General features: G+C 39.6%; 1 long non-coding RNA gene and 1 other non-coding gene across 6 annotated transcripts; one reads left to right on the forward strand and one right to left on the reverse strand.

The window, feature by feature from the left end:
* Positions 1 to 7,784: 7,784 nt before the first annotated feature.
* LOC145529427 (uncharacterized) lies at positions 7,785 to 209,897 on the reverse strand. Of its 5 annotated transcripts, XR_014071210.1 has the most exons (12): positions 209,482 to 209,897; positions 108,362 to 108,650; positions 107,910 to 108,010; positions 84,750 to 84,803; positions 83,039 to 84,220; positions 69,226 to 69,338; positions 67,518 to 67,723; positions 64,622 to 64,704; positions 33,602 to 33,719; positions 25,465 to 25,539; positions 9,872 to 10,000; positions 7,785 to 8,405 (listed from the first exon to the last, which is right to left on the reverse strand). It is a non-coding gene; the product is annotated as an uncharacterized LOC145529427 (long non-coding RNA). The 5 variants fall into 5 exon arrangements; XR_014071213.1 differs by lacking the exons at positions 7,785 to 8,405; positions 9,872 to 10,000; positions 25,465 to 25,539; ... (4 more) ...; positions 108,362 to 108,650; positions 209,482 to 209,897 and adding exons at positions 77,150 to 77,182; positions 110,292 to 110,784; positions 113,366 to 113,479; positions 148,803 to 150,366; XR_014071212.1 differs by lacking the exons at positions 7,785 to 8,405; positions 9,872 to 10,000; positions 25,465 to 25,539; ... (2 more) ...; positions 83,039 to 84,220; positions 108,362 to 108,650 and adding an exon at positions 110,292 to 110,784 and having other exon boundaries at positions 63,334 to 64,704.
* Positions 133,568 to 133,672, forward strand: LOC145530638 (U6 spliceosomal RNA). Its single transcript, XR_014071954.1, has one exon. It is a non-coding gene; the product is annotated as a U6 spliceosomal RNA (small nuclear RNA).
* Positions 209,898 to 217,415: the final 7,518 nt, after the last annotated feature.

A 217,415-nucleotide genomic window follows, 5' to 3' on the forward strand; every position in this document is an offset into this window, starting at 1 on the left:
ATACCCCTCGAACTGCAGCTCCCTATTTCTCTCTCTCCCAACCCCTGTCAACCACTATTCCACTCTCTGTTTCTATGGGTTCGACAATTTTAGATTCCACATATAAGCAGAATCACACAGTACTTGTCCTTCTGTGACTGCCTTATTTCACTCAGCACAATGTCCTTTCGGCTCATCCATGTTTTTGTATATGGCAGGATTTCATTCTTTTTTGAGGTTGAATAACATTCTATTATAGGTGTCTACCGTATTTTCTTTATTCATTCTTCTGTCAATGGACATTTATGTTGCTTCCACAGCTTGTCTGTTAATGACTAATGCCGTGATGAACGTGGGAGTGCAGATGTCTCTTCAAGACCCAGATTTCAATTCTTGTGAGTAAATACCCAGAAGTAGGATTTCTGGATTATATGGAGGTTCACTTTTAATTCTTTGAGGAGCCTCTGTACTGTTTTCCATAGTGGAGGCACCATTTTACATTCCTACTAGCCGTGTACAAGGGTTTCCTTTTCTCCATATTCTTGCCATTGCTATGATATTTTTAATCAGAACTCATAACTCTGAAAAACAATATGATAACCTTAGAGTAATCTCAGTGAAGAAAACTCCCAAACTTCTTAGAAGAAAAATAAAGACTTGACATAACTGGTGGGAGCAATCACGTGTCTAATGGGAAGACTAAGAATGGCAAACATAACACTTCTTTCCAAATCTACTCTATATTTAAAGCATTTCCAGTCCCAGTGGGATTTCTAGAAAGCAAATTTGATCAACTATCCTAAAATACTTCTGGTAAAGAATTTAAAATAATGTTCAAAGAAGAAAACTGGGAACATGGGTGATTATTTTTCTGTTCTCTCTTTTACAAAAATATTGTGCTTTAAAAAAGTTATGATAAAAATATTTTAATTTTGAACACTTGTTCATTAGATGTCCAAAATATTATTAACATCTTTATGCAAATCTGTTGTTGAACTAAAAATAATAATATCCATTAATCCTTAAGAAATGGATTCACTCAGTGCCTACCTTGAAACAGGGATGGTGCTAGTTTCTGAGGATTTAAAGATAAATAAGATACAAACCCCTGCTCTCAAGAGAGTTAAAAGTCCACAGTCTTTACCTCACCGTAAAGACAGGGAAGTAAATATGTAATTGCAATATGGCGTTCTCAGAGCTAACATAGGCTCACTCACAGGGTCCTCTGAGACCATATAGGAGGGACCCCAGGGGAGATGGTGTTCACTTAGATTAAACAGAAGAAGGTGGATTCAAGGAGGGGAACACTGACCGATAAGGCTGAAGAAGTGGGCACTGATCACATCATAACCAGACTATAACTTTTTTCCACTTGAGCATCGGGCACTGACTGAGACAGCCAACAGCCCATGAAACTTCTAATTCTCAACAGCTCTATTCCCGGAATTACCATCTACCTCTAATAGAAACACACAGTTATGCATTCCTCAAGTGCGGCTTCATCAGTGTAGGCAGAGTTTGCTCCAAAATTGCACTTTGAACTAAGAGTATCCATCATACTTTTTAAAAAAAAATCAGCATTCACTGGTGAAATTTTATTTTATAGAAGTGCTGACTCATTCCTTTTTCTTTTACCCACCTAGCCATCAAGTTGAAGGCACCTAACAACCATCATTTGACCTGAACTGAGAAAGTGCCACAAAATGTTGAAACACTGTAAGCGCCAGTTCAAGCACTGCTTTCAAGCTGTCACAAAGAATTCCCCTTCTCACCTTGCTCAGGGCATAAAGCGTTTCAACTAGACCTGCAGAACTGCAGCCAAGCCTGCCTGTCCATAAAAGGAGAGAATGGACCGTGGAGCCTAAAATTTGTTCTTTGTTTCTCAGCTGGGCTGCCCAACTGATAATGCGCAGAGCAGCTGCTGTTCAATGTGACAACTAAAGATCACCAGAGTCTAAGGGAAAAGAAGACAGAGGTATGTGTTATAGAAGTGGGACCGCTGAGGATTATGAGAAAGGAACAAAAAGAGCAAAGGAAAGAATGTGCCTGGCAGCTGAATTCCATTCTACCAACAGAATTCAGGTCAGTGGGCATGGCCCACGCGGGGCGTGCTGATCAACACCGGCTCAGAGACCAGCCAAGTAAACATCAAGGCCGGAAGGTCGATCTCACTATCCTGGTGAAATGGTTCTCTTTATCAGGTACATACCATACTGCCTGGTCCCAGGCTATGCCCTCTAAGTACACTCACTATGTGTTCTCAGGGTTCCTATGGTCAACAAAGAGTCCATCCCTGCCCTTCCTTGCCTCCGGCCTGGATCCAGATTAATATGATATTCTCCCAAAACTAATATAATGTTTTATGTCAACTACAACTCAGTAAGAAACTTATTTCAGCAGGCAGTTGGAGCTGAATAATATGATAAAACAAATTAGTAAAATTCGTTATCTAACTGCTTTCCAGAATTCCCTGATCTCAACTGGGCAAAAACACCCAAAACTTCCTGCCTTTAGTTTCAGGTCAGACAATCCAAATTTCAATTTAACTCTTTTAGAGCAGCGTGCTTTTTAAAAATCAGCATATTAGTTGAGCCCTCACTGGAGAAGTTGAGCAGCATTAATTCTGTATTGGCTGCACTCCCAATGCCAGGGCTTCAGCCCAAAGTCAGTCACCATTATATTCAGTGTGGCTTAAGTCCAAGCAATCCACACCCTACTCATAATACACCATGAACTTCAGCATTAGAAAACTTTGGGCATTATTAGACCTACCTGATTGATTGTGGTCAGTATCAGGCCAACTTGAATGACAGCCAGAAAATTCACAGGGTGAGTCTTCACCTCCCCCATTTAATTCATGAAATTATAATAAAAAATTGTACCAGCCCTTGTTACAAATGGCAAGGACGATTTTATTCAAAATTATTACAATAGGAGAGAAATCGAACTCAACTCCTCTGAAATAAAATGTGGGAGGGGTTTTTGAACCCTGAACTGGACTAATAGAAAAGTACTGGAGGAGCAACTTCCCTGGTGGTCCAGTGGATAAGACTGCACTCCCAGTGCAGGGGGCCTGGGCTTGAACCCTGGTCAGGGAGCTAGATCCCACATGCTGCAACTAGGACTCGGCACAGCCAAATAAACACATAAATATGTAAAAGAAAAGTACTGGAGGACTTTTAGGGGGGAGGCTGGTCAATGATTTGGCCATCTGCATTTGCTAATTGGCCCTTACTGAAGTTAGGCATCTACCTTCTCACAGAGACTGGAGATAGGAGTGCTATCTCCCTCAGTGATTACATTTCCAAGGGATAAATCTCAAGTCCTTGAGAAAGGCTTTTCTGGGTTGTAGAAGATGTACATCTCCAAGGAAAAAGAAAAGAATTTACAAGTTTTCTAAAGTAAATGCTACAAGAATTGGGAGGTCAGGGACCTAGTGCCAAGAAGAAGCCTGTCCAAAGGTTAGTCAAGCTGAGCAGAACCTCAGGTCGTTTTGGTCAAAAAGCACTTCAAATTCTATGAGCAGTGTGATTCTTGAGGCAACATATTTACAGGACATTATTGCATTTCTTCAGTGAGTCCAATAATTCAGCCTCTCAGACTCTGAAATTATATCATGTGAGCTTTAATTATCAAGTCCTGCCCCAAGTGATTTTTTTTCTTATGAGGATCCTCACCTGTCCTTGTTTCACCTGAGATATCTCTGGTGATGTAAAAGGCAAGGGTGATGTTGGCTGATGTGTATGTGGACAACCTATCACCCTTTAAAAGGAGGGTGACTATTGATTTTTGCCTTGGTGAACACAAGCTATCTTAAACATGAAAGTGTAGCCATTCAGTGGTGTCCGACTCTTTGCAAGAGTAGCCCACCAGGCTCCTCTGTCCATGGGATTTCCCAGGCAAGAATACTGGAGTGGGTTGCCATTTCCTCCTCAAGGGATCTTCCTGATCCAGGTATTGAACCTGGGTCTCCTGCATTGCAGGCAGATTCTTTACCGTCTGAGTCACAAGGGAAGCCTATATTGACTATAAAGCTTTTTAAAGCGTATATGCCAAAATGCCTTCAAATTGTGCAGATTTAGCTCACTTCACTTCTTCCAAGGCTTATTCATTCACCCATTTATTCAGCATATGTTTAGTGCCAGATTGTTCTTGGCCATACGTAAACCATGCCCTCTCTCCAAAACAGACATGAAACTGTGCACTGGATCTATAAAACCCACTACCTACCAGTGATCATAAACTAGTATGATATTAATATGCTCATAAATATTTATTAAATATTTCTGACAAGCCCTTTACAAAGTACTTTGCATCATTTATATTATATAGTGTTTACAACAGCCCTATGAAGTCAGTACTATTATTATCAGATCGCTACTTTACACAGGAGGAACCTGAGACTCAGAGTGGTTAAGTGAATTATCCTAGATTAGGTGACTATTCACAGGTGGGCCAGGGACTTGAACTCAGGTCAGTGTGACTCTAAACCTGTGCTCCCCAGTGGTGAAGGGGAGGGTGGGATGAACTGGAAGATTAGGATTGGCTTGTATACACTAGCCAATAGATAGCTGGTGGGAAGCTGCTGTATAGCACGGGGAGCTCAGCTCAGTGCTCTATGATGACCAAGAAGGATGGGAATTAGTGGGAGGGAGGCTGAAGATGGAGGGGATATGTATATGTATACATACAACTGATTCACTTTGTTGTATAGCTGAAACTAACACAATTTTGTAATTATATTCCAATAAAAAATTAGGTGAACATACACACAGATAAGATAAAATAAAAAAGAAACCTGTGCTACTAATCATTTCTCATACTTCTTGCTGAATATCATTCAGAGCATCACCTGCCTTCTTCATGAATTCAATGTAAAGTCAGCAAGTACATACTAAGCGCTCCAAGAGTTTAGAATTCACACTGTTAGCAGAAATTCCCCTATTTCAGGGTACAAAGAGCAAGAGATGATCTCGGAGATGACAAGACTACACCAGGCTTGATGCTAAAACTCAATACAAGTGCTCCCAGGGCACCAGCAGGGCATATGGTTTGGTGAAACAAACAGGTCCCTGCCCTGGAGAAGGCCATGTCCATTACAGCCATACGTCCCCAACTTCAGTCCATATCCACAATTTCTGCTATGTCCACATAGCACTTGCATTCTTATTCACTTAGTATTTAAATAGATCCACTTTATAGTTGTTCAGTCACTAAGTCATGTCCGACTCTTTGTGACCCCATGAACTGCAACATGCCAGCCTTCCCTGTCCTTCACTATCTCTCTGAGTTTGCTCAAACTCATGTCCATTGAGTCAGTGATGGCATCCAATCACCTCATCCTCTGTTGCCCCCTTCTCCTCTTGCCTTCAATCTTTCCCAGCATCAGGGTCTTTTCCAATGACTTGACTCTTTGCATCAGGCGGCCAAAGTACTAGAGCTTCAACTTCAGCATCAGTCCTTCTAATGAATATTCAGGGTTGATTTTCTTTAGGATTGACTGATTTCATATCCTTGCTGTCCAAGGGACTCTCAAGAGTCTTTTCCAGCACCACAGTTCGAAAGCATCAATTATTCAGCATTCGGCCTTCTTTATGGTTTGACCCTCACATCTGTGTACATGACTACTGGAAAGACCACAGCTTTGACTATACGGACCTTTGTCAGCAAAGTGATGTCTCTGCTTTTTAATACTCTGTTTAGGCTGGTCATAGCTTTTCTTCCAAGGAGCAAGCATCTTTTAATTTTGTGGCTGCAGGATTTATATATATATATAGATAGATAGATAGATAGATGGAGTCACCATCATAGTGAATGGAGAGAAAAAAGGCAGATTTTATTATTACCGTTAAAATAAATGTAACAGTATTGCAACATAAATATTCACCTGGGCACTGAGTTCATCTCAAGTGCCCTTAGGGAAGGACTACTTGCCCTTGGGTTTCCTTTGATTTCCTTTTTCCCATCCCACTCTGGGCATCACTGCACAGATCCCAGGCCCAGTTCTCACTCTGGGAAAACACTCTAGACTTCTCCATTCTACCTGCCACCCCACTGCACACATCAGAGTGTTCGAAGCCCCATTGATTCAGGGCTTTCACAGGAAACTCACAAAATAGTCTGATAAAGTAGCTCTTCAGTGTGTTCATAGAAGAACACTCATCTGTAATTAGGAATGTGCAATAAGCCAGGCACTGGGCAAATGCATCACCTGGATTATTACCTTATTTCATCTTTACAACATTCTGATGCAGAGATGTTATTATCCCCTCTTTCTATATGAGGAGACTGAAGCCTGCATTGTGACTACATGAAGGGAAGTCAAATAATTTGCCTAAAAGGCCTCGTAGCTGACGAGCTGCAAGTCTGTGTACCTCCAAAGTCTAAATATGCTTATGTACTGAGTCAGTCAACTCTTTCCACTACTGTTAATGGAAGGCCTATGTTTAGGCCTGTGTTATATGTCGTAGATGGGCTTCCCTGGTGGCTCAGTGGTAAAGAATCCGTCTGCAATTCAGGAGACACAGGAGACATGGGATTGCTCTCTGGGTGGGGAAGGTTCCCTGGAGAAAGGCATGGCACCCCACTCCAATATTCTTGCCTGGAAAATCCCATGGACAGAGAAGCCTGGTGGGAGTCCATAGAGTCACCAAGAATCGGACACGACTGAAGTGACTGAGCATGCATATGTCATAGATGGACTGGACTCCCTTCCCCCTCAACCCACCACTACCACCTTCCTCTGCAGTTCACTGGCCACATGGTCACCATACACACACACACACACACACACACACACACACACACACACAAATCTTCAATGACAGGCTTTTCGCCGACCTACAGGATTAAGATCAAACTTCCTGCAGCATTAAGGCTCATCACAATCCAGCCACAACCTGACCTCCCTTAGCCCCCTCCCTCTACCTCACAGTCATCTTAGATTTCACTCTTCCCCCTAATCACATCATATTCCCTCACAGCTGGGCAAAAAGGCAGCGGAAAACACTGCAAGGTCAAAGAAAGGGCATGGGCTTGGGAGCAGATATACCTGTTTGAATCACAAATTTGGCGAGTTGTTTAACCTCTCAGGGCCTCCTCTGTTTTCCCACATAAACAACAGTGATCATGCGTCTCTCTTACAGGAAGGGGGCTGGACAGCACGTCTAACACACACCGCATGGTGTGTGAAGCACCACACACAGCTATGGCATCTGGCAGGCCTTCAAATGCAAGTTGCTATTATACCTGTGTCCATGCTGTTCCCTTAAAAATTACCTGGAATTGTTTTCTCTTCTCAGCTTGGGAAATGCCTATCCATTCTTCAAGCTCAAATGTCACATCTTGTATGAAAGCTTTCCCAGTTTCTTCAGGCAGTATTAACTCCTCCTTCCGCTGAATTTCCCTAGCACTCAGTGCCCACCTCAACTTATTGTAATACTTTAGGTTGGCTTTTCATTTTCTGTAACTTGCTTCCCTCTTCCATTAGACCATGACCTCTTAGGAGACTGTGTACCTACCATGTGAAGTACTGTTTGTTGAATGACTTAAGGTGTGCCCCCCCACCAGACATCATTTGTATTTGAATAATGCTTTAAAATTAGACTGAAATTGTAGCTGAAGTGGTAACAGTGAGGTAGGTGGATGACAGGTGGGCTCTTTCTCCAAAGTCCCCAAACACATCCATCCACTCTGAATTCATAAGGCCATTTTGGTTCCTGAATCTTTGTGTGCAAACTATATTGGTCTTCCCTCAGAAGCATGAGGGAATTTTTGTGACAGGAAAAGATAATGCTTACAAAATCTTTTCATCATCACCGTTGATTATTTATGAACTCTTACAGGAAAGGGACCCTCTGGATGCCGGCTCGTGGGAGAAGCCACCCCCTCCCTCAATTTATAATAAATGAATGTTGGAGTAAATCTCTTCATTAACCAGATACAGAAAGGAATTTATGCTCCAAAATAGTCACTCATCTCTTCAGCCACAAAAGCCTCAAAGACTCCTCTTCCAGAACGTTCTCTCTGATGGGACGGACCTTTGCTGACCGGCAGAGCACAGGGAAGACTTCAGCAGGTAGACTCCGCAAAGCTCGCAGCCCAAAGCAAATGCGCGCAGCCTCGCTGCCTGGAAGCCGGTGGGTGGTCTTGGCTGGTGAAAGCCCGTCCTTCAAGCAACTGAGGCAGGAGCCCATTAAAGGTCTTAATTTTACATGATGTGGCCCGGCGAGTTTATAAATAAATAACAAACGAACATTCCCCACGGTTCCTCTCCTCTGGATTTCTGTGTACCTGCTACAGGCCTGGCAGCAGCAGGAGCTGCTCAGATGCCAGATCGGAATTGCTCTGCGGAGAGTGAGGGGGGCAGGCATTTCTGTCACCAGGACTGGGTAACTTTTGACGCCGACCTCACTGAATCCAGTCACCTTAAAAAAAAGAAAAAAAAATCGTCAACTAATCTACCCTCTGTGGTTGGATGCGCTCGATTTAATATTATCATCATGTGTGGCAAGAACAAAACACAGATGTTAGAGTTTCAGAAAAATGTACTGTAGGGGAACATTAGTAAAAAATACTGTTTAAAATATATAGCATATGTAACTATTAAATACATAAAAATCCCATGTACCAAGAGGCAAAACATGATGAAAGTTGTTGAATATTTTAAGTACCTATATTGCTGCATAAAATGGTTCTGTGCGGTGGAATTTTCTATTGTGGGAGATTTATGAAATTTTGTCAAAGTGGTAGATCATGCTGAAGTCAGGGGGAATACTTGCACACTTTAGGTTGCTTTCTATTTTTAATTAAGTTGGGAACTGCATCTTTGTACTTGTGAGTATGCATATAAATACATGTAAGTGTGGATGTGATTAACAATAATGCTGGTCTATGCAGACATTCAAATTCACTCACAAAATGACCCCCTCCCACTGCAGAAAAAATTACTTAATTGAGGCTGGGTCTGTGTAATCATAATGAACTCAGTGTAGAATGGCAAAACTCAACCAGTGTGGATTTTAACAGTGTAGGGGGCAGGAATTAAACAAGCCTTTGGGGTCCTAACCTGGATTTCCAATTGGAGATGAGCCATGGTAACTGAAAGTTATTGTACTTGTCATGTTAACCTATATCAGTAAAGATGGAGACTGGCTGAATTTGGGTAGTTTGAATAAAGTCCATCTAATGTTTATTCCAAGGGACTGAGACTGGAAAAAATGTTCAAAGGCACTCTTGAAAATTACCTGACATCCAAGTTACTCAGAGCCTAAAGTCCTAAGCTAGTATGAACAATGATGAAGTCAAGGGCAAATAAGGAGCTCAGATAGATATCAGTGAAAGTCTAAGATGAATAATGATAATTTTGCATGCTAAGTCGCGTCAGTTGTGTCCTACCCTTTGTGATCCTATGGACTGTAGCCTGCCAGGCTCTTCTGTCTGTGGAGATTCTCCAGGCAAGAATACTGAAGTGGGTTGCCATGCCCTCCTCCAGGGGATTTCCCTGACCCAAGGATCGAACCCGTGTTTCTTATGTTTCCTGCATTGGCAGGCAAGTTCTTTACCAAGATGAATAAAGGCAGAGGAAAAAAAGAGAAACAAAAAGAATGCAAGCAGTGATCTGTCTCTAGACGCAACCTGAGTCCCTTTTCACCATAAGCTGCCCTCTGCCGCTCCCCCCACCTCCATTCTCCTGGATCATCCTTTCTTCTGAATTACCATTGCACCTGGAGCCCATACTCTATAACCTAGCATGTAATTACATACTCTTCTGTTTTCATGTTGTTTTATATTTGTTCATTTTCATCCTAACTAGATTCAAATGTATTTGGAGGTCAGTAACTACATCTCATACATCTGTATTTTCCCCAGGGCCTCCAACAGCCTTATTCACATTAAAAGTTGCAGCGGTTGCTCATTGGTTGAGTCAATATCAAGTCATTTTTGCCCTCTAGCAAAGACTGACAGCAAGTGTCATTCTTTCTTCCTCCATCATGTCACGTCCACACCTGTTCCAATGTTCCTACAAAACATATAAACACATACTGTAAAATATGAGGGTATTTTTCTATTTATTATACACTTCATTCTGTAACTTTTTTTACACAACTACATATATAGGTTCAATTCATTCTTTCTCATAGTTGCATAAAATTTTATTGTGTGGTTTACCACCATTTAGTCAGTCATGTCCCCTGCTGCCCTTTATTCTAACATGATAACTAATATTACAATAAATAAGTGTATCTATATTATCATTTACATATGCTTTTATTTCTTCATAGATTCCCAGAGTAGGGCCACAGAATTAAAGGTTACTTTGCAAAATTAAATTATTAAAGATACTTCCAGTTTATTTTTTCAAAATATTTAGTCATCACCCCACCATTAATATATTTTATTGTTCCCTTGCACTCTTGACAGCATTGGATATTATCAACTTTTTTCATGTCTACCAAGGGTTAAGAATAGGACTAGAGAAAAAATGTTTCCTCACCGTTTGGTTGTGCACTTCTCTTAACTCCATTGCTAGTGGAGTTAAGTCTCCTCGTTGTCCATTTGCATTTCTCCTTGTGAGAATTGATTTTCATAGTTTCTACCTTTTTTTTTTTGCCACACAGCAAGGCATGTGGAACTTCCTTGACCAGGAATCAAACCCATACCCTTTGCAGTGGAAACTCAGAGTCTTAACCCATTTTTTACATTTACTGTTTAGGAGTTCTCTGTATACCAGGGATATTTTTCATTCACTGTGTCTCCCAAATAAATCTTATATGTTTATATCTTGTAAACGCCTAAGGATAATGATTGTATCTTAAAGCCAATCCCCCAATCCCTTCTAGCTAGCAGTTCTGGCATAGTATGTTATGATGTGTTCATTCAGGGAGTTCAGTAAATATATTCAACAATCTCAACCAACATCAATCAAAAGTGATTAGGTCACATGTTGGGACTGACCAAACAAATATTCCTTGCAGAGTAGAGTACTTAGTACCCTAAAATGTCTGCTTGATGAAGTAAGGCATTTCCATTTCAGTTAAAACTTGGCACCCAGGTAAATGTCCACCCTTAGCAGTTCACACCCGCTTAGTTTCAACACAGTAAAGTCTTCAGAGAAAGCATTTGAGTCCAACATGTGAAAGTACAACTGTCAAGGATATTTGAGTAAAAAATGGACAAACAGCTTAAGGGGCAGCTTTCAGCTTTTCTATATACCCATTATGCTTGCTTTTTTTTGCATCTGACTTTCATCTTTCGTGTGAACTGGGTTTGAATGAGAAGTGGCAGAGAAAACTAAAACTTACCTGAGAGTCAGGATATTTGGGTCTGGTTTTAGTTCGGCCTCCAGATAACTAACTGCTCTTACACAATTCAGACTTCAGGTTTCTCAATGAAATGATAGAACAAATGATCTCTTGCTTGATAAGTCTACAAATAAACCATGATCTCCCCTGCTCTGTTCATCTCCACATCAACTGCTAAAAACAAATAAGTGTGTATATGTGTGTGTATATATATGAGTATGTCTATATGCATCATTTGTGATTTATATACGTGGAGTAAGATCTCCTCAGAAGGACAGGAAAAGTTGAGAATAGGTAGGTATTTATTAAACTGTGAGCTTCTTGAAAAGGTAAAAGAGGTTTTTTCTTTTCTGCAAATGCTAAAATTACTGATAGGGCTTCACTGAAAGTCTAGCCTTGTCAATTTTATATTTTCCTTTAACTTCTAATACCTAGGACTTTAAATTTTATATGACAACACTAATTTGAGCAACAATAAACTGTCCACTGGAAAAAAAATGTACACCCTGAAAGTTGAGAATCATGTTTTATTAGGGGCATTACTGAGGACAATAATCTGGGAAACATCCTCTCGGACAGCTCTGAGGAACTGATCCAAAGAGTTAAGGGAGGAGCCAGGATACATAGGAGTTTCTGCTGGAAAAATAAAACAAAAAAACAACACAAAGAAATGTAGTTGAACATCAAAAGATTACTGCTAATCTTGAAATCAGACATCTCAAGTAAACACTTTTAGGGCTTTTCTATATATGGGAAGATACAGGGTTTGAGGCTTATTGAAATCATTCCTTTGATGTGCATCTTAACTACGTAAGGCCAGCATCCTATTCTTCTCCATCCTGAACTCCCTCAGTGGTTGATGGCTCAATGGTGGACAACATTCACTGCTTACTGAAATGTCAAGTGACAGTCTTTGCCCACTAGAGGACAAAATTTTCCTGAATTATCTCATTTCATAGAAAAGGCATTACTCTGGCCTTCTAGAGGTACAAGGATAAACAACTGATCCCTGGTCTGACAACCCAGTGAAAACTAGTTTGTGAAAAATTTGTCCAATTTGCCTCTAATTATAGAAAGACACCAAGCTTTGGAAAGTATAGAATTAGACTTTGAGCTAGCAAAATGAGGCCACAGAACACACTATTTCTTTGCACATAGTTTGTGCTTGATTAACTAGTTAGTTATTTGATAGTTGTTGATCTTTTGGCCTGCCTAAACCTGTGTGGTATGTGCATATCAGTCATGTCTGACTCTCCGCAACCCCATGGACTATAGCCCGCCAGGCTCCTCTGTCCATGGGATTCTCTAGGCAAGAATACTGGAGTGGGTTGCCATTTCCCACTCTAGGAGATTTTCCCAACCCAGAGATCAAACCTGCTGTCTCTTGCGTCTCCTGCATTGGCAGGCAAGTTCTTTACCACTGCGCCACCTGGGAAGCCCACCTAATCCTGATATTGCTTTAAATCTCTACTCTGTCCATGTAGCTGTTAGAATGTTAGAGCGACCATGAATTAAATAGCAACACTTCAAAAAGGCAGGGTTGGCCTGTGCCCAGGAGTCCAGCTGTATGTGGAAAATGAAGAATAAAATCCTTGAAATCCAGCTCTGTTAAGAAGACGTGTTTGCTTTTTAACTGACATAATACACCACCACTTCAACCATATTTCCCCCCATCATGACAACCAACATTTTAAAACCCTTCTTTCACTATGAATTACTTGTATGTGTCTGCTTAAGGCCACTTGACTTCATAGTCCTTTCAAAATGCAGTTCAAAGACACTCACCTAATCCATTTCTTCTAAACAATGAGCCTAGTTTGACTGGAGAAAAGGAAATATTGAAAAATCTTCTAGGGAGGCTTTGAACACTCCCAGGGAAAGGGCGCTTTCAGGGAATGGTTAAGTACTTTGAAAACCCTAAGGAGCTTTGTAGCTAGAGATGACCTTATAACCCCTCAACAGCTTTTTGCAAACAAAATCTTTCAAGCTTCCTCTAAAAGACTGGTGAGCAACAATTTGAAGAATGAGGTTTTCCTTTGTGTCAGATTACAGAGCTCAGCAGTTCTAACCTTTTTGTTCTATTATGTTTCTGATCTAAATAAGGAATTATTTATCACCAGAAAATGGTGGTATTCAGATCACAAACTTCCTCAGAGCACTGACTTTGATCCTCAACCCTGTGTAGAGATAGAGGGAGGAGAAGACTACATCTTTGGAGAGTATCCTAAGGGCCACTCAGAGGCTGCTTTTCCAAAGAGAAGGCACTGGGTTCTCTGGTCATTGAGAATGAACCACTCTGCCAACTCCTTGATTTCAACTGGTTATTGTAACACGTGTTTTCTCAAGACCTTGAAGTTTCATTGTCCTATGAGGATAGGATTTCTTCTCCATGACAAGAAATAAATGTATTTATTAGAAGCTTAATTCAGTGTGAATTTTTTGACAAATTTATGGAGAGATTAATTTATATTCCTCCACTAATGCCTCCTGCTAATAGTCTAGGGAATTTCACAATCCACCAGAAGGCAGACTCCTGGGAATGTATGTTACACAGTATTTAGCTCTTTCCCATGCAAAACTGAGATGCCATTGTGAAAACTGAGCCCTAAAGATGTTTACAACCTTAAGGTAGCTGGGAAATTGTCATTTAAAGCAATATTTAATACTCTTTGCGTACTGTTTTGGGGACAGACTATTCCTTGAATTTTGAAAAAAAAAAAATCATCCAAATAGTCCTTTCAGCTTTCAAATGTAAAGCAAAGACTCTCTTCTGAAATAGAGGTATTGGAGACTAGTGACTACAAAGAGCTAAACTGGGGACTTCCCTGGTGGTCCAGTGGTTAAGAATCTGCTGTCCAGTGCAATAGATGTGGGTTCGATCACTGGTCGGGGAACTAAGATCCCACATGCTGCGGGGCAACTAAGCCCGAGCACCACAACTAGTGAAGCCCACATGCTCTGGGGCTCATGCACCACAACTAGAGAGAAGTCTGAGCAATGAAGAGCAGCAAAAGGCCTCTCAATCCAGGCATGCCTCAACCAAGACCCAGTGCAGCCAAAAAAAAAATAAGCAAAAATTTTAAAAAAGAGCTAAACAGGTCTGGCTGGTAATATAAAGTTGTCTCTAATGTAGACAGCTTTGAAGCTCTGCAAGTTATGTTTCCTTCAGAGAAATGTTCTTTTCCTTAGTAAAAATTGAGTGTCTCTGTGCTTGTTCTGGGAGTCTGGGAAGGGCAGAGGTAAGATGACAGGGGGAAGGGGAGGAGGAAGGGAAGGGGGAGAGACATGATGGGAGAGGATCAGTGGTTGTCTGAAATCTGCACCTGTGGGCCCGAGGCTGAAGGAGGAAACTGGGAGACACGGGAAATGTGGAAATGTTGTGAATATCTGTACTGGGAAGTGGGGACCCCAAATCATTTAATTTTAGTAGTAATGGAAATGGGACCTCATTTAAATATGCCATACTTTATTCTCAAAAGTTGATGCAACTTAAACATACACATTACACAACCAAAAGAATAAAAGATTCCTAAGTTACAGATCTCTTTACCAAATTGCTATCTGACCTGTTATAGTGGAGGAGAGGGGCTTCCCTCGTGGCTCCGATGGTCAAGAATCTGCCTGCAATGTGTGAAACCTAGGTTCAATCACTGAGTAGGGATGATCCCTTCAAGAAGGGCATGGCTACCCATCCCAATTTTCTTGCCTAGAGAATTTCATGGACAGGTAGCAACTGAGCGACGTTCACTTCACTTTCACTTTTCACAGTGGAGGAGAAACTGTGATAGTTTTGCACTAACATGCTATTCAGTTCAGTTCAGTTCAGTTCAGTCACTCAGTCATGTCTGACTCTTTGAGACACCATCGACTGCAGCATGCCAGGATTCCCTGTCCATCACCAACTCCCAGAGCCTACTCAAACATATGTTCATCAAGTCTGTGATGTCATCCAACCATCTCACCCTCTGTCATCCACTTCTCCTCCCACCTTCAATCTTTCCCAGCATCAGAGTCTTTGAGTGAGTCAGTTCTTCACATCAGGTTGCTACAGTATTGGAGTTTCAGCTTCAGCATCAGTCCTTCCAATGAATATTCAGGACTGATTTCCTTTAGGATGAACTGGTTGGATCTCCTTGCAGTCCACGGGACTCTCAGGAGTCTTCTCCAATACCACAGTTCAAAAGCATCAATTCTTTGGTGCTCAGCTTTCTTTATGGTCCAGCTCTCACATCCACACATGACTACTGGAAAAACCATAGCTTTGACTAGATGGACCTCTGTTGACAAAGTAATGTCTCTGCTTTTTAATACGCTGTCTAAGTTGATCATAGTTATTCTTCCAAGGAGCAAGTGTCTTTTAATTTCATGGCTGGAGCCACCATCTGCAGTGATTTTGGAGCCCAACAAAATAAAGTCTGACACTGTTTCCATTGTTTCCCCATCTATTTGCCATGAAGTGATGGGACCAGATGCCATGATCTTGGTTTTCTGAATGGTGAGTTTTAAGTCAACTTTTTCACTCTCCTTTTCCACTTTCATCAAGAGACTCTCTGGTTCTTCTTCATTTTCTGTCATAAGGACAGTGTCATTGGCATATCTGAGGTTATCAATATTTCTCCCAGCTATCTTGATTCCAGCTTGTGCGTCATCCAGCCCGGCACTTTGCATGATATACTCTGCATATAAGTTAAATAAGCAGGGTGACAATATGCAGCCTTGACGTACTCCTTTCCCAATTTGGAACCAGTCTGTTGTTCTATGTTCAGTTCTAACTGTTGCTTCTTGACCTGCATACAGATTTCTCAGGAGACAGGTCAGGTGGTCTGATATTCCCATCTCTTGAAGAATTTTCCACAATTTGTTGTGATCCACACAGTCAAAGACTTTGGCATAGTCAATAAAGCAGAAGTAGATTTTTTTCTGGAACTCTCGTGCTTTTTTGATGATCCAACGGATGTTGGAAATTTGATCTCTGGTTCCACTGCCTTTTCTAAATCCAGCTTGAACATCTGGAAGTTCACGGTTCACAAACTGTTGAAGCTTGACTTGGAGAATTTTGAGCATTACTTTGGTAGCATATGAGATGAATGACATTGTGTGTTATTTTGAACATTCTTTGGCATTGCCTTTCTTTGGGATTTGAATGAAAACTGACTATTTCCAGTCTTGTGGCCACTGCTGAGTTTTTCAAATTTGCTGGCATATTGAGTGTAGCACTTTCACAGCATCATCTTTTAGGAGTTGAAATAGCTCAACTGGAATTCCATCACCTCCACTAGCTTTGTTCGTAGTGATGTTTTCTAAGGCCCACTTGACTTCACGTTCCAGGATGTCTGGCTCTAGGTGAGTGATCACACCATCGTGGTTATCTGGGTCATGAACATCTTTTTTGTATAATTCTTCTGTATATTCTTGCCACCTCTTCTTAATGTCTTCTGCTTCTCTTAGGTCCATACCATTTCTGTCCTTCATTGAGCCCATCTTTGCATGAAGTGTTCCCTTGGTATCTCTAATTTTCTTGAAGAGATCTGTATTCTTTCCCATTCTATTATTTTCCTCTATTTCTTTGCATTGATCACTGAGGAAGGCTTTCTTATCTCTCCTTGCTATTTTTTGGAACTCTGCATTCAAATGGATATATCTTTCATTTTCTCCTTTCCCTTTAGCTTCTCTTCTTTCCTCAGCTATTTGTAAGGCCTGCTCAGACAACCATTTTGCCTCTTTGCATTTCTTTTTCTTGGGGATGGTCTTGATCGCTCTCTCCTGTACAATGTCAGAAAACTCCATCCATAGTTCTTCAGTCACTCTATCAGATCTAATCCCTTGAATCTACTTGTCACTTGCACTGTATTATTGTAAGGTATTTGATTTAGTAAAGTAATGCTCAAAATTCTCCAAGCCAGGCTTCAGCAATACGTGAACTGTGAACTTCCAGATGTTCAACCTGGTTTTAGAAAAGGCAGAAGAACCAGAGATCAAATTGCCAATATCCGCTGGATCATCGAAAAAGCAAGAGAGTTCCAGAAAAACATCTATTTCTGCTTTATTGACTATGCCAAAGCCTTTGACTGTGTGGATCACAATAAACTGTGGAAAATTCTGAAAGAGATGGGAATACCAGACCATCTGACCTGTCTCTTGAGAAACCTGTATGCAGGTCAGGAAGCAACAGTCAGAACTGGACATGGAACAGCAGACTGGTTCCAAATAGGAAAAGGAGTACGTCAAGGCTGTATATTGTCACCCTGCTTATTTAACTTATATGTAGAGTACGTCATGAGAAACGCTGGGCTGGAAGAAACACAAGCTGGAATCAAGATTGCCAGGAGAAATATCAATAACCTTAGATATGCGGATGACACCACCCTTATGGCAGAAAGTGAAGAAGAACTAAAGAGCCTCTTGATGAAAGTGAAAGAGGAGAGTGAAAAAGTTGGCTTAAAGCTCAACATTCAGAAAACTAAGATCATGGCATCTGGTCCCATCACTTCATGGGAAATAGATGAGGAAACAGTGGAAACAGTGTCAGACTTTATTTTTTGGGGCTCCAAAATCACTGCTGATGGTGATTGCAGCCATGAAATTAAAAGACGCTTACTCCTTGGAAGGAAGGTTATGACCAACCTAGACAGCATATTTAAAAGCAGAGACATTACTTTGCCAACAAAAGTCCGTCTAGTCAAGGCTATGGTTTTTCCAGTGGTCATGTATGGATGTGAGAGTTGGACGGTGAAGAAAGCTGAGCGCCGAAGAATTGATGCTTTTGAACTATGGTGTTGGAGAAGACTCTTGAGAGTCCCTTGGACTGCAAGGAGATCCAATCAATCCATCCTAAAAGAGATCAATCCTGGGTGTTCATTGGAAGGACTGATGTTGAAGCTGAAACTCCAATACTTTGGCCACCTCATGCGAAGAGTTGACTCATTGGAAAAGACCCTAATGCTGGGTGGGATTGGGGGCAGGAGGAGAAGGGGAGGACAGAGGATGAGATGGTTGGACGGCATCACCAACTCGATGGACATGGGTTTGGGTAGACTCCGGGAGTTGGTGATGGACAGAGAGGCCTGGCGTGCTGCAATTCATGGGGTCTCAAAGAGTCGGACACGACTGAGCGACTGAACTGAACTGAATGGTCTAGTGGTTTTCCCTACTTTCTTCAATTTAAGTCTGAATTTGGCAATAAGAAGTTCATGGTCTGAGCCACAGTCAGCTCCTGGTCTTGTTTTTGCTGACTGTATAGAGTTTCTCCATCTTTGGCTGCAAAGAGTATAATCAATCTGATTTCACTGTTGGCCATCTGGTGATGTCCATGTGTAGAGTCTTCTCCTGTGTTGTTGGAAGAGGGTGTTTCTATGACCAGTGTGTTCTCTTGGCAAAACTCTGTTAGCTTTTGCCCTGCTTCATTCTGTACTCCAAGACCACATTTGTCTGTTACTTCAGGTCTCTCCTGACTTCCTACTTTTGCATTCCAGTCCCCTATAATGAAAAGGACATCTTTTGGGGGGTTTTAGTTCTAGAAGGTCCTGTAGGTCTTCATAGAACCGTTCAACTTCAGCTTCTTCAGCATTACTGATCAGGTCATAGACTCGGATTTCTGTGATAATGAATGGTTTGCCTTGGGAAGGAACAGAGATCATTCTGTCATTTTTGAGATTGCATCCAAGTACTGCATTCTGGACTCTTTTGTTGACTATGATGGCTACTGCATTTCTTCTAAGGGATTATTGCCCACAAGTAGTAGATATAATGGTCAACTGAGTTAAATTCACCCATTCCAGTCCATTTTAGTTCACTGATTCCTAAAATGTCAATGTTCACTCTTGCCATCTCCTGTTTGACCATTTCTAATTTACCTTGATTCATGGACCTAACATTCCAGGTTCCTATGCAATATTGCTCTTTACAGCATTGGGCTTTACTTCCATCAACAGTCACATCCACAGCTGGGTGTTGTTTTTGCTTTGGCTCCATCTCTTCCTTCTTTTTGGAATAATTTCTCCACTGATCTCCAGTAGCATATTGGGGCACCTACTGACCTGAGGGACTTCCCTGGTGACTCAGACAGTAAAGCGTCTTGCTAACGATGCGGGAGACCCAGGTTCGATCCCTGGGTCTGGAAGATTCTCTGGAGAAGGAAATGGCAACCCACTCCAGTATTCTTGCCTGGGAAATCCCATGGATGGAAGAGCATGGTAGGCTACAGTCCATGGGGTCGCAAAAAGTCAGACACGACTGAGCAACTTCACTTCACTACTGACCTGAGGAGTTCATCTTTCAGTGTCCTATCTTTTTGCCTTTTAATTCTGTTCATGGGGTTCTCAAGGCAAGAATATTGAAGTGGCTTGCCATTCCCTCCTCCAGTGGACCACATTTTGTCAGAACTCTCCACCATCACCCATCTGTCTTGGGTGGCCCTTCACGGCATGACTCGTAGTTTCACTGAGTTAGACAAGGCTGTGGTCCATGTGATCTGTTTGGTTAGTTTTCTGTGATTGTGGTTTTTAGTCTGTCTGCCCTCTGATGAAGAAGGATAAGAGGCTTATGGAAGCTTCCTGATGAAAGAGAATAATTGAGGGGGAAACTGGATCTTGTTCTGATGGGTGGGGCCATGCTCAGTAAATCTTTAATTCAATTTTCTGATGATGGGCGTGGCTGTGTTCCCTCCCTGTTGTTTGACCTGAGACCAAACTATGGTGGAGGTAATGAAGATAATGGTGACCTCCCTCCTTCAAAAGGTCCCTACAGCCCTGATCTTGCAGCAAGCCACCACCAAACCACACCTCCACCAGAAACTCCTGGATACTCACGGGCAAGTCTGGGTCAGTCTCTTGTGGGATCACTGCTCCTTTCTCCTGAGTCCTGGTGCACACAAGGTTTTGTTTGTGCCTTCCAAGAGTCTGTTTCCCCAGTCCTGTACAAGTTCTGGCAGCTCTACGGTGAGGTTAATGGCGACCTCCTCCAAGAGGGCTTATGCCATACCCAGGTCTGCTGCACCCAGAGCCCCTCCCCCTGCAGCAGGCTACTGTTGACCCATATCTCCGTAGGAGACACTCAGGCATAGTTCTGGCTCAGTCTCTGAGGGGCCTCTGGTTTCTGGTGTGCATAGGGTTTGGTTGAGCCCTCCAAGCATCTCTGGTGGGTATGGGGTTTGATTCTAAATGTGATTTCGCCCTCCTACCATCTTTCTGGGGCTTCTCTTTTGCTCCTGGACATGAGGTATCTTTTTTGGTGGGACCCAACATTCTCCTGTCACCAGTTGTTCAGCAGCGAGTTGTAATTTTGGAGTTCTTGCAGGAGAAGATGAGCACACATCCTCCTACTCCGCCAACATGCTATAGGTTATGCTTAATCTGATAGTTTAGTAGATTATATTAAACAGGTTCGTAAGTTGGAAGATATCTTAAAAAACTCCTTCAGTTAAGGTTTTCATAGCCTAACCATTATTCCATGATTTGTGATTTGTTTGTACATATAAACAAAGGATAGACTCTTATTTGTAGTTACTCAGGCAGTTCAGTAAGGATATTGATTCCCTGCTGTGTGTCAGGAAACATGCTGGGGAAGTCCTGCCTTTTAGGACCTCATACTTTCTTTGGCAGGTAGATGTGTGTAGAGATAATGACAAGACTACCTGAAAACAATCACATCTGAAATAACCATGAATGTTCGGGGAGTCCTAAGGAGGGAAGCATTACAGGGTCCTGGTATCACTGGGCTCTGACCGTTGCGGGGAGTGAAAGGTCAGGAAGGTCTTCCAGAGGTGAAAATGATAGAGTAGCATCACCGGGGCCACACAGCAGGAGTAGAGTGTTCTAAAATGGAAAATTATAATAGATGCCAGAGGTCATGAATGTGCAAGTGAGTGTGTCCACAATCAGCGATTGACTTTATTAGAGCACACTGAGGTAGGGGCCCCGTGGATGACGAGGTAAGAGGACTGAGCAGAGGCCAACATGTCTGAGAACTTAGAAATAAAGATAAAATTCCTGCATAGCCAAGTAGATGCCACAAAACTCAAAGCTGAATCTATCATGGTCAATTTGCTTCTGGTATAAAAACCACCTAACACACTTTGTTATTACTCATTTCTAAAGCCATAGCAGTTTCAATCAACAGCTCAATTGCTATATGTAGGAACCCTGAGAGCAATGAAGAGAAAACTTCTCACAGCAATGGAGTAAGGAGACTGATAAGAAACAGACCTGAGAAACCACTCAGTTTCCAGTTTGGGTCAGTTGGTATAGTCTACTCCATGGATTTACAAACTTTCTCCGTAAACACCAGATAGTAAATGTATGCGGGTTGGCAGGTTGTCCAGAATCTACCACATCTACTCCACCCTGCAATTGTAACATGAAAGTAGGCACAGATGACACACAAATAAATGGTCATGGCTACGTTCCCGTGAGGTATTATTTAGAGTGGACAGAGGGCCACATTTGGCTTCCAACTGTAGGTTACCAACTCCTGATCTAATGACTCGTGAAGGCAGTGCTGAATTAAAACACAATACCATAACTGGTAGCTCAGCTTGTAAAGAATCCACCTGCAATACAGGAGACCCCCCGTTCAATTCCTGGGTTGGGAAGATCCCCTGGAGAAGGGATAGGATATCTGCTCCAGTATTCTTGGGCTTCCCTGGTGGCTCAGATGGTAAAGAATCTGCCTGCAATGTGGGAGACGTGGGTTTGATCCCTGGGTTGGGAAGAACCCCTGAAGGAGGGCATGGCAACCCACTCCAGTATTCTTGCCTGGAGAATTCCCATGGACAGAGGAGCCTGGAAGGCTACAGTCCATGAGGTCACAAAGAGTTGGACATGACTGAGTGACTAATCACAGCACAGCACCATAACTGATGTTTGTAACTGTGGCCTTAGCTCAGCAAGTAACGTTTTGATCATGTTCAGTGTTCTTCACTTAAGAAGGGACTTCCCTGGTGGTCCAGTGGCTAAGATTCTGAGCTCCCAATGCAGGGGGCACAGGTTTGACCCCTTGTCAGGGAACTAGATCCCACATGCCACAGCTAAGAGTTTGCATGCCAAAACTAAAGATCCTGAGTGCTGCAACTAAGACCTGGCACAGCCAAATAAATATTAATAAATAATTAATTTAGAAAAAGAAGTCAAGAAAATGTGTAAAGTGTATTAGAAAGAGTCTACTCAGTATCAGAAATAATTTTGGTAGTTAGGAGATAAATACTAAGCTATGTGGCAGAAAATAATCTAAAAACATAGCATGTTCTGTATATTTGCGTGGCTGAAATTTTCGCTTCTGTGGATTTCTGTACTAGCATATACACAGTATTTATACTTGTGGTCAAGACCCGAATCCTCCAATACAGTAGCCACCAGCCACATGTGACCTCCAACCTCTTGAAATGTGGTTAATATTCCTGAAGAACTGAATCTGGGTCTTTGTTTATTTCTGCATTACATTTAAATTTATTAAAAGTGGATACTCATTTCAGTGAGTGGAAAACTTTAAAATGTATTTGTTACAATTTGGATGAACTTTTTCAATCTAGTTTTTGGAAATCTAAATTCAGATCAAGTATTTCTTATGAAAATGTAGCATTCAACTTGAGGTGTGTATTGCATTGTATTTCTCTTGGACAAAATATCTAATACATATTTTGTGTTCTAGAATATCCTGGTGAGGGAAGTCAATGTGTTTCCTTCTGCATTTGAAGAGTGGGGAAAGACTGAACAGTAAACAGTGTGTGCACAGTGAGTTAATGGCGGCGAGGCAATTACATTCATAGTCCTGTTATTCCAGCTCTTCGGCTCAGCCTACTGAACTGCAATGCCTTAACAGCTCTTAATGGAATCAAATCCCCCCTGAGATATCTTTAAATCCACATTATTTGGCTAATGTGAATTCTGATGTTTGTGAAGAGACCAGTAGCCAGAGTGATCAATTGTAATCCCCAGGAGATGGGGCCCCAGGTTGTCCTCAGACTGCGAGACTGAAGGGGTGACTCAGCACTAGCAGTTCAATCGAACGTTCACATCCTGATAACTCATTGAGAAAGAGCCGATATGATCCAGAGCTACTCCCTGGTGTCTGAAAATCCTCTCACACATACAGCAGAACTAAAAAACCACACCCATGTGTCCTGACTCCCAGGTAGGTTTTGTTTCTCTGTCATTTCTCATTCAAATGCAATTTACACAAAAGGTAAAAGTCAAAAGCAGGGAAAAGCAAGAATCATTTTTTAGGGACTTCCCTGGTGGTCCAGTGGTTAAAAATTTGCCTTCCAGTACAGGGGGTGCAGGCTCAATCCCTATTCAGGGAGCTAAGATCCTACATTCCTGTGACTACAAAACCAAAACATAAAACAGAAGCAATGTTGTAACAAATTCAATATAAAGACTTTAAAAAATGGTCCATATTAAAAAAAAAAAGAATCTCTCTCTTTTTTTTTTTGAACTTTCTCCAATTTGAGATCTCAGTGATAACATTTTGGGTGGATTTACAACAAAAGTTGTCATTGTACACATCTTTCCTGACTGAAGCCAAAAAAGTGATGATCAAACTATTAGCAGGCTGCAAAACCTGAGCACCAACCAATCAAGAAGGACATTGGCAGAGCTGGGGGAAAGTCTGGCCATCAGCTTCCTCTCCGGGCCTCCTAGTTCCTTCTCTCCTGTCATGTTGGCTTTATATTTCTAGCCTAGAGTTCCAGGCAGCCACTTTGACGAGGACTCTGGAACCCTTTGCCCCAATCCCAGGTCCTCCTGCCCCTGGTTTGGGAATTGGCGATCATTGTCTCGGCCCACAGTTTCCAGTCTGGGTCTTACACTGGACTGCTCATCACGCAGAGCCACAGCACTGCCTGACCACAGCACCAACCATCACGAGGACTTCACTGAAGCCTATCTCCTCTCCGGTCCATCCAACTCCACCTTCTACCTTCCCCAAGGCTGCACATCCACCCTTGGATGCAGGACTTGGACTACCCAGTTGGCCCTAGGGATGCAAGCCCCCATGCCTCCCACTCCCATGCTTCCTAACCCCACACACCTTTCAGATGAAATCTCAGCCTCTTCCAGTCTGAGTCCCCCCGAGTTCTAACAGGTCCTTTCAGTGTGTGAAGACTTTGCCTATGCTCCTATACCTTTATTCTCATTTGCCTGTGGAGGCAAAAGTGAAGTCAGTCAGTCGTGTCTGACTCTTTGCTATCCCGTGGTATGTAGCCTGCCAGGCTCCTCTATCCATGGGATTTTCCAGGCAAGAATACTGGAGTGGGTTGCCATTTCTAAGTGGATTGCATTATATTTCATTTGGTGGTTATTCCCCACATGTTATGTTCCTTCTGTATTTGTAACTTCTCAGGGAAGACCTACAGTTAACAATACTGTATTGTATATTTGAAAATTGTTAAGAGAGAAGGTCTTAAAATTTCTCATCACAAGAAACAAAAATTGTTGCTATTAATACTTGTGGTGATGATGTTAGCCAGACTTATTGTGGTGACCATTTTGTAATACATGCAGGTATTGAGTCATTATGTTATATACCTGAAACTAATATAATGTTATATGTCAATTATATCTTAATTTTAAAATAAAAAGCAAAATACAATGAGAAAGAGAAAAAAAAAAGAAAATACTTTTTAAAAAATACGATGTCTTTTGTAACCTAAGTGTCATAAAGGCTGGATACACAAAGGCTGAATTATGAAATAGTCCATGGAGTACTATTAACATATACATTAACAATAAGTGAGCTACACTGCCTTCCCCAACAAGAGTCAGTTTCACAAACATAATGTTGAATGAAAGAGGCTAGACTCAAAGCAAAATCTTTTGTACGATTCTATTTATGTATAGTTCAAAAGCACCCCAAACTAAGCTAAAACATTTAAGAAGTCAGGGTAGTAGTTACCTCCAAGGAGGAAAAAGAGAAAAGGGATTATGAGGTGATTCAAGGGTGGAATTCTAGAGGTTGATGGAATTGTATTTCTTGCCCTGGGTGATTACTGTGTGGAGAGCTCACTTTATGACAATACATTGAACCATATGATTCTGCAATTTTTTCTGCATTTTTTCTATAGATGTGTTACACTCCCCTCAAAAGTCAAGAAACTTATTTTCTAATAAACAGGAAGCAAAAGGTAAATTATATTATGTATTCAGCAACAAAGGCTAATGTTTCTCCTGTGTAAAACAGTAATGATTACCTTGATTTGATTTGAGGAACCAAATCAACACTTCCAGTGGTGCCAGAAATTTCATCATAAGAAATTCAGCTTTTTCTGTAAAAGAAGATCCTATTACATGCAAATACTGGTAGAAAATAAGTCAGAAATTATTGGGGGTTTGTTCACCATTAGAGGATAGGACTTAAGTGCAGGAGTTCTGGAGACAAACTAGGCAGTTCACATTCTGGTTCTACCGCTTTCTAGCTGTTCCAGTTACTTTTGTTGTATAGCAAATCACCCTGAAACTCAATGATTTAAAACAACAACTATTTCATTTTGTTCAAGTTTTGTGGATTAGGGACTTGGGGAAGTGCTCATCTCAGTGATTTTTTTTGTTGTTGTTCCTTGTAGCACTGCCTAAGATCACTCAGTGATGCTCAGCTGGCTGATGAGCTAGCTGGTCTGCAGCAGGCGGGGTGGGGGTGGGGTCTTAAATGGTTTCATTCACAAGTTTGGTACTAGAGATAAAACGACTCAAAGCTAGGGTTGCCAGGCAGAGCAGCTGCATGTGACCTCTCTGTGTAACTTGGCTTCTTGACAATATGGCAGCCTCAGGGTAATCATACTTCACACATGGCAGCTCCGGGCTCCCAGTACAAATGGTCCAGTGATCAAGGCCAAAGTTACATTGCCTTTCAGGTTCTAGATGCAGAAGCCAAGTCATGTCACATCAGCCACACTCTGTTGAGTGAAGTAGTCATAAATCCACCCAGATTCAAAGGCAAGAGACAGAGGACCTGACCCCATAATGGGAAGAGTCATAAGGTCACATCTTCAAAGAACATGCAGGATGAGAGCTCTTGTTGCAGCCATCTGTGGAAATTACCATCTACTATGCTTGTTGTGTGACCTTGGGCAAATATTTTAAATTCACTGAGACTCACTTACTTCACTTGTAAAAGGATGGTAATAATAACAGCCACTTTATGGAATTACTTTGAGGATGGACTGATGACATAACACACCTTAGGTGTTTAGCAGTACCAGGGTCACAGGAAGAGAGGAGGAAACATTAGTTATTTACCTTCCTGTGAAGATAGCAGGAGCTGAGGAAAGTGGAGGTCAAAGAGAAGGTGATGCTAGGGTAAAAGTCAGAGAGGGCAGACCGGGGAAGAAGGGCACAGAGGGGAGGAAGAGGCAAGTTACACAATCAGTGATACATCCCAAGAAAGCAAAATGGTTTAGAAAACAATGTGGGCAAGAAGGAAAAACAAGCTTTTTCAGCTTCCCAATTTTCCCTAGAATTGGCCTTGATATTTTGTCAAGCAAGCTGTGGGAGATGACTTGTTTATCAAAGTCACTTTCATTAGAAACGTCAGATTGTCTTCATTCTTAGGGCCCCCAAGTAAAAATAAAAGAGGGACCCTGCTTTTGACACTTCCCGACACTGACAGCAGACAGTAATCTTTCTTAAGTCTCCAAACAAAGGAACACCAACCTTTCTGGGCCATGGTGGTGCCCTGGGATTTGTTACGGAAATGGAAGAATGTAACAAACTTTAAGTGAAATAAATGGATCTCTTCCAAACAAGTCCCAGATGAACCAGGTGAATGGGATCTGTGTTATGGGATGTTTTATTAATACTCAACAGAAAAAGCCAAAAACCCTTTGCCACTTGGCAGCTGTGAAATAAACCTTTTTAACAAATGACGAAAACAGGAGACAATGTAAATTAACACTTTGCAGGGAACTAATGCAGAATTTTCAATCCCAGAACTGACATGATGCTTCAGTTGACAAGTCAAATGATGCTTATGCCATTTTTTAATTGCAAAAATACAGAATTATATGAAAAACAGAGTAGATAATATTTTTGCAGGTCCTCTGCATGGATTTATTGCTCTTTCAGCTTGTTAATCAGGAACACTTATTGAGCACCTACTGGATACTAAATCTGAGCTGTCTGGAATCTATACTTTCAGTCTTGCAATGAATATACAAATTTGAGAATTCCAAAGTCATGCTAAACTGTGATTCTACACTGGAGAAGCTGACTGTAATCTGGGACTCAGAGCTTTCTATGAAATGAACAGGAAAAAAAACTACAAATATTTGCTTAATATCCACAATGGGCACAGGCCTTGCTATGTGTAGTGAAATATACAAAGTTGAGTAATATCCACTTTTGTTATAAGTGTCATAATCTAGCAAACAGAGGCTTACAGCAATAACTCTATCATGAAACACTTAAATATCAAATACCAGAGTAGAGATTTTTAAAAAACATCATTCTCTGGGGATATTTGGAACAGAGTGATTCATCCCAACAGGGATGTAGTGGATAGAGAAAGCTTATTTAAAAAAGTGAAATTTCAAAGGGAGCCTAAAGAATAGCTAGTGCTTTGAAGGAATATCCAAGGTCTAAGAATATCCAAACAGAATGAGCACATTCAACAGACTCTAGAAGCAGGAGAATATAGAGAATACTCCAAGAAGAGAAAGCTGATCTCACTGTGAGGTTCTTAGAGTCAGAGAATCCTTTTGCTTATTTTCAACACCTTGCTGGCACAGAGTAGAAGCTCAATAAATGTTAAGTAAATAATCAGACATTGGGCTATGGATATAGAATGAAACAGACAGAGGGGAGAAAAGATCTTGAAAGTCCAGTGCAAAAGTCCAGACCCCATTTTGCATGTAAAGACATGATGGATTGATGCCACAGGACAACTCAACCACAGGGTACATAAGGAATAAGAATAAGAGGAAAGACAATGGCAAGGAAAACTTCTCTGTTTCCACCAACAGAGTTTATTCTCATGATGCCTATTCAGGAGGGGTGCTTGTCTGATACATTAAAAAACAAGACTGATTGTAAAGTATCATGATTTTATTCCCAACTCTGTGGTTAGGGTTTCTCCACTATATTTTCAAATTTTTCAGAACTTGATTTTTGAAAAAGTGGTAATTGAGATAATATTTGAAGCGTTTAACACACAGGGGGGGAAATGCTAGAAAAATATCAACTCATTTGACTCCATAAGAAAAAAAACTTTGATACAAGTTTTTAAAAAAAACCTAAAAGAAAAATGCAAACAACAGACAGTAAAAAAATTAAAAAGCAGTAAATAATACAGATAAATATATAATACATTTATTATATAGAAAGATCATTCAATTTGATAAGAAAATTACTGAGAAATCAATAAATAAATGATCAAAGGACTAAGATAACTAAGAAATGACTCTCAAAGAAAAAGAAATGTAAATCAAAATGGCAAGTTTTCAACCTGGACAGTAAGGGAAAAATAAAAAATATTAAAATAGTGAGATGCTATTTTCTAGGTTAACGAAAACAGTGTTTTAATATTAATAACCAATTCTGCCAAAGTTGCAATCAAATTGTTACATTTATACATTGCTATGACATTATTAATTGGTTCAAATCTTAGAAATCTACTTGACACAATATACCAGGTGCTATCAAAATCACAAATCCCACTCATGGGACTTGACTTAAGAAAAATTCAAAGGAAGAAAAATTTATGGATTTGAAGAAATTGATTTCAGTATAATTATAACAATGAAAATCTGAGCAAGGCAAAGTAAATTTAACAAGCAGTTATTAAGTGACTCTCTCCATTGCGCCCTTTGATAACAGTGAAGAAAGCTAAGAAGATTTAGTTGCTGTCATCGTGAGCTCACCCAAGGCAGAGGTTACTGTCCAAATTCAGACATGACCGAGTCACTTTGACACATATACACTACCATATGTAAAATAGATAGCTAGTGGGAAGCTGCTGTATAGCACAGGAAGCTCAGCCTGTGCTTCTGATGACCTATAGACAGGTGGGATGGTGCAGGGGAGGAAGGCTCAAAAGGGAGGGGATACATTGTACTTAGAGCTGGCCCTGGTTGTTGTGCAGCAGAAACCAACACAACACTGTAAAGCCATCATTCTCTGATTTAAAAAAAAAAAAGTGAGTCATTTAAAAGCCAAAAAAAAAAGGAGGCTTTGAGCCTGCCATGGGCCACATGCTCCTCTCACCTCTTAGAGCTAAGGATCTGACCACAAGAAATCCATCGGAATTGCCCGCAACACTTTTAAAACATGCATGTGCCTAAGCTCCATCATCAGAAGATTCTAATTCAGAATCTACCTATTTCAGCTGTTTTTTTGGTCCAGTTTACTACACTGCAGGACAGGGAAGCCTGAAGTGCTGCAGACCATGAGGTCTCAGAGAGTCAGACATGACTGAGCGACTGAACAACAACAACTATATTGAAAAGATATAAAGATAATACACTTGCATCCAGATGTGTTTGAAATTGCTACTCAGATCATTACGCTTGTCAAATGCTCAATAAAACAATAGCAAGGCACAATCATGAAGAATTAAGTCGTTATGAAATTCAGCTTCCCTTCATAGGGTGCTGGTGACTCTAAATTAATGCCTTGTTTGTGCTAACATTGAACCTTAAAGTTACTGAGAAAGTATGATCATAAATATAAGTGGAAAATTTTGTATTGACTGTAACAGAAATGAATGACGAAAATCTAAATTGATTTTTACGGTTATTCTTTGCTTTTACTGCTTTAAAAAACTTGGTGTCTACTATTAAAGTAATTCATAAAAGTATATAATTAATCTGAACCTCACCAGCATCCCTCCTCTGTCTCTCTCTCTCTGCCCCTTACATATTGTTCCCAAATGGAAATTTCATTCTCTCTATATTATATAAGAGTACTCTCTTAACCGTTTCATTTTTCCATGCTATAATTCTCAAGTTGTTTCCGATGGGTTTGATATTAACAAATCCTAATTGGTTGTATAATAGGAGCAGACAGTACAGTATTAAGCCACTTCTACACCACCTATTTTCTGTATGCAAATCAGACAGAAACAAATGTTTGGCCCCAGCTGGGCAAAATGTCCCATTTAGAATTCTTTTCCTCTTCTTTGTTCTTTGATGTTCTGCAAATGAGCTTTAGAACTCCACTCTTCACACAATTCAATTTTACAGACCCATTATCTGAGATATAATGTGGAGGTTAAATATATCAGGGCAGCCATTATGTGAAAATAATTAACAGTAATGAATAATGCACTAATTCCACTGATGAGAGATGGTTATATGTGTAATGAAGTGTTGGGGCAGCCCTGACAAATGAAATTAAAATATTTAAACACTGTTTTATGATATTACTTTGCTCATATAATTTCCTTTACCTACAATGAGCCACTTGGATTATCGTCATTATCTTGACAGCTCTGAAGGATGAAATAGTGCAGGTTAATGTGACAGCGATTAGTCAGAATGAAAATCCATCACCCAGGGCAGAACAGGCGGAGGCAGAAAGGGCCCCTACACTGTCCTGTTTCCAACACTAGAAGAATGATACTATCAACATCACTTCAATATTAAATGGGTAGAATTATCTTGTCATTCAGTTACAGCCTCTGAAGAAGTACCTATTTGTACCTGCAAAGGAAAGGTCAGCCTTTCCTAATCACCCATAAAAATATGTTGATGGATCCTTTATATCAATAATAGTGACAGGAACAGAGATAGGAGAGAAGCATGACAATTTAAAAGCAGGAAGTTTCTCCCTCAAGTCCCTGCAGCTTTTTCCCAGTAATTTTTACTGAAAATTGGACCTCAGAGTCCAGTCTGTTGAGAAGGACACCGTTTGTCGCCTGCTTACTCTTACTCTGAGATGATCACAACAGACTTCTTTTTTGAAATCAGATTCTACCTCTGTTGAACTTCATTTTGCCAACATTCTTTGGAACAATTATTCCCAATCCTGTGTGAAACAGCTTTTCAAGACATAGCAAGTTTGAATTTTTAAAACCTGGTGAGGTAATCATCTATCTGCTTAACGTGATGCCTAAACGTGATGCTAAACTTTAATAAATTTTATGATGGGGCAGGAAGTCATTGGTAACATAAGTGGAAACTATTACATCATCAATATCCACTCATACACTCATATTGTCACGATTTTAGTTTATCAACTGACAAGAGGGGTGTCATTTCCAGAAATCATTTATCTATACAAAACATGTAACAGTCTTAAAATTCTATTTCTTTACTTTTCTTTTGCTTCAGAACAATTGTGAAGAAGTGGAGAAACTACTGCCATTAGAACAGATTTCCAGAGAATTTCATTCTAGTTTTTTCTTTGCCTTTGGTTACAAGATGACTTGCTTTGATTCTGCTCCCATGAAGGAAAAAAATAAAGGGATATGGTCACTAAACAGTAAAGTTCAAGTTCTCTTCTGCTTTACCTTAACTAGTTCCAATATACTGGAAGTCCTCCTATGTAACAAAGTGAAAGTGAAGTCGCTCAGTTGTGTCCGACTCTTTGCGACCCCGTGGACTGTAGCCCACCAGGCTCCTCCATCCATGGGATTCTCCAGGCAAGAATACTGGAGTGGGCTGCCATTTCCTTCTCCAGGGGATCTTCCCAACCCAGGGATTGAATCCAGGTCTCCCGCATTGCAGGCAGACGCTTTACCCTCTGAGCCACCAGGGAAGGCCTACTTAACAAGGCATCGTTATTTAGAGTGCGAACACAGCAGGTTCATTTGCTTATATTTAAAGTCAAGTTTGAAAGTCTATTTCCTTTATTTCAAGCCAGAATTCACTGCCAGGAAAACAGGAATATCAACTTTGCTGGCAAGAGTTTGCTGGCCTGGCCTTGCTAACTTTGTGACACAATAGCATTTAAAGGAAGAGTCATACATCCACAAACACTTTCAAAATACAAAACTTAGGATCTCCTTCATGCATTGATAGAGCAATTACACAGCCATCTCTAACATCAATGGGATTAAAAAAAACTAAATACCAGGGAAAATACCTCCTTTTAGGAACTGAAATGTTTATGATTATCTGAACAAAGTTTTTGGAGAGATAAAAGCACAATATGATTAAAAAAAAAAAAGAAAGAAAAGAAAAAACCTTGTTAACATCAATACTGGGGGATAGAACAGTATTTGTGTAAGATTAACTGCACAACATCAGTGTACTCATAACTGAACCTGCAATTAAATTAAAATAGCAAGGCCCCTTATGTAAGGGGTGGGTTATAGTCACTTCATAGATTTATGTAGATATCTAATCTAATTGGCATTTTTGAATGATAATTCATTACCAATTCCTATTGCTACCTCAGCTATCCTTATGGAAAAGCCCAAAAAAGGAGAAAAATTATGCACCACTCAGAAACAATCTATATGTGCAAATTTGCAAAGTGTATGACATCATATATAAGGTATGTCTCTATCCTAATAGGAAATAACCCTTGAAAATAATATATCCCTTTCCCTTCTTGCATTTGGTTTGGAAAAAATTACAATTTACTTCAATTATCTGACAATGAAGTGCCTCGGTAATAAATCTAACATTAAAAAATCATTTCCAGCCAATTACTCCAATAAAATCAATGAAGGTCAGGCTCAGCTGTAGCAACAAACAAATGACATGCTATTGACAGGCTAGATGGACTTAATTGTCATTTATAAAGGTTAAGGGGATAAAACAATCTAATAGAAAGCAGATGTTTTCTAAACAAACAAACAAACCAAAATGGAAACAAGTGAGATAAACTGAGCAATTTAGGTATGAACAACCTCAACATTTTACTGGCCTGGTCCCAGAGCAAAAATCCAAGTTATTCTGAGTCTCAGCAAGCATGCATGTTGGAGTTGGTCAATATTTATCTGCTTCAAGGCTGCTTTGTGATCTTTCTACCTTTTATTTATTGAAGTCATGAAACAGATTTTCTGCTAATAGAAAATGAAGAATTGATAAAATTGAATAACAGTAGCTAGGTTAAAAGCAGCTTGACCCGTTTCAGAATTCCAGTAACTGCATCTTTGAGAACAGCAAACACAGAGAAAAGAGAGCTTACCCTTTCTCTGATAAGGAGAGAAGCTTGTTAATTCTGAGAGCTCTTTACCAGACATAAACCTAGGTTCTAAACATTCACATGTTGTTTAAAATCCATGTTTGCAAACAGCATGAGACATAACCAAATAAATCTAGAAGGTTTTGTTAGCAAGTAATTGCCCACTCTCACCTGTAAAAGTTAGCAAAGCTTAACAATGGCATGGGACAAACTGCTTTGTCTGTACAGATTTCTCAAAATAGACCGCAAAACTTGCCTTACCTGAAAACTTCCAGGATCTTCCCTCTGTATTACAAGTGGCTCTCAGCCATTGCTTTAATGGAAAAGAAGACATTTTGAAGAGATCCGACTCACCCGAAACCGCAGCTTCATAGAATCTCTAAAAAAGAAAAGGGCCGTAGATCACCAAATTCAATTCTTTCATTTTTCAGAGAAAGCAACACAGAAGCAGAGAAAGAGAATCAGCCCCAGGTCAGTTGACTCCCAGGGAGATGTTTTTTTACCAAGGTTTTTATTAAAATGCTAAAAGGGTGAAGAAAATACTGTCTGCTTCCCATACACACCTGTTTTACCAAAATATGCAATCTGGTGTTCACAAGTATGCCCACAATTACCTTCTTCATTGGTTAAAAGAGCAAGGGCCAAGTTTCTCAAATTAAAAAGGTTTCCTCTCCTCCTCTCTTCCCCTGGCCTTTTCTCACCTGGACACCCCCAAATACTTCCAAGTCTTTAAAAAAGAAAGAGAGAGATAGAGAGATGAAAGAGAATAAAGAAGAGAAAGAAGCAAGAAATAGAAAGAGGGAGGGAAGGAAGAAGAAAGGGAGAAAGAAAATGTCAATTAAATTTAGTCTCTGAAATTAGCCTGGCTATCTCAAATAAATAAACAAACTTTAAAAAAGCAAATTTTAAAAAAAGCAGAAAATAAGTAAGCAAACAAAAACTTCCCCACAAGAAAAGAAGATAAATGTGAATTTTATGTTTTTGTAATACCGGAAAATTATTTATTCTTATTTTTTGGACATTCCTTACAGAAAAACTTTATATGGATTTTTTCCCTTTCTTTAATTGCAGTATAGTTGACATTCACTATCATATTAGCTTCAGGTGTACCACATAGTGATCTGACATTTATACATGTTATGGATTGATCATCGTGATAAGACTAGCAAACACCTGTCACCATAGAAAGTTATTACTCTATTATTGACTACATTCCCTTTGCTGTGTGTTACATCCTCATGATGTGTTTATAAGCGGAAGTGCATACCTCTTCATCCTCTCCAGCTATGTTGCTCTCCCACCTCCCCTCTGGTGGCCACCAGTTTGTTCTCTGTATCTACGAATTTGTGCCTGTTTTATTTGCTCATTTATTTATTTCTCACACATAAGTGAGATCGTGCAGTATCTGTCTTGTTCTGTCTGACCTGTTTCACTTAGCATAATACTCTCTGCTGCTGCTGCTAAGTCACTTCAGTTGTGTCCAACCCTTTGCCATCCTACAGACTGTAGCCCACCAGGCTTCTCTGTCCATGGGATTCTCCAGGCAAGAATACCGGAATGGGTTCCCATGCCCTCATCTGGGGGACCTTCTCGGCCCAGGAATTGAACCCACATCTCTTATGTCTCCTGCATTGGCAGGAGACTAGCACCACATGGGTAGCCCCATAATACTCTCTAGGTACCTCCATGTTGCTGCTAATGACAATATTTCATTCTTCTTATGGCTGAGTAATATTCCATTGTGTGTGTGTATATACACACACATATATATATCACATCTTTATCCACTATCCTTGCATGAACCCTTGGTTGCTTCCATTATCTTGGCCATTGTAAATAATGCTGCAATGAACATAGGGGTTCATATACCTTTTCCAGCTAGTGTTTTCATTATCTTCTGATAAAAGCCCAGAAGTAGAATTGCTGGACCATACAGTAGTTCTACTTTCAACTTTCCGAAGAGCATCCATACTCTTCCATAGTGGCTACACCAATTTATATTCCCACCAGTGGTGCACATCCTAGCCAATACTTGTTATCTTTTTGGTGTTGGCCATTCTGACAGGTATGCAGTGATATCTCATTGTGGTTTTGATTTGCACTTCCCTGATGACTAGTGATGTTGAGAATCTTTTCACATGTCTGTTGGCCATCTTGGAAAAATGTCTATTCAGGTGCTCTGCCCATTTTTCAATCAGATTTTGTGTTTTATTTTTTATTTTCATTTGGCTAAGTCAGATCTTAGTTGCAGCACTGCTGCTGCTAAGTCGCTTCAGTCGTGTCTGACTCTGTGCAACCCCACAGACGGCAGCCCACCAGGCTCCCCCATCCCTGGGATTCTCCAGGCAAGAATACCGGAGTGCGTTGCCATTTCCTTCTCCAAGTTGCAGCACTAGAGATCTTCATTGTATCATGCAGATATTTCATTTCGGCACACAAACTCTCTAGCTGTGGCTCACGGTCTTGGTTGCTCCATGGCACATAGGATCTTAGTTCCCCAACTAGGGATTTAACCCATGTCCCCTGCATTACAAGGTGAATGCTTAACCACTGGACCACCAGGGAAGTCGCAGATTGTGGTTTTCTTTTTCATATTGAATTATGTTAGTTTTTATATGTGTTAGATCTTAATCCCTTATTAGATATACCATTTGCAAATATATTCTCTCATTCAGTAGGTTGGCTTTTCATTTTGTTGATGGTTTCCTTAAATGTAAAACCTGAAACCTTAAAACTCCTAGAAGAAAACTTAGTATTCTCGTTGACATCAGTCTTTGCAATATTTTGGGGGGTGTCTTCTTAGGTAAGAGCAACAAAAACAAAAATAAATAGATGGGACTACATAATACAAAAAAGATTTGCATAAGGTCAGGTGGAAATTTCTGAATTTTGTTTAAAATAAAGAAACAAGAATATGACATAATGATATAACTTAATTGGTAAAGCATGGATTTGATATTTTATTTTTCTTCTTAATGGATTTCCCCAGTATTAAGAAGCTAAAATCACTAAGTCTCCCCTCAATTGCTAATAAAAGAAGGTTTGTTCAAAGTTCAAGCATTAGTTCCCACATTTTTGCTAACAGACCTTATTTCATGTATTTAGTTTATAACAACAATGTTAAAATCACCATCAATAGTTGTATGTACCAAAAGCACAATTTATAACAGTCAGTGGGAAATATCTATTAAATACTAGAGTAGGAGATCACTTGGGCAAATTTCTAGCGAAGCAACTGCTTGTTAAGAGAACTTCACCTTAAGCTTGTGCCTAAGGAGTATTTTCTTAACCAAAACAGCAAAAGGGAATTTGTTCTTAAAATGAAAGGTGCATTATAAATGCTTAATACACCCAAAGTAATACAACTTCCTCATTTTTGGTAAAATCGAATTCTGGAAGCTAAGGCTCAAGGGAGATCAGGATAATTTCTGACTCTCAGCAGCCTTGTTAGTTCCATCTATAAACTGGAAATAAAATTTATTTTCTCATCTTCTTATTCCAGTTGTATTTTGAACAATGGGTAAGTCCAGTTTGGCACTCCTAGCATAGAGGGGCTAAAGACACACAAGAGGGTTGCACGAGATCCAGGGATCAATACAAACGCTTTAGTTGCTACCTAGCTTTACCACCTTAAATGACCCACTCCCAGACATAGTCGCCATGAAAACCCAGTGCATAAATAGAGAGATTTATTTGGTTGTCTGCAATCCAACCATGATGCCAATATAAAAGATTTTCAAAGCTACAACTCAAGCATTGATTTCTCTCCCAAGATTAACATCACTTAGATCACCTTCCACCAAACAGATGTCTACTGGTTAATTTCCTGTTTCTTTTGGTGGTATTACCGTCCTGACTTCTACTCCTCCATTGTTTTATCTTTACCACAGCAATCACATAACACCAGTTCCTATTAAATGTCGCACGATCATTGGCATGTTTTCTTTTGTTTTTATTTCCACCACACCATTGTGGTTCAGCCCTCTTTACTTAATAAAGAAACAATGTCCCAAGAGACTGGCCTCCGATTTTTTTTCTCCTCTCCCACCCCTTGTTTATCTTGCACACATGTGTGAGATTTGATCCCAACTACAGAATCCAGCACTTCAGTCTCCATTCCATAACTCTGTAACTGACCCCTATCTTTCCCAACTAATATAATATGCTGTCCTCCTTCTTTTAGCTATAAGATCCTTGCTCCTCATCATGCATTGTTGCATAGACACACCTAGCAAGTTCCCTCCCCCATGCTGGCCCCATGTGATGAGATTGCTTTATGATGCATGTCCACCGGTTCTGAAATGGCCTCTCTCTATCTCTCCTTACCCAAATCTTATCCACTCCAGGATAAGATCCCCTCTTGCACCTTTCCACTCAAAAAATGATGACTTATTCTTGCATCCATTCATACTTGTTTAATCTGGGTCTACAATGCAAATGATACGACCTTAGGCACCAAGAGAAAATGAAACAGAAGGACTTGGAAAATTACTTAAGGTCACAGAGCTGTGGGATAGACAAGACTGGTGCTTAACTATCTCTTTAGTATAACATTGAAAGAGAGAAGCACCACAGGAAAGAGCTGTTAAGTGCCAAGAGGCTCCAAAGAGGAACAGATCCCTTTAGCTGGACGAAGTGGTGGTGACATTTGCATTTGGAAATGAGAGACAGGCCGCATTTGGGCAGGAGGAGACAGGGAAAAGGCCCTTTCTGTGGAGAAAACACTGAACAGAAGGGTGTTCTGAAAGTCAAAGTCGCTCATTTGTGTCCGACTCTGCAAGTGACTCTTTGCAAGCCCATGGACTGTAGTCCATGGAATTGTCCAGGCCAGAATACTGGAGGTGCATAGCCTTTCCCTTCTCCAGGGGATCTTCCCAACCCAGGGATCAAACTCAGGTCTCCTGCATTGCGGGCGGATTCTTTACCAGCTGAGCCACCAGGGAAGCCCAAGAATACTGGAGTGGGTGGCCTATCCCTTCTCCAGCAGATCTTCCCAATCCAGGAATTGAACCGGGGTCACCTGCATTGCAAGCGGATTCTTTACCAACTGAGCTATAAGGCATGCTCTAGTGAATAGCAAAGTACATGTGAAGGCCTGTGGCTTTCCTCTAAGCACCATGTGGCTTGTGGAGTGTTCAGATTTAGAACCATATTAGAATTATGTCTATGCATATTGCATTTTCCTAAACAAATTGAGTCTCTGGGAACAATCATCGTCTTATGTGATAAAACCCAGTTATGTCCCCTGTGTTTTACATTACTATCTGCATTCTACAAAAGCATTATCCCCATTTCACAAATGAGAAAGTAAAACGACTTAGTTGAGACCACATATTTACTAAGTTGAGACCACATATTTACTAAGTTCTGTAACTATTTGTTTTAAGTTCTATAACATCTCTATAGGTAAAATTTGAACTTGAGCCTAATTCAAAAAAATGGATCAAACGTTACTGGTCATAAAAAGATGAATAAATTACAATTCTGGCATGTAAAGAAATCTTGGTCCAGTGGAGGAGAGAGCAAAGCTCAGTATGTATTACCTGCTGCCAATGCTCAGTATGTCTACTGCTCATACTGAACAATGCTCAGGATGTATCATATGGTGGGTAATGGCAGCTAGGAGAGTTTTACTCCCATTGTTTTACTTTAAGCCTCTGTCTTGTCTGGATGAGTCTAAAACCATGCTAACTTGTCTGCTTGCTACAGCTCCGATTCTGCACACTGCCATCAGAGGTAGCTTTCTAAAACACAAATAAATATATACCTCTTCCCGGCTCAGATGTCTTCAGGGACTCTATATAACCTGTAAGATAAAAGTCCAAACCCCATAACCTCACCTACAAGGCAAATATCATGAGACTGCTCTAACCTACCATTCCAACCATACACCCTCCACAGGCAGCCACAGCTCAGCCAACGCCCACTCTGTGTCACCAATACCGTTTCCCCTTCCTCAGTGCCCTTTCTCCTCCTTGCTCTCCCTAGGAACTCCCCGTCCCTCAATGCAAAGTTTAAATGCTGTTACCTTGAGTAGCTTCTCTGACTCTGCTCACACACTGATCACCGTATGTGATCCTATGGCATATTTGTAGATTTTTCTCTTCTACACTGGATCATGGTCCTTTAGACATACAACATATAAATGAATACCAGACCCTTCATAGGTCCTCAAAAAGTGTTAGTTGAAAGAATTAATGATAAAAGGAATGGCACATTCAGTTCAGTTCAGTCGCTCAGTTGTGTCCGACTCTTTGCACGTGTGTCCGACTCTTGGCACACTAATCAACAGATAAGGTTTAAGAGGGAGATGCAAGACAGGGAATATGCTGCTGTATTCAATTACATTGTTGCTGACAGCTGGAGATGTAGTCAGGCTAATAGAAATAGACTTCAAGTCTTAAGAGTTCTATAAAACTTAGTATTCCATTCTCCACTAAATCAGCACTAGACAACCCAAGTAATCCTCTGAACCATACCTCAGGGGTCTTTTTACTTGGTACTCCATGAAGATGATGAGGTGAGGGAACACACCCTCTGTTATGACAATTTCATTCCTACAAAGTGAACCCATCCTCTCTGACAACAAGCCTCCTCACTTCTGATGTATATATACAAAATCTGAAGCACAAAGGATGGGGTCTGATGCCAGTTTCCTGCTCCTCACAAAGAATAGCTGATGACTCTTGGCCAGTGTTGATCTCATGTGGATGCTCTTCTATGGGTACCAACTGCTTCTTCCCTTTCATGGGTCAACGCTAGGCTGTCTGCCTTTGGCCTTCTTATTACTAACTACAGAAATTTCTTATGGTTTGTTAATGTGCTTATTCAAAGGGCTGTCACTAAATACTTAATATATATCAATCAGATTTCAAGAAAGGATTTTGTCTCTTCAATAGGTTTCAACTTTCTACAATATGCTTTACAAAATGCCGGCATCAGCTTTACCCAGTTTACAGCTCTATAATACCATAGCTATCTGCCTATCTCTCCAACCCAAAGTTCATTAGCCGAGCATGCAGCCCAGCCTGTGTTTTCCCAGTCACTGGCAAGATTTCTTCATACAGAAACAGGAAGGGATTTAACACCTCATTTGATGAAAAGAATAATTTCCTGTTTGGGATCTGAGCTGAAATCACTTTGGCACTGGAACTCTGATGTTGGTTCTTTCATAAAAGAAGCAGCTGCTAAAAGCTTTGGTTGTGGAGTCATTTCGTGACTATATTGGTAGGGTAGGCAATCACAACTTAGAGAGATTTGATAATCAACTTTACAAGCCCTCAAATATCAGCACCCATGCAAAGTTGTACAATTTTTAAACCTGATTGATTGGACCAACTTGAAAACAAATACTATGTTCAGATTTCAGGTTCATTCGATTATGCAAGATGTGGAAAATGTGATGAGATTTTTAAGGAAGATGCTATAACTTCTACCTGAATACACTTTGCTAGATGCAGATAAGGAGAGTGTAAGTATGAGAACTTGCCTGAAGAAGGGAGGACTAAGTCACTACTTGATGACTGTCATGCAACATGACATGTCATCGAACATGAGGCATAGAGTGACACAAATAAGCTAAGACATAACACTGAACCCCACTCAAGCCATGAACGTTTTTAATATTAGTTATATAGGCACAGGGAACATGCCAGCTCTAAGTCTAGCTCAGGTTATGCAAAGATCACTCAGGTTCCCATTGTTCTCAAGTCCAGTCATGTGCAGCACAACCTGACCTGGTCATTGGCAATTTGAGCCAATTGAAGGAGATAGTTGCCAGACAAATGCAATTGCTCATCTGCATAAATCAGGTTTCTTAGAGGGAGAAATTTGGTCCATATAGATTGAAATGACAGGCTGACTGCCTCAAAGACAAACTAGTATTGACTGCATCTTCCCCATACCACAACATGACTGGATATTGTGACTCTGGCATGTTCTCTGTCTATCTCAACAATTTTTATACTTAAAATATAAATTAATAGTGGAGGGATTTGAGAGGAATATTGATTTTCAACTGAGATTTAATTTTTTTTTCGGTTTATTCTGAGCCAAATAAGGTCCTCAATGCACTGTTAATATGATTACAAGACTATGGTCCAAAGAGAGTACATTTCATTCTACCTAGTACCAGGTAAATAGAGGAGTCAGAATTGCTTGTCATATTTTTTTTTTTTTTTTGTAATGCCTACACCAATTCACAAACAAATGAGAAAGTGAATTTACATCAAAGGAGAAGTGATGCATTCAGTATGCCCAAAAAGTACATATGGACTTCAAGGATGGAATTAGGACTCCCCACATATAGTGTATTTAAAGACGCATTTGTCAGAAATAGATGCAAATATCAGAAAGCCCAATTAATAGAGGCTAAAGTTCAATCCTTGGGTCTGGAAGATCTCCTGGAGAAGGAGATGGCAACCCACTCCAGTATTCTTGCCTGGAAAATCCCATGGATGGAGGAACCTGGTAGGCTACAGTCCATGGGATTGCAAAGAGTCGGACACGACTGAGTAACTTCACTTCAAAGTAATGAAAGATGCTTAATTATAACAATTAGTCTGGAGGTAAGTGACTCCAGAACTGGCTCAGGAGCTCAATGAAGTCACAGATTTGGCACTTGTAAAAAGAGAGTTACTTCAGTTCCAAGCGTCTCATACTCACAGGGCAGGGAGGTAAGCAGGACAAAAACCTGAGGTTATCAACACTGCTACACAAATGCCACTGGAATTCTGTTAGCAAGTAAGAAGGAGGATGGCTATCCTTCAGTGAGACTCACTGGGCCTACAGATACTTCGTCTTGCTGAGAATGTTCTCACAGGCCTCCCTTGAAATCAATAAACCCCTCATGTTTGACACTACAACATCCCATTCCACACAGCTCTTTGAAAAACCACAGTAGGATCTCTCTGTCCAGCAGTCTATTTCCTTTTTTCTAGAAGGAAAAGAAGAGATAAACTATCAAAGTGAAGTATTGCTTTATCAAATTTAATGCTAGGAAGCAGTGGCAAGCTCAAAATAAGCAACAAGATAGTTCACAACCTCATGGGAAAGGCTGTGAATTTATAGTTTACTGCTGGGGCTGGGAGGGTAACACGACTTATGAAGATTTTAAAGATAATTGGAGGCAAAATTGATAGCAGAGCCAAAATAGCTAGAATTACCTCTCTATACTCACACTTCTATCAGTCATCAATTCACATCTCTCTGCTCACATTTCATCATCAATGCAACCATCAACAATTAACTTGGTAATACCTCCACCATTCTGAAAAAATGATATACATATATATATGTGTGTGTATATATATATCTCCCCAATGGTAAACTGGCAATATTTTCACTTATTTATTTTTTTCCGGGAGTTGTAAGACTGTTAGACAAATTTGTTTACTGAGGATATTTCCCAACAACAACAAAAAATATTGAAAACATAGATTATATAGGTTATACTTTATGCTGAGAAAATTACTTTTTAAAAATTGTAGATGTATTTTTGAGACCTGAAAATATATGGAGGCCTGAGGTTCTGGAACATCTGGAATGAAAATATATTATATTTGAAAAATGTAAGCCAGTTTTCTAGGAAAAAGTATAATCAGAAGTATAAATACTCAGTGGTGGTGGTGGTTTTGTCACTAAGTTGTGTCCAACACTTGCAAGTATTTAATGACACTATTGCTAAAAGAAAGTAAAGGTAACAGCGGCAACAAAGTGACATGACCGAGAGAGTCAATTCCTAGGCAGGTTGATAAAAAAATCTGATGTCCCCAGGGAGGGGAAAGCAGTCTGGGGCTCTCAAGGAGGAGATAAGGGTCTGGAATTCTCAAGGAGGAGGAAAGGACAAACTTTTTTTTCTACATTCCTTAGTAAGGAGTATATAAAAATAATGTATCCTGCTTGAGGACAGTTTCTCCTTCCTGAAAACTTTCTGGCTATTCCTGTTATCTTAAAATGTAAGTTATGGGAGTGGGTCTAGTAAGATCTTTACAACCTCCAGACATTCTTTTGATGTATTGTAATAACCAATTAAAAAAGTATATAACTCTCTTGCTTAGACTAGCAAGGAGGGCACTCTCCATCTTCCTTCTGATGTCTACGTCGGAATACCTATGGCTGATTCATGTTGAGGTTTGACAGAAAACCATGAAGTTCTGTAAAGCAATTATCCTTCAATTAAAACATAAATTAAAAAAAATAAAATAAAACTCTGCTACACAAAAGCTCTTGAGTGATCAAGCCTGGTCCCTGGTCCCAAAGCTAAATCTTCTTCTTCCGAGATCAAGAATCCAACACCATTCACAGTAAGCTATCATTACTTTGGAAAAGCTATAGAAAAGGTTAGTAGTTGACCCAATACTAGCCAACAATGACTCAGAGATACTTATGTTTTAAAAATTCCTCTTTTGGTAGCTACGAACACAGAGCCTCCTAAAAAATAAATCTTGTTTTCATCTCAGTTGTTTTATTCAGAGCTCAAAACTCATGCCTCAGAAGCAGCTTCAGAATAGTATTGATGAAAACATGGCACAGATTTTAAGAGTGGATCAGATATGCAGCTAGGGGGCATATAGAAGCGAGGACTTTGGGTTCAGGAAGAAGTGGATTTGAATGCCAACTTTACCAGCTACTAACTGTTTAACTTAAAGCCAGGTAGGGATTTAAGTGAGGGCTTTCCAGGTGGCCCTAGTGGTAAAGAACCCACCTGCCAATGCAGATGTAAGAGATGGGGGTTTGATCCCTGGGGTGGAAAGATCTCCTGCAGGAGGGCACAGCAATCCTCTCCATATGTTTGCCTGGAGAATCCCCATGGACAAAGGAACCTGGCAGGCTACGTTCGATAGGGTCGCAAAGAGTCAGACATGACTGAAGTGACTCAGCACACACACACACACACCAGGTTCTTAAGTATTCGGAGCCACTTTTGGTATTTGAAAAGTAAAGATGAATAAAATAGTCACTTTGAGGGGTTGTTATAATGACTGAATTGGACAGTACATATAAATCATTTGCACAAGGTAGGCTCTCAAAACAAAGTAGCCATGCTTAATAAAAGAAGACAGCATAGATTTTTAAAAAGAGAGTTTCACACTTCCTATTATTGTGAATGGATGTCTACAGTAGTAGGGACCCATTAAACAGAAACAGTACTTTAGAGAATCGGGCTTCGGTACATTTTGAGTTTTTTACTCCACGAGGTAGACTGGGTTATTGTTTAAAAATTTCTCTCCCTCCCAGTCACTTTCATAGGAGGTGTCCACTTCTCCTTTCATTGATCTTAGGCCTGACCATGTTTCCTGTTTGGGGCAGTGAGATGTCAGCATACATGAGGCAAACAGAGGCATAAAATACTCCTGAGCTGCTGGTGTGCTCTCCTTACTTCTGCCACTGACCTGAAATTGAAAAGCAGTGAAAGTGTTAGTCATTTTCCCAGGCAAGAATACTGGATTGGGATGCCATTTCCTCCTCCAGGGGATCTTGAACCCATGTCTCTTGCATCTCCTGCATTGGCGGGCAGATTCTTTACCACTGAGTCACCTGGGAAATCCATGGTAGTGTATATATGTTGATGCTGCTGCTGCTGCTGCTGCTGCTAAGTCGCTCAGTCGTGTCCGACTCTTAGCGACCCCATGGGCTGCAGCCCACCAGGCTCCTCCGTCTATGGGATTTTCCAGGCAAGAGCCATTGCCTTCTCCATATGTTGATGTTACTTTCTCCGTTTGTCTCATGCATCTCCATCCCTTCCCCTCAAACAGGTTGTTTGTTTCTTGAATGCCAGATGTACATATTTTTGGGAGAAATGTGTTTTTAAGAAAGCCCAATTTGATTGTAGATTTATTCATTTCTCCCCGTAATCAGAAAATTGTGGCTTTATGTGTTTTGAAGACTTACTGTTGAATGTATAAATATCCAGGATTGTTATGTCTGTCTGAGGAATTTTTCTTTTATCTTTCAAAAATGTACTCCTTTAACCATAAAATAGGCTTTTCCTTAATATTTACTTTGTTTTATAGTAATAATATTTGACCAGCTTTATTTTGGTTAGTTTTATTTTATATGTATACATATTTCATTTATATTCAATACATTTGTTTCACTGCATTATAGCATTTTTTTGGTAAACAGACATGGATTTTGAATTTTTTTTTGAACTATGAATTTTGGGGAAATAGACATGAATTTTGAATTTTTTAATTTAATTCTAGTCTGAGTATCTCTCTTTTGCAACAAAGAAGCTTGATCCATTTAGACTTAGTGTGAATACTGATTTTGGCAGAGGACTAATTTATAATGCATTATTTTATATTTCTCATGTCTTTCATTGTTTCCTTTTTCTCCTTTCTATTTTTAATTTATTAAGTTTTTAAATTTTTTCACTTAATTCCTTTCTTAATTTGGAAGTTACATATGCAATGACTATCTTTTTTGGTAATTAAGAAGCAGAGACATTACTTTGCCAACAAAGGTCCATCTAGTCAAGGGTATGGTTTTTCCAGTAGTCATGTATGGATGTGAGAGTTGGACTATAAAGAAAGCTGAGCACTGAAGAATTGATGTTTTGAACTGTGGTGTTGGAGAAGACTCTTGAGAGTCCCTTGGACCGCAAGGAGATCCAACCAGTCCATCCTAAAGGAGATCAGTCCTGGGTGTTCATTGGAAGGACTGATGTTGAAGCTGAAACTCCAATACTTTGGCCATCTGATGTGAAGAGCTGACTCACTGGAAAAGATCTGATGCTGCGAAAGATTGAGGGCAGGAGGAGAAGGGGACGACAGAGGATGAGATGGGTGGATGGCATCACCAACTCGATGGACATGGGTTTGGGTGGACTTAGGGAGTTAGTGATGGACAAGGAGGCCCGACGTGCTGTGGTTCATGGGGTCACAAAGAGTCGGACACGACTGAGCGACTGAACTGAACTGAACTTATATTTTTACCATTCATAGTTGATTTAATAATATTAAGAAACAATATCTCTATCCTCCTAGAATACCAAGTTTCTTAGAATATATTCCAGTCAACTACTGATACATTTTGTTATTGCTGTTCAATATTTTACTTTCACCTTGTTTATAATGCCTTCAACATACTTGATAATTATTATTAATAAGATTCTTGAATTTTAAAATAATATTTTCTTTAAATTTATCTATGTTTTTATGATTCTTTTGCACATAATTTTCCTTGCATATCATTCCTTTCTTCTGAGTTTAATTTCTCTTTACTGGAAATATATCTTCTGTTTTTTTTTGGTTTATGTATAGTAATGGATTATCTATAGATATTAAGATTTTCCCTATTTCTTTGTCTTAGCATGTTTTGTTTTTGTTCACCTAAAATTATAATTTTCTTGTCCATAGAATTCTAGTTTGACAGTCATTTTCACCAACTACAAGAAGATATTATTTCAATGCCTTTTGGCTTCTATCAGTGTAATTTGTTCTTGACTTTTTTTTAAATGAGTACTCTTTTTTTTTTTTTTTCTGGTCCTCTGATAGCTTTTAAGATTTGTTTCTAGAAATTCTGTTTTGTTATTATTCAAGTCTGTCCATTTTTAGTTAATTTTTTGGTCCTATTTCATCATGGTTTCTCTTTGTTTTTTTTTATTTTAGAAGTACTTTTAGTTTTTTTCTTCAAGTTTTTTTTTTGTAGTGATGCTTCTCCCTTGCTACATCTGCTGATGCTCCTTCATGATGGTTTGGTTTTTTTATCTTGACCCCGTGTTTGAGAAAAAATTTTGTTTGTTTCCTTGGAAAGTTCCATGTGCTTTGGGTGAAATATATTTTTTAGTGTGATAATTGTACAATTTTTACCAGAATCCTAGGGGTTTTAAGTTTTCAGCTTGGAATTCTCACAACATAGGAGTAACATAAATTTAGCCCTCCACATCTCTGCAGGTCCAAAGGTAGAAATTGTCATTTTTATTGTCAATTGTCCATTTTTATGAACATTTCTTTTTCCTTCTTAGAAATTAGGGCATATAACAATCTTCCCTACTATCTACCAGTAAGTAGGTAGAGTTTTTCAAGTCTTCTTCACAATTGGGTAGGTTTTCAAGGCTCCTGGCTTCATGAAAGTTCTTCAACTCAGCTTCTCTCCTAAGATCATTTTGCTTGTCCCCACACTGGCATTGAAACCAGTCTCCAACTCCTAGGATCATATCTGTCTTAAAAATGTATCTTGGGTAGCTGAGTTTTTAATGTAAATGCCATCTTGACTTTCAGCTCTTCATTCCTGTATCTAGAAGACTTAGCTTTTTTTTCTATTTTTTCAGCTTGGCTATGTTTTCAGGCTTAATTTTTAGTATCTTTAATCTAGCCTGTCAAATTTCATTTCAACTGTGGGTTCTTTTAGCTAAAGGGAAAAGCCTGTTATCTCAATCTGCCTTGATGCCAGCACTGGAATTAAACAGTTCTTTTTTTTTTTTTAAAGAAAATGAAATAGATTATGCAAACATATTTTCTTTAAAATATATTAAGGAAAGAAGTAAGTTTCCAGTAATTTATTTATGATCCACTTTTTTGTTTTTTTTTTAATCAACAGTTTACGTTGCTCTGAGTATTTGCTTAAATTATCTGCTTTTGTTCACTTAGAACAACTAACCTGAAATTAACTTGGAGACAAAGAGTATTTTACTGTTTCAGGAGGTACAGAGGGCTTAATTAAGAGGAATTTGCTGTTACGTTATATTCTGTCCAGGAAGAAAGAAGGAATACATTATATTTTTATATTTGTTTTGTTTTATAATTGATATCTACCATCCTTAGCACTGTTTACCTACACAAATCATACAAAATTGTTTTCTAACTTTTTTAAGCCGGTGATCCTAATACATGCCAAGACTCAAGATTGTGCCCATTTGTTCACAATGGTAATTCCATGCCTGGCACATGGTGAATACTCAAGTAAAAGTGAAAATGAAAGTCACTCAGTTGTGTCCATGGAATTCTCCAGGCCAGAATACTGGAGTGGATAGCCTTCCCCTTTTCCAGGGGATCTTCCCAATCCAGGGATCATACACAGGTCTCCTGTATTGCAGCCGGATTCTTTACCAGCTGAGCCACAAGGGAAGCCCAAGAATACTGGAGTAGGTAGCCTATCCCTTCTCTAGCAGATCTTCCCAACCCAGGAATTGAACCGGGGTCTCCTGCATTGCAGGTGGATGCTTTACCAACTGAGCTATCAGGGAAGCCCCAGTACTCAAGACGTATGTCTTAAATAAATATCACAACATAACTAAATGAATGTGCCCACAGTAGCTCTCCAAGTACAATAGAAAAAGTGTGGTGTATAAGTCAGTCATTGCCAGAGAAATGCTGCTTAGAAATTGGTCCCCACAACTCAGTGATTTAAAACAGCAATCATTTATTGGCTCCTCCAGGCTGTGTTCAGCTGGGCTCACTCATGTGTCTGTGTTTTGAGAACTGAAAATCTAGGCTGGGCTCACTGAACACAGTTTGGTTCTGCTCTGTGTGTTGGTCTTGGAGCCACTGCAATGAGTAGGCTAGTGTAAATGTGCTATTTTAAGGTCTAGGCTTCCCTGGTGGCTCAGACAGTAAAGAATCAGCCTGCAATTCAGGAGACCTGGGTTCGATCCCTGGGTCGAGAAGGTCCCTTGGAGAAGGGAATGGCTACCCACTCCAGGATTCTTTCCTGGAGAATTCCATGGACAGAGGAACCTGGAAGGCTACAGTCCATGGGGTCGCAAAGAGTCAGACACAACTGAGTGACTAACACAGACAGACAGGAGCGCCTCATGGCAGCAAGGTGGCTGAGATCTATTAAAGTATTGTCTCCTGCTTTCCTTATTTATACTTTTCTCATTCTGGCTTTGGAGCTGGGGAAAGTTCCGAAAGCCTCCTGAATGAAGGGTGAGATGTGAATAAGACATTGAAAATTTACTTGAGTGAGTTTAATCAGTTACTTTTAAAATTACATCAGACTGAATCGATTCAGTTCAATTCAGTCCCTCAGTGGTGTCCAACTCTTTGTGATCCCATGGACTGCAGCATGCTAGGCTTCCCTGTCCATTGCCAACTCCCAGAGATTGCTCAAACTCATGTCCTTTGAGTCATGCCATCCAACCATCTCGTCCTCTGTTGGACTGAATAAAATATTTTAAATGACCTAGTCATGTTCTATTTGCCAGGTGACAATCAATTCTAAGAGGCCGGATTATGTTCTTCCTGATCAATCTCTGTTTTCTCCCTCAGTTACTAGTATAGTGCTATCAACTGAGAGAGCAAGCAGTAAACACACATTACAATGGTAATCTGCATCCTGTATACTTTCCAGTCTGATGGTTGGGATGTTAATTTTTAGATTTGAAAAAAAAAAAGTTTAATATTGTGCTGTCATATGCTGGTACTTACTTGCCCTGGGCTGCTGTTTCCAAAAGCTTGATTCAGCTTGCAAGGGTCTTGGAAGAGCGGTCCCAGTCCAGTCTGCTTAGGGCTACTAATGAGTAACTGTTGTCTGTTGTTGCTGTTTCCCTTTTTCTTTTCTGAGTTGCCTTGGGCAGTGCAACTGAGAAGCTGATGAATGGCCTGTGAGCATGTTTTGGATATTTCAGAGAAATACAGAGAAATTTAAATTCTTTAGCACATTTTGCTTAAACTGTGAAGGTTAGTTCATGCATGTTTTTGTTTAATCACTAAGTCGTGTATGACTTTGCGACCTCATGGACCGTACACCATACCAGGCTCCCCTCTCCTTCGCTATCTCCCAGAATTTGCTTAAATTCAAGTCCGTTGGGTTGGTGACGTGATCTAAACATCTTGTCCTCGCTACCGTCTCTCCTTTTGCCCTCAATCTTTCTCAGCATCAGGGTCTTTTCCAATTAGTCAGCTCTTGGCATAAGGTGGCGGAAGTATTGGAGCTTCAGCTTCAGCATCAGTCCTTCCAATGAATATTCAGGGTTGATTTCCTTTAGGATTGACTGGTTTGATGTCCTTGCAGTCCAGGGGAAAAAGTAATTTGCTGCCTTGGAAAACTTGGATGACCCTTTCTTTCAAAAGTAATTCTTGAACTCCAGATTGGGACAAGAATCCATATTGTGTGGTCCCTTAACACACAAGGAAAACCTCTGTGCACTCAACACATTTTATTCAGTGGATACCTTTTTTGAGCTTGTCTCTCAGTATTCTGAAGGTTCTTTGGGGGTAAGGTACCGCCCTGACTCACCTGTATTCCCCAATTACCTATTTTGGTATCTTGTGCATCAAAAACCCTTAATAAATACTTGTTTAACAGAACTGAAATGGGAGTAGGGGATGAATGTAACCACATTTTCTTTTAAGAACCTCCATTTATTCTGAAGCAGGCTTTATTTAAAAGGTAAGATTACATTTGACTACAAATACCTGAGAGGTTTTGCCAGACTTTTTGTCTTGATTTGACTGTTCTCCTTTCTTTGGACATTATGCTGAATCTGTTGATTTAAAAAAATTCCTAGGTAGACAATTTATTTTACAACAATTCTTGTCATGGAAAGTAAGTTTCAGACTCTGCAACATAAATTTGCAAAAGATTTTACTTATAAGCACCTTTACTGTGCCTTCTTCCCCTGGAGGAGGGAATGGCAACCCACTCCAATATTCTTGCCTGGAGAATCCCACGGATAAAGGAGCCTGGCGGGCTACAGGCCATAGCATTGCTAAGAGTCAGACACAACTGAGCAACTAAGCATGCACATATGTGCACTGTGCCTTCTTGGTGGTTTCTACCACTTGTGGAAGCCAAGTATACTTACCTGTAATATTCAGTTCTAAGCATCTTCCAATTTATGCTTTTTTATGCAAACAATGAATTCTTTAGAACGCCATTTTTACTCTACAAATGATTTTTATTTAAACTATGTTTTGCTATTGATACCATTATTGACATTGCTGTCATAGAATATCATCTATTGATATGGATTCCTTTTCAGAAGAGTTTTAGGTTTGTAGCAAAATTGAGTGGCAGGTACAGAGATTTCGACGTAAACATAGCCTCTCCCACTATCAACATCCCCCACCAGAGAGGTCCATTCCTTACAACTGACGAACCTACTGGCATATCATTTTCACCCAAGTCTATAGCTTACTGAGGATTCATTTTAAAATATATTTATTTATTTGCGGGGGGGGTTGAATTCATTCTGTTTAAAAAAACTTTTATTGGAGTATAGTTGCTTTCCAATGTTGTGTTAGTTTCTACTGCATAGCAAAGTGAATTAACTAAGAGTGGGCTGAATGGAGGAAGTAGCATCAACATATATACACTACCATGAGTTTCTCAGGTGGCTCAGTGGTAAAGAATCCGCTTGCCATTGCAGGAGATGCAAGAGACATGGCTTCAGCCCCTTGGTCAGGAAGATCCCCTGGAGAAGGGCACAGCAACCCACTCCAGTATTCTTACCTGGAGAATCCCACGGACAGAGGAGTCTGGTGGGCTATAGTTCATAACGTTCTAGAGTCAGACATGACTGAAGTGACTTAGCATGCACACAAGCATACATATATCGCCTCTCTTTTTAATTTCCTTCCCATTTAGGTCACCACATTTTATTGAGTAGAATATTGTCAATCATGAAAAATGCTCCATGTGTGCCTTAACAAATAAGTGTCCATTAATTGTTAGATATGAGCTTTATATATATGTCTGTTAGTTTGAACTTTCAATGTGTCATTTCTTCATTATTTGTTTTTTTCTTAATTGGAGGAAAATTGCTTTACAGTGTTGTGTTGGTTTCTGCTGTACAACAACACAAATCAGCCATAAGTAGACATATATTACTCCCTTTTGAGTCTCCCTCTCCTTCCCTCATGCCACCTCTCTAGGTCATCACAGAGTGCCAGGCTGGGCTTCCTGTGATATACCGCAACTTCTCACAAGCTATCTATTTTACACATGCTTCTGTTGTTGCTGTTTAGTTGCTAAGTTGTGTCCAAGTCTTTTCTTTATGACTCCATGGACTGGAGCCCGCCAGGCTCCTCCAGGCCACCAGGGAAGTCCGAGGTGCTCCTGGGACTTCCCAATTCTGAAAATGAATGGGACCCATTGAAAAAAAAAAAAAATCACCTAACCCAGCAATGTTTTCACTCAAATGGCCCATATGGTATGGCGGGTGTTTTAACAGCTGCTTCTTCACAAAGGGCTTTCCATTACCCATTCCTGCCAGAGAGGCTGGCTTTCCCTAGCCTATTTCTTCTCAGACTTTTCTTCAAGACTGGTATTTGTGCAAATTTGGTGCTCGGTTAATTGTATTTATTTTAGGTATTTTCTACTATTTAGGTGTCAGGCTGATTTGAGAGAGAACATGCTGCTTTGGGTGTCCAGCTAACAAAATTTTTAAAATTAGTTTCCCTACTTTGAAGTATGTATATCTGTGTGTCTTGCATGTGCGTGAGCATGTGTCTATGCATGAGCATGTGTTGGAATTTGAGTGTTGCAAATAATAAGTCCCTTGGAGTGTGTTTTGTTTGTTTTCCAGAGCATGCAAGGGCTTTTGGAGTTTAGTTAATTTCCACGCCAAGAGCCCTGAGAAGTCAGGAGGCAGCAGCTCCTCTGGGAAGCAGGTGGAGTACTCTCCAAGGGATGCTCAGTGAAAAGCAAAATAAAAAATTATACAGTGTACAGAAACTCACCAGCACTCTGCCAAACCAGACCCAGAAATTCACCACTTACTTCTTGGGATTTAGGTTTTTGATGGGCGTGGGAGACTTTCTGTTTGCCCACTATTTCTTTTGCAATTATTGAAAATGTAGACCTGATTTTGCTTGGCTTCCCTTGGTTTCCAAGCATGGTGACTGTTATTATTTTAAACAAAGGTCTACACTCCTACCAGTTAGGGGAAGGAAAGAAGCATCTATTTTTCTAGTGGCAACAGAATGCTCAGTTCAGTTTCTATAGTTAGTGTGAAGGAATGGGGAAAACTGAAGGCAAAAAGGTGAATTTACATATCCTTATAACATGAACATTATGTTAGGAAAGGTTCCTATAACATACTAAGGGCTTCCCAGATGGCTCAGTGATAAAGAATCAGTCTGCCAATGCAGGAGATGTGGGTTCAATCCCAGTGTCCCAGTGTCAGGAAGATTCCCTGGAGAAGGAAATGGCAATTCACTCCAGTATTCATGCCTGGGAAATCCCATGGATAGAGGAGCCTGCTGGGCTATAGTCCATAGGGTCACAAAAGAGTTGGGCATGGTTTGACAACTAAACAACAACAACATGCCATACTAAACACATTTTAGTGGTTTATTCTATGGCTTAAGTCAGCTTCAAGCTCTTATTTCTTCTTCAAGGAGAACTTCCTAATCCAGTGGCATCTAAGCAGATATTGTGGAATAAGAATCAAACCACATATGTCCATATACACATATATCTCAAGGAAAGGAAACATAAAAATGTTTCTTTTTTATCTGAGCTGCTGCTGCTGCTGCTGCTAAGTCGCTTCAGTGGTGCCCAACTCTGTGCGACCCCATAGACGGCAGCCCACCAGGCTCCTTCCTCCCTGGGATTCTCCAGGCAAGAATATTGGAGTGGGTTGCCATTTCCTTCTTCAGTGCATGAAAGTGAAAAGTGAAAGTGAAGTCGCTCAGTCGTGTCTGACTCTTCGCGAACCCATGGGCTGCAGCCCACCAGGCTCCTCCATCCATGGGATTTTCCAGGCAAGAGTACTGTAGTGGGGTGCCATTGCCTTCTCCGTTATCTGAGCTAATAACTTCTTATTAGATTAGTTTTAGGGCTTCTCTGGTGGCTCAGTGGTAAAGAATCTTCCTGCAATGCAGGAGACATAGGAGACTAGGGTTTGATCCCTGGGTTGGGATGATCCCCTAGAGGAGAAAATGGCTACCCACTTCAGTATTCTTGCCTGGAGAATCCCATGGATAGAAGAGCCTAGCAGGCTACAGTCCATGGGGTTGCAAAGAGTTGGACTTGACTGAGCACGCACACACGCGCGCGCGCACACACACACACACACACACACACACACACACACACAAACTAGTTTTAAAGTAAAGGAGAGGGCTTCATTAACGTGAACTCTGTAATTACAGGCTCTGGAGCCACAGACAAGTTACTTTTATATATTCACTTTTAGCAGTCAGTCCACTTAGAAAAGAAAAGAACTATTATAATGAAATTCAATTGAAAACGGTAAACATGATAGTATGATAGATGTAAGATTCTATACTTATAGAAGATGTCAAAATAGTTAATCATCACTCTACCTAGATGTAACTTAGAATTTTCATGCATGGTGGAGAGAGAAACCAGTGAGGTGAAAGGAAGAATAACAGAAGGACTCCAGGAGCAAATCATAAGGGAAAGAAGCTAAGCTGAGTTTTTGGAGGATCTGTGGGTGGGGGAGAGGTGGGGAATGTTCATATAATCAGTGGCAGGTGGACATAACAAAGCATGTTCGTAGAGGCCCAACAAGCAAGAGAACATACAGTGGTCTCCCCTGAGCTTCGGAGTGAAAGAGTCAAAGGTTTGCACTCAGTCACTTTCCAGCTGTGAAGCTGAGCCAGTCACTTTTCAGAGCCTTATTTCCTCGTGTGAAACACATGAGACAAGCATTTCTTTCTTGAAGCTTTACCTGAGGACTGAATGACATAACTGGCAAATGGGTTAGCATGGAGTCTGGCACAGAGCAGTCATTACATATTAATTTTCTTCCTTTCTGTTTTCTCCACCCTACTGCTCACCATCACCACTTGGATCGAAAGTGAGAGTCTGGAAAATTTGTCATCTGGAAGAACCAAATCCATAAACCATGGGTACATTTTACAGCAAAGCTACACAGCATCTGTTAGAGTCAGCCAGCCATCACCCTCATCACCTATTTTAAATAAAATGATTTTGAATCAATCTCTTGCTAAGAAGTCTCTAAGTGAGCTACAGTGCTTCTAATCAGTCTTACTGATTATACAAGGTTTCTGGAAAGGGGAAGAATTGTGAAAGTGCAGAGCTGAAGCTGGAGCAGTTCAGTGGAAGAACAACTATGACATCTAAAGGTAGACGGCCAGGCTGAGATACAGCGCTGGTTCAGACACACGAAAAAAGCCAGCATGCAAATGGCAAATGTCATGGCTATGCACTGAAATAGGGACGAAATATTCTTTTCTGCTATTTCTTTTAAGGCCTTTTGCTATTCAGTACAGATCCCTTCTGCAATAAAACCACAAAGTCTTTCTGAAAAGTAAATATGTCCTTTCATTAATCACCGGTTTCCACTTGCTTTCTGCAACTTCGCTCTTCAGAAGTCCGCGATGCCACAAACCTTCAACTCGCGAGCTACCTTGATTAAGGCACATAACGTTAAAAGCAAATTACTGTGAAAGTATGAAACAATTTGCACTTAATGTTTCAGTCATATCTGTAAAAAATATGACTTAAATATAGTTTTATTAATAATACATATTTTAATTAAACGGCTGGAGGTGCATCTAGCAGGAAAAATTGAATCTTCTCTGGATTTCACATACTGATATGATTCATGGGCAGTAAATATGCAAAGCTTTATGCCCATAAGGCAATCAAACTCCAATGCTGATATGCATGTTTTTATCTAAAAGAATGAAATCTAGGAAGGACTAGAAATAATAATAATAACAGACTGCCAGAGCAGTCTAAGGAATTGGTTCTGGCCAACAGTATCCTTTCCTGGGTAATAAAGTCATCCTTTCAGCCATAATTACATCCACTCCGACATTTATTATTACTCCCATTATTCTCATTACACAAGAAACTCCTGTATATATGCTTATGCAATATTGAAAAATTTCACAAATACTAACAATAAAATCCTGGGGTATGAGTGACTGCCTTCACAGAACAGGGATGTTTTCTATTACAGACTGTTTAGGTGTTCCTTAGTTCCAGAAGGATTCCACTTTACTCCTGCTGCTTGCCTGACATTCATGTAATCTATGTTTGCCATGGCTGCCATCATAAAGTACCACAGACTGGATGGCCTAAACAACAGAAATGTGTCTGCTCACAGTTCTGAAGCCTACAAGTCCAACATCAAAATGTCAGGATGGCTGGTCTCTTCTGAGGTCTCTCCTTGTTTCATAGATCGATGGCTGTCTTCTCCCTGTGTCTTCCCATGGTCTTCTCTGTGTGTATCTGCATCTTAATTTCCCCTTCTTATAAAGATGGCATGCATACTGGATAAAAGCCCACCCTGGGACTTCACCTTTAATCTTGAAAGATCCTGTCCCCTAAGATCCACACTCTGAGATGGATCGGATATCAACATAGGAATCTCAGGGAACACAATTCAGTCCCTAAAACCTGGAAATTGTTTTCCATTTGCAAAAGGTTATGTTACCTATTTCTATGCCACTAGGTATTGAATGTTGTCCTAAAGAGGAGCCTGGTTAATTTATAAAGTAAAGCAGAGGAGGTCAAATAAAAGCTAAGGTTTTCATTTATTTATCTTTGATTTGAATTTCCCTAAAGAAAAATCTTCATTGCTTTTGTAGTCGTCACAGGGAAACACCTGGACATTTTAAAATGTGAAGTTGACTATTTTTAACTTGTTTTTATTTGTTCTCCTACTGGGAAGAAAAGATGATCTCCTAGAAGAGATTACTGCCTAGACACTAACAATGTCATGGATAAAATTCCTTCAAAGGCTACTTAGCCAAGGGTGAGAGAATCTCAACCCTCCTAACTTTATGCCTGACCCACTGTGACTCAAGGGCCACATGCATTCTCATCGCTGAAGCCATGCTGAGGATGCCCTACAGGCTTGGCATTGCCATCCTCAAGATGCCCCAGTGATCTGGAGAGTGTATCTGAAGCCCTATTATTAGATGCATACACCGAGTTTGATCCCTGGGTCGGGAAGATCCCCTGGAGAAGGGAATGGCAACCCACTCCAGTATTTTTGCCTGGAGAATCCCATGGACAGAGGACCCTGGTGGGCCACAGTCCATGGTATCACAAAGAGTCCGACACGACTGAGCGACTTCACGTTCACTTTTCACTTTCATGCATTGGAGAAGGAAATGGCAACCCACTCCAGTGTTCTTGCCTGGAGAATCCCAGGGACGGGGGAGCCTGGTGGGCTGCCGTCTTTGGGGTCGCAAAGAGTCGGACACGACTGAAACGACTTAGCAGCAGCAACATATCTCTCTAGCAACACTGAGTCTTTCCTTTAACACTTTATATATATATGTTTATTTATGTTTTGGCTCTGTTGGGTCTTCATTACTGTATGTGAGTTTTCTCTAGCTGTGGCAAGTAGGGACTATTCTCTGGTTGTGGTGCACAGGCTTCTCGTTGTGGTGGCTTTTCTTGCTGTATAGCATGGGGTCTAGGACACTCGGGCTTCAGCAGTTGCAGCACATGGGCTCAGTATTTGCAGCTCACAAACTCGAGAGCACTGGCTCAATAGTTACAGCACACAGGCTTAGCTTCCCTGTGGCAAGTGGGGTCCTTCCGGACCAGGGGTCAAACCAGTATCTCCTGCATTCCAAGGTGGATTCTTAACCATTGGACCACCAGGGAGGCCCCACTCTGAGTCTTAAAGTCTATTTAATCTGAAGTTTTAAAAAGCCATTTTAGTCTTGATATACTTACTGTTTTCATGATATATATCGCTTCCCTGGTGGCTCAGATGATAAAGAATCTGTCTATAATGCAGGAGACCTGGGTTCAATATCTGGGTCAGGGAGGTCCCCTGGAGAAGAAAATGGCAAACGACTTCAGTATTCTTGCCTGGAGAACTCCATGGACAGAGGAACCTGGTGAACTACAGTCTATGAGATCACAAAGAATCGGACATGACTGAGCAACTAATACTTCACTTCATTGTCCCCAAACTTACTTTCAACCTGTCTTCGTATTTAATATGTATATCTCCTAGGTAGTATGTAGTAGGGTCTTGCTTTTACCCACTTTTATTTCTGCCTATAATTTTAGTGTCTGAGACATTAACATTTAATACCCTAGTGGCTCAGACAGTAAAGAATCCGCTGGCAATGCAGGAGACCTGGGTTTGATCCCTGGGTTGGGAAGATCCTCTGGAGAAGGGAACAGCTACCCACTCCAGTATTCTGGCCCAGAGAATTCCATGGACAGAGGAGCCTGGCAGGCTACAGTCCATAGGGTCACAAAGAGACACAACTGAGCAACTTTCACTTTCAAACTTTCTTTCAATTGATATGCTTGGATTTAGGTCTACTATCTTATTTGTTTTCTCTTTACCCCTTTGTGTTTTATTTCTGTGTTTCTCTTTGATGCTTTCTTTTTGGTTATTTGAAAATTTTTTATTATTCTATTTTAATTTACCTATTAGCCTTCTTGCAATACATCTTTGTATTATATTTAAGGGTTACTTTAGTGATTATAATATATGTATCTAACCTATCATTTACCAATTTCTATAAAATAGAAAAAAATAACTTAAAATAATAGTCTTTTTTCACCCCTCCAACTGAACTGTATGCTAATATTTGTCGTATGTATTACACATACATATACTGAAAACTCTACTCAACACATTATAATCTTCACTTTATTTAATAATACAGCCATTATATTTTAAAGAATTTATGAGGAAAAAGAATAGTCCTTTATAATTATGGAGCTAGGTGCCTCCCTGTTTGTCTTCTATCACTCTTAAAAATATTAAAAATCCAGCTACCCTCACTTTCCTTCAGTCTAAACAATATTATTTAGCATTTCTTATAGAGCAGGTATGCTGGAGAAAATTTTTCAAGTTTTTTTCTTCCAAAAATATTTTATTTCACTTTAAAATTCTTCAAGATATTTTACAGAATTTAGAATTTTGGATTAACAGTATTTTTTTTCTTTTAGCAATCTAAAGAAGTTATTCCATTGTCTTCTGGCCTCCATAGATTCTGATGAGGAATCTATGAAAATTCAAATCATGGTCCGCTGCATACAGGATGTCATTTTCTCTTGCCACTATTAGAACTTTGATTTTCAACAGTTCTCTTATAATATGTCTAAGCATGATTTTCTTTGAGTTAATTCTGTTTAAACTTCACTGAGCTTGATTTTGTACATTTTTGCCTTTCACCCAATTTGGGTTTGGCTACTATAGTTTCACTTTTTTTTTTTTTTTTTTTTTTGGTCTCAATCTTTGTCCTCTCCTTCAGGGACTCCTTTTCACATGTCAGACCTCTTTATATTGTCCCCCAGGCACCTGAATTTCAGTTCTTATGGTTTTTCAATCTACTTTGCCCTCTGTTTTTCAAATTGGATAAATTCTACTGATCAGTCTTCAGTCTTGCCTTTGTCTTCATCATTCTTTTATAGAACCCACTCAGAGAGATATTTATTTCAGATATTAAATTTTCAGTTCTAAAATTCTGACTTGGTTCTTTTTTATACTTTCTTTTTGAAATCTATGTTTTCTTTACTTCATGGGTCACAGATATAAAAACTACTTTGAAGTCTTTGTTTATGGTCAACATCTGAATCACCTTGGGATTGGCTTTTTCTTGATTGTCCATTCTGTTGAGTGTCCTTTCTCTTGAGAAAGGACATTTTCTTAGGTGTTTACAGAATTGTGCAGTTGGTTTTGTTCTGACCCTGAAGGCCAGCATCTGCTGCGTTTTGCGGGCTAGAAAAATGAACATTTTTCAGATGGTGTTCTCCTTTCTCTAACTGTGATACTGAGCTGTTTTGGTGTAAAATGTGCAATCTGTACAGAGTTGTATTTAACAAGAATTAAAGTAACTTGTAGAAAGAAATGGCAGCCCACTCCAGTATGCTTGTCTGAAAAATACCATGGACACAGGAGGCTGGCAGGCTACAGTCCACGGGGTTGCAAAGAGTCAAACAGGACTGAGGGACTAAGCAACAGGCTTTTTTGTATTTGATTTTGGATTGTATGCCTGACCTTATGAATGCTATATTTTGTTGACTCTGGGTCCTATTACAATTCAGAATAATATAATTTTGCTTTAGCAGGCAATCAACTCATTTAGGTTCAGATTACAAATTTTGTTTCACCTTCTGTGAGCAGTGGTTCAAATGTCAGTTTAAGTCTCTAAGCCTGTGATATACTGCTATGGGTCTGAATCACACATGCGTAGTTTAGGAGCTAATCTGAGATCTGTGTGCATTCACACAGAAATAAAGTGAACTTCATTTTCAACTTTCCTCTCTCCAAGACTCCTCCATATTTTCTGACTCACAGATGCTCTTTTCTCTAGTTATTCTATCCAGAAGGACAGAGCTTCTTGGGTGTTTTGGTTTTTTTTTAACCAGAGCTCTGTGACTGAGGCCTGCCCTCAGGGTAAATCCACAAAAGAAAAAATAAATAAAATGAAACAAGGAATAGCTCACTGTCCCCTCCCCCTACCCCATGAATTGCCCTTTCACAATATGCCTGCTTTTGTTAATTTTGATTCTTGGGTCTTTGATAGTTTACATTTTTCTCAGTTTTTAGCTATAGTCAGTGGATGGGATGGGCTGTAGTGGATTTATATACCTGAAGGAGACAAAAGTTCCCTGACTTATCTGTAAGTTTCCTGTGGAATACAGCAAGGGAGACAAGCTGTGAGGTCTTTTCCTATGTAGCTTCCCTCACTCCACCTGGATCATTCAAGAACCAGACAGAGTACTTACCTACAATTAGCAATGGATATGGAGCACCAAGGGCTTCCCTGGTGGCTCAGATGGTAAAGAATCTGCCTGCAATGCAGGAGACCTGGGTTCTATCCCTTGGTTGCAAAGACTCCTGGAGAAGAAAATAGCAACCCACTCCAGTATTCTTGCCTAGAGAATTCCATGGACAGAGGAGCCTGCCGGGCTATAGTCCATGGGGTCGCAAAGGGTCAGCCATGATTGAGAGACTAACACACATACACACCAAACAAAAGTAAGAGCAAATAAAGAACACAAAAAACAAGTACCCTGAAGAACAACACCTATCCCATTCAACCCTGAAGAGCAAGCCTCATAGAGCCCAAAGTCAGGTTCAAAACCGAGGGATTCATTTCTGAGTCCATTATTACTTCAGGGAAGTAACTATAATTATGAATTTGTACAAAGTCACAAAATGAATATTAGCAGAGCCTGAAGATTCATTCATTCATTTAACAAACAGCTATTGAACACCGAAGTTTGCCAGGCATTGTTCTAGTCATCAAAATTATCTTGAGAGCAAGAAAATTTGATAGATTCTGAAATTTATTGTAAACTTCTCAGTAAGCAACAGTTATTTTCCTTTCCTTTCAGATTGTTACATTATTATTCCTGCAATTCATCTTTCGATTATTGGAGTGTATTTTTCTGATTTGATTAAAGCACTTTATAAGAGGTTGCAGTGTAGTTACGAATATTCCCAAGAGTGTAGCAAGTCATTGATCTGATGTCAGGATGATGGCTCAGTGCACACAGGACTCTTCATTGACTGTTGCCGCCGTGAGATAGTAACTAGTAATTAGAGTTACAGTGAATTCGTACAGAAATCTTAAAGAAAACTGTGGAGCTGAGTCATCACTCCTTCTTCCAGGACCAAAAGATAGACAGGCTGCACCCAGTCCCTCCCCTCTGTCTCCCCACTCTATTTCACCACGTGAAGTGCAGGGGTAGTTGGGTATTGTTGTGTCTCCTGGGCAGCAGCCCTCGAGAACCCCTTCCAAGATCAATAACCTGGCAGTGGCCATCCTGATTCATCAGCCTGCTCTCCCCACTCCAGTGATTGAACCAGGTTTCCCAGCTCTGTCCTTCATGAATACTCCTGAGAAAGAAGGGTAGAGATTCACTGATCCACCTGCTCATTAACCCAAGAATCAGTGTTTGACAATAGGCAGCGAATAGGAAGCTAAGGGTCGATGTGGATGTCAAGCAAATTACAAGCACTGTGTCAGCCCTCCTATTTGGCAAGCTTGGTTTTTCTCCATTCTTTCCAAGGTCCTCACTTTCTTTTGATAACCTTTACTTCATATAAGTTCTTGGTTTCAAGATGTTTAAAAATAGTTTGCGGTGCCATTGTCTATTCAGTTAACAGGTTTTGAGAACAAGTTCCCTGGTGGTTCAGTCAGTAAAGAATCTGCCTGCAATGAAGAAGATTGCCTGCAATTCAGGAGATCTGGGTTCAGTCCCTGGGTCAAGAAGATCCCCTAGAAAAGGAAATGGCAACCCATTGCACTATTCTTGCCTGGAGAATCCCATGGACAGAGCCTGGCAGGCTACAGTCTATGGGATCGCAGGAGCCAGACACAACTTAGCAACTAAACCACCACTTGTGCCATGCACTGTGCTAAGCATGGGAATAAATAATAAAGAGAGAGAGGTTGAACATCCCAGAGACCAGGAAGATTTCCCCTGGGTCACCAATAGCCCTGTTGAAACCCTGGGTCATTAGTGCTTCATCTTCTTTGCAACAACCTGCCAACTCCAAAGTTGTTGTGGGTGACTATCCACTTCTTAGCTCATATCCTCCTGTCCTCTTTGCCACCGTCCTCTGCCTCAGGAAGGAGAGACTGCTGCTGAGTTCTGTCAACGTTTTTTTGTCACCATGTTCATTAAAAAGAAATTAAGTCCAAGACTTAATTCCTGCTCTCTCAAAGCCTAGAGCATAACAAAGAGCTTATTTCACAGAAATTAAAAGCACGGAAGTTACAAAAGTACTAAGTTCAGATTTTCGTGTGTCCTAGATCAATGAAAGTAAGATGCTCTCCCCATGGAAATTAATACCATTTTAATTTTATTTGTATTCATAGTCTATTTTTCTCAAGGAAGAAAGACAATACTTCAGGAGGGGAAGTCTTTAAAAATTATCTCCCTTTCCTCCTCCCTGACTCCAACCAAAGGCACTGACTTAATCTGTGCTGATGAAATGTTAAACTCCTTCAGCTTGCCCTGACTCTGCTAACCAGAGCTCAAATCCTTGCACATGCTAGAGTTTCATAACACAATGCACCTCTTCTTCACACTTACCACATCTAACATTCAGCTTTTATTGTGTAAGTCTTTTATTAATGTCTATTTCTCCTCCTAGACTGTATATCCCATTTTCTCTGCATTTTTTTCTCTTTCTTATTTCTTTTCTTTTTTCCCCCTGACCATTACATCTCCAGTGCCAAGCACAGTGGTGGTACATTTTGATGCTCATTAATTTATACTATTATTATCTATCTATGAACTAACTAATGCCCACTTCTCCACCTTAAGGATCTAATGGATGCACTAGATGGGCAATTAACTGTACAGGTACACTCTCCAGAAGTATGGATGGCAAGGAACAAGCATATTTTAAAGCTCAGCAGAGTAGGTGTTCAATTAATGCTTGATGAGCACCTGAATAATTGACTGAGGTTGATTGGTTGGTTGATCAACGCTGGGCTGTCAGGAGAAAATTACAACCTCCAAGAACCTTCTCTGGTGTTTAATGTCAGTAAACAAAGGCCTGGGCAAGTTGTCCCCAGCAGCCTTCTCTAGACGTGATTCAGCTCTCAGTCTCCAAGATCACTGAGGAAATGATGAAGCCCTGGGACCCAGAGGGGCTAGGTTCCAGGGAGAGGGTGCACCCACAAGTTGGCCCCAGTGCTTCCATTACCTCAGAAGACTCCTTAACCCTTTCAGCCCATCTCTCAGGGTTTCTCTGAATCTCCAGGACATTAGGAGACTCAATGTGCAAAAACCTCGGACCAGAAAAGTAGTTAAAGACTCAAGTTCTAGCTTTGCTTCCAACAATTATTAACACGGTGATCCTGGGAATATCAGTCATCTTCTTTGCAAGTTAATTTTTTTACTGGTAAAATGCAGTGAATAATACTTCCCCTGATAACCCAGAAGGTTGATATGGGGTCAAAATGAGATAGTAATGTGTAAAACAGACTGATTAAGCAGAATGGTTGCAAAGCAAACCAAAAGTCTCTTGGTTTCTCTTTTTCTTCAATCTATCTCTTCAAAATTTCTCAGTGGACTCAGTACAGGTAACTCTTCCCCTGCCCTCGGAGGAAAACTCAGGAAAGAGCCATGACTTTGTAAGCCACCCTGAGGTAATATAAAATCCTGTAGATACTTTAATTCACAAACCAAATTTTAAATTAGTGATTAAAATTGTCCAGCCTCATATATTAACCAAAAATTATGATCTTGGTTCAAGAATTAAAAACCTTTTCCCCTTCCTGAGAAAGCCTTGTAGCACACAGGCCCTTGACATGGTAGGAGAAGCAAGGTCTTCCTGTTCTCTTTCTCCATCTGGTGTTTGCATTGCTTTCTAAGTGAACTGATGCACACAAGCTGCCTGCCTCAACTACAAACGGGGTGTGAGACTTCTCTCTTCCCCCAACTCACCTCCTTCGCTTCTCTCTCTCCTTTCCTTTCTTCCATGTTTCTTCTCTCTTGCTCATATTTATCTTCTTCTCCACTTGCCAGACCTGTTTTTGAAAGACAAAAAGGACAAATGAGTGGGGACAGGATAGTTTTTATTTGATTGGTACTGTCAATGATGGCTTCTCAATATCCAGGCCAGAGAAATGTTCCTCCTTCACACATTCTACAGAGGTTCCCAGGCGTTGGGTACCACTCTTAACGTTCTCTTGACATAGACAATGCATTTGACTCCTCTAGCTGCAGAGCTCTCTCAACCCTCAATTTTTCTCGGGGTACAAACCAGACTTTCTGTTGGAATCCCGTTGTCTTTCCCTAGGGGGCTCCTTGAAACAGAATTTTCTGAACTATCTATTATGGGTGCTTGCAAGCATCCCCATAGTAGAGAGAATGATACAATGAAAGCTCATGTACCAAACATGCAGCTCCAATAATTTTCAACGTTTTTCTATCTCCCTTTTTTACCTGAGAACATTCTAAAGCAATTCCCAGGTTGTTTGTAGTTCTGTATTTTACTGAGTAAAATTTAAAATGGTGCTAGGCCAATCCTGCATGACCCTCTCATTTGGCCCAAAGGAAACATTCATATACCCGATATTCTGATCAATTCTGGGATGCAGGTCAGTCCCTACCTAGCAGCCATACTCATTCACTCTGCTGCCAAAATAATTCAACAGTCCACCACTCTTGCCATCTGGATTTCCAAAGCAGTATGTCAGAATGGACTTCTCTGGTGGCTCAGACAGTGAAGAATCTGCCTTCAGTCAAAGAGACTGGGTTCAGTCCCTGGGTTGGGAAGATCCCCTGGAGAAGGAAATGGCAACCCACTCCAGCATTCTTGCCTGGAGAATCCCATGGACAGAGGAGTTTGGTGGGTTACATACAGTCCGTGGGGTTGCAAAGAATCGAATATGACTGAGTGACTAACATTTACACTTTCACTTTTCAAGTCAGAATTTATACATACCCAACAACATGAGTTACACAGTAAGCATTACAAGTAGACCTGATGAGGCCACTCTCCTCAAGCTTGGGTGCAGGAAATACCTTTTATCCACATTCCCCCCGTAGAGGATAGGAGTCACAGAAAACGGTCTCCAGGAAAAAAAAAATTTACAAGTAGCTCTCTCCATCTGTACTCTCAGTAATTTTATACACTCAGTGGATGAAGTAGTTCAAGAGTCTTCTAACCAATTTTTTCATAACTCCCTGGTAAACACTACATATGGCCTAACATATCCATTGGAATGTAGCAATTAATGTAACTTAGTATCCTGTCCAAAACATCAACATAATATTCTGATTTAACTTACTTCTAAGGAGTTTGAAGTGTACATGCTTAGTTGTATCTGTTTCAATGACACTGAAGCTACAAAATTTTTATTTTATCTTTTAGTGTTTTTATTATCTTACAGTATTTGTAGATGTTTTTTCCCCTATAGCCACTACCAAGTCAGTTTACCTTGACAGTAATCTGTCAGCAGCAGACTATTATTGGTTTCTCATTTAATTCTATTAGTACTGTTACTTTTGAAATTAAAACATGACTATTTGTAGAAAGGGCTATGCTCATTGACATTTAACATGATTAGTTTCTGAGAAAGTGAGTAGGTACAATTTCGTCCTATTGCCACAGTTCCACTGAGATTTTCAACTTATTAACTCGTGAAAAACAACTAAAACTAACTAAATCATTATGTGACAATGAGTACATTCACATTCCATTGGTTAATTTCCTTCTCATATGGAGATGCATAACATGCAGATACGGGAAGGAGAGAAGACCCCTTAGCCTTCTTCCCACCTTAGCCTTCTTTCTAAGTTTTACCCTCATACAAATTTAGACTAAGGGGGCTAGTCACTGAAGCTTTATTTCCTATAAGTAGCGTTGCCAAAGTTCTGCCAAGGACTCAAGGAGACATTCAAAAGTCACGTTCTCCTTCCCTAAGATTTTCTTTTTTAAAATAATTTTATTAATTCATTTCTTTTTGGTTGTGCTTGGTCTTCATTGCTGCTCAGGCTCTTCTCTGGTTGAAGGGACCGGAGGCTACTCTCTAGTTGTGGTGCACGGGTTTCTCATTGTGGTGGATTCTCTTGTTGCAAAGCATGGGCTCTAGAGTACATGGACTTCAGTAGTTGGGGCACACGGGCTTAGGTGCTCCAAGGCATATGGAAATCTTCCGGGGTCAGTGTTGAACCCACGTCTCCTGCATTGAAAGGCAGATTCTTTATCACTGAGCCACCAGGGAAGCCCTCTCCTTCCTAAAGGTTTTCTGATCTATGCAGGATGATGGGCTCCCCCAAAGTGGAAGCAGTGCTTACCGTGCTCCCTTCTATACCTATGGCCTGGTCCAGTACTAGACAGGTTCTCAGCAAATATGTATCAAATGAATGTGTATACTGAACAATCAGGACTTGTGAAATTTAATCATAATGCAACCTAATGTTGTCTCCCACTAGCCCTTTAAAATGTATGCTATATTGGGAGAATAGCATTGAAACATGTGTATTATCATATGTGAAACAGAACACCATTCCATATTCAATGCATGAGACAAGGGCTCAGGGCCGGGGCAATGGGATGACCCAGAGGGATGGGATGGGGAGGGAGGTGGGTGGGGGGGTCCAGGAAGGGGAACACATGTAAACCCATGGCTGATTCATGTCAATGTATGGCAAAAACTATTACAATATTGTAAAGTAATTACCCCCCAACTAAAATAAATAAATTTATTAAAAAAAAATAAAAAAATAAAATGTATGCTATAGTGAAAGACTTGCCCCTCTTCTGGGTAAGACCTTGGGCAGTTTTTCATGACCATGCTTGTCACTCTTGGGTAATTCAAAGTTCCACACTGACCTTAAGTCACCAACGGTACTCTCAGCTCTGCAATTTAAATTTGGTTCCATGTCATTGCTGAAACTTCCATCTTTATTTCAAGTTATATCTTCTTCATTTGGGGCCTATTCAAAAAGAAAGTTCTGGCAAATAAGGAGTGTGGTCATCTTTTTCTGTCTCTCCTTGCTTCTTCCTTCTCATTTAGTTACCCAAGTTTCCAGACTATTCTGGAGAAAAAAGCATGGAGGAAGGAGAGGGACTTAGAATAAGAATTTCTTACTTATCAAGCCAAAAACTGAGAGACAACCATAAAACTGACAAAGGATTAACATCCAGATACATCTTTTTAATTCACCCAAAAGGAATAATAAAGAAAGGACTTTTATGTATTAGAAAAATGAGGAAGACAAGAATAGGCATTTTACCAGAAGAGGAAACACAAACAATAATCATATGAAAAATTGAAAGAAAATTGGTACAACCACTTTAGAAAATAATTCAGCCTGACCTACCAAATAAGAAAATGTATATATAATATGACCCATCAATTTCATTCTTTGACAATATTTAGAAGAAATCCTTAAATATGTGCATCAGAAGACATATACAAAAAATGTTCATAGCAACCACATATGGAGCAGCAAAAATGTGTGAAAAATCCAATATCCATTGATAACAGAATGGGTTGATTGTGGAATACTGATACCTCACATAGTATTACTAAAATACTAAGCAGTGAAAATGAAAAACTGCCTGGAGAATCCATGGACAGAGGTGCCTGGCGGGCTACAGTCCGTGGGGTCACGAAGAGTCAGACACGACTGAAGAGACTTAGCACACACACACAACTAGGAGCATTAAAATGAATGAATCGCAAATGCCTGAGTTCAAAAGTAAAACAGTACAATAAATGCATAGAAATACCTACATGTATGTTAAAATCATGAAAAAAGAGCAAAGGATACAATTCAGGATAATGGTTCACTCTGAGAGGGAGGGAGAAAGATGTGAAGATCAAGACACTGGTATTGTTCTATTTGGTAAGCTGAGTTTGTTAGTATATGGATGTTTCTCTTCTAACCATTTTAAATTACATATATGTACTATTTGTACTTTTTTGAATATATATTATATTTATCAATTTTTTAAAGGTCAAAAAAGAGTAAAACAAAGAAAGAAAATAATCTAAACAACAATTCAGGTTGATCAAGTTTTCCGAATCAGTAGTGATTTAATTCTTTACTTTCACCAGTATAGGCACAAATTCTCAAGTTTGCTCAAGGGAGATGATAAATAACTGCCACATTTTGCCAAGACAGAAATTTATGAAGTGTGACCCTTTGGGTCACCTAACACACAAACCTGTATAACATATCATACAAGACAAAAAGAAATTATGGAGAGTTGTCATCAGGATTCTTTGTAAACATGCCCAGTGACAATAAGCTTGCTGTTGTTCAATCACCAAGTCATGTCAGATTCTTTGTGACCTCATGGACTGCAGCATGTCAGGCTTCCCTCAGTATCCTTCCTCAGTGTCTCCTGGAGTTTGCCCAAGTTCATGTCCATAGCATTGGTGATGCCATCCATCTCATCCTCTGTCAGTCTCTTCTTCTACCTTCAATCTTTCCCATCATCAGGGTCTTTTGCAAAGAGTTGGCTATTTGTATCAGGGAGCCAAAGTATTGGAAAACAAGCTTGCAAAGAGTTAAATGGAGTCATTGTCTACCTCTCTTTACACTCAGTGTCCTTGAATGGTCAATGTTCTGGGGTCAACACAGTTGATACACTTAGGTGACCTTGGGCAAATTCCTCTAGTTTGCTGTGCCTCTTTTCCTTCATCTGTAAAATGAAAATAATGCTTAAATTGCAGGGATGGAAGGTTAAGTGGCCCACTGTATACATGACAGAAAGTGCCAACGTGCTTTTTAGGTATAAAGAACTGGTAACTGTTACCATCATTTTCATAAGCACCAGCATTATCACACACCATCATGTGATTAGTAGAGAGGAAGAAGAAAGCAAAAGTATCTATTAATTAACTTTTACAAACATGGTTTAATATGAACTTTAAGGGAGGGTTGCTCAGAGCATCTTTGCAATTCTGTAAATTTTTAAAATCTCACACTATCTATAATACATACTCATATATATGTATACAGTGTGTGTGTGTGTGTGTATATATATATATATATATATATATATATATAAAATCACTAATGCAGACTCTATAAAAATCCTGTGATATGTATATGATCATACACCAAGCACCTGAACTAATAAAATAGAATTAATGACTATTTATATTAATTTATAATTGTAAATTAGACCTTTAATTTCTATAATAAAAAAGAAAGTGGCTTTTGCAATTTCCCATTTTTATTTTCCTACATGGAATACAGTAGCGCTAACATAATATATGACTTGGTGAATATTTCCAGGGCTGCTAATATTTTATCTAATATTATATCTTATGTTTTTTGCTCTCTGACCCCTGTTGATTCTCCCAGAACCCTCATGAGCAATGAGTGCTATGATAACCCTTGGTACAAGCAGCAAGACTGAAATCAAAGTTAAATCATCCATGGCTAGACTCTTCCAAAGAGGCCTCTCAGGGTCACTAGTGATTTTTTCTATGTATATTTCTCCACTTAAAGAATGTTTGTTAAATATTTGATTCATCAGGACTGAAATATATGTTTTATTTTGAAATAGATCACTAGTAAACACTATAGAGTATGAATATGACCCTAAATTCTTCTTGTTTTTTTTTTTATTTCCACATTGTTCATTATATCAATATATATTCTTACATCCTCTGGGGAACAACAAAATGGAACAACAAGAGCACAGAAGAAAATTATGAGACAATACAGCTTTAAAAGATGACAAAGGTAATTTATTGACAGAAGAAGAAATAGAAAAACATTATTTTTTAAATTAAATTGAATTGCTGCTTCAATATTTACAAAAGGTGATGAGCATTTGAAACCAAAAATGGATATACTTTCCTCAAGGGAGAGGAAAGAAATATTAGAGAGAATCGGGATCAGGCAAAGACCAGATTATGAAGAATTATAACACATTAGGAGCAAACACAGGAGGGTTATGATACAAATGGTAAATGGGCAGAAAAGGATTTAAACAGTCAATGGTAGCAAAAAAGGAAAAGACATTAGCAAAAAGAAACATTACAGCCTTTAGTACAAAGAAGGCCATAAAAATCACTTGGGTAAGCTTTAATTTCAAAGGAAGAACAACTGGAATTACTGCTCAGTGATGGTTTTTAAGATATCAAAATATACCACCTTGCCTGTGTCTACTACCCAAATCAGTCACTGAGTAAAAGTGGCTTTCAGCTTCCATTCCCAGCAATAGCTTCCTACACCCCAATTTTTTTGCCATTCCTACTACCTACTAGTTTCCTCCTCAAAGTCAATCCATTGTTTCTAAAATGTAAATTTGGTCCTAAGAGTCTCCCACTTAAAATTTCTTTGCTGGCTCTCCATTACCTACAGGTGAAGCCCAATTCCCCAGCTCAGGCTTGTCCTTGATTCTTTTTCTGCTTGTCTTTCCAATCCCCTTTGCTTTCACTTCTGCAATGGTGCATGGCCCTCCAGTGAGGCTGAAACACTCAGAGCTGCTAAAGCAGAGCCTCCTGCTTCTCTGCAATTGTGTCTGCATTTCCCTCCACCTGGAACATCTTACCTCCCCATGTCCATCTGGGAAAGTTCTCACCCTTCAAGACTCAGAATTCTCTCTTTGCACAACCCTAGGACACAGCAAGGTGCCTGCCACAGAAAAGGAACTCAGTGACATAAATCAAAGCAAGATCCTCTATAACCCACCTCCTAGAGTAATGGAAATAAAAACAAAAGTAAACAAGTGGGATCTGATTAAACTTAAAAGCTTTTGCACAGCAAAGGAAACTATAAGCAAGGTGAAAAGACAACCCTCAGAATGGGAGAAAATAATAGCAAATTATTTCTATTTTCTATTTTTCTAAATAGCAACAAAAAACCAAAACAAACAAACAAAAACTGACAAAGGGTTAATTTCCAAAATATACAAGCAGTTCATACAACTCAACACCAGGAAAACAAATAACCCAATCAAAAAGTGAGAAAAAGACATAAACAGACATTTCTCCAAAGAAGACATACAGATGGCTAACAAACACATGAAAATATGCTCAACATTGCTCATTATTAGAGAAATGCAAATCAAAACCACAATGAGATACCACAATGGCCATCATCAAAAAGTCTACAAACAATAAATGCTGGAGATGGTGTGGAGAAAAGGGAATGCTCTTGCACCATTGGTGGGAATGTAAATTGATACAGCCACTATGGAAGACGGTATGGAGATTCCTTAAAAAACTAGGAATAAAACCACAATATGACCCAGCAATCCCACTCTTAGGCATATACCCTGAGGAAACCAGTGTTGAAAAAGACACATGTATCCCATTGTTCATTGTAGCACTATTTGCAATAGCTAGAACATGGAAGCAACCTAGATGCCCATCGACAGATGAATGGATAAGGAAGCTGTGGTACATATACACAATGGAATATTACTCAACCATGAAAAGGAATGCATTTGAGTCAGTTCTGATAAGATGGATGAACCCAGAACTTATTATACAGAGTGAAGTGAGTCAGAAAGAGAAAGATAAATATCATATTCTAATGCACATATATGGAATCTAGAAAAATGGTTCTGAAGAATTTATTTACAGGGCAGCAATGGAGAAACAGACATAGAGAATAGACTTATGGACATGGAGAGAGGGGAGGAGAGGGTGAGATGTATGGAAAGAGTAACATGGAAACTTCCATTACCATATGTAAAATAGATAGCCAACAGGAATTTGCTGTATGGCTCAGGAAACTCAAACAGGGGCTCTGTATAAATCTAGAGGGTTGGGATGGGGAGGGAGATGGGAGGAAGGTTCAAAAAGGAGGGGATATATGTATATCTATGGCTGATTCATGTTGAGGTTTGACAGAAAACAACAAAGTTCTGTAAAGTAATTATCCTTCAATAAAAAATTTAAAAAAAAAAGGAAAGGAGCTCAGTAAATGCACATTGACAAGTAATCCTCAAAGATTTTATTAATAGCTTTCTCATTTTCAGCAGCCACTTCAGTTCAGGGTAAATCTGTTTTGCTTTTCCTGATGAACTGAGACATCATGACTTTAGGCACCCAACCACAAATATATCAAAACTGAGAAAGAGACAATGACTACCATGGGTTGAGGAGGAGGGTGGGGGCGGAGAGAGAACAGTGGAGGGAGAGAGTAACAGAGGAGGGAGAGTAACAGAGAACGGGCAATAGCTTTCTCTTACTAGTCATATGACTTGGCTCAAGTTGCTTAAAATTTCTCAGCCTCAATATCCTTATCAGCAAAATGGTGAGACTCGCACAGGGGATTGTTATGATTACAAAATGGGATTGTGAAACTGCTTGTTTGCTCATTTGCCTGTTTGTTTGTTTCTAAAGACATCACCTCTCCTCAACTACTGACTAATTCTGGTCAGTGAGTTCCCTCATTTGTGGCCTATTTTTATCCCTTCAAATAGGTCAGAGTTATTATCCTATCGTCCCCAGGATTTTGGTACTGCAGTAGCCCTTGAGATCAGAGTCATAGGTAACTGGTAGCATTAAAAGGTTAAGAATTTGTTCTTAATCAAACATTAAGACAGTAATGGCACTACAAATAGAACCACATTTTTTCGATTCTCATTTCCTTCCATGGAAATGAGCATACTTTTCATTTGCTAATGAACTACACGAAGGTCATAGCCATCGTCATATTGAAATAGACACTCCTCAGGTAATGCACTACAGAAGTGTTTATAGGTGGAATAATTATTTAATCATTCAACTCAACATTAAGTGAGTGCCTAGTCTGCACAAGGCAATTTGCTACATTATGTGGCAGACACAAAGAAGTATAGGACACATCCCCCACAGTCTCAGAGCCCAAAACAGATGAACACACACTTTAAAAAGACAGTTATCCCTCATAATACTATATCTAAAGGATAACTAAACAGAACTGCCCCTGAAAACATAAATATTTTCACCAGATGTGGTATTATCAATATATTCAATGATTCAGCCTTTTTTGGGATGGTTTAAAAATCATCCGGGGTAGGTCTAGGCCCAAAACTTCAGCCTACACCTATTCACTCATTTACACCTTCATTCATTCATTCATTCAACTGTAATGGGTTGGCAACACGTTTGTTACCACAATTTCAGGAAGTCATACCTACCTGGATGTTAACACAGATGGGAGAGTCATGGGTTAAGGATCCAAGGCAGCAGAGAGTAAGAAGAAAACCAGGAAGAAGGAAGATGGGAGGCTGTGAGTAACATGATCCTTCCCTAAGGTTCTTAAGACTTTAACAAACTCATGAAATCATAACTGAGGTAGGATTTTTGAGAGAAAATAGGAAAAGTTGGGACACAGGGTTAACCAAGATGAGAGGATACTATGCAGAAGCAGAGAGAGAAGGGACCAATGAGTAAATAATGGCGCGAATTAGAAGGGATTCCAGGAAGAATGGGCTTACCAGGTGGCGCTAGTGGTAAAGAACCTGCCTGCCAATGCAGGAGACATAAGAGACTTGGGTCCCATCCTCAGTCGGGAATATCCCTGGAGAAGGGAATGGCAACCCACTCCAGTATTTTTCCCTGGAGAATCCCTATGGACAGAGGGTGCTGGCTGGCTACAGTCCATGGGGTCCCAAAGAGTTGGACACGACTGAAGCAACTCAACATGCACGCATGCACACATGCACACACACATGCAGGAAGAATGCCAGACCACCAAAGGCCATGGATGGCAAAAGGACTGTGAAGCTCCAGTGACATCTAGGTTATATATTAAATAGGTATTAAGTACCTATTATGTGCTGGGAACCACACATGGTGCAAGGAATACAAGGCCAAACAATCCCTGATTTCACAGTGGTTACAAACTAGTTGGAGACTAGTGAGAGAATGGAAAGAATGCAGTGAGAGAATGGAATGGAGAGAAGGGGGTAAGTGACTATACTTCAAAGTCCCTGCTGGCTCAGTCAGTAAAGAATGCACCTGCAATACGGGAGATGTGGATTTGATCCCTGGGTTGGGAAGATCCCCTGATGGAGGGCATGGCAACTCATTCCAATATTCTTGTCTGGAGAATACCCATGGACAGGTGTGCCTGGAGGGTTGCAGTCCATGGGGTCACAAAGAGTCAGACATGACTAAGCAACTAAGCACAGCACAGTAGTGAGTGTGTTAGAATAGTGCCTATGGCTTGAATGTTTATGCCTCCCAAAACTCATATTTTCAAATCCCAACCTCTAATGCGCTGGTATTAAGATATGGGGCTTTAGAGGTGGGGTGATTAGATCATGAGGAAGGAGCCTTCATGAACAAGATTAATGCCCTTATAGGTGGCACAGTGGTACAGAACATGCCTGCCAATGCAGAAGACACAAGAGACGTGGGTTTATCCCTGGGTTGGGAAGATCCCCTGGAGAAGGAAATGGCAACCCACTTCAGTTTTCTTGCCTGGAAAATTCCACATACAGAGGAGCTTGGTGGGTTACAGTCCATGGGTCGCAAAGAGCCAGACAAGACTGAGCACACATGCAAAATAGACTAGAGATCCAGAAGCCCCTCCGCCACATAACACAGTAAAAAGATAACCATCTATGAACCAGGAAGCAGGCCCTCACCAGACAACAAAACAGAGTCTTGGACATTCCAGCCTCCAAAACTATGAGAAATAACTGTTTGTTGTTGATAAACATCCAGCCTATAGCATTGTATTGCAGCAGCCCAAATGGACTAGGACAGAGACCGTGTGATGTGGAGGTGAACATTAACAAGCAAGGACACTTGTGGAGGAATGCTTCCTGGAGCAGATGATACCTAAAGACAATAAACTCCAGAGGGAGAGAGAGAGAGATCTAGGTTAAAATCTTAACTCCTCCACATACAGGCTCCACGATGTCGGACAAATACTTAAAAGTCTCAAAGCCTCAGAAACTTCATGTGTGAAAATGGGATAAAAATTCTCACTTCACAGGATGGCAGAGAAGACAAAATGGGAAGATGAATTTGAAGCACTTATCAGAGTGCCTGGTGCCCAGGAAGTAGACACTGTCTGCTGTCATTATCACTGTTTTCATTGATTTTATTGCTGGTGTTGCTTTTGTTAAGCAGAGACCTGAAGGATAAAGAACAGTAAGCTACTTAATAAACATGAGTGTGTTCTAGTTGAGCAGTCCAGTATGCAAAGACACAAGACCAGGAAAGCACAGTGTGTTCAAGTAACTGAAAGAAATTCATTACGGCCAGAGAACAGAATGGGAGTGTTGAGAATAAGAATGATTTTGAAGACACTGGATCTGTGGCTCATTACTAACAGGGAGGTCTTATTAATGTTTTCCAAAACTAGAGAAGGGTCAGTGGAGATGGAGAGTGATGGAGTGCTTTGAGGAATATTTTAGGACTTGGGGATTAGAGATGGGGTGGGGACAGAGAGTAGAGGAAGCAAAGATAACTCCCCATTTCTGGTTTGAGCAAGGAGAGTAGCATCATCCCTCAAGACAGGTAATACTGAACAAAGAGAATCCTAGGGTACATCTTAGAAATGGTGGATTCATTCTGGTCGCATTTCAGTGAAGTTCTCTTTGGGATCTCTTTGAGATCCAGGTAGAACATCTAGTAGGCAGGCACATGTAAGAATCTGAAACTCGAGAGAGAGAGCTGTTTGAGAGTCATCGGCAAAAAGATGATAATTAAAGCCAAGAGAGTGTTTGAAGTTACCCAGAGAATATGTGAAGAACAGAAAAGGGTCCAAAATAGACAATGAAAAATAACCACATTTAAGGAACAGGCAAGTTTTTTTTAAGACTAAGAATTATGTGAAGGAAGATACTTTCTAAAACACCATGCTATTGAAGAATAATTTTCTTTCTTAGACAAACCACATCCTAAAATTAAATGAAGAGTATCATCTCTGTCTTACTGTTAATTTTAGTAAAAAATTATTTAAGCATATAGCTATTATAATCTCTGTAGCTATTTTTGGTAATAGCTGTCATCACACTTGAGTAATTTCCCTCTACTTCTTTTATAGTTAATATTCTTTATGAAATAATTGCTGATTTTTAAGTGATTATTCAACATCTATAAATATAATCATATAAGTTATCTCATTTAATTTTTTAATGTTGTTTTCGTGTTGACTCATTCATGCATTCATGGATGAAACCCTCCTCCTATTTCTTATGGATTCATATATTAGCATTGTATTTAGAACACGTATCTGTATCATGTCAAATTTTTATCTGTATCTTCCATTTGGTACTATTTCAGTAAGCTTTCAGGTGATTTCCACTTACTCAGTAAAATAAAATATTAAATAATTGGTATAAATATTAGAAAAAGAACAACAAAGCTTTCTTTACTTGACCCATGAAATTCTAGTATCGAGCTGCAATAAGAAAATTTGGGAAGATTACTTGGTGCAGAATAAATACACAAAAAACAATTGTTTTTGTCTATATTACTAGTCACCACTTATTATTTGAAATGGTAGAGTGTTCCATTCATAAGAATCATAAAACTTAAAACTCACCTAGGAATTAATTTAACAAGAAAGACACATGACCTATATGAAGAAAGACAAAAAGCCTCATTAAAAGATGAAGAAAAGGGACATCCCAGGTGATCCAGTGGCTAGAACTTGCTACTTTCAATGCAGGGGGCCTGGGTTTGATCCCTGGTCAGAGAACTAGATCCCTCATGCCACAGCTTAAGAGTTCACAGGCTGCAGCATAGATCAGAGAAGGCAATGGCAACCCACTCCAGTAATTTTGCCTGGAAAATCCCATGGACGGAGGAGCCTGGTAGGCTGCAGTCCTTGGGGTCGCGCAGAGTCGGACATGACTGAGCGACTTCACTTTCACTTTTCTCTTTCATGCATTGGAGAAGGAAATGGCAACCCACTCCAGTGTTCTTGCCTGGAGAATCCCAGGGATAGCGGAGCCTGGTGGGCTGCCGTCTATGGGGTCGCACAGAGTCGGACACGACTGAAGCGACTTAGCAGCAGCAACATAGATCGAAGATCTTTGTTGCCACAGCTGAGACTCAACACAGCCAATTAAATAATAAATAAACATTCAAAAGGATGAAGAAAAGAACAGAATAAAGAGACAGACCATGTTTTTGGAAGACTTACTTTCATAATGTGGCCAACTCTTACCAAATGCAATTCAATTTCAGTCAAAATTCCAATTTTTTTCTTGGTACTGGGCAAAATTATTTTAAATTTCATATAAAAAATACAATTTTGAGATGGCAATAAAATCTTTACCATAAAACCATTAAAATAAAGCATACTATTATAACTATTAAAAACTTTTATAATTAAAACAGATGAGACTTGCACAAGAATAAAACAGAAAAGTAGAAGAAAGTAGAAAGCCAAGAAATATATCCATTTGTATAAGAAAGTAATGTATTACAAAATACATTGGCATTTCCATTCAATGGGAGGAAGGAAAGTTTTTTGGTGTTGATACTAATCTGAAAAAAAAAAAAACCCCACAAACTTAGAGTCTAATTTATTTCATGTACAAATTTCATATGAGTTAAAGATCTAAATGTAAAAACAAATAATACTAAAAGAAACAATTTTTAAATATTCGTGTAAACTTGGCATGGCAGAGAATTTTTTATTAATTTGGTCACACTGTGTGGCATGTGGGATCTTAGTTTCCTGACCAGGAATCAAGCCTGCAGTCTGTGCTTTGAAAGCACAGTCTTAACAACTGGACCACCAGGGAAGTCTCAGTAAAGAACTTCTCAAGCCAAGAAAAAAAACAAAACCTAGACGCCATAAAGGGAAACATAGTTTGTTTATATGTCTCTTTTCGTGATTACATGACAAGAGATATAAGCAAAGCCAAAATATACACTAGAGAAAAATATCTGCAACTTAGATAAATGGTGCAGTGGACATCTATCATTTGTGATAACTAAACTCTTGAATATTCTTCCTAGGTTTTAATAGATTATCACATTACCAATTTTAACCCACTTTCATACACTGAAATTCAGAAATTCCACTTTCCCAGCATTCCTTGCATATGGGCTATAGCCCTCTTACCTGTTTTCAGCCAATTACATGCAACTCCATGAATCTTAAAGATTCAGAACTAAACTGCTTGAGGGAACAGGCTCTACAAGCCTTAACTGATTTTTGCTGGAGCCAAGAGTGGTTGAGAGGGCATCAGAGGCCACACCACAGTAGTGAATGTTCTCCTCAGGTTAGTTCTTCAACATTGTTTTGTGTTGCTCCTGAAAAATTAGTCACAAATCTTGTTTCTCAAGACTGTCTACTGATTCTGTGACCTGCCCACATATAGGTCACCAAATTCCTGACTGCCTAAACCAGTCAGCTTCCACAGTTACCAATAGAAAACCCAAGATAAAGTTGGATTTATTCCAGGGACACAAGGATACTTCAATATTCTCAAATCAATCAATGTGATACAGCACACTAACAAAAGGAAGGACAAAATTCACATGATCATCTCAATAGAGAACAAGCATTTGACAAAATTCAATACACATTCATGATAAAAAGTCTCATCAAAGTGGGTATAGAAGGAATATATCTCAACATAATAAAGGCCATCTATGACAAACCATAGCTAACATCATACTCAAGGGTAAAAAGCTGAAAGTCTTTCCTCTAAATTCAGGAATAAAACAAGGATGCCTGCTCTCACCACTTCTATTTGACATAGTATTGGAGGTCCTAATCACAGCAATCAGACAAGAAAAAGAAATTAATGGCATCCAAATTGGAAGGAAAAAATTAAAACTGTCACTATTTTCAGATACATAATACTTCATATAGAAAACTCTAAAGTCTCCACCAAAAAACTACTAGAACTAATAAATGAAGTCAGCAAAGTTGCAGAAAACAAAATTAGTTTGCAGAAACCTGTTGCTTTCTATACACTAATACTGAACTATCAGAAATTTTTCTAGGAAAAATTTTTAAATCCCATTGAAAATTGCATCCAAAAGAATAAAAGACCTAGGAATAAACTTAACCAAGGAAGTGAAAGACCTACACTCTGAAAACTAAAAAATATTGATGAAGGAAACTGAAAATGATACAAAGAAATGGATGATATCCCAAGTTCTTTCATTGGAAGAATTAATGTTGCTAAAATGGTAATATTAATACTACCAAAGCAACCTAGAGATTTAATGCAATTCCTAACAAAACACTCATGACATTTTTCACAGAACTAGAATAACCCTAAAATTCACATGGAACCATAAAAGACCCTGAATTGCCAAAACAATCTAAAGGAAAAAGAACGAGGCTGGAGGTATCACCCTCACAGACTTCAGACTACACTACAGAGCTACAGTAATCAAAACAGCATTATACTGGCACAAAAACAGACACATTGATCAATGGAACAGAATAGAGAGCTGAGGAATAACTACGGTCAATTAATTTACAGCAAAGGAAGCAAGACGATACAATGGAGAAAAGATAGTCTCTTCAGTAAGTGAAATAATATTTCCTCACACCATATACAAAAATGGATTAAAGACCTAAATATCAGGCTTGAAACCATAGAATTCCCACAAGACAACATAGGTAGAACACGCTTCGATATAAATCATAAAAACACATTTTCGGATCTGTCTCCTAAGGCAGAAAAAAATTAAAAAAAAAAAGAAGAAGAACAAATGAGACCTAATGAAAACTAAAGTTTTTATATAGCAAAGGAAACCATCAACAAAGTGAAAAGACAACCTATGGAAAAGGAGAAAATATTTGCAAATGGCATGACTGACAAGGGCTTGGTATCTAAAATAAATAAACAGCTCATACAAATTGATATCAAAGTAACAAATACCCCAATCACAAAATGGGCAGAGACATGAACAGACATTTTTCCAAAGAAGACATACAAACAGCCAATAGGCCAATGAAAAGATGCTCAACACCACTAATTAGGGAAATGCAAGCCAAAACAACGAGATACTGCCTCACAACTGCCAGAATGGCTATCATCAAAAACACCACAAATAACAAGTGTTGGCAAGGATGTGGCGGAAACAGAACCCTTGTACACTGCTGGCAGGAATGTGAATTGGTTTATTCCCCACTGGGGAAGCCCATAGACATACAGGCACTATGAAAAATAGTATGGAGTTCCCTTAAAACACTAAAACTAGAACTACTATATGATCCAGCAATTCCACTCCTGGCTGTATATCCAGAAAAGATGAAGACACTAATGCAAAATGATACAGGCACCCCAATGTTCACAGCAGCACTATTGCCAAGACACAGAAACAACCCAAATGTCCATCAACAGACAGGCATGCTATACACACACATACACACACACACACACACACACACACACACACACACACACACTTGTGTGTGTGTTAGTCACTCAGTCATGTCTGACTCTTGGTGACCCCTAAGAGTGCAGCCTGCCAGGCTCTCCTGTCCAGGGGGATTCTCCAGGCAAGAATACTGGAGTGGGTTGCCATGCCCTCCTCCAGGGGATCTTCCCAACCCAGGGATTGAACTCAGGTCTCCTGCATTGCAGGCAGATTTTTTTACCAACTGAGCCACCAGGGAAGCCCATATATATATAATGGAATACTACTCAGCCATAAAAAGGATGAAATTCTGCCGTTTGCATACTGTGTATGGACCTAGAGAATCCTATGCTTAGTGAAATAAGTCAGAGAAAGACAAATACTATATATCACTTATATGTGGAATTAAAAAATAATACAAATGAATGTTTACATCAAAACAAAAAACTCACATGTATTAACAGAAAACAAACTAGTGGGTACTAGTGGGGATAGGGAAGTAGGGAGAGGCAAGAGAGGGGCATGGAATTAAGAAATACACACTAGTATATATAAAATAGATAAGCAAAAAGGATATATTGTATATCATAGGGAAATGTAGCCATTATTTTGTAGTAACTTTTAATGGAGTATAATCTGTAAGAATACTGAATCACTATGCTGTACACTTAAGACCAATATTGTAAGTAAAAAGAAAAAAATACAACTGATAAAAGGACAAAGTAAAATATTTGCTTAATAAAAAGTAAAAAATACAATTGATAAAATGTTTTAAACAGCAAGTTACCAAATAATCTGTACAGTATGACCCGATTTTTTGGAAAAAAAAAAATAGATAATAGGCTCAGATGCTTAAGAATCTGCCTGCAATGCCAGAGACCCAGGTTCGATCTCTGAGTGGGGAAGATCCCCTGAAGAAGGGAATGGCAACCCACTCCAGTATTCTTGACTGAAGAATCCCACAGACAGAGGAGCCTCATGGGCTACAATCCATGGGGTTGCAAAGAGTCTGACACGACTTTCACTTTCATAGTTATCTCGGAGAATTGTTATTTGGAATATGTAATGAAGATTTTATTAATCTTTGCTTTCTATATTCCATATTGTATATTTCTATATCTGCATTATTCAACGTTACAAAAATCAGGTAATGCTTTTGTAACTTCAAAAAATCTAGTAAAGTGAAATGGAAAGGAAGAAAGGGAGAGAGGTGGAGAAGGAAACACGGAGAGGGGACAGATTCTAAATATCTGTAGAAATTGCAGGTTAACATTATGTACTTTGTCTGCACAGCCTTCCCAAACAAAGATGGATGGGCAACTCTCCTGTGTCTTCTTATGACACTGTCCTCGTCACCTCTGTGGCAAATAGAGCCTTGTGTAAGTAAGGCTGGCTCATGTCACCATATCCCCTCAAATGCACGGAGTATTATATTATTCACATGCATGTTCCCTAAGTGCAGTGCCTGACACAAAATAAATGCTGGGTTAATATTTTGGGGAAAGTGGGTAACATATTTAAAGTACTGGGAGCAAACGGCACGCAGCCAAAAAGTGTTCATCACCTTTTTTCCCGAGGAGTTCTTTTACATTTTAAATACTGCTATTTTTATGAAATAGAGATTTTATTGCTCAAAACGATAACTTTTTATTTTGACCTGAATGAAAATAACATCTGAGTAAAATTATATTAAAGTGGACCCAAATTCAGTTATTACATTTTCCAAGTGATTAGAAGGATGCAATATGCACATGAAATGGACAGAACAGGATCTGGCTTCATATAGGAACTCAGTGAGTGTTTAGTTCAAATCCAAAATATAGTAGACTGTGTGTGTAGTTTAGTTTGAGTAATGCACACAGCAGACCCACTTTGGGGCTTCATTGATTCAGGTTGGCAGTGTTAATATAGCATAAATAGCACTCAAACACTAAAGGGATGTCAGAGAAATGGAAGAATTTTAAAAACTAAAAAAGTTTCTATGGCTTTGGCATGTAATTAAAACAATAAAATTTCCAAATATGGATTTTAAAGTACTATGGAAAACTCTATAGAGTAAATTGCAGAGAGGAGGCAGATATAACAATTCTCTTACCAAAGAAATTGTATTCTCTGCACAGAAATGAGTTGGTGAACAAAAGACATTAAAACAAATCTGCTTTTGAAAGAACATTGGCCTAACAGTTATTGTTGCTGTTGTTCAGTCGCTAAGTGGGGTCCAATTCTTTGTAACCCCATGGACTGTGTAGCATGCCAGGCTTCCGTGTCCTTCACTATCTCCCTGAGTTTGCTCAAACTCATGTCAATGCATTGAGTCAATGATGCCATCCAATCATCTCATCCTCTGTCATCCCCTTCTCCTCCTGCCCTCAATCTTTCCCAGCATCAAGATCTTTTCCAATGAGTTGGTTCTTTGCATCAGGTGGCCAAAGTATTGGAGCTTCAGCTTCAGCATCAGTCCTTTCAATGAATATTCAGGGTTGATTTCCTTTAGGATTGACTGGTTTGATCTCCTTGCTTGAAAATCCAAGGGACTCTCAAGAGTCTTCTCCAGCATCACAATTAAAAAGCATCAGTTCTTCAGTGCTCAGCCTTCTTTATGGTCCAGCTCTCAAATCCATACATGACTACTGAAAAAATCATAGCTTTAGACCTTTGTTGGCAAAGTGATGTCTCTGCTTTTGAATATGCTGTTTAGGGTTGTCATAGCTTTTCTCCCAAGGAGCAAGCGTCTTTTAATTTTATGGCTGAAGTCACCATCCACAATGATTCTGGAGCCCAGGAAAATAAAATCTGCCAGGGCCTTCACTTTTTCCCTTCTATTTGTCATGAAGTAATGGGACCGGGGGCTTCCCCAATGGCTCAGCAGAAAGGAGGCCACCTGCAATGCAGGACTGAACATGGGTTCAGTCCCTGAGTCAGGAAGATCCCCTGAAGGAAGCCATGGCAACCCACTCCAGTATTCTTGCCTGGAGAATCCCATGGACTGAGAAGCCTGGTGGGCTGCAGTCCATTGGGGGCAAAGAGTCGGAGATGATTGAAGTGACTGAACTACGCACACACAATGGGATGCCATGATCTTAGTTTTTTGAATGTTGAGTTTTAAGCCAGCTTTTTCACTCTCCTCTTTCACCTTCATCAAAAGGCTCTTTAGTTCCTCTTTGCTTTTGGCCATTAGAATGGTTATCTTCTGAATATCTGAGGTTGTTGGTATTAATCCCAGTTATCTTAATTCCAGTTTGTGATTCATCCAGCCTAGCATTTCACATTACGTACTCTGCATATAGGTTAAAAAATAGGGTAACAATATACATCCTTATAATAATTAACAGTTATTAATAAAGTAAAGTAACTATAATAGTAATAATAATAATAACAATAATGGTGGTGGTTTAGTCACTAAGTCATATCCAACTCTTTGTGATCCCATGGACTGTAGCCCTCCAGGTTCCTCTGTACATGGGATTTCCCAGGCAAGAATACTGGAGTGGGTAGCCATTTCCTTCTCCAGGGGATCTTCCTGACCCAGGGATAGAACCTGCATCTCTTGTGTCTCCTGCATTGCAGGCAGATTCTTTATCAACTAAAAACAATAATAGCAATAATAGTAATACTAATAATAATATGAGCTATAATTTAAAGACTCTGAGATCTTAAGAAGATACCAAGTGCTTTGCAAATCTTCAGATCAGTTTCTTCCAGTACAAGCTGCCTTTGAAACTTATTTCTTAAGAGTGAGGAATGAACACAGGGATTCAACTTAATGGAAATAGTTGGTGGGTAAGTGGATGGACATGACTGAATACCTCCCAACTGCTGTCCCATCCGTGAAGAAACAGTAGAGAAAAGTCTTGTTCTCCCTAGAAGTAGAATAGATAAAAGGCAGCTCATTACTTAAACTTGGGCAGCAGGATCTTCATCACCTCCTTCTACCTCAGCATGTTATTAACATCATTCACAGCCAGGTCATGCCACATTTCCCTGGCTAAGGTATATGTTAAAACCAGATAGCATTTCTTTTGCAAAACTTCAATGCAACATTACTTTTTGTTAATGTAACATACACTGAGCTTTGTCACAGCTTGCTCGCTATCCTAATCAAACACAAGATTTAAATAATGTAAAATAAAATGATTAAGATGACGGAAATGAAAGCATGTTGTTCATTTCCCTCATTCCCAAATAAGACCCATGAACTTAATGCTTTTCCCCACCAAAATGTACCACACTGAAAGTCAAAGCGAGATGTTATTTGTACTCCCATCGCCTTTAAATGCTTTGATAAGGCTTTATCAATGTTATTTTTCTTAGAATGAAGACATTGCTTTAGTAATGCAGAAAGCACCATTTCGTTCCTATATCTCTCTCACATACACCCATACACACACACAAATGGAAATAAAGCTTGATTTCTCTTCTTCTGGCTATAATAAACATGATGTTGTCATGTCAGAGGAGACAGCTGCCCCTTCCCTTTCAGGAGTCACAACTCTTCTGGGCTAAGGCGAGTCATGTGACATTTCCTACTTATTTATGCTTTTCCCTAATGAAAGGATGCCTCTTTGTGCTGCAATAGATAGTTTAGGTTTTTTAATATTATTAGTGTTGAGCGATAAACACTTTGGTACATATTGGAGAGTAATAAATTGTGTTGAACATTGATAAACTAACGCAATTACCAGCAAGGTCAGAGAGTCAGCTAATTTAGAAATATCAGTCCTAGGATTTTGAGTTGTCCCCTGGAGAGCTGCAGCCACTTTATTACAGCAGGAGGGTGAGGAGGAAATGGTACATTAGGATTGATCTTTTGATCTAATTGTGGAACTCTGCCATTCCTTGTTTGACCAAAAATGCTTACCAAGCAGGAGAAAACAGCACAACTAATTGAGAACTATCCCTTACAAACCAGACAAAGTGAAGGAATTCTGGGAACGAAGGTACACATCATGCTTGGTATTATTGGAATCAGTGTGCTGTCACTGAGACGCACACGTGTTATCTCTTTCCTAGAATGTCTTTTAAACTGCAATTCTGAATAAAATTCAGTATTTTTAACCAGTTTAAGAAAATATTCATTTTCATAGTCATTACCTGTGCTGATAAAATTGTGACAAAATCTGAATGAAATGTTCAGTGCCCTTCTCTCGACATGGGGCTTAAATTAACCTTTGAGGTACCTGGTTCTCTAAAGATCCTCAGTGTAAGAAAAAGTTTAATGCACTTTATTTATTCCTCAATATTTACTGTTTTGTCAATCAAATAACAAAGAATGTGAACTGCCTAACATATCTAAAGAAACGTTTACTCTAGAATATCTAAATTCATTCTAGAACTGTAAGTCCAATTTTCTGTTTTCATTAAAGACTGTTACTCTTAACATGATTTAGTTTAACCCTCATCCAATATCTCTTAGGTCCTGGGCCTTTAGGGATAGGGTAATTTGACTGATTGTGTTAAAAGCAAGCTGTGTAACATCCTGATTCAAGGTCTTAAATAGAGTTCAATTGAAATAAGATTCCTGTTTAGCTGCCAGGCACATCAGAGGCATCATCAAATTGTGTTATTTGGGAAAGCTATTTCAAATGTAGTCCCTTTTAACATGTAATCTCATTTGACAAAGGAGTTTCACAGGAAGCACTAAGACTGAAAAATGATGAAAGGGTGAATATGCAGCATCTCAGAGAGGCACAGAAATGACAGCATTTCAGGAGTTCAAATTCTCACCTGGGGCGGTAACAAAAATATCTTAAAACTCTGCTCTGACATTAGAGTGAAGTGTGTAAATTACTTACAACTAGTAAATTCTAACAAGATAATAAGGTTGGATTATATCTGAAAATCTTGGGTATTATGTTTCCAAAGCAGGAACTCTTTAATACATGCATTTTTGCTCTATTGGTTATAAATAAGACAACCAGTAAAAAGTGACATTGCTTACTGCAATTCCAATTTCACATAGGAATCAAGTTTTCCAAATGGTAAGGTAATTAACAGGAAGGAAAAAGTTCTTAAGAAGCCGAGTGGGGAAAAGGCATCACTGTTGAGTGATTATAGATAACATTTTATTTTCTGTGCCAAGGTTCAACTCAGTGCCTATAATTTTGCAACTCACAAACACTTGCCTTACAGGATCCTGAGCCTTCCCAGTTTCATTGGGTTTCCCTTCTAAATCCTCAGTTGCTGTGAATTTAACTATATTATTGAGTTTTTAAACCTACTGAAGGGTTTAATATTTTAAAAACAGGGTCTTGAGACTACAGCTAGAATGTTTATGATTCTGTCCTGTGGCAGCAGATTATACTAATGTACGTAGCAAATAACTGATGTCAAATTGATGCAGGCGGCCCAGCTGTCTGCCCTTTGTCTGTAGGCTTAATTCCCAGAATGCGACTGGGGTAATCCCTTTGTGATACAATCAGCTCTAAGGGGTTTAGCCACTTATATTACATTATTGAAAGGATGACGAGCTGATGATGGGCTGATAACAGGAAGATTGCATTAGGCAGAATATTAGCCCAAAATATCTCTAAGCTGCGTAGCCATCTCTGTTGCTGGAGCATTATATACAGTTTCTGTCTTTGCTTCTCAAAAACAAGTGGAAACTGTCTTTGGATAAATCTTAAATAGCTTGGGTAGGTGGCAGTCCATATTTAGACTCCATAAAGAAGAATTATCACCCATAGAGAAGTTAATGTCTACAGTAAATGGATAACAGAGAAAAATTTGGAATGGAAAGCACATTTATATGATATATTACATGTTACATAAAATATATACATATAATGTATACACATAATAACAATATTTTGTAGTCACATGACCTAATAGATTTGTCATAATTAAACCATGATTTAAAATACTCAAACATTATGAAAGGAGTCCCATAATCAAGCTACAAATTTATTTGCCAATTAAACTTCAATAAAGCTGGAAAAAGTAATATAAAATACTGACCACTTTAATTCCATAAATATGAAAAAATTTCACTTTGAACACTCTTTTGAAGCTGGCATCATAAGATAATGTCTTTCCTCTATCAAACTCACCAGCAAAGGAAATTACGCTTCAATTTTCTAAGACAAGCTCTGGAATAATCTTTGAGTTATTTGAACAGTCCTGTGCCCTTTGATCTTATGACTCTTTGAGAGTAAGTGTTTCAGAATTTCTGTAAGCAATCTCTTACAATACCATTTTTCCTAGTCTTCAAAACAGAATTCCCACAAATAAATTATTTATTTTTTAAAAAAATCCTTTAGGACATATTTTTTATTATAAAGTTATATTAAATTGTTTTCTAACTGTATTATACTACAGTTTATAGTGTAGTATTCCTCTCTCTACAGAATTCACCACGCAAGAATACTGAAGTGGGTAGCCATTCCCTTATCCAGGGGATCTTCCCAACCCAGGGATCAAACCCAGGTCTCTCGCATTGCAGGCAGATTCTTTACCATCTGAGCCACCAGGGAAGCTGTTATAGTATGATGATTGTCAATATGTTTAACCATCAGATACCTCTAGGTGAATTTCTCAGAAGAAAAACAGCCCAGAGATATTATCAGTCACTTCTGGGAGCATGTGAGGTATTTATTCTGGGAATTTTTTCTAAGGAAGGAAAGGGTAGGAAAGAAGTGAATTGAAACTTCTGGCCACAGAACCTCTGCCTAATGGCCTGTCCAACACTGTTCATGGGTAAAAATCCAAAGTGGGTTTATTTCGCTATCCCAAGGCCTTGCATATTTTATTCTCTTCTTCCTTAAAGATGAGGCATTAGCCCTCCAATCAAGTCTATGGGTCTTGCATTTTTGGATCAGACACAGTTATGTTTGCAAATAAACTAACATGCTTTTCCTCCATTTTCTCAACCAAGGCCTGTTATAACATTCTTTACTCTGGAAAAAGAGAATCTTGTTTCCATTAATAATTTACACAATCATTTCCCCAAGTTTAGAATTTGGATATTGTCAATCCTCTGGCTTTGATTTTCTCCTTCAATATCGTGTTGGCTGTTCTAGATCTTTTGCCCCACCATATAAACTTTAGAACAGTTTGTCAATGTCCATAAAATAACTTGTTGGAATCTTGATTGAAATTTCATGAAATCTACAGATAATCAGTTAGCTTTTCCTATATAAAAAGCCATGTCCAAACATTGTGGCATAAAACAAAAATCATTTTATTTAGTGTATAATTTTGTGGGTTGGTTCCGTCAGTTCCACTGATCTCAAACTGAGTTTTCTCATGTATCTGGATCCAGCTGGCAAGTGATTGGGGGTTAAATGACTTAGGAGGGCCTCTCCCCATGTCTGTCACTTGATTTACTGTCACTGGAGTGATGAGTTGGTTAACTGGGCTATGTGTCTCTCACTTTCCAGCAGGCGAGTTTGAGCTTATTCCCATAACTGTTGCTTCCAGGATCCCCAAAGCAGCAACAATGGAAGCCCAATGTACAAGTACTTTCCAACCCACTTGCTGTGATTTATTAATGTCCCATCTAATACACGGACAGTAACTGTAGCCATGAAATTAAAAGATGCTTGCTCCTTGGAAGAAAAGATATGACAAACCTAGACATCATATTCAAAAGCAGAGACATCACTTGGCCAACAAAGGTCCATACAGTCAAACCTATGGTTTTTCCAGTAGTCATGTATGAATATGAAAGCTGAACCATAAAAAAGGCTGAGCACTGAAGAATTGATGCTTTTGAACTCTTGAGAGTCTTTGGACTGCAAGGAGATCAAACCAGTCAATCCTAAAGTAAATCAACCCTGAATATTCATGGGAAGGACTGATGCTGAAGCTGAAGCTCCAATACTTTGGCCACCTGATGCGAAGGCCAACTCACTAGAAAAGACCATGATGCTGGGAAAGACTGAGGGCAGGAAGAGAAGGGGACAACAGAGGATGAAATGGTTGGATTGCATCACTGACTCAATGGACATGAGTCTGAGCAAACTCTGGGAGACAGTGCAGGACAGGGAAGCCTGGTGTGCTGCAGTCCATGGGGTTGCAGAATTGGACATGACTGAGCAACTGAACAACAGCATCTAATAAAGAAATCTTATATGCTCAGATTCAAGGATCAGAGAATGAAAAACCTCCTTTTGATAAGAAAAATGCAACGTCACCCTGGAAAGAGGCATATACAAGGATGAGAAGAATCTGTGGCTACACAAAACATATGTTTCTAGGACCCACGGCAAGCTCAAACACCTTTGTAGTTGCTGACTCTAGTAGACATGTGTTAGTGTTTCCATCCACACAGTATCTAACTTCTCTTTCTAGTTTTAGAGAATTCCCTATTGTTCCAATTACACAGGCATGGTGGAACATCGTTACCCAATCTGTGATAGAAGATGAACAAACTTCCAGTTATAAGATAAATAAATTCTGGGGATGTAACACACAGTATAGTGACCATATTTAACAGTACTCTCTTATATGTTTTAAAGCTGCTAAGAAAGTAGATCTTAAAAATTCTCATCACAAGAAAAAAGTAATTATGTGAGGTGATGGCTAATAACTAAACTTACTGTGGTAATTATTTCACTATATACATGTGCATATATGTTATACACTTTAAACTTATATACTGTTATATGTCAATTATATCTTAATAAAGCTAGAGAAAAATAAATAAGCACTAGGGTCTTCAAAGTCCCTCTAACCCAGTCCTTGTAACCCCTACCCCACTCCTACTGATCTCTGACCTGTCTCCCTACACTCTTCCAATTCCTAACTGTTCCAACCACATTGATTTCCCTGCTGTTCCACAAGCACATTTGTGTCATACACCCTTTGCATCTGTTATTTTTCAGCCTGGAATACTCTTCTTCCTTACATCCACATGACGTTCTACTTTTTTTCTTCAGTTCTCTGCAAAAAAAAAAAAAAAATGCCACACGAGCTGTAGGAGGCACCTGGACTATCCTGCATCAAATGGCAGCTCAGTGTCTCCAACTCCTGATATTTCATAACACTTTTTCACTTAGTGATAGAATATATTTTCCTCACTGCACTTACTGTCATGTGACATACATTTCCTTCTTTATTTAGTACATCTTCCTCCTCAGCATCTCCCTCCTCAGAGTGTAAATTTCAAGGGAGCAGTGGCAACTGCATTTCTAGAACCTAGAAACAGAATCTGCCATGTAGTAGGTTCTCAATGAACACCTGTTGATTAAACAGATGAAAACATGAATGTCCTGATTCTCCCACAGCAGCAGTGGGAGTGGCTTTGGAAGTGATCTCATCCTAGACAGATTGACCCTGCTAGCAAAAATCTTTGTGCCTTTCACATTCAGCTTCCTGACATGACTGAAACGGCCTTGGTTTCTGCCCAGTTTTTAAGCACAGTCTTCTAACCTCCCATTGATTCTGTTTTCCTTGATATCCTTCTGATCAGTTCTCCCCATTTCCTCTGAAAATACCTAGCATTGGTTTCAGTTACCTGCAGCCAAAGATCTTAACAGGAACACTAATGTTCTGTGCCATCGGTCACTGCATGACTTAAATTTTATTAAATAATTAGATAAATATTACATTAAACTGTTTTTATCTTAAATTGACCATGGTAGCTCAGATGGTAAAGAATCCGCCTGCAATGCAGGAGGCCCAAGTTTGACCCCTGTGTTGGGAAGATCTCCTGGAGAAGGGATAGGCTACCCACTCCGGTATTCTTTTGCCTGGGAAATCCCATGGACAGAGAGCCTGGCGGGTTACAGTCCATGGGCTCGCAAGAGAGTCAGACACGACTGAGCGACTAACACTTTCACATAGCTGCTTTACAATGTTGTGTTAGTTTCTGTCATACAACAAAGTCATTCAGCTATATGTATACATTTATCTCCTCCATCTTAGACCTCCCTCCATTCCTCACATTCCACCCCTCGAGGTCACCACAGAACACCAAGCTGAGCTCCCTGTGCTATACAACAGGTCCTCCCTAATTATCTATTTTACACGTAGCTAGAACCTTGAATTAGTATAGCCTTCTTGAATAACTGGGCTTCCCTGGTGGTTCAGACAGTAAAGAATCCACCTGCACAGCAGGATACCTGGGTTCGATCCCTGAGTCAGGAAGATCCCCTGGAGGAGGAAATAGCAACCCACTCCAATATTCTTGCCTGGAGAATCCCATGGACAGAGGAGCCTGGCAGGCTACAGTCCATGGGGTTGCAAAGAGTCAGACATGACTGAGAGACTTTCACAACCATAGAACAGTTTTAAACTCACCCAATCTTTCAGTCATAGATTCCTTTCAGGACTCCTAAATGTCAACAATACCTAAACTCCACACTTGCTCAAAACTCAGTACAGGATCACTCTTTGCTCTGACTCTGTTCAGAGTGACTATATTCTACAAACAATCGCTCCCTCTTGCATAGAAACGAATAATTATAATAAATTTAGCTTTCTTTCAAATGTATTTGAGTGGTGCTCTCTTCCTTTAACAGAGGGCATTGAAGAATAAAATACTGTCAGTGGAATTCAAACTGTTCATAAGTATCAATCTTTTTTAATCTTCTCTACTGGATATATTTAATAGGGAAATCATATAGTTAATTTAGATGGTAGCCATCATGTAGAATATCTGGGGTTTTTCTTTTAAAAAACTGACTAGCTGCTAGCTATTAGGTTTGGTGACATATAACTGATAACAATACTGAAGAACCATCTACAAGGAACTATAGCAAATGCCAGAAAAACAGACCAACTAAACCTACTGCTATGGAGATCAGTTACTAAAGTGTCATTGGTCACTGGTATCCAAAATGATATTCAACATTTGCAAAGGATTTTCAATTCCTTCCATAAAAGATACATACAGATTCCAAATGTTGCAGTTTAATAAAACAATCCCAAAGGTAATGATAAATTTCATCACAAAAGTCAATACATGTAGTTTGTATTTATAATTCTATTGTTAAGATGTTGTTTTGTTGGCATGCACAGGCAATATCGATATAAATAACTTCTAATCTTATGTTACAATACAAGTTAAATTAATTAAGTTATAGGGATCTATAATATGTATAGGGAAAATACAAATCACTTAAAGTCTCTGGCATTTTTCTGAAAGTGTAAAATATCATTATGATGCTATATATTAGTTTGTACTTTGTACTTTCATAAGTATAATTTTCAGAAATAAAGTTTCAGTATTGTATAAATGTCACATAAATAAAAACCATATTATTTTGGATTTTTCTCTGCTTTATAGTCATTTAACAAACATTTTACGATATTGAGCATCTACTCTATACAAGAAAGTGTTCAATATCAAATGAAATGAGCAGCATGTTATTAAAGTGATCTAAATATAAGCCATTTCTTCAACTGCACCAATCAAGACCAAATGTCACCACATTAAGTAGGGACTATATTTTAATATCAAGTTAAAAAGAAAATTTATTTCAAAGTCACTTTTTTGCTCTTATTTACTTCTTTAAGGAAGTAGATACTCTCCTTTATGAGTAAAACAGTGATTTGCAGTAAATGATTTTAACTCAAATGACTAAACTATAAAGGGAATGGGATGTGTCATGTATTATTTCACACTGAAATGCTGATATAGAATGATTTGCTAGAGGTCATGTTTTGCAGTTCTAGGGGTTGAGAATAATATGCTCATTGTGATACTGCTTTTTCGGACACTGAACTGAATGGCACTGCTACTACAAAGAATATGACATCTTTTACTGAAAGTACAAAGTCACTTTTTCATCAACATCCTTTCATTTAAAATTTTAATATTTTGCTCATCATGAATATTGCACTGATTTTCTTTATTAGTTAATGTGTTTATTTTTGGCTGTCCTGGGCCTTCATTGCTGCACAGGCTTTCCTCCAGTTGCACCGAGCAGGGGCTACTCTCTAGTTGTGTTGTGCAGGCTTCTCATTGCTGTGTCTTCTCTTGTTGCAGAGCATGGGCTCTAGGGCATGTGGGCTTCATTAGTTGCAGCATGTGGTCTCAGCAGTTGTGGCTCCTGGGCTCTAGAGCACAGCCTCAAAAGTTGTGGCACGCAGGCTTAGCTGCTCTGAGGCATGTGAATCAGAGCACACATGTGCTCCGTGTGTCTCTTGTGATCAGACTTGTGTCTCCTGCACTGGCAGGCAAATGCTTTACCACTGAGCCACCAAGGAAGCCTGCATTGATTTCGACTTTTTAAATATTTCATTTCAATATTATTTGCCTTGATTATTGGGTTGAGGACCCTCTTAAATTTTGAGCCCAAGACAAGTGCTGCACATGCTTCATTCTAGTCACATCACGGGCATCACCATCTAAATGTCACTTGATAAAAATTATTACTTTCTGTGGGGTCTGCCCTCGATTGCTTGCAGGGCTCAATTTTGGTTATGATTCTGACTCCATAACATTCTTTTTTTTTGAGCATTCTCTGAGTCTGGTTCTTTGTTCTTCATAGCAATTCCATGAGATCCCAATTACCTTTCAAAAAATTCCTATTTTAATCAACAGTCAGAGATCCTTCCTATAGTTTGAAACTAAAAGGAATAAATAAATGAGGAAAAAGAGGAAAAATTCTCAAAAATATACCACTGAAAAGTCATCTACTGCCTGAAAATCTTGCTCTGACATCAACAGACAAGAATTTTTTTGTATTTATCAGGAAGTTTTTAAAGTATGATATTCCTTATAACATTCCCAAATAAAAGTATTCAAGTTTCAGACAAAGTAACAAGTTCAGGGGTTTACTGACCACAGTACAAACTTCAGCACAGGCCAGTGGAAACCGTTTTACGTACCATGATCGTATCATGGTATTTATACATTATAAGCTCCTGCTTCTAAGTCAGGGAAACCTAGGTAAGTTCCAATTCCTGCAACTTACCAGCTGTATTAACTTGAATGAGTTACTTATCTCTCTAACCTCAATTTCCTCAAAATATTACTGAGGATTAAATATGAAAAATGTAAATTACTTCACACAATGCCAGGCACATACTACATGCTCAATTATTATTTGTGGAAGTGGAAATGGTAATGTTAAATTTTCTCCTTGTGAAACAGAATCGCTAATTTCAAGATACTGGGCTACTCCACCTAACAAATTTGTATCTGCTTAATAGAAAATATCTCTACAGCCTTTTCTGGAACAAACAAAGCATCATTCTGTCTAGATGCTCAAGGGCATCCAAAGCTCAAGGTGCCATCCAAACCCAGAGAGTTCCATTTACATTGTAGTCCATAGAAACGGCACTCCCTGGCGTTATGCAGTGTACAGCCTACACGCCTATGGACAGCAGCTCTGCTTCAGCTTTTCATTTTAACAAATAACACAAAGGCCATGGGCTACACGGAGAAGGCGATGGCACCCCACTCCCGTACTCTTGCTGGAAAATCCCATGGACGGAGGAGCCTGGTAGGCTACAGTCCATGGGGTCGCGAAGAGTCAGACACGACTGAACAACTTCACTTTCACTTTTCACTTTCATGCATTGGAGAAGGAAATGGCAACCCACTCCAGTGTTCTTGCCTAGAGAATCCCAGGGACTGGGGAGCCTGGTGGGCTGCCATTTATGGGGTTGCATAGAGTCAGACACGACTGAAGCAACTTAGCAGCAGCAGCAGCATGGGCTACAACTCCTTTACTCTTCAATAATCCCTTTATCTTAGAACAATATTAGAACAACAAATATAGATTCAATGTTTTGTTGCCTGTGTTTTCTTTTTAAAGATAGACATCAAATTTTGTTGCTGTTTAGTCACTAAGTCATGTCTGATTCTTTGTGACCCCATGGACTGTAGCCCACCAGGCTCCCCTGTCCATGGGATTTACCAAGTAAGAACACTGGAGTGGGTTGCCATTTCCTTCTCCAGGGGATCCTCCTGACCCAGGGATCAAACCTGTGTCTGTCACATCTCCTGAACTGGCAGGCAGATTCTTTACCACTAAGCCACCTGGGAAGACCAGACATCAAACAAACATTTTCATTTGCAGAATGCTGGTGAAGTATTTCTTAAAGTGTTGGATTTTTTTTCTTCAGATTAAAAAGGACTTTCAATTTTGTCTCTTTATCCAGAATGGATATTAAATTTCTTTAGGTTACACTTTAGGGGATCTAGCACCTAAATTTTGTTAATCTCACAAATGATATGTCAAGCTTATCACTAACAGAGGAAAATCTTGATCAACATACTATGTTGAAAATACAAGATGGAAATTCGTCTGGAATTTTTTTTTTTTTTTTTTGAGGCAAGGCTTTATTGGGGCTCCTGCTGCAGCAGAGGGGAGCTCGTCTGCAATTTTATTTTATTTTATTTTTTTTATTTTTTTAATTTAATTTTATTTTTTTTTGGAATTTTAAAACAACAAGAATAATATTGTTGTTTTCCCTGAGAAATTTTTATTTGTTAAAAAAGGAAATGGTATTCAATTTTGGGAAATTTTGTTTTGAAAATTTGGGGAAAATTTGTATTGAAAATCAGTTTCCTCAGTTCTCTTAGGATGTCTAGCTGAATGAAATGTCTTTAAAGGAATATGAAGCTCTGGTGTAACTTGTCATGTGATAACCAAGATACGTAATTATTTATCAGGCTCCTTTCTATGTCTGTAAACACAGGAGTGAATATGCAATATAATCATTCATTTAATAAGTCTGAATATAGCCTAGTATGAGCAGTCTTTAATAATGCTACAGACTTCTATCAAAACTGAAGTTTGGTGAGTCAGTGATGATAGTTCAGGAAACAGGTGCCCCAGTCTGTAATTGTGTTAAATTTCATGGGCGACAGAAGGCAGGAGGGGAGCAGGCAGGAAAACACTCAGACAGAAGGCTCTTAAAAAGCACTATCTTTGTTCATATGAGCAAAAATATGAAAAGAAGCAGATAACTTGAGTCAACTTATCCCTAAGAATCAAAACCAGAATCTCCTGAAAGATCTGAGTATCCTGCTTACATCTGTCTTTCAGCCTTGTCTTTTTTACTTCGCAACGCTTTTATCACCACCTAGGGGCAAGCCAAACAAGCAAGAAGCTCATTTCTCACCACTGAGTCATTCCTAAATTATGTGCTATCTGAATCAAAAAGACTTTTATGATTTCAAATGATTGCCTGGGTTTTTTCCCCCCAATAAAAGTCAATTTTTTATTATGTATTTCTTCTTTGTCTCAAATATGATTTTAAAATATAAACTGAATTTTGTAATACATGAATATCATCTTTTAGTTTTATCTTTGTGTCTCTTCTTGTATGTCAACTTGTCAAAAACTTTTGCATTTACTTTGAACAAATTTCAACTTAAAAGAATAAGCCTAGTTTCATAAATCCTCATACTTAGTCCTTTAAATTAATTACCATGCAAGACTCTTGCAAAGTGTGCAATACAGTAACTTTGGATTATATAGCACTTCTAGCCATGTGACATGTCCAAGGGATTCTCCAAGCAAGAATACTGGTATTTGGTATTTAATTAGGAAATTTAATTTGGTAGCTATTTAGGAAATTCCAATTCTGCAGAGTGCTGAGTCAGTTTCATAATACACACAAAGTCTGCTCTTCAGATATCAATCAACAAAGAAACAGTTTCCAAAACTCCAAACTAAGCAAGCCTCTAATTCTTTTACTGGCTAAGGTGTAAATAGCTTTTCACATAGTTAGAGAAGTCACATTTTAAAGATTTTTGATGGAACTGTGCTCAATATAGTTATTAATATTTTAGCAACAAATGACAAAATAAAGCACTGTGAATATACCTATCATATTGCAACCATGCCACTTGTCTTCAATTCTTCCATCCTAATGAATGCATTTGAAAATATACATGACTCTAAAATATTCTATTTTTGTTGGATTCCCAACAATTTCCTATTTCTCAACACTGTTTTAAACTTTCAATGGAACTTTTAAAATCATTAGTTAATCAACAGAGTTTCCTACAAGCATGATTTTTCTCTCCCCAATGAATACAAAACCTGTACACTCAAAAAAAGAAATAACTCCAAGGTCAAAACCACAAGTAAAAGACACAGACTTAAAATTTAGCATGTCTAGCCATGTGACATGCTGCCTTGTTCATACATATAAATTTTCAACATGGACATATACCGTAAAGAATTTCCAGGTGCCAACTCCCTATAAGGTGAGTCTTTTGTACAGCTCTAATCCACAGATTTCCCTGACTCAGCTCTTAAAGCCAACATTTTACATTTTGAGGGTATTTCCAAATAGTACTTCCTCAAGCTCAATTGGAAGCACTGAAAAAGCCAGACTGCCAAGGGAATGACCTCTGAGAATAAGACTTTCTTCCATGGGAAAGAAATGTGAGCAACTGAAGATAGGAGGCTTGATCAAAACCAAGCAAGTATGCAAAAGAGGAGGATAATCTGGTTTGTTTTGGTTTTTAGAGGAAACTAGAAAAAACACGACTTCTAAATAGTCTACAAGATGACTGTTGTCAGGTTTAACTATTTGGGCCAGGTTCTGAGCTTCACTGGTGGCTCAGATGGTAAAGAATCTGCCTGCAATGCAGGAGACCCGGCTTCAATTCCTGAGTCAGGAAGATACCCTGAAGAAGGAAATAGCAATCCACTCCAGCATTCTTGCCTGAAGAATCCCATGGACAGAGAAGTCTGACAGGCTACAGTCCATGGGGTCCCAAAGAGTCAGACACAACTGAGCGATTGAGTGCATATGTCACCTACGAGAGAATCACTTCAGAGCTAAATGTAAGACCTGAAACCATAAAACTCCGAAAAAGAAACACAGGTGGTGCACTTTTTGACACTGGTTTTAGCAATATTTTTTGAATGTGTCTCCTCAAGCGGGGGCAACAAAAGCAAAAAGAAACAAATGGGAATATTTCAAACTAAAAAGCTTTTGCACAACCAAGAGAACCATAAACAAAACAATAAGGCAATTTACTAAATGGGAGAAGGTTTGCAAATGACATATCCAATTAAGGATTAATATCCAAAATATATAAAGAACTCATACAACTCATTATCAAAAAAACCAACCTATTAAAAAAATGGGCAGTGGACCTGAATAGACATTAATAGAACATATTAATAGACCTAAAGAATATATACAGACACTCAACAGGCACATGAAAAAAGGTGCCCAACATCATTAATTTTTTGGAAAATGTAAATCAAAACCACAATGAGATACCATCTCACACTGGTCAGAATGGTTATCATCAAGAAGTAAGCGTTGGCAAGGATATGGAGAAAAGGGAACACTTGTGTACTTTTGGTGGGAATGCAAATGGTGGTACAGCCACTATGGAAAACAATATGAAAGTGCCTCAAAAAATTAAAAATAGGACTACCATACTATTCAGCAATTTCACTTCTGGGTATTTATCCAAAGGAAATGAAAACACTAATTCAAAAAGATATATGTACCCCAATATTCTGTTGCAGCATTATTTACAGTAGCCAAGATACAGAACCTGCCTAAGTGTCCATTGATAGATGAATGGAAAAGGAAGATGTGGTGTATACACACACACACACACACACACACACATATACACAATGGAATATTACTCAGCCATAAAAAAGAGTGAAATCTTGCCATTTGCAGCAACATGCATGGATCTAGAGGGTATTATGCTATGAAATAAATCATTCAGAGAAGGACAAATACCATATATTTACACTTACATGTGGAATCTAAAAATCAAAAAAATGAACAAACAGAACAAAACAGAAATAGATTCATGTATACAGAAAATCACTGGTAGTCAGAGGTGAGGAGTCAAGGGGGGATGAACAATATAGGTGAAGGGGACTAAGAGGTACAAACTACCAATTATTAAAAAACTGTCACTGGGATATAATGTACAATACAAGGAATATAGTCAATAATATAACAACTTTGTATAGTACTGTATCAAAATATTGAGTCATTATGTTTTTTCCAGCAGTCATGTACAGATGTGAAAGATGGACCATAAAGAAGGCTGAGAGCCCAAGAATTGATGCTTTCAAACTCTGATGTTGGAGAAGACCCTTGATAGTACCTCAGACTGCAAGGAAAGCAAACCAGTCAAGCCTAAAGGAAATCAGTCCTGTAATATTCATTGGAAGGACTGACGCTGAAGCTGAAACTCCAATACTTCGGCCATCTGATGCAAAGAGCTGGAAAAGACCCTGACTCTGGGAAAGACAGAAGGCAGGAGGAGAAGGGGACGACAGAGGATGAGATGGTTGAATGGCATCACCAACTCAATGGACATGAATTTGGGCAAGCTCCAGGAGATGGTAAAGGACAGTGAAGCCTGGCATGCTGCAGTCCACAGGGTTGCAAAAAGTCGGACAAAACAGAACGACTGAACAACATGCTATATACCTGAAACCAATATAGTAAGTTCAATTCAGTCAGTTCAGTCGCTCAATCGTGTCCAACTCTTTGCGACCCCATGGACTGCAGCACACCAGGCTTCCTTGTCTATCATCAGCTCCCAGAGCCTGCTCAAACTCATGTCCATCGAGTTGGTGATGCCATCCAACCATCTCATTCTCTATCTTCCCTTTCTCATCCCGCCCTCAATCTTTCCCAGCATCAGAGTCTTTTCAAATGAGTCAACTCTTCGCATCAGGTGGCCAAAGTATTAGAGTTTCAGCTTCAACATCAGTCCTTCCAATGAACACCCAGGACTCATCTCATTTAGGATAGACTGGTTGGATCTCCTTGCAGTCCAAGGGACTCTCAAGAGTCTTCTCCAACACCACAGTTTAAAAGTATCAATTCTGCGGTGCTCAGCTTTCTTTATAGTCCAACTCTCACATCCATACACGACTACTGGAAAAACCATAGCCTTGACTAGACAGACCTTTGTTGACAAAATAATGTCTCTGCTTTTTAATATGCTGTCTAGGTTGGTCATAACTTTCCTTCCAAGGAGTAAGCATCTTTTAATTTCATGGCTGCAATCACCATCTGCAGTGATTTTGGAGCCCAGAAAAATAAAGTCAGCCACTGTTTCCCCATCTATTTCCCATGAATTGATGGGACTGGATGCCATGATCTTAGTTTTCTGAATATTGAGCTTTAAGCCAACCTCTTCCCTCTCCTCTTTTACTTTCATCAAGAGGCTCTTTAGTTCTTCCTCAATTTCTGCCATAAAGGTGGTGTCATCTGCATATCTGAGGTTATTGATATTTCTCCCAACAATCTTGATTCCAGCTTGTGCTTCATCCAGCCCAGTGTTTCTCATGATGTACTCTGCATATAAGTTAAATAAGCAGGGTAACAATATACAGCCTTGAGGTACTCCTTTTCCTATTTGGAACCAGTCTGTTGCTCCATGTCCAGTTCTAACTGTTGCTTCCTGATCTGCATACAGGTTTCTCAAGAGAAAGGTTAGGTGGTCTCTTATTTCCATCTCTTTTAGAATTTTCCACAGTTTGTTGTGATCCACACAGTCAAAGGCTTTGGCATAGTCAATAAAGCAGAAATAGATGTTTTTTCTGGAACTCTCTTGCTTTTTCGATGATCCAGAGGATGTTGGCAATTCGATCTCTGGTTCCTCTGCCTTTTCTAAAACCAGCTTGAACATCTGGAAGTTCACGGTTCACGTATTGCTGAAGCCTGGCTTGGAGAATTTTAAGCATTACTTTACTAACGTATGAGATGAGTGCAATTGTGTGGTAGTTTGAGCCAAAACCAACAGGAAGTTTTGCTTCCCTATTTAGGAATTTTTAAGCCTTCTTAAAACTATCTTTTTCTTGTTTATTTCTAGTATTATTTGCATTATGAACAAGTATTGTGATGAGTAGAATTTCAGCTTTGGGGTTTTTTTGTGTTTTTATCTGTTACTTCATATATCATCAATTTTTGTAATGCTCTATGTATTTTGAAAAGAATGTGTATGCTCTCATGTTTTGGATATATAACAAATCAAGCAAGGTGATTGTTATTCAAATATTCTATTTTCTTAATTTTTATCTACTGATTTTTAGAGACATGTATATTTTTCCCTGTTCTAGCATTTCCCTTTCTCTCATAAAATACACAAAGGAAGACAAAATAGTTTGCTCACCATTGACTCCCCAGCACCTAGAACAGTGTCTTCAATTTGCAAAATACACATTTTAACATTCAGTGCTTTTCTACCTCAGTTGAAAAGCTTCTTTCAACACTTTCAAATTATTTCACTCTTTCCTGTTCTACCTCATATGGGTTATGACTGCATAGGCAAATGGACTGAATAAGATCCAGACAGTATATCTGTCTGTTAAGTTAATTAAATAATGAGGTCATTAGACCGAGGTGGTTCTAATGTCTTAGCCATCTGTGTAAGCAAACCAAAACGTAGGCCTGTAACATCTCAAGGTTAAGAAATCAAAATCTAAGGACAACCAATCATAAACAGTCAACTAGACTTTCTCGAATAAAGTAATCCCATAGCCAATCAAATAATTTTCTTGTTTTGCTTCCACAAAAAGTCTTGCCTGCTACTCCTATTGCTAGAGCTCACCTAACTACTTCTGGTTTGAAAAGTGAAAGTGAAAGTCACTCAGTCGTGTCCAACTCTTTGTGACCCCTTGGACTGTATAGACCATGGAATTCTCCAGGCCAGAATACTGGAGTGGGTAGACTTTCCCTTCTTCAGGGGATCTTCCCAACCCAGGGAATGAACCCAGTTCTCCTGTATTGCAGACAGATTCTTTACAAGCTTAGCCAAAAGGGAAGCCCTCAATTTGGGGTTTTGTCCAAATAAACTCTTAAAAATTTTAATATGCTATCAGTTTATTTTTCAGCATGTCTTAAGAGGCTTATAAGTTAGAAATATTGTCCTGTTCATCTATGTATTCTCCAGAACTCAGAGTGCTTCTTGGCACAAAAGTAGGTGCTGAATGATTGTGGAATGAATCAATAAATATTGATATTTAGCCCACCAGTATATAGATGAGTCATTTTCAAATGTCACAGTGTAAAGCTTGACTTCATTTTCAATTCAGGTATCCTTTATATACTCAGGACCTATGAAACAGTTTTTGATGACCAGAGCAAAAGTGCTAACCTTATCAAATTGAAAATAAATATTCTGTTGTGATCAATGTCATCATGCAGATAGGGCTGCAGAAAGGACAACTAAGCTTCTTCATTATTTAGAATATTAAAGCTTGAAATTCTTCTGATCCAATAAAGAAAGACTCCCAAACTCTGTTTTCTAGGCCAGATAATGAGTCCTGAGAGAAAGATCAGAGGCCATCTAGTCACTTCAGACACTATTAATGGTTGATCCAGATCACCAATAAGCTGACTCAACTTTGGCTGCCAGTATATATTAAATGTGAAAACGGGTTAAATGAATAGATAGGCCTGGTTTTCTCACATTTAGCGTCTTGACCCAGCCCCTTCCTTATTCATTTCTTGTGTTCTTATCATTCACTTAAAATTTGGAAGATGCATACAAGTAGAAGGAGTATCAATATTTCTACCTTTGCTTCCCAGAAGCAAAAACCCGCTTTCCTTTTTTCACTGCTGAAGTAGCCCCATGGATCTAGAACTAGCCTGTCTCAGGCCTCGTAATATGCAGTATGGGACCTTCCAGATCACAGAAAGCCTTTTACAGGCCAATGGATTTATGTGGCTTGTCAATAAGGAGCTTAGACTCTGTGTGCAGTGGTACCTCAGGCACTCTGATTACTCAAATCTGGAAGGAGAATTAACTTTTAACCTATTACCAAGCTCCCACGCTGTTTTGGGTGGTTTTTCTGAGAAGCAGGTTCTGAGACAGGGTGTGTTGAACAGGATGTGTATCAGTATTAACGAAGGACCTTGGAATTAACGTAGGGAAGGAAACAGCAGCGGAAGGAGACGTTAAGCACCGATGCAAGCCATTTGACATCTCATTTGATCCCACAGGGAGCCCTGGTACTAGAATGACCATCAGATTTGTTCTGAGTTGGACAAAGATGGCCATGGCTCTATACACATGCATCCATCAGTCAGTAGATGTGGACCACCCTGGGAAGGGACATGACCTCGGTTGAAGCAGCTCTCTGCAACTGAGATGATCTAAGCTGACGATGACTCAAGGCTGTTGGTGGCAGCACTCCCAAGCAACTGGATCGGTAAATCTTCCCATGAAGGGGAGATTGGGACAGCATATCACAGTGTCATATGTGAGTGCCCTGGGCTGGAGATTAGGAGCCCTCCATTTAGAAGATGGGACAGCAATACTCAAACTTTTTCATCTCAGGACTCCTCTCCACTCTTAAAAACTACTGATACCTCCAAGAATCTTTACATGGAATATATTTACCTTTAAAGAAATTAAAACTGAGGGGAAAAAAACTATTTATTAACCTATCTTAACATAACAGATTACATCAATTATCTACTGAAAAATAAATCTTATACTTTCAAAAGCAAAAAACAGTAATTATAATAACATTGTTCTACATTTTTACTTAACTCTTCTAATTTAATGGATGACCTTACTTCTACATTTAATTTTGTTTCAATAGATTTTTTAGTTGAAAGATATGACATTTGAATCGGTTCTACTGAGATGGATGAAACTGGAGCCCATTATACAGAGTGAAGTAAGCCAGAAAGAAAAACAACAATACAGTATACTAATGTATACTGTATATATAATATATATATACAGTATATATACTGTATATATATATATAATAAAAACAACAATACAGTATACTAATGCATATATATGGAATTTGAAAGATGGTAATGATAACCCTATATGCGAGACAGAATAAGAGACACAGATGCATAGAACAATTTTATGGACTCTGAGGGAGAAGGTGAGGGTGGAACGTTCTGGGAGAATAGCATTGAAACATGTATATTATCATATGTGAAACAGAACACCATTCCATGTTCGATGCATGAGACAAAGGCTCAGGGCTGGGGCAATGGGATGACCCAGAGGGATGGGATGGGGAGGGAGGTGGGTGAGGGGTCCAGGAAGGGGAACACATGTAAACTCATGGCTGATTCATGTCAATGTATGGCAAAAACTATTACAATATTGTAAAGTAATTAGCCCCCAACTAAAATAAATAAATTTATTAAAAAAAAAAAAAAGAAAGAAAGATAGGAAGGAAATCTGGTCTCAGACAGTTATGTAGTTAGAAAAAAGGAAAAGCATTTAAAAAGCCTTTTCAGGTAGTTGAGGATACCCTTCTTCAACCCTACACCAAAACTCAACAGATATTATATTTTTAAAAGCAAGCTGTAACATAGAAACTAATACCATATGAATGACTTTACAGCTCTGATTGTTATTCTATTACATTGAAATACACTAATCTATGTCACTTTTCAATGATTCTTTTGCATGCATCCTAAGTCGCTTCAGTTATGTCTTGACTCTTTGTGACCCTATAGCCCACCAGGCTCCTCTGTCCACAGGATTCTCCAAGCAAAAATACTGGAGTGGGCTGTCATGCCCTCCTCAATGAATCTTTTACTCTTGTATGTTTTTGTAAATTCATGAATCATACCTCAAGCATTCCATTTTACAATATCGAAAATTTACATTTGTTAACGTCCCACCAATCTTATCAGATAAGTCTTTATGTACTAAAGAGGTAAGTTCATGGTGGTATATTTAATTTTTCCAAAATTTTAAGTTTTGCTTGGAAGCTTGAACTTGCTCACTGGAGACAAAAACTCTCAGTCTTTTCCTTAAAGGGACAGGTTCATTTTGCTTATTTTTAAGAAACATCTATCAAATAATCAAGTCTGAATAACCATGGTTTATCTGTCATTTATTCAAGTATAAAATGTGTTTCATGAAAAAAGTGGTAGTTGAGCTCTCAAGGCATAGCATCACACCGGGTCTTCTTGAGATATGCATAGTATGTTGGTTTGCAGCAGCGGTGGGCTTATAGGTACTTCCCATGAAGTAATAATAGAACATTAAAGAGACACACTTGGGTTGAGATTTAATAATATTAGTAATTGGTACTGCTTCATTAAATACACCCTGTGAATGAGTGACAGTAAAGAACACAAAGACTCTGTTATAACTGGTGCCCTGCCTTTAGCTCTGCAAAGGCACTATCACTTTTACCCATCATTGCTTTTGCATCATCAGTGTAAATGGCAGCCCAATGAGAAAGGCAAATATTGTCTTAGTATTATTATGTCACTAATAGTGACTATGTGGATTCCTGAGAGGATCTAGGTGAATTCCCAACCATTCACAGACCATCCACTGACCAGAACTGAGAGACAGTATCCAAAACCCGGAAACAAGAAGGCTCAAAAAACTCACTGTGTTTAACTGGACATGTAAATCCAGTGAACTTCTCTTGTCTTGATTCTGGATTTTTTTTTCCTATCTTACCCTTAAAAAGTGTGTGAAAACTATGTGAATAAATTCAGGATAATACATTTTTCCCTCTCTCAAGGGGAGGATGCCTTTGGGAGTTTTCCCTAGAAAATGCTAAGATGGCTTTGAGATCCTCTTCTAGAAAATGCAAGATGATGTTAAGTGCAGTGTGGTCTCAGCAGAAAATCATGAAAAACGCTGTTATTTGTGCTATAGAAATTCCAAGAACCTAAAACCCAATGTAGCTGAAATTTTTCAGGGCAAGGGAGAGAAGGTAGGGAATTTACCAGTGTTTGGTCTTTGCAAAGCAGTGCTACGCATTTGCTCTCTAAATCTAAATGACACAGTTTGGGTTCTAACTTAACTCAGAAAAAAAAAAAAAACAAACCCTTCTCCATTATTATGCATTAAAAGAAATTTGTAGCTGCTATAATGAAATAGAAAGCAATCAGAAATAAATGTGTTTAGTAAAGGAGATTGAGCATGCTGTACACATCTCTAGTTGTTCTAATCAAACTATCTCACAAGCTTAATCTGGTTACCTGGTAGTAAGGCAATTATACAATTAAGATTTAGGGTTAGTGTATATTTAGGGTTCGGTTGTAATCTTGGATGTTTATAGCAAGATAGTTCTTGTAGGTGAGCAAGGCCCTTGGCGATCTTTGCATGGTTATACTCAATTAAGTGATAATTTATTGTTTTTGTTTTTAACAGGACTCTTCATTTATTGTCATTACTGGTTCACCAAAGAGAACACTTTAGTGTTCTCTATTTTTCTCTTCAGAATAGAATCTGTGCTGAACCATCAAAGTTTGCTTTCCTATCAATGGAAAAGCTTGTGACTTACAGAAAGCCAGCTCCATCTAGCTGTCCATTCTGTACCACTTCTCTATCCACATTTCATAAGTTAAAAATACTGTATACAAGCTATCATTAAAATAGCATTTTTTTCTAAAATATACCCTTAAATACTTTTAAATACATAGATATGTATCCATTTATGTCTATCATATTTTTCTTGTCTTTATAGCACTTGTTACTCTAAGGAAAGACTCTTACAATCAACATCATATTAAAATATATACACACACACAAATATTCCGACTTAGCTTCCTTTGTTGAGTTTGAGATCTATTTCTAACATTTCATGAAGGTTAAAAGGTAACTAGATTAAATGTTCAAATGGTATTACACATGAGGCTGTATATTGTGTGCATAGGGGGTCTTTATAAAAAATATGCTAAAATGGTTCTCCTGAGACTTCTAAAGGAATGTTCTCCAGTATCTCATTCTGAAATCAATCTAAAAATATTTAGTATTGTGTAAAACTTATAATAGCCTCATGCATCTTTATTGGATCATGCCAATGTTAAAGAGATTTTCCCCAAAAATTCAGTTCTTCTAGCATATAGCTTCTACACTATTATTATTAAATTATTCTTAAATTGGAAAATTAACAAACCCTATAGTTAATCTATGTTTTTGGGTGAGGTTAGGAATTTCCATTGTCACAGTAATTTTTTATCACTTAAAAGATGTACTAACATGTTTAAGAATTCTCTTAAAACCATTATTTCACTTCAAAGAGCACTACATACATTTCAAAATATGTTGCTTTAACACATTTGCAGTGTCATTTTCATCAATATTTTATTTCACTAGCACCCAGCCTTACCTCTAGTCACAAACAATAAACAGGCAGTCAGGCAGTTTAACACAGTTTGAATTCAGCAACCATCTTACACTTCAATCTTCATTCAAATCTCAAAATGAATTCTAAGGGACAAAAAAAAATTTATTTACAATTGGAACATATGACTTTATAAACTGCTCAAAGTTTGAAAAACTCTGAACACAATCATCATATTGGATTTCTTAAAACTACCATATTCTATTTGACTTAGAACCTACATTTGTACAGATAGCATTGCTACCCAAGAATAGTAAAAATAAGGATGTCACAAGTGGAAATTCACTGAATCTGCCCTTCTGTTGAGACTGAATGCTGCCTTTCAACTCATTTATTCATCAGCACAGCACAATTTGCAAATCTGCTATATACATAGAACTCTGCAGTGTGCTATACCCTTAGATTTTATAAAGAAAATATAACTTGAGTTTTCCCACCTGCAAGCACTGTACTTGTAATGTTAAGAGTGATGACAAGCTTCATATTTCTACCACTGGTTCCACCAATATCATAGCATGATTTTATTTATCAGAAGAACCAACAGAAACAGATGCACTGAGGAAGATGAGTCAGGACTCATAACTCTATCAGAAGCATGACATCCAGTCAAAATGGCCATCATCAAAAAGTCTACAAATAATAAATGCTGGAGAGGGTGTGGAGAAAAAGGAATCTTCATAACCTCTTGCTGGCAATGTGAACAGATGGAGAACAGTACAGAGGTTCCTTAAGAAATTAAAAATAGTGTTACCATATGATTCAGCAGTCTCACTCCTGGGCACATGTCCCAAAAATAAGAAGGCTATACTTCAAAAATTCAATACATACACCCCAATGTTCATAGCAGCACCATTTACAATAGCCAAGATTTGAACAACCTAGGTGTCCATCGACATGAATAAAGAAGATGTGCTACATATATACAACGGAATTTCAGTTCAGTTCAGTCGCTCAGTCGTGTCTGACTCTTTGCGACCCCATGAACCGCAGCACGCCAGGCCTCCCTGTCCATCACCAACTCCCGGAGTCCACCGAAACCCATGTCCATTGAGTCGGTGATGCCATCCAACCATCTCATCCTCTGTCGTCCCCTTCTCCTTCTGCCCTCAATCTTTCCCAGCATCAGGGTCTTTTCAAATGAGTCAGCTCTTCACATCAGGTGGCCAAAGTATTGGAGTTTCAGCTTCAACATCAGTCCTTCCAATGAATAGTCAGGACTGATTTTCTTTAGGATTGACTGGTTGGATCTCCTTGCAGTCCAAGGGACTCTCAAGAGTCTTCTCCAACACCACAATTCAAAAGCATCAATTTTTCGGTACTCAGTGGAATTTACTCAGCCATAAAAATAAAATAATGCCATTTGCAGCAACACAGATGGACCTAGAGATTACCATACTAAATGAAATAAGTCAGACAGAGAAATACCAATATCATATGATTTCACTTAGATGTGGAATTAAAAAAATAATACAAATTAACTTATTTATAAGACAGAATCAGATTTACAGACATAGAATACGAACTCATAGTTATCAAGAAGAAATGGGGGGAGGGATAAATCAGGAATATGGGATTGACAGATGCACACTACCATGTATAAAACACATAAGCAAGCAGCATTTACTGTATAGCACTGGGAACTATATTCAGTATCCTGTGATGACCTTAATGGAGAGGAATCTCAAATGAAAATATGTATGTATATATGAACAAATCACTATTCTATACACCTGCAATTAACATAATATTCTAGGTCAGCTATGCTTCAATAAACTTAAAAAAAAAAAAAAGAAGCATGATAGAGCACCAGGCAAAATCCAAACTAATGGTGAACCACATGATGAGTGGTATGGAAAGAGTGGTGTCAAGCATGTGTGTTGACTCTGATCATCAACATCACTGACTGAACCACAATGAGTGATGCGTTTACTTTTGCTGAATTTCTGTTCCTTCACAGGCAAAAAGAAAATAATAAAATATTTTTCAAAGGCCTCATGTGAGAGTTAATGAGCCAATACACGTAGAACAACACAGCACAAACAAAACACTCCAAATTCTGGAGCTGCCTTCCCCTCCTTTCTTTGGGTGGACACAGTGTCAAGCAGAGAACTACCAGAAGACACTAGGTGTTAAGGAGGTGAGGAGAACTAAATTTGAGCGATTAAATTCTATCATCTTGACGGCCTGAAAACCAACTTCAGACTTGCCTAGGACAAAGACACAACCTATCTTAGATTTAAAAAACAAGAATTTTGATAAAGCATACAAAAAGAGGACTTTATAGGTCATTCTGAGTAAGTGCTCTAAACATTTATATTACCCCAGGCATTCCAGAAATCAATTTGAGCTTCTAAAATGTGCTCTTACCACATCAAATCTGTCCTTAGTCAGCAGAACACTTTCAAACTCAACGGGTGGTGCTTCTCTTCCATCTTTTCTCTTTTCACGTATCTTCATCACCTTCCATAGGCATCTTTAAATGCTTCCTACTGCTTCTCGCTTCTGTGATAGGTAGTGCGTCCTCCCATGAAGCCACGTGCCTAAGAATGTCGCCATCCGAGGGTGGTGCTGACAGAAACTGCGTGCTGGAGGTCATATTCACACAAAGCATCTACGACCCCAGGTTTGATCGCTAGTTTCCCGTAGAGTTCCTCGACAGGGACGGCTCCTACTCAACACATCAACTTCAAGCGCTACCAGCAGCGTGTTCAGAAAGCAGTAAAGCGGAAGGGGGTTCCCATTGATGGACTGAAGTTCAAGTGCCGTGGCCAGGGGAAACCTGAAAGCTCTTCTTGACGTTGACAGTCACCTTGAAAATGGACATCAGGAAATTTGACACTCTGGATTGTGCCAGTTACAGCTGTGAAGATAGCGATTTGATGAGTTTAGCGGGGGTGGGGGGTGGGGGGAGGGTATTTTCCGCCCTCTTGATGATTTTCTCTCACTTGTAAAAGATGATGAACTCTGCTTTGAGACGGTTTCTGGCTTTGGTTTCTCACAGAAACTCAGTGTGCTAAATAATGGGATTATTGGGGATTATGGTTGCAATACTTGGTCCGGGATCGATTGCAAATATACCTTCTATGTAAATACTTATAAGCTTGTCGGGCTGATCAAGGTTGCCTGACCACTTGAGTTGTGCTGTAAAGGATATTACAACACTGTTATTGTTCATGGAAATCAATGGTTAGGACCTCTCTTTTCTCTCAGGGAGCTAAAGCTCTGGAAAGAGTTCCCAGCACAACAGTTTCAGTCAATGCTTGGGAACACAGTTTTATTTTTATATATAGTAACTGTTAAGGTTGCTAGTGGAGTGGGTTAGCCAAGAGGAAGACAGCTTTTAACAGTTCCCTGTTTTAACAAGCGGTGTCAGATCTCAGATTAAAATGTGAAAGCTTCAAGAACATCGTTTCAGAACTCATACTGTAGTTCAGGAATTAAGATCTTTGGAATGGAGGAAGATACTAAATTGCAAAAATTTGCCATTGACAACTTTCAACCCAAGTCAATGAATTAAGTAAACCTGTATATCATAAAAATGCCAAAAACTTCATCTGATTAATTGGGGGGGGGAGATTGTGCCTCGTTTACCGTTCCTGTAATGCCTGTAATCATAAAGATGAAATAGACTGCAAAATTTAGTTTAAATTAAAAAATAAATGGTTCCTAGTATCATAGATGGAAAAGGAAATGGCAACCCACTCCAGTATTCTTGCCTAGAAAATCCCGTGGACAGAGGAGACTGGTGGGCTGCTGTCCATGGGGTTGCTCAGAGTCAGACATGACTGAAGCGACTTAGTATGCATGCATGTGTTGGAGAAGGAAATGGCAACCCACTCCAGTATTCTTGCCTGGAGAAACCCAGGGACAGAGGAGCCTGGTGGGCTGCTGTCTATGGGGTTGCACAGGGTCGGACACGACTGAAGTGACTTAGCAGCAGCAGCAGTATCACAGAAGTTTATGGAAAACAAAAACACTCTCCTTAAGTTTCAGGATGCTCAGGAAGAGATAAAAAACCAATTAGACATGCTAAGTGAAAATGTTTTCAAAGGAAATTTTCATCATTGTACGAATCAACTAAATTCAAAAGCTCCATGAAACACAACAGATTAGAAAATATCTCCACTCTTCTCATACTGCTCTGTGTTTATGAGAATACTAACATGGAGCCTCTCACAAAGTAGAAACTATCTATAGTATAAACAAGGGAAAATTAGCCAAGTCTCTGGGTTCTAAGGCCTTTGGTGTTCATTTCATCTAGTCTAAAAACCTAAAGATGTGCAAGCAATCTCTATAAAGACATATATCATAGGGTGTTAATACACAATGTTTTCTTCCATTCCTGAATTTGGCAAATACCTTGAGCACTGTAATGGCTGATGTTCCTTCAAAACAGCAATGTCATTTTTTTGTCCATAATTAAATCACTTTATACCTTCAGTTACTCTACCATAAGCTTTCATTAATTAATATATAAGCTCTCTTTAGTTTTCTCTATAGTGTCCTTACATTTACACTGATTTCTAAGTTTAGGAAACTCTGAAGAGGCTATTTGTGAATTATGTTTAATTGATATTGTAGAAGAACCTTTAACCTAGTGGTTCCAGAAGTCACCCTGCCAATCCCAAAAGATGTGAAACACAGGGAAGATGACCTGAACTATAAAATGATCAACAAAGCCCAGAGTTTTTATCCTCATTTTTGAATTTTGGCAAACATGGGGAGTTTACTCTGATACTTTTTGTTTAACAAAATCCTCATGCCATGCTCACAACATGTCGGGCACCACTCTGTGTGTTTTGCAAATACATCCTATCTATGCCAAAATCACCTTTTTTACATGATGTTGAAACTACCTTTTATTTGAAAGACAGTCACAACAGTAAAAGCTCTCTTCAGCCACTTTGCCATGTCAAGAATAAAACTAGAAGCAAATTAGCATTGATGGTGCTGGTTCTCATTGATATTAGAATCCCCTCTTGCTACTTTTACATATTCATAGCATTGCAACAATTGATGATTTCTAAATTTCTTTAGAATCAATCCAGGTTATGAAACTTGACTCTCAGCATACCTAGCTGTCACCAAGTTGATTTTACCCATGGGAACAAAGTGTTGTTTCATATGTTTCTACCCTACACTGATCTTGTTACACAGTGAGAAACTCCAAGCATTCACAGACTCAAATAGTTCTCAACTCTTAGAGAGATTTCCTTGGAGAGCCATTTGCTTCATTTTTAAGTCCCTGCAGCTCCCATAAGCCTCACAGAGGCAATGCTATAGAGAGGGAACTCCCTAACATACATGTAAAGGCTAATTCAAATAGCTCATAGTAATTCACCACACTGCAGTGGGGAGACCAGGTAAACAGGCCATGGCTTCCACATTCATTATGCTGAGATGCAAGCCCATCAACATTGCACCTGACAGAATCTACCTACTCTGAATATCAAAGAGGCCGGAAGGGGCCTAAGCAGAGGATGACAATAGCATTAAGGACTCAGAGCACCTGGCCCTACTCTCTTCCGCATTCTGCTTCAAGAAGTGGGGTCCATCTGTAAGCAAAAACAAAGCAACGTCAAAAAATTACAAACTGGAAGAACAAAGATGAGAATAATCAAACAGAGGGGAAGGCTAGTCACACTGAATATCTCTGCTGAAAATATGAGAAAGCCTCAATGCCCCCAAAACAAAGGACAAAACGGCAGTTGAAGATTAAAAAAGACTGAAAGGCAACACTATCCATTGTTGTTATTCAGTCGCTAAATCGTGTCAGATTCTTTGCGACCCCATGGACTGCAGCACGCCAGGCTTCCCTGTCTTTCACGATCTCCCGGAGTTTGCTTAAACTCACGTCCATTGAGTCAGTGATGCCATCCATACAGAGCAACTTTTTGGCAGCAGGGGGAAGCTTTTCTCTTGCTTATTTCTTAGGTTTCCTTACTGCAAACCTAGGATATTAGCATCTTTCTAGCTTTTTCCTGCCCTCTTCCTCATTCCAGCCCGGAGCAGGAAGAGTGGCGTTGTGCTTGGTAAATGAGGAGAAGAATGTGGAGACTTACCCTTGTGGAATAGCCTGTGCCAGTCTAGTGTTGCCCAGATGGGGTGTGGATAGCAAGTCTACCTAGTTCTGAGTTCAAGACCAAAAATCTCACTAGAGTAACAAGCCCAAAGCTCTGAACCCTACCAGTGGCAAAGGGAGTTTTTTGCTTATCCCATGTTTACTCTCTGTTTTATTTCTCAGTTTGCTTGGAACCCAGGTGAGGAAAAGAGCTGCTACTTATTAGATGCCACCTTGGAGATCATTTACACCTCTGATGTTCAAATACAATGTAACTCAGAAGCCATTCTTGCACACACAGGGCTACTTCTACAGAGAATAGTATCTATAGTTTGTTCAAGGTCCCCATCCTTGGGTTTCCCCACTCCTTTATCACCAGTGAATCTCCAGCACGTCTTTCCCAAGCTCCTCCTACCCTCTTGCCTCTCTCTTCCTGTTCATCTCAAACCTGCTTCCATTTGCCACATTCACACCTACATGTGAATAACTGATAACAATTTACAGTATATTCGCTGGCTAGTCAGAATCCATCCCTTTGTATACTTTGGGATTCTTTAACATAACAGACCCAGCAGACCCCCCAAATAAATCTGATATCCTTATAGAATATGCAGTGACAACAGGACAACTGGAAATAACAAATGCACCTGAGAAATGTTACTGATTTTATCCAATATTGTCTTCGTGGTGGGAAAAAATCTGGGGACTATTCACTTCCAGGTGTATTTTTACCATATAAGCAAATAATTGGGAAAGAGAGACACTAGCCAATTTCTAGCCATTCTGTAGGACTGATTTTAAATGTTGCCCTATTGTTAAGATCTGATCTAATTTCCACATGTATGGCAAGTTTCTTCCTCATCCATGCCCCTCACAACAGCCACTACGCTCTTCTCCCCCTATTGTCTACACTGTGCGGGATTGTTTGCATGTTTATCTTCCCCCTTAGCTTAAGATCTCCTCAAGGATACAGGCATGTCTGGTCATCTTTGCATTCTCAATCTGATACTCAAAATTTTCTAATAAATATCTAAGGAATTGAATGGGGCAAAAGAGGATGAGATTGTTGGATGGCATCACCAACTCAGTGGACATGGGTTTGAGCAAACTACAGGAGATAATGAAGGACAGGGAAGCCTGGCGTGCTACAGTCCATGGAGTCACAAAGAGCCAGACATGACTTAGCGACTGAGCAACAACAAAAAGGAGTTGAATGGAATTGTACCAAATATTCAAAACTCAGTGAGTAAAAGAAGGTGGCTCACACGTCTTGTAAAACTAACATGTTATTGAGAAACCAAGTATCTGAGAAACTCTAGGAGGCAGAAGAAAGCAAAAAGATAGAAAAGTTGAAGAACACAGTAGAAATAACTTCAGAGGCAGATGAGAGCATGACAGCCCCATTTAGAAGTGTCAGAGGGGTTAGAATACTCTAGCAGAGAGAACAATTCCCCATGGAGACAGAGTGCAGAATGTGCAACTGCACTGGTAGCTGCACGAGGACAACACAGCAGATGTTTAGGACCACCTAGACCCGGGAGCAACAAGACACAGCCTGGGACCTTAAGAGGTCCATCTTCCACTACCTAGGAAGCATGACTGTGAAAAACTACTTACTCTCCCAAGAGGTATGTGTGCATGCATTAAGTCACTTCAGTCATGCCCGACTCTTTGTGACCCTATGGACCGTAGCCTGCCATGGCTCCCCTGTCCACGGGATTCTCCAGGCAAGAATAGTGGAGTGGGTAGCTATTCCCTTCTCCAGGGGATATTGCTGACCCAGGGACTGAGCTCGTGTCTCTTATGTCTCCAGGATTGGCAGGCGAGTTCTTTACCAATATAGCTGCCTGAGCAGTTCTTCAAAGTGGCTCAATGGTAAAGAATCTGCCTGCCAATGCAGGAGACACAGGAGACATGGATTCAATCCCTGAATCAGTAAGATCCCCCGGAGAAGGGAATGGCTACCCACTCCAGTATTCTTGCCTGGAGAATTCCATAGACAGAGGAGCCTGGTGGGCTATGGTCCATAGAGGGTTCCCAAAAGTTAGACATGACTGAGCAACTGAGCATGCAAGCATGCACGCACACACACACACTGCAACTACTGAGCTCATGCATCCTAGAACCCATGTTCCACAACAAGAGAAGCCACCCAATGAAAAGCCCACACACCACAGCTAGAGAGTAGTCCCTGCTCACCGCAACTAGAGAAAATCAACGAAAACACAGCTCAGCCGAAAAAAAAAACCTGTAGCTTTAAGCTAATGAGTTAAAAATCCCCAAAGAGGAATTTTAATAAGTATGAAAAAATTTGTAGGCTTCCCTGGTGGCTCAGTTGGTAAAGAATCCACCTGCAATACAGGAGAAACTGGGTTCAATTCCTGGGTCAGGAAGATCCCCTGGAGAAGGAAATGGCAACCTACTCTAGTATTCTTGCCTGGGATATCCCATGGACAGAGGAGCCTGGAGGGTTACAGTCCATGGGGTCGCAAAGGCGTCAGACATGACTTAGCGACTAAATTACCACATGGAAGAATTTGAAGAAATAGCAAAGTCTTTTATTTAAGAAATCAGATCTTTGGATTAATTTAAAAAAAAAGAATAAATACAAAACTGAATCAACATTCAGAAGTCAAATTTTTATAACTTTTATATCACACAACCTTACAAAAGAAATTCTGACCCATGCTAAAACATGCATGACCTTGAGATTATTATGCGAACTGAATATGCCAGGCACAGTTTGCCACAAGACAAACATTGTATGATTCCATTTATATGAGGCATCTGTGAATAGTCAAATTCATAGAAACAGAAAGTAGAATGAATGGTGGTTGCCAGAGGGTGAGGAGAAGGGGAGATGGAAAGGTGCTTAATGGGTATAGAACTCTCGTTTTACAAGATGAAAAGTTCTGGGGATTAGTTGTACAAGAGTGTAAATATACCTAATATTACTGAACTGTACATTTATAAATGCTTAAGATGGTAAATTTCATATACTTTTTACCACAATAAAATATAGTTTTTTTACATTAGTAACTTTGCTATATACCAATAATGTCACATATGACTTATTCAATTGGCTTCAAGACAGAGAAGAAAGGAAAAGAAGCACTTCAATTATGGACCACATCAGATGAACATATTAGAATTAATCAACCATTTTAAATTTTCACAGACTAAAGAAACATTTTTCTTTACAAAAAAAAAAAAATCAAAAGTCCAAATTCACAGCCAATATGCTTTTAGTTCATTTCACAGCTAAATCTTGAGGATGATTTTAAAAACACAAGGCAAAAAGGTCTTTGATACTGGAAATGTTTGATATTTCCCCACCCACCCCCAAAACTAAACAAATTCTGCATTCTTGTATATTTCTTTCTGATTTTATGCTTAGGTTACTTTTTTCCTATGGCCTTTCAAAAGTGCCTGAAACCTTATACCTATGCTGCAATAAGAAAGAAAAAAAACACATTTGTTTAATTGGAAATATTTAGGGGTGAGCAGAAAAATTTGCATTCTTGCTGACAACTTCTGTACTGAGTTTGGTCTAATGGGATTAGAGGTCTCTGAGATAGTAAACCCTGGAAAGAAGAATTTGTAATGGAAAGGCTGAAAGAACTTAATTATAGCCAGTAGCACCACTTGAATACTTTAAGCATACTCAAATATGCTGTGCTATCATAAAAGCTTTAAAAAAAAAAAAAGCAGTGATGGAGGTTATAGATCAGACATGACAGACATCACCAGAGAAGCAGCTTCACCATTAGGTTATTTGGGCTGGCCAGTGTAACCACAAAAGAACATTGGCAGTGCTCCTCCAGAGAGCTAAGAGAGACACTACCCTCATTTAGACTCCTGGGATCAGATCATTAAACCTGCTGATGACTTTTGTCAACTCCTCACAAGTATCTCACTCAGGATGGGCTTCCCTGGAGGCTCAGATGGTAAAGAATCTGCTTGCAATGCAGGAGACCCAGGTTTGATCCCTGGGTTGGGAAGATCCCCTGGAGAAGGGAATCTTGCCTGGAAAATTCCAGCATTCTTGCCTGGAAAATTCCACGTACAGAAGAGCCTGGTGGGCTACAGTCCATGGGGTCACAAAGAGTCAGACATGACTGGGTCCTTCTCACCTTGATTGACTTCATGACTATTGTAGTTTTAGTTTCCTTCTGTATCTGAGACCACAGACTTCTGAAGTCAGTTTGATTTCCTGGGCTCCAAACGTATGGTGCCATTCTACTCACTAATTGCCATCAATCTCATGACCCCTGATAGCCTTCCTCTTTTCCAAAACTTACTTCAAACTCTAAATAGCTATTAGAACTGAATTTTCTGGAAACTGAACTCACCCCCCACACACACACACCCAAATCTCTCCCATTCCTGATTCCTTGCCTGAATCCCTCTGTCTTCCATTCCACGGAGCAAGGCATCTTCTCATGGATTTATCAGAACTGGGGAGACTGAAGCTGCAGATAATCTCCCACGCTCTTAGTTTTAATTCAGAACTCCAAAGTTGTGAAAGTAGCATAATGAAATCCTGATTAAAGTATTTCCTTCATCGTTCAGATAAATTTCCACAGTCAGCTGGTGTGAAATGATTAAAGTTGTAACCAGGAGCAGACTCCAGGCCATATCTTGTCTGCCTGGGAAACCTTTTTAATGTAACAGCTTCAGATCTTTCTGTCCCTAGAGGCATTTCTCCTACACCTACTAGCCCATAAAGAACACCAGGGATAGAAATACCTACCTAGAAGACAACTGGAAAATAGAGGAAATTTTATAGAAGATAACCTCTACCATGGGGGCCAAATAATCTAGAATCTTCCTTAACAAAAAAAAAGAGTCAACTCACTCCCTCCTTAATATATGTTATTTATTTATATATATTCATTTTTTTCACTATGGAATAGTGAGAACCTACCGTGTACCTACCACATTCTAGGCACTGAGAATACATCATGTGCAACTAGACAGCAGCGCTGCCCTCAAGGAGTGGACCCTTCATGGCTGTTTGACTGATTTGACTAGTTCTTTCCATTCTTTATCTTTTTCATTGGTCATATCAGGAGCTGCTGTGAAACCAATTTGTGATTGTAGCTCCTCGGCCACTAATCTCTTCATTTATTTACGTACTGTCTCTCTTCCTATCAATACTTCCAGATTAAGCTTTTTTTTTTAACTCTATATATGCCCTTCCAAAATAAATTGCGCATCCTGAGGCCATTTTAGCATCACAAAAGACACTTTCATGACCCTCTTTAAACCTGTCAATGTGTACCCAGCAAGTCAAAGTTATCCTGTAGATATTGAATTATATCTACTTCTCTTTATATAAAGTGATGTAATAGAGTTTCAGATAGGTTTGCAAAATCATCTTTCATTGGAAGGCATTAGTTGGTCTTTAAACCAAATTAAACTGAACCAAACAATCACAACAACAACACAAGCACTTTGTGAATAGAAAATACAGTAACTCTTACTTACACACTCTTCAGATAGTCTGAAATCAAATTTCACATACAAGCAATGTTTTCTTAACCTTTGAACCTTCTTACGTTTCCTCACTCTTGCCTTCCCCTCATCACAGTCTGTACACAATTACATTCATTTGAGTACTAGCTTAGAGATTGAGGGTACTTTAAAATACATATAATGCATTTTAAAGTCAAAATATAAGAGATTTTTAATTGCCTATCCTAAGAATTTTCTGTAATGTGGTTCTGTCTCTAATAGCAAGTATTTTACAAATGTCAAAAATTCTAAATAATAGCTCTCTAAAAAGAGAAAGAAGATATACTGCTTTCTCATGCTTTCTGGATTCCATGGTAATAGCACATTCAAGCTAATGAAGATAGAGACTAATGTTTACTGAGAGCTTTAAAAATCGCAGTACCAAAGGTTCGCCATCATCTTATTCATCTTCACACAACCCTAGTAAATAGATATCAATATCCTCCTTTTCTAGGTGAAAAAACTGAGAGTAAAAATAGTGAGAGTAGAATAAAATTAGTCTTAAATTAGACCTTATGAGTAACATTTTCCTCTTTTCTTTTTTCTTTATGTCACCATTGCTTCCTTAAAACACGCACACACACCCTCCCTGCAGCACAGTGTTAAAGAGCCCATGTTACCCACAGCCTACAAAAAAGGCAGATTAACACATTAAAAAATCATTTTTCTGTGTCAAAAGAGTGATCCAAAGGCAAAACTTATGGAAGGATTCAGAAATGAGTGTATTCTGAGGTAACTCGAAAATGCTCACTCTAGACTGCAGATCAGATTTCCAGCTGATTTTCAGTGATGAACTTCACAGATGCACTTCTTGGGTGGAATACAGGGAACAGAATACCAACACAAACTCCTTCTCTGTGCCTCATAAATCAAAACAAAGCTTTCCCTGCCTCATAATTCCCACAAAGTTGGAACTCACCTGCTTTGGACTTCATATCTTTTCTTTTCCCACGGTAAGGACGTGCTGCCAGTGAGATGACCCAGGTGAGGTTCAAGGCCTTGGTACTTTGTGCCTCAGGCCTCTCAGTAAGAAAATTGAGTGTGAAAACTACTTCCAATAGTTTCTCCCTATTGTGACATCTCTCCTGGGTCTCTTCACCCCTAAATTCTTCATTTCGTTTCAGAATTTAGCTGAAAAGCACTTTTCCCCTGCCTGTTTATCTCAATGTCTGTCGCTCACTGCTAGTATTTATTGCATATCACTGTAAGTCTTTATTGAATGTAATCTGTTTGGGGATATAGTTGGCATGAAAGATGCTTCACCAAATGAAGTTGTAAAGTATCATACATAAATACTTAATTCCTGGATTTATATATTATCCTCATTACTTATTTACCACTCTAGGCACACAGGACACCTTTGAAAGGCATAAATCTGGTGGGTTGCTCTCCCAAATTTTATCAGCATATACTTTTATCAGAATATCTCCTAAATTGTATCAAAAGCTTTGATATGATATAAATTAATGCCAACATATAATAATTATTAATATTCTTTGCATGACTAGCACACTCTATAGTTTACAAAAACTTATGCATGTATTAACATTTAATCTTTTTATCATTTAATCTTCCCAGCTAACCTATGCTAGGAGAGTTTTTGTCTCCATGTGACAGGTCAGGAAAGTGAGCTTCTGAAAGTTTGAATGATAACCCAAAGTCAGAAGAATAATGAGTTTCAGAGCTGGCTTCAAACTGGCTCAAGTCTCCTACTTTAGTTCCTAAGTGTTTCTCTCTCCCTTAGCTGCCTATAGGATCAGCAGGATGAAGGGAAATCAAGCAAGGGTCAGGTTGAGAAACCAAATGGGCTCCATTGTCTTCTTTGTGAGGATTTCATAAGAGTCTATGGTTTGGTGTGGATATATGTATCATATGCAGGTACATTAATACAACTTTAAATTTCAAGGTTACTGGAGCCTTGGTTTAAATTTGGAATCCCCCATGGGCTTCCCAGATGACTCAGATGCTAAAGAATTTGACTGCCAATGCAGGAGATGTGGGTTCGATCCCTGGGTTGGGAAGATCCCCTGAAGAAGGAAAGGGCAACACTCTCCCTCTCCTGGGAAATCCCATGGACACAGGAGCCTGGCGGGCTATAGTTCGTAGGGTCACTAAAGAGTTGGAAGAGCCTTCAACATGGCAAATTACTTTTCCAGGCATTTTCTGCAAGTAATCCAGATTTTACCATCTTTTTTCAGGAAAATTCCTATCTCTCATTCAGGAATTCCTACACTAAATCCAGTCTGACATCCTCACTCAGGGAATAGGAAAAGGAATGTGAGTTCCACCTTCTTGATAAGTCTGCTGAACAAACCAAAAGAAAGAATTTCAAAATAATGCTTGCTCTTGTTTCAGGGAGTTGTGCAAGCAATCTTAGCTTGTATAATACTTCTCAATCTAACTGACATTACAATGAAACTCCAACTCAAGAATCCCTTCTTAAAGTAACATTTAACTGCAAAACCCAAAGGCTGTGTTCATGCTATTCAACAAGAAGAATAAATTAACTGTTGAATTTTACATTGGAAGTTCATGGTTTTCATTAAATCACCCTAAAATACACTACCTGAGAAATTTGACTCAGTTCCCAATAAAATAAATCATCACATCAAACTGAAAAATAATTACTCTTAAACTAAGTATGAGACTAGACACATTCACTTTGGACAAAAAATACAAAGAAAAAGGAAGAGTAGAAAATGTAATTTCTAAGTTTACCTAAAAATCATCAGAAAGAAAAGACATGAAGAAATAGAAAAGAGGGAATGTAATAAAATCATCTATATGAGCAGAGAATGTAAATGTTTTCCATGTTTTCTATTCATGTCATTTATTTTAGTTCTGTAATCAAACAGAATTCAAGAAACAAATTGAAAATACGATACCAAAATAACTAAACTATTCTTCATGTGAAGTGGGTAAAAATTAAGCTATTAGGGTGAGATCTATAATATGATAATCTACAGATCATCAATAGAATTAGTAGTGATTTAATTTACCATATTTATTTATACCTGAAAAAAGAATGGATTATAATAATAACCAGGGTTTGTGGTGGTTTACCATGAGGTCGCAAAGAGTCAGACACGACTGAAGTGACTGAGCAGCAGCAACAGCACAACAAAAGTTATTTAGACAAATGGAAGAAAATAAGCAGTCAGGAGTTCAGTTCAGTTCAGTTGCTCAGTCGTGTCTGACTCTTTGTGACTCCATCCATCCCTGTCCATCACCAACACTAGGAGTTTACCCAAACTCATGTCCATTGAGTCGGTGATGCCATCCAACCATCTCATCCTCTGTTGTCCCCTTCTCCTCCTGTCTTCAATCTTTCCCAGCATCAGAGTCTTTTCAAATGAGTCAGTTCTTCCCATCAGGTGGCCAAAGTATTGGAGTTTCAGCTTCAAAATCAGTCCTTCCAGTGAATATTCAGGACTGATCTCCTTTAGGATGGACTGGTTGGATCTCCTTGCAGTCCAAGGGACTCTCAAGAGTCTTCTCCAACATCACAGTTTAAAAGCATCAATTCTTCAGCACTCAGCTTTCTTCACCATCCAACTCTCACATCCATACATGCCCACTGGAAAAACCATAGCCTTGACTATATGGGCTTTTGTTGGCAAAGTAATGTCTCTGCTTTTTAATAGGCTGTCTAGGTTGTCATAACTTTCCTTCCAAAGAGTAAGCGTCTTTCAATTTCATGGCTGCAATCACCATCTGCAGTGATTTTGAAGCCCAAAAAAATAAAGTAGGCCACTGTTTCCATTGTTTCCTCATCTATTTGCCATGAAGTGATGGGACCGGATGCCATGATATTTGTTTTCTGAATGTTGAGCTTTCAGCCAACTTTTTCACTCTCCTCTTTCACTTTCATCAAGAGGCTCTTTAGTTGTTCTTCACTTTCTGCCATAAGGGTGGTGTCATCTGCATATCTGAGGTTATTGATATTTCTTCCAGCAATCTTGATTCCAGCTTGTGCTTCATCCAGCCCAGTGTTTTTCATGATGTACTCTGCATATAAGTTAAATAAGCAGGATGACAATATACAGCCTTGACATACTCCTTTTCCTATTTGGAACCAGTCTGTTGTTCCATGTCCAGTTCTAACTATTGCTTCCTGACCTGCATACAGGTTTCTCAAGAGGACGGTCAGGTGGTCTGGTATTTCCATCTCTTATAGAATTTTCCACAGTTTGTTGTGATCCATACAGTCAAAGGCTTTGGCATAGTCAATAAAGCAGAAGTAGATGTTTTTCTGGAACTCTCTTGCTTTTTTGATGATCCAACAGATGCTGGCAATTTGATCTCTGGTTCCTCCGCCTTTTCTAAATCCAGCTTGAACATCTGGAAGTTCACAGTTCATGTATTGCTAAAGCATGGCTTGGAGAATTCTGAGCATTACTTTACTAGAGTGTGATATGAGTGCAATTGTGTGGTAGTTTGAGCATTCTTTGGCATTGCTTTTCTTTGGGATTGGAATGAAAACTGTCCTTTTCCAGTCCTGTGGCCACTGCTGAGTTTTCCAAATTTGTTGGCATACTGAGTGCAGCACTTTCACATCATCATCTTTTAGGATTTGAAATAGTTCAACTGGAATTCCATCACCTCCACTAGCTTTGTTTGTAGTGATGCTTTCTAAGGTCCACTTGACTTCACATTCCAGGATGTCTGGCTCTAGGTGAGCGATCACACCATCGTGATTATCTGTGTCATGAAGATCTTTTTTGTACAGTTCTTCTGTGTATTCTTGCCACCTCTTCTTAATATCTTCTGCTTCTGTTAAGTACAAACCATTTCTGTCCTTTATTGAGCCCATCTTTGCATGAAATGTTCCTTTGGTATCTCTAATTTTCTTGAAGTGATCTCTAGTCTTTCCCATTCTATTTTTTCCCTCTATTTCTTTGCACTGATCACTGAGAAGGGCTTTCTTATCTCTCCTTGCTATTCTTTGGAACTCTGCATTCAAATGGTGTATCTTTCCTTTTCTCCTTTGCTTTTCACTTCTCTTCTTTTCACAGCTATTTGTAAGGCCTCCTCAGACAGCATTTTGCTTTTTTGCATTTCTTTTTCTTGGGGATGGTCTTGATCCCTTTCTCCTGTACAATGTCATGAACCTCTGTCCATAGTTCATCAGGCATTCTGTCTATCAGATTCAGTCCCTTAAATCTATTTTTCATTTCTACTGTATAATCATAAGGGATATGATTTAGGTCATACCTGAATGGTCTAGTGGTTTTCCGTACTTTCTTCAATTTAAGTCTGAATTTGGCAATAAGGAGTTCATGATCTGAGCCACAGTCAGCTCCTGGTCTTCTTTTTGCTGACTGTATAGAACTTCTCCATTTTTGGCTGCAAAGAATATGATCAGTATGATTTTGGTATTGTCCATCTAGTGATTTCCATGTGCAGAGTCTTCTTTTGTGTTGCTGGAAGTGGGCGTTTGCTATGACCAGTGCGTTCTCTTGGCAAAACTCTATTAGTCTTTGCCCTGCTTCATTCTGTACTCCAAGGCCAAATTTGCCTGTTACTCCAGGTGTTTCTTGACTTCCTACTTTTGCATTCCAGTCCCTATAATGAAAAGGACATCTTTTTGTTATAGTCAGGATTAGAGAGAGCAAACAAGTTATTCGAGCCATGAAAATAATAACATTATTACAAATCAATGTACAAATTTGGCTCAGTATCCACTGAACTATGACAGAAAAGAAATATGATGAGACATTTCATGTTCATTATCTTAAAGATGAAACATCAGTTTCTTCAAAGTTATAATATATTTCTGGGTACTAAATCTTGAAATAATGTTTACAAGTAGACTTCCGGAGAATACTCTGAGTAAAGTAATAGACAAAAGTCCTCAATAACTACAAAACAGAAAGAGCTTTGTTGTTGTTGTCATTTAGAATTTCAGAAGTGTTCTTTTTCAGATTGCTTTTATTTGTAATAAATCTCAAAGGCCATGTATTAAATAAAAGTAAAATTGATTAAAGGCAATTTAGTAGGAACAACAGTATATCCTATATATTAGCTTTCTGGTAGCCTAACTTGGTATAAGATTAAGAAAAGCATGTTTCCTAAGACTGCCTTCTTTAAATATTACATACATCTCTTCAATCAAATTTAGCCTAATGTACTAAAAGCTAATTATTGGAGTTTACAGTATTCCAAACAGTCTGAGGTGCTAAAATTCTACACTGTTTACTGCAACACAAAAAAGTAACCTTTAGAATTCTTATTTAAGTTGCACCTATGGTAAACCAGTTATCACTTGAGGCCTCTCTGTCCCTCAAAATGTTAAAAGAACTGAAAGCAGAGTACTAAATGCTGCCACCCTTGGCTCAAGTGGGCAACTTCATAGTCTACCCGCATGGATCAAACCAAGGCTAGATTTTACCCAAGACCACACCACTGCTCAGCCTTTTTCTCTTTCCTTATCCTGCTTCACTCTCAATCTCACAGATTTTTCTGAAAAACCCTGTCTCAGTAAATCGTGTGCCATGACTACCACCACCCTATTGAAGGCTCTGCTTTTAAGGAAGCAGAACTAAGAAAATCTCGAAGTTATTGTTTATAAGAGTTAATAGGGGATGGGACGTCCCTGGTGGTCCAGTGGTTAAGAATCTTCCTTCCAATGCAGGGCACGCAAGTTCGATCCCTGGTCAGATCCCTGGTCAGGTTACTAAGATCCCACATGCCTCAAGGCAACTCCTGAGCCCGAGTGATGCAACGACATCCCACAGGTAGTAACTAAGATCCAATGCAGCTAAAAATAGATAAATATTTTTTAAAAAAGAATCAGTAAGAGTGAACACACATTCTTTGGCTCTACCTCCAGGGAAGTAGATTTAGTAGGTGTTTGGTGACCCCGGGGTTTGGTATTTTTGCAAGGACTGAATTTGAATTCAGTGCCATTGTCTGCTAACCACCCTTTGAGATCTACGGGGCTAGAAAATCATCACACATCCTCCAGAAAGGATAGCTAGGAGCATGGCTGACATAGCAGTATTTTCAATCACTGCCCCTGAGAATAACTTTCTCTACAGTGACTCTCAGGACTTTCCTATTCCAACATATAACAAACCTCTAACCTCAAGTTTGTGATATGGCTTGTCACTCTTCTCATGTTTACAACTTCAAAGTGTTAATAAAACATGATAAGCGCAAAAGTCAAAATAAAGTAGAAGAGGTGGCATTTTAAGTAATGGCCGGCCATTCGTAATTTAAATCATATATATTTATTCACTCACTTGGTACCTGGATACTAACCAAATGAATTTGTAATATGTTCCAGTCTAGTTTTATTAGGATTTGTGCTGTATGTGTAATGTGAAAACAAAGAAAATATACTGCTACATCAACTTACATTATTCATGCATATAAAGTTCTGTGTATCTGCCCAAGCCATTGAGAAGACGCATTAGGAAGTTGATTACAATAACAAGAAAAGGTGATTTGAGTCAAATCAAAACAATAAATGGTTAGAGAAAAATTGTAAAATATTTGTTTTATACTTTCCTCCAGTGACACATAAAACATTATCTCTTTCTCTAAGCGATTATGAACATTTCTACTCTGTCGAAAGGCATTAAGTGGAGATTTGTTTAAAATCATTTATGTCTGGAAAGTCACACAAGCCTCCTTGTACTTCAGAGAAAGTACGTGTTGGATTGCCTCAGTTGTTAAAATCTTGCAGCTTTTATTTATAGTTATACTCAGAAAATATAGGAGCTGTTTTAACCGACCTCTAATTAACTAATCTATCAGATTCACCACACTTTACATTCTCTCTGTAAAATATGCCCGTGGTTTCTGGGAGCATGCAGAACACTCTCAAAATGTTTGTCTTCTCTCTGCTATTCCCGTCTGTTTCTTCCCCTCTAGATGGGAAGTAAAATCCATCAGAAAAGTCAATTGCGATGAACTAGTGGTTACCAGTGGGGAAAGGGAAGGAGGAAGGGGTAGGGAATTAAGAAGTACAAACTACTGTATGTAAAGTAAATGAGCTGCAAGGATATATTGTACAGCACAGAGAACACAGCCAATATTTTATAATAATTATAAATGGAATACAAACCTTAAAAATTGTGACTATGTTATACACCTGAAACTTATATAATATTGTACATCAACTATACCTCAATGAAAAAAAATTACAATAAACATTATACAGAGTCAAAACCCCCTTCTCTCTCTAGAGTAACCACTTTGCTGAAGTTGAAATGTGTCACTCTCCTCCATTTTTTACATATGTAAGGCAGTAGTATGCTGTGCTGTGCATAGTCACTCAGTCAGGTCCAATTCTTTGCAACCCCATGGACTGTAGCCCGCCAGGCTCCTCTGTCCATGGGGATTCTCCAGGCAAGAATACTGGAGTGGATTGCCATGCCCTGCTCCAGGGGATCTTCCCAACCCAGGGATCAAACCCAGGTCTCCCACACTATAGGTGGATTCTTTACCATCTGAGCCACCAGGGAAGCCCAGATAGTACTACAAATAGTACTATTTTATGTGTTTTGAACTTTTCATTCATGATGCCATGCTGTACTTAATCATTTTGTGATGCTTTTATTCAATATTATATTTTAAGATTAATCCCTATTAATACACATATAAGTATTAATGTATATTGTTTATTTCAATAGCATTCCATCACATAATAACTTATTTACCCATATATTTGTTTGTAGATATGTAAATAATTTGCAAAATTATGGCTGTTAAAAACAATGCTGCAGGGTGGCAGGTGGGAGGGAGATTCAAGAGAGAAGGGACATATAGTACCTAAGGCTGATTCATGTTGATGTATGGCAGAAACCAACACAATTGTAATTACCTTCCAATTATAAATAAATATTTTACAAAAAGGAAAACAGTGCTGCAACAGCCTTGCACACACATTCAAACATTTCAACTTCAGGAAAGTGATTATTCTTTTTTGTTTTCATTTTTTTAAATATTTATTTATTTTAATTGGAGGCTAATTACTTTACAGTATTGTAGTGGTTTTTGCCATACATTGACATAAATCAGCCATGGCTGTACATGTATCCCCCATCCTGAACCCCCCTCTCACCTCCCTCCCCACCCCATCCCTCAGGGTCATCCCAGTGCACCTGCCCTGAGTGCCCTGTCTCATGCATCGAATCTGGACTGGCGATCTGTTTCACCTATGGTAATATACGTGTTTCAGTGCTATTCTCTCAAATCATCCCACCCTCGCTTTCTCCCACAGAGTCCAAAAGTCTGTTATTTATATCTGTGTCTCTTTTGCTGTCTCGCATATAGGGCCATTGTTACCATCTTTCTAAATTCCATATATAAGCGTTAATGTACTGTATTGGTGTTTTTCTTTCTGACTGACTTCACTCTGTATAATAGGCTCCAGTTTCATCCACCTCATTAGAACTGATTCAAATGCATTCTTTTTAATAGCTGAGTAATATTCCATTGTGTATATGTACATAGCTTTCTTATCCATTCGTCTGCCAGTGGACATCTAGGTTGCTTCCATGTCCTGGCTATTGTGAACAGTGCTGCAATGAACATTGGGGTACATGTGTCTCTTTCAATTCTGGTTTCTTCGGTGTGTATGCCCAGCAGGGGGATTGCTGGGTAGTATGGCAGTTCTAGTCCCAGTTTTTTAAGGAATCTCCACACTGTTCTCCATAGTGGCTGTACTAGTTTGCATTCCCACCAACAGTGTAAGAGGGTTCCCTTTTCTCCACACCCTCTCCAGCATTTATTGTTTGTAGACTTTTGGATAGCAGCCATTCTGACCGGCATGAGATGGTACCTCATTGTGGTTTTGATTTGCATTTCCCTGATAATGAGTGATGTTGAGCATCTTTTCACGTGTTTGTTAGCCATCTGTATGTCTTCTTTGGAGAAATGTCTGTTTAGTCCTTTGGCCCATTTTTTGATTGGGTCATTTATTTTTCTGGAATTGAGCTGCATGAGCTGCTTGTATATTTTTGAGGTTAATTCTTTGTCAGTTGCTTCATTTGTTATTATTTTCTCCCATTCTGAAGGCTGTCTTTTCACCTTGTTTATAGTTTCCTTCGTTGTGCAAAAGCTTTTAAGTTTAATTATGTCCCATTTGTTTATTTTTGCTTTTATTTCCATTACTCTGGGAGGCGGGTCATAGAGGATCCTGCTGTGATTTATGTCAGAGAGTGTTCTGCTTATGTTTTCCTCTAGGAGTTTTCTAGTTTCTGGTCTTACATTTAGATCTTTAATCCATAGTCTAAAGAGAGATGAAGGCTTCAATTCTGTATAATGTTTATTTACTGAATAATAAAGATCTGTACACTGTTGACGGGACTGTAAATTGGTACAGCCACTGTGGAAAACAGTGTGAAGGTTCCTCAAAAAACTGAAAACTGAACTACCATATGATCCAGTAATTTCACTCCTAGGTATATATCTGGAAAAAAAAAATAATTTAAGAAATTACATGCACTCCAAAGTTCATAACAGCACTATTTACAATAGCCAAGATATGAAAGCAATCCAGATGTTTATAAAAAGACAAAACAGATAAATGAGATGTGGTGTGTATATTCCACACACAAGGGTATATTACTCAGACATTAAAAAGAATGAAATAGAGCCAACTGCAGCAACATGGATAGACCTAGAGAATATTATGTTTTCTGAAATAAGACAGAGAAAGACAAATACTATATGATATGACATGTGTGTGCATGCGTGCTCAGTCATGCCCAACTCTTTGTGACCCTATGCACTGTAGCAGGCTCCTCTGTCCACTTATGTATAATCTAAAAAGTAATACAAGTGAATATATATGCAAGACAGAAGCAAACTCGCAGATGTAGAAAACAAACGAGTAGTTATCAAAAGGGAGGGGGAAGGGCTTGGGACAAATTAAGGATGAGATTTAAGAGATACAAACTGCTCTGTATATAATAGATAAGAAACAAGAATATATTGTGGGAGTCACAATTTTTAACAAAACAAATACACAGAAAGGAATAAAAGAATGAAACGCTTTTCTTCTGCAGGATGTTGCATATCTGGTGTGAAAGAGCAGAAATAAGCGAAGAACTTGAATCTTGGATATATTAATATCATGAAACTAATGAATCAGCCAGCCCTGGAAACACCCTCTTTTTGATCTTCTTACAACATGAATACAGAAAGTCCTCAGTGTTTAAGTCATTTTGAGTTAGGTCATTTGTTATTTGCTCCCAATAATACCCTCACTGATATAAATATAATAATAAGCAGGCACTATGTCAAGCCCTACAGGTATAAAGACAAATAGGTCCAAGTTTTATCTCTTTTTTTGGCTGTGCTGGGTCTTTGTTGTGGCACAAGGACTTTCTCTTGCTGTGGCACACAGGCTTAAGTTGCCCAGAGGCACATGGGATCTTAGTTCTCCAACCAGGGTTCAAACCCAAGTCCCCTGCATTGATAAGCAGATCCTTAACCACTAGACCACCAGCAAAGTCCCCAAAGTTTTATCTTTAAGTTGCTCTTATTCTAGTGAAGGAGATAAAACCTATAAAAACTTAATTGTATGAAACAGCAAGAACAACGATGGAGATGTGTGCGGGCATTGTGGGAGAAGAATGAGTGAGAAAGGGGCTATGGAACAAATGAATGAACATGTGAACTCGGCTTGAGAGTTTGTAAATAGCTTCTTGGAGGTACTAATACTGAGTTAACATTTAAATGCCTTGGGGGTATTGTTCATTTGGTCCTATTCCAAAAGACTGAAGTTTTTTAATTAATTTTAAGTGAAAAGTATCAAAGAAGATCACTAAGCTATTCCCTTCTCTAAATGAAATTATCTGTCCATTCAGCCAGGTCACAAAAGTGCATTACCTGAAGGAATTTAGGTTAGAGAATACATTTTTGTAATGTAAAGAATAAGATTATTAATAAAATGAAAAACACTGGTTGTTCAAGCAAACATGAAGTTGATAATAAAAGAGATTTAATCTTCCTTAGGAGGAATTGATATAATCATCTTTCGTTTAGAAAAATTTCTGCTACTTCCTTTCCAAGCATTATCACACAGAGCAATTTCCTCAGTCCTTATCTTAATTCTCTAAAGTGTCTAAATTCAATTCCATTTTGCAAATAAGGAACTGTAATGTCAAAAAGCAAAGTTATTTGTCAAACTTGGTGTCAGAATTTGAATCCAGGTCTCCAAATCCCAAGGAAAATGCTCGATCAACCATCCAACTCCAGGGATAAACCTCTGACCCTCCCTGAGACTCTCTCACACAACCTGCTGAAAATGCATGGACACACACAGGGAAAAGAATCAAAGTGGGACCACTCACAGCCCAGAGGATTGTCGACAGATGTCCCATGGCCTAGGCAGGCACATTCTGTCAGTCCCTTGAGGGCACAGGAACTTCAGACAACCAAACTGACAGGTTGTATGAAGATCCAGACTCATTACAAATGACCCTCCTTTTCCTTTTGTCTTGTTCCTTCTGAGCAGCTGGCATCTTTCAGCGAATTGTCGGTATTATATTTAAGACATAGTACATCATTAAAATAAAGCTTGGGGCTAATAATTATGTCTTGTTCAGGTGTTTTATGGCTAAAGATTCTGACTTTCCCCCAAGGTTTCCAACTCACTCTTCTCCAAATTGCTTCTCTAAGGGCATTCGTTACATTGTGGTCGTGTCCCCAACAATTAAATAGCAGTTTAATCCTCCCCCTCTAGATCTTTCTTTTGAGGTAGCGTCCCAGAATCTATGCTACTTCCTCTTTCAAGATGGTATTGATGGAGTCCTCAGTTGGCGGGCAAGTGTGACTGCGCACAGAGGTTAATCAAAGTGGAAAGCCCAGCTCCCAGCCTTCATGTCGCTCATGCCTCACAACTTCATCTGTTTCTCAGCCATCCGCCCACCCCTCCCTTTTCTGCCTCCATCTCAACTGCTATTCAACAGCCAGCAAGACACTCAAAGCACTGCATTTCACTGTCGGGTAGGACAGGAATAGATGACCCAAGTATTTGAACTCGACGCCTTGTCTTATCCATAAAACAGATGGACAGTAGTCCCCACCGCCATTCAGACTTATTGTGAAAATCAAATGAGATCACATTGTAAAGTGACTTTATAACTTGTAAAGAAGTTAGTGAATGCTTGAATTGGAGAAAACGTTTTCAAGTAGATTGCCTCTTCGGGACCTGATGAATCCTGGTAGTTTGGGGGTTGGGTGGGGAGAACTCTTGGTTAGTTTACATTTGACAGAGAAACCTTATGGAATATGTCCTCTGACAGGCTGGTCTGTAACAAGGCTGTGCTGGGTGGCAGAGCAAATAAAACAAGGTGCAAGGCAGCAAAAGCATTACATTTATTTTAATGAGCCCTGGGCTGCTCCTCTCACATTCCCAAATCAGAGAAACTTCAAATCAGCCTTTTTCCACACATCTATTCAAAGGACGTAAGGATACCTCCATTCCCTTCTTCAGGGAATCTTCCCACCCCAGGGATCAAACCTGGGTCTCCCACATTGCAGGCAGATTCTCTACAGTCTGAGCCACTAGGAAAGCCCCATGTGAGTATACTTTCGTAAATTATCGACCTACTTGTTCAGCATCTCAGCTTTCCTAGCATCTGGGATTCACAAAAAGCATCTTGACCCAGACATTCAAATCACTGCCCCTTAACTGAGATTATCTTAGGTTGCTTCTACTTAACCCAATTTAGTTGGATATCCCATAACAAATAGCTGAATTACTTTGATTTTACCATTTTTGATCAGAAATAAACACTTTAGGACTTCCCTGGGGGTCCAGTGGTTAAGAACCCGCCTTGCAATGGAGGGCACACAGTTTGATCCCTGCACAGGGAACTAAGATCCCACATGCTGCAGAGCAACCAAGCCTGTGTGCTGCAACTCAAGAGCCCGCAGGCCACAACTGGAGAGTCCATTTGCCACTATGGAGGACCCAGCATGATGAGAGTAACGTCAACAACAACAAGAATCCTGTGTGCTGCAACAAGGACCTAATACAGCCAAATAAATCATTAAGTAAATAAATAAATATTTTTAAAATTAAAAAAAAAAAGCACCGTGAGTGCTCACTTTGGTAGGAAATATACTAGAATCAGAACCATATGGAGAAGATTAGCATGGCCCCCTGTGCAAGGATGACATGCAAATGTGTGAAGCATTCCATGTTTTTCAAGGTGGATGAAGTTGTGGTGGTCCTACAGTCTCATCGTGCCAAGAAAGAAGCTGCCCAGAAAGGGAACTATGTTGCTGCTGCTACTTCTTCAGTTCAGTTCAGTCACTCAGTCATCTCCAACTCTTTGCGACCCTGTGAACTGCAGCATGCCAGGCTTCCCTGTCCATCACCAGCTCCCGGAGTTTACTCAAACTCAAGTCCATTGAGTTGCTGATACCATCCAACCATCTCATCCTCTGTCGTCCCCTTCTCCTCCCGCCTTCAATCTTTCCCAGCATCAGGGTCTTTTCCAGTGAGTCAGTTCTTCGCAGCAGGTGGCCAAAGTATTGGAGTTTCAGCTTCAACATCAGTCCTTCCAATTAATAGTCAGGACTGATCTTCTTTAGGATTGATTGGTTGGATCTCCTTGCAGTCCAAGGGACTCTCAAGAGTCTTCTCCAACACCACAGTTCAAAAGCATCAATTCTTCAGTGCTCAGCTTTCTTTACAGTCCAACTCTCACATCCATACATGACTACTGGAAAAACCATAGCCTGGACTAGATGGACCTTTGTTGGCAAAGTAATGTCTCTGCTTTTTAATATGCCATCTAGGTTGGTCATAACTTTCCTTCTAAGGAGCAAACATCTTTTAACTTCATGGCCGCAGTCACCATCTGCAGTGATTTTGGAGCCCCCCAAAATAAAGTCTTTCACGGTTTCCACTGTTTCCTCATCTATTTGCCATGAAGTGATGGGGCCAGATGCCATGATCTTAATTTTCTGAATGTTGAGTTTTAAGTCAACTTTTTCACTCTCCTCTTTCACTTTCATCCAGAGGCTCTTTAATTCTTTTTCACTTTCTGCCATAAGGATGGTGCCCTCTGCATATCTGAGGTTATTGATATTTCTTCTGGAAATCTTTATTTCAGCTTGTGCTTCTTCCAGCCCAGCATTTCTCATGATGTACTTGGCATATAAGTTAAATAAGCAGGGTGACAATATACAGCCCTGATGTACTCCTTTCCCTATTTGGAACTAGTCTGTTGTTCCAGGTCCAGTCCTAACTGTTGCTTCCTGACCTGCATACAGATTCCTCAAGAGGCAGGTCAGGTGGTCTGGTATTCCCATCTCTGTAAGAAATTTCCACAGTTTCTTGTGATCCACACTTTGGCGTAGTCAGTAAAGCAGAAGTAGATGTAACCTCTTAGACAAGGACTAACTGATTCAAAGGCCGAATAAACCTTCCTGGAAATCAGCTCAGAGTTTGAAGACTTCCTACCTTGTCCTGCAGACCTCAACACCAAGAATCACAAATTGCAAATTTAATAAGTCATTTTATATCAAAAGGTCAATTATGAAGCACCTAGAATTTTTCAGTTAAAAGAATATGTTCTCTGGGTTCTGATATAGCCCAGACAGTCTTAATTTTTTTTTCTACTGTGGGTTGTGATTTTTTTCTCCCAGAAATTGGTTTTATTTGATGTACTCAAGTCTTAAGTTTCTCAATAAATAAAAATTTTCCAAAAAAGGGAAAATAAACACCTTGATATGGATATCCAAATCCCAGAATCACAGTCACATACTTTTTTCTTTCTAACATAAGTGATATATTTAATATATTTTTTGTAATTTAGCACTATCAAGGAATTTTGGCCCTAGACCATTCATTAATTTTTTAATCAATTATTTTCAGACTTTTTTCTGGGCAGGCAATTTTCTATAGGCTAAGGATTCAGAGATGAATAAAAGCTGAGTTGACCCATCCCTCCTAGGACTTGTAGTTTAGTAAAATTATCAGTCTTTTCTGCTCAAGACACATTCCTCTCAGCCAACAGGACAAATGATCTTCAGGTTACAATCAGGTTTGCCAAACTCAGGTAAGTTCAACTATATATAAGCTGACTGTTATGTTATGAAACTTTTTCATGGAAACAGAACAGACTGAAAAGCCCATTTATTCATATTAAGTTCCCTTTGCAGTTGATTTTGCTCAAATTGATGAAAGACGCAAAATCCCAAACTTTTGCAGGCATTTTGGCTTCAAAAACAGCAACAATTGTTAGATTTGTCTAAATCAAATTAGCTACCACTTATTAAGCACTAACAATGTGATATGACCTTAACATGGATGATTTTTCTCAGGCCTCATAGCAATGCTGTCAACATAATGAGAGATTAAGATTTGACAGATGACAAATGTAGTGGGAAGTAAACCAAGAATTTCTCACAGGTGTAGCCCTTAACACAATAATGACATAATGCAATGCTTCCTCACTCTTATATACGTGTTTTAATTTAACATTTACTGAGCATCTACTATGTGTACATTACAGCCCTAAATTCTGGAGAAGGGAGGGAAACTGTATAAGATACAGATTGTACCCCCAAAGGAATTTAAAATCTAATAGAACATAAAGCCATGGACAGAAATAACATAAGACATTAAATTAAGTTGGCAGAGGCAGTGGTGGGAGGAGTCCTGGGTACAGACCAAGGATGAAGGTTCCACATGGGAACACAGTGATTATAGGGGAGTGGGTGCTGGGAGCCCTTAATTCCTTCCCCAGTAATAGGGTTAATGGTGTATAGCAGGGGCCGACAACCCCTGGCCCACAGGCCAGTATTGATCTGTGGCCAATTAGGAACTGGGCCGCACAGCAGGACGCGAACAGTGGGCAGGCAAGCAAAGCTTCATCTGTATCTACAGCTGCTCCCCATCACTCACGTTAATGCCTGAGCTCTGCCTCCTGTCAGATCAGCAGTAGTATTAGATTCTTATAGGAGTTCAAACCCTACTGTGAATGTCACATGTGAGGGGTCTAAGTCGTGTGATCCTTATGAGAATCATCCCAAACTCATCTCCCTCCCTGGTCCATGGAAAAACTACCTTCCATGAAACCAGTGCTTGGTTCCAAAAAGGTTGGGGACCACTGGTGTATAGAGAGCACCACTCAAGAGTCTTTGTCAAGAGAATAGAGTAGGTTACAGGGCCCAGCTTGAATCTCTTCCAGCAAGATGGCTGACGGAGATTCCAGAGATTCTGGCCTTCCTCCACGTATCTCCTGTGCTGATCCTCAGTCTCTCTCCTACATCCCTCATTTGCCCTCAGGTCTGCCTTCTGTGGCCCCGCCCCATCAGACCACCTGCACTCACCCACCCACAGGAATAGATTCCTTCCTGTGGGACCACAATACGTCTCCTTCTGTTCAGGCTTTTGTCACATAATGGCACAGACAGGGTAGCTCACCAACAACAGGAACTTATTTCTCACAGTTGTGATGGTTGGGAAGTGCAAGATCAAGGTGCCAACACGTTTGCTGTCTCCTGAGACCCTCTTCCTGGTCTATAGATCACGTCATCTCACTGTGCCCTTACATAGTTGAAGAGATGAGAGACCTCCCTGGGGTCTCTTTTATGAGAGCGTGCATGCGTGCTAAGTCATCAGTCCCATTCATGAGGGCGCCTCACCCTCACTTAATCACCTCCCAAAGGCTCCGTCTCCAAATATCATTACATTAGGAAATCGGTTTCAGCATATGAATTTGGGGGGAACATAAACATTCAGTCTCTTTTTCTAGAGTGGGTCTTTTCCTTATTGTAAAAGTAACCGCTGCTTATAACAAAAATTCAAAAGGACAGGAAGAAAAATATAGATTTTGTTGTTTTCTACCCTCTAACTGCCCAGGGCTAAGTGACAGGCCCCTGGGCACCTGTCCCTCTGAGCTTCTTATAAAAACAAGGATACCCATACCACACACACACACTCACACACACACACACTCACACACACACACACAGCACATTCACCTCAGATAATAGACTGGAGAGCAAAGTCCAGCAGCACCCAGAGGTAGGGAGCAAGAACTGTCATGGACGCTTCAATGACTGTAGTCTAAATCCTCAGCAAGCAGATGGCTATAAAAGTGTGAGTCTCAGATTTTGAAAACAAACTTATGGTTATCCAAGGGGAAACTTGAGGGGGTGAGGGACAAATCAGAAGCTTGGGATGAACATACACACACTTCTATACATAAACTGGATAACCAATAAGGACCTACTGTACAGCACAGAGAACTCTAGTCAGTATTCTATAATAACCTGTGTGGGAAAAGAGTCTGAAAAAAGAATGAATATATGTGTATGTATAACAGAGTCACTGTGCTGTATACTTGAAACACACAGCATTCTAAATCAACTATACTCCAGATAAATAAATAAAAACAAAGCACATAAATAACATTAAAAAAAAATAAAAACAAAAATGTGAATCTCCTGTCCAAAGGTAGGACCTCACTCAGAGAAAAGCAGTTACAGTGTGGACACCAATACTTGCAGCAGGGGAGGGGGCCTCTGCTGAGACCGTCTCCTCGGTAGATGCCAGCATTATGGGGACTCGGGAGGCATCTTGGACTTCCCTGGTGGCTTAGTGATAAAGAATCTGCCTGCAATGCAGTAGACCTGGGTTCGATCCCTGGCTCGGGAAGATCCGCTGGAGAAGGGAATGGCTACCAACTTCATTCAGTATTCTTGCCTGGGGCTTCCATGGAGAGAAGAGCCTGGTGGGCTCCAGTCCATGGGGTCGCAAAGAGTCAGACATGACTGAGCAACTAACACACACACACTGAATGCGTCTTATGTGCAGGCCTCCCTCAGTGGGCACCAGGCTCAGAGGCAGCATTGCTGGAAGCCATGGGGCACAGTAGCCATGCAGAGTTTCCTCAGAAATAGGAATATTATCAGAGCAAGAAGGATCAAAGAGAAGGAAAATGCTGGACACGTTTGTGAGTAACACTACAGAACACAAGACACTCCCTGAGGACTCCTAAGATTGCGGGAAAGAAATCTGCTGTGGGTTGTAAGTCCCTCAAATGCACTAGGACGAATGCTGAAAAAAGTGACTGCTTTGTAGCTGTTATCCTGACTCTAAATTCTGATGTGGGAAACAGACACGAACAATACAAATAAAGTACTCCTGACTGGGCAGATAAGACGGGAACCTGAGCTTGCCAAGATCCTGACCTCAGCAGGCTGTAGAGAAGACACCTCCTCCACTGCCCGCTGCAGCTAACACCAGATAGCACAGGGACACAGCGAGTCCCAGAGTCCAGAACAAGACCTGCCAGCAGTCTGGGGGGTACAGATGTGTTCCTAGTGGCAAGTCACAAAATACTCTATAACAATGCAAGCGTGCTAAGTCACGTCAGTCATGTCCAACTCTTTGCGACCCCTTGAACTAGAGCCTGCAAGGCTCCTCTGTCCATGGAATTCTCCATGCAAGAATCCTGGAATGGATTGCCATGCCCTCCTCCAGGGGATCTTCCCAACCCAGGGATTGAATCCGTATCTCTTATGTCTCCTGCATTGGCAGGTGAGTTATTTACCACTAGCACCTCCCCCAGAAGTTCCCTATAACAGAATACAACTGCTTAAATAAGTCCTCCTCACAGCAAAATCTCCACTAGCGAATTCAACTGTGTGGACTGCACAAGTTTTTCAATAAATACACACACACACACACACACACACACACACACACACACACACACACAAAAAGAATATTTTTTTGTCTTGTTTCTTAAAACATTAATAGCAGCAAAGGATAGGAAAGCAAACTGAACTAAATACAGGCTGATTACCAACAGTGACCCCAGCTATATGAGATTTTGGTTTACCAGGAAAATGCATGTGACTAGGAGACCATGGGGGCTTCCCTTGTAGCTCAGCGGTAAAGAATCCACCTGCAATGCAGAAGATTTGAGAGACACAGGTTCAATTCCTGGTCTAGGAAGACCAGGAAGACCACCTGGAGGAGGGCATGACAACTCACTCCAGTATTCTTGCCTGGAGAATACCAAGGACAGAGGAGCCTGGACGGCTACAGTCCACAGGGTCGCAAAGGCTTGGCCATGACTGAAGCGACAGCACACACATACACACACACATACACACACAGACACACACACACACACAGGAGAGACCATGGGAGGGACTGGTACTTCTCAGGATACAGAAGCACTAAATGAAGCGCTACCCTCACTCCACGTAAGACGACTTTGCCAAGAGATAAAACGTTATTTGCTGAAACGTGTACGTAAATGTTTACATTTTTGTCACCCTATCGCCTTTTGTTTCACAACTGGATCCATTATCTATTATGGCTTCTGGTAAATTTTCACTTTTAGTTCTATAAAATAATAACTTGCTTCCTTTTTTAATAATTCAGTTCAAGGGTTCCAACTTGATGTTTGCTTGAGAGGCTCAGGATAGCAATGTTGCATCTAAATACAAAAGAAAACTGACTCAGTTTGAAACAAATCTTAGAAAGAGTCAGAAGTTCAGCATAATACAGAGCGTATCTGGACAGAAAAATGAAATCCTTTTAGCTGGAGAAACTCTACATGAGCAAAGAATTAACTGGCATCTCCTTGCATCTTCTATTCTTTGATGTTCTCAAGACTCACCTTGGTTTGACTTGACCTCATGGAGCCTCTTCTGTCATGATTGATGCCCTTTGGTTTCAAATACATGCTGTTTTCTGGAGATTTTACTCCTTTTCTGGCCATCTTCCCAGAAGTATTGATCAGCGTGGTGCCATTGCCCTGTTCCCCCTCAGAATGGCGCCGGAGTGATCTTCTAAAACCCAAATTTCATCATGTTTCCGCTGCTTACAGCCCTGCGGTCATTCCTTATCCACTCCCGGTTAAAATGCTGAATGTCCTTAGAAAGGGTGAAAGGATCTTCATAATCTAGGTGTACCAGTTTCCACTTCCCAATGAGCAAATTGGGAGCTGGTCCAGTAGAAAAGCTTGCACATCGCATCACTAACTGATGATGGATCCATTTCCAGAAAGACCCCGGTCACGTGGAACTGCACCAGGTTTTGTGATTTAAATTTCCACTCTCAGAAATGCTGCATTCCCTCCGGTGAAAACAAAGTTATTTTTTATTTAGAAAAATAGGAATCAAAAACTATTTCTAGCACGTGTGTTATTTGAAAACTTTAGTTAAAATGAACTTCTTTGCAGGGAAGGAATGTAGACACAGATGTAGAGAACGGATGAGTAGACGCAGTGGGGGAGGGAAAGGGTAGGACGAACTAAGAAAGTAACACTGAAGTATACACACCATCATGAGTGAAATAGACAGCTAGTGGAAAGCTGCTATATAACATAGGGAGCCCAGCCTGGTGTTTTGTGACCTAGAGGGGTGGGATGGGTCAGGGGCAGGGAAAGGTCAATAAGGAGGAGATATACATATAATTATGACCCATTCGAATTGTTGTACAGCAGAAACCAACACAACACTGCAAAGCAGTTATCCTCCAATTAAAAAAAAAAAATAGCTGAAGCCCAGTCACTAACAATGGTAGTCAGAAAGCCATCCCAACTCATTAAAATAATTTAAAGTGAAGAGAAGTGAAGTTGCTCAGTCGTGTCCGACTCTTTGCGACCCCATAGACTGTAGACTACCAGGCTCCTCCGTCCATGGGATTTTCCAGGCAAGAGTACTGGAGTGGGTTGCCATTGCCTTCTCCAGAGGATCTTCCCAGCCCAGGGATCGAACCCGGATCTCTCGCATTGTAGGCAGACACTTCACCATCTGAGCCACAAACTACATTCTTAATTTCACTTCCTTCATCTGATAAACTTTAGTTTTGTGTCTGTTGGCTTAATGCCAATGTATATGGTCTGTTTTCTTTGATTCCTATGATTCAGCATTTCCTAGATCATTACCATCACGATGACTGTGTATTTCACTATCCTTAAAGGAACTCACCCCCTAAGCACTTTGAGTAGAGCTTGTCAACTTGCTAGGTCATAAGACCTTTAGCAGAAGAAGATTGCTGTGGGAGACCTCTTCCTTTCTGCTGCCCTCTCCCAGCATTTTAAGAGTTTTCTTTCCAAACCGTGGCTTCTGGCTCTGATATTTCCTACAAAAACAGTAAAAGACTCAAAGCCCAAGCATCTCCAGTTTGCTCAGTGAAACACAGGGTCCAGAGCCAGCCAGAGAATAACACTAAACTCACAGATGCCTTTGCCTCTACAGCGATGCTCCGTGCCCAGCAAGTGGCTGCTGTCCCATTGACCCTTAAGGTTGCAGTCTGTGTGACCTGATGTGTCCTCATGTGGCTAGGACTTGGGGACCCTCCTCAAATGACCCAGCTCCTGGAAGGACTAGCCTTGAGTGCATTTTATCTTTCATTGCTAAACTTTCATTCCGTAAGATGTTATGGGAAAACTTGAACAAACTTTTGGCCAAGCCCCCATTTTTCTGGGCACATCTGGGTATAATGTGTATAAATTTGCAGCCTATTACACGAGAGGCCTTTTGGCTAAGACCAAGTGTAGTATGGGGCCTTCCCCGGTGGCTCAGTGGTAAAGAATCCACCTGTCAAAGCAGGAGACACAGGTTCAATCCCTGAGTCGAGAAGATCCCCTGGAGCAGGAAAAGGCAACCCGCTCCAGTAGTCTTGCCTGGGAAATCCCATGGACAAAGGAGCCTGGAGGGCTACAGTCCATAGGGTCACAAAAAGCTGGACATGACTGAGAACACACAAGAGGCCTCTTTCAAATATACATGATTTCTAAAGCTTCTTCTTCCCAGTGACATTAATCCTAGCTCTTCTGGGTGACACTAACTTTAGGTCAGAGAACTCCCAGTCATTGCTCAGAGGTTGTGGGTAATACAATTACAACAAAGGGTAGAAAAGAGAAGGGAGGGGCTCCCAAGAGATTAAATAAGGGAGAAAAGAGAAAAGTGTTAAAAGGAGAGGGAAGAGAAACTGCAGCTACATTTCTGAGGTGTTAGTCCTGTTGAATATTAACAAAGTCTTTCTCTTTAATTTCAATATGTTACAAGCATTAGACTGGGCATTGAGAAAACAATATGAAATGTTTCCAAACGCTGAACAATACGAATTTACAGGTGCAGTCTATGGTCTGATACCTTCAGGGACTACTCCATGTGCTATGCTGGTTTTGTGTCAGAACACAAAAGATATCTCGCACCCAAGAGTGTTGGGGAGTTTAGAAACTTCAGAGCCTACATCCCTCTGTCTCGAGTGTAAAATTATCTTGCCCTCTGCCTGCTCTCTCCCTCGCTTTCTCGCTCTGACGACACTGTGGGAAATCTGAGAGACACGTGGTAATCTATTTGGGGAATAAGGCAAAGGTGTTGGAAAAACAGAGAACGTATTCCCTGGGAAACTATTTGAGTTCCACTAAGCAGAAAAATGTACAGACTCACTCCTAATTCACTCTGAAGTGGTGCATTTCAATTCCCTTGTAAAATACAGAAACACAAAATCGGAATGCGTGTCCCAGCAAGAGTTCTGTTTTGAGCGCTTCGGCCAAACAGAGTAAAATGTACACAACCACTGTGCACGGTAAATCCTAGTCTACAAAATACACAGCTCCAGCCTGTCAATTTTTTTTTTTCCAAAAAACAAAAAAGCGCAATTGTGCTTTCTCCACAAAACTAAAATACTATGAGAACTCAAACCAAAACAAGTATCTTTTCACCAGTTCACCCTTTGTTCCATGTCTCACTGAACTCAGCCCCATCCTCATCATCCTCACATCCTCAAATCGTCATCCTCACATCATCAAATCTAGAAATCCCACCACTGTCTTTGGCTCCTGCCTCTTCTGGACTCCCACTCCCTGCCAGTCTTTCTTCTGTTCCTGTCACCTCTTCCAGAGTGTGGATCTGAAATAGACCTCACCCAGCTCTCTGCCTCTCTGGAGCCATCCTCCTCTTCATTCCTTATCCTTTCCCCAGGACCATCTTTCCTCTCTCATCCTTTCTGTAAACCACCTCTCTAGCAACCTGCCTTACAGCTAGCTCAGATGTGTCTCTCCTTGGCTCTGAATCTTGACGTACATCTTCCTGGGTCTGCACGACCAACACCACAAAGGCCATGACCTGCCACCAGTTCTCTGTACTGTTCCTTTCTTGCCCTACACCTTTAGCATCTTCCTCTGCCAGAGTGATATCAGATCATTAGCAGTTATTCAACCACCTACTCACTTCCTGGTGTTTGCAAAGCATTCCCCTCAGACTTTCCTGGGCGTACAGTGGATAAGAATCTGCCTGCCAATGCAGGGGACATGGGTTCGATCGCAGGTCTGGGAAGATTCCACGTGCCATGGAGCAACTAAAGTGCCAGAACTACTGGAGCCTTTGCGCCCTAGAGCCTGAACACCGCAACTACTGACCCTGTGTGCTGCAACTACTGAAGCCCACATACCTAATGTCTGTGCTCCACAACAAGAGAAACCACCACAATGAGAAGCACACATATTGCCACTAAAGGGTAGCCCCCACTTGCCTCAATCAGAGAAAGCCTGCACACAGCAACGAAGACCCAGTGCAACTAAAAGTAAATAACTAAATTATTTTTTTAAAAGTATTTCTCTTCTAGAATACTCTTCACCCCACCTATCTCCAGTCCTGGATGGAGACTTCTTGAAATCTTATCCATAAGGCAAGACTTGGCTCCAAGAGACCTCCTTTATAATCCTTTCGTGATTTCCCTGACTGAACTAAATGTTTCCCTTTCCTACACCTCCATTCATTCTGCACCTCCTGGTCAACACTTTCCACTTTCTGCTCTGTGATGCAGAGGATTAATCTCTCCAGACTTTCCTGTTAGATCATAAGCTGCTACAGGGCAGGGACCATGTCCCGGCAATGTTGGTGGGGTGTAATATACTAAGCCTTGTGTGGGTCAAGGCCAACTTCATCATCACAATCAAGTAAATAAGTAAAATAAACTGTACTTCATCAGCAGGGTAACATCTACTGCAGAGATATACACATTATATTTCTTCAAAAGTGCCAAATTTTTATTGAAGTTATTAGTGTATTTGTACTTCATAATGTGCTTAAGTGTTCTCACTTTTAAAATTACGCATGTTTGTGCTGACAAATAAAGATTTAATGTTAAATCAGAATCATTGATATCTTTTGTTAAGGTGTTATTAAAGTGACCTATTATTACAGAAAATTATAGGAAGAAGCTGTAGTGTTCTAGCAAGATGAAGCGCTTAAAGTCAAAAGTTCTTAGTTCAGATGGTGCCTCTTCCACTTATGATCTACCTAGTCTTAATCAAAGCCCTAAATGTTTTTGAGTCTCAGTTTTCTAGTCTGAAAAATGGGAGGGAAAATGCCTACCTAGCTTCTAGAGGTACAGTGAACCAAGTAACAGATGTGGCAATAGTTTGTGAACCAAAACTTTTTTATAAAGAATATATTTTAGCATTATCCTGAATAAAAGACATATCTAAGAGCATACTTTAAACAATAGTCTTCATGTTTTGGATAAAGCTAATGAAGTAGAAGATTGCTACCTGGTAACACTTGCAGACTGCCTAGTAACACTTGCAAAGATGGCAGTCCTGTCTAGGTGGAATTGTTATTTCATCCTGGCTGATAACTCCTATACAATAGAAATTTACACAGGTCCAAGGGCATTTTTTATCACAATTTGCAGATATAAATTGATAATTCATAGCTAGCTAGATAGGTCTATTTCTCCAAGTTTTTCCAAAATCACATAAGATATCCCAAGAAAACCTAACACGTGACTTAATTCTGCCTAGTCTGCTGCCTCAAAACATAGTTCATATATACATCTTAATTCCCACAGGGATTCCACAAATCTTAACAGTAGTCATACCACCATATTGAAGAAAAGAGATTAAGAGTAGGCAATAGTGGTAAATACCACTAAGAAATACCTTGGTTTGGATAAGAACCTGCTATATAGACCAGAGAACTCTACTCAATACTCTGTAATGACCTATTTGGGAAAAGAATCTTTAAAAAACAAAAGAATGGATATATGTGTGTGTATAACTGATTCACTTTCCTATACTTCTGAAACACATCCTATACATCTGAAATATTGTAAATCAACAAAAACTCTTTAAAGTAAACAATAGAAAAAAAAAAAAGACCAGAGTTTCAACTATTCAGTGTTTTCTGACCCCAAAATAACATGCTATCATCCCTTAAAAAATATTAAGGATAAAGTCATATTTTCAACTGAATTAATAACAATACAAAAACTTTAATTTTATGCTGATAAGAAACAGAATTTATAGTATTAAACTGGCTTTTTAAAAAAACTATTGTGATTTTTGTCATCATATGGTTATTATAAATTGTAAAATTATCATCTTTATCCCTTTAGCAAATAAACATAAGGTATATTAAAAGTTAACACGGGAAAGTTAAAAAAAGAAAAAGAAATACCTTGGGAAGTTTGAGCAGTATAGAGCTATTGTCGGTTAACAGGCTTCCAAATAACTGATAGTTAAACCTTTTGGGTGCCAAAGATTTCAAATGCTTTTTAATGGTTTAAGTGATTTCCCGTCTTCTCCACCTTGGTGACCAGAGTCTGCGGGGTCTCTTCCTGGTCTTCTAATCCATCTTGCTTTCTAAAGCCTTCACCTTTGCCTGTGCCAGGTGTCCCTACTATCCAGAATGAAATGATCTACCTTCTCCAGCTGCCAAACCCCCATTCCTGCTGATCACCTCATTCTTCTGTAAAGTCATCTCTGACACCCTCGTATAAGTTATCCACTCCTTCCTCTGTGTCCTAAGTAATTTTTCCTATCACGGTTTTAGCACTTACCACTTAAGAGGTTGGTTTTCCAGGTGGCTCACTGGATAAAGAATATGCCTGAAATGCAGGAGATGCAGGAGACACGGGTTCAATCCCTGGGTTGGGAAGCCGATTCCCATGGGCAGAGCAGCCTGGCGGGCTACAGTTAATAGGGTTGCAAAGAGTCGGACATGACTGAAGCAACTTGGCACGCGTGCACTTAAGAGGCTACAATTTTTCCTATAGACATCTGTTTCCAACACATTGCAAATTTCATTATAGTAGGATTTGAGGGGTTTTTCTATCTTTCTGAACATAATATTGTCAAAGACGAGTACTTGACATGTACACGGCAAATAGTCAGAAATGTTTGTTGAATGAAGGTGTTATTGCTGATGAAAATCAACTATTGTATTCATATTTAAGTAACATCACTGAGATTTATGTCTTACTTTTTTCTCTACTGAATTTATATGAAATAGTTCATATTTCTATGCAGTGCATTTTTTTCCTCCTCCTCCATGAATATTTTTCTCATGTACTTGAGATTCTCTATCCGTGGGTATAGCCACTGTCCCTGTTTCCATGTTAATATCCACTCTCTTGACTCTGCTATTCTGCTTCCTTCTCCCCATTCTGCTTAATATGTCTCTGGTCCTCTTTCTCTTGTTCTTATGAATTCTTGAAAATTTTTTGGCTTAACGTTTCTTGACTTGGCATATTTCTTTATTTGGTTTTGATATTCATCATATGCTGATGGAAATACATCCTTCTACTAGGTAGAATTCTGATATATTAAATTAGAATCGATATATCATAGAAGTCTCCCTTTTTTTTCTGTCCCCACTGCATCCACCTTTGTTCTGGTTCTACCTATTCACATCTGAGCTATTATCGTAGCAGACTCCTAACATCTCAGTCTACAGCCAATACTGCCTGTTCTAATCAGAACACACATCAGTTCTAGGTTGTTCTTAAAACACTGCCTTCACTTTATTAATCTGATGCACACGAGCCCTTAACTTCCTTTTGACTATACCCTGGAATTCCAGATTCTCACTATATGGCCACATTCTGCATTTCTCATTTCATTTCCTATTTCTCCACTCAAAATGTTTAGTGGGTTACTATGGTTTTGGACACCAGAGATGTTCATCTCAATAACCACACTGACATTAACACCCGTGTGGCCCCTCATTCATCCTTGGCTGGCCCTGTGACTAGATTTTTACCAGTGATCTATGGTGGAAGTCAAGCTGCAGGACTTTGGAAGCTAAGTCACAAGAAAGCTTAAGCCACCATCCTAAAGAAATCTGCTTCCTTTCCTAGGACAACTCTTATCTTTTTAACTTTTTATTTTGCATTGGGATATAGCTGATTAACGGGCTTCCCTGGTATGTCAGCTGATAAAGAATCCATCTGCAATGCAGGAGACTTTAGTTTGACTCCTGGGTTGGGAAAATCCCCTGGAGAAGAGAGATAGGCTACCTATTCCAGTGTTCTTGTGCTTCCCTGGTGGCTCAGATGGCAAAGATTCCACCTGCAATGCGGGAGACCTGGGTTTAATCCCTGGGTTGGGAAGATCCCCTGGAGGAGGGCAAGGCAACCCACTCCAGTATTCTTGCCTGGAGAATCCCCATGAACAGACGAGCCTAGTGGGCTACAGTCCATGGGATCTCAAAGAGTCGGACATGACTGAAAGACTAAGCACACCACAGCACATAGCCAATTAACAATGTTGTGATAGTTTCAGGTGAACAGCGAAGGGACTCAGCCATACATATACATGTAGCCATTCTCCCCCAAACTCCCCACCCACCTACGCTACCACATAATATTAAGCAGAGTTCCATATGCTATACAGTAGGACCTTATATCGCAGTGTGTACAGGCAACCATAAATTCATTCTCTAAGTCTGTGAGTTCATTTGTTCTGTAAGTTCATTTGTATCATTTCTTTTTATTCTTTTTAGATTCCACATATAAGGGAAGTCATACAATATTTCTCCTTCTCTTTCTTACTTCACCCAATTTTATCCTAGCCCAAACCACAGCCTTATCTCCTAGGTCCTATGAACACTGAGGGGATTGGGGAGTGGAAAAGTCCTTTTCACTTTGTCTTTCCAAATGTAATACCAGAGCTCAGAGAAATGCAACCAAACCATCACCTGGTCTCCCAGACAGTAATCACGGTTTGGTACACAAATCACACTAGAAAGTCACTTCCCTTCTCCAAGCCTCTGTTTCCCCTGTTAATTGTATGGAATTACTGTGAGCTCTCTTTCAGATTGTGGACCCCTAAAGTTAGCCCTTCCAAGCTGACTGTCTCCAGCTTCAGATCTTAACTAGCTTAATTCTCACTGCCTTCTCCAGAGTTCTGCTTCCAGTCAAAATGGAATAACAGGGACCAGATTTACCCTCCCATCTAAAACAAACAAAAAGTGAACAAAACACATGAAACAAAAGGTTTTCAATGTCAGACAACAAAGAATAGTTATTCCTGAGAAATAAGGAGTCCTATGATTATCCAGCTTACCGGCTTGAGAGTGCACAGGGAAGAGGGACTCAGGCATAACCCAGCAACCAACTTGAGTTGAAGAGATGGAACTGAGAATTCAGAGACATCAAATAGCTAGAATTAGAAGGACAAAGTAAAAGACAGGAGTGAGCAGTCCAAAGAAAAAATCTTCAGAGATTTGCAGATGGTATCCCTGAAGGATCCAGCTGATTGGTGAATTTATAAGGAAGCTAAAAAAAAGTCAAATATTTACCTTGTGCATACACAAAAATCAATCCCAGTAAATTAAAGAAAAAAATTCAAGAAGCAAAACTTTAAAACTGTTAGTAGAAAATAGAGAAAATATCTATCACATTAAAGTAGGCTATTTTCCTAAGCAAGGCACTTAAAAGCACTCATCATGAAGGAAAAAACCTAATAAATTTGTGTACATTTAAATTAAACCTTCTGGACTACAAAAGGCAATACAGTATATAAAATGTGACACTGATGCAAACCAGACACAGAGTGAAGGTATTCACAGTCCATAAAACCAGTAAGAAATTTTGCTCAGACTATACAATAAAACCTTACTTTTCATTTTTTAATAGACAACAACCTAGTAACAAAAAATGCATAAATGATACCAAAAAAGTAATTTACTTAGAAGTGGGATATATGCAAAATTTCTCAGGAAAATAAAACTGTGATAAAACACCATTTCACGCTTAACTCATGAATGTACACTCATTCATTCATTTTCTCACAGAATTATTGGAATACTACTAGGTGCAATGCTCTGTTAAGCACACAGAAACACTAAAAAGATAAATAATTGACAATTATTTCATTTACTTTTTGTACTGGAATGAGAACTCAAAGATGGCAGGCACTGCTTTTTATTCCTCATTATACCTCAACACATAGTACAGTCCTTGGCATTAAACAGGAAAGTATTTGATAACAGAAAAATGACTGAAGATCTTACAGAGTAGAGAGGAGGCTGGAAAGCAGTGAACCCTAATACCTCACAAGGAGATCTGGAAATGTTCTCAGAGGAGCTAGATTTTGGAGGGCGTGTGGTTCTCCGACACTTTGGTCAGACTTTTTTTAAAGAGTCAACATTTGAAATGGCCTTAATGAAAAGCTTACCCTGGCACCATTTCTTTCTTTTTAAGTCAGCACAGAATATTCACCATACTACAACACACACACACACACACTTCGCATACACACACATCTCAAACAACTGTCTCCCTGATGGTAAAAGGCTTCAGCTTCAAAATGTCAGACCAAGGAGGAGGAAGAAAAGAATAAGGAATAAGGAAGAGGAAGAAGCAAAGCTACCTGCATCCACACAACTTATCATGATGCTAATGTGGCTTTACAACGGGCTGTCTTAACGAGTCACTAATAGAACTTCACTATTTCACTGTTTTCATTGGCACTACTACTTGCCCAGGGACTTCCCTCATGGTCCAGTGGTTAAGAATCTGCTGGCCAATGCGAGGGACACAGGTTTGTTGACTAAAAAGTATGCCTGAAAGTAGAGTTATTTTATTTGGTGGAAACATTTAGGACTCCAAGCCTGGGAGACAGCATCTCAGAAGCTCTGAGAAAAAAATGCTCCAAGTAGGCAGGAGGGGAAGTCAGGCTACATACAGGCTCTATACAAGTTTGCCACAAAAGGAGACTGAACATCAAAGATCAGGTATCAAAAGAACTGAGCATTCTATGTATGGGAAGATTCAAGCCTCTGGGTTCACTCAATTCATTCCTTTCATATGCACCTCAGCTATCTGGGGCCAATCCTGTTCCTTTGTTCACCTTGCTTCTTGAATTCCCCCAGCTCCTCAGCAGTCACCGAGGGGGCTGGCAGCATCCTCTGGATCACAGTTTTGGGAGCCCTCATTCACATTTGGAGGGCAGAAATCACGGATGGCTGTGACATTTCTTATTTATTGATATGGCAGGAGGCATTTTTCACAGGTTCATCCCTGGTCTGGGAAGATTTCACATGTCTTGGGGCAAACTAAGCCCAGGCACCACAACTCCTGAGCCTGCGTACTCCAGAGCTTGTGGTCACAACAAGGGAAGCCCCTGCTCGCTGCAACTAGAGAAAGCCCAATCACAGCAACAAAGGCCCACTGCAGCCAAAAATAAATAACATTTTTTTAAAAAACTTGCCCAAGAAGAAGAAAGTTGCAAATAACTTAATCGTTAGTTCCAGAAACTTTATGAAAATCTCACTTTTGTGAAACCAAAATGTTCAGCTCTTCAGTCCAATGACAGCTTACTCTCCAAGACCCTTCAAAGTTCTTGACTTCTACAATCTTATTAAACTATTATATCACGATCTCTATGTAAATTCCATGTACATTCCCCTCCCACAGTCCCTACACACTTATGCTTCAATTCCATCAACCTCCACGATCCCTCAAGGTTCAAGTTCAGTTCAGTTGCTCAGTCGTGTCCTACTCTTTGTGATCCCATGAACCACAGCACGCCAGGCCTCCCTGTCCATCATCAAATCCCGGAGTCCATCCAAACGCATGTCCATTTAGTCAGTGATGCCATCCAACCATCTTATCCTTTGTCGTCCCCTTCTCCTCCTGCCCTCAATCTTTCCCAGCATCAGGGTCTTTTCAAATGAGTCAGCTCTTCGCATCAGGTGGCCAAAGTATTGGAGTTTCAGCTTCAACATCAGTCCTTCCAGTGAATATTCAGGACTGATTTCCTTTAGGATGGACTGGTTGGATCTCCTTGCAGTCCAAGGGACTCTCAAGAGTCTTCTCCAACACCACAGTTCAAAAGCATCAATTCTGCGGTGCTCAGCTTTCTTTATAGTCCAACTCTCACATCCATACATGACCACTGGAAAAACCACAGCCTTGATTAGATGGACCTTTGTTGACAAAGTAATGTCTCTGCTTTTCAATATACTGTCTAGGTTGGTCATAACTTTCCTCCCAAGGAGTAAGCGTCTTTTAATTTCATGGCTGCAATCACTATCTGCAGTGATTTTGGAGCCCAGAAAAATAAAGTCAGCCACTGTTTCCCCATCTATTTGCCATGAAGTGATGGGACTGGATGCCATGATCTCAGTTTTCTGAACGTTGAGCTTTAAGCCAAGTTTTTCAAGGTTCAAAGAGCTGCCTAAAACCAGATTTCCATTCATTATAAGGACTCTCAAAAAGTAGCGGCTTCCCTTACTGCTATACAGATAAACTTTGTCTTCTCAACAGGTTGTTTGGGTGAGATTTTCCAAGACCCAGCATTCCACCCTCCTCCTCTACCTCCTTGTCCTCCTCATCATTATTATGAGAATGGATTGAGCCCTAACTATACACATCAGGCACTTGCTAAATATATTAGATACCTGATAATCACATCTCTTAACACACATACACACAGAGATACACACAAGAGTATTTTTAAACAAATAAGTAAATTGTAGGAAATATATGCAAATGGGATTTCAAAATACCATCCAGAAAGGAGATTTATATTGTACACTGTCTTTCTTCATAAAAATAATGGGAGCCAAATGGGTTCAAGTCTAAAAGATGCTCTGGAGAAGAATTCCTTGGTGAATACTGCTCGAAGTCACCTGTGATTACAGCAGCATTGACCTTCAGGGTTCAGCTGGGTTGAATTCTATTAAAAGAATTGCAACAATGGAAATAAGCATGCTTCTTCTTTCTATAGGAAAGGGAGGTGACCTTGTGGAAAATATCAGCTGATGAAATAAATAAAGATGGTATTAGAAACATGAACAAAATAAAGGTAGGAAGTCTTTTAAGGAGGAAAAACAACACCTGTGTTTTGCTTTTCACCTCTAAATAAAGAATAATAGATATTGCCTTGACAAACTGAGGGAGGGAAAAGGGGTGACTGAGCTTTGCACCTGAAAGAACATCAACCATATATTGTAATTTCATTTTTGCAACACCACACTTTTGACTTTGTGGCATCACTAGTAAAAATTCATTTTCAAGCAGCCCATCTGAACAACTCCAGCCTCTGCCTTAATTCACTTTTTCTGGTAAGAGCCAAGAGGAGAAGGAGGCTGTGTAAGGAGGATGGACGGCAGAGCACTCCATCGGAGGAGGCCACACGCTAAATTAATCATGTCCCAGCTAGAATTTGCAATTCTTTGAGAGATGCTCAGAATGGTATGAAAAATTTAGAGGTAACGGAGAAAGGAGGGAGGTTGCGAAGCAGAAAGCTTCAGAGGGCACTTTAAATGTGAAAGATGCATTATAGTTTCTTACACGTGAACAAGATAGCTCGCCTTACCCAGAAGGCAATAAATAAGGACTGCATTCTCAAAAGGTGTGCCCTGTAAAGGGAGGCTCAAGCTGGAACTTAGAAATACCAAACTTGATGGTCATTTTCAGTGATTAGTATACCTATGAAAAGTATCCACCTTAAATTGACATCAGTTCGTCCATGTCAATAGGCAAGGATGATGTCAGTCTGGAATGGCAAGCTCTGTTTAAGGACATCAAAGTACTAGTGCTTAGATGAGTTTGGGAAGTTTTTTATTATCGTTATTTTAATGTAGATTTCCCCCTCTCTTTCTGCTGTTATCTAGCTTTATTTCTGAGTCCCAAGATCTCTACTTTGTGTCATAGACATTACCACTGGGTTTTTGTTGTTGTTCTTTTTCCTTTGTGAAGGCAGTCAAATGTGGTCTCTCTAATTGTTTTTTCATCTCAAAAATTAAATAAAACCCCTGATCCATCATAAATGAAAGAAATGAAAGGTATTTTTTAGGAACTGTTTTTCAGGAGACACTCTTGATTTTTCATGTGTATTTTTAAAAAGGAATAGAAAAATAAACACCCAACTATAATGAAAAGGAACTTATCATGAATGCAATGCAATTTAGGGCAATATTCCATGACCGTTGTAAGGAAAACATTGTCGTTTTTTCCTGAGGACACTTGGGTAATAGCCTTTGAGAAGTATTCTGTGACATTTCACTTCTGATTCCATACATACCTCTTTCTATTTATACTGCAGTTTCCATTCCCATAGTAGGAAGTAGCTTCCTAATGACCACAGACTACAGCAAACTTCAGACTTAGGAAATTATGATGCCTCTGCCCTTAGTTGCACATGGCATATCAGATGCTCACGAGATAAGAAAATGCTATGGTTAAAACCTTCTTATCCCCTTATCCTCACAGAGGTGCTGACTGCCCAGGCCTTCTGACACGTTCTCCCTTACTGACTCAACAATTTAGTCCCATCTCATCCCCATTATTGAAAGAAATTTTCCTGCCCCAAATCTCATTTTCTTAACTCTCTGACTTCAACCAGCAGCTAAAATTGCATTCCCAGCAAGCTGTTAATAATGACTGATAAGAAGCCTGAAATGCAATCTAGGTCCCCCTCTCAGGAGGTCAGGTATTCTTTGGTTGTAAAGAGATGTTTTCCTCTCTTCATCAATTAATGTTTTATGGGTTGCTGGTTCTTTATATTACTTCCATCCCAAACAATGTATTTTTTGGACTCTTTCCCCTCCCCTGTCCCCTACTTCTGAGGCGCTTGCCCACTCCTCCCATTGAGATGTGAATGGCACATGACAAGTTTCTCCTAACGCGGCTCTTCGCTTCCAATCCCTGAACACAGCCACTCCTGGCTACTTAAGAGCAGCCCTCAAAACTCCTGATCTGAATGAGAAAAAGGAAATGAGTCTTACTTAGCTCTGAATTTTCTTTTAGTTTCTCCAATGCACCACTCAACTCAACTGCACGGAGCTGCTTCCCATTTTCCTGGGACAGTGCTCCATCCCTACCAAGCTCAAGATGTAACTTGGTCCCATGCTTCAGGTCTCATCATAAACTCTGTGATGTTAGGGAGACCTTTGCTAACCTTTGCACATACACTATAAGTTGGCATCCTGTGTGTTATACTCTCATAACGTCCAGTACTACTTGGAAGGCAGCCAGTACAACTGATTCAGCTTCTGTAACAACACCATCACTGATTCAGACTGTCTTCCAAAGATCACAGGGTCTGTTTCATTGTTGTTTTGCCAGTGGCTAGCACATTTATCAAATGACTGAATAAAAGCAAGGATCATGTTTGATTCTTTCTTATACCTGCCATAATATCTAGAATATAACTGAAATATAATAATTAACATTTAATAAAATGCTCATGCATTCGATGTAGGAATAAGAACCCTGAGGGTCAGCTGAATTCTGCACTACCACTCCCCTCCCCCAAATCAAATGGGAAAAGCCTCCGTACAATGGTTGTTGCCTGATCTCTCAGTGGGTTTCTTGCCTTATTTCTTGGCTCAGATAAAAGCTAGAAAGAACAGCACTACAGGAAAAAAGAAGAAAGCAATACACAGCAGAGACCAAACTGACACAATCAGAAGTAACATTCTTGGGAATTCCCTGTCGGTGGTTAGGACTCCACAGTTTTCACTGCCAAGGGCACAGGTTCAAGCCCTAGTTGGGAAATTTCCCACATGCCTTGCAGCATGGCCAAAAAATAATAACATTCACTTCTCATTTTCTTTCAGCTTCTACTGTTGAACACACTCCCCAAGAGGGAAAGATCACTGGAAGCACAGACATTAAAAAGAGTCACGCTGATACGTTTCTTTACAATCTGTATGCTATTGAAATTCCCATTCATGAGTATGTGGCTAATATTGACTAATGGGAAATGCAAAAGGAAGAAAGTTAAGGTTTTTTTTCAAAGCATATCCATTGAAATTAGGGTCACATGTAAGAAATTTGTTTAAAATCTTTTCTGAGCCACATCCAAAACTCCAGAGGGCATATTAAATAATGAAAGTGTAAACTATCGGGATTTGGTGCTGGTGAGTATGTTGGCACAGTACATACTTCCCCGGATGGTTTAAAAAATTAAGGAATTTTTTTTCTCTTCCTTTTTCTAGTAATCTCCAAAATTAAAGCAGTTTTCTTTTCTTTGTGGAATAATACAAGCTAAAGAAATTATACTCTAATATTTTCATTCAATGACTTGAAAAGTCATGAAAATGCTTGTTTGGGAACTTGCCTATACAGAAGCAGAAAGAAAGGACCATAACAAGAGGGTTAAAAAAATTGAGAAAACAAAAAATTCCAAGGATTGTCACAAGCTGATCTGCATAAATAAAAGATAATGGCTTCAGTGAGCTGGCCAACCTTTTTGTGGACTGATCGGTCTGTGGAGAGCCATGTCTGAGAGGCTGCAGGTCATTATGGCAGGATAAAGCCTATTTCTCATTTATATTAAGGAATCTTGCCTGTTAAGGGCTTGATTTGGACCTCAGACACAAATGCGCACAGGGCTGCACACCTAGTTAAGTCAATTGCTCCATATGCATTCTCTCCCTAATACACACACAGAGTGTATCATTCACAAGTCAACCATTACCTCTAATGTTCTTTTCTTGATTTAGCAAGGATAACAGTTAGGTAGATAAGAAGGACTCAAATTGGGGGAATTTGATCATAAAATTTGTACTTGACATAGAAATTTTTTCCTAATGTTGTGTAGAAAATGCTAATTTCCTCCCCCCAGACAAGACTTGCTGCATCAAGAAAAGAAGACAAAATGGTTTCCCTTTTTTGCTTTATATGTTTGATTCACTTTGTTATCAAGTGAACAACAAATTCATCTCTATGATGAATTATTCCAAGATGCATGTTGAGATATAAGCAATGGAAAAGTTTGCATTAAAAAAAAATCCAGATAATTACATTAAACAAAGCCTGACTACCAGAATGGATAAATATTGAATAAGAAACCAAAGGAAGTCCCCTTGGGCCTAAAGGGCAACCACGGGTAGAGTTGAAAGTCTTCCTTAGGCTGGGCCTCATTAGGTGACTATAGCTTTGTGGGGCCCCCCCACCTAATAGGTCTGCAGGTTTGGAATTTCAATGTGTCACTTCACCCAGGCACAATCAGGCCCTCTTGAAGTGATTTACATCAACAACAATAAAAAATAATAATGATTTGGATACTAATTTCCAAATAAAATACCAATGGATTAATTTATGAGGCAATAATTTTGTGACACAGAAAAGTTCTAGACAGAAGATTAGAGCTCTGGTCTTGACCTAGCTATTAATGTTTCCAACTCTGAGATTCTTTGTGAATCACTTGGCATTTTAGATGTTGATTTTTCCAATCATAATGGAAAGGTATTAAGAGTTAATTCAAACCCATGAGAAAACAGTTCAATAGATAAATGGGCAAAATACAGGGATGGAAGACAGTGTAGTACAGTGCTCTTCTCAAAAAATGTCTGGAAAATTTGAGAGTCTCCAGATCTATCAATAATAGGGATGCTCCTACCAAGACAGGCTTCCCAGGTGGCACAGTGGTAAAGAATCCACCTGCCAATGCAGGAAACGAGCGTTTGATCCCTGGGTTAGGAAGATCCCCTAGAGAAGAAATGACAACCTGCTTCAGTGTTCTTGCCTGGAAAATTCCATGAACAGATGAGCCTAGAGGGCTACAGTCCATGGAGTCACAAGGAATCAGACATGACTGAGCATTTACACACACACACTCACACACACACACACAAACCCCTACCCCTTGTACCAAGAAGTCCCACGGCATAGATGTTAGGATTATCTGAAAGGGTATGAAGAAAAGGCTCACTTTACAGAGTATTGCTAAATCTGTCACCAGACTCAGGAGAGATCATAACCATTACATGGAAAGAAAAGTGAAAGCGAAAATCACTCAGTCGTGTCCAACTCTTTGCGACCCCAAATTCTCCAGGCCAGCATACTGGAGTGGATAAGCTTTCCCAACCCAGGGATCAAACCGTGGTCTCCAGCATTGCAGGCTGATTCTTTACCAGCTGAGCCACAAGGGAAGCCCAACATGGAAAGGTACTGCCTAAACCAAATGCTTTCATTGAGAATGCTAGTGCCCGCTAGGGGAGAATTTAGAAATTGGGGAGGAGGTTAGTTGTTCCAGTGACTGGCGCGCTACTGGCGTTTAGTTAGCAGGAGGCGGGGCTACTGTGGCTTAAATGCACGAGACTTTCTAGGATGGTAACTACAAAGTAAATACAAGAAAAATCATAGTTTGTTATGATCAGAGTTTATCAAGAGTTTTTGCAGTTTTGAACATTTTTACTGCTTAATATTTGAGTCTGCAGTAGGACACTTATAACAGTCTGTATTCATGGCTATGGAATTCATGATGATTCTATATATATATAGGTGAACAGCTTTTTAAAACAAATTACTTTCATTTTATTTTTTTCTTTATAATTAAGTCATTGTTTTAATACTTATAGTCAAGAAGAAATTTATTTTTTATATAAAAAGGAAGTATTGGATACGACAGTGTCGAGCCTAGATCAGTGATCTAGGGCAAAGATAATCTGTACGGTAAGAAAAAAATATTAAGAGTAGTTTTTAACAAACATGAATAGGAAGAATCACACTTTCTGGGGATAGGCAAAATTTGGTCTGCTTTCTGGGAACAAAATTTTGACGGGAGAAAGTGGGAGGAGACGCATGGACTGGCTCCTGAAGACCTAGTGAATATATCCCAGAGAGATGGAAAAGTTAAGCTAAAGGCAGGGGCCTCTGGACCTATTTTCCCTTTGGAACCCTGGGGAGATGCCACTTTGTACTATGCCCTTAACCAAGACCCTGATGCTGGGAAAGATTGCAGGCGGGAGGAGAATGGGGTGACAGAGATTGAGATGTTTTGATGGCATCATCAACTCAATGGACATGAGTTTGAGCAAACTCCAGGAGGTAGTGAAGGACAGGGAAACCTGGCGTGCTGCAGTCCATAGGGTCTCAAAGAGTCGGACACAACTGAGCGACTGAACAACAACAACTGAACATGATAATTGCAGAAGAATAGAAGTGAATAGAAATGACAGTGGGGTACATAGGCCAGAAAGAGTAGCCCTGAGATTCCGGTCACTCCATGTGGAGGGTATAGAAGGATGCAGGTATTCACAGATGCTTTCACTGAGGGAACTATATCACAGCCTGGAGCAGCAAGTGAGAAGATGAACCACAGGTTCCCCTACCCAGGGTACAGTGACCCTGAAGCAGAGGCTGTGGGTCAGATGGCTTAAGCCAGGGCCAGAGGGAGGCCATGGCTGACATCAGCAGATTGCAGCACCTGCAGAGCTGGGGGCAGGGGGAGACTCTGACTGCACCAAGGGAATTCATCACAGCAGCAGAGTCATCAAGACCAGGCCACCAGGTGGACAGGGAAAGTAGTCAGCCTGCAGACCCAAGCCCCAATCCTGTTACCACAGGTCAATGTTCCCTGATGCCCAGAAGCTGCTCCGCATAGGGGAACAAGGAACGGGGACAGCCTGAGAGCCTGAGCCATCACCTGGAAGCGGCAGAGTTAACCTACAAGAAACTGGTGCCCTGCAGCGATGTGGATAGTTTGGATAGCCAAGTTTCAGTCTTCCCTTCACCAAAAACTCCTCGCATCACTAGACCTGACACCACTCAGCAACGTGAAAAATAAAGAAGCTACAAGTTTTTGGACACATCTCAATTTTCCAAGCACCACGGTTTTATTCATCTCTTGTGTGTGTTCCTCTCCTTTTCACGTGCATTAGAAATTGTTCATCCTAAGCATGGACTGTAGAACCAGAACCAAATTAAGTCCAGCCCAGAGCATTACATTTATCATGAAGCTAAGCCTATTAAAATAAAAACAAGAATAAGAATGCCATCTACTGGCATGGAAAGTAGCAAGGACTCTAAATCTGCATGTGGTTTAAATGGGAAAAAAACTTACAGAAGGAAAACAAGTGGGGTTTTTTTATTATTATTTTGCTATGAGACACTGATAACAGTCAGAGAAGGGGGAGATATATAAATAGTATTGAGAGAATTCACCACAAATAAAATTTTTCTCAACTGATAAATCTCACCTTCATTTCTCACTTTTGTATTTTTTACTACAGGCTCCATCTGTACACAAAAGAGGTAAACATAGTGACACAAAAAAATTTACTGATCCAGCAAGTGATTTTCAAAACAAACTCATCTTGCCTTTTATCCAATCTTTTAAAACTTTTAATAAACAACTAATTTATTTAATGATAAATTGGTTTGCCTATGTAGACAGAATGATAGAGAACATGACTCTGTTTGGCTGTTTTAATTTTCTGTATGTTGAAATTGTATTGAAAGTTTATCCATATTTTTATAGAAGGCAAACAAGAGGCTGATGAATTGTATTTGTCAATATCGATTACAATTTACATGATCATTTATATGAATTTTCTTCAGTTGACTGGTGAGAATTCAAATTTTTAAACATTTTAAATTAAACCATTTATTTCTAATCATTATTTTTTATCTGAAAAAGCCTATTCAAGCCATGACATTTTATTAGCTTCCCTATAATGATTCATTAATACATCTGTCAGGTCAAGGTTCATTTCACTGTATACAAGTATCCAATTGTTCCAGCATCATTTATTGAAAACATTATCTTTTCCCCCGTTAAATCACCTTAGCACATTTGTTGAAAATCAACTGACCATGTGTGTGGGGGTTTAATTTCTGTACTCTGTATTCTGTTCCATTAATGTATTTGCTCATCTATATATCAATTGCCCATTTTTTTGATTACTTACTATAGCTTTACAATATGTCTTGATATAAGGTAGTATAAGTCATTCAACTTTGTTCTTTTTTAAGTTGTTTTGGCTACACTAGGTGCTTTCCATCTAGATCTTGAAATCAGCTTATTGATTTTTACCAAAAAAAAAAAAAAAAACAAACACAAAAGGCTGCTGGGATACTTCTTGGGATCTATTGGAGGAGAATTGACACCTTAATAATATTAAGGCTTCTGATCCATTTATTTAGGTATTTTTAAAAAAAATTCTAAGCAATGATTTGCAGTACAAAACTTAATTCAAAATGAATCATAGACCTAAATGTAGTGGTTAAAATTACAAATATTCTAGGAAACATGGAAAAAATTTTAGTGATCTTAGTTAAATAGGACACAAATAAATCACAAACTATGAGATAAAACAATAAATTGAATGTGATCAAAATTATAATGTTCTTCAAAAGACATTATTATAAAAAATGAAAGGTAAACCTCAGACTGGGAGTAAATTTTTGCAAGTGTATATACAGAAAAAAAATGAATCTAGATTATATGAAGAATTCTTGCAATTCAATCAGAAGACAACTCACTTTTTTAAATGGGCAAAAAGTTTGAACAGGTATATGATCAAAAGAGATATACAGATGACAAAAAGCACGTAAAAAGATGACCAGTATTAGCCATTAGTGAAATACACATTAAAACCACAATGAAATCTCACTGCATTGCTATTAAAATGGCTAAAAAAGACTCTTCATACCAAGTGTTGGTGAGGATGAGCAGCTACTGGAACTTCTGTTTACTCTTGGAGTGGATATAAAATTATACAATCAGTTTGGAAAATAGTTTGACAGTTTTAAAAGTTAAATATAACCTACCACACAATCCAGCAATTCTGTTCTTAGGCATTTACCTAAGAGAAATGAAATTCTATATCTACATAATAACTGATAAAGAAGTATTCGTAGCAACTTTATCTGTATTAGCCAAAACTGGAAACAACCCAAATGTCCATCCAACTGAAGAAAAGATAAATAAGTTGCATTATATCCATACAAAAGATTACTACTCAGCAATAAAACGAAATGAATTTTCTCAGAAGTGAGAAAGAATAAGTTATTGCTACATAGAACAATATGGATGAACTCAAAATATTTATGCTGAAATAAGCCAGACCAAAAGAGTACACATCATATTATTCCATTTACACAATATCTTATAACACACAAATGAAACTATAGTGCCACAAAGCAGACCAAGAGTTTCCCAGCAATTGGAAGGAAGTTGGAGAAGGGAGAAGGGAATGATTACAAAAAGACACAAGGAAACTTACAGGGCTGTAGATACACTCATTTATCTTGACTATGGTGATTGCTTTGTGGGTGTCAGTCAGTCAGTCAGTCAGTCAATTCAGTCGCTCAGACATGTCTGACTCTTTGCCACCCCATGAACTGCAGCACGCCAGGCCTCCCTGTCCATCACCAACTCCCGGAGTTTACCCAAACTCATGTCCATCGAGTCGGTGATGTCATCCAGCCATCTCATCCTCTGTCGTCCCCTTCTCCTCCTGTCCCCAATCCTTCCCAGCATCAGGATCTTTTCCAATGAGTCAACTCTTCGCGTGGGGTGGCCAAAGTATTGGAGTTTCAGCTTTAGCATCATTCCTTCCTATGAACACCCAGGACTGATCTCTTTTAGAATGGACAGGTTGAATCTCCTTGCAGTCCAAGGAACTCTCAAGAGTCTTCTCCAACACCACAGTTCAAAAGCATCAATTCTTCAGCGCTCAGCTTTCTTCACAGTCCAACTCTCACATATATCAAAACTCATTAAAGTCTACATTTTAAATACATGCAGTTTATTGTATATCAAATATAGCTCAATAAAGTTATAAAGATAATGTCACTCAGTTGTGGAAAAAAGTCAGTTAGATAAAAATATTAATTTTTAAATGTTTTATTGTTCCTTACTTTGAGGAATTTACTTTTGATTTGGTGCTTCTGTTGTTTTAATTTTCAATGACATTATTAGCATAGTAGTATTATAACAGTAATATAATACTAATATAATACTGTAAAATAGTATTATATTTGCCATTCCCTTCTCCCGGGGATCTTCCCGACCCAGGGATTGAACCTGGGTCTCCTGCATTGGAGGCAGATTCTTTACCATCTGAGCCACCAGGGAAGCCCAAAATAAATAAATAACTTTTTTTAAAAAGGAGAGTATAAAAGTGGCATGGAAAAACATGGCAAAGATACTGTGCTGGTTAGATATCTTATAAGGCATAAACACTCATCTGGACCCTTTCCCTTCATCCCAACAAGAAAGTTCTGCAGTTTCAGAAGATTGTAATAATTTTAAATGTCTTCAGATCTTCAGAAGAGATACCCTTCATCTGTTTCAGAGGTACCATTTTCAGCCAGGGGTCCCATGACTGAAGTTCCAGCCAGCTCCAAAGAAAACTCTTTAAGCATCAATGACCTTATTGCTTTTGGTTTTCTCTCAGTTTTCTCTTGTGTCAGAGTCCATTGCCAGCGCTTTCTAAGTCCTACCCAAAGACACTTTGCTGCATCTTCACAGTCTGGCTGCCATGAGTGACTCTTCTTGGGAAGTCCCAGAGAACAGCTGGATGAACATGGTTTTGAGAGGCTCCAAAAAGTCCCACCCTCCCTGCTTACCCACGGCCTGAGTTGGATAAATTTCTGCCAAATAAATGCATCAGTAGATCTTAGACATACACAAACTGCACTGAAAATCTTCCAGTTAGAATCCAAAATGGATTAGACTCAAGAGATGAGAATATTGTCTCCAGAATCAGAGAATATTTATACCAAGAGTCATTGTGAAAATTAAAGGAGATTTCTGTGGGTAATACCTCTAATAGCAATATCAGAAGGGAAGAACCTTAGAGAATATCAGTTAATCAAGAAGTTTGGAGCAACTTGTGAAAGTCACTTAGCTCATGATGAGAAGAAGCAGGTTGGAATTCACATACCCCAGCTCCCATGTCAGCACTGGGCACTTGAGAATGTTGCGGTAGATCCCCAGGAATCCCATGGAAGGGTAAATCAAAGACCTTCCTTGTAAGGAGATACAAATCAACATATTTCAACAGGGTGTGTGAGGAAAAGAAAGCAAGAAAGATCAAGAGTTACTGTGTACAAGCTTTTCATGTTATCTGTTCTCTCACTTGTTATCTCAGTCCTCATAGTACCCCTGATGGTCTTCTGACTCCAAGTTCAGAAGTGCTGTTTCTGTTCCACAGTAATACCAGGACTTGGATGGTAGCAAGCAATGAGCATCGTGAGTATTTTAGGCTGGAAGAGAGCACATAGGGTGACTGGGCCTGGGAAAGATAAAAAAAGGTCCTTGGGAAAGAAGGACAAAAAGAAAAAATCACCTGCTGTACTGTGAGGGCTTGCCAGGTGGTGCTAGTAGTAAAGAATCCTCTTGTCAATGCAGGAGGCACAAGAGACATGGGGTTTCATCTCTGGATCAGGAAGATCCCCTGGAGGAGGGCACAGCAACCCACTCCAGTATTCTTACCTGTAGAATCCCATGAACAGAGGAGCCTGGTGGGCTACAGTCCATGGCCAAAGTGACTTAGCATGCACACATGCATGCTGTTCAGTGGTAAGGGCCCATCTGAGATTAAGGCATGGAATCCTGCAGCGTGGTGGTTGTCTGGTCTAGGTAACTAAATCTGACTATTCACTCAGGCCAGAACACTTGGCTTCACTTTTGATTCCCCTCTTTCTCACTCCCTACAGCCAATCTGCTACTTATCTCTCATCTCTTTGCCTTCAAACTGTATCAAGACTCCAAACCTTGTTTTCATTCCCGGTGCCACCATTTTTGTCCAAGCCACCATCTTTGCCCCTGGTGATTGTTACTGTTACTGTTCAGTCACTAAGCCATGTCCAACTCTTTGTGACCCCATAGACTGCAGCATACCAGGCTTCTCTGTCCTTCACCACCTCCTGGAGCATGCTCAAACTCATCTCCATTGAGTCAGTGATGCCATCTAACCATCTCATCCTCTGCCACCCCATTCTCCTTTTGCCTTCAGTCTTGCCCAGCATCAGGGTCTTTTCCAATGAGTCGGCTCTTCTAATCAGGTGGCCAGAATATTGGAGCTTTAGCTTCATCATCAGTCCTTCCAATGAATATTCAGGGTTGACTTCCTTTAGGATTGATTGGTTTGATCCCCTTGCAAGTTCAAGGGACTCTTAAGAGTCTTCTCCTGCATTGCAATTCAAAAAGATCAATTCTTCAGCACTCAGCCTTCTTTATGGTCCAACTGTCACATCTGTACATGACTACTGGAAAAACCATATTTGACCATACGGACCTCTGTTGGAAAAACGGTGTCTCTGGCGATTGTAGGAGCCTCCAACTGGTCCCCTTCTCTGCCTTTGACACCTTCAGTCTCTTCTCAGACCAGCAACCAGAATGAATATTTTCTCCTCAACATTTTATTACAGAAAATTTCAAACATACAGCAAGGAAAAAAAAATTACAGTAAACACTTACATTCACAACCTCAGTTCACCATTAATATTTGATTATATTTGCTTTACCATCTTATCCATCCCTTTTGAGAGATTTGTTTTAAATACAAGTCAGATTATGTGCTCTCTTCCATGAGAACTTCTCAACACTTCCAGTCCCCTTCAGAGTAAAAGCCAACCCTTGGAAGGATCAACAAGGACCCAAATGATCTCATTTGATTTGCACAATGGCTCTCCCAAATAGATTTCTATCCTCTTTTAATATTAAAGAAACAAACTCCAGGAGGCTGACTAACTTGCCAAGACTGCCAGTGTATGCTGGAGCAAGAATTACAACTCAGGTTTGTCCAGGGGATGCCAGGTCCATTCTTTTTCACCATCTGACACCAACTCTTTATGGTGGGTGGGCAAGGCCCCCAGGCAGGCATCCCAGACTTCTATCATGAACACTCACTCTTCATTTTGTACATAAATAGTTGTTTCTGCAATATGTCCCTATTAAAATTCTTCTTTGGGGGTGCATTAGGTGACAAAAAGAGAGCCTGTGCTATGGGCATGATATTTTGGGTAGGAGCCTGGAATGTGTGGAATAGAAAGTCAAGGATATAGAAGCACCCAGGGCACTGAGGGGCATAAACACATATTTCACAAGCTTCATTTTTCCCAGGGACAAACTAGAGCTAATTCAAGGAAAACCATACACACATCACTGCTTCATTCCTCAATTACAGAATTTATCCCATGACATAGTAATATATCTATTAATACCCTGTGGTCATTTTTCACTAGACCATGGATCTCTCGACTCTTGGAAATTGGGGGGGAGGGGGTGATAAAAAAAAAGAACCTTTTATCTTTTCTCCTGGCTTCAAACACAGACAGGAGTACCTTAAATAACACTGTTGCAAGGAGGTTTTAAAATGATTACTGCATATCACAATAACTAATGTTCCAATTTGGCTTCCCTGGTGGCTCAGAGGGTAGAGAATCTGCCTTCAGTGCAGGAGACCCAGGTTCACTCCCTGGGTCAGGAAGATCCCCTGGAGAAGGGAATGGCAACCCACTCCAGTATTCTTGTCTGGAAAAGTCCATAGCCAGAGGACCTTGGCAGGCCACAGTTCATGGAGTCAAAGAATCGGACACAACTGAGCATCTAACACTTCTTTTCAATGTTCCAGTTTAGAGCTGTGGGTGATTGATTCAAACCATGGTGAATTCTGAGAAAGTGCCTGAAATTCAGTAGCTTATTAAGTTAAATATTGGTTTAATTTAAATCTGAATCTTAGTCCATGTACAACATTTTCCCTCACCCTTGCAACCCTTTCCCGGTGCTCTATCTTGTATGTCAGTGTTTGTATCTGTGTCCTCTATTATACCATAAATTCTTCAAACCAAGGACCCTGGCTTATTTCTATGACCAAAAGAGAAGTGCTTTCAAGATAGCATTTGTAGCATTTGTAAACACTAGCAGCTAGATTTACAGCTTTCCTATCCTTACCTAATGAAAGTGAGTGAGAATAGGCTTTGACTATAAGTCAATGGTGACTACTAGTTGAAGCACATATCAGCGTGGGAAAAAAATAGGCTACTGGTAAAATAGCTTCATAAATATCACATCACACATACCATATACAATCTAATTGGTCATGTACAAGAAGACAATTATCATTATTAATTATAGTAATAATGATATTAATTAATAACAATCAACATTTATTGACCATTTACTGTATGTCAGAACTGATGCTAATATATCTATATACATCAGCTCAATGAGCTCCCCTTCCAAAACACTAAATCCATCATGTACAATTATTATGCCCCATTGACTGAATGGGCAAATTAAGGTGTGGAGACAAATCTCATGGGGTTGCCCTTGAGTGTTGAAGCAGAGAATGAACAGGTTTGTATGGGCTCAGGGGCTCTGCAGATCTATTATTTCAGCATTATTTTGATTGTTTCCCGTTACTGAGAGTTTGATTTTTGTTTTTGTCTCCTTTCCATTTGATCTGTTTATTTCTTATTCATCAGGTTGTTCTTTAGACTGTCATAGATTGTCTTCAAACGCAGGAGTTGAGAGAGTTGATTTCTTGATTGCTCTGCACTGACCCATCACTTACAGTAATAATTACAGAAGTAAAAGTGTAATAAAATGGGAGGTTTTAACCCATATTTTATGAGTCACAAATGGGCTCTAAAAAGCTGCTATTTTATTATGTCCTTTATATTTAATAGGTAATGTCCATAGTAAAGTTTAGTGCCCAACTAGCACTTAATATATTCCCTGCCTCCAGAATGATCAACCATCCTTAAAGGTAGAAAAATCAAGAGAGGTCTGTAACATGTACATGTGTCCATCCAATTTCATCTCACCCAGAGTAATAACTCAGATGCAAAGAAATAGGAATTAAAGGACTGCCATCAACTATATAGATTGGGCAACAAGAAAAGGTAGGAAAAGAACCCAAATGAGGATATTACCCAGAAAATTAAAACTGTATGTGACTGTACATGTAGCATATACCACCTGGAAGAAATGCCCTTAAACTGTAGACACAGCATGAAACAGCCATTGCAGAATTGGTTAGTTTCACATTAACTCATATAATCTGACCTCCTCTGACATAGTTCAACACCAAAAAATTTTTCATTCCTCTCTAATAAACTAAACATCTTTCCACCTTGGTTCAGCTAGATTTCCTGTGACTATGCTTACTAGAAGCTGCTGACGAGCTGAAGTGTTTCCAGCTCTTGCCTAGCTGCTGGTTTCTTTGCATCTTCTGCAAAATAAGTGTGTTTCTATTGAGACATCATTGGAAGTAGTTTGTCACCTCATGATTCAGCTTGCAACAAAGCCTATTCATCCTCCTTTCCAGCACACATCCCAAGGTTGTTGACCTGCTTGTGGACTTAGCAATCTTTCCACATGGAGTTAACTCACACAGTTATTGCTGCTTCAGCATTCACCAGAAAACTCCAGAACTTCTGAGGATCTGGGAAATGTAGGTTATAGGTCAATATATATTATACTGATTTTTTAAAATTTGTTGAGACTCACTTTTTAATCCAGTTCATGATCATTTTTTACAAATGTTCTTTGTGTGCTTAACAAGAATGTGGATACCTTAAGAGTTTGATGCAGAGTTCTGTTAGACTAAACTTGTTTACTGTATTGTACAAATTTCTGCATTTTCATTAAATATTTTTATCTTGGATATGACAATGAGACAGGTGTCATAAGTTTTTCACCATTACTGGTGGACTTACCTTTCTCTGGTTCTATCAATTTTTCTCTTATATGTTTAAAATATGTAATTAGAGGCATACAAGTTGAGAGTTGCTATATCTTTCTGGTAATTTCAGTATTTTATCATTATTTAGTGACCCTCTACATTTCTAATAATGCTTTTTGTCTTCAAGTCTCTTTTGCGTGATAATTTATCCATGTTTCACTTGACATTTTCTTGGTATGTTGTCCTTCTATCCTTTAACTCATTCTATGCCTTTATATTTTAGATGGAAACTAAAATATTTTAACCTAACCTGATCATCCTTATCTTTAACTAGTCTGTTTAACCTATTTTTCTTTATTGTATTATTGGTGTAGTTGGACTTACTGCTACGATCTTTTTATTTCTATTTGTTCCATTTTTAATGCTTCTTTTTTGGATATTTAATTTATTTACTTTTGTTTGAGTATTAGTCACTTCATCTGCTTTGAACCTAGCTTATATTTAACTTCAAAGTCTCCTGCCCTTCCTGTCTCTTATTTCAGCTACCGCTGCAGCGACCATTCCATTTTGCTCCCCAACCAGCTTCACAAAGAAACTATCTTATAGCACCTTGCCTCGGCCCCACAGTTTATGCTGCTCACTTCCTGCCCTGCAGCTCCTGGGGATGTCACATATGCGGACATAATCTGGTCATTTTCGGAAGAATAGGGAAGAGGCACCAGTGGAAAAATTCTTTCCTGTTGTGCTATGTTGTATTAAAGGATAGTCATGAAATGCATTTTATACAGCCTCTCAACTATATCCCTAATGTGAGACTAAGCGACTTGTAACAGTGGGAATTTCGTGGCTGCAGTCACCATCTGCAGTGATTTTGGAGCCCCCCCAAAATTTAATTTCACTAGACCATTCAGATATGACCTAAATCAAATCCCTTATGATTATACAGTGGCAGTGACAAATAGATTCAAGGGATTAGATCTGATAGACAGAGTGCCTGAAGAACTATGGATGGAGGTTCATGACATTGTACAGGAGATAGTGATCAAGACCATCCCCAAGAAAAAGAAATGCAAAAAAGCAAAATGGCTGTTTGAGGAGGCCTCACAAATAGCTGAGAAAAGAAAAGATGTAAAAGGCAAAGGAGAAAAGGAAAGGCATACCCATTTGAATGCAGAGTTCCAAAGAATAGCAAGGAGAGATAAGAAAGTCTTCCTCAGTGATCAATGCAAAGAAATAGAGGAAAACAATAGAATGGGAAAGACTAGAGATCTTTTCAAGAAAATTAGAGATACCGTGGGAATATTTCATGCAAAGATGGTCACAATAAAGGACAGAAATGGTATGGACCTAACAGAAGCAGAAGGTATTAAGAAGAGGTGGCAAGAATATACAGAAGAACTATACAAAACAGATGTTCATAACTTAGATAAACAAGATGGTGTGATCATTCACTTGGAGCCAGACATCCTGGAATGCAAAGTCCAGTAGGCCTTAGAAAGCATCACTACAAACAAAGCTAGTGGAGGTGATGGAATTTCAGTTGAGCTATTTCAAATCCTGAAAGATGATGCTGTGAAAGTGCTGCACTCAATATGCCAGCAAATTTGGAAAACTCAGCAGTGGCCACAGGACTGGAAAAGCTCAGGTTTCATTCCAATCCCAAAGAAAGGCAATGCCAAAGAATGTTCAAACTACTGCACAATTGCACTCATCTCACATGCTAGCAAAGTAATCCTCAAAATTCTCCAAGCCAGGCTTCAACAGTACATGAACCGTGAACTTCCAGATGTTCAAGATGGATTTAGAAAAGGCAGAGGAACCAGAGATTAAATTGCCAACATCCGCTGGATCATCGAAAAAGCAAGAGAGTTCCAGACAAACTTCTACTTCTCCTTTATTGACTATGCCAAAGCCTTTGACTGTGTGGATCACAACAAACTGTGGAAAATCCTTAAAGAAATGGGAATACCAGACCACCTGACCTGCCTCCTGAGAAAGCTATATGCAGGTCAAGAAGCAACAGTTAGAACTGGACATGGAACAACAGACTGGTTCCAAATCAGTAATTAAAAGATGCTTGTTCCTTGGAAGAAAATCTATGATCAACCTAGACAGCATATTAAAAAGCAGAGACATTACTTTGCCAACAAAAGTAATGTTGGTTTTTCCAGTAGTCATGTATGGATGTGAGAGTTGGACTGTAAAGAAAGCTAAGCACTGAAGAACTGATGCTTTTGAACTGTGGTGTTGGAGAAGACTCTTGAGAGTCCTGTAAAGAAAGCTAAGCGCTGAAGAATTGATGCTTTTGAACTGTGGTGTTGGAGAAGACTCTTGAGAGTCCCTTGGCCTGCAAGGAGATCAAACCAGTCCATCCTAAAGGAGATCAGTCCTGGGTGTTCATTGGAAGGACTGATGTTGAAGCTGAAACTCCAATACTTTGGCCACCTGATGCGAAGAGCTGACTCATTTGAAAAGACCTTGATGCTGGGAAAGATTGAGGGCAGGAGGAGAAGGAGATGACAGAGGATGAGAAGGTTGGATGGCATCACTGACTCAATGAACATGAGTTTGAGTAAGCTCCGGGAGTTGGTGATGGACAGGGAGGCCAGGCATGCTGCAGTCCATGGGGTCAAAAACAGTCAGACACAACTGAGTGACTGGACTGAACAGTGGGAAAGAGGAAGGCAAAAAGGAGAGGAGGAGGAAGAGGAGGTTTAAATGAAAAGATCCTGACTTCAAGTGGGGAATGATGGGGGGATGGGATAGTTAGGGAGTTTGAGATTGACATATACACACTGCTACTTTTAAAATGGTTAAGCAGCAAGGTCCTACTTGTATAGGACATGGAACTCGTCTCAATGTTATGTGGCAGCCTGGATGGGAGGGGAGTTTGGAGGAGGATGGATACTTGTAAGTATATGTTTGAGTCCCTTTGCTGTCCACCTAAAACTATTACATTGTTAATTGCTAACTATTACATTGTTAATAAACATTGTTAATTGGCTATACTCCAATATAAAATAAAAAGTTTTTTAAAAATAAAATTTAAAGAAAAAGACCTTGACTTCTAATAGGTCAAAAAAACCCATTGGTAGTGGACAGATGTTGGCAAGTCATGAGCCTCCATTGCTTTATAAAATAGAGACAACGATGTTTACTTACCTCACATGATTCTTGTAAGAACTAAATACGTGATATAGATAAACTTTCTCTATTTGTAAAGTCTCTTTCTAATTTTAAAGTGCTGGCTTATTATGAATGAGTGTGATTTATTACCAGCAATATGCTTGGGGATAATAAATGATTCCATAAGTTCTGCAGATGCTTCTAATACTGAGCAAAAGCAAAATGTTACTTATATGCTACCAATAGTGTACTTGAAATTATCCCACTTACTTATCAATGTATTTCACAAATACTTATTGAGCATAATGTTGACATAAATGCTTCCATCTGGGAACAACTTAATTCCTGGCTCCACACTGTAGTATGCAACAGTGATAAATTACTCAATGTCTCTTGGTTGTCTTTTCTCCTCTTTCAAATGGTAACAACATTACCTTGTATAATAATTGGGGAGATGAAAACTGGCTGTTTTGACTCTACTGAGGCAAGAGATGCTCCTGTGCTTCCTTAAAGCAGGTTCTGGAAGACAGTTTTAGAAAACATCATAACCAGGAAGGACTTTTGGTTTGAGTTGGCCTGTCCCTACCTCTTCTGCCTTATATTGGCAAAAAGGCTATAAACAAGAGTAAAGGCTGCTGGAAGAAATTCACCCCTCGAATGCAATCTAAAGAATCTCCTGGCAATGAGGTGCAGACTCTGAAATCCCCACAGTTGGGTTGTGAGGGATGGAATACATGTGAGTAATTGCCAAGACCTAAGTACTGAGCCGGTCCCAGAGAACATTATTTATAACGAGTGCCCGTAGGACTAGACACCTATCTGTCAGCTCCAAAGGCATGAAATGCCCACGATTTACCTCCCACCCCAGCATTTCATCAAGAAAGAGCTGCAGACACCTCTGTGCTTGAAAAGCTCAGCAGAATGACTCCCTGTTGATCCCTGTTCAAGTTTTGAGTTGATGCAAAATTTCCATTTTCCTGGTTTTATCTTTTTTTTTATGACTGGGATATGTTATCTAGATCTTTGTACTGCTCATATTAATGTAGTCTCTACACTCAAGTCAAAATTCATTCTCTGATCCCCAAAGAGCCTGTAACTACTTTAAAGAATTTCTCTCCACCAGTTCTTTTTTCAAGGGAATCCAACTGACAGGCTTGAGTTGTTTCAGATGGTTTAGATACAAAATTTTATGCACACATTTGTTTTTATATATACTCCTAGGTGTTCACACACATCTTTCACCTCCTTCAAAATTTAGAGGGAAGAAAAACACGAGCCTTGAGTAAATCATACAAGATTTACTGTCTGTCTGGCACGTCCTTTGTTCAGAACTGTCTCCTTTCTGAGTAGCCTTTCTGGCCTCGTCTATTTTATTCCATTTGAAGAGGCCAGTGTAAGTCTCTTCAGTTTTCACTCACTAAGGACCTTGTACTCTTGTATAACCTGGGAAAATTGTCTGAAAACCAGCCCTTTCTCTCTCTCTCAGGACCTCAGGAGCACAAAACCATAATCGACTCTGCAGAGGGAAGCAACAAGAATGGGGAAACTGACCCATATTTCACTTCCATTCCTATGAGGAAGACAGCAAAGGAAACTTGTTTACACACAAGCCAGTACAACCATAACATTCTTTATGCTTTCTGGGTAAGCTTAATATGGGATTATAAGATGAAAGAGAGCATTGCGGCAGTCGAAAGATTTACCAATAAAACAGCACTCAGCCTAAGAGAGAAGGTATGATTCCAGCAGCGTTGCCTAGTCTCTTTGGCAACTACACTCTGTGGCATCAATCACATTCCTTTATAACTTTAATTTTAAATGGGACAATAAATTCACCCGGTATAAAAATATCACCATGTTTAACATTTCCTGTTTGTACTGACATTTTTATTATTCCAAACATAAAGCAGTTTGTATGTAAATTGCCATATGCTCTTAAGTTAAACTGATAGACTCCTGTCTGTGGAGGACTCATCACTGTGTTATAAATACATGGGAAAAAAACTCACTGCACAAACACTTCCAAGAAAACAAGCAAAGAGTGTCACACAGGAGTAGCAAGCCCACTTTGTGCCTAAGTCAACTGGGTCATGAATAATATTTTGTGTTTGCCTCTGATAATGTTCTAACAATCATCATGTTCTCTATTTTAAATGAAGGGCATTAGGTAGCCAACCATTTTTATTTATCAGAAAATTATCAGAAAATTTAGATTAAGCCCATGCTATGTGGGTCAGGAAAAGACAGTGCCTTCCCCTGGGTAACTGCCCCAGCTTCTTAAACACATGTACACACACACACACACTCACACACATGCACACACAGTGCAAGGCATAGAAATGTACCTAAATCTTTACCATAGCTCACGTTCAAAGAAAGTTTTCTCTAAGATGAAATAACTCGAATTTATTCCCCCCTAAAAATGCTACGACAGAGTTCTGTTCATAAACGAAGGTTATTGTCTAGAAAAATCTACCATAGCTATATTGTAAGTAATTTAATCATCTATTTCTTATATACTTTTCCATTATCCAGCATTCTAAACTACATTTGTGTAAATTGAATAGAGAAACAGAACAAATTGCTTAACATTAAATTTTTATATATTAGAGATCCATGGGAGAGTGGTTATTTAGGGTAGGATAGGAGGATAAAGTAAGCAATGATACTGGAAAAAACAGTTACAGGATCCCAGAAGTGGGCTGCTTTCAAGATCACTCACTGATTCATTCACTTACTAAATGTTTCCTAGCACCTTCTAAGTACCAAGCCCTCCTCTAAATACTGATGATGTGGCGGTTACTACAGAATGAATGTTTATGTCCCTCTAACCTCTTCATCCCTAGTGTGGTGGTATAAGGAGGTGGGATTGGTAATTAGGTCATGGAAGTGGAGCTCTCATGAATGGGATTAGTGTTCTTACAAAAGAGAGCCAACAAAGTTCCCTCACCCCTTCCACTATGTGAGGGCACAATGAGAAGACAGCCATTTATAAACCAGGAAGTGAGGTGTTTCACCAGACCCCAAATCTGCCTGCACCTTGACCCTGGACTTCCCAGCCTCCAGAACAGTGAGAACTCAATTTCTGTTATTTAAGCCACCCAGTCTAGAGTATGTTTATTTCAGCAGTCTGAATAGTAGAGGCGAACAAGAGCAACAATATCCCTTGCCTCATGGAGCTTACATTCTGGGAGTAAAGGAAGAAAATAATCAAAGTAGCAAATATTAGTAGTTATATAATGTCCCCTTGCGGTGAGATGGTGATTGCTGTGAAGAAAATAGAACAGAGTAACATAATACTTTTAAGCAAAGTACAGCATTATTTCATTTACATTCTTAAAATATCATTTTGTCTACTGTATAAAGCTATGTGTAAAAGAGATAGCTAGTAGAAACCTGCTGTGTAGCACAGGGAGCTCAGCTCAGTGCTCTTGGTGACCTACATGGATGGGGGTGGGAAGTCCAGGAGGGAGGGGATATAGGTATACTTAGAGCTGATTGATTCACTTCATTGTACAGCAGAAACCAACATAACATTGTAAAGCAACTACTCCAATAAAAAAAAAAAGAATAAACTACACTAAGGTGACTGTGAAAGCAGGAGGACTCATTAGAATGCTATTGTCTTGGAGGAGGCAAGAGAAAAGAACAATGTGAGTTAGAGTGTTCACGATGAAAGAGATGCGAGGGGATGCCATTTTGGTCATCTGTGGAAGTCGTTTTAAAGAAAGAGGCAACAGGATTTGAAAATGGATTGGATGTGGAGTGTAAGAAAAAGAGAGGTGCCAAGGATGATTTCAAGGTTTGGAGGTGGAAAAATATTGTATGTAAGAGGAACCATACAATATTTTGATGGCATCACTGACTCGATGGGCATGAGTTTGAGCAAGCTCCAGGACACAGCGAAGGACAGGGAAGCCTGATGTGCTGCAGTCCATGGGGTCACAGAGTCAGACATGACTGGGCAACTGAACAACAACAACAAAAAGGAACCATTTATAGAAATCACGGACACTTGGGAAAGAAGGAATGTGAAAGGGAAAAATCAAGAATTCTCCTGGTAGGGGTGACATGCCTGGTGATCAGTGGTTAAGAATCCACCCTGCAATGCAGGGGATGCGAGTTCCATCCCTGGTCAGGAAACTAAAATCCCACATGCTACAGGGCAACAAAACCCATATGCCACAACTAAGACCCAACACAGCCAAATAAATAAATTAATAGTTTTTAAAAAAGAGTTCTCCTGGGCACATTAAATTTCAGAAGCTTATTAAACAGTTGAATGAAAACATGGAGCAGATACTTGAATATGCAAGTCTGAGTGGAGAAAAAATACTGGCATCATCAGAGTACAGATGTATTAAATCCTCAGAAATAGCTGTATCATCTAAGAAATAAAATTTCAAGAAAGAAAAGAAGTCCAAGGGTTGGTTCTGGAGCATTCCAGTATGAAGAGGCGAGGAAGACGAGAAAGATCTGGAAAAGGAATCTATAAAGGAGAGCCTTCTTTTCTGTAACTCAGCTTGTAGAGAATCCACCTGCAATGCAGGAGACCTGGGTTCAGTCCCTGGGTTGGGAAGATCCTCTGGAGAAGGGAAAGGCTACCCACTCCAGTATTCTGGCCTGGAGAATTCCATGAGCTGTATAGCCCATGGGGCCACAAAGAGTCAGACATGACGGAGCGACTTTCACTTTTTTCACTTTATGAAAGCAGAAAAAATCCAGGAGGATCAGTGTTTCTAGAAGGAAGAAACCCTAAGCATGAAATTCCACTGACAGACTGAGGAAATGAGCACTGACCTCGCCCAGCGGACTAGATGAACTCGCCCAGCAGTCCTTGAAGGTCTTGATGAAATTTGTTTCAATGGAGTGCTCAGTGCAAAAGCCTGATTTGACAGGATTCAAGAGATCATGTGAGGAGAAAAGTGAAGAAAGCAAAGAGACACCAGTCAAGCAACTTTTCTATGAAAGCAGGGAGAGAGGTGGAAGGGTGGCTGGAAGAGGGCTCCAGAATCAAGGCAGAAGTTTGTTTTCTTTAGAAGAGAATACTATTCCATGATGCATGTTTATGAAGTCCTCTGAGAGAGAAGGAAAAAATGATGATAAAGACTCTTCAGTTAGGCAAAAATGGCTGGGATCCTGTTCCTTGAGGTGGAGTTGGTCTATTTTCATAGCTTCTATTTTCTCAGTAATTAAAGTAACAAGGTCATTAGTGGAAGCATGAGTAGGGAAAACAGAGTGTTCAAGTTGGTGGAGAGCAGAGTAAGCATGGAACAGTCCTCTGAAGAGTGGGAGTCAGGAAATAGAGCAACATCTGGGTACAGAGATGATCAAGACTGGGAGTGACACATAGACTGTGATTCACCATAGGGAGAGTCCAAGAGAGTGGATGAGTGAGGTACAGGGAGCCTGCTTGAAGAAGAGAAGAAGAAAAGGTGGGAGTTCTTAATACTCAGGGCCAACGAGAGGCTGCCTGTCTAGGATTAGAGCTTAATTCTGCTTCTTACAAGAAAAGCAGTTAAAAACATCAGAGAAATGTTGGGCCCTATGGGTGTACTTGGAGAAGAAACCAGCAACCCACTCCAGTACTCTTGCCTGGAAAATCTCATGGGCAGAGGAGCCTGGAGGGCTATGATCCATGGGGGTCACGAAGAGTTGGACACAGCCTAGTGACTGAACACACATAGATGTGCTAAAATGAAGGTTTAACATCTCTTTTACATGAAAAAAGTGGCACTATGGCACCACAGAAAATGATGAAGTTCAAACACAATCTGAGCAACTTAGCCATAATATGACATTCAACCTATTACTCATTTCTTCTGAACTTCAGATTCCTCATTTACAAAGTAAAAATGTCATATCTCCTTTTGAAGATTGTTGCAATGACATGGAAGATACCTATAAATTGTCTTACAGAATACAAGTGGGGCTCCTAGTTAAGTTAAATAAGCTAAATGTTTGAAATTTTCTTTAAACATGTCAGTTTAAACATATGTATCATGTTTTTACGCTCTTAGAAAATCACAAAACCAGCAACAGAGAATGAAAAGAAAATCATAAACCCACAGGGACAAAGAGAATAGAAAATAAAACACTTTTGAAGGTGTTCTATCTGACTCACTGGAATTGTAACCTGCATATCTTCCAACAAGAAGCAAACAGTTTTCAGTCACAGAGCCCCAGAAAGTCTCACTAATTGGTGATATTAAGTACATATCAAGTGAAGATTAGACATGGGGCTGAAAAAAGGTGCAATGGATGCAATGTTCAGATAACCCATCTCTACTACATGGCACCAAGTAAACATTCCTCTCTAACCCTTTAAGATAGTTTATTAAAGCATTTGAGATCTGGGTTTTAAATTGAATCAGAGAAGCTACAGTCACCAAGGATACATAGAGGTGAGACATCAGATTGAAAATGGAAAGATCCCAGCCATTTGACAAACGCTCAACCCTTTGGTCTCTAGATCCATGATAATCAAGTTTATACTCTACAAATAGGTGTTTGGTGAATTTTGTGCTTATATGACATTATTGATTTTGTTAAAATTCTACTTTTTAAAACCAAATGTTTTATTAATAATGTCATACATATCTAGTTTTAGAATTGAAATTTTTATTCTATTTCAGATCCTGACCATGTGGAAAACTTACTTGGCACATTGAGACTTTTGTGTCTACCAAATTCCATCTTTTGAAAATAAAGATGAATTTGAAGAGTCTCATATGTGGCATAAATCTAGGAAGGGCAGACAATCCCAAATCCAGCTCAACAATCATGTGTTGCATGCTACTCAATAGCTAATATGATAACTGCCTTCCTGTCTTGTGTTTTTCAATAAAAAGGAATTTGTGGGTATTTTAGAATTTAAGGAAATGAGTAGAATAGTTGGAAAATAAAATTAATTTCTGTTTTTATCAAAATAATACACATAAATTGAAATATTAAAGTTTTTGATGAAAACCACAGCCCTGTACCCTATTCTTCCCAACCCTTATGCTGCTCCCCAGAGACAACTATCTTCAAGCCATTGTGTTGTTTCTTATGGTCCTTACCTCTGTATTTGTAGACAATGTGCTCACATTGCTATTTTCTTAAACTGGCTTAATCAACTTTAAATTGATTCATCACTTTCAGAAACATCTACTGACCTACTACTGCACTAAATGAGGTTCTAGTTTTCTTCCCTCTCCCCTTTCCACCTGCTTGCATCAGTGTAGTTATATCATCTTCCTTCAGTGTAGTCATCTCATATTTTTTTATTAAAAACTTTAGTGCTTACATTATTCTGACAATGTAAATTTTTTTTACTACTGAGCAACATGCTGTGCTGTGGTCAGTCACATCCAGCTCGTTGCGACCCCTTGGACTAGAGCCCACCTGGCTCCTCTGTCCATAAAATTTCCCAGGCAAGAACACTGGAGTGGGTTGCCATTTCCTTCTCCATGAGATCTCTCCATTTCAGGGACTGAACCCTCATCTCTTGTGTCTCCTCCATTGACAGGCAGAGTTTTACCACTCCAATTAGATTAGATTTCTTTTCCAATAAAAGTTATTTTCCTGTTATTAGTGATTGCTTGTTTTTTCTCTTGCTAATTTTTCTTATTTTCATTCACTCTTACAAATCCTACCAATATCCTTTCAATACAACTTTTAAAGTGATCAAATACATCTGATCATCTAACAAATTCTCCTTCTTGCTTTATCCCCATCATCTCTCCTGAAGCCCTGCATTCACCTACTCCAATATAGGACTTTTTCTAGCTCAATTAATGCTATTGTCCTATCACATCTGAGAGAGATTCTTAGATTCATATGCTTATTTTCAAAATAGGGAGTTTGGTAATCATTAAAGTTTCTATGTTCTGAGTAAGTTTTCCACATGATCAGGATCTTAAATAGAATAACAACTTCAATTATAAAACCAGGTCTGTATGATATTAAATCATTCAGTTAAAAAAATAACTAAACATTTTGACAAAAACACAAAACTCACCAAAACCTTATTTACAGTATTCCATAGGAGGTTATGGAGAAGGCAATGGCACCCTACTCCAGTACTCTTGCCTGGAAAATCCCATGGACGGAGGAGCCTGGTAGGCTACAGCCCATGGGGTCGCTAAGAGTCGGACACGACTGAGAGACTTCACTTTCACTTTTCCCTTTCATGCACTGGAGAAGGAAATGGCAACCCACTCCAGTATTCTTGCCTGGAGAATCCTAGGGACAGCGGAGCCTGATGGGCTGCCGTCTATGGGGTCGCACAGAGTCGGACACGGCTGAAGTGACTTAGCAGCAGCAGCAGCATAGGAGGTTATTTTTATATATCAGTACAGCCTAAAAGAGAGGCCTTGGTTTTCTCTATGCAGGGAATCTCACCAATACCATGAAATAAAGTAGAGAATGAAACAATAGATTCATTTTCTGGAATATGTCCTTAAATCTGAAAACATAAAATGCCTTTTGTGTCTAGAATTAAGCTAAGTAACCTATATTTATTTATATGCTGGAAACTACCTGACACTTCTTCCCATAAAGATTAAACTTCATCTTTATCCTTCATCCTCCTTAGATTCTTTCTTTTTTTAATTAATTTTCATTGGAGTATAGTTGATTTACAATGACGTGTTAGTTTCTGCTGTACAACAAAGTGAACCAGTTATACATATACATATCAGTTCAGTCACTCAGTCGTGTCTGACTCTTTGCAATTCCATGGACTGCAGCACTCTAGACTTCCCTGTCCATCACCAACTCCCAGAGCTTTCTCAAACTCATGTCCATTGAGTCTGTGATGCCGTCCAAACATCTCATCCTCTGTTATCCCCTTCTCCTCCTGCCTTCAATCTTTCCCAGCATCAGTCTTTTCCAATGAGTTAGTTCTTCACATCAGGTGGCCAAAGTATTGGAGTTTCAGCTTCAGCATCAGTCCTTCCAAAGAATATTCAGGTCTTTTTTAGATTCTATTCCTATATAGGTCATTAATGAGTACTGAGTGGAGCTCCCTGTGCTATACAGCAGGTTTTTAGTTATCAAAAAACAAACAAACAAAAACTGCCATAAGATCTGCTGCTGCTGCTGCTGCTAAGTCGCTTCAGTTGTGTCCGACTCTGTGCGACCCTGTAGACAGCAGCCCACCAGGCTCCCCCGTTCCTGGGATTCTCCAGGCAAGGATACTGGAGTGGGTTGCCATTTCCTTCTCCAATGCATGAAAGTGAAAAGTGAAAGTGAAGTCGCTCAGTCGTGTCTGACTCCTAGCAACCCCATGGACTGCAGCCTACCAGGCTCCTCCGTCCATGGGATTTTCCAGGCAAGAGTACTGGAGTGGGTTGCCATTGCCTTCTCCAGCCATAAGATCTAGGGAGTGTGTATATTGACATATTGGTTTGTTTTTTGTTGTTGTTCAGGATGCTAAACAGCACTGAAAATTGATAACAAATCAAGTCAGCCTAATTTTCAGTCTCAGCGTTAACTGACACTACATTAAACAGATGATCAACCGTCAAAATTACTACAGCAGTGTTTATTTTCTAGATCATATTTTGTAGTCTTTGAAATGTCAAATATGCACTCCCAGTGAGAGGCAAACGTGGATATACATATGCAAGGATGTCATCAGCACAAAGAAGATTGAAAGCAAATTCACAAGAATTCATTACAGAACTAATCCTTCTGAAAATTCTGATTAAACATGGAACTGACAGGTTGCTGGATGTGGGGAGATTTGAGTTATTGATTACTGACATAGGAACTGGAGCTCCTTATGGTCTGATCAAATGGAACTTCAGATTTGAAAGTTTGTGGCCTCGAGATAAAGGACATTCATTTGAGGTATGCTTTATTCAAACTAACATTCACAGTCTCTGCCTTCCTATAACAGATGGAGAGCTATGACCTGAAGAACTGTATTTTTTTTTAATCACATTAAAGAGCAAAAGGCCACAAAGATGCTCATTAATGAATCCGAAAGTCCCTTGCAAACATATAAATCTTTTAGAGCAATGATGGGAAACATTATCCCAGACCTCTGTGCCCATCAGTCAACCTAAGCACTTAAATTTGCCTTCGCTTTCTGGCTTAGCCAACCCTCCACCTCCCCAGCCTACCCCTAAAACATACACTTTAAAAAGTGTCTGTATACGTTTTTAACCACGACACACAAGTGACTGACTTCTCCCAGCCACCACCTTCCTCTATCCATCTTGTCACAAAACCCAAGGACTAATTGGGAACATGGCCCTCCTCCAGGCTCCTTGTGCCTTTGTTCTTACACTATGCTGGGGACAAGTATTCCTCTTTTTAAAGGGCTCATGGTTTATGTGCAGAAACAACAGGCAGACAATTTCCAGATAACGGCTGAGGACCAGAAGACACAGCGTGAGGGAGGAGCTGAGGGAAAGACGGTGTTCATTCAGGCTTCAGTAGAGACAGCATTTGAGAGTAGCCTTGGAGGTTGGGGCAGACAAGGGCACCAGCAGAGGCAGAGAGCAACATTCCAGTCTGGGCAACTGCATCTGAACAGTGTTCTCAGGAACCTGAGAACTGAGGCCAGAATGCCCTGCTAGAAAATGGAAGAGATGAGGCTGCAAAGTTGTAGGAGGAAATGACAAAGGGTCTCATACTCAGAGCTAAGGAACTTGGATTTCTGTCTTGTAGGCCATAGGGAAACACTCAGAATTTTTAAGTACGAGAATATAGTTCTAGAAGTTTCAAGATCAGCCTGCTTCTTCACGTTTTACCACAAATTCACCTAAGGAAACTCTGGAAAGTCTCTTCTGTTCATTGTAGAGTTAATCAGAGGATTCACTCACCAACACAAATTCCTCTCGTGACCTTAGATCCAGGACTCATAAACAGAGAGAATGAATCTCTTCTATGAGTTTTTCACTCAAATAGGGAGAGAAAGGCCATATAGCGGATACAGTGAGATAGTTAGAGACATCTTGTGTGTTTAGTCACTCAGTTGTGTCCGACTCTTTGGGACCCTTTGGGCTGTAGCCCACCAGGCTCCTCTGTCCATGGGATTTCCCAGGCAAGAATACTGGAGTGGGTTGCCATTTCCTTCTCCAGGGAATCTTCCTGAACCGAACCTGGGATCGAATTGCGTCTTCTGTGTCTCCTGCATTGCAGGCGGAGTCTTTACCCCATGAGCCAATAGGGAAGCCCTTCCCCTCCTCTGATTCCACTTGGTCCTAAACAAGGGCACCTGAAGTCCAGATTCAATCTATCCCCAGAATTTCCTAAAGTATTCCTCAGCTTCAGTCTTCTACAAATAACTTTCACCAAAGAAAACTTTCAGAAGCCTCTCATCTTCAGGTCACATACTGCTGCCTCTTCCAGGTATGATGTCTCCCAGTAAAAAATTTGAGCACATTCAGATTCTTTGCTCTTTCAACAATACAACTTCTAGTGATGTGTGATGACAATGCCGCCTTCCCTTCACACTCCACCTCAGCTGCAAATGTTTGACTCTGGGTCCCCTACTAAACACAGTTGAAAGTCATTTTCTTGCATCCCTGAGAGAAGAGATCTTTTCTTAAAAAACAGAGTAGGTGCTCAACAAATGCTAACTGCTGGATTTGTGAGCACGTCCTCCTCCTGTCTCAGCAGATTAGAGGCGCAGCAGATCACGGGCAAGGCCATGTTCCAGGGCAGGTCTCACCAGAGCACACAAGAACCATCAGCACTGAAATGAGCCTTAGCTGAGCACCGCTTAAAGATGGTTCTTTGAAGAGCTGAGCCACACAGTGCCAGATGGACAGATGTGGCTTATTCAGAAATCTCTCCAGAGAGCTCTGGGCTAAAAATGGCCGCTGGGACTCAGGAGAGGTCAGTCCAGGCCCAGAGGCCACTGGCCTGAAGCCGGCACCTCTCACAGTTACAGCTTGGGCTTCTCCTGTTGTAGAGACACGGAAGGAGCAGATGCCCGGCTCCTACCCATGTCGGAATCCCCTCTCTGCAGCCCCTCTGAGTCAGCCAGCACCTGTGAGCCCTGCCCTCTGCATCCTGTTATTGGAGGTGTTCTCTGAACATGAACACCTAGAGACACAGCCACACAGGTACCTGCGTTGATTTTTTTTTAATCCCCCTTATAGTTGTTGACATCTTAAAAGTTATTTTTCAGCCTCATTAAAGATGGCTAGGGAATTAAACTACTTTTTAAAGCACTGCCAGATGTTTATTCGATTTATATAACATACATAACCTTTGTGATAAATACTGTCTACATTCTAGAGATGAGGAAAGTGATATTCTGAAAAGGTTGGCATCTTGCCCATCACACAAGAAGGTAGGGGTCTTGCCCATCACACAGCTTTTGTTTTTCTTTTAATGTAATTTTTATTTTCTTTTTTTTTTTTTTAATTTTAGCTTTTGTATTGAGATATAGCCAGTTGCTAAACTGTGTCATGATAGTTTCAGGAGAAAAGGGACTCAGCCATAAATGTACATGTATCCATTCTCTCCCAGACTCCCCTCTCATCCAGGCTGGCACATAACATACAGTAGGTCCTAGTTGGCTACCCATTCTAAATATAGCAGACTGTACATGTCCATCCCAAACTCCCGAGCTATCCCTTCCTTCCCCCTGGGAAACACAAGCTGTTTCTCTAAGTCTGAATCACACAGCTCTCAGGCAGTAGAACCAGAGCCATCTCTCAGACTGTCTGTCCTGTTTCCATGGCCAGAGCACTTTTCTCTATGTCCACCACCTCTTGGGACTTGCTGAGACAACTGGAATCAGTGAGGAACTCAGGGACAACTGGAGAGTCCCTCCTGGAGTCCGCTTTCAGGTATGTGATGATATCCTGGACAGACAGGAAGGGTGGAGGGAGGAGGGAGAGACAGAGACGGGGACAAGGAGGGGGTGAAAGGAAGAGGAAGGCAGGGGAATTTCACTTGCTGATTTTCACCCCTCCAAGGAGATCCTGTGATATGTTGACACAGAATGTAGAACATGGTTCTGAAATGGAAATAAGGCCTAGCTTCAGTCAAAGGAACATGTGTTGAGCATGCACTTCAGGATTTTAGGGTGATTTTTGTCAAACTGTTTGGGGTACTGATTTCCCTTCCTCTCTGCCATTGATCATTGTTGCCGTTACTATCTGATGGCCAATAGCCATGCAGAGACAAGAAGTTCCTGGGGCATTAAGAAGCTCCATGCTGGGCGTCCTGTTGGGGGGAAGCCTGCTTGAGGCTTTGAGTGGGAGAGGAAGGGGAGCAGTTCAAGACAACAAAAAGAGGCATTACATTTATTTTCTGCTGCAGATATTGTATTTTGTTTTTCCCAAACCCTTGGCTGTGAAAAAGCCTACTATTCTTCAGGCTTTCCTCAGAACCCACATCTCCTTCCCATGTTGTTTCCAGGAAACAATTTTTAGGGACAATTGACTGGGGAAATATTTTGTGAAAAAACAACGAGATGGACAATCCTTAATTGGTCCTTACAAAACAGAGCTTCTGGAGGCTGATCTTAGAAACCTCAAATTATAAATTGTAGACCTTTTGATTACTGAAGTATAATAATTAAATTACAGAGAAATTTCCTTAACTGTAAGGTTGAAAGGAACAAAATAACTGGTAATTGGTCTCAACTGGAGTAAATAATGTCCTTCCTTTTATTTACATTTGGTTTTCCTATAAACTGCCTACTGGGTTGTGTGGAACTTAGAGGCTAGCAAAAAACTGAATCCCCATCCATCAGTATTAATCTCACACTTTACTGTGGCTCCATCCATTTATCTTTCCGACACAAATTAGAAATTCAAGAGTTTTAACAAATGAGCCTGCAAATGTAAACTTATTAGGCCATATATTTTTACTACACACTGTGCAGTGCCCTCCACAAAGCTGTCCCTTCAGAGAGCATTTTCCTATTTTGTGTTATTGATGGCAGCTAACTAATCACATTTTTAATGTTGTCTTTGGGGAGGGCTGTTTGAGTGAATGTGCAAGCTAAACTACCCAGAATAAATCTACCTTATTAAATGCTTGAAATTATGTGTCTTTTACGATAAAGAAACTCCCGAGCATTGTTACATTTGCTAACCTTCTTTCTGCAGGAATCAAAAGACTGGGATTAATTAAAATAATACATCAAAACTGGGGTGTTGTATAGAATGTGTCTATGTGTGTGGAAAGGCCAAGAAAAATTGGTTAATTGGTCTCTTCATCCCTATTCACTTCCCTCCATCTAAATAGCTTTAAGTGTTGCTTTCTGAACAGAAACTATAATAACAGGAGGAGGAAGACTCACTCTGCCTGCTAGTACACAATGGCTGGTCCCCACTCCCAGGAAATTTTTTCTTATTTACACAGTGCCTCTCTGATTAACAAAGAACTCCAAAAAATGTGATCTCTAGAACTAGATGCTCTAAAACATAGAGAAAGTAACAATACATTAACAGCCCAGCATTATATTTGATCTAAACAAAAATGCACGTATTATGCCTCTGAAATATGTCATGTTTCAAAGGTGTCAAAAGGAAACATTTGGAGGTCAATACCTCTTTCCTGGAAGCCTAGGTTCTCCTTTCCTGTAGCAATGATGAGCAGTCTAATGGTGGGCCTCCCTCTACAATATGTACAATCATTTCATTATTCTGAAGTGGTTTAATTACCAGCAGGTCCTTTATTACTGAACTCGAGTACTAATCTGAGCCCTGAGTACATCTGCTTTCTTTCTCTCTGCTTTGTAAGTTTTGTGCTCTCTGAAGCAAATGCATACATGGCCACAGTTCTGGCTTGTCACATAAATTTCAAGGATAACGAATGATGCTTAAGCTTGAATAGAGGGAATGGAGATCACCTGGGAATCAGAGCTCTCAACAGCACAAGTGGTATAAATTTGGAAGCTGAAGCTGCAACCAATACATACACTTTAGGACATAAAGAGATGTAACAGAACTTTTTCTAAACGGGGAAAAAAAATAATTGTAAAGTGGGAGGTAATAAAGGAAGAACTCAATTTTTTGACAAGTTATTTTCTAATTACTTGACTGTCCCACTTAAGAAGTACGGGTTTTGTGAAACTGACATTTAAACACAATAAGCATATGCTCTTCATAGAAATTAAAGTCACAAGCATTTAAAGACTGTGTAATAGATGGTTTTAGTGTTCCCCTGCAATCAGAGTTCTTCTCTATTACTTATCTTGGAGGGGACACATAAACTTGATTAGTACTTAACCGGAGTATAATGGCTGATAAATTGGCCTTAATGTTTCAAAACTAGACAATGCTGAGGTTGCCTGGAATTTATTTCTTGACTACATGGATACGTTCATTTTTCTCACTTAGTCATAGGAATCAACAATTTAAGAATGCCTTGGATCGCTTGAAGTTTATTTCTTATTTATCTTGGATTACTTAGAGGAAAGATTTAGCTGCTATCTCTAGCAAACCTGCAAACGAAAGAGAGGTAAGGAGTGATGAATTAAAAAGAAAGCCATGGTCGGTAGAGGGGAAATTGACTGGAAAAGCCTTCTGCTTTAGGATTTGGGTTGAAAAATTCAAGTTATTTATTTAGTCACTCAGCAAATATTTATTGAGTACCTACTAAGAGCCAGAGCCTGTGTCAGCTGTTGGAAAGACATTAACTAACATTTGTCCTCAGTGATGGCTTGTAAGCACATGATTCTACAGGGTAAGGGCTATTATAGAAACATTAACGGACAGTTTGGGAGCTCAAATAATCACTAAAGTTCCTGCCTCTCAAAATTGTATTTGTTACAATGCCTGGATTCTAAATTATACTTGCTTTAGTTGCATTCACATGGGGGAAAAAAAAACTCCATTCTGCTGTCAATGTTAATAGAAACAATATTTACATATTTTAAATATATACATTATTACCTTCACGGTGAAACGGGTAAAACTCCACATCACAGAAGAGCTTCTAAAAAGCTGGGTTTGCCTAGAATTAAATAAATACTCACTTCAAATAACCCATCTAAGGAATATTTACTCTTAAAGAGCACTCTGCAATTAATGCTTTATTTAAGCAAAGAATCCTTTTGCAGTTTGAGCAGTCCCCATATTTATTTGCAGTATAAGCCTGGATTTTCATATATTAGGTTTGAATCACAAAAATCTCAGTGATGGGTCCCAAGAAACATATTGTCTTATCCTCTTGTGCCATGACACTGCCTGTGCTTGCAATGCATAGAACAAAAGGCTTTAAAAACACTAATCCCTCTTGCCCTCAGGATAAAGTCCAAACTCCTTAACCTTTCATGGATGGGTCCTTGCTTAATCCTCCAGACACCCATTGTGACATAATCTGGCTGACCTCTAGGTCCCTGGGTGACTACATTGGATATCCAATGTGAACCATAAAGAAATAAGCTATTTTTCTTCCACTCTTGAATCCAGGGGTTGTTTGTTACAGCAGCATAGCCTCGCCTGACTCTCAGTCCTCCTGCAGCCATATCACAGACTGGCCTACAGCAATGCTTTTAACACTGAAGCACTCAAGTGCTTCACCGTTTCACAATTTTTTACACACCTAAATAGTGTTTTTCATTTAAATCAATTTAAGTTTATCTAACTAAGAATATTTACTTTAAAATAAAATTATATATTCTTATTGTTCGTAGGTAGGAAATAGCTGTAAAACCTCAAAACCTCAACTCTTCAAATAAGGTGTTTATGTATCACATTAAAATCTCTGATGCACCACCAGTGTAGATCCAACTTACACGAGTGAGTGTGTGCTCAGTCCGACACTTTGTGACCCCAGGCTACATGGATTGTAGCTCACCAGGCTTTTCTGCCCATGGAATTTTCCAGGCAAGAACATTGGAGTGGGTTGCCATTTCCTACTCCAGGGGATCTTCTCGACCCAGGGATCGAACCAGCATCTCCTGTGTCTCCTGCATTGGCAGGTGGGTTCTTCACTACTGCCACACTTTTAGAAATACTAGAAAAGAAATGCATAGGCCTTAAGTGAAGAAAGAAAGAAAGAAAGTGAAGTTGCTCAGTCATGTCCAACTCTTTGTGACCCCCATGGACTGTAGCCTACCAGGCTTCTCCGTCCATGGGATTCTCCAGGCAAGAATACTGGAGTGGGTTGCCATTTCCTTCTCCAGGGGATCGTCCCAACCCAGGGATCGAACCCGGGTCTCCCGCATTGGGGGCAGACGCTTTAACCTCTGAGCCACCAGGGAAGTCCTTGATGTCCAACAAAATTCCATGTGAATACCAGCTTTACCACCTACTGTGTGCCCTCAGACAAGTTATCTGACCTCATTGAGCTACAGACATTTTATAAGGTGGACAACTATTAAATAAGATTAACTTGAAGATTAAAAGGCTTCCTTGTGGCTTAGTGGTAAAGAATCTGCCTGCTAATGCAGGAGACACAGGTTCAACCCCTGGGTCAGGAAGAATCCCTGAAGAAGGAAATGGCAACCTCCTCCAGTATTCTTGCCTGGGAAATTTCAGGGACAGAGGAGCCTGGCAGGTGACAGTCCATGGGGTCACAAAAGAGTCAGACAGGACTTAGTGACTAAACACATACAATTTGAAGATTAAGTAAGAAATGTATATGAAATGCCTAGTACATATTTTTAAGTGCAGATTCAATGGTTTTTGGTATATGGGCACATTTTTAATGCTCAGAAATATTATATTGTTATTGTTATTATTATTGATGTCACATAATCCCTAGTTGTGAGCTCCCTGAGCTATGTTTATGCGTCTCTAAATCTTCATCACACTTAGTACTGTCCTTTCTACATCAGAGGTACTAAATAAATGAAGTGATCTGCAGATCAAAGACTTCCCATCTTATCTGCGGTGTTTGTTTTTCATACCTGTATGTATAGAATCAACTAATCAGTTAAATTACTTCTCAAGGTTTGCAGGTAAAACATTTTGACTAAGCTTTGCCTGATTTCCATTCATAGATTAATCAGGGGTTCTCATTTTTTCTGTTATAATTCTTCAAATAATCTGTATCGTGTCTTTTAGTTCAAAGATTAAGTTACTAAGTAGTAGCAGAAAGGATCTCAAGGTTGAAATTCTGATGCATGTAATCACAGTAGAGGAAAAGGCTGAGCTTTACATTCAAAAAACACAGGATCCAAGACATTCAGACATCAAAGTATCAATTGTGCTGTGCTGTGCTTAGTCGCTCAGTTGCGTCCAACTCTTTGTGACCCCATGGACTGTGGTCCACCAGGTTCCTCTGACCAAGAATACTGGAGTGAGTAGCCTATCCCTTCTCCAGGGGTCTCCTGCAATGCAGGCAGATTCTTTACCAGCTGAGCCACTGTGCACCTTTCACAGAGTCATCAGGAGGCACTCAGAACCTGAGATCAGAGATACATGAGTATGAATATTGAATTCCCCATGGACAAGTTCCCAGAACTCTCTGCCATTAGTTCTATTACTGTTTGAAATATGGCCCTATTAATAAATGTCTCCTCTTAAGGTTGTCATGTGGGTTTTGTTTTTGGCTGCACTGGATCTTCATTGTGGCGCCCAGGCTTTCTCTAATTGTGACACATAGGCTTAGTTGTTCCAAGGCATGTGGGATCTAAGTTCCCTGACCAGGGATCGAACCTGTGTTGGGAGGCAGATTCTTAACCACTGGACCACCAGGGAAGTCCCTGTCATGAAGGTAAAGTGAGAGAATGTACAGAGCTTAAATGGGTTTAGAACAAGTCTTGGCACACAGAAAGAGCTTATTAAACATTAGCTGTTATTACTACCTTGTTTATACCTAATTATTGTTATAAAATTTTACATTCTAATTATCAGAATTTATATTGATACTTTGAACCACTATAAAATATTTCAGGTAAGTGAAGAGAGACCTATAGGCCTCCTATGACTTGCCTTTTTTTTATATTTAAGTTTTAAATCTAGTCATTTTATTTGCCAGAATAAACTACATTAAGTTGGGCTTAAAAAAAAAATCCAACAAAAGTTTCTCTCTCACTCTCCCAGACAACAGACTGTACCCTGGGCAGCTCATCTCCTCATATTGGCTTCATTATCACCTGCTTGAGTCTCACAGCATCTTCACATCAAAATGCATGTCTATGATCAATCATGATGGGAAGGACCAGCAGGAGAGTTGAGTAGTTACTAACACACAGTATATCTACTCATGTGTCCTGGCCAAAGCAAACTGCATGCATACCTACCTTCAGGACAGCAAGTAGGGAAAAGTTGCCCAACCATCTGCCTGCCCAAAGGTGAAGGAGAACCAGATATTGAAGAGGAGTGGTAATGCCTCCTGTGGTTGTGAGTGATCTCAATAATCATTCACTGGGTAGTTACGGCAGTGGTTGGGTCTTGGCCATTATAATTTTTCAAAACTTTTAATGAAAAGCTATTATGTTACAAATATAGTAAAACTTTTAACAAAGTTCCAAATCAAGCATCAAAAGTCATTAAAAAAGAAACCTACTAAAAAATTAACACACAATTCCAGAAATTTATATTAGCTTCCCAATCTGAACTCTGATCTTGCCTCATGCTTCCCAGGTGACACCAGAGGTAAAGAATCTGCCTGCAATGCAGGAGATGCACGTTCAATCCCTGAGTCAGGAAGATCCTGAGGAGGGAGGAAATGGCAACCCACTCCAATATTCTTGCCTGGAAAATACCATGGATAAAAGAGCCTGGCGGGCTACAGTCCACAGGGTCACAAAGAGTCAGACAAGACTGAGCACACACAAAAACCTACTCTGAACTTTGATCTTACTCATGCTTCAAGAGAAGGATTTCCTCTTCTTTGCTGTCCCCAGAGCAGCAAAAAACAATCGGAATTCTTGGATCTAATCCAGTGTGGGATTTGGTCTTTAATTAATATCATTAACCTAAAACAAAAAGACTGCCGGTTATTTCTCCAGCAAAGAATTGCAGTCTGTGGTCTCCAGCCATGATAGACCATGTGCAAGTCCTCACTTGGAGGATTCTAGTCAACAACGAGTCCGTGGCTCTTCACTGACTGAGTTGTTGCCAGGAAAGAAGAGGAATCTTTCTTCTTCCTGTTGGGCTCTGTTATCATTATAGAACATGAGAGCCCCGCTGCTTCCCTCTAGTCTCCCCATCCTGTTTTAATAGAGGTTTCAGTTCATTAATTTTTTACAATATGATCATGTGATTTGCTTTGGGCAGACGAACGATGAATAGAAAATCACCTACTCATAGGAAAGAGGTGTCCCTAGTTTACTGGCCCCTCCCAACTTCCCTCCCTGTTCTTGAAAAACAATTTTCTTATAATTCTCCCACTTGCTCACGCTATCTCCCTGGTAACCCTTTTCTTTCACTGTCAACATCCTGAAACAAGTTACATCCCCCGACTCTCATTTATCATTTTTCATTTCTTCCTTCCATGTAACTTTCAATTTGATCTCCACATCTGCATTTCCAATTTCAATTGCCCCAACTACAGACATGCTACATCACTTAAATATTGTACTTTATCAATCTAGAATCACACTCATAACTTCTCCCCAAAGCCAGCTCTCTTTCATTAGTTAATATTCTACCAAAGTTTGAAACATCAGTGAACTTTGATTTCCTTATCTTTCTCAACTCCAAATCTGGTCTCAAGACCAATTAATTCTTTTTATGAAAGCTTTGCTTTATACACTCTTCCAAGTCCATGTTTTACCACCTTTATACTTAGTACCTCATACCTGGACCATTGAAATCATCTTCTAACTGGTCTCCTTTTCTCCAGGCTTTTCTCTATCTCCTAATTTCAGCACACCACCTATACAATCATCCTAAAACAAATATTACTTTCATTAGTTTAATTTCCAGAAGGAGGGGATAAGGAAGGTGGCCCCTTCTGTAACTTGCCCTTATATACGGTATAAACACCATAGCTTTTCACCACTGGAGCTTTTGTCTTGCGCATGAATTTCCCCTCAAAGAAAATCAAAGCATTTGCTGATGTTAGCAAAGATCATCTCCTTTCTCTTCCTCTGCCCTTCTCCTTCCATCACCTCCACCTAGCATACGGTCTTGTATCTTCAAATCCCACTCGTCATTTAAAGCCCAAAACCAATGCCTTCATAAACTCTTCCTGAACCATGGTTGGTTCTGTAAAAACAACATAATTTGCATGCAAGTAGTTAAAAAGCAGCATCCCACAGAAGGCCACAGAGGTGTATTTTGTTTAGTCAGCATGGTATTGTTAATTAAACTACATTTTAGTACTTTTAGGACCACATACACTCTTCAGTTTCCATACTGCTTGAGTTTGAAAATCTTGGTCTATGCCTGTCATGCTTCTGGTGGTGTTTATTTCCTAATCTTTATCAGTAATTTTAAAAAATATGTTTTGTTTATATTTCCAACCAACTTGAAAGTTTTTTAAGATCAGGGAAATGTTTTTATATAATTAAAAATTTAGATAAGACAAGCTGAGTGAAAAGCACTTTGTAAACGTAATTAGTCAAACAACTGTTTCATCTCTTTCATCTCAAGTTCTTCCAGCAACAAGACTGTGAGGATGCACTGGAACCGTCCAGGAACTAAAATGGTTTTATTCATTGGAGAAGAGAAATGATTCCATAAAAGTTTTCTCTCCTCTTCTCCCCTTTCCCCATCCAAACGACAACCTTCATTTTCATATTAGTTCATGAATTCCTTCAATATTTTATCCCAGTCTAAGCTCAATATTCAATAAAAAAAAAAAGTTCTGTATGCTCTTTAATCTCAAGTAAGAGAAGCAGTCATTGAAACAGTTGAATCTAAAATGGAGAAATGAGTAAAGGTGATTTCAAAGACAAAAATATCAAAATTCAGCAGAGAGAAAAAAGAATCTCAGCATTTATGATGATTTGGAAACAGGAAATATTTTGAGACAAAATCAAGAGTAGGAACAGAGTAGTAATTGAAAGAGTAAATTAACTAATACCTGTTGAGTGCCTAATGCTAGCCATCGTTTGCTAACAAAAGTCCGTCTAGTCAAAGCTATGGTTTTCCCAGTAGTCATGTATGGATGCGGAGAAGGCGATGGCACCCCACTCCAGTACTCTTGCCTGGAAAATCCCGTGGACGGAGGAGTCTGGTAGGCTGCAGTCCATGGGGTCGCGAAGAGTTGGACACGACTGAGCAACTTCACTTTCACTTTTCACTTTCATGCATTGGAGAAGGAAATGGCAACCCACTCCAATGTTCTTGCCTGGAGAATCCCAGGGACAAGGGAGCCTAGTGGGCTGCCGTCTATGGGGTCGCACAGAGTCGGACACGACTGAAGCGACTTAGCAGCAGCAGCAGCAGCAGCAGCATGTATGGATGTGAGACTTGGACCATAAAGAAAGCTGAGCATTGAAGAATTGATGCTTTTGGACTGTGGTGTTGGAGAAGACCCTTGAGAGTCCTTTGGACTGCAGGGAGATCAACCCTGTCCATCCTAAAGGAAATCAGTCCTGACTATTCACTGGAAGGACTGATGCTGAAGCTGAAACTCCAATACTTTGGCCACCTGATTCAAAGAACTAACTCATTGGAAGACCCTGATGCTGGGAAAGACTGAAGGCAGGAGGAGAAGGGGACGACAGAGGATGAGATGGTTGGATGGCACCACCAACTCGATGGACATGAGTTTGAGCAAGCTCCAGGAGTTGATGATACACAAGGCAGCCTGGCGTGCTATAGTCCATGGGGTCTCAAAGAGTCAAACACGATTGAGTGACTGAACTGAACTGAAATGCTAGCCAAGACTTCATATGCAGTAAATTACAATAACCAAACAAGGTTGGTATGGTTGTTCTTATCCTAAGTGAGGAATCCAAGTTTGCAGATTTTGCCTGAGGTTACACAACTTGGTAAACAATAGTAGCAGGATTTAACTAGGATCTGTCTGACTGGAATCCTGCATGCTTGAAACTAGGCTGTGCTGTTTCCTAATAGAGAAAAAAAATTTTAAATAGTAGACTTAGTAGACAAATGTTTCAATGTTTTATTTTAACCTCCTCCTACCTTCCAGCAGCCCAGGCCGTACCCTAATTCCCCTGACTTGAGAAAGCCAAGGCATTCTATTTTTGAGGTCATCAAAGTGTTTCTAAATGCCATAGAGTTTTGGTTTAACCAGGGAACAGAGAGCTCATCCTACGATGTACTCGAAGTACATCCATGTGAACGAGATCCTTATTGACAGTGGGTTTGTAAGTGAAATTTGTTCAAATCCAACAAAGTTAGCCTTTTTTGCTCAATTACTCAGTCATGTCCAATTATTTGTGACCTCATGGACTGTAGCCCACCAGGCTCCTCTGTCCACAGAATTTCCCAGGCAAGAATACTGGAGTGGATTTTCATTTCCTACTTGAGGGGATTTTCCTGACCCAGGGATCGAATCTGTGTCTCTTGTGTTTTCTGCACTGGCAGGTGAGTTCTTTACCACTGTGGCACGTGGGAAAAAGCTTTCAACTTTATTCAAAAACTAGAATCCACAGACAATTAATTCTAATAGTGTCAAAAGATAGACAATGGTAAAGAAGAGTTATTCTAATGTGAAATGAATAAGGGGTACCAGGCACAGAACTGCAGGAAAAGACTGTGGCAGTAGTTTAGACAGTTCTTAACCTGGGGTGTGACTCTGAGGGGATGAACACGCCAAAGCAGGAAATGTGAGCAAGACCAACAGTGGTGAAGGCAGAGATTGAGGTTGACATTGTAAAGTGGTTCACCTTCTTGGATGACAATTTTGCAAGACAGTTCCACATCCATAAAGAGTTCATGTATATGAAACAGAAATTTCACTTTGGAAACTTAACTCAGAGTAATAAAACAAAAAGTGGCAGTAGCTGATAGGGGGCTTGAATGAACAGAGATACAGATAGAAATTTTTACAAGAGAAAAAAAACAAGTAATAATACGAACATTCAAAAGTTGGGGAAATAGTGGGTAAATGATGGGATACTATATAAAACCATTATAATGCTAAGTATGATTGCTTAGAAACCTTTCAAAAGTATTTAAAATAGGTCAGACATAAAAGTAGAGCATTAATTTTGTATGCTCTATAAGAATAGCTGCTATTTTTGACCACTTAACTATGTGCAATATTCTGATGTGAAAGCATCATATGCATTAATTCATTTAAACCTAGTAACTAACCTGTAAGGATGATGTTATAATCATCTCCAGGAGGTCAAAGAGAAATCTAGAAATAACAAGGAATTTCTCCCAAGGTCACCCAGCTACTGAGAGCATGAGACAGAACTGATTCTAAAAACCCAAACTATTTTTTTTTATGTTGCTTTCTTTTTATTTTTTTGAAAGCATTAGTTTTATTTTTATTTCTTTTGGAAGCTTAGGGGGACCTTGTATATATAACCTAGTTAATCATAATACTTGGTTCACAAACACTGTCCTCTTTGGTCTGAGCATAACTATCTTTTCTTTTGTTTTCATTAATTTATTTTTAATTGAAAGATAATTGCTTTACAGAATTTTGCTGTTTTTTGTCAATCATCACCATGAATCAACCATGGGTATACATATGTCGCCTCCCTCTTGAACCTCTGTTCCATCTTCCTCCCCATTCCACCCCTCCAGGTTGATACAGAGCCTCTGTTTGAGTTCCCTGAGGCACACACCAAATTCCCATTGGCTATCTACTTTACATATGGTAATGTAAGTTTCCCTGTTACTCTCTCCATACACCTCACCCTCTCCTCCCCTCCCCTCATGTCCATAGGTCTGTTCTCTATGTCTGTTTCTCCATTGCTACCCTGCAAGTAAATTCATCAGGACCATCTTTCCAGATTCCATATATATGTGTTAGTATATATTTATATTTCTCTTTCTGACTCACTTCACTCTGTATAATGGGCTCTAGGTTCATCCACCTCGTTAGAACTGACTCAAATATGCTCCTTTTTATGGCCGAGTAATATTCCATTGTGTATATGTACCGCAACTTCTTTATCCATTCATCTGTCAATGGACATCTAGGTTGCTTCCATGTTCTAGCTATTATAAATAGTGCTGCAATGAACATTAGGGTATATATGTCTTTTTCAGTTTTGGTTTCCTCAGCATATATGCCTTGGAGTGGGATTATTGGGTCATATAGTGGTTTTATTCCTAGATTTTTAAGGAATCTCCATACTGTCTTCCACAGTGGCTGTATCAAATTATATTCCCACCAACAGTGCAAGAGGGTTCCCTTTTCTTCACACCCTCTCCAGCATTTATTGTTTGTAGACTTTTTCATGATGGCCATTCTGACCCATGTGAGGTGATATCTCATTGTAGTTTTGATTTGCATTTCTCTAATAATGAGCCATGTTGAGCATCTTTTCAGGTGTTTGTTAGCCATCGTATGTCTTCTTTGGAGAAATGTCTGTTTAGGTCTTTTTCCCACTGTTTGATTGGGTTATTTGTTTTTCTGGCATTGAGTTGTATGAGCTGCTTGCGTATTTTGGAAATTAATCCTTTCTCAGTTGTTTCATTTACTATTATTTTTTCCCATTCTGAGGGTTGTCTTTTCACCTTGTTTATAGTTTCCTTTGCTGTGCAAAAGCTTTTAAGCTTAGTTAGGTCTCACTTGTTTATTTTTGTTTTTATTTCCATTACTCTAAGAGGTGGGTCATAGAGGATCTTGCTTTGATTTATGTCATCAAGTGTTCTGCTTATGTTTTACTCTTGAGAGTTTTATAATTTCTGATCTTACATTTAGGTCTTTAATCCATTTTGAATTTATCTTTGTGTATGGTGTTAGGAAGTGTTCTAATTTTATCTGTTTACATGTAGCTGTCCAGTTTTCCCAGCATCACTTATTGAAGAGGCTATCTTTGCCCCATTGTATATTCTTGCCTCCTTTGTCAAAATAAGGTACCCACTGGTGCATGGGTTTATTTCTGGGCTTTCTATCTTGTTCCATTGGTCTATATTTCTGGTTTTGTGCCAGTACCATTCTGTCTTGATGACTGTAGCTTTGTAGTATAATCTGAAGTCAGGAAGATTGATTCCTCCAGCTCCATTCTTCTTTCTCAAGATTGCTTTGGCTATTTGAGGTCTTTCAGCTCAGTTGGTAAAGAATCCACCTGTAATGGAGGAGATGCCAGTTCAATTCCTGGGTCAGAAAGATCCACGGGAGAAGGGATAGGCTACCCACTCCAGTATTCTTGGTCTTCCCTGGGGGCTCAACTGGTAAAGAATCCACCTGCAATGAGGGAGACCTGGGTTTGATCCCTGGGTTGGGAGGTTCCCCTGGAGAAGGGAAAGGCTACCCACTCCAGTATTTTGGCCTGGAGAATTCCATGGACTGTATAGTCCATGGGGTCATGAGAGTAGGATACAACTGAGTGAATTTCACTTTTATGAATTGTGAAATTTTTTGTTCTAGTTCTGTGAAAAATGCCATTGGCTGGGGCAATGGGATGACCCAGAGGGATGGGATGGGGAGGGAGGTGGGAGGGGGGTTCAGGATAGGGAACACATGTAAACCCATGGCTGATTCATGTCAATGTATGGCAAAAACCACTACAATATTGTAAAGTAATTAGCCCCCAACTAAAATATATAAATTTATTTTTTAAAAAAAATGCCATTGGTAATTTGAAAGGGATTGCATTTGAGTCTGTAGATGGCATTTGGTAGTACAGTCATTTTCACAATATTGATTTTTCCTGCCCAGGAACATGGAATATCTCTCCATCTGTTTATGTAGTCTTTTATTTCTTTAATCAGTATCTTATAATTTTCTGTATACAGTTCTTTTGTCGCCTTAGGTAGGTTTATTCCTACATATTTTATTCTTTCTGTTGCAATGGTGAATGTGATTGAGTCCTTAGTTTCTCTTTCTGATTTTTCATTGTTAGTATATAAGAATGCAAGTAATTTGTGTTATTGATTTTGTATCCTGTGACATTGCTGAACTCACTGATTCAGTTCAGTTCAGTCGCTCAGTTGTGTCCGACTCTTTGGACTCCATGGACTGCAGCATGCCAGGCCTCCCTGTCCATCACCAACTCCTGGAGTCCACCCAAACCCATGTCCATTGAGTCGGTGATGCCATCCAACCATCTCATCCTCTGTCATCCCCTTCTCCTTCTGCCCTCAATCTTTCCCAGCATCAGGATCTTTTCAAAAGAGTCAGCTTTTTGCATCAGGTGGACAAAGTACTGGAGTTTCAGCTCCAACATTAGTCCTTCCAATGAACACCCAGGACCAATCGTTAGGATGGACTGGTTGGATCTCCTATTTAGGATGGACTGGTTGGATCTCCTTGCAGTCCAAGGGACTCTCAAGAGTCTTCTCCAACACCACAGATCAAAAGCATCAATTCTGCGGCGCTCAGCTGTCTTCACCATCCAACTCTCACATCCATACATGACTACTGGAAAAACCATAGCCTTGACTAGATGGACCTTTGTTGGCAGAGTAATGTCTCAGCTTTTTAATATGCTGTCTGGGTTGGTCATAACTTTCCTTCCAAGGAGTAAGCGTCTTTTAATTTCATGGCTGCAATCACCATCTGCAGTGATTTTGGAGCCCCCCAAAATTAAGTCTGACACTGTTTCCACTGTTTCTCCATCTATTTGCCATGAAGTGATGGGACAGAATGCCATGATCTTAGTTTTCTGAATGTTGAGTTTTAAGCCAACTTTTTCACTCTCCTCTTTCACTTTCATCAAGAGGCTCTTTAGTTCTTCTTCACTTTATGCCATGAGTGGTGTCATCTGCATATCTGAGGTAATTGATATTTCTCCTGGCAATCTTGATTCCACCTTGTGCTTCATCCAGCCCAGCGTTTCTCATGATGTACTCTGCATATAAGTTAAGTATGCAGGGTGACAATATACGGCCTTGACGTACCCCTTTCTCGATTTGGAAACAGTCTGTTATTCCATGTCCAGTTCTAACTGTTGCTTCCTGACCTGCATACAGGTTTCTCAAGAGGCAGGTCAGGTGGTCTGGTATTCCCATCTCTTTCAGAACTTTCCACAGTTTATTGTGATCCACACAGTGAAAGGCTTTGGCATAGTCAATAAAGCAGAAATAGATGTTTTTCTGGAGCTTTCTTGCTTTTTCAGTGATCCAAAAGATGTTGGCAATTTGATCTCTGGTTCCTCTGCCTTTTCTAAAACCAGCTTGAATATCTGGAAGTTCATGGTTCACATATTGCTGAAGCCTGGCTTGGAGAATTTTGAGCATTACTTCACTAGCATATTAGATGAGTGCAATTGTGTGGTAGTTTGAGCATTCTCTGGCATTGCCTTTCTTTGGGGTTGGAATGAAAACTGACTTTTTCCAGTCCTGTGGCCACTGCTATGTTTTCCAAATTTGCTGGCATATTGAGTGCAGTCCTTTCACAGCATCATCTTTTAGGATTTGAAATAGCTCTAGTAATTTTCTGATAGTATCTTTAGGGTTTTCTATGTATAGTATCATGTCGTCTGCAATCAGTGAGAGCTTTACTTGTTCTTTTCTGATCTGGATTCCTTTTATTTCTTTTTCTTCTCTGATTGCTGTAGCTAGGACTTCCAAAACTATGTTGAATAACAGTGGTGAGAGTGGACACCCTTGTCTTGTTCCTGATCTTAGGAGGAATGCTTTCATTTTTTCACCCTTGAGAAAAAAGTTTGCTGTGGGCTTATCATGTCCCTTACCATGTTGAGGTAGGTTTTTCTATGTCAGTTTTTGAAGAGTTTTAATCATCAATGGGTACTTGATTTTGTCAAGGGCTTTTTCTGCATCTATTGAGATTATCATATGGTTTTTATCTTTCAATTTGTTAATATGGTGTATCACACTGATTAATTTGCGTATATTGAAGAATCTTTGCATCCCTGGAATAAATCCAACTTGATCATGGTGTATGAGCTTTTTAATGCTAAAACCCAAACTATTAACCACAGTGTTTTGCTGCTTCCATAATAATATGACCCATAATTGGGTGGTGGCAGTGGTTTAGTCACTAAGTCATGTCTAACGCTTGTGACTCCATGGACCACAGTCCTCCAGGCACCTCTGTCCATGAGATTTCCCAGGCAAGAATACTGGAGTGAGTTGCCATTTCCTTCTCCAAGTATGATCCATAATTAAACTAATGCAAAATGAAATTGTATGTAGATAAAGAATAAGAAATGTTACTGATGGAAATCAGCACAATGTGGAAGTAGAATGAAAACAGACAATGGTGTAGGCTCATTAATTTATTTTGTTTCTACTCTGTAAAAGATCCTGAGCTAAGTGCTGTAATGAGATATTTCTCTGATAATAGTTTCATTCAATCCTTCCTAGAGTGTAAAATTAATTTTTGAGGTCCTTTTCAGATTTTTGGTTTAGAAACATTAAAATATCTTATAATCATTACTGTTCATCTGTGACTAGCCATATCTAGTTGAAATTTATACATCAGGGACATAAAGACTTTCACCCACAAAGTAAGAAATTACAATGACATAAAAATAGTGAAGTATAGGGACTTCCCTGGTGGTCCAGAGTTAAGACTCCATGCTTCCACTTCAGGGGACATGGCTTCAATCCCTGGCTGGGGAACTAAGATCTCACATGCTGTGTGGCTCAGCCAAAAAAAAAAATTAAGTATAAACAAAGTGTAATAGGGGTGAAATTATTCTCCTAGCTTTGTCAAAAAAAAAGCTCAACTTTAAATTTATCATATATGCATTAAAGAGGTGAGCACTTCATTCCATAATCTAACTTCTTTGAACTGAAATGGTACTAAACATTGTAAAGAAATTAGTATACATTCAAATTTTCACATTAGATTTAACCTCTCAGCATTTTAGGAAGGCTGTGGCAAAGAGAAAGACATTGTTTTTCTTTAGGCTAAAACTGTATAAAATAATATATATTCGAATACTTCTTCAATTAATCCATTTCATATGACCTACTAAAAAGAAATCTCAAAGGAATACTGCAATAAATGACACTACATTCAACTTTTGCAAACCACAAATTGTCCCTATAATGTCACATTTCATTTTAACCCAATTTCAAGAATATAACTCTCCAATTCTCCAAGGTAATTTAGGCTGTATTCTACACTAAAAGGTTTCAACTTTAGTTAATGTGGTCTTCATTGTTGCTTGAACATCATGTACCTAAAATATTGGAACAAGTTAATGTAGTAAAGCAACCAGAGGTATTGCTATGAATGAAAGGCACTTTCTTGTGTGACTCCTGGATAACAAGTTTTTTGACTTTATAGAAACACTATATGTATTGTTTTAGCGGTCATCAAGAAATTACCAACCTAATGCCTATAAAAAGAATAGTTAAAGCCTCTTTATAACAAATACTAAACCAAACTGTACATAGTACACATACAAATTTTCAAAACACTCACATTACCTACCATTTAAACAAAGCTCATGTGATTGAGTACTGTGACCAAAAGGAATTTTATCCATTGTTTCTAATACAATTTCAAATGGAATCATTTGAAACCTTGATTAAAAATGTATACTGGTATGTCATGTAAAGTATTAGGGAATAGAAATGGGCTTTTTAAGACCCATTATACAAGTTTTGTTCTTTGAGGAACAGAAAGAAGCAAAATAACACATAAGCTTTAAAATAATGCAAAGCTTGCTACAATGCCCATCCTTAATTTTTTCCTACCATAGGGTTATATAAAGAAACAAAATTATCAAATGGAAGACCACACAGAGGCATCCACAAGCATTGTAAAAATCAATTTAAGAAGTGCAACTGTGGTTGTCTTTCCTGGGTTTTTAATTATGTGTTTGTTTGCCATGGTGGCCTAATTTAGTCAAGAAGATGAGCCAACATTAAAAGCTGGTAGGAGAGGTAAGTAATCCCCAGGGTGGGCTGCTTGTGCTCAGGAGTTTAAAAGCTACATATACAGAGGCAGAAGCCAAGGCACATTTGAGAAGGGGGTCCACATGACAAACAGTGAAAGGCGAGCAAATCAAATTTTTCACAATTAGTTGAACAACAACTGTGACAGGTTTAGCGCTTAGCATTTTCATTTGTGTGCTCAAATTTGGTTATCTGTCCTCTTTTATGCAAATGCGATGTGACAGGAGAAGCTGGGAGCGCTCGAGCAGGCCAATCACTCACAACAGGGGCTAGGGCAGCTCGGCTGAGAGGCCGGGATTAAATGGACTGGATGCTGATGGATGAATGACAGGAACCGCGCTGAAAGCCTCATGAACTGATTTAAAACTTCTAAGGGAGGATGCCAAGAATATAATTATGCTTTATGCCCCAGCCTAAACTGTCAAAAATAAAAAGATAAAAGAAGAATATAAATTGTACCAAATGAATATTATCAGCATTCATAATTCAACTAAACCCAGTATGTTTATCCTACATTGAAAAATAGATAAGATTGGAAAGCTATGTTCTTGTACCACAGGCCTTAGGACTGAGGCAAAGTTTAGCATTTTTAAAGTGGAACCAATGGAAGGAAATCTGAGACATCACAGGTTTTCTCTTAACAGGCTTCCATCTCCAACAAGGCAGAGGTCCTCTCTGCAGTTAATGCAGTCAGTTCATCTTCAAATATGTCTCCTCCAAGAGGTCAGGTTCAGGATGGCATCACCTTTGTGCTCACAACCTTGGAGAGCAACAACCAGCACCCAGGACACTGAGGGACCATTTCCATGAATGGGTAGGGTGTTTGACCAATAGTCTATTATTCTATGAAGCCGGAAGTGTTGGAAAACTAGGGCTTGTTACCTAGTTCGCTTTGCCTAGGTCTTATAATTCTGCTGTTTCTAAAAATTCTTAATAGAATTCTTTACAATACCTCATTTCTCAGAGGGTAGGGTCTCCTGTCTGAGAGCAGGGATAATAACTATTGCCCTCTGTTCCTTTCAACATCTCAATTAACAACTTCTCTATTATCACTCCACATAGACACACACCTCCTGGGAAGACAGCAATGATTTTAGACAAAAAGGAAAGCCCACATATATGTACTTTATGGATAAATATATCTATATATGGGCTTCCCAGATGGCACTAGTGGTAAAGAACCTGCCTGCTAATCCAGGGGATATAAGAGATGTAGGTTTGATCCCTGGGTGGGGAAGATTCCCTGGAGGGGAATCTTAAACATGGTTTACCTTTGTTACCATTTTTACTTTCTGCATCTCTTCATAAAGTATTGCTTGGTATCCTCTCTTTTTATAAAAAGAATTTAAGATTACATTGTCCCTTTATATAAACATAGAGAGCTATAGATATATAGATATGTGATGTGTGTGTGTGTGTGCTAAGTCACATCAGTTTTGTCTGACTCTTTGCAACCCTATGGACTATAGCTTGCCAGGCTCTTCTATCTATGGGATTCTCTGGGCAAAAACACTGGAATGGGGTGCCATTTCCTTCTCCAATGCATGAAAGTGAAAAGTGAAAGTGAAGTCGCTCAGTCGTGGCAGACTCTTAGCGACCCCATGGACTGCAGCCTACCAGGCTTCTCTGTCCATGGGATTTTCTCAGTCATTAACACCTTCAAATATTGATATAACCACTCTAATTTCATCAGCACAGCTTGGTTTTGCCCATTTTTGAAACTCATAGAAATTGAATCTGATAAAGTCTACTCTTTGTAGACTTTTGGGGGGTGGTTGGAGTGACTACTTTATTCAACATTATGTTTCTGACATCTGAATCGTGTGTAACAGTAGTTTATACTTTCTCATTGCATAGTACTCCATTGTATGCATGGCATATTCTTCCCATTGATGACCACTGGTTTGATGCTAGCAACATTCTTGCCCATTTACTTTGGTGTACATATATTTTCATTTCTATGGAGTCTATATCTAGAAGCATGATTTCTGGGTCATTGAATGTACACACATATATAAACATGACTCCACAGCTTTAGTACATCCTCCCTAACAGTTTACTAAAGTAAAGCAAAGCCCTTTTTATATAGTCAGGAAATCTCACTGCTGCTGCTGCTAAGTCGCTTCAGTCGTGTCCGACTCTGCGCTACCCCATAGACAGCAGCCCACAAGGCTACGCCATCACTGGGATTCTCCAGGCAAGAATACTGGAGTGGGTTGCCATTTCCTTCTCCAGTGCATGAAAGGGAAAAGTGAAAGTGAAGTCGCTCAGCCGTGTCCGACTCTTAGCGACCCCATGGACTGTAGCCTACCAGGCACCTCCATCCATGGGATTTTCCAGGCAAGGAGTACTGGAGTGGGGTGCCATTGCCTTCTCCAGGAAATCTCACTATGTCCTTTGAAACTTTCTTTTAGGTCCAAGAAAAAAAAAAAATGAAGAAAGAAAGAAAAAATTGACTAAAATTAAATACACATGGGGTTGGGGGAGGTGAGTGCTCAGTTGTATCTGACTCTTTTGTGACCCCATGGACTGTAGCCCACAAGGCTCCTCTGTCCATAGGATTTCCCAGGCAAGACTAATGAAATAGGTTGCCATTTCCTACCCCAAGGCATCTTCCTGACCCAAGGATTGAACTGTGTCTCCTGCATTGGCAGGTGGATTCTTTACCACTGCACCATCTGGAAGCCCATAAGTACACATGCCACACATGCAATTCTCAGTCAGAAAATAATGTGCCTTAATTGAAGCCTGAATGCTGATTTCTCCTAGCCCTGCCAATATGGGATATGCCTCACTGTGTAAAGAAAGAGGGTCAGTTCCAGCTGCAACTCGGACTGGAAAATGACTGGTTTGTTGAGTGACTTTGCAAAAGCGTGCCATATAACTGAAGTTAGATGTATCTGCCCACAAATCCCAATTCTATGTGTTAAACAGGGGATCCACCCTAAATCATTCAAAACACGAACTATTTTTTACATTTCTTTTTAAATTAGCTAATTAATTTTATTTTTGGAGTATAATTGCTTTACAATGTTGTGTTAGTTTCTGCTGTACAACAACGTGAATCAGCTGTAAGTAGATACATATCCCCTCTCTCTGGAGCCTCCCTCCCACCCCACCCCTCTCGGTTACCACAGAGCGTGGAACTGAACTCCTTGTGCTATACAGCAGCTTACTGCTAGCTAGCTATTTTACACATGGTAATATATATATGTCAGTGCTACTCTCCAAAGAGCCATGTCTTTATTCCTCTAACACATCTAATTTTATCCTTTTAGAACAATAGAAGACCTGTTGCATTTCCATCTAGAAATGTGCTTTATCGGTGGGTGAATGGACAGAGTCCTCACAATTCAGTCTCACAACCCGTCATACACAACAGAGGGCCTGGATATTATTATTAGCCAGTCAATGCATGAATAAGCTCATCTGCTACCACAATGGGGTACATGCAGCTTAAAATGGAGAAGGCAATGGCACCCCACTCCAGTACTCCTTGCCTGGAAAATCCCATGGATGGAGGAGCCTGGTAGGCTGCAGTCCATGGGGTCGCTAAGAGTCAGACACGACTGAGTGACTTCACTTTCACTTTTCACTTTCATGCATCGGAGAAGGAAATGGCAACCCACTCCAGTGTTCTTGCCTGGAGAATTCCAGGGACGGGAGAGCCTGATGGGCTGCTGTCTATGGGGTCTCACAGAGTCAGACATGACTAAAGCGACTTAGCAGCAGCAGCTTAAAAAAGCAAATCCAACTGTTACCGCTACTACCAGGCATGTCAACCATAGTCACAACTCAAATCATCAACAACCAAACCCCCTAAGCAACATTTAAGTCTATTTCAGGAAAATGTACAGTCTGGTCTACTCTCACTTTTTCCCAGCAGGTTTCAATAGCTCAAAGGGAGAGGAAACTGAAAGCTAGATCTCTTCCCCTAAGGTGGCCTCTGATCTGAGAATTCCCCCACTTTACACTGGAAACCATCATTGTCTACAGAGTAAGTTTTTCCTATTGTTTTTTTGCACACATTGAAAATGAAGTTTTCACCCACTAGTGCACAGTCAGCATGTACCTCTGTGGGTTCTGTATAATCTTCCTTCTGGTGACTGAGTTCTCTTCTTGACCTGAATTGTGACGCTCATTCTCATAACTTAATACTTTATTTCACTGTCATTCTCCAGCATGAGACAGTTTCTACTTTTGTGTTCCTGGAGATGCTGGGTCCTTTCCCGGAGGGCTTTGGTTTAGAGGTGCATACAGGCGTGCTGAGTCACTCAGTCATGTCCGACTCTTTGTGACCACATAGACTGTAGCCCACCAAGCTCCTCTGTCCATGGGATTCTCTAGGCAAGAATATTGGAGTGGGTTGCCATGCCTTTCTCCAGGGGACCTTCCCAGACCAGTGATTGAACCCATGTCTATTGTGTCTCCTGTCTAGCAAGCGATTCTTTATCCACTGAGCTACCTGGGAAGTGGTTTCGGGTCATCCTTTTCCAAATCTTTGCACAATCCCCTGATGAATCTCTCCAAGCCCCACCCCCCTCCTCAGCCAGTGTTCCCTCTTCCCTTCTCTCTGAGTCTCCAGATTTGATCAGCACAGTTCTTTCATGTCTCCTTCCAAGTTGCTCCCCGGTATTGCCACCCAGAGATATTTAAACTTCCATCTAAATGCTTCATCCCTCCTCTCTTAGGCAGTCCCAATTGCATTTCCAGGCCTATACCATTGACAATAGATTCTTAACCAATCATAAGAATAATCACTAATAATTGTAGTTCAATTTTCTAGACTCTGCCTTAACCAAACAAACCCCGCAAATACAAATAATTTGTAGGGAGAAATCCTTTTTCAATGGTGCCAAAATACTTAAGCTTCTCTTCTCCACCAGACAGATTTTTACTCATCCTTTAACACTCAGCTCAGATGTCATACTCTGTATGGAACCTGCAGCACCTCCTTCAGACAGTTAGCCATTTCATGTTTTAAACTTTACGAAACCATTACAATATTTCACATATTGTATTGGAGTTACCTACTAGGACATCTGCATTCCACACTGGGCCGTGAACTCTGCAAGAGCAAAGGCTGTATCTGTTCACACTTTATAACCCAATTCAATTCAGGAAATTTTCAGCACTGAGCACTGTGTCAGTTTCAAAGTTAGTACTTAATAAATATTTCATGCAAGAATGAAAGTGACAGAAGATAAATTTACATTATTTTAAAACTCTTTCTAAAAATTTCTGGCAGAAACTTCCTTTTTTATTTCTGCTTCCAAAAGGAAAAAGTATCTTTTCCCAGAATCCATATTCAGGCCAGGGAACCTCAAGGGTTTTTTTTTCCAGTTTGTTTTATGTTTATAAATTTAAATGATGAATATTTTGAACTATATTGCATAGCACACACGACCTTGGAGGTAACCTAGTCTAGGGAGACAGCTAATACATGGCAGTTATGATGCTGCTCTCCACCTTCTGCACTCACAGCAAGCAGATGGCACTAATTGATCAGGGCACTCCTTTTCATTAAGCCCAGACTTAGCTTTAGAATTCTCAGCTCAGCCCTTCACAGGTTACTTTCTAGAGTTGGTGGTCAAGATGTATCCTACTTATCATTTCTGGTCTGGTTCATTTTCTTTCTTTGTTGTAATTTTTATGGATCATTTTCTTTTATCACAGACATGCAAAGTAAGGTCCAGCGAGGTCAAATAACTTTGCATAGGTCACAGAGCCAGTTAGTGGTAGAGCCTAAACTGGAATGGAACCCTGGTCACGGAAGGCTTTTTCCACTAGAATACACTTTTTATTGCTATAGTCAGTTAATAAAAATTAATACTTTATAGAATAGGTTGACTTTGTTCATCTTACATGTATGTGCCTGTTATATATGATACATACTAGTTTACAACCTTCACTTGCTACTTTTCAACCAATGTATCATAAAGACCTCCTTTGAACGTAATATCAAGCCAGTCCTCCCTTAAAATCATGGAGGCATCATTTTTCAAAAGCTGGTTGCAGCTTGGTCTAGCTCTCTAGGACAAACAGTGCATTTTTTTAAGTCGAAAGTAAGATGACTCTCAAAGCTTCCATAAAAAGTTGTAAAACACAAAAGAATGCAATGAAAAAGAAGCACCGATGAGTTTAACTGTTTGGTGGCCTTCTTATAGCGTCTTAGCATGTCAAAGATGTATTTGAAAAAAATGGCTATGGAAATTATAATATAAGCAAGACTTGTCATCTATAGTTCATTTAGTAATTTCTATTAACATTTTCATTATCCTCTTCCATCCTGGTGTCACTGCACCAGTACATGGGGATATCAAGTAGGATTCTAGAACTTTCTTAACAGTATTTTTAAGGTGCTCAAATGCTGTGATTATCTATCTTTATTACACACAAATACTTCTGTGTAAATGAATGCATGTAAAAGAAAATAAGAAATATATTAAGTATGTGCAAGACTCTGTTTTCTTTTCCAGAGCATAAAACCCAACATTTTCCAAAGGGGTAGGTTTGTTTCTTCCCAGTGGGTTGAGAGAGGTGTAAGAAAGAAACAAAGAAAGTTGAAATAAATTAAAATCTCAGATTCCTTAGCCTCTTTTTCTTTGAGTAGCATACTGAAAAATCCTCTCAAAGAATCAACACCCAGGATACCTCATTACTAGAAATAGAGAGGCAAATGAGAAAGGGAGTAAAGAAAAAGCAACCCCTCAGCCTGAGAATAGATAAAAGAAGGTGAACAAAGTTCCTGGATGTGGAATCACACAAAGGTTAGCCATCTGAGGATAAGAAATAATATAAACTATTACCAAATAACAATGATAGCCTCAGAGAAAACTGTCTGATTTTTGTGGACCAACCAAAAGTAGCTGTAACTGACCTCTGGCAGATATTTGGGCAACACGTGTCCATTTATTTCAGTGCATGACTTACAAGTACAGCAAACTTATGACAGTGGCTCTGTGGACATGCCTCTTCAAAGACCTAGGATATCAAGCCAAAGTATTAGCAATCTTATGTTTCCAACAATCCCTGATGGTAGCTGTTGCTGTTACTTACCTACCGCCTCTCAGACCCACGCCGAACCCTCTATATTTGGCTTTGTAATGCTGGGTGTCTGCGAACTACATTTCCCACACTAACTGCCAGTGGGAGACGCTGTTGGGGGACCACCAGGAAAGAAAGGAAAAAAAGAAGCTCTCACAATATGAAAGCATCTACACTACCATATGTAAAATAGATAGCCAATGGAAATTTGCCGTTTCACTCAGGGAACTCAAGTCGGGGCTCTGTAACAACCTAGAAGGATGGGAAAGGGTAGGGGTGGGAGGGAAATTCAAGAGGGAGGGGACAGATGTATACCTATGGTTAATTCATGTCGATGTATGGCAGAAATCAAACCAATATTGTAAAGCACTCATTGGTCAATTACAAATAAACAAATATTTTAAAAAGAAGCTCTCACTTCCAGCTCTCATGTGTATCCTTCCAGCATCTTTTATCAGTTTCAGAATCAGCTGTGCGTGATCCCCTCAGATCAGTCCAAGCAGCAGCAGAGAGTCAGTCCCTCTTCCAAGACAGTTAACTTCCCCTTCTATTCTTTGCTCTTCAGAGAGCAACGCGCTCTCTACCACTTTAAAACTGGTAGACTGGTAAAACTGGTAACTGACACTTCATTATCCATTTTCGTTAACTGTTACATGAGTCTATCACTGGGAGATAAAAAGGTAATGTTACCGAGCCCAAGCTCCTGTTGGCCACAGGACATGCCGGACAGGCCAATAAATCAGGAGATGTGTTGTTGGAGCAAGGAATAATGACTTTAATGGGAAAGCTAGCAAATTAAAAAGATGACAGACTAGCCTCTCAAAAAATCTTCCCTCAGTCAGAATTCAGGGTCCTTTTATATACAATAGAGGGAAAGGGAGGGACTTCCAATGGAATCAACCAGTGGCAGAGCAGGGCTGTTAACGGTCACTGGTTGACAGTTGCTCACTTCCTTGGGGGGAGGGGCCTACCGGGGTGCTCAGCCAATGGCTGAGCAGGACCGTTACAGCCGTTGTCTGTCTGGATGGAGCGTGCAGGCTGGTGCCAGATGCCTCGGGTCCCCTCTGGGACCACCACTACAGTAACACAACTACATGCTTTGCTATATGCACAAGAACTGAATAAAAGATGAGCAGTGAACAGTCACTGCCAGACTTTGAAGGAGGCAACGTGATTATTCACTGATCATGATACATATCTCTTACATGACAATGTGTGGACGGAAGAGCTAGTGGTGATATTTGTACTTGATACAGTTAATCATAGTTAATATGCTGTGGTATGTGTTAGTCGCTGAGTCATGTCCGACTCTTTGCAACCCCAGCGTGCTGCGATTCATGGGATCGCAAAGAGTCGGACACGACTGAGCAACTGAACTGAACTGAACTGACACTGTAACCTGCAAGGCTCCTCTGTCCATGGAATTCTCCAGGCAATAATTACTGGAGTGGGTTGCCATCTCCTTCTCCAAATATTCTGTGGTAACTGATTTTGAATCATGGTATTTGGGGACTGGTGTTATTTAAGTAAAGTGCAGTCACTGAAATTTGTGCACATTGTAACGGTCTAAAGCAAGGGCTGCCTATAGTTATTTGTGTTAAGACTCAACAATTTGGGAGTTCATAACTTCCTTCCTTTTGAATCTTACATAACTCATCCAACGTACCTCCAAATAGACTTGACTTTTTGTGAAACGAATTCATAGTAAAATATTCTGAACAATGGAGTTCTGTCCATTCTCTATATTCTTTATTTCGTCATGCTATTTACACCTCTTCTGGCATTCACACACTAGATGTGTGAGTCGTGATGATTTGTGCCCACTGACTCATTTTTCACTGAGAGCTGCTCTGCTCAGCAGGTTTTTGTGTAAGAATAGCCGAGGATGAGATGCATACATAGATTATAGTTGTCTGGCACAGAGGTTGATTCAATGTTGGCACTTTCTCACAACTTCCTGTTTTATAATTCCACACATCCATGCCCTTTCCCTTGGGACATTGCTTTATTGGAGTAAGCAGCAGATATTTACTGCCATGTTGGTGGCTTGGCAATATGACTTGTTTGAGCTGAAGAAATACAAGTGGACATGGCAATTTGCCAGTCTGAGGTCTCAAGACACACAGCTTGTTTGGTTATCTACCATGAGAAGAGAATTCCCAAGAAGCTTCTCCTCCTTCAGCTAAGGTCCCAGTGGAACAGAGCTGAAGCCAATGCATAACCTGGAGCAAAGCTTCCCAGTTGACCCCAGTTGTAGCTGACCCACCATCAACCTGTGGACATGCAGGAAAATAAAGGATGAGTTTGGGATGTTTCATTACACCACCACCCCCATCTGTCTCTCTCTCCTGCTTTATCTCTCTTTGGTAATAGCTGATTAATATAGGACAACAGTATGCACTTAGCCAATTAGAATCCACTCTCCAAAATTACACTATAGATTCTAAAGTATAGAGTATAGAATAGCAGTCCCCAATGCTTTCATGGAAGACATTTTTCCCACAGACCAGAGTGGGTAGGATGGCTTCAGGATGATTCAAGCCCATTATATTTACTATGCACTTTATTTCCATTATTATCACATCAGCTCCACCTCAGATAATCAGGAGGTTGGGGACCCCTGGTATAGAATACAAAGCAGAATGGAGAAGAAACAAAGAGAAAGCTAATACACTATGGAAAAGAGATATAGAGTGGCATCTTTCAACCTTGAATAATTTTGGAATTCCTGAACATATATACCTCTCAAGCCAGTTTTCCCCCAAGATGCAGAGCTCATAGGGAGTGCTGGAAGCAGCTCAAGTTCTTTGTGATACAAAAAGCTCAGCTCTGAGAGTTCCACAGGCTCCATGGCACTTTAAGTTAGGGCTCCAGAGTATTTAGTAGCAGCTGGAGTAAAGAAAAGGGAAATATTGAGACTTTCCCCAGGATTCCCCACATCTATGCTAGACCAGATCAGAAGGTAAATCCAACTCATCTTCCCAGATGAGACCCTGGGGGTGGCTGGTGGAACTATCCCCCATCCATTTTCATTACAACTTTCTGAGCCTTCTTTTCCACAAGACATGGAGCTCAGAGGTGCTGTTTTCTATCCCCCAAGACTTGATAAATAATTATTAATCCATTGAGTCATTACCGTATCCCCAATAAATCCTTGACTTACACAGCTTCATCACATTTTCTCAATTGTTCAGTGAGAAAGGTGTTTTTTCAGCTTTGCTTTACATATGAGGAGACTGAGATCTATACTCCGAATCATTTGCTTGATGTCACATAGATAATACTAAAGCCAGGTGCTCTCTCTGCTTACCTTATGCTACTGGTTTCTCAGAAGCAGTAGGAGGGACCAAAAGTACCGGCTCTTGCCCTGCAAAGGTTTTCATTACTCCAGGCATCAAGACACAGCTTGAAAGAGACACATAGTTCAGAGACAGAAAAAAAGAAAAACAAATTTTGTCTTTTATTCCTAGCAAGCATAGACAAACACGTTTTTCTTACATAGGGTGTGTTTTTAAGGCTGGTGCCAGGTTTTGTTATTTCATCTTTCTTCGCTGGGATTCTTCTTCTCGCCAATATCCCTTTTTCCACCTTTATTATCCAAAATTTCCCTTCTCTCTTTTCCCAGAAAAACCCAGAGCAGCTTAATCCATTTATTTTACGAATATTTTGGATGCTTACTACGAGCAAGGTACTTAAATTTTGTAATGGACAATTATTTAACACTCCAGTTGTGTTAAGATTTGTGGGGATTGATTGTAAATGACAATCAGCACCGCCCAGCACTTGACACCTGCCTCAGTCATGACCAAAAGCACTATCAAAATGGATTTAAAATACAGAATTTGGTTAGTTTCTTACATTTCTGTCTGCCACGTTCCATTTGGCTTGACAACCACACTCTAGCATACACTAGAATACTCACTGTTCTCACAATTCCTCTGTCATCCCTTCCCATGGTGGACCCTGAAATGTCTTATCAATTATAAACAAATACCCTTGCATTCTTAATCTCCTCCTTCCCATTGACTCTCTTCCTTCAGTCTATAAAATACGCTCACGTGTCTACTATTCTTAAAAGAAACAATCACCACCACCTTTTGTTTACCCAGCAAGCTACAACACTGAATTTTGCCTTCCACTTTGTTTCCTCCATTCAGAGGCCACATAGTGGTGAGGCTTCCCTCATAGCTCAGTTGGTAAAGAATCTGCCTGCAATGCAGGAGATCAGGTTCAGATGTTAGTCTCCACCTAACATCTCAGTTACTCTTCATTCCATAGCAGTATGTCTTTTCTTTCCATTAAACTATGTATAGACTTATGAATCGTCAAATACAGCTTGACCTAAGTTGACTTCTTATTTGATCAAACTCTCATTTGTGAAGTTCTCTCTTCCTTTGGCTTTTGTGACATCACTTCAGTTTGGTCTTTTTTTCTAGAAACTTTTCGTCTACTTCAAGGACACCTCCTCCTCCAGTCCTTGCAAATGGTGGAGTTCACCATCCTTACTCTTCCCTCTGCATGCTGTGTCCTCTCTGGAGAATCTCCTTCATGTAGATGGTTCCCAGACCTGTCTCTGCATCCCAGACTTCTCTCCTGAGACATCTGCCCACAGTTTACTTCCATTTCAATATGCCACAGGCCCTGAAGCTCAACATTCAGAAATGAGATCAACTTCTTTTCCTATTCTACACACCTGCTCCCAATCCCACAAGCCTCTTCTCACAACCACCCAACTTTACTACTCACCCCAGAAACCTGGGTTTTCTCTGCCCTCGTTATGCTCAATGTCCGCCCTTCACTCTCCTTACCCTTCTTGCAAAAGTGATCTTTTACAACTGTAAATATAATCATTCAACACTCTACTACCCTCATCTCTTTCATTCCATCACCTCCTTTCTTATAAACTTTAAAACCTTTCTGTGCCCTCCCCTCCAACACTACAGGCTGAAGTTCACAGCTTTTACCATGCTCTGAACCTTGTCTCTTTTCAGACTCCTTGTACCCTAGCTTCTGTTTTCCATAAAGCCTTTTACAGTCTATTAATAATTACTTCTCTTTGCCACTCCTCTGAGAACTTATTTTCATTACTTGATATTTATGGAAACTATTTTTCCCCTAAATATCAAGAGAGAGAGAAGAGCTAAAAATGGATTATGGGATGGCAAGATGTTTGTGTTTACCCACGGTCTTGAGAGATTTACGGCAGGAAATAGGAGATGTGTTAAAAACAAACAAGCTCTGAGCAGATGCTGTGCACTAGATCGCAGGAACAAAGATTGATAGAGTTGGAGAAGGGTCACTGACTTTCTCACACCACAGGGCAGCTTTGGCATCTTGGGAAGGGGAGAGGGACACTGTGTGGGTTACCAGTAAAGCAGCGTTTCAACAGAGGCCACATAATGGTGGGGCTTCCCTCGTAGCTCAGTTGGCAAAGAATCTGCCCACAATGCAGGAGACTGGGTTCAATTCCTGGGTTGGGAAGATCCCCTGGAGAAGGAAATGGCAACCCACTTCAAGTGTTCTTGCCTGGAGAATGCCATGGACAGAGGAACCTGGTAAGCTACAGTCCATGGGGTTGCAAAGAGTCCGACATGACTAAGGCGACGAAACTACCACCACCACATGGTGGTAGCGGCTGTGGTGAAGAGTCCAGATTCAATCTAGTAAGGAAGAATGTAAGATGAGATGTTTGGGAGGTTCTGAGTTATAATTGGGAAAGATGGTAAAAGAGGGGTGCTATTTAGTGGTTACACAGGTGGGGGCTATGTAGCAAATGGTATTCCTACTTGAAAAGTGAAGTCATTTGATGGGAACTCTTTTAATTCCATTACCAAACCTAAAATCATAATGAATTTTTCTCTTCTTTTCTCTAGTTACAGTGCGAGTTTGTCTCTTACTACCTAAGGATGGTCCTTCTAATTGCGCTTTGGATCTTTTCTCATCCCATCTTTTGGGCATCATAAACTAGCATAAACTAGCATTATCAATCACCTTTTTACTGGGACTCCTTTCTGCAGAGATTCAAACATGATTAAATCTCTGGCCTCCCTTTATTCCACCTGCCTTGCAGACTTCTAACCTATTTCTCTTCTACCCTTAAAAATCTTCTCAAAAAACCTGTTTATACTGTTTCCAGAGCCTTACCTCATTTCTCTCCTCAGCGTAGCCCATTTTGTCTGTGTGTGACGAGTTGCTTAGTCGTGTCTAACTCTTGCGACCCCATGCACTGTAGCCCACCATGCTCTTCTGTCCATGGGATCTCCATGCAAGAATACTAGAGTGGGTTGCCATTCCCTTCTCTTTTGTCTATCCATCATTAAAAGGCAGAGAAGCAAAACAAAACAGACAAAAACACATTCCAGGGTTGTCAATGATGTCCGTATCTTAAGATCCAGTGGACGTTTGCACATTTCATTTTACTTTATCTTGCAACATTTGAAACTGTTAATCATTTCCTTATTCCTAAAACAAAGTGGGACTTTTTTATTTTTATAGTTTGGCCTCTATAAATCCCATTCCTGGTTTTCTTTCTACCTCTGTCATTGCCCCTTCTAATTTTCCTTTGCAGCATCTACCCACATTATCTGGATTAAATGTAGAGTTCCTCACTCTATACACTTGATCTCTAGGAATTTCCTGGTCACCCACAGATTAAGATTTCTGTAGTAAATAATTCTCAACTTTGTGTATCTCTGTGTTGTAGCCACACTGGGTTTCTCTCATTCTTCAAATGCACATTTGGTCCCTCTATAATAAGTTTGTACAAAACTGTTCACTCCCTCCAAGACTACACTCCCCCAGAGTAACTCCTGCTCAGCTCTCAGATCTCAAATGAAAGATCACTTTTTATGGGAAGCCTTTCCTAAGTTAGATCCATTTGCTTTATACTTTTATAAAACCCTGTTCCTTCAGAGCATTTAATTTATAACTTTGCTGTTGTCCTGTTTCTTTCCCCCTTTGAATGATTTCAACCCTCCTGAACTATTAAAGGTTAGGAAGAGTACAATAAGCATCAGTTGTTTTTCTCCTCTCCCACCTTCTCATAGGTAGTGCCATTTCTCAGTCTGAAGTCCTTTCAGGCAGCAATGCTGATGGGAAGAATTATGTCAACATATATATAGGACTACTTCATTTACTGGCACTGGTTATGGTTTAACCAGTGGGAGAAATAAATCTGCAGTAATTTCAAAAGTTTTCAAGTGTGTAAACTCCACTTATTCCTTTTACATGCCTCAGATACTTGCTCTCAAGACCTCATTCTTTAGGGAGAGCACACATCCAAGACATTTCCCTAGATTGCACCCTAAACTGGGACTAGTTAGATGCTACTCTGCCTTTGTGAAAATTAAAATTCACATGCAGTTGTAAGACATAATGGTCAAAGATCCCATTACCCTTTACCAAATTCCCCCTAATCTAATGGTAAATCTTTCAAAAACTATACTAGTTATCACAACCAGTATACTTTTATTGACAGACAAGATAGAGAACATTTCCATCACCATAAGGATCCCTAATGTTGTCCTTTCACAATCATATTCACTTCCCTCCCACCTCCACCTCCACAATCACTGGCAACTACTGGTCTTCCCCATCTCTAACTTTGTCATTTCAAGAATGTTATGTAAATAGAATCATGCAATAGCCTTTTGGGGCTAGCTAATCTATCTCATTCAGTGTTAATCTCTGGAGATTCATCCATAAGTGGCATGAATCGATGGTTTGTCTTTTCTTTTTACTGCTGGGTAGTGTTTTCCTGAAATGGATGTATCAGTAACCATTCACTCATTGAATAATGTGGATTATTTCGTTTACTGTTATGAATAAAGCTTCTGATATTTGTGTACAAGTATTTGTGTGAAAATAAGATAATGTCCAAGAGTACAACTGCTGGTTCGTTTGACAGTTGCATGTTTAGCTTTTTAAGAAACCACCACGCTGTTTTCCAGAGTGGCTATTCAACTCCCACCAGCCACGTGACCTAGTTTCTCTGCATCCTTGATGTCAGTTTTTACTTGGCCATTCTTGGCCATGATAGGTATGTAGTGATTTTACATTAAAATCACAGTGTGATTTTAATTTCCATTTCCCTAATGGCCAAAGGTGTTAAATATCTTCTCATGAGCTTGTTTGCCATCTGAATGTCATCTCTGAGGAAACAGCTCCATGTCTTTTCCCTATGTTCTACTTGGATTGTTTTTCATTCTTGAGCTTTGTTATTGATATAATCTAGATACCAATTCTGACATATACTAGAAACGTGGTTTGCAAGTCATCTTCTACTTTGTAGCTTATCTTTTTGTCCTTTTAACAGATTCTTTCACAAAGCAAAAGTTTAAAATTTTGATGTCC

The sequence above is a fragment of the Giraffa tippelskirchi genome, chromosome 12, assembly GCF_054371585.1.
Source record: "Giraffa tippelskirchi isolate mGirTip1 chromosome 12, T2T-mGirTip1v1.2.pri, whole genome shotgun sequence".
NCBI classification, from domain to species: Eukaryota; Metazoa; Chordata; class Mammalia; order Artiodactyla; family Giraffidae; genus Giraffa; species Giraffa tippelskirchi.